Genomic DNA, 288,358 nt, shown 5'->3' with positions numbered 1-288,358 from the left:
CATGTGCAAATGAGTTAATTCTTGCTCTTGTGTTCACTAAAGATCCTTAGCATCCTATATGACTAGTTACATGGATTATTCTAACTTCAAAAGCATCCCGAATAGAGCCTCACTGCCAATAAGATTTTAGAACTCCGACGAGGTTATAGACTGTAATCTCTAAAATATTGCTCCATTGCTAGCAGACTTCCATAGCCCTGATGGAGTTACTCGCATGTTCCCATACTCAAGCTTTTTGTCACACTTGTATGCAAGATATTTTAGTTATATATCATTTCTCTTTTGCCATGAGATGGATATTTGGCATAGCACTTTTTCTTTTTGATTTTCTTGCCTTGACTTGTAATTAATGAAACCTACTTGGGTGTGACAATTACAGCGGCGCTGAAGTAGAATTTTTTATTTTTCACTAGTCATATGATCAACTAGGTGTCTTGAATGAATTAGAGATTTTGTTAATGTGTTTGAGATATAGCAATTGATAGATTTTGGGTTAACAAGCCTCAAATAGTTAAATCACTACCCAACCATAAGTAAAGTGTCGTCATAGGATAATGTTGAAAATGAATGACCTTAGGACCTCAAAGACTTCATGTATGAATATCTAAGAAAGGAGACGACCCTTGTTTCTCTTGAATGCAAACAAATGATAAACTTGGACAGTTGCCTTGTTTGATTGATGCCGATATATACCAATGCAAAAAATTTGTGAATGTGATGCATTTGAAAAAGAAACTATATGTGAAGTAGTGCTTTTAAGAAAATGATAATGCAATGCAAAAAATAAAACCTACGCTAACCCAACCCTTATATGTAGTATCATTTAAGGTGCATGTTGTTCATAGGGTCAGGAAGTGGATCTCCCTTCATAGTAGCCAAGTTATATGCTTTGTTTCCTATGACCCTTGTTACGATAAAAGGACCTAACCAGTTAGGTTCAAACGTTCCTGGCTTTTCACGCTCTGCTAGGTTCCGTTGGTTCTCCTAATTCAATATTCCTTGGTCTTACTCATTCATTATAACTCCTTCTCAGTTTGTTTTGATAGCTTGTAAATGATTTAAAGCAGTTTGTCATTTTTCATCGAGCATTTCAAGATCTTGCAATCTTACAACTCGATATTCTTCCTCTCATATTATGTGTTTAAGGAGACTCTTAAAGAAGGTAGTTCTACTTCAATAGGTAAAATTGCTTATGTTCCATAGACCAATGAATAAGGTGTTGCTCCTGTAGGTGTGCATACCCTTGTTCTATAATCCCATAGGGCGGGATTTAACTGGAGATGCCAGTCTCGTCTTGCATCAGTGACAACTTTTTTAAGGATCTTAAATATTGTCTTGTTTGTTGCCTCTGCTTGTCCATTACTTTGTGGATAATAGGGCGTTGCAAATCTCTGTTGTATCTAGAATTGTTTACACAACTCTCTCATTTCTTGATTCTTGAAAGGATGTCCATTGTCAGTCACTATACACATTGGAATTCCATACCGACAGAAGATGTAGTTAGGCATGATTTTTTCTATCTACTTACCCGTGGTGTATGTTAGAGGGATTTCCTATACCCATTTGGTAAAATAATCAGTAGTTGTTAAGATGAATTTGTGCCCATTGCATGAAGTAGGATTAACTATACCAACAAGATCTAACCCCCATTATGAAAATGGCTAGGGTGATGTGATAGGTTGGAGATCCTATGTTGGTGCATGAATGAGGTCTCCATGCACTTGACATTGTCTACACTTTTGTACATATTTGTAGGCATCATTTTCCATAGTAGGCCAATAGTATCTAGTTCTTAGTATTTTCTTTGATAGTGTCAAGCCACTTGGATGTGTACCACAAATTCCATCATTGACCTCTTTTAAGGCAAGTTGTGCTTCTTCAACATCAAGGCATCGAAGAAGTGTCCCATCAAGGCTCTTTATGTACAATGTGTCAGCTATAATAGTGTGTCTGGATGCTTGACGAATAAGAGTCTTCTTTTGATTTCTTGACAAGATCAAGAGACATATATTGATTATGTAAGTATGTGTATATCTCATTATACCATGGGGATTCAGGACCCACAATTACACATACATATTCTGATGAGGGAATCTCATATGTTGGTATCATCAATTGTTCTACAATAATCTCGAACTGAGTTTCATTATTAGGCATGTTTAGGAGATACCCTACTATAGGCATGGCATCTGTTGCCTTATTCTACATTCTTGGAATCTGTTCAAAATTGATGTTACTGAAGTGTTCTTTGCAATATTCTACCATTTTTTTATAAGGCATCATTTTATCATCTTTTGCGTTATAGTTGTAGACACCCAAAATTGTCCAGTCTAATTAAATAAATATTTTATTTATTTAATTATTTAAGCTTAATTCTTCTATTAATTAAATAAATCTTTATTTATTTAATTAATTCATTTATCCTTTTCTAGCCTTATTTCTCATTTAAATAAATACATTTATTTATTTAAATTATCCTTTTTCTAAATTAAATAAATATCTTATTTATTTAATTATCCCACTTCTTCTATTAATTAAATAAATCTTTATTTATTTAATTAATTCATTAACCTTTTCTACCCATGACACATGTCATTCATCTCTTAATTCATACACTACCTACCCCTTTCATTATTTTATTATTTCTTTTACCTACCCTCTAATCATAGTTGACCTCCTTTTACACCTCTCAATCTTATCCCTCCATTTCATATAGTGTCTTCTATATAAGGAGATGTTTCCTTTATTATCAAACCCTAAAGACCTAACTACCTGATCAATTTGACTACTTGGCATATGTGATCCTACTTGCAACCACATTCCGTTCTTTGTTGAGCTCTTGTGCACATAAAATCTAAGAGCAAATATATCAAGCAAGATCAATGGAGATAGGAAGAATGGAGATCCAAACCCTATTGGACATGTGATGGTATAATCTTTGTGATTTCATTTGATTTGCATTGTCTTAGCTAATCTTCATATGTTATGGTGGATCTTTGTTGTTGTTAGGCTAGGGTTTTGTGGTTGAATTCATTTAGCCTTTCAATATCGTTATTATTGTTATCCATTTTCACCATATACAATAGTCATCATTGACTTGATTGACAATCAGTTGTGAGTCACCATACACTTGTAATTCTTTTATCTTCCACTGTATAGCGGTACAAAGTTCTATGATGAGAGCTTCATATTCAGCTATATTGTTTGTACAAGGAAAATTGATTTTGAATCACTTCAGGATAGAATCACCTAAAGGGGTGATGAAAATAATCTTGGCTCCTACTTCGTGATTTCTGTAAGATCCATCAAAGTATAATTTTCAAGTGGTGGATGTTGTCAATGTAAACACAGATTCATCAGGAAAATCCACTAGTAACAGGTGATTGTCTTGCAAGGGATCTTTTTCTAATTAATCTGCTATAATCTACCCTTTGGTTGCCTTTATGTCCACATACTCTATGTCAAACTCACTTAAAATCATGACCCATTTGACCAATCTTCTAGTTAATGTTGCTCTGCTCAACAGATACTTGAGTGGATCAAATCATTCTATGAGTTGAACTTTGTGACTCAACATATAGTGTCTAAGCTTTTGAGATGAGAAGATCACTGCTAGACATGCTCGTTCTATAGGAGTGTAATTAAGCTCATGTCTAATTAGGGTTGTACTTATATAGTAGATTTATCTTTCCTTTCCTCGATCATCATGTTGTGCCAAAAGGGCTCCCAAAGATGAGTTTGTTGCTGATATATATAGTAATAAAGGCATGCCTTGAGTAGGTGGAACTAATATTGGAGTATTCAGAAGATAATCTTTTAAATCTTGAAAAGCTTCTTGGCACTGTTTTGTCCATTTGAAGGTGACTCCTTTTCTAAGTAAATGTTGAAATGGATGGCATTTATCTACTAGTTGTGTTATGAACCTTCTTATAGATTGTAGTCTTCCATGTAATCCTCTTAACTGCTTGAGTGTTGATGGAGGTTGCATATCAATTATTACTTTGACCTTTGTTGGATCTACCTCAATTCCTTTGTTAGAAACAATAAAACCTAGAAGTTTGTCGAGCGTGACCCCGAACACACACTTCTTTGGATTTAATCTGACATTGTATTGTTCTAATCGATCAAATATATTAGCAAGGACTTCTAGGTGTCCTCTTTTTTGTGATTTGGCTAGCAAATCATCAACATAGTCTTCCATGATATTGTGGATCATGTCATGAAATAATGTTGTCATAGCCCTTTGATATGTTGCTCCAACGTTCTTAAGACCAAATGGCATGATATTCTAGCAATATGTTCTCCATGGATAGGTAAATGTCATCTTGTGTTGATCTTCTGGTGCAATCTTGATCGGGTTGTATCCTGAGAATCCATCCATTAGTGAAAGCATTTCATTTTCCAGCAATTAAGTCAACTATCATGTCTATGTTAGGTAATGGGAAATCATCTTTAGGACATGCCTTGTTTAGATCTTGGAAGTCTGCGCATATTCTTATGCCCCTAGTGGGCTTAGTCATAGATAACAGATTGGATATCCATTCTGCATAGTAAATAGGTCAAATGAAACCCACATCCAGAAGTTTTTGTAGCTCAACTTTTACTAGTAATGTAATTTGTGGATGCATATTTCTAAGTTTTTGTTTATACGGTTTGAATCCTGGTAGCAATGGTAAGTGATGTAATGCTAATTCTAGATATAAACCTGGCATATCTGCATATGACCAAGCAAAATTTATTGGGCGTTGTTTGAAGAACTATATGAACTTGTATTTTTCTTCCCAATTTAATGATTCTGCTAAGTGGATATTATGTATAACTTCTCCTTCTGCTATATTGACTTCTTCAGTCTTTTCCATGAGTAATGCCAAATTCTCTTGTTCAATAGGGAGGTTATCTAACTTGCTTTTTCTATGGTTATCACTTTCATCCATATCTTCTGACATAGAGGAACTTGCCTCTCCAAAGTATGGTGTTCTGTCCAAGTCTATAGTAAATCCTGCCTTATGATCACCATGGGGAAATCCTAATCTGACACCAAGGAATTATGTAATAACTTCATCATTCTCAAACCAGTCTAGACTTGGTTTTTGTTCTCGCCCCCAGTCAATTAGATGTGAATGTATAAGGGGTAAGACATTGCTTTCTTCTGCTGAAAAAGTCTCTAACAACATGCACACCTAGTTATTTTGAACATGCTTTACTAAATTTGGATGACCTAGTATATCCTCATAGGCAATGTCATCATCAATGGGTGATTGGTTGTCATTTTCCATGTCTATTGCTTGTGGGTTGTCATCATGGTTAGATAGGAATTCATAGTTGTGAGAATCTGTCACACTTTATATGTATGTTCCACTTTCTGAGGTTGTGTCACTTATCTCATCTTGTTCTTGTAACTAAATTTGTTCATGACTTGTGGATCCCCTTTATGTGGTGGGGATCCTTCTCAAGCCTTGTATAAGACATTGTAGTCTTTATTCATCTAACTCGTTTGGTAGAGCTTGTGTTGTTTCCCTTGGCAAAAGTATTGACAGAATCCAAGGATTAGGCTCATTTGTCGGTGCTAAGCCCGTTTCTGTTACCACATTTGCTTGTGCAGATATTTTAGGTACTATATTGTTAGATGATTTCGTATTAGTTTCTTGTAGAAGATGCCTCATATCTTTACCATCTGATTCCATACTAGGATATGTTTATGCTTTCTTACTTCTCTAAGATGAAGGGCAAAATACCCATGTTGATAACTGATTTTGAGGTATGTGCTCTGATGGTAGCCTAGGTTTGTTCAATATATCTAGTGTCCATTGTCTTTCCTCTGTTATCTTTGGTATGTGTTTATATCCTAACCCTTGAATCTTTGGGTTTTCCTGAGGTAAAACAGGTTCCAATCTTCCTTGTCTCTATAGTCCCAAGCCTATGGTACCATCATACTCATGTTTTTGTAGCATCTTGAAACCATTGCCATACTGATCCAAAGGTAACTTGGGTATTGTAATGTCATCTTCTTATTTATATATCCATTGATTGACATCTTCATTTAAGGATTCTTCATGTTAGTCTCCCCATCTAATGAATGAGCATGAATCTGAGTACTTTACTATCTCTTTTCCTTTATCTTGTTTCATTATAGTGTTCTGAGGTTTCCCAAAAGATTTGGGAGAAAGAGATAATTGTCTGACATTTGTCGTACTTGAAATGGAGTATTCCCCACAATTGACATCCTTAATTTGTAAAGAATATTTTGTGGGTGTATCTTTTTGTGCTTATGTGATTGTTAATGAATCCATTTGTGCGGTGAGAGGCGGTGCTTGATTAATGGGTATCTAGTTATCCACACTTGCCTTTAAGTGATTACAGTGTTGAAAAGGATTCAGATCACCATGGATGGTGATTTCAATGCCATTGTATGGTGTGTGAGGGAAAATGTGTGTGCAAATACAAAGGATAAAAGATAAACTAATTAACCAAAACAAACCATTAAACTCAACACTTCAAGATCATAATGTTAAAATCAAAATGAAGAACACAAATGACAAGCAATGCAAACCAATATCCTTGCTTTGATTTGATTGTTACAAGATTTGATGTGTGCTCATGATGTCGATTTGGATGCTCGATTATGCTTCATGATTTGATAAAGATGAGAATGAAAATGATAATGGATGTATGAGTGTGAGTAGTGATTTCGGTAGAGTAACGAAGCGTTGAATGAAAGTGGATTCAAGAGGATTTGGTCTAAAAATGGAGGGTTTATATAGAAGATGAGAGGAAGGAGAGGGGGTGTGAAGAGGAGACATTTTTCCTCCAAAAAAGGACAAGTGGCTCAACAAGAGGGAAGAGGAATGACATGTGTCCATAAGGATACGTCTATTTTGGGCAAATCCACCCACAAATAGGATATTTTCCCCAAAAAGGGGGAAAAGAGGCTAGGAGGGATAGGATAGGTTTGGTTGGGAGGTTTGGAGGATGACTAGGTTCAGGGAGGTTAAGATAGATAGGGTTAGTTAGGACAAGGGTTAGTTTAGATGGGGGGTTAAGGTTAGGAGCCATGTGCTCAAATAGGATTTGAATCTAATTAATTAATTGAATTAATTAATCCATGGGGGTTTTGGGAAAAGGGATATTTAATTAATTAAAGGTAATTAATCAAATGGGATGGAAGAAAAAGGATAATTAATCAATTAGGTTAATTAATTAGGAGGATGGGATAATCAATTAATTAGATTAATTAATTAGGAGGATAGGATAATTAATTAATTGGAAGAAAGGATTTGGGAGATTAATTAATTAAGAATTAATTAATAGGAAAAAAGGGATAGAAACTTAATTAATTAGATTAATTAATTGGAAGAATAGGATTTAAATTTGATTAGATTAATTAGGCAAATTTAGGGGTCTACATTTTTCCCCTCTTCGCGGTGGCGCTAAAATAGCATCGGTGTGAAGAAAAATAAAACACTTGAGAGCGAGGAAGCAAAAAATGCCCCGAGCCCAATGAAGGAATGGGTAGGAATGCCCCCTCGAGAGGGTGTACGGGGAAAAAGGAACCGGGTGACGTATGGAAATAAACATTGCCCCAACGGATAGGATAGAAGGAAAGAAGAAGAACAGGAAGGGGAGAGAAATGCAAATGCAGTGGATGATATAGATGAAATGATCATGGAGCTTGAGCACCCATGAAAAAGGACACCATGTACAACACTTATTTTAATTTAGCAATGTCTGTGAGTCACCAAGGTATGAAGAACTAGGGTGGAATTTCACAGCCAATGCATGGATTGACAAATATAAATAGACACACAGGTTAATCTAGCACTACACATAGTTACATAGACCATGCAGACAACAGTGCTAGAAGAACCCCAAGCACAAGATATGCCCCAATGTAACATGAGATGAGAGAGACCTCATGAGGGCACAACAAGGGACACATACAAAAGATAGGCCAAGCAAAACCAAAAGCAACAAGATCACATCCTAAGCCCTTGTTATTCCTAGCGCACCATGATATAAAAGATCATGGTGACCAAGAGGAAATAGAGCCCTTGGGAGCTTAAAAAGATAAACAAAGATAAAAAGAATCAAAGCCAACACAAGTGTCTTAGATGTCTTTTGTCAAAAGGATAACTGATTGGATGAGGATTGGATGATGTCTGACTTGAGGAAGGATACATCCTGTGTAGACTAACGATGGGTGTTGGTGAGAAGGATACAAATTGAAACAACACCAGGATAAAAGACTAATGATGATCGACAAAAGGATCTAATGGGATCGTGATGAAAAGATGCTCAAGGATGATTGTTGAAGAACCAGCTGATAGGATGTGATCTCGAGGGACAGGACCGATGGACGCCTATGTACAGTGACACCAATATGCAAGATGTACAAGAGATATGGATGATGGAAGAAGACCCAGGGACATGAATGATGTTGCCCCGATCAAGACGAAAAGTCATGATAGATTGATGATTGACTAGATTCATTGAAGAGAGAGGAGTGATTGGAAGAAACCTGATGATGATGATGATGATTGGAGGATTCGATTAGATAGGAGTGATTGGAAGAAACTCAATGATGATGATTAGAGGATTCGATTAGATAGGAGTGATTGGAAGAAACCTGATGATGATGATAATTGGAGGATTCGATTAGATAGGAGCAATCAGATAGTTCGGAATAACGGATAAGATTGGAATGAGAAGGGGAATTGAGAGGCAAATGAATTGATTCAAAAGATGAGCGAAGGAGGTGTTGTTGTGTGGAGCCTAATCAGACTCAGGTTAAATTTTCCCTACTTCTATTGGCATGCTTTCTCCCCATATTTTTCAACAAGGGTTTGGGGCAACGCCCCTTGTGTGCTCCCTGTCGCGATACAGGGTAGGGTCGAGGGGCAGTGCCCCATGAGGCCAAAAAAGACTTATCATTCCAGAAAAGCATCAAGCATTAATTTTTCTATTGGTTGACATGTTATAACCAGGGGAGAGAGTCGAAAGAAACTGGGGAGAAAAATCATGAGGGGTCAGCCCGCGGTGTAGGGGCGCAACCTCGCGGGCGCAGGGGTGCATCCCTGCTCACTCAAGGGTGCATCCTGCAGGTGTGGGATTGCATCCCCACTCATATGAGGGTGCATCCCATGAGTGTGGGGACGCAACCCTGCTCACGCGGGGGTGCATCCCCACAACCACAGGGGTGCGATCCTGCTCACGATGGTGCATCCCCGCGACCACGGGGGTGCAACCTCGCTCACAGGGGTGCAACCCCGCTCACGAGAGTGCATTCCTGTGGGCGTGAGAGAGCGACCCCACGAGCGTGGGGGCACAACGCTGCAAAAGAATGGGCGCAAACCCGCCTACAGGGGAGCAACCTTGCCCGCGAAGCAATGAAAAGAAAAAGAAAAAGAGGGAGCGAGAGTGGGAAAAAGAAAGTTTTCCCCATAGGCAGATGTGGTTGAAAGATAAAAGGATGAGGGATTGGACGAAAAGGATTAGATATTGGATGAAAAGGATGATGGACAGGATGAAAAAGGATTGGAGATTGGATGAAAAGGATGATGGACAAAGGGACGAAGGTAGATGAGGATAAGGATAGGGAAGAGGAACATGATCATAGATGAAGGGATGGAGGAACAAGGAGATAAGGATTGGTGGAGGATCAAGTGATGGATGAAGAGATGGAGGAACAAGGAGATAAGGATTGGTGGAGGATCAAGTGATGGATGAAGAGATGGAGGAATGGGGAGATAAGGATTGGTGGAGGATCAAGTGATGGATGAAGAGATGAAGGAACAAGGAGATAAGGATTGGTGGAGGATCAAGTGATGGTGAAGAGATGGAGGAGCAAGGAGATAAAGATTGGTGGAGGATCAAGTGATGGATGAAAAGATGGAGGAACGAGGAGATAAGGATTGGTGGATGGAGATGGAATGTAAAGAGGATGGATTGGAGGAACTAGAAGATAAGGATAGGTGGATGAATGGATACGATAAGATAACTGATAGGAGGATAGGAATCTCGAGGGAAATGAATGGAAGATAGGCTGATGAGTGGACAAGGACTATGAAGGAATGTAGAAGGATTACATGGAAGGGAGGCCAAGAGGTGTCTAGAGCATGCATATATAGTGGCCTTTTCTTTTTCTTTTATCAAGATCCGAAGGAAGATGGAGGAAATGAATTGGATAGGATACGTTATGTCGGGTATGATAAGCAGATGGAATGGAGGAGGAAATGGCTAGATGTCCAGCAGAACTTTGCCCCCAAGCGTGGAGAGAAAAAGGATGAGGGGAATTACGCATGACGCTTATTTTCCAGTTTTTTATCATGGTACTTGTCCAAGGCGCCTGTTTGCCAAGTTTTCACCATTGGATGAATTTTTTTTTTCTCTTTACTCTTTTTTTTTCATTTTTTTTTTATTGATTTTTTTTTTAATTTTTTGGTATTTTTCAATTTTTGGGAGGAAATTTATGGATGGAGAGGGATGAGGATAAATGGATTTGGAAGATAAGATGGATGGAGGACTCAAGCATCAAGTTTAATATCAAGGTAATAGGAGCCCATTTAGACTGATCATTGGATGTTGGTATAACTATATTAGGAAAGAGTGGATTATGCAAAGGATTGGATTAGATGGTTTTGATGGGAAATATATGGAATGTAAGGGAGATGGTGGTGGAAATTGTTTGGATGGAATGAGGGAAAGTGAGTGTGATGGGGGGATATTTTCAGGACCAACATTGGCACATGTTGTGGAGGAAGTGGAATGAGTAAAGGGGAGATGGATGCAACATGTGGATATGATGGAGAAATGGTGATAGGTAGCTTTGGGACATAGGAACCCAAAATAGATTTAGGAGATGGAGGGGAAGCATTTTTATCTTATGGACTAGCAACTTTGGATGCCATTAGAGAATTTTCTTTTGGATGCACTGCTTCTTTTTGTTGTGCTTCTTTTTGCTTTGGAATCCACATTGTTTATGCTTTTTCTTTAGTGGGCCTTTGCGGCCATTGGGATTCATTGCATTTTTGTATCAGCTTTTGCATTGTTGGAACATGTCTTTTTGAGTGGACACAATCAACTTGATATTGTTGTGGATGTTTAGCTTTATGCATTTTTTATTTGGCATCCAAATTTATGCTAGTAGCCTTGGAAGGGGTGTGCGAAGGTGTAGGAGATGGAGGAATTATGGATGAAATGATGGATGTAGGATGTTCGATGGAATGCGAGGACATGTGCCTTTGTTGATTCTGATTAGGAATGAAAGGAATAAGATGTTCATGATGGGTGATGGAGATAGTGGATTTGTGCATGGAGGGACGAGTAGGAAAAGATGGAGGATGGGATTTGGGGATATAAGGGCCCAAAATGGATTTAACATGTGGGGGATATATGAAGGTATATTTTGGGATATAGGGACCCAAAATGGATTTTGAGGATGAAGGAGGAAGATAGATGGTTGTTTTATTTTTATATGATGGAGGAGGGGGGATGGCAATAAATGATTTGGAGGAACGATGGGGAGATGCAATGGTGTGTTTAGAAGTATACTTGGATTTTGCATTAGTTGTACCAACATTTTTACTTGAAGTACCTTGGGATATGTAACCAAGACCATGATATCCTGGATGTGCTCTGACATGGATGGGCTCCAAAATACCTTGCTCATGTGGGCCTAATCCCTTTCTTTGATATTTCATTTTTTTGAGCATTTTATCTAAAGTAGGATATGTGTTCTCTGGGTAACAAGATTCAAGTCCTTTATCAGATAGAGGAGAATGAGTGGTGCATATGAGATGTTCTTCTATTGCGAATGAACTGCCATGGATGAATGTAAGTGAACCAAGGGGATAAAGTGATGGTGGTGGGATGGTTTGGAGAGGAGGAAATGGAGGATCAAGAGGTGGAGTATATGGGATGGGAGGATCTTGACTTGGAGGAGATGGAATGGTAGGATCTTTATTTGGATTAATAATTCTTTGAACATGTTCTGGAATAAGATCTTGGCATGAGGGGATAGGTATGGATGGTGACATGAGGAGTGAGTGAGTAGACTCTTTGGAGGGAATGGATGGAATGATGGAAGGTTCAATGATGGGTGGATGGACTAGATGGAAGGATGGGAGATTCATCAACTGGGATAGATAGAGTAGATGGAAGGATGGGGAGTTCCTCAACTAGGATAGAGGGAAGGATGAGAGGTTATTCAACTAAGATAGATGGAGTTGAGGGAGGGACGAGAGGTTCTTCAACTGGGAGAGATGGAGTGGATGGAAGGATGGAAGATTCTTTAGCTGGGGGAGATGGAGTGGATGGAAGGATGGAAGATTCAATGACTGGGGTAGAAGGAGTGAATGGAAGGATGAGAGATTCATCAATTGGGATAGGTGAAGTGGATGAGAGGATGAGAGGTTCCTCAGATTGAATGTGAATGATGGTAGGAGTAGGTGATGGGGATTGTGAGTGAGGAGTCTCCATGGATGAAAGGTCTTGGATGATGTTAGGAAGTGGGAGAGGAATGATAGGTGCAGGGGTTGGAAGGGAAGCTGGTGGATTGAGATAAGATGTGGTGGATGATGGACTACTATAGGAGGAAGTGGATGGTGGAGGATTGAAGTGAGATGAAGGATCGCGAGTAGTGCCATGTCCTTGTTCATGAATGTTCATCACAAGGAGGTGTGAAGGTGGTGCCTATAGAAAACTGAATCGTGGTTTTGAAATAGTAGGTTGTGATGCTACTTGAGGTTGATGTTGCGGGGCACTCACCACTTGTGGCACTGATTGGATGGATGGGGGCATAGAGGATAATGGCATTGTGTAATTCATGCCCCCAGCCATAGCTTGTGTGACAAATGATGGCAGATTAGGATTAGATGAAGGATGGAGATAGGATGAAATATTAGAATTGTATGGAGAATTTAGATAAGATGGAAGATTAGAACTGGATGGAGAAGTGAGATAAGATGGTGACGTGACTTGGAAATTTGTCTCATCGGGTTGATCAACCATACCCTTGTCATAATCTACATAGGGTGAAGTGGAAGAAAATGAGGAATGATAATACTCATCATAGTAGGATTGAGCAATGACTTGGATATATGTGTCATCAGGTTGATCAACCATACCCTCGTCGTCATCGACATAAGGTAAAGTGGAAGAAAATGAAGGGTGACCAAACTCATCATAATAGAATTGCAACATGACGATTAATTGATGAGTTGGAGAGATGAAAGATGAGATGGACAATAGAACAAAGACCAAGATGAAATGGGGATTGACCTTGAAGAAGTTGGACAAAGGATGAAATGTGATGTTCAATTTTGGATATTTGAGGTTCAAACTTTGACTTAGGAAGAAGGAAATGATGACACGAATTGGGAGACAATATATGATGATGGATGATAATCCTGGTGCTAGGAGATATGAGACACAAAGTGATCTAACTGAAAATCGACAGCATCTGGACGCAAAAGGGACACAATGATCAAACGTCGAGTGAAGCCAAGAACCAAAGGATACTAATCAAACTAGAATCTAGAGACTCACAGACAACATAACACCTAGACCAAGGTCATCTAGGACTAGAGAAGTGCATGGATAAAGATACCTGTATATGGTGAAAATGGAAAACAATAATAACAATATTGAAAGGCTAAATAGATTCAACCACAAAACCCTAGCCTAACAACAACAAAGATCCACCATAACATATGAAGATTACCTAAGACAATGCAAATAAAATGAAATCACAAAGATTATACCATCACATGTCCAATAGGGTTTTGATCTTCATTCTTCCTATCTCCATTGATCTTGCTTGATATATTTGCTCTCAGATTTTATGTGCACAAGAGCTCAACAAAGAATGGAATGTGGTTGCAAGTAGGATCGTAGTGTAGTCAATTGCATAAAAGATGATTAGCATGAATGATTAGGGTTTGATAATGAAGGAAGCATCTCCTTATATAAAAGACACTATATGAAATGGAGGGATAAGATTGAGAGGTGTAAAAGGAGGTCGGCTATGATTAGAGGGTAGGTAAAAGAAATAATAAAATAATGAAAGGGGTAGGTAGTGTATGAATTAAGAGATGAATGACATGTGTCATGGGTAGAAAAGGTTAATGAATTAATTAAATAAATAAAGATTTATTTAATTAATAGAAGAAGTGGGATCAATTAAATAAATAAGATATTTATTTAATTTAGGAAAAGGATAATTTAAATAAATAAATGTATTTATTTAAATGAGAAATAAGGCTAGAAGAGGATAAATGAATTAATTAAATAAATAAGGATTTATTTAATTAATAGAAGAATTAGGCTTAGATAATTAAATAAATAAAATATTTATTTAATTAGACTAGACAATTTTGGGTGTCTACATTTTGCCCCTCTTTGAGACAATGCGGCTTGTCGCGTTGTTTCAAAGAAGATAAGATGAACTGATACAAATTTGCCCCAAGATGGGAATGATATGCCCCCTCGAGAGATTGGATGAAAATGTCTAAAAAGATTGCAGACAATCTCTCGATAAGAAAGAAAGGCTAGAATGGATTGACCGGATAAAGTGACAAAGTCATGGGATAACGAAGACTGACTCAGAAAATGAAGGCGAGGGCTAGGGTAGTCTATAAGATAGACCACGGGGGAAAATACATCCTCATTGTCATCTACACATCCAAGAGATTAAAGTGTAGAGAGAGAAAAGAGCAACAGCAGTCAGCAGCGATGGCTTTCACTCACAGATTCGACCGCATTCGCCGATTTCAGAGGCCAGCAGAGGCAGGAGAGCCGGTAAGTACCACCAAACCTCCTCGTACTTTGACGCATTTAATTGTTGTCATTAATGCATACTAGGTAATGTAATAAATGCACGTTTATGTTAGGAAAATGCGTTTGTGTTTTAAAAGTGTGAAGTTTTGTCTTCTAGGTCAAATCGGCAGTTCTATGATGAACATACGTTGTCGATTGGATAAGCTGCTGAGAGGATACACTCAAGCAGGTCCTCTAGGGAAGACTAGGATAGATCAAGGCACTTTGTGATGAATAGTGAGTACCAAAATAGAGTACTTTGTGATGAACAAGGAGTACTAAAATATGAGCAGCACTTTGTGATGAACAAGGAGTGCAAATGTGAGCAGCACTTTGTGATGAACAGGGAGTGCAACACACGTAGTACTTTGTGATGAACAGGGAGTACCACTAGGATAATTAGCAACACTTTGTGATGAACAATGAGTGTCACTAGGATAGATAGCAACACTTTGTGATGAACAGTGAGTGTCACTAGGATAGAATGCCATATGCACTTAGATAAAAAGTAGCATTTTGTGATGAACAATGAATGCCACGATGACTGACATGATTGATTTGCTTGACTGCAGGAGTATTTGCCTATGTTGGAGTCACGGGAGAGATTCCCATCGACTCAGAGGTTGCGACTTGAGTTGATAGCCGAGGACCGAGCTGCGATTGAGGTTATGGGTCTGTGACATATTTTGTATGTGCCTGAGTTTCGGGCGAACATGGGAGTGTTGACTGCACTGGCGGAGAGATGGCACTCCGAGACTTGCACATTTCATTTGTTGATGGGGGAGATGACAGTCACCCTGGAGGATGTTTACAAGATTATGTGGATACCAATTGATGGGGAGCTAATTTTGTACGATCGAGACGGAGATAGGGATGCCCTTAGACGAGTGTTCTAGGATCCGGGACTGGAGATGAGGGTGGGACAAGTGGCATGGGATACTATGACATGGACAGGATTAGCACTACCAACAGTGTTGGTAGGAGTTATCAGTGGGTTCCTTTGTATCAGTTTTGTACCATTTTGTATGATGATGTAGACACCTGCGGGTGATTGTAGCCATATGATTTTGACATCATTGTATCATGACATTTTATATATATATATGAGATGATTCATCTTCACGGAAGCTATATGCATGCGTACCTATGTGATGTATGTTTCTATGTGATGCTTATGGTATGGATGCAAATATGTATATGATACAATGCAATATTTTTTTTTTTGTTCTTTTATGTTTTATATGTTATGCCAATGCAAATATGAATGTATGAAATGCAAATGAATATGATAATGCAAATAATTATTTACATGATGAAAATGTAAAATGTGCTAATATGTGTTGTGTGTAGGATGTGATGCAGTTGTGATATCTATATGTATGTATGAAATGCTTATATGTGGTAATGCAGGGGCAACTACATGAAATGCAAATATTTTTGGTGTGTCATTATACTCAGTCATGTGATAGCAGGCTACGTGGACTCGAGAAGGATGATGGAAGTCAATCAAGAAAGGGGGATGGAAGATAGAAGATATGAAAGTGAAAGAGCTTCTTGTGTGTTATCATCATTGAGCTTTATTATGGCAAAATAGGTTATGACAATCGAGGCATATGTTCGACCCAGAAAGTCATTTTACCTGTTTGCATGGAGATAAGACAGTCACAAACAAGGAATGCCCCAATTCATACTAGACTCACAGTGTCCTCATATCCTTGGACAAGTCATAGCATTACTAAGAGACAATCCACAGACAGAAAATACAAATAGGTGACGATACCCCATCCTCGCCTTTCTAGTCAAAGACATCCTGGAGATAGAATCTCTAGTCAAAGACATCCTGGAAAAGCTAAAAGACATGTCACCAGAAAGATAAAATCAAAAGAAAACCAAGACTCGACACCAACACCCATTGTAGTCCTCAAGTTTATGTCTCTTGTCACTTGTATAAGTCTTATTTGATTGTGGTCACAATGTTTACTTTCACAAAATGGATAGATAGCACTGAACCATATGTTGTCTGAGTCTGTTGAAAGATTTGATTTGTTGAAGCCCATTGTTGCTGATGTGTCTTATCTGAAACTGACTGAATCCATGAAACTGATACTTTATTATGGAGAAGATGAAACTTTATTGCGTATTTGTGATGCAAATGTTGCTTTATTGTGGATTGTGCGCGGATAGACTGAAGGAAGCTGGAAGAAACTGTACTCCTCGAAACATGTGATGTTATTAGTTCCACACCCATCACTAGACGCAGGATTTGCCTTAGCCACAAATAGGATCTGATTTATTATGGATGGAAAGGGAGGTGAAAAGGGAGATTTATTATGAATGGCTAACCAATCTTGGGTAGATCGATAACAAGCCATGATGGGAATGGGTAAGTTTATTATGAATGAATACGTTGTGAGTGTGTGCAAAGTGAAAGGATGAAAGTGAATCCTGAAGGAGGGAGGAGCAATGTCTCTACACATAGCGTTGGTGACCCAATTTTCACCATGGTACTTGCCCAGGGCACCACCGAAGTGGTTTTCACCGTTGGACGAAATTATTTCTCTTTACTTTTTGATTTTTCAATGTTTTTTGTGTCACAAGGCGCCTGTTTGCTAGGTTTTCACCAAGTAATGATTTTTTTGTTTTATAATTTTTTTTGCATTTTTGAAATTTTTTGATTTTTTTGTATTTTTGAATTTTGGATATTCCGAAGAGCTATGCGTAGAACCTGCGAAGGTGCATGTTGTTGATAGGATCCTCCAAAGGTTCACCTTCTGTAGTTGAGAGCTGATATGCACCCGATCCATATGCTGCTGTAATAATGTAGGGACCAAGCCAGTTTGGTTCGAACTTGCCCTTCTTCTCTCTGTCTTGTTGATTTTTGGGATTTTCTCTGAGAACCAAATCACCTACCTCAAATGTGCGAGGCTTGACTTTGTAATTGTAGCTGCATTGTTCCTTGACTGAATGATATGTAGCTCGAGCGACTGTCTTCCTTGATAAGGGAACTGAGATAGAATTACTAATGTGTGGACTACACAGGCCCGTATGCATGTCACTTGAAGAAGTTTGGGCATCCCTGATAACAAAGTCCTTCAAGGAAGCTCCATTAAAGGTCCATGATGTATCGCCAGAAGGGAATGGATGTGCCGAACAAGTGGATGAGTGATGGAGGCTTATGATTGTGAAAAGAAGTGAAAGTAGGATAGCATGATGGAGACTTAGGATCAACAAGTATGCTTTTTGACTTAAAATTGTAGAACTTTTGCCCCCAGTTATTTTGATATTAGGGGAGATCAACTCTTTCTCTTTTTGCTTCATAGGATTTTTATCCTTTACTTTGATTTTTGCAGAGTCCAGTAGCTTTTGATTTTGATTTGGACTAAAGGACTTTTCTTTCTTTTTGACTTTTAGATTTTTCTTTTCAACACTTGATTTTTGATCCCCAATGAGTGAGGGCTTTTGTGATTCTTGTTGATCCAAGTCTGGGAGTGGAGTGGAAATGGAATGAGTGGATGAAATGGTAAGGCTATGTGAGTTATCAAGAGGGTTGGCGATAGACTCAATAGATTCTTCGCTGGAACTACTCTTAGGACTATTGATATCAAGAGTTGCTTGCACCACTAGAGGAGATTTGCATTCAGACTCAGTAGCCACAACACTAGGTGGTTCACACCCAATTCCTTGTAAATTGTTTATAGATTGTTCTTGTCGACTGAATGTCTTAGGAGATAGTGGGAGTTGATCAACATGAAAGATATACTCACTACATCCCATGTCTTTAATATTGAACTTTTCTTTTAGCTCTGTTTGCTTTGATGTAGAAGCTTTTAAGGATTCTGGATCCACATATGCTGAAGATGGAATAGCTTCTCGATTAGCTGGAATTGTTATTTCTGATCTAGGTCGCAGATTGTTGCAATATATGAATGGATTTGGATCAGCTTTGACGGTCACTTCAACTCTATTGTGTGGAAACTTGATACATCGATGATATGTAGATGGGACTGCCCTCATTTCATGAATCCAAGGACGTCCTAGCAATATGTTGTATGTGAGATCCAGATCAAGTACTTGACAAACCACATCCTTTGTAATTGGCCCAACTTTGAGGGGTAAGGTGACTATGCCCTTGGATGAACGCTCTTCATCATCATATGCCTTGATGGTGATTTTGTTTGTAGAATTCACAGCTTTATCAGAATATCCCAATTGTTTAATTATGCTCAATGTACAAATGTTTAGACCTGCTCCTCCATCTATCAGGACTCGTTTGATTCTATGTTTGTGTATGAAGGCTTCAATGTGTAATGGTGCATTATGTGGCTGACTTACGGAGGTGTCATCAGCTTCTGTGAATGTAAGGGAGTGTGGAATGGAAAGGTATCCCACCATGGCTTGAAACTAATCCACGTTTAGATCAGTAGGAACGGTGGTGTCTCTCAATATTTTGTCAAGAATAGCTTTATGTATGAGGGATATGCGTAAGAGCTCAAGGATTGAGATAAGTGCGGGTGTCTTCCCTAATTGTTCTACAAGATCGTACTCAGGCTTGGTTGATGAGGAAGCAGTGTTTTTAGCTAGAGCACCTTGCAAAGTGAATTTACTTCGGCGAGTTGTAACATGACATTCAAAGGTAGGTTCAGAAGAAGATCCAACACCTTTTAGGACAATCTTGGGTCTCTAGGTAGAATTCTCAGATGCTTTGTCCTTGATGATAATAGTAGAGACGTAATTGTCCATCGAGATGTGATTGATAGTTGAATCATAGTTATAAGATGCTTTGGTATAGTTGGTTTGATCCTCTATGGCTTTAGCTTTTCCCTTGTCATGTTTTGGGAATGGTTCCTTAAACATCTCATGTTCTTGATTGGATGAGTGTCCTTCAATCTCAATGTCACCTCTATCAATGAGATCTTGTATGATGTTCTTCAGTCGATGACAATTTCCTATTTTATGACCTTTTCTCTTATGAAATTCACAATACTCATCATCATTCCACCAATTTGGTTTAACCTTTGGCTCATATGGAGGAAAATCTGGAATAGTGATTATCTTGTTTGCCACTAGCTTCTTGAAGACTGACTCAAGTGGTTCTCCCAATGGAGTGTACTTCCTTTGTGATCTAGAAGTTGTTTGAGTATTCACTTGATTATTTGTAGAACTTGATCCCGAAAAGATGAATTTGGGTCGCACTGTATTGGCATCAACAACACCATCATTGACTGTGTTCTTGTTTTTATTCCAAAATCTTGGCTTGTCTTTTTCTTTAAAGTCATCTTTGTTTTCCTTGAATATCTTAATAACTCCTTGTTCAATTAGGACCTTTTCTGTCGCTAAGCCTTTTTCAATGACGTCCTTGAAGGTGGACAAACAAGCTTTCCTTAAGTCATAACCAATCTCTTTGTTAACATTTTGGGTGAACATCTCTACCATTTGTTTTTGTGGAATTTCACAAGAGCATCTGCTGGCTAGATTTCTCCATCTTTGTAAAAATGATGCAAAAGACTCTCCCTCTTTTTGCTTGGTGTTGCACAAAGTAGTGACTGATATGTCTGTCTCTATGTTGTAGGAGAAATGTTGAATAAATGCCTCTGCTAAGTCACCCCATGACTTAATTCCAGGTGGAAGTTGGGAGAACCATTCCATAGCTTGATCGCCTAAGCTTTGTGGGAATAATCTCATCAAATATGTCTCTTCTGCTACTACCTCAATGCAAGCTGTGAAAAACTGTCTTATGTGTGCCTTAGGATCCCCTTTTCCTCTATACTTATCAAATTTAAGCATCACAAAGTGTGTAGGAAAAGGAGGCATTGGAATGCTCTTGTCAAATGGATAAGGACATATGTCTCTCATTGTGTATGTTGGCTTTGGTGTATTTATGTCCTCCATTTTCTTTTGTAAGTCCCTGATTTGTTGCTCCAAATTGCTCTTAGGTGGAGATCGACTTCTTGGACCATACCCCATGCTTGAGGCACCAATTGGAGGAGGAGCATGTTGCATATATGGATGATATTGATCATACACATGTTCATATGGAGGAGGTTTGTAATGACGCTGCGTATATGGACCACTTGGTATAGATTCATGTTGAGGAATGCCATATCTATTTTGTCCATGTATACCATACTCTACAGGCATGTCATGTTCTAATGTGTTGCCCCCAAATTTGACACGGGGTTTCCTTGTGTCCAAATTTTGAGCATGCCTTTGAATATCCAATTGTTGTGGTGGTTGATCCTTAGCATTGATATGTGATTGAGCATATTTCTCTGCATAAGACTTCCATAATGGTCTACGAAGGTAAGTATCATATGTTTGACCATGTGTATGTGGGACCTCTGGTTTTTGAAGCAAAGTTGATGGTGATTCAGGTACCATGTGTGGTCCTCTATTTCCTCCACTATTAGGTCTCCTTTGATCCATATTGGAGTGAGGTTGTTGCAAAGGTCTATGTTCCATTATTTGAGACATGTCAAAATCATGAGGTATCTTGGCTCCACTTTGTGCCATCATTTGTAAGAAGTATTGTTTATCCCTCCTCATTATTTCCTCAACCAATCGATTGAAATGGGGATTCATAATGGATTCTTCCACATCTGCTGAATGTACTGAAAAGTTGTCCACATTGTCATTGTGTGTAGCATTGTTGTTTATAGTGTCCATGTTCTCAACATTTGGAATGTTTCTATAGACATCCATGTCAGGTAATGTAGTATGATCAGAATTGAAAAAGATATCATTGTCATACTCATAAGAACTCATGTTTGCAGACTCTTGAGCCTCTTTAGTTTCTCTCCTAGATTTTTGAATACGGATTTCAACCATGAACTAGGTATTGACCAAGATGTGAGAGACTAGATAAAAAATGGAAAGAGTATGGAAGACCAAGAGTTGAATGGAATGTAAATGAATTTGAAGTGTACTTGCAATGCCCAAAGTGTAAGACCAAGTATGTATGTAGTAGAGTAGGTGTGACTTCCAAAGAGAGGATAGTTTCTCTTGATGAGGTAAGTTGACCTTGACTCTAAGTAAAACCAAATGAGACCCAAAGGTAAGAAACCTTGATGAGGGACCACTTAGCAAAGTGTTGTTGTATGTAGTGTGTTGACAAAGTATGATGAGGACAAGCAAGTGACCTTTTGACTCAAGTTTAGACAAATGTGAATGTAATGTAAGGTGTAAAGCAATGATGGATTTTGTGAGACCCAAAGACAAGTTGAATGCTAGATAAAAACCTGGAGAAACAACCTAGGAAGCTCAAGAATTTCGAAACTGATTGCTCTTGTTTGCTGGACTGTAAAATTTTTCCAATTTATGAAGTTGTTGGTTGTGACCAAATCTGAATGTTTGACTGTTTTTTCGTGACAAGAGGACACAATGTTGATGAGGACTCAATGTTTGCAAGTGTTTAGACCCTCCAAGAAAAGTGTGTTGTTTGATGTAAAATTGTTTTGCCTACACTTGAAGACACAAAAGACACAATGTTTTGCTGTTTGGTCTTGAATGTTTTGAATGTTTAAAATAAGTCAGGCACAATTCTTATGGCTAGCCAAGACAATAGTTGTTGATCCCACATGAGGTTTTACCCTCGAGGCTACGCTATTCAGAGCGGATACTTAGATGCTTGACCTCACTGGCTCCACCCTCGGCACTCACTTCTCGAGTCAGCCAAGCATCAGTCCCCATGAAAACTCCCCATGGTGAACTTTGTATCTCTACTAAGAACCGTATGTGTGTGGGCCGCTACCAGAGGTCCGACCTCCTACCCCAACAACTAGAAGGATTTGGGCTTCTAAAACAAAAAGGTGTTAGTAAGGGCATCCGCTCGTGTGGCCATACATGCGGCACTTTCAGCTCTGTAAATACAGAAGGCTCCCAGCCAGTAGGGGTTACGCCCTACAACTGATCAAATAAATTTGATCAAACGGGTTTATGGGGAGACATAGTGTCGGTATGAACTAATCAACACACATTATCCATAGTTTTCACCATGAATACAGTTGCCTATAGTGGTTCGGAAGAGGTGGGTTTTCCTCGCTACCACTTGGGTCGTTCTCTTCTCACTAGTAGTCCTAATGACCACACGGGAAGACAGGCCCTCTAAAGATTAAACAAAAAGAGCCTATTGCTCAAGACACAAAAGACAATGATTCAATTTTGTGCACCAATTGAACTGTTTGCTAGTCTATAAAAACAAGGCACACAATAAAAATCCAAAAACCCTTGCCAAGGACCTGCAACAAAGATTTATTAGTAGTTTGGATTGTTTGAAATAATCACCCCTTCCTGCAAGCACACAAGTTAGGTAAATTTTAGGTCCAAAAGACTTTGTGAAATAGGGGCCTTCAACAATGCGTTTTGTTGACCAATTCAAAGATCTGATTCATCATAAAAAAAAGACCACCTGTAAAATTTCAAGAGATTTCCAGAAATGTAAGAAAATCCAAAAAATTTGCTAATTTGCTCCAAAAATTAATTTTTTATGAAAAATCATAAAATTTTTATATAAAATGAAAAATCAATCCAAAAAATCTGAAATTTTTACTGGAGAGTTCTGATGGTCTTTCAAACTTGCACAAAAAATTTTCTGCAACAAATCCAAGCAGTTTGTGAGATATGAGTAAAATAATGCAAAACCCTAATTTTTAAAGATCTGATTTTTGAGGAATGATTTTGCATCAAATTTAAAATCACAAACAACGGATCCTATGTATAATACTGAGAGATTTCCAAAAATGTAAGAAAATCCAAAAAATTCGCTAATTTTCTCTCAAAATTAATTTTTTTATGAAAAATCATAAAAAATTCATATAAAATGCAAAATCAATCCAAATAATCTGAAATTTTTACTGAATCTTTTTGATACTTTTCCTGACTTGCACAAAAAATTTGATGTCAAAATTCAAATCTGTTTGTGAGATCTGATCAAAATAAGGAAAAACCCTAATTTTTAAAGATCCAATTTTTAGGGAAATATTTTGCATCAAAATTAAAATCACAAAGAACAGATCCTATGTATAATTATGAGAGATTTCCAAAAATATAAGAAAATCTAAAAAATTCTCTCATTTATTTTCAAAATTAATTTTTTATGAAAAATCATAAAAAATTAATATAAAATGAAAATGTACTTCAAAAATTCTAAATTTTGGATTGAGAGCTCCTGATACTTTCTTCAACCTGAAAAAAATATTTGGTGCAAAATTTCCAATCCGTTTGTGAGATATGATCGAATCTCTCCAAGATCTTGATTTTGTGTCCAAAACCCTAGCTGCAGAAGATTATTCTCCAAATTGTTTTACAAAACAGCAATATAGGGTTAGAAAAATCTGAAAAAAACATAGATCTAACAAAAATCCATGTCCCACCAGGCATGCCAAAATGTATATGGTGAAAATGGAAAACAATAATAACAATATTGAAAGGCTAAATAGATTCAACCACAAAACCCTAGCCTAACAACAACAAAGATCCACCATAACATATGAAGATTACCTAAGACAATGCAAATAAAATGAAATCACAAAGATTATACCATCACATGTCTAATAGGGTTTTGATCTCCATTCTTCCTATCTCCATTGATCTTGCTTGATATATTTGCTCTCAGATTTTATGTGCACAAGAGCTCAACAAAGAACGAAAATGTGGTTGCAAGTAGGATCGTAGTGTAGTCAATTGCATAAAAGATGATTAGCATGAATTATTAGGGTTTGATAATGAAGGAAGCATCTCCTTATATAAAAGACACTATATGAAATGGAGGGATAAGATTGAGAGGTGTAAAAGGAGGTCGGCTATGATTAGAGGGTAGGTAAAAGAAATAATAAAATAATGAAAGGGGTAGGTAGTGTATGAATTAAGAGATGAATGACATGTGTCATGGGTAGAAAAGGTTAATGAATTAATTAAATAAATAAAGATTTATTTAATTAATAGAAGAAGCGGGATCAATTAAATAAATAAGATATTTATTTAATTTAGGAAAAGGATAATTTAAATAAATAAATGTTTTATTTAAATGAGAAATAAGGCTAGAAGAGGATAAATGAATTAATTAAATAAATAAGGATTTATTTAATTAATAGAAGAATTAGGCTTAGATAATTAAATAAATAAAATATTTATTTAATTAGACTGGACAATTTTGGGTGTCTACAATACCAACTACTGATAATACAAAGATTTCTACCACAATGCGGACAGCATAACGACAGCGTAACAACATCAAAAGACCAAGATCATAAAAGATAGATCCTGAAAGCTAGTAGATCAGGCAGTTTCTAAGACAATGTGGACAACATAACAATAGTGCTATGACTTCTAAATACAAGACAACGAAAGATAAGTCATAATTGCTGAAAGATCATGAAATGTCTAAAGCAATGCAGACAGCATAACGACAGCGTAACAACGTCTAAGACCAAGAGCATGAAAGATAGGTGTAAATTGCTAATAGATTAAGAAGTGTATAAAGTAATGCAGACAACATAAAGGCAGTACATTGATGTTTAAGACCAAGATCAAAAGGATAACTAACAGCTGACGAGTCAAGGAAACTCTAATGCTAAACAGACAAAATTCCAACAGTGTAACAACGTCTAAGACCAAAATCAAAGAGATAATTGATAGTTGAAGAGTCAAGTAGTTTCTAAGGCAACGCGAACAACATAACAACAACGTAATAACATCTAAGACTGATATCATAAAAGATGGGTGTAAACTATCGATAGATCAAGAAATGTAAAAAGCAATGCGTATAGCATAACGACAATACAGTGACGTCTAAGACTGGGATCACCAAAGATAGACCCTAACTACTGGGGAAACATAAGATTGTAAATCGATGAAACAAAAATCAGACAGCATAACGAGACTAACTAACAAATTGTGATAAGATAAAAGCCAACTCGTTGTAATACGCCACAAACCCACCAAAACGAGATGCAAACCTGCTAGAACAAGATGCAAATCTGCTAAAACAAGATGAGCAAGACTGAAAAATGCTTGGATAGCATAACGACACCTAAAAATGCAAAGCTGCTATTTCAAGCTGCAAACCCATTGTTTCAAGGTGCAAACCTGCTGGAACAAGGTGCGAACCCGCTAGAACAACACAATAGACAGTATAAAAAGAAAACCTGTTGGTTTGAGATGCAAACCTGCTAGTTGAGAAAATGACAGTGACTGCGCTAAGTATGTCAATTCTAGCTCAAAGTTGACAGCATTCCCGCTAACAAAAGACAACAAACCCGTTGAAATAGACCACAGACCCGCTAGAACTGACTTCAAACCCGCTAAACTGATATTTCGACAAAAGACTTGACACCAAACACAACAAGCATGAAGATCTGACCATAACATAGATAAAATCAGTTAAGTACGGCCCTATGGATAGTCAAATGACAGTATGTGTCAAATCTCCTTTCCCAGAATACCACATGCAACCAGATAGATAGAAGCCTGACAACACTAACTCCACCCTTGGCACACACTTCTTGGGCATGCCAATCTTCGAATTCCTGGGCAATCACTTCCTAGTGAATTTTCTATCTTGAATTAAGGGGTACATGAGGAGTTTCTTTGGTATGCGTGTATAACAACACCTAAGTTAACACATAGAAGGAATTTTAGATACTAAAGAACATTTGGCTTATAGTGGGGGAACTTTCGGGGTGAATTGGGTAGTAATACATGCAGTGGCTAGGTCATTTAAGAGATATCCTCGCCCATAGAACACGGGTTTTACGCATCTACCACACAAGCACTAGGGGATTTTTACTTGCGTCAAGACCACAAAGGTATTTGCATAATGATACTAAGGAAAACCATCGGTATAACACAACGTTACCAATTGATTTATAGCTTTCGCTAAAATCATAAATATTTCTATAGCAGACCGAAAGAAAGTATCGCTTGGGTCATTCTCCCCTCACCTGGCCTTATAGGCTACTTGGGGGGACAGGCCCTCCTACTTAGAAAGTAAAATCGAGTGTTGCTAACACTTTTCTCTTGCACCTACGACCATGAGAGCCAAAGGGAGAGGATAGTGTGTGTTAGCAGTAGGACCACTCTACAGATGCACAAGCATGCAAGACACAAAAGACATGGGGTTCATTCCTTTACTTGAATTAGAGTGTGCCTAATTACTCAGAAGACACAACATGTCCATTCCCTTAATTGAATTGAAGTGTGCCTAATTATGCGATAAGACACAAAATAAAGAAGGAAATTACCCAATTTATTTCGACAAAAACCCCACTTTCTTTAGCGGTCCTACATGCAAAAATATTAGTGTTTAAGCGCTTAGGGGTCTTCTTATAGCTTGAAATGCTGCAAAAATGTTAGTAAATCCATCCAATGCACAAATTAGTTGATTAGTACAAAAATAACATGTTGGAAAATCATATAAATGATAATTAGTGGTCCCGCTACTGTGTGGCACAAACTCGTTGTTTCAGGGTGCAAACCTGTTGTTTCAGGGTACAAACCCGTTGGTTGTCTAAAACGCGTTCTCGCTGTCTGTCTAAAATGCTAACACACAAGTTAGCTAATTAGTACCAAAAATAACATTCAAGAAAATCATATAAATGATAATTAGAAATCTCGCTACTATGTGGTGCAAACCCGTTGTTTTAAGCGAACCCACAGGTGCAAGATAGCGAACCCGTTGGTGTGGAATAGCGAACCCTCTGGTTCAAGGCGCGAACCAATTGTTTCACAGACAGAAGTCAATTATCACTTATTAAAACATGAAACTTAAAGAAAATTTTACCTTTCATACAAAAGTGATGACAGCTATCTTGCGGTTGTATGAAAATGATATTAGTGAACCTGTGGTTTTAGGACGCAAACCCGTGGTTTCAAGGCGCAAAATCACGGTTTCAAGGCATGAACCCGCGGTTTGAGGGCACAAACCCGCGGTTTTGTAAAATCACAAGATTGAGAAAATAGACTTCTACCTAGGTGGAAATCATCTTGTAGATCCTCTTTTTTGTTTGCAAGTGCTCAAAATCTGCAATAAACGCACTCAAACAACAAAAAATGTTAAATGACCCATGAAGTGTGTCCCACCGGGCGTGCCAAAAATGTGTGAGGGAAAATGTGTCTACAAATACAAAGGATAAAAGATAAACTAATTAACCAAAACAAACCATCAAACTCGACACTTCAAGATCAGAATGTTAAAATCAAAATGAAGAACACAAATGACAAGCAATGCAAACCAATATCCTCGCTTTGATTTGATGTGTGCTCATGATGTCGATTCAGATGCTTGATTATGCTCCATGATTTGATGAAGATGAGAATGCAAATGATAATGGATGTATGAGTGTGAGTAGTGATTTTGGCAGAGTAACGATGCGTTGAATGAAAGTGGATTCGAGAGCATTTGGTCTAAAAATGGAAGGTTTATATGAAGATGAGAGGAAGGAGAGGTGGTGTGAAGAGGAGACACTTGTCCTCCAAAAAAGGACAAGTGGCTCAACAAGAGGGAAGAGGAAACGTGTCTATTTTGGGCAAAGCCACCCAAAAATAGGATATTTTCCCCAAAAAGGGGGAAAAGAGGCTAGGATGTGCACACATGGAGGTTAGGAGGGATAAGATAGGGTTGGTTGGGAGGTTTGGAGGATAACTAGGTTGGGGGAGGTTAGGATAGATAGGGTTGGTTAGGGCAAGGGTTAGGTTAGATGGGGGGTTAAGGTTAGGAGCCATGTGCTCAAATAGGATTTGAGTCTAGTTAATTGATTGAATTAATTAATCCATGGGGGTTTTGAGAAAAGGGATGTTTAATTAATTAAAGTTAACTAATCAAATGGGATGGAAGAATAAGGATAATTAATTAATTAGGAGGATGGGATAATCAATTAATTAGATTAATTAATTAGGAGGATAGGATAATTAAAATTAATTAGGAATTAATTAATTGGAAGAAAGGGATTTGGGAGATTAATTAATTAATAGGAAAAAAGGGATAGAAAATTAATTAATTAGATTAATTAATTGGAAGAATAGGATTTAAATTTGATTAAATTAATTAGCCAAATTTAGGGGTCTACATATGGAAACTTAACACATTGGTGGAATGTTGAAGGTACGGCCTGCATGGAATGAATCCATGGATGGCCTAAGAGCATGTTATACCCCAGTTCTTTATCCAAGACTTGAAAGGTAACCTCTGTTGTGATAGGTCCAACTTGTACTGGTAGTATAACCACACCTTTTGAAGAACATTCTTCATCATCATATGCCTTGATGCTTATTCTTTTTATAGGATCAATGTGAAGTTTAGAATAGCCTAATGCCTTCACCAATTTTAGTGTGCAGATGTTAAGGCTGACTCCTCCATCTATGAGTACTCTTCTAACTTTCTTCCTATGTATGTAAGCCTATAGATGTAGTGGATCATTATGGAACAGTCTAACATTAGGAATATCTCGTTCTATGAAAGCAATGTACGAGTAGCATCAAAAAAATTCCCTACCATGGATTGGAAAGCATTTTCATCTATATATATGTCAACTATTGAATCTTGAAGTGCTTTATCTAGGATAGCTCTGTGATTTGGTGATATACACAACAGCTCAATGAGGGATATATGTGTTGGGGTTTTCTTCAATTGCTCAACCACATTATAGTTCCCAATTATTGGTGATTGATTTGATGGTACTCCTTGCAAGGTTACTTGTGATCTGTGGGTAACTACTGCACAGTCTTTGTCTCTTGGATTTATTGTGATAGTAGCCACTATATGATAATCTCTTATGGGGGACATTTCTTCAATATATGTTGTGCTATCAAGGTTTATTTCATATCCTATCTTATAGTCATCATGTGCAAGTTTGACATCCATGATTGGTGCTATAATTTCATCTTCAAACCATCTTGAATAAAGTGGTTATTCCCACCCCCAGTCCATGAGATAGAGATTCTCATGTTTATCATACCTCAGTGCTTCTGACATCATGGAAACTTGGTTATCATAGTTATAAATCCCTTGATTTTTCTCATCATTATCAAGTTCTTCTTTGGATTCAACATTCACTACATCTCCTGAGTTAATAGCATGAATGGTATAGTCATATGAGACTTTTGTGTAGTTGGCAGTGTTGTCTTCTGTTCCTAATGTTGATTCCTTACCTTTGTCATGTTTGACAAAAGGGTCTTTAAAGATGGTGTGATTTGTGTTTGCCGAATTTTTGTTGGTGTCAACTGTGATGTCACCCTGATCTATCAGATCCTGAATTAAGTTTTTCAACTTATAGCAACTTGCAGTCTTATGACTTTTTGTACGATGATAGTCATAGAAATTGTTACCATTCCACCATGTAGGTTTGAAAGGACCTGGTTCAGACACTCTAACCTCTGGCAAAGTGATCATATTTGTTTGTATTAATTTATTTAATGCTGATTCAATGGGCTAACCCAATGGTGTGTAGTTCCTTCTTGGAGCATTCATTCTTAGACTTTTATTCTGACTACGTGATTGAATTTGTCCTTGTAAAGATACAATTGGTTGAGCTTTGTTCACTGTATGGGCATCTACCACACCATCATTGGTCACATTCTTGTTTCTTGACCAAAACTTGGATTTATCATTGTTGATGTTGTTTGTAAAAGTTCCATATTTTATGATACCTTGTTCTATAAGTCCCTTCTTGCAATTTAAGGCCTTTTTAGTGATTTATTTAAATGTGGTCAAACATTGCATTTATCGAGTACTTAATCTTTGGGATTAAGTTCTCTAAAAACATGTCAACTTGCTTAGTTTTGGTAATAATAGTCTTGCATCTTCTATAGAGAGATCTCCATCTTTGTAAGAAGGATGCAAATGTTTCTTTTTCATATTGTTTTGCAGCACATAGATCCATCAATGTAACTGGGGTATCAAAGTTATGCGAGAAGTTGGCAATGAATTGTTCAGCTAGTTCACCCCATGATGTGATCGTTGGTGGGAGATGCAAAAACCACTCCAAGGCAGAACCTCTGATACTTTTTGGAAATAATCTCATTAGATAAGTGTCTTCAGTTGCAACCTCTATACATGCAGTGAAAAAATTTCTGATGTGATCTCTAGGATCACCTTTCCCTTGGTATCTGTCGAATTTTGTTATTTCAAAATGCGGAGGGAAAGACGGCATGTATATTGTATGATCAAAGAGATAAGGACGTAAGTCCTGCATCGTATAGCTCTTTTTGTCTTTGTTGGTTTGCATAGTTGTCACCTGTTGGTGTAGATTCTGTATTTATTGGGTTAGAATTTTTGTTTGAGTCAGTGGTACACTTTGTGTATGTATGTTTCCCATAAAAGGGTTTGTGGTAGTATAAATAGGAGGTTGTTGAAATGTACCATAACGGTAATTTTGCTTGTTATGGGTTCCGCTAGGTATTATGAAATAAGCGAATATTGAACCCATGTTTGATTGGGTTGCACTCATTGTATTAGTGGAACCTGGGTTTATGTTCTGATGATTGTATGTAGAACCTATTGAGTAGGAAAGCAAAGGTTGAGTCGCATTTGTTGTATGAGAAACATGTGAGGCTTGTGTTTGACTTGGTGCCGAAGCACTTGACATTATTGGTGTAGTTTGAGAAGCTATGATAGCCTACATTTGTGCACTAACATTCATTGTTGAGGACGACACACTTACTTGAGAACTTGTGTTTGACACCAAAGTTGCTTGAGTTGACGATATTGATGCATTTTAGGAGGAACTTGAAATCATAGCTTGTGTTTGTGTTACATTTGGTACTTGATTGCTATTTTGACCTAAGGTAATCCCTGGTGGTAAGATCGTTGTGACATCAAAACCTTGAGGTAACTTGGCACCATTCTATAATAACAAAGAAAGATATCGATCTATGTCATTGTTTATCAGGGCATTTAGAATCATAAGGACATGTGGGTCCTGTTGAGATGACTCAATTTCCTCGCGTGTTAAGTTTTGTTGTAGCTCATGTATTGTGGGCGTGCCATAAGGATTTGACTGTTGAGAATTTTGACTGCTTGACATGTCCATGTTCCAAGTAGGATTAATTGGCGGGTCATTGTTTGAGTCCATTTTACTCTTTGCCTTTTGTGACCTTGTGTTAGGCATTTAAGACTTCTATATGAGGACACTTAGGACCGAATGAAAGACAATGACAGACCTTGAGTATGAATGCAAGACTCTAGACTAAAAAGTGAGGTATGCCACACTAAACCTAACTCTCTATTGGGGATTAGGATGCGGAACTTGTTGAGAACTTTGAGATTTTTGCAACGCACATTTTTCAAGTTCTTGTCTAAGAAGTTATGTAGCAACTTCTCTATCAATTCTACGGGCAATTTTATACTCTCTATCTATCTCAAAATCGACTCCTATATATTGAGGTGCACTTGTCTTTAATTTCCAAGCCAAGTTATCTAAGTCGTCAATGATTTCTCGTTGATCGTTGTTTGGAACTAGATTAGGTTTCTCGAAGGGGAGAAAACATCACTTGGTAGACCCATTAGAACACATGCTATGACTTTTTAGGATGATTATGCAAATGACAACGAACCAAGATAGATGTATATGGAGTCTAAACAAAGACTAATATGAAGATTATAACGACACTAAAATGAACTAGGAGGTTAATGGGACACAAATAAGGACTTATGTGAAGATTACGATGACGTAAATTATAATAAGGATGATAATGAGGACTATGCAAGGATTTATGCAAACCCTAGGGATGTAAGGGAGGACTATGACGATAATGAGGACTATGCAAGGACTTATGCAAATTCTAAGGATGTAAATGAGGACTATAATGAGGACCATGCAAGGACTAAGAACTCTAAGAACACCTATGGTCACAAGTATGTAAAATTTTGGACTCTATTGGATTGTCAAATGTTTCAAGGTAGACTTTGTTTCAAATAACTCTGTTTGTAGGACAAGTCTATTTTTTTTTCAATTCTAAGAACACTGCCTGAAGATAAGTATAGTTGGATGAACTATGTCCTGACAAACTCTAAGAATTCAAAGATATGCAAGTTAGGGCCTAAAATAGCCCAAATACTGACTCAATATTGGTCTAGCACAATGATACACATAAAAACACATAAGACAATCTTAGGCTAGAAAGTGGAAACAGTTCAATGGGGGCCCCACAACAAAATACCGAAACAAGACGAACAGATAGAGAGTCTGGTAGCACTAGCTCCACTCCACGCCACACACTTCTCAGGCATGCCAGTCTCTCTTACCCCGAAGATCCGAAGATCTTATCACCGAGTATTTTATGTCTCATCATCCAAGGTACATGGAGGGTATATATGGGGTGCGATATGCACACCTGAAACCAATAAACGTGGGATTTGGGCTACTAAGTTAGTTCTTATTGTAAGTTTCGAGGGATCCCAATCCAACAATGGATTCTCAGAGAAAGTCACTTAAGGCTTTAGTTAATATTATCAATGTAGGGAAGGCCCCCACATACGTCGAATTCAACACTCTAGCCGCCTGACCAGTATGTTTATATAGCGGCTCGAAAAACCCGCTCAAGAGTACGTTGGGAGAGATGATATCCCCAATGCATCCCAATTCAAAGTACCTATGTGGGGTGATGAAATCCCCAGTCAAAGATACCCCTCACTACTAAAAAGAAAAAGTGGGTGTCGTTATCACCTTTCCCTCTCTCCCAAGACCCCGAAGGCGGGTGGAAAGGTACTTAATGCAACAATAGGTCCACCCAAGACACGAAAAGTTCTTTTTCCCTTAAATATCACAATGTGTGATTTATTCTATTGATAAGCTTGATTCACGTTCATTTTAAAGCCCAGACTGAGGTGTGAAATACGCTTGTGCATGTCCATTTTAAACACCAAAGTGAAGTGTGAGATCATGCATGTCAATTTTAACCAGATTTGTTTTAAGCACCAAGCTGAAGTGTAAGAACGTGCATGTCAATTTTAATCCAAAATTATTTTAAGCACCAAGCTGAAGTGTGAGATCATGCATGTCAATTTTAACCAAATTTGTTTTAAGCACCAAGCTGAAGTGTGAGATCATGCATGTCAATTTTAATCCCAAAATCCAAAAGTGATTTAACCCTAAAGGATCCTGCAATCAAATTGTTAGTGGTTTCCAAACTAATTTGGGATGATCAAACATTCTTTGTAATTTTGCCACACGTTGCAAATAGGGAATCCTTAACCAGAAACACACATAGAAAAACCACAAAATAGAAAGCCAAAGTACCTTTTAAACGAATGTGTGATCCTAACAGAGCAAATGCATAATAATGTCTAGGCGATTGTGTTATGATGTCTGAGTGAATGTCTAAAACTGACAGAGCAAATGCATGAAACTGACAAGGCGAATGTCTGACAGATAAACAAAAAATTTAAAAAAAATCTACAAAAAGCCTAAACTTCACCAAAAACCTGCAAAATAGATTGTGAGGCCCTAGTCAGATCTCTCATAAACCATTCTATATTAAGCAAGTCATATTTCACTCTGTATGATAGAACTAGGTTGTTGTATATGTCAATAGTTGGTTGGTCCTCTGGGTCTTGTATCCTTTTTTCACTTTTAGAATTCGCTGATAATGTTTGGCTTGCCTCCTTTGTTATGTTGTTCTTCGAGCACTTGAAATCTTAAATTTTACCTTATGTGTCATGAGATGTTATATTGAAATCATCATATAAGGATAAAATATTCAGATTTGAAGAATTGAATACAGAATTTAGATAGAACAGAGGATTAAAAAATAGGAAAACGAAACAAACAGAATGCCTAAATATGAAGGACGAATGCACAATTATATCTAAGCGGATGTGTGAAGGTATCAACATGAATGTGTGACCCTGACAGGTCGAATGCGTAATAATATCTATACAATTGCGTGATGATGTTTGCATGATTGCGTGATGTTTAATTCCACCTTTGAAATCCATACAAAACCTACAAAAAATCTGAAATTCGTACGATTTGCAAAAATAACATAGAAAACATAGAGGGTTAATTAGTTGTTGTTCACGTCAGGTTCACCAAAATGTCATATGTAAAATTCATCATTATTCAATTAGAATCAAAGGAAAATCATGAATCCCTATCTAATCAAAGAATCCTAAATAAACCAATGAAATAATGCAAAACAAAGTAATAGAAATATAAGACTCCCTATCCCATGATTGCATATGGCTTCCATTGTTCTTCTCTTCTTCGTGGTATGAGGCTATCAGATATTACGCTAGCAACCTGCAAATGACACAAAGATTCAAAGTTCGTGATTGTTAAAAATGGAGATTGAATGTTGAATTTATAGATTATTTGAGAGAATTTATTGAGAGGTGGAATAGAATGATTAAGAGGTGGAACTCGGGTGAGCTTACATGCTAATTGATAGTTGAACTGTTGATTTGGAGGTGGAACAGAATAGATTGAATATATAAATAAGTTAACTGATTGAGAAAAAAGTTGATTGGAAGATGAAAAAGAGTGATTGGAGGATAACTGGTTGATGACAAAGAAAGCTTTATTTAGAAAAAGCTAATTAGAAGATAGAATTAGAATGATTGGAAAGAATTAAAGAAATGATGTAATTAATCAATTAATTGAAATGATCAATTAAAATAGATGGAATAGTTAACTGATTGAAAGAATTTTGGAAAAAAACAAAGTGGAAGATAGAAATAGAGATTGGAAAGATAATTGATTTAATTAATCAATTAATTGAATTAATTAATTTAGCATGTGCTTGCACTTTGACTTTGATTTTCAATTTAATCTTTGCATGAGATTTAATTCAAATATTGAATTTATTTTAAATTTAATTTATTATTTGAATATATTTAGAACTTGACTTTGATTTTCAATTTGATTTTTGAAATCATCCACATGTATTTGAAATTGGAAGAAATTAGAAGAATGTGAAATTAAATTTGAATTTGGGGAATTAATGAAATTAAATGAAATTAGAATTTGGGGATTTGAAATTGGAATTAAAAGAATAAATTATTTAGTTAAATAATTTAAAGAAATTATTTAATTATTCAAAAATTGAATTTAATTAAATAATAAAGATTATTTGAATTAAAGGAATTAAGTCATAATTAATTAAATAATTAATATTTAGGAAATGGTTAAATGATTAATTGATTAGAGATAGAAATTGAAAATGAATTTATTGAAATAATAAAGATTATTTAAATTAAAGGATTAAAATCACAATTCATTAAATAATAAATATTTAATTAACATTAGAAAATGGTTTAAATGATTAAACGATGATAGAATTGAAATAGAACAATTAATAAGATGATGAAGAAATATGAAAATAGAAGAATAAGATTAATTAGCTTAATTAAATAATTAAAGAATTATTTAATCAATTAGATGAATAATTAGTACATGATCAATGAGACATATTTAGGTGTCTACATTTTCCATATAAAATTGGTATATTAAAATCACTAGTAACTTCTAAATGACATTTTCTATGAATTGCCATTAAACAAATCATTTGTTTCAATAAATGTGCATAGTAGTCTCATAACATTCTACAAGGATCATAGCTACCCTAACACACCATTTGCATCAACAACACCATGAATTCCCGCATGCCATATTACTCTAACCCTTAAGCCATCCATATCTATCACAAAGGGGAGTGATGAAATACCATCATATTCGTCTAGAGTAATAATTATAGTATCCAAACTTACTGAGAAGCGTCCAAAACATTTTGTTCAACTTGACTATGAATCCTTATGAATCATCGACTTTGATCAAAGTGTACTTTATAAACCTAAACTACCTTCATCTAGCAATGCCTTGACAAATCCTATCCTCATAGCTAACTAACAACTAAAAATTGAAACTAACCAATTATCAAAAACAACTCCCTTCCACATGACATCCTTTCTCTTTCATATATGCAACTACAAGTTTGACCCACGACATGAAACAACAAATATGAAAGATGTTTAATGTTAATGAATAACACAACTATAATTAATATGACTTCAACGATTGTATTATTAACATTATAAAATATATTACTTATAATTAACTATTAATACATTCAATTATTGACATTTTATTAGTCCCTACCTTAAGCAAGGAACTAATGTTTTCATGTAACTAAATTAGTTTGTCAAATGAAATCAAAAATATTTAATTCTAAAGTTTTAAGTATGATTCTTTTGATTTTTTTTATTTTTCAAATTATTCTAATTTTTTCCTAAAAACATTATTGGCTGATAGAATTTTCATGAGGGCTTAAATAAATTTTCAATAACAAAAAATATAGAAATTAGTTGGCACTGTGCTTACCGCAAGTGCTCTGTACAATTTCATTAATGCTATTTACTTATTTCTTAAATGCTCTGTACATTTCATTAATTTTTTAGATTAAAAACAAAGTAAATTTCATTAAAGGCTATTGAATGCAGAATTTAGTTGACGAAAATACTCTGGCCGCCTTCGCATTGAATAGTTACTGCTTCAAATTGTGGTGCTCTATTCTATGTGAGGCGACTTCCATCAAAATTTGAGGCTTGTGCAGTCTTTTACTATTGCAAGCTGCAGTGTTAATATTTGTGTCATTGCACTGTGCGTTCGTTACTTTGTTGCATTCTCATTTAGCAGGAGTGAGTGGAAGATTTAGAAAGGCAGAAAATCGTTTGCAGAAAGTTCCCAAAACAACACAAGCAGATGGTAGAAATCCAGGTATCATTTGCATTTGCTTGGAAGTTTCTTTGACATTTTTATGAGACCCATTTGTTTCACCGAGCACTAGCAGATATGATGCCCAAGTTCATAATTCTTTTACTTTTTCAATTCTATCAGTTGATCTCTGCTTTCTTATATCGTCTCTTCTATATTCATGTTCAACCATTCTGCATACAAAAAGATTATGCCTAAAGACTTGAAATTTCCTGAGCCTATAATTAGTGAAAGCAATAGGCATTGTTAGGAAATGTACAAAGGTTTTGAGATACAACAATTATTTTGCCAAAAAGGATAGTAAAGAGATTTACAAATGATTGTTTCCAGGCAAACTTCAAAACCCATCACAAGGACATATCATTTTAGACATATCATTTTATAGAGAACAAAAATATCAAATCATTTTTAAAACCTAATATAATCCATGTATTAGCAAGGGCTAAAATCCTGCAAACACACTCTAATGTGAGAGCAAGTCGAGGCGTTTTTATGATGGTTTCCTACCCTAGAGTTCCTGCACTTGCTGTGCTTTGATCCTCCTTCTCACATAATCTGAAAATCAAAAAGTTTTTAGTTACAAAACTTTTGGAGATATAAAATCTAAAACTTCGTTAAAATTCTCTTTTTTAAAGTGAAAATTCCATGGTTTCCACCTAAATGTTTCTACTAACGGCGATGATTAAGAATTCTTTCCTTAATATAAACCCCATCTTCAATCATTGTATGCTCTCTTTGTTCAAAGTGCCTAGTGACAGCATGGGGACTGCAAAAATACAATGTGAAAGTAAACAATCTCTCCAATGGGACAAAATCCACGATGCAAAAAATAATAGAAAACTAAGCAAGTACAAATCAATCCTCTTAGCTACTAAGGTAAATGGTAATAGCAATGGCAACATTGTGGATGTATAGTCCCCAAAGTTAAGACATTTAAAAAACCCATATGAATTTAAACAAAACCCATTACAATTTTAGTGTTGTTTCCTTGAATCCAGAAAATCCAAATTAAAAATGTTTAGCTATAAAATTTTTGAAAAACCCAATACCCAATATAGTGTTGTGTTGAACTGATTTTAATAGAACTGAAATCAGCTCAGGAAAACCTACTCCTCAATGAACGATAGTTTGTTTTACTTACTATTTAAAGGATTCGATGTACAAGTCTCTTTGAACTCAATATCCATTTTAGCTTCTAAACGTTTATTCTTCCCTATCTTGAATTTTGTAGTGTGTCAAAGCCAGATGAATTATGGTTCTTGTATTTACAGTATGCAAGATTTTTGTTTATTCGGAGATATTCTATGGCTCTATGTGTCAACGAGTTTGACGATGTTGTGGTTTAATTATTTGTAAGCCACATGCCACATACGTGCCCACTATGGAAGCTTCCAGATAAACTCTACAAATAACCTTCAAATCTCAGATTGTACGTATGCTATCAAGACCATAGACCATAAAGCTGTCATCAACATGCCATATGATATTTTCTATAAAAAAAAAAATCAATAATATAATCTAGTCATATCATTTTTTTTTTATGAAAATAAATCATTTCCTTACGGCTTACATACATCGCATATATCTTTATTTTCTCTAAAAATAAATCATATTCTTAGATACATCTCATAATTTCTCACAGCTGTAAATCTATCTTGTAATCTACAGATGTCAATATTTTTAAAGAAAAAATGGATACCAACCCAGTATGAAAGGTTGTCATGTTGGTATCTGGGAGCATATTGCTAGGTTTTAAATCACAGTGCACAATTTGTAGAGGACAATCATGATGTAAATGTTCCATGCCATGTGCTACATCTACTGCAATGCTCAAACACTCAATCCCAATTTTTAAAAGCCTTCATCATCGCTAACAAGGTGCAAATGTTTTCCCAAGCTCCCATTACATGCAAATTCAAGAAGCAAACCTTTCAAGTCAGGGTAGAAAAATGCACATATGATTCTAATGAGATTACGGTGCCGAATCCTCCCTGACACTTTGCACTCTCTCTTCAAACTCTTAAAAGCTTTTTTATTTTGCAAATTAAGAGTCTTGATGGCTCCATTTGTCTAGATGCCTTTGTAGACAGATCCAAAAATACCCACTCCAAGCAAGTAATAAATATGAACCAAATATGAAGCAAGTAAATTATTAAAGCAAATAATTCTTGCAGTATAATTATTATGTTATTTCTCATTGAAATGTTTCTCAAGCTTTGTCTATAATGGCACCAATCTTGAAATAAATATGAAGTCAAAGAAATGAACAACACCTTCCAAATAAACAATATTCATGAATGAGACTTACAATAGTGTCTGCTACAGAATAACCAACGTCGTGTCTTGCTTTCCATTGATGGACTATTGTTGCATCAACAAAGAGAAGGACAACCATTTTAAAAAACACAACACAATTGTTGTGTTAAACATGTATGTAGAATGTGGAAGCATAGACAAGGCGTATGAAATGTCTTAATAGTGCCACCTCCCTACATGTTCTAAGCATGTATGCAAACTGTGGAAGCAAAGGCTACGCATGTGAAGAGTATTCCAGAATCCCACGCATCTAAGGAAATGCACAGTATGAAGTTCTTTTTTGCATTTTTTTAATAAAAATTAGAAAACCCCCAGCAAAATTATGAAGGGCCAATCAAAAAAAAGCAAAATAAAGAAAGAAATCACTTTAATGAAAAAATAAGCCCAAACCATATAGGATAAAAATGCTCGCACTGTTTTCAATGAAGAGATTAATTGCAATGCAGTGAATCTTGTATGCCTTCTATCATGTTAATTTCTTTATATCCCTCTCTTTTCCACTAACTGAGTTGATTTTTTTTTGTTTTGCTTTTGGTTTTAGCAAGAATGATCTCAATACTAATGATATAAGATCAAACTAGGTATTTTGGAAGCTTAAAAAACTCATTATTTAGGGATTTTCAATGTATATGGAGTTCTGGATTTTGAATTTCAAAATTCAAAAATCTACTTCTTCGACTCAAAATCCAGAAATCTAAATAAATTTCATGAAGTATGCAAATGCCATTATGCCCATTTTCGGATTTTGACTTTCAAAATCTATAAATACATCCCATGAAGAATAGAAATGTCATCCTTCAATGTCAAATTATTTGCAATGTACATAGATTTCTAAATTTGACTCTGAAAATTCAGAAATCTATACACATTATCATCATGCAATATACACATTTCTTATTACTAACAAATGACCATGAAGAGTTTGTAGACACATTTTGAAGATGTGTGTAGGCATTGAAAACTGCAGCTAGAACATAATATCTCTATAATGTAATTTCTGCAAGTTATTGTTTTATGTCCCAAAATTTGATTCACAGAGGTTTTGGGTAAAAAATCCATCCCACTAGAGATATATTCTTAAAAAACCCACTCTTGATTAAAATATTGATAGAAAATCCTTACAATACAATTGCCTTTGGTGAGAAATACTAACGACAAAGATTCATGATCTATGATATTAAAAATTTGGTCAATTATGAAAGTTGCAACTGCTACTAATTTTTTTCCCCGTATTGTTATCTACATTCCTATTTTTTTTAATGTGATACTTGAAGAGTCTACATTTGCACATTTCATTTGCTAATTAACACCTTAATTTTGTTAATTTTGCAGGTTCCCAAATGAGAAATTAAAAACAATCAAAAGCTCCTTGCTTCAACTAGTGGACAGTTCAAAATACTATTCACATACCTATAATATTCAAAGCAACACTTATCTTATTTTATTTTGTAAATAACTAGTTAATTATCTTTCGCTTCAAACATTCGATAATATGCTTAGTTTTTGTAAATATAAATCTTGTGCACTATCTAGTTGCATACATAACAGGCATAGTAATAGATACCATACTTTTCAAACTGCCATTTTATACTAGTTTTGAAGACGAGTTAGAACACTACAACACGTTATCTTTTTTGCATTCAATATCAGTTGTTAACTATTTTCGAAATCATATCATATGAATAGAAAAAGTTTTACTATGTCAAATTTCAACTCTTGTATAGTATAATTGAAATATTATTACATTACTTAATCATATTTTTTATTGTGCCTATTCACACCATACAATCAGTGAACTTTGCTTACTATTATACAAGACTTATTCACCAGCACCGCTTCATTGTTACTACCATGTATTATCTTAACTAGCTGCAAATATAGAAGGGTAATTTTGTGTTTATAGATGTTGTTTCCCAAATCTCTATTTTAGCAATTAACACAAGAAATATTATTGGCTTAGAAGAACACGGTACATGTGCAGTAACTACGAACAATTTACATGAAATGTTCTTTTGAATACATGATGTATCCATGTTGTTTTATCCTCTCTATTGTTACAAGTTTTCTTCGTATACAGTTGCAATGCAAACTTAACCATTAAGTTCTACACTTTCACAGTATATACAAACTTAACCATTAAACTCTAGATCATGAAAAAGATTGAGTAATTTTAATTTGGCTATGTCTTTACAGTATAGTTAACTATCTCTCACAACAAACATTCGATTTTATGCATAGTTTTTGTAAATGCAAATTTTGTGCACTGTTCAGTTACATTCAGAACACGCATAGTATTAGACACCATACTTTCCAAACTCTCACTTTCTACTAGGTTTGATAACTCGTTCTTCGAACACTACAACCACTTATGATTTTAGCACTCAATTTCAGTTGTAAACTGTTTCTGAAATTACATTATATGAAAAGAAAAAATTCCTACTATATCAAATATAAGCTCACCCAAATTTAAAAATTTATCATATATAATATTATTTATTATATACTTTTTTTACATGCTCAAAGTAACTTTATACTACTTAATTGTTCTCAACATTTCACTGCATTGCTAGCATGTTTTTAACTAAAAGCAGGGACTCATGCTGTCTCAGAGCCCTTGTTAAATATGTTTTTACGAATATGGAAAGGGAGGGGGTATGAAAAGAATATCTTACTATATGATTAACTGGATATTTGGATAAACGACCCTAATCATATCAACATTCATAAGTACTGAAAAAAGTTGATGTTGACGAGCACTCAAAACACCAAACAATCCAATTAACCCTTAATTTTTTTCCCAAAAAGACCACACCAAAATCTGAAGAGATCAGATTTAAGAAGTGAAATTTGTTCTATGTCATCGTCTCTCATTACTACACCGTATCGCTATAAAGATGAGATGGTAATGGTGAGTGAAACCGACCTAAAATGACAGTGACCGACGCAAAACTACAGTTAACTTGCATGGCAATTTATACAATGCAGACTAAGTCCTTGTATGGCTTTTCCATACGTCACTGAGAATATATGGAATATTTTACAGTTATACGCGTGACAGAGAATTGAATGGTCTACTGACTACCCTGGACAAATGGATATCACTCTAGTATCAAATCATGAGCTCAGAATTTGACCTCAGACTGTTACTCTACTTACACATACGTGAAACTAACTATTTCATAAACGCAATGTTGAAAATCTCTATTTAAAGGGACTCAATTCATTTGCAATTCAAATTATCTCCAGAATTTGGTGTTTTTATTGTGTTCACAATGGCTGGCTCTGTCATTCTCAAGCTTGAGCTGTCTATAAGCATCTTCTGCCTAATGATGCATCTTCTTCTGGTATGTTTTACATATCAGTTTTCCACAATCTATTATGCTTCTTATTGTTCTTTCTAGATTAGATTAGATTGTGTTTATATGGACGTATATATATTCATAGTTCCAGTTCCAGTTTTCTTATTTTCCCCGTACTTAAATTTGGCAGGCGTTTGGTGGGGGTGATGAGTTGGCATTGTCTGTATGAGAAGATAAACTCCCTGGGCTAAGCATGCCCAGCAAACTGGCTCGCTTAATGTCTCCATTAAACCATGACGAAGCTTTTGTGCTTGCAAATGAGGCTGCAGAAAAAGGCCTGCAGGCTACTGTGGACTTGGACAATAATATTTGCCAAAGGGCAGGGCTGTTATGTGAAAAATCTCAGATATCAAAGATGTCAGATTGCGACGACGAAAAACCACACAAGAGAAGAAAGTTACTAGACCTTGTACAAGATGGGTTGGTGACAGGTAACTGCGGAAAGCAAGTAGTGCCAGATGACGTAGAGGGAAAGCAACTGCATAGTGATTTGTTTAGAGTAAAAGAAATCACTACTGTTGGAGAAAAGTTGTTCTTTCCTGATTTTCATGACAACTCTGTTTCTGAGAATGTCTCATTTCTTCCACATAAAATTGCTCAAAACGTCCCTTTCCATAGCCAAAAACTAATGAGTCTAGTTGAGGCCTTCCATATCCCACCCACTGGATCAGAGCTATTAATACAAGAAATGGCTTCAACTCTCAACATATGGGAAGCACCTCCATCAAGCATAGAGACCAGAAGATGTGTCATTTCTATAGAGTCCATGGCAGAATTTGTGTCTAGTGTCATTGCCAACCATAGTGTTGGAATGGTGGAGGGCAGTGTCTCCTCAACCACAAAGCTTTCCAACAGTGTGGTTACAGTAAAGGCTGCAAAACTCCTCTCCCCCACCTCCCTCAAACATGTGGCCTGTCACTCTATGATATTTCCTTTCAGAGTTTATTACTGTCATTATGTGAAGAGCACTGAGATGTATTTGGTAGCATTGGAGGATGAGAAAAGTGGAGTTGTGCAGACTGCAGAGTGTGGTTGCAGAATGTCATATGGCTACAAAACCTTATCCTCCTCAAAGCCTCTCCCTGCTTGATCTCAAATTAAAACCAGAAGAAGGTGAATTCTGTCACTGGGTGCCCAGTAATACTCTGCTTTTCGTTACCAGAGCCTAGGATTTCATATCATAATAATAATACTATGCTATTTCGACCAAGGAGGAGCCTCCCAGAAATCCAGTAGCGATATACTCATGTATCACTATATTATCATAGTTTAATGCTTGTTTTAGTTATGATATAGTTATAATCTATTATATGGATCTCACTGTTATGATATAGTCATATCTCACTCTCATAATTGTCATGGCTTTTATATCAATATTAAAAATATACCTTGTAATGTTTTGCTTTTATATATTAGTTCCGTCTGCATTGGATTTTATGATCAAATTCAATCACCAGTCTAGGTATTCATGAAAGAATTCATTTCCCTTACGATATACTGGCTCCATTCTACCATGGAGAGCAAGTAAAATGGTGATTAATTTTTGTTTACATCAGAATAAGAATGTGATTTTTCCAAACTTGTTGATCATTAATGAAGCTACTCCAAAAAAATATTGGAATTGAATTATTAAAAAATAGTTCAAAATCACATTATGGTGCCAACTTGCAAGTAATACTCTTCCTTCACATATTAGAATTTAAAGAATCACACTTTACTGTGATGTCTAATTTGAAGCTCTTAAGAGAATGAATTTGGTGTCTAAAGAATTAAATTGCAATCTTATGGTCTAAATAAGTGAAAAAAAAATGGATTTTTTGTTCAACATCTATGTTTCAAAAATCACATCTAATATAATGTCAAAGAAATTGCCCATTCTATGGACTAAACTTTGAAGTGGACCCATATATATCTAGGTAGTATTTTAACATAGCTTGTAACATATAAATAATTATCGATTGACACATGGAGATGATATTGATAGGATAACAAAAGAAGAATACACTATGTTGATGCATATACTAGTGTAGATACAATGTGCATCATATTTGGCATACAATGTTAGAACTTATATACTTACTCACACAAATAAACTCTTTTCACTTATCTTCTTAAACAAAGCTCATAACGTATAAATAACTATTGATTGATACATGGAGATGATATTGATTGGATTATAAAATAAGAATACACTACATGGATGCATATACTAGAGTAGATACAATATGTGTCATATTTGACATACAATGTTAGAACTTTTATACTTATTTACACAAATAAAATCCTTTCAATGCTTATGTTCTTAAACAAATCTCATAACGTATAAACAACTATTCATTGATATACATAGAGATGATAAATTGATAGGATTAGAAAAGAAGAATACATTGTGGATGAATATAGTAGCATAGATACAATGTGTCATATTTGGCCTACAATGTGAGAACTTCTATACTTATTCGCACAAATAAATTCCTTTCAATGCTTATCTTCTTAAACAAATGGTATAGAATAAAATATTATAACAACTAATACTTGCATGTGAATAGTGATTTAATTAATTACTAATAATTGTAGTTAAATTATTATTATTAGTGTAATCATTATTTATGCAAGTTATTTTAAAATTAATTTCTTAACAAATACTTATATTAATATAAAAAAATTAATCACAAATATTAGTGTGGAATGATAAAATTAATATATTGTGTTATTTTTTATTTAGTTTTGTGTTCATTTTTTAGAAATATTTTAAATATGTAGTATAATTTTGTGTTTCAAGTTTGATTCATGGTAAGGTCTTTGTCTATAATCATTTCACTCTATAAACTCATTATTATGGATTATATATCTCCTCATTCTTATATGATTTCTATTGTCGTATTTCCATCTATTTGCTCCCTACCTCAAGATCATTAACGTATCCTTGTATATCATTTATGGATGGCATGGGAATAGTTGTTTTTTCATTATTTCTCTTTGTCACCTTATATCCCTCATTCGAATTATATTGACCTAATTTTGCATAATTCCACCTGATAATGTCTTGCCCTCCCAGATGTTGATGAATCTTTCCTTTAGTATATTTATCAAAGACTCAATTTCATTGTATGTGATGCCCATCGATTCAAAATACTTTGATTTCTAGTAGGGGTAACCCACAATGCAATCTTCCATTAAATAATATTTCACGTGTGCCCTAGGTGCTTGTGAGTATTATTTTTGCCTATGGGAAGGCTTTTGTCTTATTAATAGTATGGAAGCCTCCCCATGAGTCTTCCCAAAAAAGTATCATTCTTCCATCATGTACATCTCAAGTGAGATAATTTGTTATGAGAGATCTACAATTAAGCATGAGATTATATAATTGGGAGCATTGAGGCATATTGTTGATTGTCAATACTATTTATGGGTTTGTATTATCCAAATACTTATTTTGAAGGATTCTATCTCATTTCAATTGTGGCTACTTAGACATCCTCTAAACCAATTTGGTTCAAAGGTCATTTTTTTATGAGTGTTGTCTTCCCAATCTCACATCACCTTCAACCTAAGATTTAAATATTGAGTCCCAAGTAATGAGCAACATTTTATTTTTCTTAGAAGTGCCCTACCAAAAAAATTCTCATTCTTTAAATCAATTTTTTATTTACCCCAACTGGGAGTGAGAGACGAGATATTAAATAAATTTGTAAGGTTGAGATTACAACTTTCAGCTATTCTCCTAACCTAGGATACTCATTGACCATTCCAATCTGAAGATACCTGGATTGATAGTTTCTCAAGCAAAGGAATCAACAAATTATTCATATTCTTTATTCTTCTTAGTCTAAATATAAACTATCATTACCTAATCTTTGTACAACAAATTGAAAAAAAATATTGTAAATGATATGAAGAGATGGAGGAGTATTATTTTTCAAACTTTTTTATTCATTAATTAAGCTACTCTAAGTGATCTCATTAATGACTTATTTAAAAATAGTTCCAAATCATATTGCAGTATCAACTTGCGAGTAATACTCTTATTTCACATATTAGAATTCAAATTTAATCACTTTTTTACTTTGATGCATAATATATCAAAAAATCAACTTGCAAGTATCTATCAAATGATTAACTTGCACCCCTCAAATCTAAATAATTAGAAAACAATTAGATTCTATAAGAAGTGCCCATGTTTTAAAAATCATATCTAGTTAATGTGGAAAGTTTAGGAGGATAATGTTGATTCAATATATGATATAAACATGTTAATAATTAAATGTTTTTTTATAAGATTAAGTGGGGAAGGGCCCCAACCTGTTATACATCCAAATAAACAATCATCAAACAAAAAGAAAAATAATGGCTTGGAAATCAAGCCTACCATCTAAACAAATGGAGATTTAATAACTAAAAGTTGGCTTGGGGAGGTATATAAATAGTTTTTATATGGCTTATTACTAAAGACACTAAAGAACTATACATAATTTTTTACTACCTCTAAGTTCTCCTAATAAAAATTCATTGAAATTCTTTGGAGGATGGGATGTTATTGTTGTTAGTATTTGTAGTGACTCACTTTTCAAAATTTAGTTTAATACTTTCTCACACTCCCCCATCTAAACATTTTGGGATAAGTAATTTAACAAGGAATTATATTCTTAGGTTAATATGTTTTTTATTAAAGCAAAAACAGGTTTTAAGGGGACTCGAAACCCTATACAATCAGATTTTGAAAGGATCCAGAACCCACAACCAGAAAGTTGTCCAAACATAAGGAACATGATAGCACAGACAACCAAGGAAAAAATACTACAAAAAGAACATCTTGCAGCCAGCCACCCTAAAACAAGGCTACAAAAAGGATAGCTTACAGGCAGCGAAAAACTAGCCCTCGAACAAGAACCATCAAGATTTACATTTAGAGCTACTCTTGTGGGAGCAGAGAGTCATGTCAAAAAAAGGATTAGAGAACTTTACTTTCTTGCCCTTAACAGATATCCAACCCTCTTCCACTTGCGTTGACATGTCATGCCAAACCAGTGCCCCATTTTCCTCTAAATGAAAGCCAACAACCACAGTCGCAGAAAAATCATTTGTATTCCTCCCTAAAGGCATGGCCTTATCGGAAAGGCCACTAGAGGCTAAGTTCACCAAGATGGTGAAAAAAAAGGGGGGTATAAGTGGCCACTTTTTTTCTGAAAATAGGTAAACCTGAACTTCAAAGAGATATTTGAAGGTCATGTACTCAAAACTAGGAGTTGAGAAAAGAATAAGAATTGTAGTACTCTGAATCTAGTTTCTAAACTACTAATTTTTAAAAAAATTGGATAAGATTAAGAGGATCAAACCTTTCATGATGAAAAAGTGTTCCTGATTTTTTCAGAAAAAATAAACATAGCTATTTTCGTGCACTACACAAAATATATAGTTATATTTAGTATTATGCAAAACCCTTTGGTAGGATGATAGGTAAGAGTGAGATCTAGAAGTTGTGTATTTTTTTGTAATTCCCGTTGAGTATTTTTTTTTAATGATTTTTTTAAGTGACCGCATCTTGAAAATTTGGTACCTGTTTGTGCGTTGGGCATGACTTGCATCAAAATAATCAAAAATGCAAACCTTTTCTTTTAAAAGTGTATAGAATCTAGTGTAGAACAATAATATGTAATTTATTTTGAATTTGGTCAAATATATCAAAAGTTATTAAAAAAATGGTAGGCATATGTCTGTGAGGACTATCAAGGCACTAATAAAGAAAATTAAAGTTTAGTATGCTAATGTTGTCCAAAAATAGAAAAATTTATATGGTCAAAAAACTATGAAGATGTGTGAGATTATGGTGGTAATTTTAGAGATACCCACTTGATCATTTGTAAACCTGATGACGATGAAGTCGAGAAATCATGTTGGAGGATGAAAAAACGTGTAAAGGGACAAAAAAGGGGGGGAAATGGGCTTGCAAGCCTTAGGATCGTTTTCCAACCCTCCTACCAAGCCAAAACCCGTACGGGTTTTGAAAAACAAAAAGTACTATTCGCAGTTCTAAATAACCCGTACAGGTTATGTAGAACTAAAACCATTATTTTGTGTTTCACAAAACCCGTACGGGTTATGTAAAACTAAAAACATTTTTTTTTGTTTCACAAAACCCGTACGGTTTATGTAAAACTAAAAACTTCTTTTTTGTTTCACAAAACCCGTACGAGTTATGAAGACATAATAATGTATGCTTGTAAACTTATCATTTACTACACATATTTTAGACATACCTATATAATATGTGTTTATGTATGTATATATGCATATCTATAGTTATATATACATATATTTATATAGATATATGTATATATGTTTGTATACATGCATGTATCTCTCCTTTTCCTCTCTGTCTAGTCTCCCTTCCCCCATCATTGTCTTTGTTTATTTTTGCAATGTTGTTTGTGCAACTTTTACATTTTTTGCAAGAATGACTCCAAAATTTACATGGACCCTCTAAATATTCAAAAATGGACTAAACATAACATATTACATCCATTTTACCCTTCCTTGGGTATTTTACATATTTTTGACCTGAGTTGTTTCCGGGCCTTGTGCGACCTATACAGGCTAGAAACAATGTATCAATAGTATTATTAGATAGGGGAATGAATAAGCCTTCCTTTGGGTATTTTACATATTTTTGACCTTCTTGACCCAACTAGGACCCATTAGGACAACTTGAGCAACTTTTACAAATTGTTACAATTATGGCTCATAGCCCTTTACATTTTGACTCAATGGACTCAAATACATTAAAATGGCCATATAAACTCAAATATGAGAGAAATGACTCATGGCATGATCTTTAAGCTCCTAGTGTACCTTTGTGCTAGGTGCTCCTGCACCACCTAACAAGAGGATTACAAAGTTTATTTCTCAGTACCAATCAATTTCTACAAAGATTCTTTTTCCCTCCCAGATAGCGATTTACAGAGAAATTTTATGGGAAATTTGCAGCCAGCACTAAGTGATAAATTAGCTCTTAATCATTATTACAACTTCACCAATCTTTGTTTTGCACTTACGAAATATCAACACATGATGATGCAATTTGGAGAATCTTCCTCAAGCTCTCATGTTGATACTTTCAGAGGTGCATCTTCTACATGAGTGTCTAAAAATAATAAGGTTGTAGTAAATGTTATTATTCTCACTTAGACTAATAAGAGGTGTGTGTGGGATCCACAACAAAATGGGGTCTTTACAATGTTATTTGATTCCTATTTGTGTATAATGCAAAAGCTTTTAAAGGATAATCTTATAACCCTTCCTGAGATCATACCACTTCCCAAAAACATACCATACCCTCGGTGGTATGATGGCACTAAATTTAGTTAATATAATTGTGTGTCTGGACACGAAACCGAGCACTTTATTTGTCTTAGGCATGTATTCCAAGATCATATAGACAGTGGTGTTATCCAGGTTGGTGAACGTAAATAGAAATATAACAAGTTTTTTGAGAAAAACCAATAGTGAGCTCCAAATATACACTGATCCTGTCCAGCCTCATTCATCAAACTTCATCTCTACATCATCAAAACTTGAGTTGAGTGGTGGCCCATTTGTTAACATGGTCGCTATCACTTTGATCTCACCCCCTAGCTAGAGGACAATAAACAATGATATATCCTTCACACCTCTAGATTCCCCTTATAATTGAGAGCTTGCCCTATTATACATCCTAGCTAAGGTAAACGGTCACACCATAACAAGTGTGATGGTAGATCCCACATGTTGTGTCAATGTCATTACAGAGAAGGCCCTATTTATCGAAGGTCTACATAGGGAAAGATACAACAAGTGTCATGTGCCTTTGTTCACACGCATTATGGGTTATCTGTTCTTCCTCTAAGTAACACCACTTTGATGGTCCTTATGGGACCCAAGGCAGTGTTGCCAAACTTTGTTGATATTCTCAAATCAGACCTATTCTAGGTTAATCCAGGTATCCCCTCATTGATCTCCATGGAAGCAGTTCCCTGGATTATTCATAAGTGTTTGAAGTTCCCTCATGAGGGTGCAATGCATGTTGTCCAAAACACTGGATTTTAGGCATTGATTGCCCATGGGGGCTTTTTGTTGGATCATTCTAGCCTACTCAGGTTGGGCCTATTCTTCCCCATGGAGATTTGTTGTATAAGACTTATCTTAAATACAAGATAGGGGAGTTAGCCTTTACATCAGTCTAGCATGTGGTTTCTTTATCTCCCCTTGCTCGGTTTTGGCTCCTCCTTTCTTTTATGCTCTTGTACTGCAACGTGTTGTATCTTGTGTCCCTTGTTGATTGGGAGCTAAGGATACATCTATTCTGGAGAGTAAACCTCCTTGCCTACCTCAGAATACATAGCCCCTAGTGGTCTATTTTGTTTTTTCAATTGTGCCTAGTGCAAGCAAGGGAAAGACACCTATGTTCTCCATGTTTGTAGCTCACCCTCCCTTCAAGCTTTTGATCATGGTATATATCTCTTGTCCTATCCAATACGGTAAGGGTAGGCTTTCACCACAAGCTCATCCATCACATTTGGCTCTTACATCACAACCTCCAAAAGTACCCCTATTCCTCCAACTGCTCTTAGAGAAAAACAAGGAAGGGCACTCATGACTGTTTCTATAGGACCTATTTTATTATCACCTCCTACTCCATTAGTTGGGCCTTCTCCTATGTTGGCAATGGCTCCAGAGGTCTCCCCCATGGAAACAATACCATTGAACCTTCTCAAACTTTCATTCTTAGTCCCCATTTATGTCAGAACCAACTTGTGCATGAGCATAAGCGTCATCGATAGGCGATGGCCCAAGAGCATGAGGCTTCCTTGAAGGTTGTAAGTGATTTGTCGATGTCCACTCCTGCTCTTATTGTTTCAATTCATATTTCCACTTTTGTTACCTTTGCTGCCTCTACACCTACTTCATCTTTTATGTTGTTTCCTACCACTTAGGGGGCTATTGATGAGCCTCACCCTAAAAGGGTATATGTTTACATTGCTCCCTCCTTGGAGCCACCTCTAATCACGACCTTTCTTGATGTTCCTCCATTTTCCCAACCTATTGACATGTTGCATACATAGGTTGTGTCCAGTATAGTGTTTTCTTCCTCGCCCGCCTTGTAGCTTCCACTTCATCATAGCTTTCCTAGGGCACTAAAACCCACTATGATTGATCAGAGACCTTCATCTCCATAAAAACCTACAAAAAAGTTTGAGCATGGCCCCATTCTTGAGTTTCATCATTGGAAGCCAGCTCCAATGACCTCTATTTATGTATCTTTATCTGTTTTAGTGTTTGTTTATTTGTATTCATCTATTTGTGTTGTCAAGAAGGTTATTCCTTCTCTGGAGTTCATCTCCATCCCTCTTCCGAAGTTTGGTGATGTGACTCCTATTTCGGTGTCTTAGGCTGAGTCACTTGCCTCTTTTGTTGAGGTACATATGTTTGACTCTTTAGAGTATATCTTGGTGTTATCCATGATATTCACATGGTCATTGACTCTCACTTCTTAGGATCTCTAGGATGAGGATGTGGAAGTTGCATCATCCCTGGCCCTTGTTGCTAATGAAGTGTGTGGTGTTACCCTTGCAGTTGTCCCTCTCCAGTCTCATCCTCCCTCCCCATATGATCAAAATTAGGAGGATGATGACCTAATGGTGGGTGACTACTAGGACAGTATCCTCCTTATCTAGTAAGTTAGAGCGTTCTTGTTTGTGTTCCCCTGTGCTTGATTTATGTGTTTTGTGCCCCTCTAAAGGACCTAAGTTACTCCATTGGTACTTGGAAACAAGGGGTGATGACTATCTTTATATGTTTACTCTCTCCCGGATGACCCAAGTCACCCTGTAGGTGCTTCAAAACAGGGTATTATCTGTCATATCTTTCTTCTATTTGTTAATTGCCTTTGTTCTATTTGTCATATATTGATTTTCAATCTTGAGGACAATGCAAAGTGTTGGAAGTATTTAGGATTTCTCCCATATTGACCTATTTTTTTAATTTTATCTTTGTCTTCATCTGTATTCTTCATATGATCCATAAACTTCAGGACCATGATGACTAACTCGTATGCAACCTTACACATTTTTTAATTTTACTATTGCAAGTTATTCTAGTGTTGCACTATCAAATCTTATTGTGCCCTTGTGTTTTTGTTGATATTTTAGTTTTCATGTGTCATCTATTGCAAGGTGGCATTCCACAAAAAAATCTCATTATGTTGAAGTGACACAACATCTCTTCTCCTCATATTGACATGTGTCTCAAGCATACCATTCTAAGGGGGGGCTATCATGTCTTTGTATTTTTTCATATCTGCATTAGCATCTTATTTATCTACATATCTATATATCTATTGATCTTTTTATTTGTTGCCTTTGTGGGGGGTAAACCATTTGATCTTATTATGTGTTGCCTTTGTGAGGTTTAAACCACTTGATCTTTATTTTATTACCTTTGTGGAGGCCAAACCACTATCTATCAAATCAATCTATGATCACCCTATCATATGGTTATCTAGCATAACACAACTTGCTACCCATACAAGCGAAATATTTTTATCTCAATGATCACTATCTTGATATCCTAGAGTCTAATCATATCATTTCATTGTATTGTTTTATCAAAAAAATTGTTGTTTCATCTAACATGTTTGTGATGAAACAACATAGAAACATTCACAAAGGTTCGGGTCTCTTCTCTGGGAGAAACTTCACATGGTTGGAGGATTCTACTTCCCCTTTGTATCTTGATAAAATCTTTCTAACCTTTTTCTACTTTAGCTTGCACCTTGTGATAATGATATGTTAACTAAAGTGGGGGCAAAATGTAACGTCGTAAATTACACCCTGTGCAATTTCATGCTACTATAATGGTTCAAATTTGGTAATTAGGGTTTCAATGATAAAACCACAAACAATCCCAAATTGACCAAAATATTAGGAAAGAGGGATGAACCTAATAGATATAACCTTTTAATCCTACTAACAAAGGGCTGAGAATTCGGATTAGATTCACCTGGGTCAAGGTTTGACTTCCTCTTTCCCAAGGGTTGAATTGGATTGATTGAAATTGGGACAAAATAGGTGATAATTGAAGTGATCAGATAAAAACTAAAATTTATAGATGTCCCACAGAGCCACCAACCTAGATCTGGGAAAAATAAGATGTTTGGAACCTATTCTTGGAAGTTCAGCCTAATTTTTTGGGACCAAGTAGTATCAATTCATCATGGGTGTTCGAATTTTCCATCGTCGAAAGTTGAACCTGTTTGTCTTTGTGAAATCTGTCGATCTTCCCAAGTACATCTCCACACCTATTTCCTACACACAAAAAGAAAGCAAAAGATGTTGGGAATAAGGGTTTTCCTAAGTCAAACCCCAATTTATGAATTAACCTTGAATGAAATAATGTAAATACATAAATAAATGTTGAATAGATATACCTCAGATCTACAATTGTTGATGATGATGCAATGCTCTTTCAATGTAATCACAAATGTTGAATGTAATGGTATGACAAACACATGAACATGAAAAACCCTAATCACACACATATGCTTGCACAAGATTGATATAATTTTGCTCCATAATGCTTGAATGATGAATATGCAACCTTGAAGATATCTGAAAAATGATTGATGATGAATGCTTCACAGATGCATGAATTCTCTAACTGATGTTATTCTTATAGGTTTAAAATGAATTGATGGGTTGTCTTTATATAGGGCCCCCTAGGTAATTTACTAATTAGGCTGACCTCCAACGGTCATGTGTAGCCACAGGGATCAATTTTTGGTGGGGAGATATAACACCTACCCCAATTCAAATTTGGGCCCCATTAAGAGGGACCATGGCGTTTTAGGGCACCATGATCTGAACCAGGGTGTTATGCACCCTAGTTCCTTTGCAAACAGGACCAAGATAAGGGGGTAGGGGGAAGGGTACCTCACCATGGGACCCACCAATGGGTGTTGATGTCCTCAAAGCTAGAGAATAATGTCAAACCGAACCTAGAGAGGGATGAGGGTAAGATACACTAAAATTGAAGCACAACAATGAGGTATAAATTGGATCGATGATAATTTACAATGCTAAAGCTACATAAGTGCCTTCCCATTACACCAATTAGAGAACTCCTTTACCTTTTTGTCCTTTCATCCACTTGGCTTGCTTCATCACCCTTTATTCTGTCATTTTTTGGACCTTGTTGACTATATGCTTCGTGGACGCCTGCACGTCATGGAGACGTCCACACATCGCACTAGCATCATATGAATATGTAGTCCACAGGTGACCAATCATTTGATCATTATCCCTGTGTCTGCCAAGATTTGTAACGCCTCTTCTTATGGTCATCAATGATAGTTTTGCTCCTAGGCCTCATATCTTGCAACCACATTTAGCTCTCTCTGACACCCTTTGGTCTTCTACACACTTTGTGGGCTTTCCACACAATCTGTAGCTTCGTGATCACTTGTTTTGCATTATGCCATTGTTACACCTCGTTCATCTTGTCACCATCATCACAACTTTGTATTTGAGGACTCTTGGTGCTCACCCTTCACTCCGGAGAGCTTACGCTTCTTTAGTGTTGAAGGGGAGTTTCTTCCTCTTTGTTTTCATTGTGGCATTGCATCTCCAATTGCATACTTGTTATTTTGTGTATCTCATAGTATCTTTTATCTCTTTTTTTATCCATTATCTATCATCTTGGTTATATGTGAAGGTGGAAACACCAAAGCAGGGCTCTAACTGTGGCAAACCTCTAAACACAACCCCAACATTTTTTCTTTGCTTGTTTTATGTGTAGGTTATCAAAGGAAGTTTGTATGTGCTAGAGACTTCATTCATGAACCTTTTGCAAGCTCTCTCTCTTTCTCTTTTCATCTATCTTTCTTATGTTTTTTTGTTTCATTGTTTTCATTTTACATATTTCATAAGACCATAAATGCAAAGCCTAGGTGATGGCCATTTTGTTGTATATTTTGGCATAGCCTTTGTACTCTGTTCATACAGGATGCCAATGTGTCGTGCTATCATCCACGACTCGCGCATGTGTCTAAGGTATAGAGCAAGTAGAGGTCATTAGAGAACCTTTGTGACCTAATTTTTTTGGATTCAGTGGTTAAATATTTTTATTATTATATATGCTTCTACTATTCAGGCATTTTCATTCATAGGTTTGGATAGTTAGTTTCTTTTATCTTCCTAGCTTACTAGAGTGCCAATTAAGTGAGGTAATGAAGGAAGGTTTATTCCTTGAGGTTTCATCACCTTCAGGGTAGAAAATATCCTCCTTTACAAAAGTGATGGGTTTAGTGTAGGTGAGGTGGAAGGATGATGCAAAATCCTAATGGATGGAGGCGAGAAGTCCCTACACATGGCGTCAGTTGCCTAGTTTTCGCCATGGTAATTTATCAAAACACCACTAAAGTGATTTTCACCATTGAATGAATTTATTTCTCTTTACTTTTTTTTAATTTTTTTTTATTTTGATATATAAGAGATTCTCTTAAGGGCTAAGTATAAAACTTGTGAAGGTGCATCCTCTTCATAGCGTCTTTTAGTGGTTCACCCTCGAGAGTGGATAGCTGATATGCTCCAGAGCTGTAAACTATAGCAACAATATAAGGACCTAGCTATTTAGGTTTTAATTTTCCCTTCTTCTCATGGTCCTATTGATTTCTAGGATTTTCTTAGAGGACCAAATTACCTACCTCTAAATATAATAAGAAACTAGAAAAGAAGGCCCCCACCCCAAAAATTGTACCTCTCCAAGTATTAAGATGTCCAAGTTATCAAGCAAATGTCATAAAATGAAAAAACTCAATAGATGGTACTCGGAGCTAAATTTGGAAAAAGCACATGGACTAAATGATAGAGCTCCTCTGCTATAATCCTGCATTTCCAGATTGGGGCAATTTCCTTTTGTGTATCTTGGTATTCCCATCACAATTGGCTCTTTCCCAAGAAGGTTCTGGTAGGAGGTTTCAGATAAGTTTCACATAAAGGTTTCCCATTGGACTTATAGGTGGCTTTCTTCTACTGGGAGAGTTATTCTTTTGAAGTCTGTTATTCAAGCTCTTCCTCTTTACAGGTGCTTTGTGTGAGCTGCTCCTTCTAGTTTCATACAGGAATTTGACTCCATGTCCCATAAATTCTTATGGGCTAGTAATTTTATATCTAAGAAATGGAGTTTGGTTAAGTGGGTCTCAGTTTGCAAAACAAAGAAGGAAGGGGGACTTTGTCTCTGACAAACTAGATTAACAAGTCAAGCCTTGGCTGCTAAGTTGTATTGGAGGTGGTGTTGTCATCAGGATCAAGACTAGGCTAGAATTATCACTACAAAGTACTTGGGAGGTGTTGAGAACAAGGATATTCCTAGATACAATCTTGAGGGTAAAGGATCTATTATTTGGAGTACCTCAAACGAGGGGCCAAGTTAATCAATAAGAGATTATTTTGGATTTACAATAAAGGTTCTAAGGCTTTATTCTGGACAGACTCATGGGATGGGTTCCCACATCTTCTTTTTGTGTATCCTCATCTTCACCCATTGAGTAATATTTTTCTGGAGGCTGGATGGACTAAGGTGGAAGACTATAAAGTTTCTCGACAACTGAGACAAGTTGACATTTTTAGTTGGAAAGGGTTGCATGAATGGCCTCCGGGAGGCTATGAGAGGAACATAAGGAGCTTGTTGTAATCCTTGCAGGAAGGGTGTGCAACTCTTCAGACAAAAGGGATAAACTTGCTTGGGGACCTAACTCAAAAGGTAAATTCACACTGGCCACTGGGTATAGGGAGTTAGTCAGGAAGCTCTTTGGGGATGCTCTTGTGCCTTGGTGGAAACAAGTTTGGAGTAATTTTTCCTGGCCCAAGTGTAATTGTTTTATGTGGTTGGTGGTCCAAAATAGATGTCTCACTTGGGATAACTTATGCAAGCGAGGTTTTCAAGGTCCTTCTATGTGTTATCTTTGTATGAGCAACGAGGAAACCTCTTCTCAAATTTTCTTCTTGTGCCCCTACTCAAGAGAACTCTGGAATTGTTGGTGGGGGCTTTGGAATAGGCCATGTTTTCATGTTTCTACCTTGTTGGAATTTTGGGACCGACTGGGATACCCCCCTACTCATGCCTCTTTTCTACATACAATGTGGAATATTGGCCCTACGTTTATTCTCTAGCAAATTTGGCTGGAAAGGAACAAAAGGATTTTTTAGGGTAAGAGAATGTTGAACCATCAGGTTTGGATGCATATTATTAGTAGTCTACAGGAAACATTGTTAGCTAAGTGTGATATATTTTGTGGTGCGGATGTGGGGGACCTGCCCATTATTCAAAGGTTAGGGTTGGAGGGTTGTATATCCCAGTGGTCCCTATCTCATGTGGTTTGTCATGGTAGAATTAAGGTTATTAGAGATGGTTGTTGGAAACCTCCAAAGGAGGAGGTCTTGAAGGTTAATATAGATGGATCCTCCAAGGTTGGTAGAGATTCCTTTGGGGTGGTCCAATTCTTCTTTTTAGTCTATAAGGGTTTTCACACTAGCAATTTTATGGAAGCTTGGCTATCCTTTATGCCCTAGAGTTATGTTGTACCTTGGGATGGAGGAAGGTTATTTGTGAATCTGATTCGCAAGTGGTTGTTGATATGTTAATAATGATGTGACTGAGGATAAGAGTTGGCAATTAGTGGGGGAGGTCAGCTAGATTATCGGGTTGAGTATATCTTTTGGATTGTGTTACCTTTTTCCATATCCCTCAAGAGTGGAACAAGGTAGCAGTTAGATTGGCTAAATGGGCTGCTAAGCACATGGGAGTGTGGGATGTCTAGGATTGGAGTCAATTGTCTAGGGAGTATTCTAGGCTATTGGAGGATCTTGTTATGGAGGATATGTGTGACTATTTGGGAGGTTTAGGTGATCATTGATTGATGTTTGGTCGTTGGGACGGTTGTATTGTTGTTCCTAGTTTCTTTGTACTTTAGCTTTCTTGATTCAATAAATTCTCACCCCTTTGTTTTAAAAAATAAAAATGATAGAGCTCCTCAATACCTTTCCAATGCCACAAGAATCACAAAAACGAAAGATCGTGACAAAAAGTTATGAGCTTGGGAGTACATATATAGGGGTCAACTTCAAGCTGCAAAAGAGGTTGTCAAACATAAATATCAAGCGGAATAACCTACACCACAACAAAGTTGGGAAAACTAGCTTTTCGACGATATATGAATTGCAGAAATCTAATACCAAGTTATGCTCCATTTAAAAAAAAAGCCTATATGGAACCCAATAAAAAAATAAAGGAGCCAAAAATACCCTTAGGCTAGATAGGCCTTGGTCATGGATAAGACCACAAAGCTCCATAGAGAAAAAAAGAAGGAGGGGGTGGTCGGAGGCAAATAGGTCTAATGAATGTGCTTGGATAGGGCTGGCTATGGACCCACGAGGGTGGAAGTGGTGAAGGGGTCAGATAGGACTTTCCATAGATGTTGGTGGTGATATAGTGGCAGTTGTACACACCACACAATATAGAGTGAAAGAAAATCCCAACCAATAGAGATTTGATGCACCATAAAAAAACATAATCTCCCAACCAATGAGATCATGACCATTGAAAAGAAATAACTAGCTAATGAAAACTTATAGTACCACCAAAAATATGAATAAAACACCACATGAAGTAAATGGCCTACACTACAACCCAAAATAATCACCAATAATATCGACTTAACTAAAAATTCAATGGACCTCGATGAAAAGGGTATATGGACCAACCAATATGTAAAAGTAGACCACCAAATACGAAGCAATCTCGAATAATTCTGGACTATTAAAATGCCTCATGGGCTACACAATATAAAGGGGCCTAGATAAGGTATAAGAAAGTATGCCTGAATAGGGAAATCCATAGTTTGGTCTCTGAAAAAAAAAAGCATGAGTCAAGGGCCGACTGGAAGGAAATCTTGATGAATGCTATTGGAACAAAGCTCATCAAGAAAAGGTATTGTCCAGAGTCGTAAGGAGGTTAGGGTAGGAAGGAAATTTGTTGGTTGACATTGTAAAAGCATCAGAATGTGAAAGCACCAGTAGTTGGGGAGATGCCTCAATGAGGAAAACCAACATACAAACTAGCCCACACAAAAAGACAAGACCCAGTGCAAATCAAAATCAAGGAGACACCTAAAAAAGTATGCAACTCTAAAAGAACTATCAAGTCTAAACCAAATAGTCTAACACTGGTACCAATATTAAACTTTGACTACCCAAATTAAATAAATGACCCCACACTTTAATATGCGACTACCAAATTATATATGTGACCACCCAATATGAAAATCTCTCCACCCGATGAATGTACGTCGGCTTGAAAAGAAGGTTTTAGCAAAATAAAATTTTCGAAGAAAATTAAAACTCCAAAAAGAGAATGTCGTGCCAGGCTCAGGTATGACAAACTAATGGATAAATAAGATAGCCAAACAAGTGCCACAAATATAGCCAATATAATACTATTTTTTTTGCAAAAATAAGCTTAGATCAAGCCAAAATATTTCAATAAATGTACCAAAGGGGGAAAAAGAAATTCTTGCATGTTCATACTATGTGAATTTATATGATGGTACGGATTTCACATGGGCAATTATGACAAAAAAACCTTTGATGCCCTTGAGTGAAAAGTGTCCAAATTTGATAATTTGATAAGCGTTTCAAGGTTTTCAAGCCTAGTGAATGCAATGGCAGGGTCATATTTGATCCAACCTACTTAAGATGATCAACTACCTCTTTGAGTTGGCAACTAGCTCTTCTTGAAAACTTTGCAACTTTGGCAAAAAAGGTCAAATTTGAGCAAAACTTCATGTCGTCTCAACATATGTCTCTAATCACAAGAGAAAACCAGCCTCACCTATGTTTCTAAGTATCCATGAACACTTTATAATGATCAATCCATACTAAAATCGAAGTGTAACATAACACTATCAAGAAGCTCCAAGAAAATTATCAATGTAATCAATACCAAGAGAAAAAAAACAAGATCAACTGTGAAAATTCCAACCATGGAATCAATAACCCAAACATGTTATCACGATGTAATCATCTCCTCCTATGAGATCAAATGCAACAATGCAAATATCCTAGTCTCAAGAGAGCCTATATCACATCAAAAATCAAATCTATAATCAAGAGTGTACCATGACACAATACCAATCACACTCTTAACCAAGAATCAACATCTCCAATAAAATGAAGATAAACATTTGTTGATAGTGATCCTAAAAATGTGAGAAAATCCTTCGACAACAATAGGATCTAAGAGCTCCACCAAAACATTTTCCAACATTAAATTATATCATCCTTCACTAAGTGATGAATCCACGTCACTTGTAACAACTCCCAATAAACCATGATATTGAATCAAATATGATATCATGATAAAAAAACACCTCCTAATTTGAAGATCATCTAGGTCCACACACACAACTGAAATGTCAATAACACTAAAGTAAGACCATGATCTCCAAGATAAGAAGATAAACCATCACTATCAAAATCTCTCATTGAAATGTGTAACTAATGAAGTCTAGCCAAGATATCATGACATTGGGATAAACCATATGATAAAAGTCCCACACATGACTATACAGATACTATAATCACCCATCCTCTCAAACCAAAGCAAACATACCAAGGCACAAATGACCATAAACAAGGCCAAACAAGGTCTGCATCAATACTGAATCAATCATGTGGATATAAACAGTCCACATCCAAGTTATCCCACTGGAAGAAAATGAGTAGCTAATCCACAACCTGAATAACTCAAAGATCTAAACAATGAAACATGAAAACTAATCATCACATTGGTAACCTATAAACTAAGATATCAAAGAAGATAATCCTATAGGTCATGCGACTCAAACACCAAAACAATCAAATATATAATTTTACATCCAAAAATGAGTAATCATAGTCAAGGAACCAAATAAGCATCAAAGAGATAAGAACAAGCTCCTAACATTAAACCACATGACCACCAAACAACTGCATATAGGAGCATGTCATGTCAATGCTCAAATGTAGGTCTACATATTCATGACACCATTATCATCACCATCGTTGTATCCATACTAAAATCTTGTCGTACCAAGAGTCCAAGTCTCTATGCATGTCAATACATGCCTTAAAACTAGAAGACAACCTCTATGCCTATCACCATCAAATTCCAACTCTAAAAAAATACATGTAAACCTATACCAAAAAGCACCGATCTGAAAATTACTTGTATCATCAAGAATATCATATAAAAACACGTACTCCCTCAAGGTTTTTCCTCTTGACTTGTCTAGATGTTAACTGAATCACACCCTGAATCCTAGGCTCCTACAAGTGGTCAATCAAGTACCAAACTCATTCTACACCATAAACTAAAAAAAATTGTGATCCATTATGTATTACACTCTGAATTCTCTTCAATGCTTTTTTGAAATAAAAAATCTAACTTCATCTTCAAAATTTACGAGCATAAACATGTCCAAGATAAATGTCTAATTTTCAAGCCCAAAAACTAATAAAACAAAAAATTCATGAGACCAAATTTGTACCACTACGTAGTGCTTAAAAAGTTTTCATCAACTATAAAAAGTTGAAAAATCGACATCGTGGTCAAAAGTTATGCCCCTCGAAAGAGAAATGCTCCATTATTCTTAAAAGGGGAGCCTGGAGGCCATTCGTACAACCTATAGTACAATGTTGACACAAACATGACATCAACATGATGCCAATGATGCTAGTGGGTGGAGGTCATGGAGTTTCATACAAGTTAAACGACGCCATTGGGAAAACCTCTAAAGAATTTTAAAATTCATATAAAATTTATTTGATTTTCAAAAATTAGGAATTGTCACCCCTCCTTGTCATAGACCCTGTTAGAGTAATCTTTTATTAGCTAATAATTATTTGTTTAATTATTAGTCTATTATACTATATGCTTAAGCTAAACTTAGGAATCTCATAATTCTTTAGGGTTTCGAGTATCCTCTTATAAGGATTCTCTCTTTGTATTTTCATAACAATTGTAATTATTGAATTGCATTCTTGTTGCACAACAATATGACTCCTCTTTTCTGGATCTTTGAATTCTGGCCTCCATAGCTTTTTTGCTTCTCTCCTTCTGTGACAGGTTTGCATGCAGGTGATCTTTGGGAGCTGTAGAGTTGATTTTTCCTCAACTCCAATATGGTATTAGAGCTCCAGACCTGCATACCCCTATTCTCTTCATGAGAGATTTTGGGCCTTGTTCTTCAAATCTATGTATTCGGGGGTTTGTGCAGTTGTTTTTTTCCATTTTTGGTGTAGTTCTTTTTTGGTACATTTTGGTGCCAAAAGGACCTCACGGTTGGATTCAGAAGGTCGTTTCCATGAATTTTGATATATAATTCGACCTATTTCGGTGATAAGGGCATCTGGGACACGATTTTTTATTGGCACATTTTTCGAGGCACAAAATCCGTACCGTTGTACCTACAAATGCGTAAGAAAATTTTCGTAAAAAAAAAACCCTCTTTCTACCCCACAAGAAGGGTTTTTTTTTCTTTTGGCCGTAACTTGGTCATACGGAGGCGCTTTTTCAAAAACTTTATATCATCGGAAAGCTCTTTCTGAGATCTATCTAGATCAAGAGGTTTGAACTTTTGATTTTGCTTTTTTGATGGTGTTTTATGCTGTCAAAGCCAGAGGTTCACTTTTTGCACACCGGGAGATATCACTTGAGCATCTGAACTCCATTTTTCGAACACTTTATATTGTTGGAAAGCTTGTTCTATGTACTTTCCAATCATATGAGTGTTCTTTCCAAATTTTGCTCAAGGTATATTTATTCATTTTTTTGCTTTTCAGCACTCTGATGAATATCTTGGATGTTTCAGGTCTTGGGATCTTTTTCTTTGAGTAGGATGTCTCATTTTTTGTTGTTCTTTCTATTTCTAGTCTTCTATCTCTTCTTATCATTGTAGCATTTTATTTATGCAAACGCACTGAGATAAAGTGCCATCATGCATTGTATATTTGATATCTTGCACATCTTGTGCCTTATTGTACATCCACTACTTATAAAGTGCCATGGGGGGGTTGATGTTTGCCTTTTGTTTGCCATCTACCTTTGTCAAGTGAGTGTTCCTTCCACGACATTAGCCTCATGAGGTGTGTCAAGTGAGTGTTCCTTCCATGACACTATGTACTTTATTTGTACCTTCAATGTTCCTGGTTCTTCGTCATGCAGTTCTTGTTGGTCATTTTTTTTAGTGTACCTGTCCCTCTCCCTTTTCAGCATTATGGTGAGGTTTGTCCTGTTTGTTCTAATGCTTCCTTGGTTTGATTGATCAAATCTTCAGGCTTTGGTGTTTTATGCCATCTGTATCTTCGAGTTCAGTTGTGAGCCTTTGTTTGCCATCTAGTTCGAGTAGTGTCATTTGAGAACACTCATGCAGATTACAGTCTTCTCTACTTGGTCATGTTCTATTTCAGTGGAGGTTCTTCAAATCAGTAGTTACTCTTCAACAGTGTTTGTAGCTATTTCATGCTTCTGTGGTGTTCTTCATTCTCTTCTTTTTGTTCCTATCTTCCAGAACTATCTTGTTTGGAGGCTTCTCAGTCCTTCACTTGAGCTTTCATCTCTTCTTGGAGAGGAGTTTTGTTCCCACAGGGTTTTCTCATTTTTCTCCACTTTACAGAGATTTTATTGTACTTGGGTACCTCATCAGGCCTAGTTGTCAGGACCCATTGTTATTTTCCTGCATTTTTTACATGTTTTTTTAGTCCTTAGTTGTTTTTTATCTACTCCCTAAGTTCATCTTAAGGGGGGGGTGTTAGAGTAATCTTTTATTAGCTAATAATTATTTATTTAATTATTAGTCTATTATACTCTATGCTTAAGCTAAACTTAGGAATCTTATAATTCTATAGGGTTTTCTCCTTTAGGGTTTCGAGTATCCTCTTATAAGGATTCTCTCTTTGTATTTTCATAACAATTGTAATTATTGAATTTCATTCTTGTTGCACAACAATATGACTCCTCTTTTTTGGATCTCTGAATTCTGGCCTCCATAGTTTTTTTGCTTCTCTCCTTCTGTGACAAGTTTGCATGCAGGTGATCTTTGGGAGCTGTACAGTTGATTTTTCCTCAACTCCAATAGACCTGATATTCATTTGAAAACACATTTAATTTTTTATTTGATCTAGGGTTTAGACATCCATTGACGTCAAAACCTATTAATAGTACTTGACAATATCATTAGGTTGGTTATTAAAAGATTTAACATGCCAATTATATATTTTCTATTTTAATATTGTGTATATTTCATTTTACAAGGGCTAATCAAGTTTTTATTAATTTTTATTTTTTGTTTCCTCTACAACCATACGACCTAGGGTCCAAGGATTAAAAAAATAATTTTTTCAACTTGAACAAATAGGAAAAAATTATATCAATCTTCATTTCTCAACCAAATTAGATCCAATAGTGAGTTCCATTTTGTTCCAATGGGTCATATATGAAACTTCCCCCATAATACCCTCGTATGAAAGTACATCCAAGAAACCCTTTTGACCCAACATTTTCCAAACCCCAAATCCTCAACTTTACAATATAAAAAATCGCAAATGTATTCCATAACTTATGATTTGCTAAATATTTCCTACATAGCCATGGCTTCAAATTTGCACCTAATCCATTTAAGCTATGGTTATAAATTAAAAAATTCAGAGCTTGCAACTCATACAGTCATGAAAGCTTTGATACCACTTGTATGCATCAATATCCTGTTCATTTAATTCATTTCCTACATAAACCATAAGAGAAAAGCATGCACACAAGCTTATAGAATAACCATTGTACATAGATAAATAGAAAATCTGCAAAATAACACAAGATATATCCTAAAAAAACCCTCATGAGGGAAAACCCCAACCTCAAAAAGTATCCATACTCCATCTATTATTCAATAAATAAACAATACATAAACTTAAACAGTTATAATAAATACTTCTTAAACATTAAGCCTTTCCAATGCATCCTCCATGTGTCCAAGCATGAATCCACATATCCCATACCATTCTTAACTTATGCACTCCTAAAAAATACTCAATGATATGATAGCCCACTCACCCAACCAGCCTTAACCACTAAATATATGCTTTCTTTTATAGACATAATCTCACACAAATACAACCAAGTGGTAAAGTAAAACCATATGAATCAAAACCATTGACCCCTCATTTAATATTGGGTATTAAGTTTTTCACTTTATTCAATATCTTTCCCTAAATATCTATGTCTCCCACACATAAAATAATTAACCCATTGTTACAATATAACATTACAAGTGGCCCCAAATAATACTTTAGTTTGTTCTAAACACATATCCTAGATGTACATAATTAAACAATTAAATTTAACTACAACGTTATTAAAAAAATTTATGCAATGGTTTATAACACCAAATCCTAATAGTAGAAAGCATGAAACCTCGAATCTTAACTTCTTAGAGACACAAAACATCTAGACCAAAATATTTATTATGAGTGTCCTACATGAAATACTTTTTCAAGAGGTCAACGAGATCTTTAACATTCCAAGAGAGGAAATTCATAGATGAGAGTCTAGCATATCATCACTATCTGTCTCTTCCGAAGTGGATAAGTGATTTTGTAAAAACCTTTAGGAGAAAGAACACAACTAAAAGTTGGGTGAGGATTTTCTCCATTTCTCATAAACAAACTCACCATCCTTCAAGCACCTATGTGAGTTATGTGCGTGTCATAAAACTTTTGGCAACATGGCAGGACAAACTGGTAATTTTGATTACAACAAAAGCACAACATTGGTTGAGGTGTTTGAGAAAACCTTTATTGAGTGGGTACATCACTTGAAGTCATCAGAACATCCATACCCTTCTTAGAAGGGTTTTAAATAGTAGGTTGCTCCTTAGTAGTAGAATAATCCTAAACTTTTGAGGTGGTAGCCTCTGAAGTCTAAGGAGGATTGATGATTTGGGGTGGAGATTCAACCCTAGGAGTTGTCAAAAGACAATCCTTGATTTTATGCTCAAAATATTGGCACCAAAAGAAAGTATTAGGTAGATTTAAATAGAGCACTCATTGGGAGTGACAAACATTGTCAATTTGAATATTTCTACTCTTTAAAGTATCTTGACAACCCAACCTTGACATGGACATGTTTAAAGTATTTATATCTTCCTCTTTAATTCTTTTATTTTACTTAGTCTAATTTTTTTCTATCATCCTCTAGTCTTTATACAACATTGGAAAATACTACCATCACCTTGTAAATTATATGGAGAGCTAGAGTATTATTTTTTCAAAAAAATCATTAATCGAGCTACTCGAAAGAATATTAGAATTGAGTTATTAAAAAATAGCTTGGAATCATTATGGAATAAACTTACAAGTAATACTCTTATTTCATAGATTAGAATTCAAAGAGTTATATTTTTATGCTAAAGGCGTTCCATTATTTGAAGTGAACGACTTGATATCGGTGATCAACGATGTGCAGTGATGGAGAAGCGAGGCAAGACAATTCAATCCTTTGTCACTGTTGGATTTTTTGTTCCTATGTTTAGTTGTTGAATCGCTTTTCTCTGTATATTTTCTACCAACTACCGTTTTATGTTTCCATCCACAGTATCTTCATTCAAGTGAGTGTCTAGAGGCATGAGAGTTATGTCTCTTCTCAAGTTTTGTGCTCCAATTAGAAAGCTCGAGAAAATAATTGGTTTGTTATCTGGAACACTAACAAGCGACAAATAACGTAAAGGAAAAACTTTACTCACTCGGAAATAAATGTATTAACTCTATTCAAAAACACGTACAAAACAAGAAAGTTCATAAATGTATTAACTCTATTAAAAAACACGTACAAAACAAGAAAGTTCATAACATACGGTGAAAAAGTTAATTACATAAATATTTAATATCTTAGTGAAAATGGAATCACAACTACTCAACATCCTTTCAACAAATTAGGGATGTGGGTCCCTAATTACATCTGATATTAAAGATATATATTATAAATATTATATATTAATAAAAATTTAATGATATTAATTGATTATATATATAGTGTTAATATATATTATATATTAATATTAGACATTTTACTTTTATAATAACAATACAATATAGTTAATTATATAGTATAATATATTAATCGAAGACAATATATTAATTTATATTAATTTTATAATGTTTTGTTATATTAACAATATATTTAAAATTTTATATTATATAAAAATATAATATATAATAATAGATAAACATAATATAATTTCTATTATAAAATAGATTCTTAATTAAATAATAAATAGTTATAAATATTAAGTATCGATAAATTTATTGCTTCTCTTATCTTTCATTAAAGCATGTATAATGTTTTAGCAAAAATTTTTTACCTCATGTTGTTGATGGACTAGAACTAACCTAAGATTCTTATTTTTTGTAAACATGAAGCATAGTTAAATGTGATAAACAACAATAACCTACAATTTACTTCACATTCATTAGATTTGTAAACATGGATCACAACCAGATGTAATTGATAATTGACACATGACAATTCACTTCATGTGCTTATAACATAAACTATTACATTATATCTCAAAGTTTATATTCCAAATCATCACCAAAAAATTTAAAATCAACAATCTATGGTATTGGCATGTATTATTTTTACCTTTAATTGAGTGAGTTTCTTCTCTTAACATTTTGGACCAAACTCCATGATCATTACTAGAAGTAAAGAGAGAGAGAGAGAGAGAGAGAGAGAGAGAGAGAGAGAGAGAGAGAGAGAGAGAGAGAGAGAGAGAGAGATTGTGACATATAATAAAAAACACCTAGAAAAAAAAATTGCTCAATCAAATCTAAAAATGATACACACTACTATTTAAAAATTCTTGTAATCATAAAACCTATTGCTCCGCAACTATTAAATCCAAAGCCCCCATAACTGGAATTACTTTCTAAGGCGTGTGTACAAGTTTCAAAGTCTTAATTTATAATTTTTTATGCTTGTTTAAAGTTTTAAGGCATTCTTCCCTCCATATTTTAGATCAAAGTCTATGATTCATCATGCGCAAATTAGGAGAAGAGAAATGATAAGTCGTGAAATTTGATACCAACCCTCTATAAAAAAAACTCACTTGACCAAATCTAAAAATAATACACTCTTACTAGAAAAAATCCTCTAGACATAGAACCTATCAGTCCATAATTATTAATCTAAAGTGTCCTTACATGAAACCACTTTCTAAGGGGCATGCTTAAGTTTCAAAGTCTTCAATTTTTTTTCTACTTGTTTAAAGTCTGAAGGCATTTTTCCTTTCACAATTTACCCCTCTTTCTATCCCTATCTCTTCCTCTCTCTTTAATCTATCTCTCATACTCTTTATCTCTATCTCTCCATTTATCTCTCTATTCCTCTCTATCTCCCTCTCACTCCTCTCTATCTCTTTCTATCCATAAATTTCTACCTCTATAGATCCCCATCTCTTTGTGTTTCTCTCCCTACCCCTATCTATCCTTATATATTTCCCTTTATCTATGTCACCCTTGCCACACCCTCTCTATCTATTGAGTTATCTCTTCCTCTCTCCCCATCTATTTATAGAGCTCTCTCTCTCTCTCTCTCTCTCTCTCTCTCTCTCTCTCTCTCTCTCTCTCTCTCTCCCCCTTTCTCTTCCCATATATCTCTATATTTCCCTCTTTATATCTCCCCCTATCTCTCTTTACCTCTTTCTATCTCCCTATCTATATATCCTTTTCTACCTCTCTATATCTATTTCTCTCACTTTTCCTCTCTCCCTCTATCTTCATCTCTATTTTTATCTTTCTCACTCCCCCTTTATATTTATACATGTCTCCCTCTCTTGATACATCTATATTTCTCCCTCTTTTCCTCTCTCCCTATCCCACTTCTTGTACCTCTATATCGGTATCTCTTTGTCTCTCTATCACTCTATCTCCATATTTCTTCTTCCATCTCTCGCTATGTCTCTACTTTTTAATCTCTCCATCTCTCTCCGCCTCTCTCTATATAGCACTTCATGTCTCTATCTTTATCTTTATATCTCTCCCTCTCTCATTTTCTCCCTCTCTTTTATATATTTATCTCTCCTCCATTCCCCCCCCCCCCCGGCCTCTCTCTCTCAATCCATATATATCCCTCTTTCTCTCTCCCTGATTAAAATATAACACAAGCTTATTAGTAATGGAGCTTGATTATCTTCTTTATTTAGAGGGTTTCTTTTAGTCATGTTTAGATCAATGTAAGTGGATGCATGTATTTGAACCTATCAATTCTCTATTGAGACCTTTTTTTGACAAATAACATCATTTACTAAATAGCCTACCAATTTATCTCATGTACTGCACAAAAATATGCAAAAATAGACCAATTTGTTTCCTAATTGACCTTCCACACCTCTTCGGCATACCCATTGCACACCAAAGTGCAATCTCTAGTTATTCTAATGTATATTCTAAAGCTCTCAAAGAACAAACTCAGTGTCTAGAGAATCAACTTGCAAGTATCCATAGAAGAATTAACTCTCAATCATTTGAAAATAATTGGATTTTACTTAGCATCCATGTTACAAATATCACGTATAATATAATACAAAAAAATTAAGAGGATAAATGTTGATTTAACAAATGATTTAATTTTCTAATGGGTAAATATTAGCTTGTTGTATTGCCTCGCGTGTATTCATTACCTAATTATCTTTTTTATTTGATATCGGTACTGTATATGTCATTATTGGATTGTGTGCATGATCATTCTTTTGTATTGGCATACACATGGTGCATCCTTGGTAGAATTATATTCTTTTGATTGTGTGGATATTACATGTTTAGCATCATAGTGTTTTATACATGTAGACTCAGTGATTTATGATGTTTATGATGAGATTGTTATATGATGATATATTGATTATTTTTATGGCGATTATATCATGTTATGTTGTATTGACTATGTTTATATTGTTGACCTGGATTGGGCGACATTTATATACTTTGGTTATGATATACATGCACAAACAACTATACCGTTTGTTGAGTGATGCAAGTACTAGAAGTCAACTCCACCTGGTTCCACACGTCTGAGCATAGCCTTCTCCGATAGTCATTAACAAGATATAGCACACTAGCCATTTTGTAACCTACCTCTAACCATCATTCCTAAATTAGGACAATTTATTTGTGTTACGTGTATGCACCTCAGTTACTGAATTAGTAATATTTTGAATAAATGATCAAACCCCTTATGAACAACCAACAAAAACTATTTGTGCACACTTGATTTATTTTCGATTTTAACTATAGAAATAAGTTTTAATGTAAATTTAATGGCAATTTAATATTCAATATTTAAATATGCCTTATATGTATTCAAAGTGTTTACAATTGCATAATTTGGCTATTGGGATCTTCTAGGAGATTTGAATTATGATTTTGTTTTATTTCAAAAAGGGAATAGTAAAGTGGGTTCTATAATGGGAAAATAGTCTCATTTTTACACTTAGTCTATATTTTGCATTTTCTTCTCCAAAACCCTCCTACATTATGATTTTGATTTGCTCATTGGAGGAGATTTAGTTGGAGGGATTTTGTAGGTAGGAGCTCATTAGAATTGTCCTGGGGGATTTCATTTGCTTCTCAAAGGATTTGTTCATCAAGTTTATACACGCAAAAATATTCATTTTTGAAGATTCAAACAATATTTGAGGTAGGAGTTTGATTTCTTCGTGGATTTCCATTCTTATTGTTTTAAGTTGGTTGAATTTGATTTGTACAATAATCTAGAACACTTCATTACTAAAAAAACAAACCTTTTTATTGATTCCTCTGTGAGATTCATTTTTTTTTGGAAAACCTTGTCTCATAAAATGTATGATATGTTGAAAAGGAGGAATTTGATAAATTTGAGATGATATTATGATAGGGAATAATGGATAATATGTATGAGTTTTCATTTTGGGATCAATTCAGATCCATTTACATATGGTTATAGCCAATTGGGCAAATGCACTTATATGTGATATATGGCTTTTTGTGATATTGCATTGTGATTCATTTTGATACCTCATTCGTTTAGAATGTGATGAGCCTAGGATTAGGTACTAGAGTGGGTCTAGGGAGTGGCTCCTAGTATGTCATTGAACCAAAGTGGCTTGTAGGCTTGATCATGATGTGGGGAGTCTTCTAAACAAGTGATAACTAAATAAAATTTGGGGTGAAACACTTATAAGATAATTGATTCCCCAAGCATGCCTTGAATGCTAGTATGAGGCCAATGATGTCCTCTAAAGGCATGCCCACACATAGATTGTTGGGACTTATCCGAAGAGGCATGCCTGCTCATGTAGTGTTAGAACTTGCATGGTTGTGCATTCTCGTTCATATGAGAGGATGCCCGGTGTTTTGTGGTGTCATCTCTTAGAGCACACATGATGACACTCCCTATACTTATCACACTAGCATCTAATGGCTATTGTAGATATGAGTAGATTCTTGATATAATTTCATAGATATTATACTCTCTTTAGTCTTGATGTTGCATAATGACATTGTATGTCATGTATGGTGTGTGTGTAAGCCTACTTATCCCCATGTGTATTCTTGTATGAGTGTTTGGGCCATGTGACTATCTCAACAAGAACAGTGGGGTGGACCTAAGGGTTCCGCATGGTTAAGTGGAATTGCAAACCACCGTTAGGGATCGATGGACTCGGCTTTGAGGATCAACATCGAGAGTTACTTCTTCTCACCTTCTCGTTCATGCTTTTAGTTTGTTTCATGCAAAATGCAATCATATGTATTTTGAAACAAAGCATTGTAACATTGATCATTTATAAATTGGACACTACATATGGAGATTGATGTAAGTGTAAGATATTGAAATGGTTTAGAGTAGCTTTACATTTGCTAATGTTGGTATTGGACAAGATCTCTTACATTGTATCTTATCTTGTCAATGATGTATCTTGGAAATTTTGTGCTTGAGATGAATCTAGTGGTGTATTATGTAGTTTTGGAGGGTGATTTAGTTCCATCTTAATATTGTAAAGAAGTCTTGACCATTTTTGCGAAGTTTAGTGTGGATTAGATTCAATCCGAGTCCGTTCAGGACAATTTGAAATACTTTGTAAACCCTTGTAAGGAGGCATAGACATAGTTGAGACTTGTTTGACTATATTACAATCTTGTTTGGGGCTTTTAGGGTGGATTGGAGGCAATTAGGGTGCTCTGAGTAATCTCCTTCGTGCATAGGTGTCACCTAGTGACTAGAGGTGTTGTTTAGCACTTCCTCTCCACACCTTTTTGTCAATTTTGTGTTCCTCAAATGTTGCCATAGTATTTTGACCACACCAACATGTCGATGGTATTATAGAGACTGTCCTTGTTAAAAAAATTTACTCACTGCCTTGGAGATTAGTGCATCTAGAGGACTACACTGCTGAAAATTAGCAGCAAGGGAGACCAACGTAGAAATTAGACTAGGGCATAGATTTTGGACACTAGCTTGTCAAAAGGACTAGGCCATGTCACACTAGTGTTCTATCCTGCCATAGTAATGAATATGTTCCATAGTCTATTGTTAGCACCAGTCTAATAAGTGAGTCCGATAGGGTTTTCGGGGGTCTAAAGGGTCAGTTTGATCTCACCAAAGATATCTATTGGGGCTCAAAATATCTAGGGAACCTCTAAAGAATTCCAAGGGTGATTCAAATGAGTTTGGGTGGTTTCCATGGCATTCATGTGCAAGATGGTGCTTGCCAGATCCATCAAGTAGACTCTTATAACTTCTTGGAGGGTCTTGTATGTGTCAATCACCTTGTAGAATTTTCCATACATGTTTGAATACCTTTCCTTATGGTTAGTAGACATTTCATGACTTAAGTCTTCTATAAGTGCATTGTGGCATATCGATAAGTTGTTGTAATCTCAGGGTTTGGGCTATTGTTATCTTATGTATTACATATCTTATACTTAAATGTTTCAACAAAAAAACATTTTGATGTATTATTATGTGTTTGTGGCTCATATCCTTAGGGTTCCTTGGTGGTGCATTAAATTTGGTATCACAACACATGTTCATACGCTAGGAGCTTTGGTGTATATGCGCTCAATATGTTTGGTGTGAGTGGCATGTGCCTATTATAATGTGTTCTATGATGCTTATCATTGTGTTATCACTTTTGTGTTCTATGATGCTTATCATTGTATTATCATTTCCTTATTATGACTTACATATATGATTATGTTAATCTTAACCCATGAAATCTTGTGTTATGAAGAATGCCTCCTAAGAGCTTGTGATACCTGGAAGAGTATGTGACTCAATCCTAATCAAAGGGCCAATCAGGAGGAGCACCAGGATGAGGAGCATCATGTAAATGATTAGAGAGGAGGTCAAGGTGGTGGGATTGGTGGTCCTTATGTTCTTAATCTATTAAAGAAGAGCATAGCCCGATTGGTGCCTTAATAGGAGGTATCTAAGTAAGAGGAGCCCCACCCATGTATTTAAGCTATCTATACTGCATAAAAATTTCCCTCCTACAAAGGAGACTAAATAGGGGCAATCTAATCCCGGGGATCTAGACTGTAATCGGTCTGCGAACTATTGACGGTGGATTTCAGCGGTAGTATTCGAACCAGAGATGTGTAACACATAAATATAATAGAGCTCAGGTCCTATTCCACGTGCTTATTTCTTCGCTGAATTATCAGCATACGTATATTTTGTGACCCGGTTGAGGATTTCGCGAATCGAAATAAAATACCTTGCAATTGCTTACCTGGAATCGAAATGACTGTTTATGTACTGACTATATTCTATGCTGACATTTACAGGAAGCCAAATATGAAGATATAAATGCGTTGAATGACTAAGGAAAAACTGCACTAGGGTTTACCCAAAATAAATGGAGCCGAAACATACAGAGAGCTATGACTGAGAATGTACTTTAATTGATCTGGTGAATTATATCCGGGTTTTGCCAGAAAATGGAGCTGAAAATTACAGAAAACTAATTATGAAAATATACTTCGCTTGATCTGAAGTGTAAAAGTTGTGCCAGGGTTTTGCCAAAATAACTACTGGAGTCGAGATTTACAGTAAGCCAAGTATGAAAATATGATTTCCTTAATCTAGTGAGAGGAAAAAATATATCTAGTTTTTTACCAAAAATGGAGCCCGACGTGAGCGTGGAAGGGGGCTGTATGATTCGCATTGTGGTTCGGCCGGTTGGTCACATGCCGGGCAGTCACATGAGGGACTATGTGTCCATTGTCGTGCGGCACACTAAGATTGATCTTTCAAGCATAAGTTCTTTCTATACTGAGCACCAGAAAAGCCCCTTTGCTCATCAGCCGTGGGACACAGGGAGCCTGAGGTTTAAGTATTTGGTTGGCGGAGCTCAGCAGAGCCCATGGGAGGATTTTCAGGCCAGTAGGAAGGTTTTGGGAGTAATTGGGCTTTGTCACTGTCCTTCGTCGCCAGATTTAGGGATCGTGAGTGAGCAGTTTGCTGCAATTTGCAAGGCCTACCCTGCAGCTCTTATTACCAGATGCTTTGCGTTCTATCCCAGTGACTCCCAGGTTGGTTTCTTAATTTCTTTTCCCTTAAAGGAAATTCGTGTTTTTTCTTCGTAGCACCCAAATACATGGAATTCAGTGTTAATTGACAGTTTATGCGTTGTTGACAATAACTTTGAGACAAGGAACGCTTATGATGATGATGATCACAACATTTAAACTTGACTCAGCTTGGACTTATTAGGTTACAATTTAAATTCGGACTGGCAGTTAAAGAAAATGGTGAATTTTAACATGTATTTCATTTAATATATTCGATTTCTATACGTTTCAAAGCAAAACAACATCAGTAATATGTACAAATAACTATTTATAAGTTATCTTGAAAATATTTATCACAATGCAAGTAATAGACCCAGACTTAGCAAGTTAAAAATCACAAATTTAAACATTTATATCGTTTAGTCAATTGGATTATCATGCATTCCAAACCAGTACAACATCAGTGATATATATAATTAACCACCTAAATGCTTTTTTACATGGCATTCATCACAATTCAGGTACACCTTTGCACATAAAGCAAAGAGGCTTCAGTTATGGTTGTATATTAACGTTCAAGATTGAGTGAAAGGACGAAATTCATTTTATTTGACATCCATGGAGTCAAAAATATAAATATTATGAGAATCATAAACAAAGCACAAGCATAATGGTAATCATAAAATAAGCATGAGAGAAACTACTGCTATGTGCACCATCACTGGTTGTTCCAGAACCAATGTGTTGCCGCCTTTGGCCACAACATGTTCTAGTTGCAAGAGTAGGAGCCTTTCTATTTGGTTCTACCCTAACATTTTCCTCCCCCATGGAGGCTGCCTCGGCCTCTTGATCTGATTGATCTTATAAATCCTTCTCTTTGTGCTTGATAATCTACTCAAAAGTGTGAATTATTAATCAACATTATCCAATGAATAGTAGGATTTTAAATTGGTTGCCATGATTTGTTTGCAAATAAGGTGGAAGTTGTTGTGTATGTAAACTAAATCATTCAACCTTTGTTAGGTCTTCTGTTGCATTCCTTAGAGTATATGTGTGTAAACATTCTCCAATAGCCTTTACAGCCAGGAACACTGTGCAGCTGGCTCAGAGTTTGAATAGCTAGGTTTTGAATATCCTGGCTTAGTAACACCAAATCATCTTACCATTGATTATAATTATTAATTTTAATTATATAAAATATAAGGCAATTGAAATTAAAATTTTCTTTTAAGGCTAGTTTAAATTATTTGAAAAATGTCAACATTTTGCTTTTTACTCATGTTTATTCTCATATATTTGAAAAAGAGTCCAAAAATTATCAAGAATATTGGAAAATTACCAAAATTTTGCAATAGCACCATTGCAGCCTTGTACTTGTCATTGCTCCAACTGGCACCCTCGAGCAAAGTTTGGAAATGAATCCATAATGAGAGCTATGTAATAACATGAATCTAGAAGAGTTGAACCCTTACAACTTTGTGGACCACTTGAAGATGATTTATGGGTCAAAAAACATGGAGGGGGGTAAAATGTTGTTCTCTTTTTTTTTCTTCTTTCTCTTATTTTGAATTTTTTTGGTCAAAACTCTTTGAAAGACAGTCATCATCCTCACGATCTCCGATACACTGCCCATGCATAGAGCTGTTAATTTTAGTACTTTCAGATTAGATGAAACTCAGAAACTCAGAATTTGTTTCTAACTAGGTTAATTAGATTTATTGGTTTTCAGATTTAAGCATAGTAAGAAATGAATGCAAAAGAGACAAGACAAAGTTACCCTGGGAAAACCTCCTAGGAGGAAAAACTCAGCCAGAAAAGATCCTCAGATCTGATTATGGTTTTAGATTCAATTGACAATTACACACTTATCTGGAGTATAGAAGTTGCAGTCACAAGGAAGATGATATAGAAGACTACACAGCTAGTTTGTTGACAGTGATCATGATTTACAGTCCTTCTAACTTGTCTTGTTGTGCATGCACCTTTCAACTAGTTCACAGTCCTTTGCTTGAGCCTTCAATGGAGATCCCTGTCTTTGATGATAACTTGTGATCACCAATTAGATATGGAGTTCGCTGTGTTCACCAATTAGATCTGCACATACATGGAGTTCGCTGTGATCACCAATTAGATCTGCACATACATGGAGTTCGCTGTGACCTAACTGATAATCTGCTGCCTATGAATGAAGTTCGTTGTGATCTGCTGCTTGCAAAGGAGTTCGCTACCCAAGAAAGATATATTTCGCATTTACTTGAAAATTGTATTGATTATATTGTGAGAGGTATATGTCTTATTTATAGGAGAGCAACCACTCCTAATCAAGTCGGCTTATGATGAATTAATAACCTTTAATTTATTTGCATCACTTTAACCGAAACCCTTTATTAGATAGGGTCGGCCCTATTCATGTAAGAATGTTATCTTGCACGTAGCGTGGAATTGAGGAGTAGCGTGGTGTTAAGGAGTGCGTGATGTATAGGGCCCAGCCCTAAGAGTGGCGTGTGGGATGAGAAGGGCCCAGCCCTAAGAGTAGCGTGTGAGAGGAGAAGGGCCCAGCCCTTGGCGGATTCCAATCTTGCCTTAAGGCAATTGGAATCCGCATTCTACCTAGTTACAATCAACAAGAGCAACATCATGACCAGGTATGCATGCAAGGTGGCATTTGAGACATGTCGTATATGCTTCCTCGAAACTTTTTTCTTGTAGTATTTGCAAAAGACAAACCCTTTTTTCAGCCCGGTGTACCTTTTTTCTAGTTAGGGTTTCTTTGTGTCATTCAGAAGAATAGATTTTAAATGTCTAAAAAGCATTGTGTAAAATACAAGGACTAGAGAAAAATATCATATCTCAGGTTTAAATTGAAAGAATTTGCGAGTGATGCACTATAATGTCCTGTTTGAACTTTGAACATTTTAACCCTTCTCGTAACATCCAATCAAGTTTAAATTTTCAATTTCCATATAATAATATATACACCAGAAACTATACTTTTTCCAATTGATATTTCTGATATTAATTAAATTTGCACAATTAAATCTCTTTTAAAGATAGCAATCAGATTTGCTGATAAACAGTAAATGTTATTAACTTGAAATTTCAATAATGTTTACTAGAAGATCAGTTAACTTAGCACAATGGTGATTTCTGTGTGAAATTACTCTTGAGAAATTGTTGGTTTCCATTATTCGATTCCTGCAAAAGACCCGCCCATAGAAGATTGTATAGAATCGAATGCTTGGGGTTGCCCTTTTGATAAGCAATCATCCCCATTGACTGTTTGAGACTTACCAATAAGCTGATCGTGAGAAAAGGAATGTATAGTTGCAGAGGGAGCACATTGCAATTAAGTTTTAACTTGTTGTGTATTATCTGACATCAAAACATTAGTCGTAGTGCTATTTCTAGCAGTAGTGCTCCAACCTCTTGCCGGAGCTTGAACTTGTCAAGTGTATGTCAAGTGCATACACTTGACGAGTTCTTATTAGGTATAATAGGAGCCCTACTCATCATCATTGGCATAGAACTTGTGCCAGGAACTTTTGTCTTAGATTGTGCATTTTGTGATATTGTACGAGGATGGTTGACAAAATTCAAGTTAACCTTGTTTACACTCTTTATGCTCATGAAATTCATGGCAGACATGGCCTTTTGAATTTCGGTGGGAAGATTTCTATAATCTTGTATTGGGATTTGTGGTATCGTCACATGAACTCTTTTTTCCTCTGATTTTTTGAAGCATTCATATTTTTTTTTGGCAAACTGCTACCAGAGGGGGTAGCTCCCTTTCATTAATAAAGAGAAGAAATTACATATCTTCCTGCTTACAGAGAGCTGAGAAATTCGGATGCCCTCTATGACTTCCTGTGTTCTGTCAATCTGAGCAGGGGTCAACAAAATTTGGAGGAAGTGTGTGAGTTTCCATGTTATTCCTAGAAAGGCCATCTTGTAGAAGACTTATTGTTTGAGAGAGATGTTGATTTTTATTTGCAGCTTCAATGCAAATCGCGTCACTGATCAGACCCCTGAGAAGATGTTTTTCCAAACTCATTTGATTGAGTTGGAAAACAAGAGGAGACATTGTGCTGTTGAACAGAGAAATCATGGAATCCCAAGGAGAGATTTGATGTCCTTCGCTAAAAAAAAGATTGCCAGATAAATGAGGAATTTATGCATTTGTGAGTTTGAAGAAGCCCTTGCCACACTGCCACAATCTTTTGTTATAATTTTGTGAAGACCAATCCAAGCGCTAGCTTCGTTAGTAATGGTACATTGATTTTGATCAATGGCAGCTTTTGATAGGAAATCTGTTGCCGAATTTGCTTCTCTAAGAAGATGTTTTATTGTGTAGTCCGGGAGTCCTTCCAAAAGCGAATGGATGCTTTTGATCCACATTTGAAACTTCCAGCAAGGAGTGTGTTTTGAGGTGTCTGCATTTATTATTAAAAGCAAGTCACCCTGTGATGTCCCCATCTAAACAATCAAAACATGATAATGCCCACTCTAAAATAGAATTTAATAATAAATAATAATACAATTAAAATATATATATATATATATATATTTAACCAAATAAATGAATAGAATGAACTAAATAAAATCTTAATAATAATAAATAAACAAGATTTAATATATACCTTATTGGTATAACAATGAAGACTTATCAACCTGAAGGTAAGTCCTCTTGGCTACATCCTATCGATTATAATTCCTCATATCAGATCTGTCTGCCTTTGCAACCATTAATTATTAATACATGCATTAAAAGAAAGACAGCAGTTTGTACCAAGGGAAGTTGATTTGTATAACATCGACTAATATGATTGAACAGCAAAACAATATGTAATAGCCAAGTATCATAGTTACGTGGAAGAAGGATAGTCGTCATACTTGGCAAGCAAACATATTGCTTCCGTATCAGCTGTTAATAAGACAATTCGTTAAAAAAGAAATATACAAAAAGACATCGAATATCTGTTAAGAGTCAAGAGACTAATTAATAAATTAGTCCTTGTGCACAGGGGTTAGCTACTACTGAAATTAATCTCTATTTTGATAGATAGTGGCATTCTGAGATATTGTGATTAATAGGGGATCCATGAGGATAGCGATTAAGGAGGGTTAAAACGGTTATCACCATATTAGTAGTAATTGATTAAGGAAGAACTACCAATCGATTAATCGCCAAAGGGTGCGATTAGTCTGAAAGGAAAGATAGGAGATTTGGGAGATATCATTTGAAACACAACTCTTCATTCATCCGGCAAGATATATAGAGGCATCGCTCTATATTGAAGAGGGGGGCATAGTCTAACAGGATATAAAGATGGGTTATAGAACAAGTTCGATATCAGGAGGAGATATTTTTTATTTTATTCCAGTCTGAGTTCTCAAATAGAGCGGCAGAAATACCAAACACATGAGGAACTAACTTTACAGAACAGGGAAAGCTCCACTCATTTCATATGCATGGACAGATTAGTACAAATCTGAATCAGCATTGGACCGATTCTTTAAGAACCACAATCGGACCTGAATTCACCGCATAAGCTGGAGGAGTTAAATATCAGGAACAATGACAGTTAATATCCTATCAAACCATTATTGGAAGTAGAAACTAGTTTGGCAAGCATCTGAAGCAGCATACTACTTTCAGATCGATTGGTTCATATCATCATCAGGGTTCATATCGGACAATTGTTTGATGTGATACTGTACATATATTTCATGAATATATTAGAGATAGCTCAGTTGATCAGTACATCAACAGGGAGAATAATCTTTTAATCTTGTGTAATATAAGATTCATATAGAAAGGAGAAATCATACATCTGTTAAGGGAGTTATTTGAAGATTATGGCATAGTGTATAAGGAAGTCATATCAAGTATACAAATGGGGGAAGCTATCATGATAAGCTCCATTATTCAAATTAATCTTAGAATTTTATAGTAAAATATATCTAATTTTGATAAAATTATATTTATTGATATATTACAATTCTAATTTGAGGTTAGAATGGTTGTCTCAGGTTTTAAATTAAGGGAAATCCCAAATGGGGACTTTACATGCCCTCAATATTGATCTGGTTGATATTGTGCTCGTTGCATTTTTGAAGCCCTTCGAGAAGCACATAGATTTCAGCCTCATTGTTTGTCCCCTCAAGTAGTTTGATCACCCCAACCCAAATTAATTGACCATGTCATTTTGAATCATGTATCTAGCACCGGAAGAACCAGGGTTTCCTTTCAATGTGCCGTTTAAATTCAACTTTAGCCTTCTAGATGGAGGTAAGTGCCACCTCACCTTCGATCTGTCCTTTTTGATTTTCAAGAAATCTCCTTTAGGCTTGATAAGGTTGTAATGTCCCCTTTTTAGCGCAACATGATATGGGGTGTCGTTAGCCTATTCTGACATGGTCCCGAAGGCTAACAAGGACATTGATGGGATCCTGAGGTGTTTTGGCCTAGGTGTTTTCGATTTCAGGCCAATCGGTGCTGCTTTGACAGGGTTTCTAGACACTTACTATTTATAGTAAGTTAGTCTCCAAGCAGTGACTTGAAATTTTTAGTGTTTCCCTGGTTGGCATAACTATCAGTAAAAATATTTGAAGGCGACAATGATTTAAAGGGATTATCAACAATGTTTTAATATTTAACGATAAAGTGTAAAGTTAAATTAAATATTTAACTTTATCGTTATTTTATAAGGTTGGGAATATAAAGTAATGTTTAAAATATTAAAAGTTCCCTTTAATGGTACATTGTGGGAAATAATATTTTATTCTAATTGTATTATCCCACATTTAGGAAATGAAGTGTTTGCATCCAGGGAGAAGATATAAATGGAGGTTGAGAGCTCTCTTTTGGGATAGGCTGGGATGAATTAATGTTATGCTGTTGGATTTCGTAGAAATCTGCTTATTGGGCTTGGAGGACGGAATCCCTCTTTGCTAGCATTCTCTTCGTTGTTGAAAGACACAGTCAGGAGGATTAATGGTGTTTTCATTCAGGAAACACATTGGGCTTCATTTGGTGCTCTCGCATGATGTTTTTACAGGGGTTTGAAAGTGCAGATTTGAAAATAGTGTTTTTGCTACAGTACCACGTGAATAGTGTTTTTGCTACAGTACCGCGTGAATAGTGATTTGCTACAGTACCGCGTGAACAGTGTTTTTGCTACAGTACCGCGTGAACAGTGTTTTTGCTACAGTACCGCATGAATAGTGTTTTGCTACAGTGCTGCGTGAATAGTAAAAATGCTACAGTGCCGTGAATAGTGTAGCTACAGTGCATGAACAGTGTTTTCAGCAGGTTCTATACTTGTGGAGTCCAGGTTTGAATTTGTTTATTATCATATGGTCTGTAATATTCTTCAAATCTGATTTGTATGCTTGGAGTTGGAATTAAATAAATACCATCAGCATTAATCCTCTTGTTTTTAGTATTTGATATGTTTGGTTATTTTTATATTGAATAAACTTTGAAAGCTTTACAATAAATATCAGTTTACCAAATTTATCCTATAGCAAATCAAGAACCAAAAAAATCCAGTAGTCAGCTTGCACGCCAACTGTTTGACAAAATTACACTAAGTAAAAAGGACATAAATTTAGTACCGAACAGGGGGTGTCCATTACAAAGGTGGGGCCAAGCGAAAGTCATCCGGTCATCCTAGGTTGAGAAGAAATTGCATTTCTTGTGATTGGCCATTGTGTTTTGGTGTTCACAAATGGCAATTTTTTATTTTGTTAAAGATTGTATCCCATGAGGTTTCAATGCCATTAAATTTTTTTGCGTTTCTTTCTTTCTACAAGTGCCACAAAATCATGGCTGGGATGACATACTAGAGCCCAAACTAGAGGGAGCCTCGGTTGAGCAAGGCCCAACACACATAAATGTCCTGAACGTTATTTGGTAAAGGTCCTTGCCAGTTTAGTAATTCTTGAACTTTGCAAATTGTTCTTGCTTCCTCCAGAGAGGATTTCCCAAAGAGCAACGTGTCATCTGCAAAGAATTGATGGGTGAAAGGGTCCAAGCCATTGATGATTTTAATTCCATTCCATTGCCCTAGGCAAGCAAGATTTGAGATTTTCGGACTAAGCAAATCAACCATGATCACGAAGAGAAAGGGTGAGAGTGGGTCACCTCGATGGAGGCCACAAGCTCCTTCAAAGAAGCTACAGGGGACCCCATTGATCATAATTGAGTATCAAAGTGAGGAGATACAACCGAATACTAGTTTAATCCAAAGATTGTTGAAGCCCATCTTTTCCAAAATTTTAATCAAGAAGCGCTAGCGAACATGATTAAAAGTTTTACTTATGTCAGGCTTGAGAAGAATACCTTTTAAATTGTATTTTTTGATGGAGTGGAGTATCTCATGTGTGACAATGACTTGCGTTTTGGGACGAAACCACTCTATGTCAGGGACATAAGCTTTGGAAGGACATTTCTCAATCTATTTGCCATTACCTTTGTAATAATCTTGTATATGGTGTTACATAGTGATACTGGTTTGAAGTTTGCAAAGGTGGTGCACTCCACTTTCTTGGGGATGAGGGTGATATTTATATTATTCAAATCTTTTGAGACTCGGCCCTTCCGTCTAGAATCTTCCACCACACAAAGAATATCCTCACCCATGAAATCCCAACATTTCTGAAAGGCTAATGTAGTGAAACCATCAGGCCTCCGACACCTTGTTGGGGTGAAGTTGGAAACTAGTGTTTTAACTTCCTCAAGTGTGACAGGGGAACACAAATACTTGTTGTCTTCTGACATAAGTCTGGGAATATGGTCCAACATTCCTAGGTGAACAGGATTGGCACAATCAACACTGTAGACGTATAAAAATGACCATATTCCTAAATGAATACTTTATGTTCATTTCTCTATTTAATTAAATCCAATTTAATTAAATTATCCACATTCTTCTATTTTATTAAGTAAATTACTCAATTTATTTAAATAAAATTCACTATACCATTTAATGAATAAATCATTTTATTCAATTAAATCCCCCCTATCCACTTTTAATTAAATTCAAATTTAATTAGATAGTTATCGTAAATTGAATAAATCAAATTTATTTAATTACAACCAAATTGAATGAATTAAATTATTTCAATTAAATCCTATTATCCCCCCCATCCACTTGCAAAATCCCAAACCTCTTCCTAATCCCTTCTAGAATCTTCTAATCGCTTCTAATTAACCTAACCCTCCTCTAAACTTTGTCACATCCCTAAGCAAAGGGAGGTCACTTCTCAAATGGCCCAAAGTCTTGGATAACCATTAAAGGTTTTCAACCTTCAACCACCAAAACCCTTAAAGTCTTTGAAAACCATTGAAGGCTTCCAACCTTCAACCACTTAATCCCCAAAGTCTCCAATAACCATTAATGGTTGATTCAAACTCTCCCACATGGTTAAAACATTTGTTTTGACTCAACCTCTACCCAACCCAAAGGTCTCATCAGGCCATTAATGCTTTGACCATGATTATCTCTTAATCATTTGCACAAAGGTTTATTCTTGGATTAACTCTTAATCCAGTGGGTAAACCTAACTTAGACTTGACCCTTAGCCTCTAGATAACCATGAGGTCTTCTCAGGCATTCAATGTCTCCAACCCCTTCTTTCAACCCAATCTTATGTTGACATTTGTCACCATTTTATTGGTGCCAATTGTGCACATGGATCCCCAACTTTCAAACTTGGCCCTTGATTGAAACTTTCAATCCTGACCATCCATTGCCCTGTTTATGCTATAAATAGAGCTCTCATTCCTCCATTTTTAACAATCATCTTTCAAATTTGAAGCATTACGCTTATGCTCAAATTCTTTCAAGCTTTCATTTCATATATGCTCATCATTTAGCCTCTTTTAGATCATAAATTAGACTAATATGCATGCTTAGATTACTTTCTTTATCATTTTAGTTCAATCATAGACTAAATATAGTATGCTAGGATAGTATTCATACTAATCTCGTCATCTTATCATCTAGTTTATTGCATTTTAGCATCATACATAGCTTACAACACATCTCATACTAAAATCAATCAAAAGCATCTCTCGTTCTCATATTTGCCATCCCTAAACCATTTTGCTCAGTAATCTGAGAGCAAAAACGTTGGTTTGAGGGACATTGTGAGATAGAGAACCATGGGACCCTCCTTGGGAAGCTGAGTAACACTACGTTACTCCATAGCTTGCACTAAGAAGTCCTGTGTGTGTGTGTGGACTAGTATTTCTCGTTATTTTCACATATTAAGTTTTATTCGCCCACTTTTCCACCATACAAACACCACCCAAGGATGAATGGAAGAACTGGACCCCAACCTCTTGAACATCTTTTGGATCAGTTAGAATTTGTCCATCGGGAAGATGAACTTTGGTAATCCTACTCCAGCTCGGACACAGTTTTGCAGTATTGTGAAAAAATTTAGTATTCGGGTCGCTTTAATGAAGCCAAACTAACCTTTATTTTGAATGCTAATAGCATTCCTCTCTGGCTAGAATTTCATTACAGTCTACCAAAAGAGTTTTTTCTTAAGTATATTCTTCGTGTGTCATACCATTTTGAATAACTCTCGCTTAATTCATTCAGGGCTAATTTTAGTTTTGCTTTCTGTTCGAAGATATTGTTGAAGGAGGATTTGTTCCAAATTTTAAGTTTATCCTTTAGAAACTACAATCGCTTATTAAAGATTACATCTTAGTTCTGACAAAATATCTAATTTTGCCCACCAGTCTTTCATGAGACCAAGCAAGTCTTGCCTTTCGAATCAGAATTGGCATTTGGGTGGAGGGGTGTCTTCAACAATTGAAAGTTCAACATGAAAATGATCCGAGATTGGAATTGTCTTGATTTGTGAAGATGGTTGCAAGGAGGTACCTAACCAAGCATCAGATAGCAGAAATCGATCCAATCTCTCAGCAATATTTGTAAAACCGTCTCTTCTGTTGTTCTAGGTATATTTACCATTAGCTAGAATTATATCAATTAAGCTGTTCCTTTGGACGAAGGCAGCAAAATCAGCTTGTGACTGTATAACCCTTCCAATTTTGCCCAACTTCTCAGTCAGGCATAAGATTGCATTGAAATCCTTGACGACAATGAAAGGCCCAAAAGAGGAATGAAAGTCTTGGGTAAGTGCATCGCACAGAGCCCTCTTATCTTCTGTTTTGACAAGCCAATAGATGTTGTACAGGTTGAATTGAAGGCTTGAGGACAAACCTTTGATAGAGAACTTCAACTAGTTTTTCTTGATTTCTTCGTATCTGATCATTACTCTGTTTGATTTCCACATGACACTTTGACTACCCAAGGCGTTGATCAAATCGTTGAAAAGGCCATCCCAACATTTGTAGTATTTTATGAATAGAGTGACATCTCTAGTTGTGAGCGTTGATTCTTGAATTAGAACTATGTCGATCAATTGAAGGTCCAATTGGCGCTTGATCATGTGTGGCTTGTTAGGGGCGTTTAATCCCCTAACGTTGTAGGAGAGGATCTTCATCTCTCTCCAAGCGAGGCATCTCTTTTGGATCTCAATGGGTAAGGAATAATGGAGGCCTGTTCTTTTAGAAAGGCAACCTCTTCCCTTTTCTGGCGGTTGGTCTTCCTTCCCATTTTGGGCCTGGATGGGCTAGTGTTCAGAAGTTTCGCAGTCGTTTGGCTGATGGTTCTTGGTTCAATGATGTACAGAATGTCGTCATCCTTTTCTTGTTTGGAATTCGCTTCATTAGTTTCTACATCAATCTTTGGATCAACGATCTCAACATGTGCCAGGATGTTTTCCAAAATGTCCATAGTGGTTTGTGGCAGATATCAAATTGGGCTTTGGCTCTTGTGGAGAAGGCATCATGCTTGCATGATTGGGCTATTGTGAGGACACCATTGTAGAGTTGGAGGGGTTTGCCTTTATGTTCGGAGTGCAATCATCACAATTACTCGCAGGCCTTGGGGCCATGGAGGTAGAGGCATTCAAATTGATGCTTGGGAATGTTTTCTGAATCCATTTCATTGGTGGAGCTTGAGGGCAAGAATGCTCGAAGTGCACTCTACGATGGCATCTTAGGCAGAAAAAATTCTTTTCTTCTTTTTCAATTATTTGCTCCCAAGCCCCGCTTGAGGAAACAAGCCTTATTGAGTTTGGTAGATTGGCGATCAATATGAGTTTGATTTGAGCGTAAAGTGCTGAGTCACATGTTCCTATGTCGAGATCTAGGGTTTGGGCCAGATTGTGCCCAATGCATTTTAAATAGGCCTCAAAGCAATATTCAAAGGAAAGATTGTATAATTTGATCTAGTAGGGGCCTACAGAGGGTTCCATATCCCTTGGGTTGAAGTTCAAAGCCCAGTTTTGAACAAAAACGTACAGATCATCAAAGCAGAAAAGACCTTTGACCAAGATGGCATCATGATTGGTATGGGTTATTGAAGTCCACCATAAAAAAGTTTTTCGGCAAACAATATGTTTCAGTGGAACCAATGTCTCATTTATCCTTGATCCAATGCTGAATTTGATTTTTGCTTCAAAATCCACCCAAGACACGGGCAATGACCGTTGTTTTCTATAGGGCCCTTATTTACTTCCCTTAAGAGATTCCCAGAGTTCCAGGAAGCCTCAATGGCTTTTGTGAGATCAGCTCCAATTGTGCTCCAACACTTTTGGAAGAATATAGCAAGGAATCCATCCGACCCTGGTGTTTTATCGGTGTGCAGTTGGAGGATTGCCTCCATAATTTCTAAAGCTGAAAAATTTCATTTAACATTCTACTCTAGGCTGTTGTGTTCAACGCCGGTATGTTGCCAATAAGTTTTTGTTGTGCCAAAAGTTTGGAGCCATCACGGTTATTTAAAAGATTAGAGAAGAAGATCACCGTTTCTTTGATGATGACCTTTGGATCCTCCATTTGTGTCTGTTTGGGAAGCTTCAAAGATTCTATTCTATTAATAGTTATTCTTTGTTTAGTGGCAATGTGAAAGAATTATGTATTTCTATCACCAACATCTATCCAAGTCTCCCTTGATTTTTGATGCCAAAAAACCTCTTCCTTGGCCAGGATGTCTTCATAAGCCTACATCAGCTCCTTTTCTTTGGAGAAGCAAATTTGATCCATACCATTTTTGAGGGCCTCATCCTCTAATGAGTGCAAATGCTCAAATCTAATTCTTGTTTGCAAAGATATTTTTGAAGTGGTTGAGGTTCGAGTGCTTAATTTTTTGCTTAAGGAGTTTAGGCTTGGTTACAAAACAAAACACCTTGGAGCTACCGAAAATCTACAATTTTAATCATAATTTTATTTTAAAATATTATTTAATTATTTTGTTGAAAAGAGGGGGTAAAAATTTATTTAACTCAAAGAAAGATTACAAAGTAAAAGGCCACAGGCCTACCAAATATCAACCAAAAATCAACAAAAAGTACCAAGAGGAACCCCACAAAAGAACCAACTACATATTCTTGTCCTTTTTAATTAACTTTTCTATATCTTGAGAATAATTTGGGGACAAGAGTCCTTAATCACCAACATCCCACCTCTCTAAATGCTCAAAAGCTCATTTAGCTAGGCAATTTGCCACTCTATTCCACTCTCTAGGAATATGACGAAAGGAAACATATTCCAAAGAGCAGCTCAGACTCAAAATTTGTTTAACCACTAACGCCAATTGCCAATTAACTCCATCAAACCTTTTCTCATTGAACATATCCACCACAATTTGTCAATTAGATTCACAAATAATCTTTTTCCATCCATTCCACTGCATAAACAATAGCAAGGGCCTCCATCAAGTTTTTAGTATGCTGCCCTTTATAGATAGAGAAGAAAAACACAACACCTCTAGCACTATCCTTGCCAATGCTAGCAATCCCCGCATGCCTAGGGTCCCCCCCTGGAAGAGCCATTAGTATTTACCTTCATAACTCCTTAAGGAGGAGGAAGCTACTGACCCTCTCGATGAATCTTCTTTTTGGCCCGTTGAGGTCTTCTACCTATAAAAGAGCCAAAACCACTGTCAACCATATTCAAATTCCTTATAATAGCCCAATCACTAGGATCCACTGTAACCGAAAGATCACATTTTGTTGAAATAGTGTCCTTTGGAGCCTATTGACGATCTTTCGCCATAAATGAGCCACCACCATTTTTGAATCTTAAAAGATCCTTTAATTCCTTTCTAACCAAAGATGCCAAATAATGAAAGTATGGCCAACAACCCAAGCTACCTGAAGAAAAGAGGTCTTAGTTGGAGGTCTAACCAAACATTCCCATAACTCAACCAAAGATGTGGCATGAACACAAGCATGATTCCATGCCCCCCACCAGAGGTGTTGAATCTCCCTAGAGTAAGGACATTGGAAGAAGAGATGTGAACCACATTCTTCACTGATATTACAAACAACATAGATAAGACCCTGGAAGCCTCTCTTCTGCAAATTCTCCTAGGTAAGGTACCTATTTTGGACCACTAGGCATAAGAAGTTACATTTGGGCCAAGAAAATTTGCTCCACACCCACTTCCACCAAGGAATGCCAACCTTCCCATACAATTGTCTATCCAGCTCCAAGTAACTTGAGGCAACCAAGAGTTTGCCATTCGGATCAGGACCCTAAGCTAGAGCAAGCCAACTCTTATCAAGCCTCCTCAGTACCTCCCGACGACCACTCCTAAGGATCCTTCCAACGAATGACCTCCACTTGACCTAAACCCTGAACAGTTTTATGGTCCTCCACCTTACTCTAACCAGCTTCATGCAGATTGTTACAAAGGGCTTGTAAATAGGGAAACATTGATATGATAGGGGGATAACCATCCCAAGAATCATACCAAAAAGGAGCATCAGTTCCCTTATTACAAATCCAAAAAAGACCCTCTTTGATAAAGCTTCGCCTCTCTTTTGAGCGTGTCCCAAACCATAGATCCTTTCCCCAAAAGGCTACACCAAAACACATATTGTTCATCCCGCAAAGGTACTCGCGAGTAAGAATTCTAGCCCAATCTTGATCCTGGCATGTACACCATCGCCAAGACAATCTGGCGGCAAAGACTTGACCATTCAAATTTGCAGGTCTAAGCTGGAGATCTCCTTGCTTCGACTTGCAAATAGATTCCCACTTTACCTTGCTCCACTGTGAAGAGAGCAAATTGCTCACCCATAGGAATTGATGAGCAAGGGCATCAGACTCCTTAATAAAGCTTGAAGGGGCTACCTGCACAAAGCATCTAAAAACATGGAGGGCCTGAACCATCGGCTTCAAATGAGTCACTTACCCAACAGAGAAAAGCCATCTACCAGTCCAATGGCTTACCCTCCTGTGAAACTTATCTAGAACATCCTACCAAAACTCTCTAAGTTGAGATCACACTGTGATGGTGAAAAATTAGGGTTTCTACCATTAGAAGGAAGAAAACTGCTAATTTTCACTTAAGGACCATTACATTCAAAAGAGGGTTCCAATCCAATAGATCTAGTCACAAACCAGCAAGGATTAGCACTCAAAATTCTGATTGGATTGGGGGTTTTTGATGATGCGAATTAATACACTCTCTTTCGTGAGTTGAATTGCTGAAATTAGGGTGAAAGTGCTGGAAATTGAAGTAGAAATGCATAAACAGTAAGCTACAATTGTGAGATTGAGCCATGAACTTGGATCTGAGCAATGTAAGCAGATTCAGACCCATTCCTAGAAAGAGCTCCTAAAATGTTGGGACCGTGGTGCCCGTCACCCTCGTCCTCCGAACTTTTCGCACTCCAATGGAGGATCGATTCGTCATTGTAGATAATGCTTATTTTGAAGATCGCAGCTCCGTACCTGTTTCCAACACACATAAAGAAGGGAAGAAGGTTGGGAATAGCGGTTTGCCTAAGTCAAACCTTGGTTTAGGAATTAACCTTGAACGAAATGTTGCAAATATTGAAATAAATGATTGAAAGATATACCTCAGATCTGCAATGACTGATAATGATGCTTTGCTTCTTGAATGTGACCACATATGTTGTATGAAATGGCATGGACATGACAAAACCCTAATCACACACACATGCTTGCATATGAATGATGTAATGTTGCTCCACAATGAGTAAGTGAAGAATACACAGCCTTGGAGATCTCTAGAAATGCTTGATGATGAATGTTTGAATGATAGTTTGCTGGAATACGGATTGATTGGAGGTCTTATGATTCTCCTATGATCCCGTGGTTATGAAATGAGAGGGATGGACCTCCTTTTATACTTGCCCATCGAAAAACATCTTAATTTTCCGACATAGGCCGACATGGAGATCACATTCCCGCTAGCTGATTGTGACTGTTAGGAGGGGCCAAATTAAGGTCCCATTTGAGAGGACCAATGCGCCACACCTTGGTCCTACCCCATTTTAGGGCCAGAACAAAAGGGCCATGTGATGCACAAAGAGGAAAGGAGGCTTGAATTGAATGGTATGAGCAAAATTAGGTCCTAGTCTGGTTTCAAGATATAAACTTTTAAATGAGGGCCCAAATGTGGACCAAATTGTAAGGGAGTACAATTTAGGACGCTACATTTAGCCCCCACTTTAGCAGGAGTACGAGCCTATGCAAATACTCACGGTAAAGTAGACGAAAGAGAGATGAAGAAGAGGAGCAATGAGGAGCATGATCACAAGGACTATAATACATCACTAATTTCGAGGGACCAAGCCCCCAATCTTAGGATCTTAACTCACTGAAACATATGCAAGGGCACACAAAACAAGACAAAACAAAAAGGCAAACAAAAAGGCCAACAAAGACAAACAAAGACAAAAAGGCAAAAGACACAACACAAAAGCTAAAGACCAAAATCAAGACCTCAAGTCAACTAGCCAAAGAGACCTCGATATCAAAATGTCTCTACCACTAATATCATTCTTGAAAAATGCCATCTCAAGGACACAAGCGATCACATAAAAGAGCAAAGCACGCATCCATGAACCAGCAATAGCAAAGCTATGAGTTCATGAGAAGAAGGAAAGAGAGACCACAAATACACGCTAGATGTGTTTTTCTAGGTGAACCATGGGAAGAATGATGAGAAAAGACATGGATACTTTCCCCTAGATATGTTTTTCTAGGTGATCCGTGTTGGGGAGGAGAGTACGAATAGTCTAGCCATGTTCTACTAGTTCCACTCATCCTTGTGTGTGTGCAAGTGATGTCTGGTCTCAAGTGTATAGCACCTTGTATAAGAGTTTGTTTCCTTTGGTTTCGAGTGTCCTTCAACCTGTTTAAGACATATAATGCAAACACAAGTGCCAAGGGGCGAATGTCTGGTTTCGGGAACATCTCATCTAAGAGTTTTGTTCTGGTTTTGAGAATGTGTAACCTCGTCTAAGACATACATGCCTGGTCTCGAGGACATCTCGTGTAAGAGTTTGTTTCCTCTGGTTTCGAGAATGTATACCCCGTCTAAGACATATATCAAATGCTGCGTCTGGTTTTGGGCATGAAGCATCTCGTGTAAGAGTTTGTTTTCTTTGTTTCGAGAATGAACACCCTGTCTAAGACATGCAAAAATATGATACAATATAGTACAAAGAGGGCAATATGGGTGCCTCCCCCTTAAGATGTCAACATAGCCCTATGTTGATGTCTTAAGGAAGCTAGAATCAAGGATACCTGCCTTCAACACCATGGAGATATCCTTTAGGTAACAATGTCATAAATCCAAGCTAAAGAGGCAAAACTCTTCAAGCAAGGATAGATAGTTGAAAAAGAGATATCTTGCAACAAGTCGAAAGGGGATCCTTGGAGTAGAAGAGATCTTTCCTCAAAAGACATCTACCTCCAAGAGGAGTTGCTTAAACAAATATAACATCTTCTACCAAAGGAAGGGAAGGAAAACACGAATGCATACCTTCCCCCTATTGCTAGGTGAAAGGGATTCTTGATGAAGGATGACACACTTTTGACCCAATGTAAGGGGTAAGTTTATAATAGATATACATTGCCAAGTGAAAAAGAAGTTGTAGCCAAGGACTTACACCTCTTGCATAAGAGAGAATTCTTGAGCAAACAAGAACATCACACAAGGAATTACCTCAAATCATAAATGAACACCACCTAACAAAGGAAAAGTGGATCCTTAGAAAGGAGAGAGAGAAAGAAATCATTGCCCCCTAAGTGTAAGGACAATGAGAAGAATTACACAACCTCTAAGGAGGGATAAACACAAGCAAATGCACAATTTACTCGCATGAATGAATATCCAATGCAAGAAAGGACATTAAGATATGTAAAATGCAACTCTAAAGAAGAGGTAATCTTCAAAGAGAGAGAGAGAAAAAGAAGGAAAGATCACAAATTCCCCCAAGGAGGGATTAGTCATAAGAGACATACCATTTCATGCAAGAAAGGATATCAAAATATGAAAAATGCAACCCCTAAAGGGAATAGTGATACTTTAGATAGAGAGAGAGGAGGATAAGGTTCTTGGCCCCCAAGTATAGAGGCAAGAATGGACCATGTTGCTGCTTCAAGATGTTTGAAATTGAAAAAGCATCATCTCTTATGACAAAGAACCCCCAATTAAGTTAACTACTAGTTCTCTTAGGGTGAGGGGCAACATGGAGGGTGAGAAGAGTGCTAAGGCACTACTTTCTCACCAAGAAAGAGAGCAATATCAGTTGAAAAATGTATTTGATCTTTATTGAATTGTTCTTGAACAAATTCCTCAAATGTTTTACAATATCCAAGAGATTGACAATAGCTACGATGAAAAAGACAATGCTCATCACCTTCTTTATGCTTTTTGCTAAATTGTTCTTGAACAAATTCCTTAAATGCTTTACAATATCCAAGAGATTGACAATAGCTACGATGAAAAAGACAACGCTCATCACCTTCTTTATGCTTTTTGCTAAATTTTACAAAAGGAAAAACAACATTCTTGTCATACTTTAGTTTCCAAAAGATTCTAGTTGCTAACTTTTCATGATCATCAATAGGAATAGGCTTTGTCTCTTGTGATGTAGAATTAGGATTGTTAGAAGAAGAAGGATTGTCATCTATGATTTTAACTATGCCTCTATCAATGAGTCCTTTCATTGTATTCTGAAAATTAGGGCAATTATTGGTAGTGTGATCATTGGTTTGGTGATATGAACAAAGAGGAGGTTTTGAAGAAGCACTTTTAGCTGAACGAATGGTTTGTTGTCTTGCAAGATGATCTTTGAAATTTTGAATCCTAAGGAGGTCATCCATAGGAGATTTATGATCATGTTCTAGGCCTTCTATGCTAGTTTGCATAGGAGGGTTTATAGGGACTCTAATTCCTTGTTCAAATTTTCCAAGTTTTCATCCTCTGAAACCTTGCTTTGATATTATATTAAAGCCACTTCTATAAGAATCTTTTAATTGAAAAGGCAAAGGATCATTATAATAAATTTCTTTGAAGTTTGTAGTTAAAGCATGTGTAGAAGGAACAAAGGGACAAGTATATTAAGAAGGGATATCTCGTGGAGGAGGATTTTCCTTTCTTTCATCATGCATATCCTCTTTAGTGTATTGAGAAGGAAGATCCTTATCATCTAAGGCCTCATCTTTGCTTAAAGTTATGTTGGGAGATAGATCATGAATAAAATGCATCACATCATCTTCTCTACAAATGTTTTTATGACTAAGATAGGCTCTAGGAGAATAAGGAGGATCTAGAGAGATGGAAACACCAATATTTGGATCTTGCCCCCCTTGCACTAGGGTATGCGTATCAGAAGAAGATGGTGCCATGTTGCTCTTCAATGCTTGCTCTCCATTAGAGAGGTCATTGATAGGAGTATTAGCTCTTTGTTCACATTAGATACCCTAGGAGAGTTACAAGTATTAGGTTTTCCATTAACTTCTCTAGAATTGGGATCTACAAAAGCTTTGAGGTAATCTACATATGAAATGCATTTTCCCAAAAACATGATAATAAAACAAAATGCACTATAAGTGAAAGCTTTGAGATCAAATTGATTGAAAGGAAGAAATTTGGAAACTCTAAAAACACAATGTGCCAAAGTCCTATGAATGAAAAGAAGCAATGTGAAATGAAAGAAGTCAATATCCAACACATGATTTTGATAAATATAAGTGAAAAGCAAGGTAATCATATGTAAAATGCAAATAAATCAGATCTATTAAGTGTCATTATGAATGTTTGAAAATCAGATCTGAAAATTGGTGTGAAAATGAAGCAATCCACAAATCAAATTAACCAAAACAAATTATGGTTTTTGTAAATGAAACCTCTAAATTTATATAATTTGATTAAAATGAGATCTATGAATTTGAATTAAAATTTTGAAATGTTTCTAAATCAGATTTGAAGCAATTAATCCAATTTAAACAATCCACAAGCTCAATTTTAGAATTAAAAATTATTGGTTTTGTGAATTTAACCTCTAAATTTTTGAAATTCAATTAGAAATTAAACTTGTAAATGTAAATTTGAATTTTAAATTACATAAACACTCAGATCCGAGAACATAAATTAGAAATAAAGGTGTAAGGAGTTGGGTTCACCAAAATGTGATGGTGAAAAATTAGGGTTTCCACCATTAGAAGGAAGAAAACCGCTAATTTTACTTAAGGACCATTACATTCAAAAGAGGGTTCCAATCCAATAGATCTAGTCACAACCAACAAGGATTAGGACTGAGAATTCTGATTGGATTGGGTTTTTTTGATGATGTGAATTAATAAACCCTCTTTTGTGAGTTGAATTGCTGAAATTAGGGTAAAAGTACTAGAAATTGAAGTAGGAATGCATAAACAGTAAACTACAGTCGCGAGATTGAGCTATGAACTTGGATTTGAGCAATGTAAGCAGATTTGAACCTGTTCCCAGAAAGAGCTCTTAAAATGTCGGGACCGTGGTGCCCATCGCCTTGGTCCTCCGAACTTTTCACACTCCAATGGGGGATCGATTTGTCACTGTAAATAATGCTTATTCTGAAGATTGCAGCTCCGTACTTGTTTCCTGCACATAGAAAGAAGGGGAAAAAGGTTGGGAATAGGGGTTTGCCTAATTCAAACCCTGGTTTAGGAATTAAGCTTGAACGAAATGTTGCAAATATTGAAATAAATGATGGAAAGATATACCTCAAATTTGCAATGACTGATAATGATGCTTTGCTTTTTGAATGTGACCACATATGTTGTATGAAATGGCATGGACATGACAAAATCCTAATCACACACACATGCTTGCATATGAATGATGTAATGTTGCTCCACAATGAGTAAATGAAGAGTATCAGCCTTGAAGATCTCTAGAAATGCTTTATGATGAATGCTTGAATGATAGGTTGCTTGAATATGGATTGATTGGACGCCTTATGATTCTCCTATGATCTTGTGGTTATGAAATGAGAGGAATGGACCTCCTTTTATGCTTGCCCATCGAAAAACATCTTAATTTTTTGACATAGGCCGACATGGATATCACATTCTTGCTAGCTTATTGTGACTGTTAGGAGGGGCCAAATTAAGGTTCCATTTGAGAGGAGCAGGGCGCCATGCCCTGGTCCTATTGAGGACCATGGTGCCATGCCTTGGTCGTACCCCATTTTAGTGCCAGAACAGAAGGGCCATGTGATTTACAAAGAGGAAAGGAGGCTAGAATTGAATGGTATGAGCAGAATTAGGTCCTAGTCCGGGTTCGGGACATGAACGCTAAGATGAGGGCCCAAATGTGGACCAAATTGTAAGGGAGTACAATTTAGGATGCTACACCCACATCAATGGGAATCCCAAGATAAACCAGATGAAGAAAGCTAATTTGAAATCCAAGAATCCGAGTAGTCCTTCTCTAAATAAGCCGAGCAGTATTGAAGAAGAAAGTAGATGACTTGTCCTCCTTAATCTTTTGACCAAAGGTAGCCAAGTAAGTGGTCAAAGTTCTTAAGTTCACTGCTTCATTGATTTGGGCCATGCCCATCAAAACTATATCCTCCACAAATTGAAGGTGAGAATGAGGAGGCAAACTATTGCTCCAACTCCAACCTTGAACCAGCCCTTGTTTAACATGAGACTTGATAAATTTTCCCAGACCTTCAACCATAATAATAAACAAATAAGTAGATAGAGGATCCCCTTGCCAGAGATCCCTAGAAGCTTTGAATAACTAGATTGCTCACCATTGATAAGAACAAAAAAGGAAGTAGAAGTTACACAACTAATGATCCATTTAACCCAATCACTTCCCAATCCAAAATCTAGAAGATCTTTTTGCAAGAAAGCCCATTTGATCCTATCATAGGCTTTTACCATGTCAAGTTTGATGAACATGGCCTTCTTCTTAGAGGTCGCTATAGAATAAATGGCTTCCGTGGCAATCACAATCCCATTAAGAATTTGTCTACCAACAAAAAATCTACCCTACTCTTCTAAAATCAAAGAATTGAGCCAAGGCTTAAGCTTTTTCAGCAACCAATTTAGTAATAATTTAATAAATCACATTGCAAAGAGCAATGGGTCTAAAATGGTCCAAACAATTAGCACCATACCTTTTGGGAATAAGAGGCGAAAATGTAGAGTTCATGGCTCTTAATATTTTTTTATTTTGTTTGCGACTCCTGCACCACCTCAAAGAGATCCAATTTGATAATCTCCCAAAACTCTTGGAAGAATTCTATTGGAAAGCTATCAGGGCCCGAGGCTTTTCCTTTTTCATCTCAAACACAACCTCCTCCAATTCCTACAATGAGATGGGCCGAATGAGGCTCACATTCATCTCATTCAAAACTAAAGAGGGAATGCAATCTAAAATAGAGTTTTTATCTTCATTCGTGGGGGGAGAGTCCTTAGTAAATAGAGCTAAGAAGAATTGAGAAGCCTCTTGTTGTGACCATTTCACACATCGCCCCATCAAAATGGGGACCCCCTCTTTTGCTTCTAGCAGCAACAGTCAGTTGATCAATTGGTTAGCTTACGAGGTTAGGTTCCCCCAAGAAATTTCCTTTGCCTAAGGTTTTGTAGACCTTATTAAGCAAAAAAATAATGATCACAGGTTTAAAGATGTATAGGAGGAATGAGATCTTTGATATTGTCCATCATTAGGTTGATTAGGGTTTGAGATTAGGGTTTTGTTGATGTGTCTTTTGTACACGACCAAATACAGAATAAAATTTCTAAAGGTACCTTATCCTCTCTTGAACAAAGTTTCCCGACTACTGAAGCTCTCGCCGAAGGATCAGTCGGAGTAACTCCAAGGTTCTGATATGTAGGTTCTCTACATCTGGATAAGCTCTTGCGGTATGATGTGATTTTGCTGGAATCACAAGGGGACTGACTTTCAATGACTTGAACGTCTGATTTGCTTTGGATATTACTGGAACGTGGAATTTCACCGGCCCTTGATTTTGAAAAAAGGAAAAAAGGAAAAGGGTTGGAATGGGATCTATTTCTAACACTAAGAACGTAAGAGCAATGAATGACCTTTGATGAAATTCTAACTAAGTCTTGCTTTGACATCCTAGGATCATCTCCACAAGATTAGTGCGATCTTCTGAGGAAAGCTTTATGATGTTTAGATCACCGCTACAAGCATGGACACCATCAGGTTGATGCATATCAATGAAGAAGCGATAATTGAAGTTAAGCTTAAGCTGAATGATTCCAATTGACTACGCAAGGCAAGTCTGCAATCAACAAACCGCTAGTAGTATGGATATACGAATTTCACAGTTGATCATACAAATTTCTTCCATTCACATAATAACATGAAATCAAATTTGAGAAGTATAGAGACCATGCAAATTGTTGAATCGATACATAGAATTCACCATTTCTTCAATGAAGTTTACAAGTCTTTTGCAACAATATCTTGGCAACAATCTTTGCCTTCTCTTTCTACTCTACTCTAAGTATTTCCTACTCTCTGACTATTCACTATTAATTAACTATTAACCTTTACAAATGAGGAGCCAAGGCTTTATATAGGGAGCCCTTTATAGATTGACGACTCTGATTGACTAAGAATCAATGGCTAGGATTAAAGGATAGAAACCCTAATTAGGGTTTGTTACAACAAACTTTCTTAGCCAATACATTCCAGGAGTGAGGACCAATAGGAAGCAAGGGTAGGTACACCGAAGTTTGTGCCATCCCCGATGAGTTAGGTACATTGAATCTGGACACGCTGAGGTGGACTAATCCGACTAGAGGAGCTGTGACTGGGATGCCACCTTGTCTGACGTCTATGTCTTGGTTGATCCTCCTTTGTCTCTGACGTGATGAATGATGTACTTCCTTTGCTTGATGAGGCTTCCTTATTGTCAAGTCTTCCTTCTCCAGTAGCATATCTCGTCCTAAAGTGTTGGCAAAGCCTTTCTTTGTCATCATGTGGTTCCTTAGTGTGGTGAAGTGAAAGTTTTGGCAACTTCTTGAACACATGTAGTCTTTCAATGCTTCAAAACACCTTGAGTCCACCTTTATGCTTTTTGAATGTCCTTGATGATGATGGATTGGAATAGGTCATCCTTGTCTTGGCCTGATCTCCTCCCATCTGCAAAACAAACCAAAAGACATATTCGTTTCAACATAGCATTTTCCACCTTAAATCATTAATGAGAAGACATCAAAATGGAATTTCGCTCAATATCCTCTCCAGGGACAGGCCTTATAAAAATTCTGCTCTGGACCCTTTGGAAGGGTCAGGAGTGAATTTTGACAAAGTTGCCCAATCAGACCTCATTCTCAACATTACCTCACCAAGATCAAGTCATTAACCTCCAAAATTGCCAAGGAATAGGTTTTGCTCAAGGACCTAGGCAAAATATTAGACCACTTAGGAATTTCGCTCTGGACCCTTTGGAAGGGTCAGGAGCGAAATTTGCATTCTTGGCTCAAATTCTTCTCACTTTGTGACCATACTTGCTCAGATACATGTCTAAAGATGCCCTCAATCTCAAACAACACCAAGTTTGATGCAAAATTGGAGCAAAATGGAGTTTTTAAGGATTTCGTTCTGGACCCTCTAGAAGGGTCAAGAGTGAAATTTGCATTTTAGGACAAATTCTATCATGTCTCTACTCCAAAATGCCTTCCAAGACAAGCATACACTATCCTTCTCTGCACCAAACCCTAGGAATCCACAACTTGACCTTCATCATGAACAAATTAGGTGAAATTGAGAATTTCGCTCTGGACCCTTTAGAAGGGTCAGGAGCAAAATTCTTGACTTGCTTGTTTTCCTTCACCTAAGTCTACTCTTTTCACTTTTTCATACATGGACTTTTATCTTTGAATCCCCCTCTCAACATGACAAAACTTGCTTGACCCTCAAAATGGCTAGAAAGGAGAATTTCGCCAAAAATCATGGCCAGGGACAGGTTCTATTTAGGATTTCGCCTTGGACCCTTTGGAAGGGTCAGGAGTGAAATCCTTGTCCTAGCTCAAAATCTTGGTCATTGGAGGCCACAATCCATTCCAAGGCATGCCTAGGGGTATCTCCCAACTTATCTCATCTTGATCAAGACTTGTTTCGACACAAATTTTGGAAGATAGAATAGGTTTTAGGATTTTCGCTCTGGACCCTTTGGAAGGGTCAGGAGCGAAATCCTTGTTCTTGAGCTCAATCCTTGTTCTTGAGCTCATTCCTTCATTCTTCCACTTCAATTCACCTCAAAGGTCAAGGAGACGTTACTCCATTCCTCTCTAGGCCATAAAAACCAAAAGTTTGACTTGTTTTGAAGGGGAAATGGGTGATCTTAGGAACTTTGCTCTGGACCCTTTGGAAGGGTCAAGTGCGAAATCCTAGTTTTCGCTCAATTCCTTCACATTTGTTGATTGTTAGCAACCCAAAGTTATGCCCAAGGACATCTTCAATCCTAATTCTCCTTGACCCACACTAGACTTGGCACAAAACTGAGAGAAAAGAGTGGTTTTGTGGAATTTCGCTCTGGACCCTTTGGAAGGGTCAGGAGCAAAATTCCTACTCTAGGCTTGACTCTTCATCTTTTCAACTCCAATCTTCTTTGGAAGGCAAAAATATATCACTCCTCTCCCAAGGAACAAGGTTTATAGTCTAAGCAAGGGAGCAAATGAGGTTTATAAAGAATTTCGCTCTGGACCCTTTGGAAGGGTTCGGAGCGAAATTCATTTTTTAGGCAAAATCTTCATCGAGTGCAAACTCAATAATTTGCCCAACTTGTCCATGGAGGAGCTCAACGCAGTGCTGTCAAGATTCATTGCATTTACCATCAAAGAGAAGGATTAGGGAAACGAGCTTCTAGAAGAAAGTTTGTTATGAGCTACATGTGGTGTTATTTCCTCATTGGTGGAGTTTTTCTTGAAATTTGTGTCAAAACATGCCTTATTTTTATTGGTTAGTTATGTTATCGGTTAGTTGGCCACAACTAACCCTAATTAGGGTTTTGATCTCAACTATCCATTTTAGGGCAATCTTGGCCCTCTATTTCATTTTGGAGCTCTATTTAAGCTGCCATTTTTCATTTGTATGTATGAGAGAAACTTGAACAATTGTTGCTATTCTGCTGCTGGATTAATAAAAAACATTGAATTGGTGTTTTTCTACTTAATCTTTGGAGCTTATGCATGGTTATTCATCTGCTCAATCCAAATTTTAGAATTTAGTTTAAGTATTAGAATCGGATAATAGAATGTTGCGTATGATTTATGGTGGAACTCTGAATCCATACCACTAGCTGTTTGTTGATTGCAAATATGCCTTGTGTGGTCAACTGGAATATTTAAATGTGCTTAAGTTCAGTTGTTATCTAATCATTGATATGCATCAAATTGATGGTGTCTTTGCTTGATAATAACTTGAAATCTATTTGATCTCCTTAGAAGATTGCATTAGCCTTAGTGGAGTTGTTCTTGTTTTGGCAAAACTAAGACTAGTTGAGTTTCACTAAAATCATCCTTCATCCTTGCATTCCTAGATATAGTTTTAGTATTTCACAACTCTATCCTTTTGCTTTTTTTTTTGATAAATATTTCGTAGTAGTAGAAAAGAACTTCATTGCATATCATCCGCAAAGCACTTCATAAAGTCTTCTCATGCGAAAGGCCCCTTGATGAAACAACAATCACAACAACCACTTGTGCTTATCCACACGTCAAAGCTTGACATTTATAAACCTTGGAGTTGTCTCAAGTGATCCATAAGCTAATCTTCAGCACTTGAGTAACTTTGTTCAAGAGAGGATAAGATACTTTTGGGTATTTTATTCTGTGTTCGCATGTGCGTAAAAAACACATCAACACCTCCCAAGAAATCTCTCTCAGTGAGGAAAGCTGAACCCCCTTCGAGGACACAAGAGAGGTATTAAGATTTCTATTCCTTCTAGCTTTAACATAGTTATGAAAAATGATAGTATTTCTATCCCCTTATTGAAGCCAATCAATACGAGACGTTTGTGTCCAAAAAATCTCCTCACATAACTCTCATTCCTCAAGCTTCTTAATAGTTGCTGACTCCTCTCTACTCAAATCCTTTGTTAGATCATGATCCCGAATTTGGTGAGTTATAGTATCCAGTTGGGCTTGAGCCATCATTTTATTGGAGTGAAGATTGTTGAAGTACTACTTGCAATCTTTTAGCAAAGGAATACCTAGTCTTGTCGTAAGCAGGCCTCCCTTTGTGCCACCATTCAATCATTAAGTCTTGGAGTGAAAGCTCACACAACCACATAAGTTGAAACTTAAAAGAGGGGTTCTCTGAAGCTCTGAATGAAACAACTGAGAATTTAATTGGCTAGTCATTAGAACCTCTTCAATTCAAGATCTTTGAGTTGGTAGTCCACCTATCCCCAATCCAATAACAAGAGACAAGGAATTTGTCAAGCCTCTCTAAAATATCATTTTCTCCACTTCTTTTGTTGTTCCAAGTGAAGATGCCATTATTCGGCTTCACATGAATTTGTTAGAATCTAAAAAGATGAATAACCTTGAATCACTAGTGCAAACGAATAGAAATAAAATTATGAATGTAAACTTTACAAGGTCAAAATAACATCACAAAGTTAGCTTCCAAGAGAGAACTGCAAATTGTAAAGAAGCAAAATAGCATTAGGAGAATGAAAGAGGAAAATCTGCAGAATGCAATTACAATGCAATAGAATGGTAATAGAAAGACTAGCTAGGAGTGAGAATATGTAGGAAATGAGAGAGGGGAGAGGTGGCAAATATGACCAATGGGAAGAGACCACCACAATAGCCTAAAAGAGGCAAGTGTAACTCCCATGGAAGGTGCCGACACCTTGCACCCACTCATTAATACTCACTTTATTAATCCTAAGCAAGCTTAATTAAAAGTGTAGGAAAAACGTAGGAATAGGAAAATAAATACCAACTAGGAAATAAAAGCCTACACTAACACCCCTCTTAAGTGCAGCTTAGGTGGGTGAAAAGATGATTGATCCTGACAAGTGACGCCATCTTAGGTACCCATGTACAAAGAAGTCCCTCTAAGAGAGAGAGAGAGAGAGAGAGAGAGGATTAGGAAGCCCCTCCAAAAGTGGACACCTGCCACAACCCCAACAAGCTCGCAAATGAAGGAACTTGCTCTCAGTGAAGGGTTTGGTAAAAATGTCCGCAACGTGATCTAATGTCGGATAGTACCTAAGATCAGTGATTTTCTCACGAATCAGCTCTTGACTGTGCATGTGGATCCCAATGTGTTTTGTCCTATGATGATGGAGCAGATTGCGAGAGATCCGTATGGCACTCTGGTTGTCACAAAAAATGACCACAAAAAATGACCGTAGGCTTCTGAAAAGTATTGCCAAACTCAATGAGAATGTTTTGAAGCCAAATGGCCTCAATAGCAGCATTAACTGCTCCTCGATACTCAACCTTTGTAGATGAAAGAGCAAATGCAATCTGCATCTTGCTCGACTGACAAATTGGACCTGGTTAAGCAATATCTTGAAGTAGACTTGCGATCTTGAGTATTGCCTGCCCAATCTGAATTTGTGTATACCACCAAGTCAAAATTCACGCTCGCCGCATAGTGAATCCCATAATGAGTACCCTAAATGTAGTGAAGAATCCTCTTAGCTGGTTTCTAGTGCAGCTCATGGGGATCCTGCATGAATCAAGAGACAATGCCTACAAGATATGAAATGTTAGGTCCTGTGTGAGTCAAGTATATGAGACTACCAACAAGTTGTCGATATAAAGTGCCATCCACCAAAGGTGAAGAACACTTACCCTCAAGTTTGACCCCAAACAAAAACGGTGTCGATGCAGGCTTACAACTAGTCTTGCAAAATCTATATAGCATATAAAGAGTGTACTTATGATGTGCAAGGAATATCTTTGAAGAAGACTGAGTGATCTCAATCCCCAAGAAGTAGTGCAGAAGTCCAAAGTTTGACATCGAGAAATGATCATTAAGGGTAATTTTCACTACTTGAATTATGGATGAGTGACTCCTTGTGATCAACAAGTCATCAACATAGAGAACCAGAAATGTGAGAGTATCATCTTGCTACAAAATATAGACATTTGGATCAGGATGGCATACCAAGCTCGAGGGGCCTGTTTGAGGCCATAGAGAGATTTTTAAAGATGGCAAACAAGTGAAGGATCCTGAACGAACCCTAGTGGCTGCTCCATGTATATCTTCTTTTGAAGGTCAACTTGAAGAAAAGCACTTTTCACATCCATTTGATGAACGTCCCATCTGTGAGCTGCAGCAATAGCAAGGACAAGTCGGGTGTAATTCATTTTGCCGACTGGTGCAAAAGTCGTAAGAGTAGTTGATCCCTGGAACTTGAGAGAATCCTTTAGCAACCAAGTGAGCCTCATGTTTATCAATCGACCCGTCTGAAGCAAATTTTGTCTGATAGATCCACTTGCACTGAACAAGTTTTCTTGCCTTAGGAAGAGGGACAAGATCCCAAGTGTGGTTCCTCTCCAATGAACTGAACTCTTCTTGCATAGCTGCATCCCACTTGAGGATACTTGAAGTGTCCCGAAATGATTGTGGATTAGAAGTTGAAGTAATGAAGAGATGTGGAGCTTGCTAAAATTGTGACCTTGTTCTTCTAGCATTTGGAGGATCACCATTCCAATCACTTGTTGACTTTAGTGTCTAACGAGCCCAAGGAGGTCTTGAGATTGGAGAATCTAAAAGAGAATCAACATCCTCTAATGATGATGTTGGGAGGAATGTGAACACTCATCATCACTGCCACCATTTGAAGTGGAGAAAGAAGACTTCTCATCAAAAGCAAGAGGATTAAGATCCTCTAAAGTACTATTGTTATGATGCAATGTCTCCAATGTCATAGTGGATGGAAAATTGGTAGAAGAAGAGCTAGCATGATTCTCCTCAAAACGAATACTCCTCTCAATGAACAACTCATGAGTGGTAGGATCAAGCAACTTGTAGCCTTTGACATCATTTGGATATCCAACAAATATGCAAGGCTTACTCTATGGATCCATGGCCTTGCATTTCTCTGTTGGAATGTGGGCCCATGCATGAGAACCAAACATGCAAAAGTGCTTAACTGAGGGTTTTCGACCAGCCCAAATTTTAAAGGTATTTACCCCCTCTACAACTTTGTGAGGGTCTTGGTTCTAGATGTAACATGCACAATTAATGGCTTCTGCCCAACATAGTGGTGCCAAAGATTTGGAGTGTATCATACAGTTGGTCATTTCTTTCAAGGACCAATTTTTTCGTTTTGCAACTCCATTCTCCTGAGGACTATAGGGACCTGTATCTTGCAATTCGATGCCCTCAGAGACACAAGATTACTCAAACCTGTTGTTGACATATTCCCCCCCCATTAACTGTACTCATAACTTTGATAGATTTCCCAGATTGTTTCTCTACAAATGCTTTGAAGTCCAAGAATGAATCAAAGACTTCAGACTTTTGTTTGAGAAAATATACGGAAGTGTTTTTGGAGAAAACATCGGTAAATGTCAAAACATATCAGGATCTATTGAAAGATGGATGTGCAAATCGTCCAACCAAATCGCTATGTACCGACTCCAAAAGCTGTGAAGCTCTACAAGTTTTGCCTATGTCAAATTTCTCCATTGGATGCTTGCCAAAAATGCATCCTTGACAAACACCATTAGAAAAGTGATTTGGAGGCAATCTTATTACCTTTTCATGCTGACTAAAGCTACTGCAAGCAGTGGTAGTTTAAGTAGCCAAATCGTTGAGGGCACAAGTTACTCACTTCATCAGAATGAGTGAGCAAAATAAACGAAGGAGGATCAAGAACAAAATGAGAAAATAGATAAAGTTGAGATTGATGATATGCTCTTCCAACTACAACTATAGAATCATTGTGCAACTCACGAATTACCACTGGATCAAGAGAGAACTCAACCTGCTTACTTGAACCTATGTGAGTGATCTGATATACTGATAGGAGATTAGTTGATAGTGAGGGCACAAATGTGCCATCCCCCAGATCAATAGACCCTCTCCCACACCTCAACAAGAATGTCATCACCCATCAAAATAGAAGGCATCGAACATGGATCCAAAGTTGCAAGTTCATCCTTTGATATGAAGCCATGTGGTGCAAGGCACCCGAATCAAGAACCCAAGTAGATGGTGGTGAAGCAAATGCTACAAGGGCCTTCCCCTTTTCTTTCGCCTTGCTGTTTTCTTTAGCCTTGTTAGACTCCTCACTTGAACTTTGTTTTATTGATTCAGGAACACTGATATTATTCGTTTCAAGAATGTGTGTCAAGTGATAAATTTGTTTCTTCAAACATTTATGCTCATCATGATTGAGCCTTTTAAAAAAGGCACATTCGACCTTCTCTTTCTTAGGCTTGCCATCATTAGAAGATTGGGTTTCATTAGTTGCTCTTGATTTTGATCCTTCTTCACATTGTTGTTCTTTTGTTTCTTCTCCTTATTGTTACTACTTTGTCCTTTTTGTTCTTTTGTGCCTTGGTTGACAGCCAGGGCACGTGACTTAGAGGATTTTAGAGTGCCCATTTGGATTAGCTTATCTTGCTCTGTTGTGAAAGAAATAGAAAAATCATCTAACGATGACATGGTAAATTGAGTCCCAAGTGCACCCTTGGTAGCATACAAGGTAGAAACAAACATTAAATATTTAGAACTTAGCTTAGAGAGAATACTGAGAATTAGTTGTTTATCTTTCTTTTCAATTCAACATTGCTTTAACTGCAGCCTTACTGATTTCAACTTTGTGAAGAAATCTCGGATTGTGTTAAAATTGTCTGTACTTAGACTTATGAGTTCATTTTCCAACACATGACCCTTCATTGAATCTTGAGTTCCAAATAAAGTTTCTAACTTCGTCCATATTTCATTAGGAGTACTCAAGGATTCAATATGAAAGAGTAAATCAGGAGATATAGACAAAGACAAAGTTCCATATGCTTCATCACATCTATTGAACCACTTAGGCTTTTTTGCATCTATAGTTGGTTCAATTCCCAATCCCATTGTTACTGTTGCAAACCAAATTTTCTTAAGTAGATTGTCATGCGTGATTTTCACTCAAAATAATTGTAAGGACTTAGAATGAGAACTGTTGTTTGATCCATGATGTAGAAATGCTGAAAAAAAGAGAACTCAAGAACACCAATACACCCCCACCCTTTTTACTAGTCTTAGAAATCACCCCCACAAATATTACAATGTTGGCACTTTATATTATAGAGCGTTTGCAAAGCTTTTCCCAAATTACAATAGTGTTAAGACCCACAATGACTAAAAGTACAATCACAAAATCTAGAAAAATTAGCTATGTAGTTGTGCTCGGGACCAACTTCAACATACAATATTTTAAAAAAGAGATAACAAATCTGATCAAAACCAATACGGCTAGAAAGTGCTTATCTTTATCTTTCTAACGATATCTTGTGCGCTAAAATCTAACACTCGAGGCAAAAGATACGAATTTTTAAGAAACTTATTTTGTCCTATAGGAATGATTTTTTTTAGCAATAAAAAGTTTACTTTTGATTTGATTTTTGAAAAATCTATTCATTGTATGTAGATAATAACAAAAAACTCAGAAATATTTTTGAGCTATGAACTAAACAAAAAAATGTTTTTTGATCAAGCAAAAGATGAAAAAATAAATTAAATTCAACCTTCAGCTAGCCAAAAAATGGCTGCGTGACGCTTTTTGGACAGCAGTTTTTGACAGATCCATTCAATATTTGCAAAATCTAATAGCTACCTAAATGGTTTTTTGGGGTTGAGAAGCAAACTCAAAAACCGTTTTTCGATTTGATTTGCAGAAGATAGAAATATGATGCAAAAATGAAAACACCTCCAATCTTTCTCTAAATTCTGTGATTTGATTTCTGTGAAATGAAAGCCAAATTTGACTTTCTTGAGCCTTCTAGATGCTATAGAATAATTGAAAAAGTCACCAAGGTTACCATATTACTTCAAACACCCAGATTTTACAAAATATTTGCACAAAAAACTCCAGAGATCAAAATTTTCCATTAAATTTTTCTTATTCTCAAGTTCATATGGAAATGCAAGAGGAGAGCATATTTAGTTTTTTTAAAAACCTGCAGAAAACTTATTAGCCTCCCACCCCCCCTACCCCCCCCAAATCTCGCAAATAAGGAAACTAAAAAATCTATTCTTGCACTAGAATAACTTTGATACCATGTTAGAATTTGAAAAGATGAATAACCTAGATCAACTAATGCAAACGAATAGAAGTAAAAATGTGAATGTAAATGATTCAAGATCAAAATAATATTATAGAGTTAGCCTCCAAGGCAAATGGTAAAGAAACAAAATAGCATTAAGAGAATCTAAGAGCAAAATCTATAGAATGCAATTACAATGCAATAGAATGGTATACAAAGACTAGCTAGGAGTGAGTATATATAGAAAATGAGAGAGGGGAGAGGTGGTAAATACAACCAAAGGAAAGAGACGACCACAATAGCCTAAATAAGGCAATTGTAATTCCCATGGAAGATGCTAACACCTTGCATCCACTCACTCTAATACTCACTTTATTAATCCTAAGCAAGCTTAATTAAAAATATAGGAAAAACCTAGGAATAGGAAAATAAATAACCAATTAGGAAAAAAAAACGTTCACTAACACAATTAATTTCTAGAGATCAATTTTGTCCCTTAAAAGGTTAGCAGATGGATCAATCTTGACTATGTGGTGTAGGAGCACCTGATGGACTTTATGCCTCCATGAGGCAATTTTGTAAATTTTGCTTTAGCATTGTGTTTTGGTAATGTACTAAGGTATTTTAGACCATTTTGGACTTATTTGTATTGAGTTTGAGTCTTAGGAGGTCATTTGTAGGTTATATGGAAAATATTGTAAGTGAGTTTGACTTAGGAGGTCATTTGTGGGTTGTATGGAAAATATTGTAAAAAGTTATCATGTTGTCAAATGTTGTCATGCAATCTTACATTTTTGGTTGTATGTGGAAGGTGAAGGGTCAAGTCATTTAAAAGTCAGTTGTAATTGATCATTGTTGGCTGGAAAAGGTATAAATATGGTCTCCGACACGAATTCCATTAGTTGTTGAAGGTATTTGAAGGTTGGAGAAGGATGGAATAAAGAACTCGGAATATATTTTTGTAGCATCCTTACATTGTTTTTTTAAAGTTTTCAGAATTTGCAGTCTGAAACATGCTATTAAACCGCCCTTTAATGATCTCATATTGAGGACCATAATATATGGATGGAAAAATATTTGTTTCTAGTTTCCAAATCTTTTTGTCTCGTGAAATTTTATTGAGTTTTGTGTAAGATATGGTGATTTTGGTGAAGGTTGTCCAGTTTGACAGTTTTTGGTGAAGATAACAGTCTGCAAAAATGTGTGGTATGGACTTTGTTGGTACAATAAAGCCCTAAAACCAATTGGAAAAGTTTTAAAAATGATTCTAGTTTAATCTAAAATTGGTTTGGTTCAATTTCATCAAGTCTTTCAAAAGTTATAAGCAATTTGGTGCAGGTTGCTTGGAACCCTACCTAGGGTTATGTTGTGACGTATTCACACATCGCCCCATTGCAAATGGGGACCCCTACTTTTTTGCTTTCTAGGTTTTTAGGGTTTGTCTATTAGCCTTTGCATGCTGAGTGTTGCCAGAGGGATCACTAGGATGGCAGACTCTGCTTGAGCTAGGGTGAGTCCCCAGGGCCCCAGAATTAGGGTTTCTTTGAGAGTCTTCCTTAGGGCTTGGTTCTGCTCTTGTTGCTAATTGTGTCTTGCTTGGTGAGTGAATATCATCTTTGAAGGTCTGAGTTAGGTCGAGCTGGTGAGTGATGAAGTCTGGAATGTGTTGACGTGTATTTTGTACACCATCATACACAGAATAAAATACCTAAGGGTATCTTATCCTCTCTTGAGAAAAAGTCTCTAACTGCTGAAGATTCGCATAAAGGATCAGTTAGGATGACTCCAAGGTTCCTTTTAGTAGGGTCTCTACATGTGGATAAACTCCAGTGGTATGATGTGATTTGCTGGAATCACAAGGGGACTTACATCTGATGATTGAACTTCCGATCTGCTTTGCTAGAACACAAGCTCTCACTAACTTAGATTAAAAAAAGGGAAAAAGGAAGGGGGGGAAGAGAGGATCTAATCCTAATACTAAGAATGTAGGAGCAATGATTTGATTTTTGATGAAACTCTAACTAGGTCTTGTTTTGACATCAATGGAACATCTACACAAGGCTAGTGCGATCTTCTAAGGGAAGCTTTATGATGTTCAAATCATCACCACAGGCATAGACACCATCAAGTTGATGCATATCAATGAAGAAGCGACATATTGAAATTGAGCTTAGGCTGAATGATTCCAGTTGACTACACAAGGCAAGTCTGCAATCAACAAACTGCTAGTAGTATGGATATACGAATTCCACCATCAATCAATCATATTTCCTGCATTCATCTAATCATCTACCATCTAAGATTGAAGACTCAACGAGAAACCATGCAAATTGCAAGAAACGACGCACTTCACCATTACTTCAATGAAAATGGAGTTTGTTTACAATCAATGGCAACAATTTCTTGCCTTGTCCTCCTATTCTACTCTAATTGCTTCCAACTATTCTCTAACTATTCTAACTATTTACATACTATCTCTAACAATTGCTAATTAACCTTTACAAATGAAATGCCAGGGCTTATATAGTGCCCACAATACAATTTGATGGCTTAGATCAATTCAAGATCAATGGCCAAGATTTTACAATGAAAACCCTAATTAGGGTTTGTTACAACCATTACATAACATTTAATGCTTGACCAATGATAAAATTGTATTGCTTGGACACATGTCCCCTCTAGAAAAATCGACCAATGGATAGCCGGGGTAGGTACATCGGAGTTTGTGCCACCTTCCATGAGTTAAGTACATTGAATCTGGACATGCTGAGGTGGACCTCACTGATTGGAGAAATGATGACTAGGACGCCACCTCATTTGACACTTGTAACTTGGTAGATATTCAACTTGATGTTGTTGAGAAGCTTGCTTCAATTAATTCATCTGGAACTATTTACTTCTTCAACGAGCCCTTGTTCTAACTCCCTGTGTCCTTGATGTGCAGGATGATGTACCTCGACTTGGAACGCTGGATTGAAAGAAGTCACTCCTATCCTTGCTTGATCGTCCCGGCGAAGACCGTCCTTGATCCGGCTTGATTTTCCTTGATGAGATCTCCATTTGATGCCTACACAACATTTCAAAATTAGAAACATGATTTTGCAATGAATAGCATAGATTAAATTAATTTTAGGAAACTTCATGATTAGTCCTTGAATTATCATTTCCTAAATGACGATTGAGCTAATACAATTCAAAATTCAAAATTCAAGCTTAAGGCAATGACGATCAAAATTCGAAATTAAAACAAGAGATCTTGCCATACCTTACTTGAGAGCTTAACTCTAAAATGCCCAAATAAAGGAATTCGCCTAGGCAAAAATCAAAATTTGATGGCTTCAACGTGATCTTGAAGGATAATGAACGTCCTCTTTGTCAATTCGCCACCCTTGGGGATATCTTTGATGTGCTCTTCAATGTCCTTGGCAAGTTCGCCTAACTTGAAACTTCAAGTTCGTACTCCCTTGCTTGGAATGAAATTCGCTCCTCTAACACACAATTCGCGCTACTCCTTTGTCTTCAAATCGCATATGAAAGAGGATGCTTGAATAATGATTTAAAAATGAAATAAACACCTCCTTTATAGGCGCTTCCACCACCCACTATCATATAGGCCGACTTTTGTAAAAATAAAGCAATTAAAATGATTTTTGAATAAATAACAAGGGCCGACCTTCATAAAATAAACTCAAACGCTTCATTTGATTTTTTTATTAAATTAATAATTAATTATTAAATGCCTTTATTATTTAAATTATCAAATTCGATTTTTTACAAAGGCAAAAATAATTAATAAATATCAAGCGCAATATTTAAATGCTAATTAATTGAATTTTTTAATTTATCGAGTTTTAGCATTTAAAATAAATTCAAAAACTTGTTTGAACGCCAAATTTTGAAGATGAAAGATACGTACCTCATCGCCCTGGTCCTTGACTGAGGGACAGGAGCGATCCATCAACTTTGTCTTGATCCTTGCATTTTTTACGTCCAAAATCTTCATCTCCACGTTGAATTTGCCATTTTCGCTAGGATTTTCGAACTTGAGTGTCCTGCTTGTGTGAATGAGTGCTCTTTGATGTGACATCGCCCTGGTCCCTTGGAGAGGGACAGGAGCGATCTTGATGTTCTCTCCATTTCAAACTCGAATTAGTAACATTTTAACGTTCACCTCCTTTGTATCGCCTTCCAAATGATGTTTTAAACCTTGTGCAACTTTACATTAACGTGATCTTTAAAGGATAACGAGCGTTTTGGCAAATATCGCCCTGGTCCCTTGGAGAGGGACAGGAGCGATCCATCAATTTTTACTTGAAATTCTCCGTTCTTGATATCAACTTCTCCTTTATTACCTTTCAAACAACGCTTTGAACCCTTTGCAAGTTTGTTTTGTCATGATCTTCGAAGGAAAATGAGTGCTTTGGCAAATATCGCCCTGGTCCTTTGGAGAGGGACAGGAGCGATCCTAGTGTCCTGGCCCAAATTTGCAAATTTTTGATCTTCGTTCTTCGTTCATTGCCTTCCAAAGGACGTCCTTGACCTTGGCTATCCTTGCCTTGTCTTGGTTTTGAAGGAGCATGAAGGATCCTAAGCAAATCGCCCTGGTCCCTTGGAGAGGGACAGGAGCGATATAGCTTCTGTGTTCAATTTGAGGATCTTTTAACGTTTGAAGTCTTTGTATATCACCTTCTGATCATGCCTTGGACCTCATACGACCTTGCAAAACCTTGACCTTACGTGATTTTTGAGGGATTTGGCCAATATAATAAACATCGCTCTGGTCCCTTCCTGAGGGACAGGAGCGAACTTCAAGTTTTTGGGTTCATGCTTGCGTTCTCCAACTTGCAATTGCCCTCCTTGGGTAAAACGTGATCCCTTGATCTTCCTTAATCACTTGGTGCTTGTTAATCTTTCGAAATCTATGCCTTTATGCAAATTTCGCTCTGGTCCCTTCCTGAGGGACAGGAGCGAATTAGGTGTCTTGATGCAAATCTTTCACTTTGGAGATCTTCGTAACTTTGTGCTTGATTGAGACACCTTAAAACATCTTTGCCACCTTTTACTTCGCCTTGAAGTGTCTTGAATTTGGAGGAAAAGGCAACATAACTAAGATATCGCCCTGGTCCCTTGGAGAGGGACAGGAGCGAATTTGTACTTGTAGTCTCCATCACACTTCGCCAGCTTCCAAATTTATCTTCAACGGTTTCGTAATGTCCCCTTTCATTCATCCATGCCTTGGAATTCATTGTAACTTGGCAAGAAATTTGTCTAAGACAAAAATCGCCCTGGTCCCTGCCTGAGGGACAGGAGTGAACTTGGGCATTTGGGTCCCTTGTTGACGTTTGATAATCTTCAATTTGTCTTCAATGGGTTCAATTCATCTCCTTTCTTACCTTCAAACATAAAACTTGCTTGATCTTTGCCCAGGTCGTACCTTATGAAGAATTTCGCTCTGGTCCTTCAGTGAGGGACAGGAGCGAATTTGACCCTCTAGGCAAAAAATTCATCATTTCATTGTTTTTGATCAAGTCTGGATGCTCTATCATGCTCATTTCGTCCTTCACCATGCCTTTGATGTCTCGATTCGTCCAAACAAGGTCAGGAATGGCTCAACTAAGCATTTTCGCTCTGGACCCTTGGCGAGGGACAGGAGCGATTCGCCTTGGTCCTCCTGGGAGGGATAGGAGCGAAGTTCGCTCTGGATCCTCAGTGAAGGACAGGAGCGAAATTTGACTTTTCGAACTCTCTATCAGGATAATTTTTATGGAATATATTCCATATATACTTTCAGGATGTTTGAGAGTGGTTTCAGACCTCCAGGAGTTATATTGCAAAATCTAGTTTTTTGAGGTTTTTCAGTTTCCAGACTTAGTCAAATTCAGGATCAGGACATTCCAGACTTAGCCAAATTTCAGGATCAGGACTTTCAGACTTAGCCAAATTTCAGGATCAAGACATCACTCAAGCCGGACTTGCTATCCATGTGATCCCCTGGGCGACACTCAAAATGCAAAGGCCAGCTAACAAAACCCTAAAAAACCTAAAGAACAAACCCTAAAAAAGCAAGAAAAGCAAGGGTCCCCATTTGCAATGGGGCGATGTGTGAAAACGTCACAACAGAATGTCATCCTGATCTTCAAATGTCCTGAAATTTGGCTAAGTCTAGAATGTCATCTTGATCCTGAAATTTGACTAAGTTTGGAAAACTGAAGAATCCTCCAAAAACTAGATTTTGCATTATAACTCTTGGAGGTCCGAAACCACTCTCAAACATCCTGATAGTATATATGGAATATAACTCAAAGTATAAGAAATGTCACTTATACTTAAATGTTATATTCCATAATGAATCCTGACGGAGAGACCAAAATGTCAAATTTCGCTCCTGACCCTTCCAAAGGGTCCAAAGCGAATTTCGCTCCTAACCCTTCCAAAGGGTCCAGAGCGAAATTCTCCATAAGATATTCTAGTTTGACCCAAACTTAGAACTAACTCATTCCCAGGCATTATTGAGGGCAAAACACTTGTTTGGATGAAGAAAAGTGAGAAATGAAATCAAGATTTGAGCCTAAATGCGAATTTCGCTCCTGACCCTTCCAAAGGGTCCAGAGCGAAATTCTCCCTAGACACCTTTTTCTCCTTGTTTGCACTGGAAACCTTGATTCCTTGGGCATGGTAAGGGCAAATTGACATATTTTTGCCTTAGGAAGTGATTTGAGGTGTTTGAAAGTGTGGATTTTGTCTAAAGCATGAATTTCACTCCTGACCCTTCCAAAGGGTCCAAAGCGAAATTCACCTTTTCCTCTATTTTGCTCTTTCATATGGCCAAGTTTTGGATTTTGAGGCATAGTTGAGGAGACTTGGATGCATGTTTGCCTTGGAGAGAAGGTTTAAGACTACAAAATGGTGAAAATCAACCTAGAATGAAAATTTCACTCCTGACCCTTCCAAAGGGTCCAGAGCAAAATCTTCCATTTGACCTTCTATCTTGCCTAAAATGATGAATAGAGTTTGAAAGGACCTTGAAATTGATCAAGTTTGAGAGAGAATTGGATAAATCAAGATTTTCGCTCCTGACCCTTCCAAAGGGTCCAGAGCGAAAATCCTCATAACCCTCATTTCCTTCCTAATTTTGGCTAAGTGTTGGTCTCTAAGGCATGTATGGAAGTGAATTGGTATGTTCTTGCCTTAAGGGAATGACTGGAGGTGGAAAAGATGAAGGATTCTAGCCTAAAAGGTGAATTTTGCTCCTGACCCTTCCCAATGGTCCAGAGCGAAATTCTTGAAAACACTCATTTTCCCCTTTGACAAGATCAGTACCTTGGTGGAGATGCAAGGAGAATGGTCTATGTTTGCCTCCCAGAAGAAATTGGAGTTGGAAAAATGAGCAATCAAGCCTAAAACAAGATTTTCGCTCTTGACCCTTCCAAAGGGTCCAGAGCGAAAATCTACCTAGACCTTATTTCCTTCCTTGTTTGATCAAATTTTTAGTATCCAAAGCATGCTAGAAGGAAGATGGACATGTTTTTTTGCCTTTGGGAATGTTTGAAAACAATGAAAGGTGGAGATTTTGTCCTAGAAATGGAAATTCGCTCCTGACCCTTCCAAAGGGTCCAAGGCGAAATTTCACTAAAACCACCTTTTTTCCAATTTTATGCCAAGGCAAGTGCAAACTAAGGTGAATTGAGATGGGAGAGGTCCCTAGGAATGACTTCAAGTTGCTAAGAAATCATTGAACTTGAAGGAATTGAGCAAAAACATGAATTTCGCTCTTGACCCTTCCAAAGGGTCCAAAGCGAAATTCCTAGAAACACCTATTTTTCCTTGGAGGAGGTCAAGTACTTGTTTTTTTATGGCGTGGGTGGAAGTGAGATAGCATGTCTTTGCCTCTTGAGGTCGTTTGGAGTTGGAGAAATGAAGAATCAAGCCTAAAGCATGATTTTTGCTCCTGACCCTTCCAAAGGGTCCAGAGTGAAAATCTTCATGGACCTCATTGTCTTCCTTGTTAGGTCAAGTTCTTAGTGTCCAAGGCATGTTGGAAGAAGGATAGACATGTTCTTGCCTTGAGGGATGATGGAAAGCAATAAAAAAATGAAATATCAAGCCTAGAATGAGATTTTCGCTCCTGACCCTTCCAAAGGGTCCAGAGTGAAATTCTCCAAACCTCTCTTTTCCCTCAATTTTATGCCAAGTCTAGGGTGGTTCAAGGTGAAATAGGATTGGGAGTGTCCTTAGGTGTGACTTTGACTTGCCAGTGATTATCAAATTTGAAGGAATTGAGCCAAATCATGAATTTCGCTCCTGACCCTTCCAAAGGGTCCAGAGCGAAAATTCTACAATCACCAACTTTCCTTGCAAGACAAGTCAAACTTTGTGTTTTTATAGCTTGGATGAGTGAGGAGAAGTGTTTTCTTGCCTTTTGAGGTTGATTCAAGTTGAAAAGATGGAGGAAGAATCCTAAAACAAGATTTTCGCTCCTGACCCTTCCAAAGGGTCTAGAGCGAAAACCCTAAAAACCATCTTTTTCTCCAAAATTTGAGTGAAGTCAGGCCTAGGCCTATGTGAGAAAAGCTCTTTGGATTGCCTTGGAAAGACTTTTGATCACCAAAAATGCAAATTTTGAGCTAAAACTTGAATTTCGCTCCTAACCCTTCCAAAGGGTCCAGAGCAAAATTCTGGATAGGTCCTGTCCCTGGCTAGGTTTTTGAGCGAATTTTCCTTTTTAAGCTTTGTGAGGATCAAACAAATGTTGCCAAGTTGAGAAGTGGATTCAAAATGAGGGAGTCTAGATGAGTTGAAGTGAAGAAATTGAAATTGAGTGTGGATAAGCAAGCAAAAGGTGAATTTCGCTCGTGACCCTTCCAAAGGGTCTAGAGCGAAATTCTTCAAATCCACTATTTGCTCCTTGTGTCAAGTTAGGATTCTGATTCCTAGGGTGTGGTTGAGATTGGAGTAAGGTTATTTAGCCTTGCAAGATGAGTTGAAGTGAAGAAGATGAAGAATTAAGCCTAAAAGGTGAATTTTGCTCCTGACCCTTCCAAAGGGTCCAGAGCGAAATTCACAAAATGTCATGTTTTCTTCAAGATAGTGTTGAGCCAAGTCAGTGATCAAGGTGAATGGACCTTAGAGATTGCCTTAGAAGAGATTGTCAATGGAACAAAGGTGAGTTTTGACCTAAAGAAGGAATGTCGCTCCTGACCCTTCCAAAGGGTCTAGAGTGAAATTCCCCAAATCACCTAGTTTGCCCATGATGAAGGTCAAGTTGTGGATTCCTAGCCTTTGGTGAGGAGAAGGATAGCGTATGCTTGCCTTGGAAGACATTTTGGAGTAGAGACATGATGGAATTTGTCCTAAAATGCAAATTTTGCTCTAGACCCTTTGAAAGGGTCCAGGGCGAAATCCTTTGAAATTCCTTTTTTTTAACCCTGTTTGAGCTAGGCAAAGGGCTAGTTGTGAGATTATGATGAGAAGAAGTTTGAAGGCTAGGCCTAAAATTATGAAATGATGAAATGAGGTCTAAATTGGCCAGGAATGCAAATTTTGCTCCTGACCCTTCCAAAGGGTCCAGGGCGAAATTCTTATAGGGCTTGTCCCTGGGAAGGATTTTGAACGAACTTTATTTTAAAGTCTTCTTGTTGATGATTTAAGGTGAAAATGCTTTGTTGAAATGAATATGTCATATGTACTTAATCACCTTTTGGTTTATTTTGCAGATGGAGAAAACTAGTCCAACATCATCAAGGACGACCTCTTCTAGCCCAGCATCATCAAGGACGACCACTTCCAGTCCAACATCGTCAAGGACGTTCCACAGGCAAAAGGGAAGACTCAAGGCGCTTTGAAGCGTTGGAAGACTCAAGGTGTTCAAGGAATTGCTAGCTACCTCCTGAACCTCCACTTCGCCACACTAAGGAACCACAAGATGACAAGGAAAGACGATGCTGACATTTCAAGGAAAGGTACACCATCCATCCTGCACATCAAAGACAAAGGAGGTCAAAGCAAGGGTCCGTTGAAGAAGCAGATAGTTTCAGAAGAGTTAATTAAAGTTAGCTTCTCAACATCATCAAATTGAACATCAACCAAGTTACAAGTGTCAGACTAGGTGGCATCCCAGTCATCACTCCAGTCGGATTGGTCCACCTCAACGTGTCCAGATTCAATGTACTTGACTCATCAAGGATGGCACAAACTTCGAGGCACCTACCCCTGCTTCCTGTTGGTCCTCACCCTTGGAATGTAATTTTCTAATTGGCTAAGGAAGTTTGTTGTAACAAACCCTAATTAGGGTTTCTATCTTGTAATCCTAGCCATTGATTCTAAATCAATCAGAGCCGTCTATTTGTAAAGGGTTTCTCTATATAAGCCCTGGCTCCTCATGTGTAAAGGTTAATAGTTGATAGTGGATAATATTGGGTTAATAGAGAATAGATAGTAGTGAATAGTCAGAGAGTAGGAAATAGTTAGAGTATAGTAGAAAGAGAAGGCAAAGATTGTTGCCAAGATGTTGTTGTAAAGGACTTATAAACTTCATTGAAGAAATGGTGAATTCTATGGGTCGATTCAACAATTTGCATGGTCTCTATACTTCTCAAATTTGATTTCATGTTATTAGATGAATGGAAGAAATGTGTATGATCGATGGTGAAATTTGTATATCCATGCTACTAGCAGTTTGTTGATTGCAGACTTGCCTTGTGTAGTCAACTGGAATCATTCAGCTTAAGCTTAACTTCAATTGTCGCTTCTTCATTGATATGTATCAGCCTGATGGTGTCCATGCCTGTAGCGGTGATCTGAACATCATAAAGCTTTCCTCAGAAGATCGCACTAACCTTGTGGAGATGGTCCTGGGATGTCAAAGCAAGACTTAGTTAGAATTTCATCAAAGGTCATTCATTGCTCTTACATTCTTAGTATTAGAAATAGATCCCATTTCAACCCTTCCCCTTTTTCCTTTTTTTCAAAATCTAGGACCAGTAAAATCTCACGTTCCAGCAATTTCCAAAGCAAATCAGACGTTCAGGTTGTCGAATGTAAGTCCCCTTGTGATTCCAGCAAAATCACATCGTACCGCAAAGAGCTTATCCACACGTAGAGAACCTACATACAAGAACCTTGGAGTTGCCTCGATTGATCCTTCGGCGAGATCTTCAGCAGTCGGGAACTTTGTTCAAGAGAGGATAAGGTACCTTTACGTATTTTATTCTGTGTTTGCATGTGTACAAAAAACACATCAACAGGTTAGCAGTTTTGGGAAAAGTATCATAACTTTTGCTTTAACCGTTGGATTTCGGTATAACTTGGAGGAAATGTTTGTATTTAGGCTTTCTTAAATCTCACCGAAGCGATTGTCTTAATTATGTCTCTAGTGAAAGTTATTAAGGACTGTTCTCAAGTGGCAGATTCTGTCCTAGTATGTTGATATGGGTAAAGGGTTAGAAAAATCAATCTATTGTGTTGATGTGAATCCTCCCTCTTGCATCACTATGGCACCTCTTTTTTCCTCCAAGATATAAATGACATTAAAATCCTCAATCATAATCGAAGGAAGAAAAGGAGCAAGAGATCGAACATATCTAACATGAGACCAAAGCTAAGATTTGCCAAGAAATTTAGTTAGGAGCATAAAAATTAGTGAAAAGACAAGTTTAACCAAAATTCAAACTAGAAATAGTCATAGAAATAGAAGGGTGACTCGAGATCCACCAAAGATAAACAACCTTGGATCCCAAAAACAAGCCACACCAACAAGGCTACCATGGGCCTCGGCACATTGACAAAAGACACAAGTCTAGATTCTAGGAGTTCTATTCAACATACCATCCACTATTTTGTTTCTTGAATATAGACAATATCTAGAGAATGGGTACCAATCAACTCACCAATAGCTTTTTGTATAGGGATGCTATTTATACTCCTCACATTCCATGAAATAACAATCATTTATGAGATTGGGAGAAATGAGAGTCAATGGTTTTCACTGACCTAGATTCCATTGTCTCATCAATTAATTTCACCTTCTCATGGTCTTTCTTACATCCCACCTTATAAGATTTCTCTAGAGGCTCCTTTTTAAGTTGTGTTTGTTGCAAATCTAATGCATATGAAACCCTACTGCTTTTCCCAGAATTAAAAGTCTCTTTCATGTGAGGAGTAACTAGATCAGCCAAGGCTCCAACATCCTCCAAAACGAAAGTCCCACTCGGGTTTTGAATCTTGATACATCTGGTCTTAGTCACAGAGTTTGCCGAATTTCAGCCATCAAGTTCGAAATTCGGCGAATTTAAAACAAAATCCAAAAATTTGTTGCTGTTCGCCAAAAAATTCGTACGGCTATGGCTTAGGTTTTCAATTTAAGAATAGTTTTTAAAAGAGTCTTCTGGTGTTTAATATGCGTTGGCTGTGTTGAACTATTTAGCAGATGTGGTGACTTCTTCAAAATTAGATGATTTAGGCTGACATGGTGCTCCGAATTCCACCACTGGGTAGGCGTGTTTAACTCCTCGCACGACTCTTATGGCAGTCAATTGAACCCCGACCTGCTTGCCTGCCATTATCCACACGTATGACAAGTTTAGCGCACGAAAGCCTGAGGTTGCACTCTTCACGGGAAAGACTCGGGGCTCGAACGTATCGTACTTATTTTAAGTTTTATTGAAAATAATTTAAATCTTTATAATTATTTTTAAATGATTTGTTTTTTAATTTTATTTTTTATTCGATCTTAAAATTTTATATTTTAAAACATTTAAATTAGATTTTAAATTATTGTATATTAATTATTTAGTATATAAATTTTAACATATTTTTCTTTATATATTAATAATATTTAAATGTAAATAAAATATTAAAATTAGGTTTTCAATTGTAATACATTTTTTATTTAACATATATACTTTTTTAATATATATTTTTTTGATCAGTTAAAATTAATATTTTTTATTTATATATTAATATTTAAATTAAAATTTTAAGCACATTTAAATTACTCTATTTTAAATTTATTTTAATGTATAATTTTACGTAATATTTTTTTTTCATTTATAATTATATTAAAAAAAATTATAAGGCGAACTTAATGTCGAATGTTTTTTTGAATTTTTTACCTTGCCAAATTTCATCCAAATTTTATTCTTGCCGAACAAGAATTCAAATTCGAACCTTGTGACTTAGCATCTGGTATCTGGGAGGGTAAATATGTATCCATCTAACCATCCTTTAAATCAACCAAAGACAAGTTCTGATCATCATTCTCTATGTCATTTGACAAGGCCACTCCTAAGGACTCAACATCGAAGAGCAGCTCAACTAGAATCCCCTCTTCTCGATCCAGGTCCTCCAAACCATCAAACGATTAAAGATCCCATCATTTTGTTTGTTCTTGAGGGTTCTTTTTTGACCTCTTCCCTAATTGCGAGGCCTAACAGGAATAAAGCCCTCCTTATCTGCAACCCCTTTAGACATAGGGGTCTTCCCTTTATCAATCTTAGGAGTAGAGTTGGAGAGAGCATTAGCTGCAACAACCACTTGATTGAATTGTGGGCATTTCCTTGGCAGATGCGCATACTCGTGACAGATTCAATATCTAAAAGGAAGGGTTTCATTGGCGAGCTGTTGAATCCAAGAAGAGGATCCAAGGCATATTTCCACATAATTTGGCAAATTTTTATTCAAATCAACTTCAACATAGATTTGGGCATATGAAATTACATTCCTATCTAGAGTTTGCTAAGTTGAACCAACCAATTTGCCAAGCAGAAGAGCAATCGTATGTAGCATGTTGCTTCATCAAAACTCAAGCGGAAGCCATGGAAGACGAACCTAGACACAGAACTTCGAAGGGAGCTCCTTAACAGAATTGAACCCACATGCCAGGGTTTGATGAAGAGACCAACTTGGTTATAAAAATAAGGTCCACCTTCAAAAGTGTTATGTTTGTCCGCCATGCATGGAAACATAACTAGAAAGTAATTATTGGTAGCCATCATTATCTCAATATCACCTTTGGGGTTCCAAATCCATCGAGCCCAAGATTACAGAAAAGAAAGTCAAAGCCCCATGAATTTGCAAATTAGAGCATGATTGCTCAAGTAACATTCTCTGTGACAGACTCTGGCTGAATCACCAAGAATAGACGGTTTTGGCTTCTCTCCAAACAATTGTTCACTTTCTTGATTTTGGGTAAACCCTTCAAAGATGAAGAACCCTTACTAGTAGATATCTTATTTAGATCCTCCATGGCCTTTGCATGCAAAGAGGAAGAAGGATCTGCTATACCCATGGCTTTGGAAATCACCAAACTCAGGGAAGCACCTTGCTCCTCCATTACAAACACAAGATCAAAAGCCCAGGAGACACAAAAATAGAGTTGGGAGCACTAACTCCACCAAATCCCAGTGTAAATATTCACCTGGACCAAAGGAAAGCCCAAGAAATACCCTCCACACAGCCAAGAGGAAAGCAAAAATCCCCAAAAACCTGCCAAAATTGCCACACAAAGCAAGCCCCACGCATCACTATGAAGTGCAACCCACAACCCAGGTCCACGCCACTCCAATCTGCCCCACATACAGCCAACCCAGCGCATGCACAGTAGAAAGAATGCGGCTAGGGTTTCCCCTAGCATGTGCGGCCACATAGATTCTCTATCTCCATCCTCAATTTTTTTTTTTTATAATATTACATAAATTTAATTTTGATATTTATTTATTTTATAATATAATTTGATTGTATTTGCTGTGCTGGAGGATACATCTGCGGCACGAAATTTGTACACCTGATCCACCATGCACACAGGCCTTAAACACGGTTCTTACAATGAAAACAGAGTATCTGGGTTTATGTTTGAAAAGGGGACATTACGGGGCTGTTACCTGAGGATAAAATGATTCACAATAAAAGTCAAGAGTAGCCAAGACACAGACTATCATCTAATCATGAATATGATAGAGACATTGAACCTGTTAATAATGGAAACTTATTGTGGCTGAACTTGAGGTACCTCACCATGATAATGATTTAACCCTTGTATAAGATGAATTTGAAGCTACATTGCTGCTGGTGCAGAGCTAAGAATATGACAAATATTTGCTGAACCACATTAACTCCTGTGCTGACAACTTGGACTGCAAATATTTTCCAACAAGTCTAATTTGTGCATGTTTAGTAATGCTTGAAGCACATGAGATCAAATTTCATTGTGGAATTTTGTCGAAATATGGGTGTTCCTACTGTATACATTTTCAATTTGCGTACTTGACAATCAGGTTTCTTACAACTAGAATGCATGACAAACATCAGTTTAGAAATAATTTAATGTAACCTGACATCCTATTCCATTGATCTCCTTTTAGGCACACACTAGGAGTCTGGGAGAATATTAGGAAAAGGTTACTTCATTCACCACTTTTGCTATGAATAGAGGGTGGATTTAAAATTGTTAAAATTATAGTCACAGTACATCTGGATCCTTAAACAGAGGAAGGAATTAAAACAATTGAACGATGAGCTAAGTACTTGGAGTTGAGAATGCATATCAGAAAAGCGCTTATTATCAAACAGTATTATTATGAAATCAACAAGGGCAAGAAAAAATTAACTTGATGATGTGGATTAATATGGGTACATGGATTAATAGAATTCAAACTTAGTCTAATTTAATATGGAATATTGTTAGTTCATTGACCATGGGGATTGATACAAGTTAGAATACTAACACATTGTATCAATATGGTGCTAAAGCCACAAGTGGGCAGAGTACTGAAATGGTGTATCAAACAGGGCCAATGACACAAATGGGAGAAGTTATGTAGAAAACCTGTCACTAGGTTTGAAATATTTGGTTGAATGATGTCAACATTTTATTGAAGCTTCAGCACATCTATATTATTTTTGCAATCCATATTTTACATCATTGTAGGCATTGTTGGAAACAATAAATATAAAAAAAATTATTCATCTACTGTATGCTCTCACCTTATCCTCACGAGATCTAGGTGATTAGAAAGTGGTGAATAATAATATTTACTCACAGTATACTTTCAGCTTGCCCTTACAGGATCCTTGAGATTAGAATCTGATTAATATTTTATTTTAAAATTTGTTCATTTGAAGAGCTATGACTTTAAGGTGAGACATGAGTTCAATCTAATGTACGTATTAGTTATTTTTTTAGTTAGATCCACTGCATTTTATCCAGGATCTTACACAATTACCACTTAAAAAGCTGATGCGTATAATGCAATTACTCAAAGTCCTAGAACTACCTTAAAACATATGATTTATAAAAGCTAAGAGTTGGTGCTACTGCATGCTTTCATTGAACCAAAACCTGTGTATAATATTTGCGTAAGCAATCTGCCCAAGACTAAGAATGCTTTAAGACTAATCACAATAATGTATTTTTTTACAACAAAAGAACTTGGAATAAGCAACTAATGGTTCTTTGCATTAATGGCGTAAGCAATAAGTGCAACAAGCTTGCATTTATAAAAATACAACTCATTATCTAAATCATTGTTCATGAAGTGTAACTACCAAGGAATGAGGGAAAACCTCATTACCCAAATTATATTTGAAAAACTCGCACTTGATAACTCTGCTGACCCAAAACTTTTCAAAAACTTTGACTCCAGGTAAATTTTTTGAACAATAAAAGCACATAAATTTGTATAGTTATTCCTCAAATACACACATTCTACTGAATTTGAGGAACACAATACCGATTTGCTTCAAATAAACACTATTCTCAGGTTTCCAACTCTAGACTGTATTGTGTGCATGTATAAGGCGGACATCTGCATTGTGGACAAGAAAATTGGTTTTGGGCAGCAGCATTTCTTCCTTACTTGGTTACTGCCTTCTCTTGGGCTTGAGTGCCTCAGCAAAGTAAAGTGAGATTGAATCATGCAAGTTCAATCTTAATATAATTTTTGTGCCTAATAACCTTTGTCATTTTGATTTCTTGCTTTCCACAAATTCTCTCCTCTCTGGGCTTGAGCATGACTTACATTTTTGGCTTCCCTCGCACTCGTTTTCTTTGCATTTTCTGTTTCTTAACAATTAAATTGATTATTCTCTTGTTTGATGTGTTTGATTTTTCAATCCAAATAGTATTATCCAGGTGTTGGTGAGTTTTCATTCCAAAATTGGGAGTTTTGCCGAGTCATAGGTAAGTTTTTGAGAATAACTTTGGGCCAAGTTATTGCATAAGTAACTTGCGAGCCATATCGATTCATAAGTTATTCGTGAGTTTTTGCTTATGATCTAAGGGAAGTGTAACTACTATTGAAGAGGGTGAGATTTTGCACTCCCAAAAAGACAAAACTCAACATGCAGCAAAGTAAGTTTAACCTAAGGTGTAATAAATGTTTGAGAAATACATAATAGATGCATATATACACCAGAACATCCACTTCCACCCAGCCACTTCTTTGCTATATCAAAATTGGTTCATTGATTATGGAGAGAGATACAAGGACCATGAAGTGTAAGAAGATAACGGTATTGGCTCCACTATAGAGTTCTTTCATTTTTTAGCATATTTAGAACTGAGATAATTTGTATATATGCCTTTTTATCTCATATTGGAGTTAATATTATGAACTCACAGATACGCAGACTTTGATTCCTGAAGTAGGTGATTAGTAATTGACTTATGTTTGTTCACAATGCAGCTTGAGGAGGATGACAAAAAGCGACAGAATTTAATTATGTTCCCACCTGCAGACTGGCAAGCATTAGAATTTCACATGCAAACATTGATACAGGATATTGCAGCAGCATTATTGATGGAGTTTGAAAAATGGGTCCTCCATGCAGAATCTACTGGAACCATTCTCAAGACTCCATTAGATTCTCAAGCAAGTTTAAGCTCAGAAGAGGTTTGTCTCACATAACTGTTCAAGGAAATGTGTATGTTCCAGGTGAATCTAAAACTGGAATTAAGAACCTAACAAATGGTTTGGAGAATATGGGAGGAATTTCAGGATATGAATCTGCAATGCCATTGATTATTATATTTGTTAGTTTAGATATTGCAAAGATATGCTAAAGGATATGAATCTGCAATGCTATTTAATACAGGTGATTAAAGCAAAGAAAAGGAGGCTTGGACGTGCCCAAAAGACAATTGGAGATTTTTGCCTTTTGGCAGGTTCACCAGTAGATGCAAATGCCCATTACTCAACAGCAATAGAACTTGCCCGATTAACAGGAGATGTATTTTGGCATGCTGGAGCCATAGAGGGCAGTGTGTGCGCTTTAGTGGTATGTTGATCATAGAGATCCATGCTACATTAATATTTGTAGAAAAGAAACTTGTGTTTGATATTTAATGTCTTTTATATCGTCTTTTGGATCCCAGTCAATTACTATATTTCTGGCTCTCAACTCTTAAATTACCTGCTTTTATTTCATCTTTAATTTCAAATATATTAAATTACTTTGTTTCCACTTTGATTGTAATGTTAAATTATCATTAGTTGTTGAGGAATCCTTTATTCGTGAAGTCATTATCAACTTGTAAGTCTTTCACATGTCTAGATAGACCGGATGGGACAGAAAGATCAAATGTTGGAAGAGGAAGTAAAGTACCGGTATTATGAAGTGATCCAACTATATCGAAGGTGAGTTTATTACAGATTTGGTTTTGTATTTGTTTGTACAGCTGTGGTGTGGCTAAAGATTTAAAATAATAATTGTTTGAGTGACTAAAGCAATTTCTAGCAATGTACTTTTGTTCTTGTATGCGTTTGCACTGATATATAATTGCTGCTTCTAGCACAACACAATTGTGTTGGTCATTTTTGAGGTATGATTTAAATTTTATACAATCTTATTGCAAGTGCAACTGTTTGATATCATCAATTAATTATAGTTACTCAAAGCATAACTACATTGATCATGAAAACTTTGTGATAAATCATGAATTAGCCAGCCACACAAATTTTCACTAACAAAAACTTTAGCTTCTGGTTTTACAGTAAAATGATGCAAATTTTTCATTATTGATCACAATAAAATTGCCTAAAACTTGCCCCCAAACCAATCAGATTGCAATTTTGACTCCTTTTTCATGTAAACCCTAGTTTTTTGTGATTTTTGTTGGCTGCATGATTTCTTTCTGGAAACCCTAACCTTAATCCATTTTTTTTTCTGATTAAATCAGAATTGTTGAAAAAATCTTTATCTTTTGGTTTGCCAATTTGTTCTTGAGAATAATTTTTGCTTGTATGACTCAAAGCATACTACCTGTCTTCTTATACAACTTTGGTCATTTGAAACCTTATTGTTCTCCTTTAAGAGTTTCTTTCTTGATAGAACATATCAGATAAATTATTTTTATTTTAAATTAATTATTGATGGTTGCATTGGGCCTATCCTTAAATTGTAGAAAAACCATGAGTTGGCTACGAAAACTAAACAACATTAATGGCCAAAACCGTTGTGATGTTTTCACACATCACCCCATTGCAAATGGGGACCCCCACTTTTTGCTTGTAGGTTAGTTCTTTTGCTTAGATTTTTTAGTTTTGCAACAATCCGATCTTCCTTGGGGATAGTTTTGATTCTTCTCAGCTTTAGTGCTTAAGTGATAGATAGCAGTGAAGAGTTTCATTGAGCAAGGCTTCACAATGCAACCTTTAGGTCAAGTCAAGGCATGAGTTCCATGATAGATGAGTAATCAAGTGAGTAGAGTGCCTTATGGATAGGATGAGGAGGCAAGAATCGATCCAGGCTAAGTGGATGAAGAATGGATGTCAAAGAGATTATTACTGAGGATGAAGGATGGATGGGAAGAAATGCAAGTGAAGTATGGGTTAGTTTTCCTTGGATTTCCGGAAGGAAATTCAAGGGTAAAATCCTCACCAAAGGCAAACTTGACATCATGATAAAACAAAGTGTGGATGCAATTGAAAACTCCATGAGGTGGAGAAATTCAAAACTGGCTGACCACGACTTGAAAGGCTCGATGCTCAAATCAGGCTAAAAGGTGGAATGATCAGTCTATCCATAACCCTCACAAATCCACGATCAGCCAAAATCCACGCCTGATTGAAATCCACGCTATGCAAGAATCCACGATATGAAGGAATCCACGACTTTTGGTGATAAGGCAAGATTTATCCATGAATTGCTCAAATCCATGACCTTGTGGAGATAAGTGAAATATCCCATGTTTGAGCAAATGAATGCCTAAGTGAAGCAAGTTCAAGAACGAAGGGTGAGAAATGATCAAGGGAATGATGAACCAAAAAGTGATGTGAGAGTGAAAGAAATGAGAACAAGGTTGAATGATGAAAGGAAAGAGCACAAATGCACCTCAATGATGGAATACTCATCAAGAAACCCTCTTCAAGAAGGAAGCGCAAGAAAGATGGAGAAGATCAAGTAAAATGCAAGTCATTAAAATCCTTGAAATTCCTGTGAAGAGTGACATTTTTCCATGATTAGTCATTTTGTCCATGATGCCTCAAAATCCACGACTTTGTCATCATGGGGCTGAGACAAGTTTTCCAAGGAAAATCCATGACTTTTGTGGATTGATAAAATCTTTCCACAAGGAGCAAGAATCCATGGAAATTTCACCTTCCCACAATTTTATCCTTTACTGGGTGAAATCCACGACTTGAAAATTTGATGTTGATCAAGTTTTATCCACGACCTCAAGGAATCCACAAAGTTGCAAAATCCACGAAATGGTGAGGTTGCATCAAATTTATCCTTGAGTGCACAAAATCCACAAAATTCTGATAGCAGGGCAGAAATTCGCCTAAATGCAGAGCAGAGTAGAGTCATGTTTGAATTGCAGTGAATGAGTGGTCTAAAATTCGCGAAATGATTGGTTATATATACCAAAAATTAATTAATATGCCATAGGGCTGACTTGTCTAAAAAATTGACAAAATCTTTTCAAAACAGGTGCAACGTGTGAAGAATGCAATGAGGAAAGGGCTGACCTGGCAGAATGATTAAAATCCCTTCATAAAAAGTGAAAAGTGTTGGCATAAATTACCTATTATGTTTGATAATATTTGTTATCTGACATGGTATTAATTGATTGTATTGAGTGGGTTGTCAGTCTCGGGTAGTTATGTGTCGGTTGGTTGACGGTTGTGTACCTCTTGGCAACCGTCAGGTCCTTTAAATATGTCGTGTACTGTCAAGGAAGTGGCATGGTATTGTCGGATCTATTGTAATCCTTGGCTGACCATCTTTGGTCTCTTCTTTGTAATAATTGAATGTGCAAATAAAGATGTTTTACTGCCGTGTCTAGTATGTATTTGTCATGTACATTATTATTCCTTGTATTTAATTTACCAGTTGTAGCGGTAAACATTTTGGTGCCGTTGCCTTAAAAGAAATTGGGTAAGCCTTGGGTGATTCATGTTCGTAGATCCCATCAAAGGTGAGAAGAGGCCACAGGGTGGTCAAGACCAAGCGATTAGATGACCTGCCGACCCTCGGCCGGAGGGAGCACAGAGACGAGTCGAAGCTTGGAAGTACTCGGAGTGTTGGGACACTGGAGGTGGACGTGTAGAGGACGCGCGCGTGTCGGAGAGTGCAAGGAAAGCATTGGAACATAGCGGTCGGAACAGTTCACTTAGGTTCGACACACCTGGAAGTACTTGAAGTGTTGGGGACGTTGAAGGTGGTCGTGTAGAGGATGCCTATGTGGTCGAGAGTGCAGGGAAAGCACCGAAATGTAGCGGTCGAAACAGTCCACCCAGGTATGACACACAAGGTGAATACACACGTACCTTCCGAGTAAAAACAATGTTGAACACCTAGGAGAAGCAGAAACTGCCGAAGTTCACAGGAGACAGGTCGGAGGACCCGGTACAACATTGCAAAACATGCATAACCATTTGGGAGGCAAATGGCCAAGATGATAGGGACTACTGGTTGAAGGCATTTCCTGCCACCCTTCGGGGGATCGCCATTGACTGGTACACAGACCTCGACGCCCAACACAAGACGAGATGGAGTGATCTGAAGAGGGCGTTCTAGGAGGAATTCAAACTCTTGAGGGATAATGTGATCGTGGCCGAAATCTATAGTACTAAGCAAGGGAAAAATGAGAGTGTACGCGCTTACAACCGTTGGCTCAAAGAACTGTTGAACAAGATGGAAAACCAGCCAGCCGACAGGTTGAAGAAGAGGTGGTTCACGGAGGGATTGATACCCTCACTGCGCAAGAAGATGAAAGTAGTGCCTCCGTCCTCATACGCTGATGCGTACAATCAAGCGATGGATATCGAGAGTGAAAATAAAACCTCCTCCTGAGAGAAGAGGAAGACCAATGATGATGGGAGCACTGAAGGTAGCAGTGACGAAGAATCCAAAACCGTACGAGCCCTTCGACGGGATATGTCGAGAATGATGAAAGAGTTGAAGGTTGAGAAAGGAATCAGCAATGAAGGCAATGAACTATGGTGTATTGAGTGCAAAAGGGAGGGGCACACGAAAGGTAATTGTCTGAGAAATATGTTTTGTGAAATTTGCCAAGTGCTGGGGCATTCAATCAAGAAGTGCCCCTACAATTTGAAGATGAGAAGTACACAAGTACTCTTCACACAGGGAGAATCCAGCCCATCGAAATCAAAAAATGTATCGCCAAGTGGTTATGGAAATCAACGAGGGCGAAACCAAATACAGTACGACTTGAGAGGACGTCCTATCATACAGTGCCGACAATGTAGTGAATGGGGGCACTTTGTGAGAGACTGCCATAACAAGAAAGACAACATACAATTATTGTGCAAATGGTATGGACCAGGTGACCATGAAGACACCAACTGCCCGAATCAGGAGGGTATTAATATGCTGGACGTGGAGGAACAAGAGCGTGTAGTTTTGGCAATCACAAGAGCACAAAAAAAGAAGGCGATGTATTTAAACTCTGGTACGGAAAAGGAACAATCCGAAGTAGAACAAGTGTTGGCGAAGGAACAAGTAACTTCCAATGGAACTGCAAGTATGTCATTGTGGGAGTCATAGAAGAACATAGTCCGACAGGTGCTACAAACAACCGTACCCATCAAGGTGGTAGACCTTCTTCAAACTATGCGGCAACTGAGAATGGCAATTGCCAACACGGTCAATGACGACTTAGTCATCCATAAACAATGTAAGCCACACGAGGAGGAACTGATGAGAAAACCATCAGCCGAAGGGAATGAGTTCAGTGATCCAATGTTGTTGATGGTGAACATCGGGAGGAAGCCGACGGTCGTTGAGATGGAAATAATGGGGAAGAAGTTGACAAACACCATTGTCGATGGAGGCTCGGGAGTAAATGTATTGCCAGAAGATACATGGAAATGTCTGGGGAAGACGAAGCTTTGGCCACCAACTTTCCACTTGGTAGGTGTTGACCAACACGACATCCAACCGTTGGGAACATTGATGGCACAAAAAGTAATGATTGGGACACAACAATTTTTCTTGGAATTTGTAGTCATCCGGTTACAGAAGAAGGCGTACGATGCACTCCTCGGGAGGGGATGGTTGGTCACTGCCAAGGTGAATCATAACTGGAAGCGAAACACACTCTCGATCGAGAGTGACGGGAGGAAGCACATCATTGACTTGAGGAACCAGGCGGTGAGTGTAGAACTGGCACCCTCGGACTTTGAGTATGAGGGTGGAGAGTTAGGTATGGACAAAGGGAGGAAAGGAATGAAACTCAAAGATGAAGCAGTGCTCGAACTGGAAGATTGCTTTGAGGATGAGACGAGTTCTCTTAATGGATTATTTCACTGGCAGATGGAGGATTATGAAGTCTTCCACCCCGACTGTAACATGCTACAGATTGGTGAAATTGAGGAAGTGCAAAGTCCAACAGGCTCGAAGGAATTGTATGGGGTTAGGCCGTATGAGAAGGAGAAAAAAAGTTGCAGGAATAATGATGCACGTTATCTGTATGCTATAGGGGGTTTGTATGAGAGAAGGTTGTACAAGTTGAGAGCACATCATTCGTACGGAATTTGGAAGCACACCATTTACCTCAAAAAGATTCGTACGCCCTGCGGAATACTACCCAAGAAGAGTTTCGTACCACAAATCCGTATAGAGGTGAAATTCAGAAAAGCCACACAAACAAACTGTACATTGGTAGGGTCCGGGGTTGTGTTGACGTGTATTTTGTACACTATCAAACACAGAATAAAATACCTAAAGGTACCTTATCCTCTCTTGAATAAAGCCTCTGAATGCTGAAGATATCGCAAAAAGGATCAATCAGGGTGACTTAAAGGTTCTTTGCTGTAGGATCTCTAAGTGTGGATACGCACCAGTGGTCGTTGTGAATGCTGTTTCTTCAAGGGGTCTTACGCTTGGTGACTAAACTTCTGATTTGCTTTGAATATTGCTGGAACATAGGTTTTTACTAGCTTTGACTTGAAAAAAAAAAGGAAAAAGATGAGGGTGAGGAAAGGATCTAATCCTAACATTAAGAATGTAAGAGCAATGAATGATCTTTGATGAAATTCTAACTAAGTCTTGTTTTGACATCCCAGGACCATCTCCACAAGGTTAGTGCGATCTTCGAAGGAAAGCTTTATGATGTTCAAATCATCACTGCAGGCATAGACATCATCAGGCTGATGCATATCAATGAAGAAGCGATAATTGAAGTTAAGCTTAAGCTGAATGATTCCAGTTGACTACACAAGGCAAGTCTGCAATCAACAAACTGCTAGTAGTATGGACATACGAATTTCACCATCAATCAAACACATTTCTTCCACTCATCTAATAACATGAAATCAAATATGAGAAGTATAGAGACCATGCAAATTGTCGAATCGACCCATAAATTTCACCATTTCTTCAATGAAGTTTTACAAGTCTTTTACAACAACATCTTGGCAACAATCTTTGCCTTCTCTCTCTACTCTACTCTAATTGCTAGACTAATTCGCTATTCTAACTACTGACTCTAATCACTCTTCTTTCTAACTGCTTTCTATATATCCTTTACAAATGAAGAGCCGGGACTTATATAGTGCCCATAATACAATTCGATGGCTCAGATCAATTTGAGATCAATGGCCAGGATTCAACAAAAAAAACCCTAATTAGGGTTTGTTACAACCATTACATAACGTTTAATGCTTGACCAATGATAAAATTGTATTAATTGGACACATGTCCTCTCTGGAAAATTCGACCAATGGATAGCTGGGGTAGGTACATCAAAGTTTGTGCCACCTTCCATGAGTTAGGTACATTGAATCTGGACATGCTGAGGTGGACCACACTGACTGGATAAGTGATGACTAGGATGCCACCTCGTCTGACACTTGTAACTTGGTAGATATTCAACTTGATGTTGTTGAGAAGCTGGCTTTAATTAATTCATCTGGAACTATCTGCTTCTTCAACGAACCCTTTGCTCTGACTTCTTTTGTCTCTGATGTGCAGGATGATGATGTACCTCGCCTTGTAATGCTGGATTGGAAGAGGTCGCCCTTGTTGATGTTTGATCGAAGAAAGCCATCCTTGTCGATGCTAGATTGGAGGAGGTCGCCCTTGTCCTTGCTTGATCTTCTTGGAGGAGACGGTCCTTGATCTGGCTTGATTTTCCAACTCCGGGATCTCCATTTGATGCCTACACAAAATATTAAAGTTAGTCTTTTGAGCATCAAACCTTAAAGCATGAAATTTAAGACCTTTCAAAGGTAAAACTTAAGATATTAATTTGAAAAAAGTCATGATAAATCAAGAATTACACATTTTCAAATTAATAATGAATGGAATTTGGATCTTCAAGACTTAGACTTTACAAAATTGCAATGGGATCACAATAAGTCTTGAATAAGAACTTCAAAAATGATTCTTCATACCTCCTCCTTTGAGTGCTTAACTAAAAAAACCTTGAAAAAATTATGAGAGAAGACCGGATTTTGATGGACAAGGCTTAGTTTATAGTCCTCCTTTGGATGAATTGCGCCTCCTCTACCTTGGAAAAGAATAAACTCCACTAGCCTCTTAAAAAATTTGGAAATTATCCTCCAATCTAGCAAGAAATTCGCCTCTCCAATAGCCTTCAAAATGAATTTCGCCCTCCTTAGTCTCCACACTTAGTAGAAATTTGCTCCACTCCAGCTAGATTTCACACCTTCAATTAGCTCTCCAAATTCGCACTTGAAAGGATGATTGAATGATTTGAATTGTGAAAAAACACCTCCAATATATAGAGCGCTCACCTTCCACTTACCCATGAGGCCGACCTAGCAAATAAAAGGTGAAATAATAAATAAAACCTCGAAAGGAGTAGGCCGACTTGTGAAATAAAGGTAAAATAATGCCTTGTGTGCTCAACTTTTAATTTTTTTAATTCCAAAATTAATTTTAGATGCCTCCAAGGGAATTTTTTATTAATTTCAAGGCTTAAAAATTAATTTATTAAATTCAAAATGCCTTAATTTAATGTGAATTTGATTCAAAATCTTCGAAGGGCTCAAAATTAGCAAATTTGGTGAATTCGTTAAGAATTTCAATGCTCAAGCAATGTAGAAAATGAAGGATATCACAAGTTTTGCCCTGGGCCCTTGGTGAAGGCCAGAAGCGATTTTTCAATTTTTGCTCAAGATTAGCATTTTTCAACGTCCAAAACCTCTTCAAGACATTCCAACTAGATCTTCTCACTGACTCGCAAACTTGGTTTTATCAAATTGTGAGGAAAAAGTATGATTTTGAAGTTTCTCGCCCTGGACCCTTAGCAAAGGTCAGGAGCGATTTTTTATTTTGTGACTAAAATCCTCAATTTTCAAAGGCAATATAATATTCATCAAGTTTCTTGGGGTCCTTTTGCCTTATCTCATCCTTGCCTTAGCACAATTTTGAAGAAAAGTTGTAGTTTTTTGCAAAAATCGCTCTGGGCCTTCAGTGAGGGTCAGGGGCGCTTTTGCAAATTTAAGCTTGTCCATGCCTTGTTGTTTCTCCAAATTATCTTCAACTGATAGAACACACCCTCTTCCATTTATTTTAATCACAAAACTTGTTTTGTCCTTGCAAGAAAATTGTACTTTTAGAATCTAGCTCCGGACCTTCAGTGAGGGTCAGGAGCGCTTTTGCAAATTTAAGCTATTTTCTGTCACCTTTCCCTTTGAAATCACCTTGATAAGGAAGAACTTTCCTTTTTCATGCTATGAATAAATCTTTAAGCCCAACAAGTGATAAAATAATGTGTTTTTCAAGAAAATCGCTCTGGACCTTCAGTGAGGGTCAGGAGCGCCTTTTTTGCTTCTTGGTATGTTTCCTTATTCTTTAGACTCCCAATCGCTTCTAAGGTATAAACGAGGATCTTTAAACGAGTTTGGGAGCTTCATCATGCTCATTCCACCGCTCATCTTGCCTTTAATACCTCATCTTGATCACAACAATGCTAAAAGTGACCTTCATGGAGAATTTCGCCCTGAACCCTCAGAGAGGGTCAGGAGCGATTTTTCAATTTCAAGCTTATCTACCTCTTGTTGGCCCTCCAAATTTTCTTCAATGGGTAAAACATACCTCTACGCATCCATTCCAACCATAAAAATTGCTTTGACTTTGCAAGAAAAATGTACTTTTGAGAATTTCGCTCTGGACCTTTACAGAGGGTCAGGAGCGATTTTCTCTTTGTTGCCCAAAATTCACCATTTTTCAAACTGTCAAATTTTCAAATGCATCCAGTAACGTCCAATCTTCTCTCTGGGAAACCCTGCACAAAACAAGTTAGCCAAAATTAGCGAGAAATAAACTTGAACAACATTTTCGCCTTGGACCTTCAGCAAGGGTCAGGAGCGAAATTTACAATCTAGGCTAAATTGCTCTATCTTTTAGTTTCAAACCACTTCACAGGGCAAGGTAAGATCATTTTCAAGGCCAGGAACAAGGTTTCAAATTCAAGCAAGTTGGCAAATGAAATCTACAATGAATTTCGCTCTGGACCCTCAGCAAGGGTCAGGAGCGAAATTTCTAATCTTGGAAAAAATTCATCATTTCAAAGTTTATAAATATTTCCAATTTTCCTTTCAAAATGCCTTGCAAGTCAACATTTGGTCAAATAAGGCAAGAAATGATTCCTAGATTGATTTTCGCCTTGGACCCTCTGGAAGGGTCAGGGGCGAGATTCGCTTTGGACCTCCTGAGAGGGTCAGGAGCGAAATCCGACTTTTTTGAACTCTTCGACAGGAAAATTTTATGGAATATAACATTTAAGTATAAGTGACATTTAAGTTATATTCCATATATACTTTTAGGATGTTTGAGAGTGGTTTCAGACCTCCAGGAGCTATATTGCAAAATCTAGTTTCCAGGAGGTTTTTTAGTTTCCAGACTTAGTCAGACCTCCAAGAGGTTTTTTAGTTTCCAGACTTAGTCAAATTTTAGGATCAGGACATTCTAGACTTAGCCAAATTTCAGGATCAGGACATTCCAGACTTAACCAAATTTCAGGATCAGGACATCACTCAAGCCGGACTTGCTATCCATGTGATCCCCTTGGCGACACTCAAAATGCAAAGGCTAACGGACAAAACCCTAAAAGACCTAGAAAACAAACCCTAAAAAGCAAAAAAGCAGGGGTCCCCATTTGCAATGGGGCGATGTTTGAAATGGTCACAACAGGTTGGATGAAGGGAATAAGGTTTAACCCGTACGGAAGGAGACACGAAGGCAAGTAAAGACCAAGACGACATCACACCAAACTGCTAGGAGGAAATTACCACCGTACGGACATCAAACTGTCAGAAGGGAATCACCGTACGAACATCAAACTGCCAAGAGGGAATCACCGTATGGATATCAAACCGCCATGAGGGAATCATCACCGTGCGGACATCAAACCGCCATGAAGGAATCACCATACAACCACCTTCTCCTTGCCACGTACATCACCTCAGAATCGTACGTCCAACTGTACAACATAATTGTGGAATAATCATACGGACTTCACGATAGTCGTTGCTTTGTATTGTATGACTTTCAACTCATTCCGTACGGTATGGCAAGTTCATTCATCTCGTACGGTATCATAGGTGCATTCCTTTCGTACGACATCTAGTGCATTGTTCCCTACTGTCAATGCACATTTCGAAGTTCCAAGGAGTTATTGCCATACGTCAATTCCGTCATGTACGGATAGATTATATTGCCCACACCGTACGGAGGATACTTCATCTCGTAAGGACAAAGCCTATTGTCGACACCGTACGACTAGAGCATTTCTTTCGCATCGTACAATAGTGGTTGCATCCTGTACGGGAACACCAATCAGCCGTATGTCATCAACCTTAGCCTGCGTGTGGAGTTCTCATCGTGTCATATATGGTACAATCCTCTCAATGCCATCGTTCCGTACAACAAAGTGGTTTCTTCATGACATGTTGCAGACGTTGGTTAAAGCTCTTTTTTGGCTTCATCAGCATTTGGAGTCTTAAAAAATCACGGAAATCATGTGCGCCATGGAGTTCTGTGTGGTTTTGAAGGTTGCAATTTGGTGTTGGCTCTTCCCCTCGACCCCGCGAGGGGCGCTTCCCCTCGACCTTGCAAGGGGTGCTGCCCCTTGACCTCGCTGGGGGCGCTGCCCCCAGACCCCCATTTGATTTGGCAGGTACACAACAAGTTGGGGTTGTCCAGTCGAAATCGCTGTACATTGTTAGTCTTCCCGAATATTACTTGATATTTGCTTGTCGTTTGGAAGACAACTTTTTCTTTTGCGGGGGATGATGTTGTTGGCATAAATTACCTATTGTTATGTTTGATAATATTTGTTATCTGACATGGTATTAATTGATTGTATTGAGTGGGTTGTCAGTCTCGGGTAGTTATGTGTCGGTTGGTTGACGGTTGTGTACCTCTCGGCAACCGTTGGGTCCTTTAAATATGTCGTGCACTATCAAGGAAGTGGCATGGTATTGTCGGATCTATTGTAATCCTTCGCCGACCATCTTTGGTCTCTTCTCTGTAATAATTGAATGTGCGAATAAAGATATATTTTACTGCCGTGTCTGGTATGCATTTGTCATGTACATTATTATTTCCTGTATTTAATTTACCAGTTGTAGCGGTAAACAAAAAGCAAATGGAAATCTGATGCTAATAAGAGAAGGCTGGGCTGACCTGATTAAGGTGTGAACAACTCCAAATTTCTCAAGGAAAGGAAAAACATTTAAAATGAAAACGAATTAAAAATGCTAGAGGCTGACCTCCTCTTGAAACGAGATCAATTTCATAAAGTATAGGAAAGAAACTTTCATTTTATCATTCATTGATTCAATTCCAGAAGGAAGGGTGATTTTCACAAAGAAAACAGATTTCAAGTGGGCATTGAAGGCAGAAAAAGAAGCTAATTATCAAGGAGAAACAAGTCTTTCATACTCAGATCTGAGTGGTTTTCATGAACAGCTGAGCAATAACCAGACTTGGAACATCAACATTTACAGACTCAGAGTATCATTTCCAGATTTGAAAGGGTTTTGAAAGCATGATTAGTAAAGTGTTAATGTTATTTTCTTTCTTCATCATGAATTAATAATGTTTAAGTTTGAGTTTTATTTCATTCTTCTTAATTCAAAATGTGTTCTCTTTTTCCAGGTTTGATACAAGAAAAGATGCTTGGAGTGATGGTGAAATAGAGAGAACTCAATCACGTGCTTGGTGAATGACAAAGTATTCCACAACGTGAAGGACTCATCAACACAAGGGAAGCTCAAGGTCGAGGTTCAAGCTATCCAAGGAAAGTAGATGGATAATTCATCAACAACATGCGAGGAAGGACTTGACAACCTCAACGTATCCACTACAACATGAATGATCTCAACAATAAGAAGAATCCAAGGATGAAAGATATGACAACCATGGAAGAGAGAGACATCATGACATCAAGCAATGCAAGTACAAAAATTAGCATACTTAAGGCGATGACGAAGGAAGATAGTGCAAGTGAAAGCTACAACTAAAGGTCAAGTACATTCGAGGTATAAGGAAGACAATGATAAAATATGAAGGAGATCAAAGCAAGGTGACATTCATAAAGAAGGATGATATGATTAAGGGATCAAGCTAGCAAAAGGAGGAGATAAAGTGCAAAGGGTGAAATCAAGAACATTTGAAGATGATGTATTTTGGGAATATAACCCATTGCAAGTGGAGTATCAAGAGATATTGCCCAACAGAAGCACTTCTTTGTGATGATCTACCAAAGGAGCGAGCTGAGGTGGCGCCTAGTCATCATCAACCCAATCACATCATTTCAAGTCAAAGTATCCTATTGCAAGGTGTGCGCCCTTGGTCTCCTTGTGTTGCGCGTGGGTTTGTGACATGGCTTAACCGCCTCTTGTGGATTCTATAAGTCTAGTGGTTGTATCGGGTATTAACAGGTCGATCTTTTGGTGCAACGACAACCGCACTTGTAACAAGTGGTAACAGAGCTTGGTCACAAGTTCAAACCCCTCGCTTGCGCTTGGGGGGGGATTGTTGCAAGGTGTGCGCCCTTGGTCTCCTTGTGTTGTGCAGTGCAACGCTCGGGTTTGTGACATGGCTTAACCGCCTCCTGTGGATTCTATAAGTCTAGTGGTTGTATCGGACATTAACAGGTTGATCTTTTGGTGCAACGACAACCGCACTTGTAACACATCCAAATTCAATGTACTTGACTCATTTAATGAGGAGGATAACTACCACATGTGGAGGCAGAAAGTTCAATGTACCTAAACTCATCACTCATTGGTGCACATTCAAAGATGGACATGTATTCAATTCCATGTAATTATCTCATTGGCCAAGAAGAAGTTAGTTGTAACTAACCCTAATTAGGCCTTATCTTGTAATCTTGGCCATGGATTCGGATTTGATCCTAGCCATTCATTTGTAAAGGAAGTCTATAAAAGGCTTGCTCCTCATTTATAAAGGTTAATAGAAGTAAGATAGGAAGTAGAGTAGCGTTGGAGGAGGAAGGAAGGAATTGTTGCGAATACTTGATTTTAATACATGATCTTCATCGAAGCATGGTGGATCTCTATGTGTAATTTCTACATGTTGCATGGTTCCTTGTTACTTCTCAAGTTTAGATAAAGTTCATTGATTGTGATGGAAAAGTGTGATGATATTTTGATGAATCCTTTAGTTCATACCATTTACACCTTTTTGATTGCAAGTTGTTTTGCATGGTTAGCCCAAACCTAATTATTGTTGTGGCTATGTTTGATTGTGAATACTTCATTTGCATTGCGCCATTAGAGCATCATTCATTATGGTCATTGTCCTTAGGAATCACGAGTTATCATTGATTAGTCTCTTTAAACCCTTTCTCCCTTTTGTCCTTTTTTCCATTTGAGTTTGTGTAAATTTAGGAAAAGAAGCATCACATGATTGATACATTCGATGTTCATGTTCCGGTTGTAGTTCATAACATAAGTTCCCTTGTATTACCAGCAATCACACCTATACATTGAGTCTATCCCACATAAAGTAGCTTGTATGCAGTAGGAACCTTGGAGTCACCTCATTTGATCACATAGCTTAACATTTGAGAGGTCTTTGTTCAAGAGAGGATAAGATACTGTTGACGTGTCTGAAATCGCATTGCTGCAAACTCCATACGGCCAACGTAGAATAGAATAAACTTGCTGAGTATCCTATCCTCTCTTGAGATAAGGAAGTCCCTAATGCTATTTTTTCGTATTTGATCAGAGGGGACAACCTCAAGGTTTCGTTTGTCAAGTCTTGACTGCAGGATTGCTCAGTGGTTTGATGTGCTTTTGTTGAAAACACAAGGGGACTTACGATTTGCAACAAGCTAGTCTGCTGTGATTCTCGAATTACGCAATAAAGAGCAAAAGGAAAGGGTTAGGAGATCTAAAACTAACAACATGGGTATGCGGGTAGACGGATTCAACATAACCAATTCCTGCTTGGCCAAAATAGCTCACAACCTTGCAGGAACGGTGCAATCTTCAAAGGGACTTGGAAGATTTTCAGACTGGAGACACACGACTAAGCACCCAATTCTAGCGCAGCTCAGACGGACACCTGCAATTGAACTAAGCACAATTAAAGGCTCAGGTTAACCATACAAAAGGATACACAATCAATATATCCTCAATGGTATGAGCTTGAATCTATCAAATACTTGCACACCCAAAATAGAAAGATCTATCTAAAATGTTGAGAGAAACTGTGCAAACAGGATGAAAACAAGACAATAAACACCAAATCAATGTCTATATATTGATTTCAGCTGCCTATTACAACAATTTCTGCAACATCTCTATGCTACTGCTTAAAATCTAACCTATTCTAACTCTAAAATCTAACTCTCTCAACAGAGTCTAACTATCCAACAATCTCTAACTATCTAACCCTCTAACTATCTAACCCTTTACAAAAGAAAGGCCTCTGCCTTTTATAGATATTACAATTTTGAATCGAAGGCTAGGATGGACTGCATCCAAGGGCTGCAACTTGCCATCCAGAAGCTGGCAGCTTTAACCCATGCCCAATTAATTCTCAGTTATCCAACCAACCACAATTTCAACCACCTACAACTGTTTTGGCATTAATTTGAGTCTATCCGATCTTCTTGGTGGTTGAGAATAGTTGTCCACAAAATATCTTGCACGGGACCCATAGGTAGTTTTACAATAAAACAATTTCAGCTTTCTAGAAATTGAATTCCTGGAATTAAATCTAGCTATGTGCCTTTTCTCGAGAAGGCATAAACTTGCAGCATTCAGAGTGTTCTTTGGTCTTTGGTCCCGGTGGTGGACTTTATCTTTGTTCAGCGGCATGGTTCCCAATGTTTGGTTGCTCTCGCGCTCCTGCAGCGCGTTCCCACATCTTTTTCTTTTTTTAGTCTTCAACGCCTAGCCTTGATTGCGATCCTTCTTTGACTTGCATCTGAGGCCTTCTCCTGGTTCTCTAATGACGTCCTGCGACCTGCGAACGATTAATTTCATTTCAATAAATCAATTTGAAAAATTAAATAATTTAATTTAACAAACATTAAATTTAATTACGATGTCTGGCTTGAGAAGCTCTTTGTAAGATGTATCTTGAAAATGCTTCTTTCTCTTCGAATGTGAAATCCGATCCTTGGTCTTGATAGTGTTTGGGCGATTTACTTCTGCGTGATTTTACCTTTGGAGTCTTGGGCGTTTTGAATGGGTTTATGGCGTTTGAAAACTTCTTATAGCGCGATTTTGGAGGTTTGAAGAGCTTTTGCAAATTTTAAAATCCTAGCACTCATGCCCTTTCTGGATTTCGGAGCCTGGCGCTATTTTGCAAACTTTAAATTGCGTTTTCTAATCCTAAGGGCGAACTTCGGACCATTCGGCGCCCTTTGCGATTTTGGCATTTTTCGGAGCTTTAAATGTTTTCGTTTTACCAAGGCGTTTTCGGACCACTTAACACATTTTGCGAACTTAAAAAACTTCGGACCTTTTGCCTATTCTTGCAAATCCAATGAATTTCGGACCTTTGGACATGTTTCGCAACCTTTTTAAAAAACTTCGGACCATTGGCGTGTTTGGAATTTTGCGATTTAGACTCCTTTTGGCGAATTGAAAGAATTTCGGAGCATAACCGCCCTTTTGCAAAATCGAAGAAAATCGAACCATTTGGGGTCTTTCGCAACTTTAAGGCAAATTTCGGACCATTTAGCATATTTTCCAAATTTCGGAGTTTTAAGCGTTTTTACAAATTTCGGAGTTTTCGCGATTTTAGCGAACTGGAGGCATTTTCGGACCTAAACCACCTTTTTGCAAATTTATACAACTTTGAATTTCGGCCCTAGGGTCTGAAATTGGACGCTTTAAGTGAAATTCGGACCTCTGGGGGCTTTTTGCAACTTTCCAAGCATTTTCGGACCTAAAGCACCTTTTGGGAAATTTTGAATTTGGCCCCAGGGTCCGAAATTGGGCATTTTAAGTGAAATTCGGACCTAAAGGGTCTTTTGGCAACTTTTTGACATTTTCCAATTTTTGCCCCAGGGTCCGAAATTGGGCATTTTAGCGATTTTAAACGTTTTCCTCAAGAAGTGTGAGCTTGGGCACTTGGGCGAGTTTGTCAAGATCTCGCCAAAGGATCATTTTATGGAATATAACACTTAAGTATAAGAAAGAAGAAAGATATAAGGAACTTATACTTTTAAGTTATATTCCATATATACTTTCAGGATGTTTGAGAGTGGTTCCAGACCTCCAGGAGTTATATTGCAAATTCTAGTTTTTGGAGGATTCCTCAGTTTTCCAGACTTAGTCAAATTTCAAGATCAGGACATTCCAGACTTAGCCAAATTTCAGGATCAGGACATTCTAGACTTAGCCAAATTTTAGGGCATTTGGACATCAAGATGACACTCCAGACTCCATCACTCACCAACTTGACCTAACTCAGACCCTCAAGGATGATATTCACTCACCACGCAAGACACAATGAGCAACAAGAGGAAAACTAGGCCCTAAGGAAGACTCTCATAGAAACCTTAATTCTGGGGCCCTATTGAGTCACCCTAATAGCACTCATCATGCAAAGGCTAACAGACAAAACCTTAAAAAAAAACTAGAAAAACAAACCCCAGAAAGCAAAAAGCAGGGGGTCCCATTTATGGGGCGATGCACGAATACGTCACAACAGGCCCTAGAGGCCGAAATTGACTTAGCGGCACTTGACCCTTCATATCCCCTTCCTCTTCCGCAAAGACAAAAGGCACAAACTGGGGGGTCCCTGTCCAAGACGGGGATGGGTGTGCGATTCGCACAACAGATACTCAATATTTTATTCTGTGTTGTAAGGTGTCACAAAACACACATCAATAAAACTGGCGCTAGGAGGGTATGACAATGAATACATGAACAAATGAACAATTGAACATTTGATGCTAGAACTTATTAAGTCATATTTTGAAGTAGTCAACAAAAATTGCACAAGAAGGTGATCGCTGGACTATCGACCAGATTTGCAAAAGAAGGAAGACATTTGATGTTGAAATCTTCTGAAGTTGGAACCAGAATGAGTTTTCAAAGCCGAATTTGAGATATGCTAGATCTCTTTTATGTTGAAAAATCCAAAAAGTTGAAAAAATTCAAAAAAAAGAAGTGAAAATTTGAAAAATCCAAAAAATCCAAAAATCAGAAAATTAAAAGAAAAACAATATCTCAATGGACGGGCAATAGCAATGCCAAGATGATCGACAAGTTGATATCCTTAAACTTTTGTGGGCTTTGAATTTACAACTACATCCACAAAGTTTGTCCGAATTGCATCAAGGAATAATTGTAGAATTCATAACACTAGTGGATACAATGAAATGCATTGTTTAACATTTTTATCAAGGATGGAATTAGTGTTGCAAGGGAAAATTTCCTTCTCAAAGGTACATGAACCAGTTGTACTTGAAAGTGAGTTCTTCATGAAGTTCAAAGAGATGATCAAGAAAGGGTTGAGTATGGAGAAGGACTTATGTGTAGAGGACATCTTGCTCCCTTGTTGGTGCCAGATTCACAACATAACTTACTCAAAATTCACATGTTAATCATGTAGAGAGGCTATCTACCAAGCTAGAGTGCAGTTGAGTTTGGAAGAATAATCAAAGATGTACACTATAGAAAAGTCGTGGAATGCTCACCTTCAACCAATCAACTTAGCATCAAAAGAAGAAGGTATTACTACAACATCCGATAGTGAGGATAGCACATTGAGCATAACAATCAGCGCAATATAGTTGAGAGCAAATTTGCATACCTTATACCAAAGAAAGAAGCACCTGTTAAAGTGGAGGTTGAGAAAGCGATGAAAGATGTTCAAGCCATTAAGGATCAATGTGTCAGATTAGCATTCAAAGAGAAAAGTACATCGTAAGAAGAAGAGTTAGATACAAACTCCGAGTAGCTACAAAAGGAGATTATTGAGAATGAATTGCATGAAATTTCAAGCGCCCTTGGAGAGGAAGATAAACAAATTGACATGTTGAATGAAGAATTACGAATTATCACAAGTGATCCCAAGTTTGAAGAACAATTTGAAGGGGCGTTGAAAGACATCATCACTACAATGCTATTCGAAGGGGCGCTGAAAGATCTCATGGAGGAAGTACAAATGGAATCACTATCAATTTTTTTCCAAGACAAACAAGTTGTGGCAAGTGGCATGATTCATCATCAATTTTGACCTCCCAAGATATTGCTTGAGGACGAGGTACCACCAAAGATTGCATTCAAGGATCAACCAGAGGAAATTTTTGAAGACCAAAATATTAAAGAGACTCTAATTTTGAAAGATATGCTTATGGTGTTTCATAAGGATGCTTGGTTTATGCAAGGAGATGAACAAGATGCTATTACAAAAGGAAAAAGTATTGAACTATTCAAAGGGGTTCTAAGTCTGTTTCAAGAACCAGTGAATGAAAATGAGCATGTCATGGATGCTCGTGGGATGATATGTCACTAATGGCGACCTCGTGAAGCAGCTGATAATCTCTCTTCCTACGATGCATTGGTGGATACTGAGCAAGAATTTCCATTTAAGCACAAAACATGCCAAGTTGCCTCTTTCCTTAATCCTAGTTTTGAGAATTATTATAAATTTTACTATGGGGGTTTAGGAAGAACTTGCATTTGGATAGATCACGGTCTTGATGAATTGCCACAACTCATAATCTTATGTGAGGTGTTGACTGAATATGAGAGTTGCATTGAGAAAGCCCGCTTCTCCATATTTAAGGATGAATTTGCTCAACTGCAAACCATTACTTTTGCAATGATCCTGTTGCATAATCTGAGAAATCATGTTAAATCATGTACATATGTTGCTTCTATGAGTCATATCCATTCTAGGAGTCTTGTATATAGTCTAGGGCAGGTTTTCCTTTCGTGTGTTTTAGTTTAGTTTTGACGAGTCAGGTTCTTAATTTGCTTTGAGTCATTCGGTTCAAGATTGTTAAGTGGCTCATGCATTTTAGTTTATTTTCTTTCTCTAGCTTAGTTTGCTTTCTTTAGTTTTAGTTTGGTTTGGTTAGTTTAGTGTCGATTTGCTTAGTTTAGAGTCCTAAGTGGGAGCTTATTTGTGAGAAAGGTGTTCTGTTGTTTTTGCACATGCGAGCAAGATTTTGGATCTTATGTTCAGTCCATTTCCTAGATATCTATTTATGAAGTTATTCTTCTCCAGTTTTATCATTTGGTTAGGATTTGTACTTGACTCGAAAGGGAGTCATTGAAATAAATCTCTTGATTACTATATTTTTACACAATCAAATTGCTCTAAATCATTTTGGCTTCCTAGGTGAAGTTGTGACTAGTGAAAAATCTTAAAATCCCGCTTCAACGCCACTGTAATTCTCAAACTCATGTGAGCTTCATTGCTTAGGAGCTAAAGTGTGAAAAATATGTGAAAAAGAAAGTAGTAGAAAGAAAAAATGAGAAAAGAAAAAAAAATCAAGAGGAAAAGAGAATTGAAATGAAAAGAAATATCAAAATACTTGGCTTTGGAAGTGTAGACATCTTTACAGGTACTAAAAGAAAATTTATCGAAAGTAGAGCAATCTCTATGAGATTACAACGATAACCTCGTCAGGGCTATGGACGCTCACTGGCAGCAAGGCTCTATCCAGGATGCTTTTGGAGTTAGGATAACTCACGTAGCTAGTCACGGTGGATTCTCAGAGTCGCAATGGTCTTATGAGTCGGAATGAATACATTTGCACACACCTTGGTAATCAAAGATTAAGTGCCTTGATCCAATTTGGGATTCTTCTTCCCTTTTGAGTACATTTCCTAGTCTTTTGATAAGTTGGGTTGAATTTTCCGAAGATTTTAGGTTCGGATTGAGTCTTTATCTCTGAAATGTTCAGGAACAATTATTTGAGGTGGTGCTAGAAGTTGTGACGTTTATACACATTGCCCCATTGCAAATGGGGAACCCCCACTTTTTGCTCATAGGTTAGTTCTTTTGCTTAGATTGCTTAGTTTTGCAACAATCCGATCTTAGGGATAACTTGGAGTCCTCTCAACTTTAGTGCTTAAGCGATAGATAGGAGTCAAGAGTTTCATTGAGCAAGGCTTTGCAACGCAACCTTTCGGTCAAGTCAAGGCATGAGTTCCATGTTAGACGAGTAATCAAGCAAGTAGAGTGCCTTAAGGACATGATGAAGCAAAAACCGATCAAGACTAAGTGTATGAAGAATGGATCTCAAAGAGATTATAACTGAGGATGAAGGATGGATGGAAAGAAATGCAAGCAAAGTATGGGTTAGTTTTCCTTGGATTTCTAGAAGGAAATTCAAGGGTAAAATCACCAAAGGCAAAATCTACATCATGATGAGACAAAGTGTGGGCGCAATTGAAAATTCATCTATTTTGGTCTCAACTTTAGTACAACTACCTATCTTGGGAGATACTATCTCCACATTCTTCTCTATGCCTCAACGCCCTCAAAGGGGAATTTCTCTTCCGAGGAAAGATGATCAAGCCTTTTAAATTCTTGGAACATTTCATAACATTCAACATCATTGGTCAAAGATACAACCATTAGCTTTAACACATCCTCATGGTAAATTAGAACAAATCGCTTTATTGCCCCATAACAACATATCAAGGCTCACCAACTTTGTCTTCTATGCAGCTTGAGGGATCAAAGGCAAATCTGAGAAGACCTTCGTGCCAGAAGAAGACAAAGCAATAGGGGTATCAGTGTGAATTACTGTTGGAGAAACTACCAAAAACTACGACTTGTCACAAACTACACTATCATCACCTAGATTCGATTCTTCTTCCATGTGTACCTTCGATGCCCCTTGTGGCGAAGTTCAACTACTATTGGGCAATACTGTAGAACACAATGTGTCACTGAGAGGGGGGGGCGGGGGGTGAATCAGTGATTTCAAACAATTTCCAACTGTGTGTGCAACCGGTAAAGCGATGAAGACACTAGTAATCAAACACACAAAGAATGAAATTCACAAGACTGGATATACGAGGAAAACCTAATGTGGGAAAAACCTCGGTGAGAAACGTTGTTGGAGTCTACTGCCCCAATCCAGCCTCACAATGAAACAATAGTTACAATGTTTAGGGCACCAACCCAAGGAGCACCAAGCCCTAATGATTTATGGGCACCAACCCAAAGGAACACCAACCCCTACATCGAGCTCCAACTCAGTGATACACAATGAAATAACAATTTATTACAATGAAGGTTACCTTGTTACAACTCTTCTCTATTTCTCTCTGCTGGTTACAACTCTTCTCTATTTCACCGGTTCTTTATCAATTCACTCTCACTAATCCCTTACCGGTCAATCTCTGCCTTTGCTAACTTCCTCTAATACTCACTCTGCACTCTGTCAGTCTCGGATGCCTTCTTACCGGTTCACCTTAGCTTTGTTATTTATTGTTTAAACCTCCTTACCGGTTACACCTTTGCTACCGGTTCTCCTTCAGATACTTAGATGCAATACTCTGCTCAGTCTGATCTACACTCTGTTTGCTCATGCACACACTCTTCTCGCAACTGGCATCACGTTTTTGATCTTTGATCTGCATATTTATTTATCTGTTTTCCCGCCAAAACACAGATTCAAACTTTGGTGCACTTTGGGTTTTCTTCACCGACTTGAATCAGATCAGATCTCATCAAATCTGTCCTCTGAGATCGATCTCCTGCAACAAGGCAACACTGCACCGCCATATCTTCTTCTATTTGTACACGTTTTCTATTTTTGGCAAGCACGGCTCACTTTCTGTCAATCACCATTAAAGTCCAACAGTTTGCTTCTCTAGGTCAACAAGGAGATCAGATATCATGCATCGATCAGCACACAAGAGTCGTCCGAGCCGCAAACTTCTGCAACTCACCTGTGATTTTCGCAGTCTTCATTTAATGTTGCCTGACTCTTCAACAGCCTTGATAAACCACACTTCACCGACTACTATACGTTATACAATTGGATCCTACATGTTGTCCTTCATCGGCTTCCACCTCAGCATAGTACACTTAGTTGGTTCAAGCTTGGTCACCGACCAAAAACAACCTACTGGTATTTGCCTTATACCATCGGTCTTTTTGCCCAACCGGTTACTGGGTATCTCTATGTTCTGCTTGTCTCTAGCATGTTTATTGATGGATAGGTTTTTATTGCCTTCATATCGGTAACATACCTTTCATGCTGATCATGCTAACTTATTGACGAACCTGTTTAACGGTTGTCACTGCACCTTTCTGCATACTGGTTGACATAACCAGTTTATCTTTTTGCTTTCTTATGTTTGCTTACCGGTGAACATCCATGCCGGTCACATCTCCTTCTTGCATTTTGCATGCACCTTACATACCGGTAACCATCCATACCGGTGACATGCTATACTTACCGGTTGACATCAATGACAATATAATGCCAACAATCTCCCCCTTTGGCATTGATGTCAACTTACTCTGCATTTCTTCAACTGGTTCATTCTCCCGCTTTGACAACAATGACTAAGGGCACAAACTGTGCATGTACTTATCTGCCCCTTTGTCTAATTTCCCCCTTTGTCTATCAATTGGGTGAAGAGTCAAAAGGTATGGCAGTGAACTCCCCCTGAACCATATATCTCCATACACATTTAAGTGCATGAAGCAAGTGACACAACTCCTAACTTGTGTCTCAGATACTCAAATGTGCTTACTGGTAGAGGTTTGGTGAAGATATCAGCCACTTGTTCACCTTTAGGGACATGCTCTACCTTAATTTCCCGATCTGCCACCTTATCCCTGAGAAAATGATATTTGATGGCAATGTGCTTTGTCCTTGAGTGCATAGCCAGGTTCTTTGATATATTGGTTGCACTCGAATTATCACACCAAATAGAAACAGGGTCAGCGGTTTCTACTTGAATATCCTTGAGGTTTTGCTTCATCCACAACACATGAGAACAACATGTAGCAACGACAATATATTTTGCTTCAGTAGTAGATAGGGAGATTGAATCCTGCTTCTTGCTATGCCATGAGACCAATTGGTTACCTAGGAAGAATGCACCACCACTTGTGCTCTTCCGGTCATCAATGCAGCCTGCCCAATCAGCATCAGTGTAGGCTTGTAATGTAAAATCCCCTTGCTTGGGATACCATAGTCCATAATCAAGTGTCCCTTGTAGATACCGGAATATCCTCCTGATTGTATTCACATGTGACTTTCTGGGTGCAGCCTGAAATCTAGCCACCATGCATACTGCCTGCACTATATCCGGTCTAGAAGCAGTAAGATATAACAAACTGCCAATCATGGATCTATACAATGTTTGATCCACTACCGGTGATTCATCATCCTTGCTCAACTTACATCCGGTCACCATGGGGGTACTTACCGGTTTGTTGTCTTCCATTTGGACCTTCTTCAACATATCTTTGGCATACTTGGTTTGAGAGATAAATATCCCTTTACCTTGCCGTGAAATCTGCAAACCAAGAAAGTAAGACAACTCTCCAAGCATCGACATCTCAAATTCTTTGCATTTGATCAGCAAATTCTTTGCACAAGCTATCCTTGTTCCCTCCAAAAATGATGTCATCCACATGTACAACCACAATAATCATGTGGTTTCCATCTACTTTAATGTACAAATTACTATCTGCACTTCCCTTTTTGGATCCCTGCTCCTTTAGATACTTATCCAACCTTGAGTACCATGGTCTTGGAGCCTGCTTCAAACCATAGAGTGCTTTCTTCAACCGGCACGCAAAGGTTTCATCATCATGCAGCAGAAAACCTTCCGGTTGTTCCATGTATACTTCCTCTTCTAAATTTCCATTCAGGAAAGCAGACTTTACATCCATTTGATAAACTTTGTATCCCTTGTAGGCTGAAAGGGCAAGAAACATTCTAATGGCCTCAAGCCTAGCAACCGGTGCAAATGTTTCTTCAAAGTCTATTCCTTCTACTTGAGAGTATCCTTTGCAGACTAACCTTGCTTTGTGCCTCACAATCTTTCCTTCTTCATTCATCTTGTTCCAATAGAACCACTTTGTGCCAATAATATTCTTGTCTGCCGATCTAGGAACTAATTCCCAAGTCTTATTCTTCTCAATCTGCTGCAGTTCCTCTTCCATTGCATCCATCCATTTTTGACTTTTGCTGGCCTCATTAAATGTTTTGGGTTCCATTTCAGTCATGATGCAGAAATTGACCTGTTCATCATTCCGGGCAAGTCTTCTTCTGGTTTGCACCCCATCATTCTTATTACCTATGATCTGATCTTTCGGGTGATTTTTCTGCATATACCGGTTGGGGGACTTGTTTGATGCTTCATTCGGTTCACTATTAGTTTGCACTTCATCCTCATCATCGGTGTCATCATACAGGTTCACTTGTGCTTGTCTTCCTTTATGCATATCCTCATCAACTCTTACATGCACACTCTCAATGACTCTTCTTAGTCTTTTGTTGTAGCATTTGTAGGCTTTGCTATGAGTTGAGTAGCCCAATAAGATACCTTCATCACTCTTGGAATCAAAGCTACCTAAGTCATCCACATCTCTCTTGATAAAGCATTTACTTCCAAACACTTTAAAGTACTTAACTAATGGCTTCCGGTCATACCACAGTTCGTAAGGTGTCATTCTGCTGTGTGTTCTCAGTTGAACCCGGTTCAAAGTGTATACAACAGTGTGAACTGCTTCCTTCCAATATATATCCGGTATGTTTGCCTCATTTAGCATGGTTCTTGCCATCTCCTTGACTGTTATGTTTTTCCTTTCTACAACACCATTTTGTTGTGGTGTTCTTGGAGCTGAATACTGTCTTCTTATTCCATGTCTCTCACAGTAATCTTCAAACTCATTTGATCTGAACTTTCCACCCCGGTCTAATCTTAGACATTTCAGCTTGCATCCACTTTCCCTCTCAACCATCTTAATCTTAAATCTTTCAAAGGCTTGAGATTTGTCCTGTAGGAAAGTAAACTATGTCATTCTTGAAAAATTATCAATGAGGAGCATGAAGTATCTTTCACCGGCTAGAGCTCTTGTTTTGGTTGGTCCACATAGATCTGTATGTACCAGTTCAAGTGGCCTTGAAGTATTATGTTCCTTACTCTTGAAGCTCACCTTAGTCTGCTTTCCTCCTACACATTCATCACAAAATGTGCTTACCGGTTTGATGATTGGTGGTATATCTCTCACATAGCCCTTTTTGCTTGCTGTAACCAGATTATCAAAATTTATGTGGCCTAATCTCCTGTGCCACAACCAACTCTCATCCACTTGTTCCATCATGCATTGGGACTCAAAGCATTCCTTCAGGTTGTACACATTTATATCCTACAATCTGACCGGTACTCTCTTTTCTTATCTGGCAACCTGTAGAGTCAAAAGTGAATTTATATCCTTTATCACACATTTGACTCACGCTTAGCAGATTGTGTTTTAGACCTTCTACATAATACACATCATGTGCCTTCAATTGGCTATTTCAGAGTACCTTTTCCTTTTATCTTGATGGAGGAGTTATCTCCAAATCTTACTGAGGCTCCATTCCAATCTTCAAGCTTGATAAATTTCTTGTTATCACTGGTCATGTGGTTGGAACAACCACTATCTACAACCCACAAGTTTCTTTTTTCTGCATGTGGGGCAGTCTGCACAATCAGACTTGATACTGCTTTGTTCTTGTCTTTCTCAACCCAAACTGGTTTGTCTTCTTTCTTTTTGTCTGCTGCAACTTCTTGTTCCGGTTTAACTACCAGTTTTTGATAAGGAGTTGTCTGTTTCTGCACGATTTTCTTGTGCTTGCAATGCTTTGCAATATGTCCAAACTCTTGACAATTATAGCATTTCACATTGACATTAAAAGATGAACCTTTAAAACTATTGTAGGACACTGGTTGATTTCACCTACATTCAAAACTCCTATGACCAAATCCATTGCACTGAAAACAAACAACATCCATATCTCAGAGTGCATTGAATGAATTTCTACTTGCAAACCTGATAGGGGGCTTGTTCATCAATCTACAGTTAAGAATTCTATGTCCAAACTTATTACACCGGTAGCAGTAGCCATGGAAGTTAGGTACATACCGATCTTGTTGCTGTGGACCGACGGGCCTTTGTCTCATCGGATGTCTCCCTCTCATGCTGTTGACTTTAGTGAACCTTTCATCATCAATCTTGAGCCTGCCTTTATAATTTGCATTCTGGTACATTGGGTGTGGCTTCCAGTTTTGAGCATATCGGTTCACAGGCTGGTTTCTTGTAGCCTCAACATAGGTTTTCTTACTGGTATCCTTGCTGATAGTAAATGTTTGCTTCTCTTTACATTCACTTGAGGAAGTGAATTGTATCTCTTTACCGGATGTGTCTTTGCTGTTGGAACTTTGTCCTTCAAATCCCAAGCTACCGGTATTTTTTGAATGCTTCTGTTTGCTTAACATCTTGTCTAAAGCCTCAATGCTGCCCTCATACTTACTTCTCATCTTCAATTCATCTTTGCTCTTTTCTAGCTCCTTTCCGAGCCTTACAATTTCTTCTTCCAGATTTTGCTGCTCCTTTTCCTTCTTTATCAAGTCGGAGGATGTAACTTCACATATCCTCTTAGCTTCCTCCAACTGGAGTTGTAGATCAAAAATTGTCTTCTTGGATTCCTCCAGAGATTTGTCTCGCTGTTCTTGTTCCTCTACACCACCATGTTTAACCTTCTTGAGTTCTCTTTTGGTTTTCTTTAACTCCTCAAGTGCACTTATGAGCTCACCTTCTAAATCCACTTTGGCTTCAATGTCTTCATCTTCATCTGCTTCATCAACCGGTTCATCTAGTGCCATAAAGAGATTAATTTCTCTTTCATCCTCACGACAGTCAACTTCTGATGCATTTTCTTCATTTGTGGCATCCTCTTCAAAGGTATATAGACCGTTCTGCTTCTGATAGCCTCTTCTTTCTTGCGGGTAGACCTTCTTCTCTTTATCTTTATTGGAAGACCTGCCAGAGCTTCTTTGCTCATCTCCACCGGTTTCACTATAAGGACATTTTGCAGCAAAGTGTCCTATTTTACCACAGTTAAAGCATTTGAGAGGCAGTTTTCCTTTATACTTACCGGATCCTCTTTTGAGCTTTCTTACAAAGTTTGCAACTTCAGTATCGGAGTCTCCACTGGATTTTCTATGAGAGCTTACTTCCTTACCCTTTTTGGTGGAGTTGAAAGCAACTTCTTTCTTGGAAGTTCCTTCACCGGTTGTCCTCATCTCATAAGCAGTTAGAGAGCCAAATAATTGACGCATTGAGAAGCTTCTCAGATCCTTGGCTTCCTCTATAGCAGAGACCTTAGTATCATACTTAGATGTGAGTGATCTAAGCACCTTCTTGACAATAACTTCATCAGCAATTTGCTTTCCAAGTCCTCTGATGGTATGCACAGTTTCATCAACTCTGTGAAGGTAATCTACAATCTTTTCTTCATTTGTCATCTTCAAGCCTTCAAGCTGATCTCTTAGTGATTGTAGCTTGCCCTCCTTGACTTTGGCATATCCTTCAAATAATCTCTCAATTTATCCCAAGTCTCCTTAGCGGATGAGCAGTGCATTACCTTGACAAACTCATTATCTAACAACCCATTGAGAATAGCATGTTTAGCCTTTGCATTGTTCTCATACTCCTCTTAGCACCCGGATATGTAGGAGTAACACAAGGGACAATATACCCATTCTTGACTGACATCCAAACTTCAAAACCTAGGGAGGACAAATAGGTTTCTATTCTTCTGCTCCAAAAGGCATAGTTGGCTCCACCAAACATGGGAGCTTTGGAGGAGGAGGATTCATTTCTTGCCATTGTGTTCTTAGACCAAAATCTACCCAAGCTAGAGAAAGCTTTAACCAACCGAGAACCTAACGCTCTGATACCAATTGTAGAACACAATGTGTCACTGAGAGGGGGGGGACTGAATCAGTGATTTCAAACAATTTCCAACTTTGTGTGTGCAACTGGTAAAGCAATGAAGACACTAGTAATGAAAAACACAAATAATGCATCTCACAACACCGGATATACGAGGAAAAACCAATGTGGGAAAAACCTCGGTGAGAAAAGCTACTGGAGTCTATTGCCCCAATCTAGCCTCACAATGAAACAACAGTTACAATGTTTAGGGCACCAACCCAAGGAGCACCAACCCCCAATGACTTATGGGCACCAACCCAAAGGAGCACCAACCCCTACACCGAGCTCCAACTCAGTGATACACAATGAAATAACAACTTATTATAATGAAGGTACCTTGTTACAAATGAGCTTTGTAACACATATTCAATTTCTCTCTGCCGGTTACAACTCCTCTATTTCACCGGTTCTTTCACTTCCGGTTATCAATTCACTCTCACTGATCCCTTACCGGTCAATCTCTGCCTTTGCTAACTTCCTTTGATACTCACTCTGCACTTTGTCACTCTCAGATGCCTTCTTACCGGTTCACCTGTTGATGTGTTTTTTATGAAGATGCGAATAAAGAATAAAATACCAAGGTATCTTATCCTCTCTTGAACAAAGTCTCTCATATGGTATGCTTCGTGATCAAATGAGACAACTCCAAGGTTATGAAATGTCAGGTCTTGACTTTTGGATAAGTTCAGTGGTTTGATGTGATAATGCTGGAATCACAAGGGGACTTACGTTGTACATGAATGCTCAATCTTATCATGGATCAGGATAGGTATGCCAATAACTTAGGATTTGGCAATGAAGCTCTGGACTTAATTCTTACTAAAAAATGGGCAAAAGGAATAGGGTTCAGGAAATCTATTCTAAGCCTAGGAATGTAGGAAATGATAGGTGATGGTTCTCAAACAGGCAAATCCTTGAATATGGAAATGTAAGCTCTCACAATGCAGGTCTCATATTCAATCAAAACTCCATTCAAAATGATCGATTGGGGTAATTCATTAGGTCCATGATCTACCCAAATGCAAGTTGTTTTCCCAAAGCCCCCATAATCAAAATCATAAAAACTTTCAAAGCTAGGATTAAGGAAAGAGACAACCTGGGGATTTTCATGCTCAGGTAGGAATTCTCGCTCGGCATTCATCAGTTCCTCATTAGAAAATAGACTGGCAGCTACATCAGGAGGTCGCCATTAGTGATGGATCATTCTACTTGCATCTTTGATATGCAAATCTTCGCTCACTGGTTCTCCTTGCGTTCTTAGGACTGGAAGTAGCGCAACCTCGAATTGCTCATCACTCTTCACTTCCATGGCAACAACAGGTTCAATATCTTGCATAAACCACACATCTTTATGACATTCCATAAGCATGTCCTAAAAAATGAGATTCTTCGTGATACGTTGATCTTCAAAAATTTCTTCAATTCGCTTCTGGTATATGATCTCAAGTGATAGCGCCCCATTGAATTGTTCATCATCCTCTGGATCTATCTCAATAATGTTGGAGGTCTCTTCCTTCTTGATGGCTTGACATTCTTCATTCAACTACTCTTCTTGCAAAACTAAATGCTCATCCATACTATCTCCTTGCAACCCATTCAACAATACCTCGGTAGGTCGAAGTTGGTGATGAATCATGCCATTTGCAGCAACTTGCTTGTCCTGGAACAATGTCGGCAATGACTCCTCTTGTACTTTCTCCTTAAGACCTTTCAACGCCCCCTCAAATTGGTCTTCATATTCGGGCTCACTTGTGATAACTTGTAGTTTTTCTCTCCTTCACGACTGCTACTTGAAACTTGTTGCATTTCCTTGTCAATAATCTCCTCTTGTAGCGAGAGTGATAAATCATCAAGGAATTCTACCTTTTGCAATGGATGCGAATCATTATCTTCCTTGATTGTTGGACTAACATCTTGATCATCACCTGTCACTGTCTCTTCAACTTGGATATTTTCCTCCTCAACATACTCCTCCTTTGGTGCAAGATATGGAAAGTTATCCACTGCAATGCATGGATCATCAGGTGAACTTGTATCATCGACTTGGAAATGGCTTCCTTCACTATCGGATGATGTAGCAATGCCTTGTGCTTGTGCTCTTCTATACTCTATAGCTGCAAGGTATGCACTCCAAGATCTATCCACAATACACTCTTCTCTGGATGGGATTGGCAATCCGAATCGGCATCTGACTTGGTTTATAGCTTCTTCACATATCAGACAAGTGAATTTTGAGTGAGGTGCATTGTGAATCCGACACCAACGGGGAAGCAACACGCCTTCAAATTGTACATTACCCATCTCAATCTGTTCCTGAACTCTCAACTTGAATCTTGAGAAAGAATTGTTTGCATGGATATCATCATTAGGCATTATGCACAACTCTGGCTTGAGAGCATCCCAAAAGAAGATCTTTCCTTGTAGAACCAATTCTATCCTTGACAAGAATGTCAAGCAATGCATTTCATCATGTTCATTCGTCTCATGGATTCTACATTGTCCTGGCCTTACAAACTTGGACAAGTTGCGCAGATGTAACTGCGCATTCAATCTCCACCAAAGTTGAAGGATATCAACTTCTTGCTCATTTTGGTGATGCCGCTCCATTTTCTGATTTTTATTTTTTTGAATTTTTTCACTTTTTTTTGGTTTTTTGACATAAGAGAGAGATCTATAAAATCTCGAATTCAACTTGAAAGCTCATTTTGGTTCCAGCCTCCATTACGAATCCACTTGATAATCCAACGATCACCTTTAATTGTTCATGCATGTATTCACTATCAGGCCCTCCTTCTAGCGCCAATTCTGTTGAGCGTGGGAGGAGGGTGAAAAAAGTCTTTAAGCTTACTCTCGCAAACATGAATTGATAGAATCTGAAGTCTAGCTGTTTAGGCATTCATCGCGATCATGCCCTCCTTCTAGCACTTATTTTGTTGATGTGTTTTTTATGCACATGCGAACACAGAATAAAATACCAAGGTATCTTATCCTCTCTTGAACAAAGTCTCTCATATGCTATGCTTTGCGATCAAATGAGACAACTCCAAGGTTACGAAATGTCATCTTGACTTGTGGATAAGTTAAGTGGTTTGATGTGATAATGTTGGAATCACAAGGGGACATACGTTGTACATGAATGCTCAATCTTATCATGGATCAGGATAGGTATGCCGATAACTTAGGATTTGGCAATGAAGCTTTGGACTTAATTCTTACTAAAAAATGGGCAAAAGGAATAGGGTTCAGGAAATCTATTCTAAGCCTAGGAATGTAGGAAATGATGAACAGATCTAGTGGAATCAAACTAGGCAAGGTCTCACAAACAGGTATTGACACAAGCTTAGTGCAATCGTCTAAGGTATACTTAAGGATTTTCAGACTATCACCATCAAACGTTGACACCATCCAAGTCGATGCTTGTCAAGGGATGCGTAATAGTTGAAGTTAAGCTTACTCAAATTTCCAGTTGACCACACAAGGCGCACTTACCAGCGGCAAGAGGCTAGTGGTATGGATTAAGGATTCCACACAAATATATTCAACAAATCTTTCACTCAATCTAACGTACATGAAAATAAATTCTAATCTAAAATTCTAATCTAACTTGGAGGAATTGAGAACCATGAATGCAAAGACAACATTTGAAGAGCAAAATCACCAACAATTGAACAATGATTATGATTCAAATAGCAACAGCATATACCAACAATTCTACAAAAACTCTCCCTTACAAATGAGAGACAATAAGGTTTATATAGAGCCTCAAAAGAAATGAATGGCTCAGATTGATTCAAGATCAACGACCAAGATTACAAGATAAAACCCTAATTAGGGTTTGTACAACCACCATTGCATTGGCCAATAAGAAACGAGGGTAGGTAAGATAAATAATATTTGATGTAGCGCCATGTGTCACCTATTCCCTCCTTGAATGAATGTTGACTTGGTACCCTTTGATTGAACGGATGGTGACTAGGATGCCACCTCAACTTGCCTTGCACACTTAATCAATTTGCCTTGTACATTCTTCATCTTCACAATGTTTGGAATCCCGTATGATACTTTGCATTCCATCCTTATGTTAAGGAATTCCATGAACTGTTCCCTCCTTATGTTTGGAATATTTCCCAATCTTGGAATCCTGAAATATTTCCTTGACTAACTTTGATATTGGAATTCCTTGATGTAGTTCCGCATTTCATAATGTGGAATCCTTTGTGCTCATGTCTTGAACTTGCTTTCCTTCATAGGGTGAAGTCTTCTTCATGATTGATCTAGTCCTCATCTTCACCTTTTGGAATCTCTGTCCAAAAATCCTCATCCAATCTTTGAAGTATCGATCTTCCTTATCCGCATTGCGTGCATCCTCCTTTACCTCAAGCCTTGATCATCGTGCTTCCTTTCCTCGTAACAGTCCTGCAAAACAAACAAGCATTGAATCAAACACCCATGTGATAAACTTGATTTCAACCTTGGTGGGAAATCCATTTGCATATGGACTGATCATTTCCCAAAACCATCCACATTATCCTTGTCCATTCTTCACTTGGTGGAAATTTGATGCCTATCTGGACAACTTCCTTCCTTTGTAATTCCGCTCTGCAGTGGAAATCCGACCCTCATCTAGAGTCGTTGTCCTTGAAAATCTTGTGTTGACTGGATCACCATTCCATGGAGTGGAAATCCAAACACCATCAGGACTTTGTTCCTGACATTTGTCCCAACATGTGATAGGTAGTCTTAGAAAATTGTAACACCAACTTTGGAAAATATGAAGGTCCGGATTGAAATCTGGAAAATTCTCCTCAAGAAAACCTGATTTTTAGACTTAGGATAAGTCTGATCACAATTGCGAAGTCTGAAGACACCCATGTAAACTCAGAAAATCAAGTACTTGGAGCCCAAAAATGAATGTCCAGGTCTGAAAATATCACTTGGAGGTCTGAAAACACTCAGAAAATGACTGATTTTTGATATCAAAGTTGTAATAAAAGTCTGATTTTCTGAGGACTGAGTCTGAATACGCCCTCCAATGTCTGAAAATGGCTCCAAAAATTCTGAAGACACATTGAAAATGATGAATATTAATGGCTGGAAGTGGTCACAGCCATGTCACATGCTTGCATTTGAATTATTTTGACCTTCAAAACTCAGAAATGGTCACATTTGGGCACAACTATGTGGCCGGAAATGAAGTTTCAGTCTGAAGACAACCTAGTATACTTAGAAAAATATCCAAATTAGTGCCAATAAGTATACCACAATTCTGAAAATGCTTGGAAAAGGGTGTGGAAAAGTCTGATTTTTAGTTCTTAAAATCTGAAGACACTCTTCCAAGGTCCAACAATGGCTGCCCAATGTCTGAAGACAACCTGCAACTTAAATAAATCAGTCATTTAAACTTGTTGCAGTCATAGGAAACACCTGTATTTGATGAATTTCACCTTCCCAAAGTGAAGTTTGCCAAATCTGGGTGCAAACAAAGGGCTGGTAAAAAAATCTAAGTCTGAAGAGAAATCTGAAAGTGAAGTTTCAGACTTGGATCAGCAATGGAAGCTCCACCATATGCCCAAAAAACTCATAAGAAATGACGCCCAAGTAAAATTTTCCAAGTTGGCAAGTGGTTGGAAATGAAAATCAGTTTGAAGACAACCTGCAACTATGGAGTTTCAGACTGTAACAACAATGGCAGCCCTTGAAAATGCATTGCAAACTCCTCCAAACAGCCCTTAACCAAAATCGCCTGAGTGTGGATGAGTTGGGCAATGAAGAATAGTTCTGAAAATGTGTTCCCAGCCAACAATGAAGGTCATATCACTCCTAGCAATAGCGCCCAGCAAGGTCTGAAAATAAAGGCAGCCCCTTAACACTCAAAAATATCACCAAAATTCATCAAGATATGGAGGAATCAGCCTCCCAAATAAAATCGTCCAACTTCAGCCATGGCGCCACCTCCCAAATCTGAAAATTACTCTCAAAAACTTGCTCAAATGGCTGCCAAGAAATATCGCCGAGCTGGGAATAGGCAGAAAATGAACAACAAAACTAATTTTCAACTCCAAATGTGTCAAGTAGACACTTAACCAAAATCGCTGAACTGGAGAAAATCACCCAAATCAGCAATTTAGCAATCACACTCAGCAAATATAATGATATTTTAATGCCGGTCACCTCTCTTTAAACATGTTTTCACCTTGAGTTTTCATCACACAAGCAATGTGGGATAAAACATTTGCACTTTTACACTTGTGTTGGAAATATCAACTTGCTTGGGAAATAATATTTTTTAATTTTTTAAAACATTGCAAGTCATTAAATAATTGTTTTAATTTTTAAATAATCGTCAACACTTGTAAAAACAATTAAATTTGGGGTCAATTTATTTAAATATTCCAAAATTTAGATCAAAATTAACCCTTGGGGGAAAATCGCCCCATGTTGGGATAAAAATCCCAATAAAAACTCATTAAAAATCATTAAAATGCTCGTGGGGGAAATTCGCCCCATGTTGGGATAAAAATCCTGACAAAATTTCATCAAACTTGCACATAAAATAGGCCAGGGGAAAATCAACTTGGGCATGGATAAAGAATCCACACAAAAATTCACTTCATTTGCAAAAAAAAAACCCTTGGTGGAATTTCGACTTCAGCCTGGATAAAAATCTAGACTGAAAATTCATCATATTGCTCTCAGTGGAAAATCGACTTGGGTATGGACTAAGAGTCTGCACAAAAATCCACATTAACTTATCACAAATACCTGGTGGAAAATCGACTCAGGCGTGGAATCTTCCTCATCTTCGTCTGCATTCTTGTCCGCACTCCAGTCTGCACTCCCGGTGGAAAAACGAAGGCAATCAGGACAAAATCCTGACACTTAGTCAAATATGATGCTTCCAGGGGAAAAACGACCTAGGCATGGATAAACAATGGTGGAAAATCATAGCCAGTATGGATTTCAGGGGAAACCCATGTGTAGTCCGGATTTTGAGTGGGGGAAAAGCATGGGTAGTTAGTAATATGAGGGAAAAGCACCTCTAGCATGGAATTTCGACCTTTTAACCCTTAGAATATGGATTTCCCTTAGGAATTTGACATTTTAACCACTCAAAATCTCTTAGAAACTCTAAAACTTAATAAAACTCATTTGGACTTAGGCAAATTGATCAAAAAATTGAGCGAAAAACAAGGAAACCTATTGGGATAAAGTGCAAAATCAACTCGAATAACTTCCTAGGAGCGAGAAAACAACTCCTAAAGGTCTTAAAATACCTTGGCACTTTAAAATCACCGATATGCGTTTTTAAACCATGTTAACGCTCAAGAAGGTCAACACTTAGCAAGAATAAATCAAAACCCTAAGGCAACCCCTAGACTTAAACAAAACACAGATTCAAACTTGGGCGCACTTAGGGTTTTCTTCACCGACTTGAATCAGATTGGATCTCATCAAATCTGTCCTCTGAGATCGATCTCCTGCAACAAGGCAACACTGCACCGCTATATCTCCTTCTATCTGCACACGTTTTCTATTTTTGGCAAGCACGACTCACTTTCTGTCAATCACCATTAAAGTTCCAGCAGTTTGCTTCTCCAGGTCAACAAGGAGATCAAATATCATGCATCAATCAGCACATAGGAGTCGTCCATCGATCTTCATCGAGCCGCAAACTTCTGCAACTCACCGATGATTTTCGCAGTCTTCATTTAATGTTGACTGACTCTTCAACTGCCTCGATAAACCACACTTCACCGACTACTATACGTTAGACACTTGGATCCTATGTGTCGTCCTTCGTCGGCTTCCACCTCAGCATAGTCCACTTAGTCGGTTCAAGCTTGTTCATCGACCAAAAATAACCTATCGGTATTTGCCTTATGCTACTGGTCTTTTTGCCCAACTGGTCACTGGGTATCTCTGTGTTATGCTTGTCTCTAGCCTGTTTACTAGTGGATAGGTTGTTACTGCCTTCATACTGGTAACATACCTTTCATGCTGATCATGCTAACTTACCGGTGAACCTGTGTACCGGTTGTCACTGTACCTCTCTGCATATCGGTTGACATAACCAAGTTATCTTTTTGCTTTCTTAGGTTTGCTTACCGGTGAACATCCATGCCAGTAACATCTCCTTCTTGCATCCTGCATACACCTTACATACCGATAACCATCCATACTGATGACATGCTATACTTATCGGTTGACATCAATGACAATACAATGCCAACAAATACAAACTCCAAGGAGCAACCAACTACTTGTTGTTTGGATTCACATTCGACCTGTTGAGACATGGACCAGCTAGGACTCGAACCTAGGACCTTCCATACGCTGCTGGAATGCTCTACCACTGAGCTGCTGGCCCCTCTTGAACCAGTCCATCGTCGGTCCGGGTGTGGCTTATTTCCAACACCAACACCCCCCCTTAAGCCACACCTCTTGTGTGTTTGGGGCTCCTAACCTGAACCTGTCTCTGATACCATGTTGAGACATGGACTAGCTAGTACTCGAACCTAGGACCTTCCATACGCTGCTGGAGTACTCTACCACTGAGCTACTGGCCCCTCTTGGACCAGTCCATCGTCTGTCCGGGTGTGGCTTATTTCTAACACCAACACAGCCAAGTAGCCCTGCCAACTTTATGTTTTTTGCCTTGGACACACCCTCTACGCGTGGTCAATCCCAAAACAATTTTACACCTAAACACCAACTTCTCATAGTCAAGAGTTTGTTATCAAACAACTTCTTAAGGTTTTAGGAGAGATGGAGACATATCTACCTATTGAAGAGCCAATGCTCTCCAACCTGAAGGAAAGCCAAAAGTGCAAGGGCTGATTAGGCAATCTAACTCAAACTGGAACAATTTTGAAATTAGAGAGGTAAGATTTCCACAATCCATGCTAAATTCGAGAATGAGGGATTTATAAAAAGAGATGCATTCCCCCAAGCCCATGGTTCCTTTGCCAAAATGCAGTCTCTGCTAGCTTCGGATTCACATATAATAATGAGGAAATACTAGGCAGATGGATAAATCAAAATAGGTTTGTCTAGACATGGTTTTTAGATACGAGTAACCCATCTATTCAGATTTGGAAGACTAGCCCATAGATTGCTAAACCTACTTATTAAATCCTTTTTTTCACAGTGCTCAACTTCCTCAAATTCTGATCTTATTTTCAATACTAGGATATTTTCAACTTCCTGCCAACCATGAGGTTCTTGCTGCGCTAAAGAGGAACAACCTCTTTCATTGTCATCCGGCATACCCATGGATGGGGCTGTTGTTGAACTCTGAAATTCTGCTTTGTATTCGCCTGTAACTACATGTAATGTCCTTTTCATAGGGCAGATATGTTCTAGCAGGGAATAGCGTATCGATAGGGGTCCCATAGGCTAATGCAGTGGATAGGGGACCTATTCAGAGGGGTTAGGAGACTTTGGGGAGGTCTATTAGTCGTCTCCAAAGTTCAGAGCCCGTTTCCTTTTTTTTAGTTCACCAGGGGCCTTTGGAGCATAGAGGAAGACCTTGTAAGCATTTTCATTTGCCCGGGGGTTGTCTCCTTTTTTTAGGGAGGCTCCTATTTTTTAGGAATGGGTTGGCAGTTCACTTGTTGATCCTTCGGGGGCCGTGGAGTATGATAGGAAGCTAGTTGAGCAGTTCCAGGTGTTCAGAGGCGATTTCTTACCTTTTAGGAGGGATCCCTTTTTTTCTAGGGGAGATTGGCAGTTGGCCATTCACACCCAGACATCAGATGGGTATCAGTTGCATCAACAGATCTCAGATAGAGGTGATTGGAGGATGGCTTTGGGAATAATAATAAAATATTAAAGTATTAGCTTTAATATTTTAATCAGAGTTCCGTGACTCGCGGCGAGTCACGTGAGTCAGCAGGCCGGGTGACCCCTGCCGGTTCACGGTGACCCTGATCCGGGCTCGGACAGGTCAGGGGGCGTCATAGCATGGTAGGGAGTCATCACTCTCTTTGATATAGGAGCAACACATATCTTCATTGATGAGAAGTTGGTGGCAAGATGTGGGATTCAGACACAGGATTTTGAGGGAGTTAGAGTTAGAGTAGTTGATGGTTTTGCCCTCACTTGTAACAAGATGATTACTGATCTCCCTATACGTTTGAGTGACTATGAATTCAAGGATGATTTCTATGTAGTCTGTATGGGAGATATGGATGTAGTACTTGGAATGACTTGGATTCATGCTATTGAGGAGCTCACACTTAATGTAAAACATATGGAGTTGCGGTTCGAAGCAAATGGAAGGAAGCATGTACTCAAAGCAATAATGGACATGAGCTTGCAGATGATCTCTTTTAGGAGGATGTTGAGATTAATTCGCCATGATCAGCTAGAGTGGGCAGCAACATGTAGAATAATGCCTACACGGTCAGAGCAACAAAAGGTTGAGTATGCACCTGATATACAAAGCTTATTGACTAAACATCCCAAGGTGTTTAGTGCCAGTCAAACAGGTAGACTAAACACATTGTGGTCTTTTGCTGTCCCAGACTGAAATCAGACCTGGGCCTTGTTATTTGATGGTATGTAACACTGCCTAATGACCTAAATAGATGCCAATAGAATTTATCCGGGTTGCAATTAGTAAAAAATTTATTTATTTCAACTTTCAAATTTATTTGTCTGTTGTGCGTCGCACACGCTCCCTGTCGTTGATAGGGTCCTGTTGTGACGTTTTCACACATCGCCCCATTGCAAATGGGGACCCATGTTTTTTGCTCGTTTTGCTCGTTTTCGCTTTGCCTTTTCTAGGGTTTTGTTAGTTAGTTGGTCGTCTGGGTTTAGGGTCAAACCTTAGGGTTTTAAATTTTGTCTTTTCAGGCCAAAATCCAGTCGGTTTTGGGAGCTTTTTGATTTTCCTTTTCTAGAATGCAAATTTTGAATGCAATGAATTCGCCAGAATGGTCTAATTTTCAATTGGAATGTTGATGCAGAGCTTAAATTTGCCTAAGTGTTGAAGATGAAATGTGAATTTTTGTCCAATTGAATATTTTTGACCAAATTTTGACATTTTTGATTTTTGATCCTAGGCATCTCGAATGATGTGTTTTCGCCTTGTGAAGTGATAAAATGTGTAAAATCGTGATATTTTGGCCTGTAGGAGCAAAATCGCTCCTGTCCCTCAGTGAAGGACGGGAGCTCGTTTTCAAATATTTTACTATTCCTGCAGGGTCAAGATGAATTACGAATTGGAAGTGATGGAGAAAGGCGAGATCTTTCCATTGAATATAAATTGAAGATTTTCATGAGCACAGAAATGCCTCCAGGGGAAAAATCGCTCCTGTCCCTCAGTGAAGGACCGGAGCTACAAATCCAATTTTGCTTTGTCCTTGCAAGATTTTAACGTCTTGACGATGTGAAAAGGTCCAAAGAGGTGCATTTTATCAAATGAATATAACTTGAAGCGTTGTCGGGGAGATCACATAGGATAGCAAGTCCGGCCTGAGTGAGGTCCTGATCCTGAAATTTGGCTAAGTCTGGAATGCCCTGATCCTGAATTTGACTAAGTCTGGAAACTGAGAAAACCTCCAAAAACTAGATTTTGCAATATAACTCCTGGAGGTCTGAAACCACTCTCAAACATCCTGAAAGTATATATGGAATATAACTTAAAGTATAAGTGACATTTCCTTCTTTCTTATACTTAAATGTTATATTCCATTAAAATTATCCTGATAAAGAGTGCGAAAAGTCAAATTTCGCTCGTGTCCTTCTCCAAGGGTCCAGAGCGAAAAGCGCTCCTGTCCCTCTCCAAGGGACCAAGGCGAATCGCTCGTGTCCCTCACCAAGGGACCAGAGCGAAAATGCTTAGTTAGGCTATTCCTGACCTTGTTTGGACGAATCGAGACATCAAAGGCATGGTGAAGGACGAAATGAGCATGATAGAGCATCCAGACTTGATCAAAAACAATGAGATGATGAAGTTTTGCCTAGAGGGTCAAATTCGCTCCTGTCCCTCACTGAAGGACCAGAGCGAAATTCTTCATAAGGTAGGATCTGGGCAAAGATCAAGCAAATTTTATGTTCGAAGGCAAGAAAGGAGGTCAATCGAACCCGTTGAAGACAAATTGAAGATTATCAAACGTCAACAAAGGACCAAAATGCTTGAGTTCGCTCCTGTCCCTCAGGAAGGGACCAGAGCGATTTTTGTTGTAGATGATTTTCTCGCCAAATTTCAACCGATCTCAAGGCATGAATGAATGAAAGGAGGCATTGCGAATCCGTTGAATATAATTTTCGAAGGTGATGAAGTGAAATGAGGCCCACAAAAGCAAAATCGCTCCTGTCCCTCTCCAAGGGACCAGGGCGAGGTACCTTGTAGCTCTCGTCCCTCTCCCAGGGACCAGAGCGATTTCCTTCATTAGACAGAATCCAGGCAAATGTCAAGACAAGTGTACGTTCAAAAGCAAGGAAGAACATGAGATGGACGCATTGAATACAAAATGAAGATTTTTTGGACGTCCACAAAGGTCCTAAATGTCTAGTTCGCTCCGGTCCCTCAGGAAGGGACCAGAGCGATTTTTGATATAATTGATTTTCTTGCAAAGTTACAAACAATGTCAAGGCATGAACGAATGGAGTGAAGAAAGACGAATCCGTTGAATATAGACTTGGAACCTGACAAAGTGAGATAAAGGCTACAAAAGGAGGATCGCTCCTGTCCCTCTCCAAGGGACCAGGGCGATACAATGGTGATGTTACTTCCTATGCAAGTTCAAGGTCGATCCAAGTCAAGACAAGGTGGCGAGGGACATTTCAAGGCGTCTTTAGCAAGCACAAACATTAAAAGGTCGTCACAATGATGAAATTCGCATCCTAGGACATAGATCGCTCCTGTCCCTCTCCAAGGGACCAGGGCGATGTTAGATGCATTGGTCATTTTGTGCAAGATTTACGTAAGAACAAGATTTCATAAGGTAATGCAAGGTCTAAGGCATCGTTTGAAGATAACATACAAGAGTTTTGAACGTCCAAACATTGCTAATCAAGGTAAAAAGCTCACATCGCTCCTGTCCTTTGGACAAGGACCAGGGCGATCCTATCAAGAGCACTCATATTCCTTCAAGATCAAAGCAAGGTGAGGTTAAGCGAGGCAAGGGACGACGTTTGGAGGACATCACAATGAAGATCGAAGATAAAAGGATGCATATTGAACGTGGAAATTTGAAGATCGCTCCTGTCCTTTGGACAAGGACCAGGGCGATGAACATCCAAAGACACTCATGAACGCATGCAAGGCAATCAAATTCGAAGAGCTCATCATGATGATTAATGTTGAACGTGGAGATGAAGGAGTTGAACGTGAAAAATGCAAAAATCAAGACAAAATCATGGATCGCTCCTGTCCCTCTCCAAGGGACCAGGGCGATGAGGTACGTCCCTCTCATTTTCATAGTTTTGGCGCCAAATAAGCAATTCAAATTTTCCTTAAATGCTAAGTTCGATAAAAAAATTGAAAATCCTATTCAATTTGGCATTTAATGTGGCATTGATCTTTTATTAATTATTTTGCCTTTATTAAAAATCGAAATTTGCAAATTAAAAACGTAAGGCATTAATAATTAATTAATTAATTAATAAAAATCGAATTTGAAGCGCTACAAAGGGAGGTCGGCCTTGCTAAATCATTTAAAAATCATTTAAAAAATTGTTTTATATCCTCAAGTCGGCCTAAGGGATAAATGCAATCCAAGCGCTATATATGGGGAGTGGAAGATTTCATTTTCACATCATCATTTTATCCTTCTACATGCGAATTAAGGAAGACAAGGGAGAAGTGCGATTTGGAGTTTACTAATAAAGGTGGTGCGATATCTTGGAGACTTCGTTGGAGCGAATTTGTCAAGGATTGAAGACCACGTCAAAGGTGCGAGACTAGGAGGATTTGTTAAGGCGAACTTGAAGATCCATTTGAGCGAATTGTCAAAGAGGCAAGACTTGAAGATCACGTTGAAATCCAAAGGTGGTGAAATTGATCTTTTGAGGAGATAACATTGAAGACTATTTATACCTCAATTTCGCCTAGGCGAATTTTATTCATTTTGCATTTTAGAGTTAAGCTCTCAAGTAAGGTATGGCAAGATCTCTTGTTTTAATTTCAAATTTTGATTGTCATTGCCTTAATTTTGGAATTTTGTTTTGCCTTAGCTCAGTCTTTTTTAGGAAATGATTAATAAAGGACTTATCATTAAGTTTCCTAAAATTTGCTCTCTAATTTATGTTATGTATTGCAAAATCATGTTACTAATTTTGAAATGTTGTGTAGGCATCAAATGGAGGTCTCTTCAAGGAAAATCAAGCCGGATCAAGGACGGTCTTCGCCAGGACGATCAAGCCAGGACATGGACGACCTTCTTTGGACTAACATCATCAAGGGCAATCCAGCGTTCCAAGGCGAGGTACATCATCTTCCTGCACATCAAGGACGCAAGGAGTTAGAACAAGGGCTCGTTGAAGAAGCAAAATAGATCCAGAGGAATTAATTAAAGCAAGTTTCTCAACAACATCAAGATGAATACCTACCAAGTTACAAGTGTCAGATGAGGTGGCGTCCTAGTCATCATTTCTCCAGTCAGTGTGTTCCACCTCAGCATGACCAGATTCAATGTACTTAACTCATGGAAGGTGGCACAAACTCCGATGTACCTACCCTGGCGGTCCATTGGTCGATTTTTCTAGAAGGGACATGTGTCCAAGCAATACAATTTTATCATTGGTCAAGCATTAAATGTTATGTAATGGTTGTAACAAACCCTAATTAGGGTTTTCATTGTAAAATCTTGGCCATTGATCTTGAATTGATCTAAGCCATCAAATTGTATTGTGGGCACTATATAAGCCCAGGCATTTCATTTTGTAAGGGTTAATTTTAGATGATTAGAGAGAGTTGTAAATAGTTGGAAGAGTTAGAATATAGTTGATAGAATAGCAATTAGAGTAGAATAGGAGGACAAGGCAAGAAATTGTTACCATTGATTGTAAACAAACTCCATTTTCATTGAAGTAATGGTGAAATATGTCGTTTTCTTGCAATTTGCATGGTTTCTTGTTGAAGTCTTCAATCTTAGATGGTAGATAATTAGATGAATGGAGGAAATGTGATTGATTGATGGTGGAATTCGTACATCCATACTACTAGCAGTTTGTTGATTGCAGACTTGCCTTGCGTAGTCAACTGGAATCATTCAGCTTAAGCTCAATTTCAATTTGTCGCCTCTTCATTGATATGCATCAACTTGGATGGTATCTATGCCTGCGGTGATGATTTGAACATCATAAAGCTCCCTTAGAAGATCGCACTAGTCTTGTGTAGATGTTCCATTGATGTCAAAACAAGATCTAGTTAGAGTTTTGTCAAAGATCAATCATTGCTCCTACATTCTTGGTATTAGGATTAGATCCTCGCTTCGCCCTTATCCTTTTTCCATTTTTTCCAAATCTAAGTTAGTAAGAGCCTGTGTCCAGCAAAGCAGATCGGAAGTTCAATGTAAGTCCCCTTGTGATTCCAGCAAATCACATCATACCACTGGAGCTTGTCCACACGTAGAGACCCTACATCAAAGAACCTTGGAGTCTACCTAACTGATCCTTTATGCGAATCTTCAGCAGTTAGAGACTATTTTCTCAAGAGAGGATAAGATGCCTTTAGGTATTTTATTCTGTGTTAGGCTGTGTACAAAACACACGTCAACAGGTCCCCCTTCCTATTTTTTTTGAGCTTCTCGTCTTCGCCTTGCTGTGTTTCGCGCAAAGTTTCTCGCGTCTTTTTGAGCGAGTCCGCAACTGGTCCGTAAAGTGATGATATCAAAGAAATGAGCCGATGAATCCTCCCGGCTGGTCTAGCCCTCGGGTGTGAGTGCCGAGAGTTTGTTCGAAGTTTTTAAAATCGCCCTGGATAGGCATAAGGTAGTAGGAATTGGCGAGGCTCGCCAAGCAAGAGCAGTGCGCCTAAAGGTCGCATGAAGACCAAAGTCGCCGTTTTTTTTTGCACAAAGCTACGAAGTAGACTGCATAAGGTTTATCCCCGCGAATGTTCATGGGATTTGAATGAGGGGTGATTTTCGCCTGCTGATGAACGATCGAATCACCTGGCCAAAATGCCTTAGAATTCTGAAACACCCGAAATCCAAATTTGTAGGACCTGGCGAAAATGGAGTCTGAAATTTTGCTTAAGTTCCCAAAATCGCCCTATGAACCGAATTTCGGACCCAGAGGCCACAGGTTAAAATTTCACTAGGTTTAAAAGGTTGCTAAAATCGCCCAGGGGGCCGAATCTCGGACCCTAGGGCGAAAATTTTGAAATTCAAAATCTATTTTTTGGTCTGAAATTCACTTGAATTGCTCAAATTCGGACCTTGGAGCGAAAACTGGAGACTGCGAAAAAGGTGAAGTCTTGCAAAAGACCTTCAAGCTCCGAAAATCACTTAAGTCTTCATTTTTGGACCCCAGGGGCAAAATTTGAAAAGTGTGAAAAGTTGCAAAAACCTTCTCCAGGTTCGAAATTCACTTTAAAACCCAAATTCGAACCTTCGCTCCGAAATTTCAAAATATGATGCGTCGCAAAAGGTGCTGAGAGCTCCGAAATTTGCCAACGGATAGTTCAGGTCCGAAAAATGCTTTAAGTCTTCTTTTTTCGGACCCTGGGGGGCAAATGGAGAGTGCGTAAAATTTAAAAAAGGACGCATTCGAGGTCTGAAATTCACCAAAAGTGCTAAAAGCCCCGAAAATCACTTAAGTTCTTATTTTCGGACCCTAACGTGAAAAGTAAAGGTGCAAAATCATGCAAAAGTGGGCCATGGTCTGAAAATCACTCAAAATGCCCATTTTCGGACCATGGGGCGAAATTGAAAGTTTAAAAAGGCGTCAAAAGTTGTAAAAGCCTCCTCTAGGTCCGAAGTTCGATTTAGATGCCCATTTTTGGACCCTAGCCCCGAAATTTCAAACATGTCGAACTTGCCAAATCACCTTTTAGGTCCGAAGTTGGTGCGAACTTGCCAAATCACCTTCTAGGTCTGAAGTTGGTGCAAACTTGCCAAATCGTCGTTTAAGTCCGAAGTTGGTGCGAAACGAGAAAGGCGCGTTTGAGGTCTGAAAGTTGCAAAGGGCGTAATGGTCCGAAGTTTTCTCCAAATCGCCAAAACCCCTTCCTTTAGATAGCGAAAACATCTAACGTAAAAGCTGCGAATATAGCATCCAAAGTCCGAAGTTTCCCATGGGCGTCGAGCTCCGAAGTTTGTTTAAAGTTCGTGAAATACACTTCATAGCTCCCAAATCCCCAACAGGGTAGAATTGTGAACTTTCCAAACCGCAGGAGGTGTCAAAGCTCCAAAGTTCGAAGGGGCGAAAATATGCGAATATAGGCGTTTAGGTCCGAAGTTCTGAAAAATCGCGAGGTATGCCTTAAGGCCCGAAAACTCTAGAAATCCCCAGAATCGCCAAAGGTGTTGAATGCTCCGAAGTTTGCAAAAAAGGAAGTGTTAGGTCTGAAGTTTTTTTGCCAAGGCGGTGACCTCCGAAATTCGCCAGAAGCTTGCAAATCACGAAATGTAAAACGCGAAATTTGCGAAACTTGCAAAGAAGAAAACGTAGCTTAAAATTTGCAAACTCTCCAAGGTCCGAAAATAAGAAGGTAAAACGCTGCATTAATTCCTCCCGATCATTTAAATTCAGATTGCCAATTACCCAGGGCAAAACCATTTAAAAATGATAAATTCTCTTTTGTCCAACAATCGTGAAAATTTAAACCAAAGAGATAACCGTTGGAATTCAAAACTTTGCAGGATCGTCCGTTCATTTCACGCGGCAAGGTCGGGTAATCTCTCGCCATCCGCTCCCATCAGGTAAGTACGCTTTGTCGCATATGATCATTTGAAAAATGCTTAAATCGAATAGACAAATGCGTGAAATTTGATCAAAATGCTTGAATTCTTGAAATCTGCATCTCTTTCATAAAACGTTGTTCAAAGCACTCGAAATTTAGAATTCACTCCTAAGGTTTAGCCAGAAATTGCATGTCTTTTCAAACTTAGGAAAATTTTCATGCTTTGTCTCTGTTGAGAATTGGTCTAAAATCCAAGAAATGTTAAGTATAAATGCGCAATCAAAAATGTTCATGAATGCTGTGGTTAAAATTGATCAAGCCCTTTTAGCTAGAAACGTCGCTCCATGTGCAATCTAAATTTTAAATTAATCTCGGCATGCTGGAGCATTTTGCTATCTAACCCGCATCACTTTTCTTGTATCACCTCGTAATCCGCGTCTGACTGTTCAGGATAAATGCCTAAATCGGTGGTGGAATCATAAAAAACGCCCGCTATAGCGAAGACCTCACGAGCATCCAAATCAGATATCCCGCGTAAGGTTGAAAGGATGAAGTATCAATATCAGAGGGGAGGATTGAGGGAGTCGAAGGTTCAGAGCGTCTGGGACAACATTGGTGATACCGACCTTGGCCATATCGATATTCAGAACTTCAGAAATCGGGTCTTCTCACCCAACGCATATGGCAGGCCTAGGCAGATGGTGGAAAGTGGCATCGCCCAAGCGGCGGGATTTCCTCCAGCGATACAAAACTATGAATTAGTAGTGGAGGCTGCCTGACATTATGAACCGAATTCCAGACTAGTGCTCCTCGAAAATATGACCATCGCCGACTTCTTCCCTGAGGCCATTGGTGATGCATTTGACATCCCCTTTCCAAACAATCCCACAGCTAAAACCATAGATGAAGCACAAGGGGCATATGATATGAATCCGGCCCGATGCAAGGCACTGATCAACGAAGAATGGTTCAAGGAGAAAAGGCCTTCAAGCGCCAAAATTGTGAAAAAGACCCCTAAGAGTGATTTTCATAATGAACATGGGGATATGGTCACCTTACTCAGCCGAGTCATGGGACTTCCTAAGTCCAACTACTCTAAAGAGTGGATGTTCTATTTTACAGAGCAGGTCTTCGCCAGAAAGTCTAAGTTTGACTGGGCCCAGATCATAAGCGATAACATCCACACACAGCTGATTGAGCTCGAAACGAAGAAGTACTTCACCATGACCTCTTATTTGGTCTATATGTTCGCCAAGAACAAGCTGCTGCCAGGATTGATAATGAAAGGTGAAATCGGGAATGGGCCCGGTCAGGTGAAAGTCTATGATTGTTACCCGCAGCTGCACTACCAAGTTATAGCTCAGAGGGAAAAGAATAGCCTGGCTTATGCAGTTGGTCAGTATGAACGCGTCAATGACGCCTTCACAATGCGCCTGGTCAGGCTAATGCAGGGAGGGTTACAAATAAGGCTCTCAGAGCAAGCTACTACTTTAGTGCAGAGGTATGGAGCTTGGTTCATTCAGTTCCCAAGGTTTTCCTACATCTGAATAGCTGGCTTTGATGGTGCTCCCCTCCGACTTCCACGGTATCCAACCGACAAAGTAATTCTTATGGAGGTTTGTTGACGTGTTTTTTACGCACATGCGAACACAGAATAAAATACCCAAGGGTACCTTATCCTCTCTTGAGTAAAGCCTCTGAATGTTGAAGATATCGCGAAAAAGGATCAATCGGGGTGACTTCAAGGTTCTTCGTTGTAGGATCTCTACGTGTGGATAAGCTCTCTGTGGTATGATGTGATTTTGCTGGAATCACAAGGGGACTTACACTTGATGACTGAACGTCTGATTTGCTTTGAATATTGTTGGAACACAAGATTTTACTGGCTTAGATTTGAAAAAAGGAAAAAAGATGAGGGTGAGGAAAGAATCTAATCCTAATACTAAGGAATGTAGGAGCAATGATTGATCTTTGATGAAATTCTAACTAAGTCTTGTTTTGACATCCCAGGACCATCTCCACAAGGTTAGTGCGATCCTCGAAGCAAAGCTTTATGATGTTCAAATCATCACTACAGGCATAGACACCATTAGGCTGATGCATATCAATGAAGAAGCGACAACTGAAGTTAAGCTTAAGCTGAATGATTCCAGTTGACTACACAAGGCAAGTCTGCAATCAACAAACTGCTAGTAGTATGGATATACGAATTTCACCATCAATCAAGCACATTTCTTCCTCTCATCTAATAACATGAAATGAAATATGAGAAGTATAGAGACCATGCAAATTGTTGAATCGACCCATAAATTTCACCATTTCTTCAATGAAGTTTTACAAGTCTTTTACAACAACACCTTGGCAACAATCTTTGCCTTCTCTCTCTACTCTACTCTAATTGCTATTCTATCAACTAGCTAATCACCTTCTAACTACCTTCTATTCCTAACTCCTCTCTAACTATCTTCTATTAACTGCTCCCAACTGCCTTTACAAAATGAAGAGCCGGGGCTTATATAGTGTCCACAATACAATTCGATGGCTCAGATGAATTTGAGATCAATGGCCAAGATTCAACAATGAAAACCCTGATTAGGGTTTGTTACAACCATTACATAACATTTAATGCTTGACCAATGATAAAATTGTATTAATTGGACACATGTCCTCTCTGGAAAATTCGACCAATGGATAGCTGGGGTAGGTACATCGAAGTTTGTGCCACCTTCCATGAGTTAGGTACATTGAATCTGGACATGCTGAGGTGGACCACACTGACTGGATAAGTGATGACTAGGATGCCACCTCGTCTGACACTTGTAACTTGGTAGATATTCAACTTGATGTTGTTGAGAAGCTGGCTTTAATTAATTCATCTGGAACTATCTGCTTCTTCAACGAACCCTTTGCTCTGACTTCTTTTGTCTCTGATGTGCAGGATGATGATGTACCTCGCCTTGTAATGCTGGATTGGAAGAGGTCGCCCTTGTTGATGTTTGATCGAAGAAAGCCAGCCTTGTCGATGCTAGACTGGAGGAGGTCGCCCTTGTCCTTGCTTGATCTTCTTGGAGGAGACGGTCCTTGATCTGGCTTGATTTTCCAACTCCGGGATCTCCATTTGATGCCTACACAAAATATTAAAGTTAGTCTTTTGAGCATCAAACCTTAAAGCATGAAATTTAAGACCTTCAAAGGTAAAACTTAAGATATTAATTTGAAAAAAGTCATGATAAATCAAGAATTACACATTTTCAAATTAATAATGAATGGAATTTGGATCTTCAAGACCTAGACTTTACAAAATTGTAATGGGATCACAATAAGTCTTGAATAAGAACTTCAAAAATGATTCTTCATACCTCCTCCTTTGAGTGCTTAACTACAAAACCTTGAAAAAAATGATGAGAGAAGATCGGATTTTGATGGACAAGCCTTAGTTTATAGTCCTCCTTTGGATGAATTACGCCTCCATTAGTCTTCAAAAGAATTTCGCCCTCCCTAGTCTTCAACACTTAGTAGAAATTCGCTCCAAACAAGCTATATTTTGAACCTCCAATTTGCTCTCCAATTTCGCACTTAAAGGAATGATTGAATGATTTGAAATGTGAAGCAACACTCCTCCAATATATAGAGGGCTCACCTTCCACTTACCCACGAGGCCGACCTAGCAAATAAAAGGTGAAATAATAAATAAAACCTCAAAAGGAGTAGGCCGACTTGTCAAATAAAGGCAAAATAATGCCTTGTGCGCTCAACTTTTAATTTTTTTAATTCCAAAATTAATTTTAGATGCCTCCAAGGGAATTTTTTATTAATTTGAAGGCTTAAAAATTAATTTATTAAATTCAAAATGCCTTAATTTAATGTGAATTTGATTCAAAATCTCCGAAGGGCTCAAAATTAGCAAATTTGGTGAATTCGTTAAGAATTTCAACGCTCAAGCAATGTAGAAAATGAAGGATATCACAAATTTTGCCCTGGGCCCTTGGTGAAGGCCAGAAGCGATTTTTCAATTTTTGCTCAAGATTAGCAATTTTCAACGTCCAAAACCTCTTCAAGACATTCCAACTAGGTCTTCTCACTGACTAACAAACTTGGTTTTATCAAATTTTGAGGAAAAAGTATGATTTTGAAGTTTCTCGCCCTGGACCCTTAGCAAAGGTCAGGAGCGATTTTTTATTTTGTGACTAAAATCCTCAATTTTCAAAGGCAGTATAATAGTCATCAAGTTTCTTGGGGTCCTTTTGCCTTATCTCATCCTTGCCTTAGCACAATTTTGAAGAAAAGTTGTAGTTTTTTGCAAAAATCGCTCTGGGCCTTCAGTGAGGGTCAGGAGCGCTTTTGCAAATTTAAGCTTGTCCATGCCTTGTTGTTTCTCCAAATTATCTTCAATGGATGGAACACACCCTCTTCCATTTATTTTAATCACAAAACTTGTTTTGTGCTTGCAAGAAAATTGTACTTTTAGAATTTAGCTCCGGACCTTCAGTGAGGGTCAGGAGCGCTTTTGCAAATTTAAGCTATTTTCTGTCACCTTTCCCTTTGAAATCACCTTGATAAGGAAGAACTTTCCTTTTTCATGCTACGAATAAATCTTTAAGCCCAACAAGTGATAAAATAATGTGTCTTTCAAGAAAATCGCTCTGGACCTTCAGTGAGGGTCAGGAGCACCCTTTTTGCTTCTTGGTATATTTCCTTATTCTTTAGACTCCCAATCGCTTCTAAGGTATAAAACATCATCTCTTGATCTTTAAACGAGTTTGGGGGCTTCATCATGCTCATTCCACCGCTCATCTTGCCTTTAATACCTCATCTTGATCACAACAATGCTAAAAATGACCTTCATGAAGAATTTTGCCCTGAACCCTCAGAGAGGGTCAGGAGCGATTTTTCAATTTCAAGCTTATCTACCTCTTGTTGGCCCTCCAAATTTTCTTCAATGGGTAAAACATACCTCTACGCATCCATTCCAACCATAAAAATTGCTTTGACTTTGCAAGAAAAATGTACTTTTGAGAATTTCACTCTGGACCTTCAGAGAGGGTCAGGAGCGATTTTCTCTTTGTTGCCCAAAATTCCCCATTTTTCAAACTTTGAAACTTTCAAATGCATCCAGTAACGTCCAATCTTCTCTCCGGGAAACCTTGCACAAAACAAGTTAGCCAAAATTAGCAAGAAATAAACTTGAACAACATTTTCGCCCTGGACCCTCAGCAAGGGTCAGGAGCGAAATTTACAATCTAGGCTAAATTGCTCAATTTTTTTAGTTTCAAACCACTTCACAGGGCAAGGTAAGATCATTTTCAAGGCCAGGAACAAGGTTTCAAATTCAAGCGTGTTGGCATCTAATGTCTACAATGAATTTCGCTCTGGATCGTCAGCAAGGGTCAGGAGCGAAATTTCTAATCTTGGCCAAAATTCATCATTTTCTTCAAGGTGTTCAATCAATTCCAAAGTCCAAACAAAATGCTTTGCAAATCAAAATTTGGTCGAATAAGACCAGGAATGAGTCCTAGGTTGATTTTCGCCTTGGAGTCCTAGGTTGATTTTCGCCTTGGACCCTCCGGAAGGGTCAGGGGCGAGATTCGCTTTGGACCTCCTGAGAGGGTTAGGAGCGAAATCCGACTTTTTTGAACTCTCTGATAGGATAATTTAATGGAATATAACATTTAAGTATAAGTCTTATACTCTAAGTTATATTCCATATATACTTTCAGGATGTTTGAGAGTGGTTTCAGACCTCCAGGAGCTATATTGCAAAATCTAGTTTTTGGAGGTTTTTTAGTTTCCAGACTTTGTCAAATTTCAGGATCAGGACATTCCAGACTTTGCCAAATTTCAGGATCAGGACATTCCAGACTTAGCCAAATTTCAGGATCAGGACATCACTCAAGCCGGACTTGCTATCCATGTGATCCCCTTGGCGACACTCAAAATGCAAAGGCTAACGGACAAAACCCTAAAAGACCTAGAAAACAAACCCTAAAAAGCAAAAAAGCAGTGGTCCCCATTTGCAATGGGGCGATGTGTGAAATGGTCACAACAAGGTTGCAAGGCAATCACGCCCGGCTGGCATCTTACTCCGAGAAAGTAAGCAGGCTGGATTCACATTTCCTATGATCATAGGCAACCATGATGTCCACTTAAAGACCCCCACCTTAGCAGAGGAGTCCCTTGCAGAGCTGGCCTTTTATGGCCTACAGGACCATTTTCCAAGAAAATACTTCGATCATGATAATCTGGCAAAAAGAGCCTATGGTCGAAGGTACAGAGCAAAGGAGTCAGTTGAAGACTATTGGAAGAATTGCTCTGATGACTACGAGGTCAGGCGACGGGAATATTATAGACTGAGTGTGCAGCAGATGCGACTCTTTGAATATCGTCGGGTCCCAGATCAGCTCACAGACTCGGGGAATTGCCTCCAGGTCAGAGAATTTGAAGCAGTAAGCCATCTCTTGCCAGGCGTTGATTGGTCCTAGGACCCAATCACAGATTTCGAGCCAGTCATGGCAGCCCCAGCAAGGTACACAGATCAGTGGTTACATCAGCAGATCGAAAGGCTAATCCATGAGGGAGTCCAGTTCACTTACCATTTAATGGGCAGCCTCGATTCTCAGTCTTCAGAAGATGAAGGAACATCTAGTGCACCCCGGGAGGGAACTGAGAAACCAGAGAAAAGGAAGAAGGCTAAGGCTTGCAGAGGGACTCGGACGTCCAAAAGAACAAGAAGGGAAAAGATTCCTATAAACAGGCCAGAGGTCACTTCATCTTCAAAAGATCCCAGTTCGTCCGACGATCTGTAGAATTGGATTGTATACCTGCTCCACCTTCCCAGAGCGACATCGATGCATTTGAAACCAATGATCCTCTTGCGCCCGATGTGCTAGACATTGAGCTAAGAGCCCTCGAATTGACCGAACTGGGTAACCAAATAGAAGGAGAGATTCCATCCACCCAGGGGGTCAAAGTGCACGAACTTACTCAACAGAGCCGTCACGAGTTGCTGCTCCATAATACAACCAAAGATGACTCCACCGTCGAAGGAGAACAAAGGGTAGACGAGACTCATGAGCTCGAAAGAGCTGAAGAACGACCTTCACATGAAGATGTCAGGCAGTTGTTCAACGAAATAGGGGAGAATTCAGCTGCAAGCAAAGGGCTTCACACCTCTTTCACTCCTCCGGTGGTAGGACAACTGCGAATCTATGGTGAGTCAACTGAGAACGTCAGAGAACAAAATGCTGACTTGACCTTATCATCAACCCAAACAGTGCCTCAAGAGTGGCTGATTGCCAGAGCCCTATGCAAGGCCGCCACCAAACCACCCATTGATCTAGAGGATATCTTCTCGCGTATAGATCAAGCAAAAGCTAAGGGGAAGAAAAAGCCCAGGGAATATTCTAGAGTGACCAAAGACGAACAAAGGAACCGCACTCTTCATATTGCCACCTTGCTCGTAGACAAGCCAGCAGATCAGATAACACTGGTAGATTATAGCATCACAACTGTCCCCATCGGACGAGCTACCAAAGAGCAAGAAAAAGAAGAATTTAAGGATTCAGTGCAGAATATACTCAGGCAGCTCGAAGAGATCACAGCTGAAAAGAACATGTATCGGGCTTGTGCTGAGCAAGCCGAAGGATACATCGATCAACTCCTAAGGCCATTGCACAATCCCTTCGAATCCCATATTCCCCCGACAGCATTGGCACAAAGGACCACAACTGAATTTGAAGGAGTACGGGACACCGCAAAGGCCGTCAAGGAATGGATGCAAGACATCAAGAAAAAGGGAGAGCAGATCCTTAAGGAAGTAAAAGAAATGGCCCTCCATCGAGAGCTCACTCTAGTCAAGTTATTGGAGGTAAAGAAGGAATCCCTTCACATGCATGAAGTGGCAGCCACTACCCTTCCCCTCATGAGGGCCCTTTTCTGGACACATGCACAAATTCCCACATTGTCCACCATCCTAGATCCTCATAGCATCAGTGTTCTTAAGGAGTGGTACTGGACCATCACCATGAAAAACGACACCAAAGAAATTATTGATAAAGAAAGTGACGCATGTGAAGTGATTCTGGGAAACATGCGAGAACTAGGTAAGACCATCCTCCGATCAATGGTTTCAGGATGGATAAACGACTTGTCCGATGATGCAATCTAGCCAGACTGGGAAGAAAGATTGGGGACGGATAAGATTTCCTATTCCACTAAGGACTTGAGTTTTGCTGGTCAGTTCCATTCTGACATATTATGCTTTGAGCGTAATCGCTCCAGCTGGAAGGACGGTTTAAAACACGTGGACTAGTATCTCGAAGGCATGCAATACAAAATTCGCCATCCTCCCATGCCCCCATTCAGTCTGCTCTTCTAGTTGTGCATCAAGTTCCAAGAATACGTTCGCGAGGAACGGGCAACAGGTTGTGATTTATGGCGAGAATACCTGCATGGCGAGGATCAATTTCTAGAAAAAGGAGCGTGAGACCGAAATAGAGAAAGTAATTTCTCAAAAGTGCTTTTTTCCCTCTAAATCTTAAAAGTGTACTTTTGCACAAAAAGGTGACAGTTGACTTTTGGTCAACAAATGTAAAGCTTTATTTGATGCACCTTTTTGATTATTTCAAATTGCTGTAATTATCCTTTTTTGGGTAGTTATTGCCCATTTTTGGGTGGTTGTTGATATTTGCCTCCCATTTATGGGTATGGGCAGCCATGCTTTATGGATGAATCTGGGCGACTTGTTTAGATTAAATCTAGGCCATTCATCCTTTTTGAAGTCTATTTAAGGGACTGGTTTTCCCTCTTTTTGTAAGAAGTTCTTGGATTGTTGCAAAAGCTCTGGAGAAATTTACAAGAATTAATGCAAAGAATTAAGATTGTTTTTAAGTTTCCTTGTGAGTGCATGGTCTCCTTCTTCACTTAATTTAGAAATCTTTTAGTTATGTCTATTTATTTTACATAGCATTTTTCAATCAAGCATCTGATAGAATCCTTGCAGTCCACACCATTAGGGAACGACTGATTGCCTTTCTTTCCGCATGGTTAATCTGGACCTTTTCATGCTTAGTTCGGTTATCAAATACATACTATGAATACAGAAGTTCTAATATCGTACTTGATAATATGAAAATCTAGTTTCTCCTTTGAAGATTGCACTGGATTTATGCAAACATTGTGCTTAAGTAGCTGGTGATGTTTAATCTAGTTTCCTGGAGGTGTCTGTCTGCTTGACTGAATTTGCTATCTTACTTAGAATTTACATTGCATGTCTCTATCTCCCTCTCTCTATCCTTCCCTCCTTTTTCCCCCTTTTTTATTCAGAAAATCTGCAGTCTTATTGAAACAGTATCAAATTAACCGAAATCATCTAATAGAAAGATCGTAAAAGTTCAAGGGAACTTATCTATAAATTGCCAGTTCAACGTAAGTCCCCCTTGTGTTTCCAGCATAAACACATCAAGCCATTGAAAAATCCCGCAGTCAAGACCTGACAAAAGAAACCTTGAGGTAGTCTCCTTTGATCAAACTTAGAAAACAGCATTAGAGACTTCCTTGTCTCAAGAGAGAGTAGGATAATCAGTTGGCTATTCTATTCTGCATTGGCTGTATGGAGTTTGCAGCAATGCGATTTCAGACACGTCAACATTGTCTCAATTGCATTTCAAGCACAAGCAAAAAAATGGATTTTTTTTTTCAGAAAACAAAATAACCCTTTCAAACACAAAAAAAACTGGAAAATCAGAAAAAAAGAATAAAAAAATCAGACCCAAATCGGATTTGATTCAGTGATCCGGGGTGGGTCACTAGACTACATCACTGAATTTATGTCCACCAGCTCTCCTATTATCTTCCCATGCAGATCCATCTCTTACAGCCATTCCTCCTGAATCATTTCTAACAAGAAAATTGACATTGGAGCACAAGGGACTGCAACAAATGCAGCACCTTCCTCACATGGAGTCACAGGTTTCTCCAGTTTACTATATAGATATTATAAGTAGACAGTAATACCATACAACGTATCAGGGTTTGTAGTTTCCTTTGTAAAGATTCCCATTTGTTGAGACCCAATCCTTTATTACCTGTTAGATCAGCTAGTTTGTTTCCAGACTGTCAAACATGCAAGAAAACAGATAGAGTCCAAATTGTCAGCCAGCCAACAAGTTCTATTGACAATGGCCCGTGGACACCATGCCACAATCTTCTCACCCTTCATGACATTGATGATGATTTGCGATTCCCCCATTTACTTTTAAATTCTTTGAATCCTTATAAATTGCATTTGAAAGGCCTTGTAGGTAGCCATTGTTTCAGTTAGATTATTAGTGTTGACCACAACATCTATAGCATGAATGTAAATGTTTCTGGCTAAAGGAGAATGCACCACCTTTACTGGCAGGTCCTGGATTCCCCTTAGTTTTATTGTGAAAATTATGCTTGATAAACTCCAAGGTGGGCGTTTTCCAAACAATTGCATGTTTAGAGTATCACAGTATTTCTAAGCCCATTATCTGGAGTGTTTTATATTTATTCCATATTTTTATGATAAATTTTGCATATGTTTGTTGTTGAATTTAATGACATTTGATCAAATAATGCATTCCAAATATTTTTAGGATTATACAGTCATTGAATTGAATTCGAACTCAAACTAGACTATCTCATTGTGACAAGTTGTTTCATGCTTCTAGTTTGCTTCATTGCATTGTTGCTTTCCATTTACAGTGTGACATGACATCATAAATGTATAAATGGAATTTGTTTACCTGGGTTTAAAATTGGAAAAACTTGGCAAAAACTCAAACTAGAAAGCAATGTACAGTTTGTGAAAAAGGATAAAAAAAATAAATTTGTTATTTCGTGTCAAATATGATGCATATAGACAAAAATAGGTGTTATACATTATGACTTTTTAATTTGTTATTTCTTGTCAAATATGATGCATATAGATGAAAATAAATGTTATACATTATGAAAATGTTAATATATAAAATTAAATAGGACTTTAAAAAAACTAATTTTACTTTCACCGAAGAGTGTTTATCTAACAAATCAAATGGCTGACGCTTACAGTAATATATTGTTAAATCATGAAGCATGGTCCACTTTGTTAGGCATGGCACTGTGTGTTTTACCTAAATTCTTATTAGGGTATATATGAAAAGAATAAACCTTTTCATGTTTTAAGATTTAACTTTTTTTTGTAATTGATTCAAAGTAAAACTTAGATGAAATTGAAAATACCCTAACACTAACCTTAAATTAAAAAAATTCTACAGCCTGTCCTTGCTCTGTTTTTTTTTGGTCTCAACAGCAAAAATGAGCCAGAAATAGATAAATGTAAAGAAATCAGAGTGAATTTTCAAAAAACTTAGGATATGGCATGGCAAATGTGGCGAGTTATGATTACTTGGGATTAATAGTGAATTTTTTAATGTATTCTACTATTCTCCAGAGTATCAGATTTGCAGGTGCAAGAGTGAAGTAGAGGGAAAGGAGTTCGCAGCAAAAGTATAATAATCAGTGACTTGTTTGTCAAATTGTCTCTTCATAGTAGCCCTATTTTAGGACAAATCGGATGGAACTGCAACTTTTATGGAGGTTTTTGGGAATCTAAAGATTCTAAACACACTTTCAAATACCCTTTATGGAGATACAACTCTTAAAATGGCAGCCTCCAATCTGAAATGTAAACCCTTAAAAATGGACAAAAATCAGTCCTAATTAGTCCTCTAGGTTGCCAAAACTGTGTTTTTTGAAATTTTCCCCTCACATGTTCCAAAATGGTAAAGAACTCTTTGAACAATTGAAGTAGGTTGCCACAGATGTACAGTTCAAGTTTTATCAATTGGGTAGGCATAATTATCCCAAAACTCAGATTTCTTCCTTAAAATCCTAGGCAGGGTTTTGAGAGGGCAGCAAGTTGAAACAATTGTTTTCTGAGTTAGTATTCACTGTCACGACCTCTAATCACATGCATTAGGTCTGTATAGACCCTTAACAACTTCAGCAACAAGAAAATTGAACAACTAACTTCAAAATTTACTTCTTTTGCAAAACTTGATGTCTAGAACACTAGTAACAGCCTGCCAGCATACCTGCAAACAAAAACTTGATTTCTTTCCTCTCAAAAACAACACAAATCTAATTTTTTCATGCTCTGCAAATGCTTAAAACATCCGTAACTACTTACCTCAGGCCCATGCAGACCAAACTTCACAAATTAAGCAATCAAACCCCTAATCAGGTACTTGGGGTTGATTAAAAAAACACTGACATTTGAAATATGATGCTCTTGCATCAAAGAGTTCAGTATGGGAAGAGGTTCGACAGAAGGATCACATGCTTTCTGGACATATTTGGAATGTCATAGAATCATGATGTCTGTTAGTTGAACTTGTATGAATCATGTATGTATGCTCTTGTTTCTAATCAGATCAGCAATGTGCTTATTAAAAGGCATGAGAATTGACTTTGGTTTGATAATCGCTAAAAATTGTTCCAGTAATAAAAATTCAAGTGAAGCAAAAAGATATCATTTGAGGTAAGTGATGTGATGTGCTGGTTTGCTTTGGGGGAATTATGATAGCAACATTTTATTACTTTTCAATCTATTATAACTTGATTTTTCTGATTGGTACAATCATAATATCTCTTGAAGTCATGATATGTTTTCAGGCTACTTTAAGTAATCATTGTTTATTTTCTGATTTCTTATATTCGCAGGGTATCAACAATCAATTTTGAACTCGAAGCCACCTTAAAACTGGCACGCTTTCTCTGCAGGTAGGTGCTTTTAGTCCACAAGTTTGGTTGTATTCATCTTTTTGCCCCCTTTTACATTTTTTAACTAAAATATAATAGATTTGCATTTACAACTTTTTAAAATAGAGACAGTTAGGTTGGCTGATATGCAGCACAACTGGCTAGAGATTCTGCTATTAAACCCTAATCTCTTTGGGTGTTTCCATACATAAGTAAAATTTTCGTTAACCTTTTTAATTTTGGGCAATGTAATTAGCTACAATGGTTTGTAAGTTTGAATTTTTTTTTGTCTCAGCATACATATTTACATTGTTTAGTCTCACTTAAATAGATTTCGCAGCATGTAATGAGTCATGTACTCTCTCTTTCTAGTATCCGTTTTTCAACATTAATTAAGAATGCACATTGTGCTAAACCTTCTAACTGAGAGAAACAGAAAGTCATGCTCCTCCTTTCACATAATCAACCCTTCCCGCACCCCATAAAATCCATGGAGATGCTTTACAATGTTTTTGTGGAACTTGCATAAGACAAATAGAATTCCATCTTCCTACTACTTGGTTTGCTAGTGTTCATGACATACAGCCCCTTGTGAGCTTAGAAAGATCTCTTTGCATCTTAGATACAGACATTTCTCTACAGATTTAATATTGTCTGGACCACTCCAAAGTACCCATCTAATTTTGGATTCACATTATTTGGATCCAAGGAGATATGGGGATACAACAATCTAAATCGTTAGAATCTAGATAATATTAAACAATTATCTAGAGAAGTGAAATGCCATGTAGAGAAGCATACTGTAATGTCCCCATTTTTGGAGAGGAATAAATTAATTAATTTAATTTTAAGTTGTCCAAATTACTATCATTTTTCATGGATAGCTTAATTAATTATTTTAATTAATAATATTAAGTTAATTAAATAATTAAAAGATTGATTTTATGGCGAAATAAGGAGATTATATGTATTGTGAGACGTGTGCACTTTAATTATAATGTAATAATATTTTAAAAGTGCAATTAAATTAATATGCGTAATAAAATAATAAAGTGTAACAAAAGGGATAAGAAGCGAATCTTTAAGAAGGAATCAATTGATTGGATGCGAAAAAAGAATAAATAGAGGAGGTTGGTTCAATGTTGTTCATCAGTTGTTTTGGATATCTTTTCTTGTGTAGACTTGTGGAGCCAAGGGTTTCTGCAGATCATCATCTTTGGGATCGAAAACTCCCATCGATAGCATAACTGAGGGAGTGAAAGATTTTCCGAGGGGTTGCAGCTGAGAGTGGGAGACAATTTGGTCTTCCATATTGAGCTTACTCAAGTATTGCTTCATTGTCATGGTGATTTCAGCGATAAGACAAGTCTGAAACAAAATGTATCAGACTGCATTTCCCAACAAGATTGCTCATTGATTACTATTTTGGCACCAAATTGCACCCAAAAGAACAGCGTTTCATTCAAGGAGATAAGGCGATTAATTTTGGTGAAGAGATTGTGTGCTAGCTGCTGCTCATCAATTATTATCAGACCACCTATATTGCAGCAGGGGCGATTTTTGGAATAAGGTTGATTTGGCAGTTTGAAGGCATCAAATTGCATGATATTGCTTGCTTCTTCAAACACTAAGCTAGGCGATTCCAAAATCAGGTTCTTGGCATCACTTACGTACTTTCAGATAATTTGTAATGTTCATGGCTGTCCATTGTCTTCAGACTTGCTGAATAATGTATGCTAAGTGCTTGGTTATTAGTGGAGATATTGTATGATGCTATTTGATCATTATCTTTGAAATAAGGAGAAACCAGGTTGCATTCCAATAGTATGTATGTCTGAAGATTTCATGGCAAGTGTTTGATGTAATGGCAGCTAGATGAAGGTCTATGTTTTAATGTCTAAATGAATGTAATGGCTTTAGAACTAGTTGCATAACCATCCTAGGCAGTCATTCTATCACTAGGAGTCATTTATAGTTGTGCAATCATGAGAAATATATGGCTGTTAACCTCTACAACAATCTGAAAATTTCCGAGACAACATATCAGCATAACACGCAAAACATAAAACCTCATAACACACAGATTGGACAGTCAGTATTAGCAAATATTCCTTGTATATCAGTCAATACACTGCAGGGGATATTTCAGTTGAAGGCATCAAATTGCATGATATTGCTTGCTTCTTCAAACACTAAGCTAGGTGATTCCAAAATCAGGTTCTTGGCATCACTTATGTACTTTCAGATAATTTGTAATGTTCATGGCCGTCCATTGTCTTCAGAGAGATATGTGATCTTTTGATCAGTTCATGACCCAGAGGAGTAGGAGAAATGGTCGGAGGAATGACTACCACACTCCAGCACAAACTGATTATCAACATACTCTTGGGAAGATTACCATGCCTTATTTTGATGGGAGCGACAAATGTACAAAAAGAGCATGGGTACAAAAGTTGGATAACTACTTGTCATTAAGATCGATGCCTGAAGAAGAATCAGGTTCGTCACATTACATTTGGAGGGTGCTGCTCATGAGTGGTGGTATCATGGATTAATCACACTCGGTCATAATCCCATCACTACCTATGTTGAATTCACGGACAGGTTGATAGTGCGGTTTGATCGTAAGGATCCGCAGATGTACTTTAGAGAACTGCCACAGCTGAAACAGGCTGGTAGTTTGGAGACTTATATTGGAGAATTCCAGAGGCTTGCGGAAATGGTGCTTAGCAATTCAGAAAGGAGGCTGGTTATATTATTCATGGAGGGATTATTGGAGCCTTTGAGAGGTTGGGTTAAGGCATTTGACCCACGCACATTGTTGGAAGCCATGAAGAAAGCATGCAGTATGGAGCATGTAGCACCTAGAAGTAAGTTCCCATCCAAATTCTCTTCCAACAAAGATAACACATTTCCTCACAAGAAACATGAGAAATCAGATTTCAAAAACAAATTTCCAATGGGCAAAAATCAAGAAAGTTTGAATGATTGGAGGAGGAAAAAACTTTGTTTTTGGTGTAAGGCACCCTATACACCTGAGCATGAGTTTCCCATGAGACCCAAGGCCAAGGCAAAGCAGATGGAATGGGTGTATGAGTACATTGATCACGAGGATATTGAATCAGAAAAAGCTTCAAAAGTGTTAGAAGGTAAGAGGACTACCATGTGCATTACTTCCTTGCATCGTCAGGGTTCTTTTCGAATGCGGGGAGTCATAGCAGGGTAGGGAGTCATCACTCTCTTTGATATAGGAGCAACTCATATCTTCATTGATGAGAAGTTGGTGGCAAGATGTGGGATTCAGACACAGGATTTTGAGGGAGTTAGAGTTAGAGTAGCTGATGGTTTTGCTGTCACTTGTAACAAGATGATTACTGATCTCCCTATACGTTTGAGTGACTGTGAATTCAAGGCTGATTTCTATGTAGTCAATATGGGAGATATGGATGTAGTACTTGGAATGACTTGGATTCATGCTATTGAGGAGCTCACACTTAATGTAAAACATATGGAGTTGCGGTTCGAAGCAAATGGAAGGAAGCATGTACTCAAAGCAATAACGGACACGAGCTTGCAGATGATCTCTTTTAGGAGGATGGAGAGATTAATTTGCCATGATCAGCTAGAGTGGGCAGCAACATGTAGAATAATGCCTACACGGTCAGAGCAGCAAAAGGTTGAGTATGCACCTGATATACAAAGCTTATTGACTAAACATCCCAAGGTGTTTAGTGCTAGTCAAACAGGTAGACCTCCTGATAAGGGTATTGAGAATATCATTGAGCTTGAGGAGGGTGCCAAACCCGTCATGATTACGCCTTATAGGCATCCAAAGAAGATGAAGAACAAAATTGAGAAGACTATCAAGGAGTTGTTGGGCATGGGCCACATACGTCCAAGTAAGTCTCCTTTTGCTTCATCAATGGTGTTGGTTAAGAAAAAAGATGGTACTCTACGAATGTGCATAGATTACAGGGCTTTGAATAAGAGAACCATCAAGAACCGATACCCTATTCCACGCATTGATTTGCTGATTGATGAGGTACATGGAGCTTGCTACTTCTCGAAGATTGATCTGAGATTAGGACATCATCAGATTTGGGTAAGGGAGCAAGATATAGAAAAGACACCTTTTCGATGCCATTGTGGACACTTTGAATTCTTGGTTATGCCTTTTGGTTTGACCAATGTGCCGGCTACTTTCCAATCCACTATGAATAGGGTTTTCCAATGCCAGTTGAGGAAATATGTCCTTGTATTCTTTGATGATATTTTGGTTTATAGCAGGACATGGCAGGAGCACTTAGCACATTTGGATGAGGTATTGAGTATTTTAGAATGGGAGTCCTTGTATGCTAAGGAGTCCAAGTGTGCTTTGGGATTGACAGAGTTATTATACTTTGGCCAGATAAGGTCCGAGCCATTATATAATGGCCTACTCCTGAGAACCTTACACAACTTAGAGGATTTATGGGATTATGTGGTTTCTACAGGCATTTTGTCAAGGGTTTTTCTCAGCAGGCAACACCATTGACAGACTTGACGAAGAAGGGGGCTTTCGTTTGGACTGATTAGGCACAACAGTGTTTTGAGAAGTTCAAACAATTGATGATCGCATGTCCAGCGTTGTCTGTACCATATTTTTCTAGACCATTCAAGCTTCAGTGTGATGCATCAGGAGAGGACATTGGTGCAGTTCTCATGCAGGATAAGCACCCTATTGCTTTTGAGAGCCGGAAATTGAGAGGGCATGAGCGGACTTATAGCATATATGACAAGGAGATGTTGGCCATTATGCACGCATTGGCCAAGTTTAGGCAGTACTTGGTGGGCTCTAAATTCAGCATCAAAACATACCACAATAGCTTGAGACACTTTCTTGGGCAGCGTGATTTGAATGACCGCCAACAGAAGTAGGTTAGTAATTTGTAGGCGTATGACTTTGACATCACCTATGTCAAAGGGAAAAATAATGTTGTTGCTGATGCATTGTCTCGCAGGCCACATTTGAGTGCTATGATTGAGATTACTGAGGATTGGAGACATTTGATTTCAACAGAATATGCTAAGGACTCATGGGCCTCTAGCATTATGGATGGTACAGTGCAGGATAGCATGTACTCCATTGTGAATGATCTTATCATTTACAAAGGGAGGATTTTCTTGTACCAGGATCAGAGATGAAGAGCAGGATTTTGAGAGCCTTGCATGATTCTCCCATGGCAGGACATCTGGGTTATTATAAGACATATAGACAGATCAGGGAATGGTTCACTTGGAAAGGGCTCAAGTCCGATGTTCTTCAGTATGTTAGAGAGTGTCCAATTCGTCAGCAGAACAAGCAGGAACATACTTATCCAGCAGGGCTTCTTCAACCACTACCCACTCCTGACAGGAAGTGGGAATGCATATCGATGCATTTCATTATTGGTTTGCCTAGAATCCATGATAGTGATTGTATTTATGTGGTTGTTGATCAACTTACGAAGTTTGTTCACTTCTTTCCGATCTCAGCTACTTATTTAGTAGTACAGGTGGCAGATCTTTTCTTCCGAGAGGTTTTTAGACTCATGGGCTGCCTCGGACTATAGTCAGTGACAGGGACAACAGATTCATGTGTAATTTTTGGTAGGAGCTGTTTAGACTCAGTGGTATCGAGCTCACCCCTAGTATGAGATACCATCCACAAACTGATGGACAGATAGAGAATGTAAACAAATGGGTGGAAGGTATTATATAGACGGACAACAACGGGCATGGGTAAAGTGGTTGCATCTATGTGAGTATTGTTATAATACTACTTACCACATGTCCATCCAGATGACACCATTGATGGCTTTGCATGAGTATGATGCGCCCAACTTCTTGGATCTTTTGTTGAGTGATAGTAGAGTGCCGAGTGCTAGGGATCTTCTCCAGGAGAGTCATGACATTGTGTGATCATTGAAGGAGAACATACAAAAGGCACAAAATCAGCAAAAATAGTATGCAGACCAGAAACGAGTTGAGCGATCGTTTGATGTAGGTGACATGGTGTATTTGAGGCTGTTGCCATACAGGCAATCCACACTTAAGAAGAGTGGTTCGGAGAAGCTCAAGCCGCACTATTATGGGCCATTCAGGATTGTCAAGAGAGTTGGAGAGGTCGCCTATGAGCTTGAGCTACCACAGATGCAAAGGTACATAATGCTTTTCATGTATCACGCCTTAAAAAGGCAATAGGGCATCATGTTGCACCTTCCATAGTGCTACCTCCTCTTGATGAAGAGGGGAAATTGATATTAGTACCTGAAGCCATCATTGATTCCAGGGAGCGCAGATTGAGGAACATAGTCATCAGGGAATATTTGGTGAAGTGGAAAGATTTGTCGGTTGAGGATGCTACTTGGGAGAGAGAGGATATTTTGCAGCATCCATCATTGAGATTGCTTGAGGGCAAGCAATTTCAGGGAGGGTGGATTGTAATGCCCCCTTCTCATTAGTTCGCAAATATTCACGGGATTGACCTATCGCTTGACCCTCGTAGGCCAAGGAGATTGATTAGGGGGTCGACTTGTAGTGATTTACGACTTCACATTTTGTGTCTACTTGATTTTATGGCGAAATAAGGAGATTGCACGTATTGTGAGACGTGTGCACTTTAATTATAATGTAATAATATTTTAAAAGTGCAATTAAACTAATATGTGTAATAAAATAATAAAGTGTAACAAAAGGGATAAGAAGAGAATCTTCTAGAAGGAATCAATTTATTGGATGTGAAAAAAAAAAAATAGAGGAGGTTGGTTCAATGTTGTTCATCAGTTGTTTTGGATATCTTTTCTTGTGTAGACTTGTGGAGCCAAGGGTTTTTGCAGATCATCGTCTTTGGGAACGAAAAATTCCATCGATAGCATAATTGAGGGAGTGAAAGATCTTCCGAGGGGTTGCAGCTGAGAGTGGGAGACAATTCGGTCTTCCATATTGAGCTTACTAAAGTATTGCTTCATTGTCATGGTGGAGGGAGTTTATGGTAATTTCAGAATAGCATATTGGAGGTCCTAATACCATTGATCTCTTTTAGGAGGGCAGACAATCTTCATCTAAGATCATTGGAGGAGCTAATTTGGTGAAGCTGATAAAATTACAGGTCTGAAACAAAAAATCAGGTTTCACCCTCATACCCTCGATTTTGTTCTTTCTTCATCATTCAAGCATCGAATCACAGAAAGGGAGGCAGCGATAGTATTAGAGGAGAAAGGCGATACCTTTGGAGGTATTTGAAGGAGCTTTGAAGGTGATTTCAGCGATAAGACAAGTCTGAAACAAAATGTATCAGACTGCATTTCCCAACAAGATTGCTCATTGATTACTATTTTGGCACCAAATTGCACCCAAAAGAACAGCGTTTCATTCAAGGAGATAAGGCGATTAATTTTGGTGAAGAGATTGTGTGCTAGCTGCTGCTCATCAATTATTATCAGACCACCCATATTGCAGCAGGGGCGATTTTTGGAGTAAGGTTGATTTGGCAGCTTGAAGGCATCAAATTGCATGATATTGCTTGCTTCTTCAAACACTAAGCTAGGCGATTCCAAAATCAGGTTCTTGGCATCACTTATGTACTTTCAGATGATTTGTAATGTTCATGGCTGTCCATTGTCTTCAGACTTACTTAATAATGTATGCTAAGTGCTTGGTTATTAGTGGAGATATTGTATGATGCTATTTGATCATTATCTTTGAAATAAGGAGAAACCAGGTTGCATTCCAATAGTATGTATGTCTGAAGATTTCATGGCAAGTGTTTGATGTAATGACAGCGAGATGAAGGTTTATGTTTTAATGTCTAAATGAATGTAATGGCTAATGAACTAGTTGCATAACCATCCTAGGCAGTCATTCTCTCACTAGGAGTCATTTCTAGTTGTGCAATCATGAGAAATATATGGCTGTTAACCTCTACAACAATCTGAAAATACCTCTACAACAATCTGAAAATTTCTGAGACAACATATCAATGATAGTGTTACCAATCTACTACAGCAGAGGAAGGACAATCCAGCCAAGGATGGGATTATTGTCACGTTAACGCCATGATAGAAGAGTATGTGCTTCGAAGCTTCAAATCCATCACAAATATTATCTCAAAGGCTTCAAAGAAAACTATTTTGTGTATGCATGCATAAATAAATGAAAAATTGAGAGAGAGTGAGAGAGGGAAACCTTCTTGTTTTTAAGTGAAAGCTTTAGAGCCAAATTAGAAGGTCTGGATTCACCTGTGGTACTTGACCTGGCTGACAGGAGTGTTACAATGGCAAAATCTAGGAAATGTAATGTTCCAATGGTTAGTTGAATCTCGCATTTTCACGGGACATTAGCGTGCCATGCGGACGTTTATGCATAGCGCTTTTGTCCAAGAAGAATTGGACTCAGAAATTGGGGAATGGTCTAATCTTGTCAGAAAGAAGGATTTTAAATAAAATTATTGTTCAACTGCTTTTCTTGGGCTAGAGGGAGGTTTATGTAATGTGAAATTGCAAGGTATGCAATTTGTGACATTACAATGGTAAAGAAATTTTATTTAGGGGGAGCATAGTAAAAGAAATTTATTGAGCATATTAAATATTATTGAAACTTATATTAGTTATGTTGTTGTTAGGTTGTAACAACACCCACATATAATAGAAATTTGTGGGGTTGTTTCCTAGTGAATAGAACTTTGAGGGCTTTAGGATCAAGCTTGTTATACATAACAAGTCATCTTTTTGTATAACTCTTTGCTTTGAAAGAATAAAATTAAGTCTTTGATATGTTTGCTAAAGTTCGTTTTTATCATGGCATACTCTCTAGGGAGATGTATAACTGTTTACATATAGGAAAGGTAACATAACAATATCAAAAAACTAAATTAATATGTTCATTCTATACGTGGCATACTCATGAGGGAGATGTATGGTTCATCTTCATAGTTATGCCAATGCTATGATCTCACTTGTTCTGTTTTGACTAACCTTGCTTCAATGAGGAGATCAAGAAGTAATTTATGATTACAATAGGTTTCCAAGAAGAGATGTTCATAGGAGCTATTCATGTTTCAACTGTTTGATCTTCTTTCTTGGTCATTGCTGAATGAAGAAGATGAAGTAGTTGATGATGATTGAGATGTTTGCCATGTCTTATGATGTAATATTGCTGGCCGAGCCTGATGTGTTGGCCATTTGGTTCACAATGCTATACATACATAGTGAATAGTCCAAGGTCATGAAAAAATGTTGGAGATGTAAATATATGAGTGAAGTAATTCACAAGAGATATGAATAAGCCTCTTGATGTTGCAAAGTTGACACCAATGTGATTATGCTGTGAATGTGACTCTGTAGAGTTGTGAATGTGTAGAGGTGCAAATATCACAAATAGTGTTTAAATTTCTTGAATGTTTGAACATGTACATATGTCAGTAAAGGGAAGTGAATATAACACAGTTTTTTCCAGATATTTGTTTTTGAAAATTACATACAATTGTCATTATAAGGTTAATTGAATAACTGCCCCACACAAATTTTAAGAATGATAACATCACAGTTTTCTAATATGTAGGAGTTTTTCTAGTGCGTAGTGTTGGAACTGTCTCTGCCTCAAAAGATTGCTGAAAGTTAGGCAAAGCCAATATGGGTGCAAGAATTGCTGACCCCTAACCTAAGAAAATGAGTTTTCCCATTCATTAATGACATGCATTGTATCTGTATTAGGAGAATGAAGCTATGAACTTCTACATCCAATTTAAGCCTACAAAAATTGGTCTGAGTCACACTGGAAGTTCATTTACCAATTGAGAATGGCCTTAACACAAAAATAATCTAAAATGACTTTAACACGTCATTCACCAGCCTCATGAACGTAGAAGGAAGCACTGACCATTCATATAAACCTTGCTTTGTCTTCAGGGCTATTCACCTTACATCCTCATCCACTTTGACTTGGTGGTAGCTTCACTTGAAATTCAATTTGGTGAAGTAATGTGGAGGTTTCTTGGACTTAATTTCTTACCATTTTACCTATAAATCATATCGTTCTTTTAAGTAAGGTTTAGCCTTCTTTGAGTCTGATTTTGTAATTTTCCTTTTTTGTATCTTTGAAACCACTATATTATTATCTTAATAAGCATTGAATACTTGGTTCTTGGGATTTAGTGTGTGGCATTTGTAATCTTTGGTCTTCTTATGGAGAAGTTTTAAAAGTTCCTTGTGATATTAATATTTTTAAATTTTAGCCATGTGAATACTTGTAACTTTTTCTCGAAATCTATGTATTTCACAGATGACATGTATATTGCTCTCTATTCAATGTTCTCAGTTGATAACTTTATCTTATAATATATGAGCTAACTTTTATAAATTTGGGCTAAAATTTTGGTAAATGCTTTTACAGTTTTGTGATATGATGATGGTAAGCAGGTGGTGGACATTCTCTTTTTGAAGCATCTTGGTCAATTTCTGTTTATAGAATATTTGCAAAATTTGACTGAAAGTGAATTCATTGGCTTGAATTTAGCAGAAGGGAGCTTGCTAAGGAGGTTGTAGAATTGTTGATGGGTGCTGCTGATGGTGCAAAGGCTCTTATTGATGCTAGTGATCGCTTGGTGTTGAATGTAGAAATTGCTCGTTTATTTGGAGCTCTTGGTTATGAGCGAAAAGCTGCTTTCTTTTCTAGGCAAGTAGCTCAATTGTATTTGCAGCAGGACAATTGTTGGGCTGCAATCAGTGCCTTGCAAGTCTTGTCGATGACATCCAAGTCTTATCGTATTCAAAGCAAAGCAAAACACAAAAAGCCTTGCTGTTTATCAAATGTGAGTTCCTTTTTGTTTATTTTGAATCTTTTGGTTGCATTTAATGCTTCCAAATGGCTGTCTAAAATTTAAATAGCTAAATTAGGCATGTTGATTTGCTTCAATTTTATTATATTTGCTTTTGACAATATCATCAAAATCTAAACTGATGTATGATCCATAAAATAGTCAAAACTATGCCAATGTTGCAGATGATTCTATCTTGGCCTTTCATTGTAGATAAACTGTCTCTTATTTAAAACTGGATGTCAATAGAGTGAGTTTATTCAGCATTTGTTTTTAACATGCTGAGCATTAATGTGACAAAAGTAACATTCCATTCTATCCACACAGCATAGTTCTTATTGAAGGATATGTGTTTCTTATGTATTTTCATATTCATTCTCATTTCACAATGGACTACTAATATTTTGGTTGGTAAATTGCCCCTTTGTGATGAACCCCGAAACCTTTGGCTTAGATGCCATGCCCAAGATGTATCCATTCTGTCCAATTCAGTCAATATTTGCTCCCAAGCATTTTTTTTCAGGTATGCCACACCAATAATTGGAGGTAGTATGTTATCTAGCTTTTACATTCAGACATTTGGATTCCATATTATCCAGCCATTTGAGATTTTGAATTTTGGGCTCCTTAATGGAAGCCTTATTGATTGGCTGCTTAGGTTCATTCCATTCATCGACTTAATAAGTTTTCCGATTCACAACGATTTTTGTGAATGTTTTGTAGTTTTGTAAAGGGTGAGATTTTTTTTGTAGCTTTGGCTGATGAATAATGAGCTGTAATGTATTTTATTATTAGTCTAGTAATTTCTAAGCTGCATGAAATTTATTATGAGGTATGAGGTTTATGGAAAAGAAATACCATTGAAAATGCAAGTTCTCCAATCTTTTAGAGATGGAAAAATGATAAGGCAAGTAATCAATTTTATGAAGTAAGCGGATATATGATTTTTAAAGATTATCAACAAAGCATGTAAATACAAGAAACTAACATTCATAAAAAGCATCTATTTACTAGATCCCATGGTAAATAACAGTGCATAACATTCTTTCCGTTCATGGCATAGTGCAATGGTATTGGGTTGGCACTATTATTGAGTCCACTTGGATTCAAACCAATGTTAGAAGACTTGGACTCACCTTGGACTCAACAAGCTGATTTTTGATGTGGACTTGGATTCAATACCTAGACTCAGCCAAGACAGGAAAAATTGAAAAACCATGAAATATAGAGATTTTTAAGGATTTAAAATTTGTTTAGTGCACCCTTTAATAAATAAACCTTGAAGACACAATAAACTAATCAAGTAGAAGCTACTTTGATCACATACACAAGCATAGATTATTCACGAGCATAAAAGTAGATATCACTTAAAGGAAACAACATTGTTAAATATATAAATTATAAATATATCCAATGTATACAAAAATCATGGATTAAGAAATTCACTGTAAGTTTGTGGCTTAGAGGAACTTGTATCACTCATCCCAACCTCACAAAAGTCTTTCGCTAGCGTCTAGGATACATCTTTGATGATGATGTAGCCATGATATCTGCTTATGTCTTAGTGAGAATGGTATCCAAGGGGTTTGCTGATGGTCTATCCTCCTCTATCTTGGGTGCCGTCTTTGCCTCTCGACCCACCTGATCAATCCATGCAAGTTACTCATCATTGAAGACATGATCCTCATCCTCAACAATCCAATCTCACTGTAGTGTTGATTAACCTCCTCTAGAGTGATGGGAGATAAGTCAACATCCAAGATTTTTTTGTGATGGACGTGAAGCTTATAATGAACATAACCAAGATCATTCAACCTTTGCATTGACAACCAATTGCATTTATTGGAGTGCATGTGCTCAAATATACTCCAATTGTGCTCACATCTTGAAGTGTTGCATGGTTGGCTCAAGACATGAATTGCAATTTTTTGAAGATTTGACACCATAGAATCAAACCTTTCCTAGCACGCATCTGAAATGAGAAGAATAAAATACCAAATGAGAAGAATAAAAAACCAATCTCATAGGCTAACTATGAATTTCAATATTAACATTAAAGAAGAGAAAAGTTTTAATTTTTAAACTTAAACTATGCCCTTAAAGATTTTTATTAGCTTGCAAATGTCATCTAAATTGTCTTGCATATCTCTCCTGAAAATAGGTCTCCTTGTGTGCAAGTTTGAAGACCTCAATTTTAGTGATTGATTATTTGCACTCCAATTTGAGGATTAGGTGCCATTTGCTCTATGATTGTGAAGAGTCCACTAAGGACTTCCTCATTGGCCTTGAAATATGGGTGGAATTGGAATGTTGGATTGAAGAAACAGGTAGTTGCATGCAAGGGCTTGTGAAGTTGAAGGTGCCATCATTGATGAATGATGCCCCATATGGGATGATATTCTCAATTCTAGCATAAATGGATATAATGATTTCCTTCAACCTATCCATGCCTTAATATATGTAGCCCATTGTGAGTTTGGACCTGTTGATGTGTCTTTTGTACACGACCAAACACAAAATAAAATACCTAAAGGTACCTTATCCTCTCTTGAATAAAGTTTCCCAACTGCTGAAGATCTCGCCGAAGGATCAGTCGGAGTAACTCCAAGGTTCTAATATGTAGGTTTTCTACGTGTGGGTAAGCTCTTTGCGGTACGATGTGATTTTGCTGGAATCACAAGGGGACTCACTTTCGACAACTTCAACATCTGATTTGCTTTGGATATTACTGGAACGTGGAATTTCATTGGCCCTTGATTTTGAAAAAGGAAAAAAGGATAAGGGTTGGAACGAGATCTATTTCTAACGCTAAGAATGTAAGAGCAATGAATGACCTTTGATGAAATTCTAACTAAGTCTTGCTTTGACATCCTAGGATCATCTCCACAAGATTAGTGCGATCTTTTGAGGAAAGCTTTATGATATTTAGATCACCGCTACAAGCATGGACACCGTCAGGTTGATGCATATCAATGAAGAAGCGATAATTGAAGTTAAGCTTAAGCTGAATGAATCTAGCTGACTACGCAAGGAAAGTCTGCAATCAACAAACCGCTAGTAGTATGGATATACGAATTTCACCGTTGATCATACAAATTTCTTCCATTCACCTAATAAGTGAAATCAAACTTGAGAGGTATAGAGACCATGCAAATTGTTGAATCGACCCATAGAATTCACCATTTCTTCAATGAAGTTTACAAGTCTTTTGCAACAATATCTTGGCAACAATCTTTGCCTTCTCTTTCTATTCTACTCTAACTATTTCCTACTCTCTGACTATTCACTATTAGCTAACTATTATCCATTAACGGAGCCAAGGCTTTATATAGGGAGCCCTTTACAAACAAACAACTCTGATTGACTTAGAACCAATGGCTAGGATTACAAGATAAAAACCCTAATTAGGGTTTGTTACAACAAACTTCCTCTAGCCAATGAGAAAATTACATTCCAAGAGCGAGGACCAATAGGAAGCAAGGGTAGGTGCCTCGAAGTTTGTGCCGTCCCCAATGAGTCAGGTACATTGAATCTGGACATGCTGAGGTGGACCAATCCGACCAGAGGAATGATGACTGGGATGCCACCTTGCCTAATGCTTGTGACTTGGTTGATCCTCCTCTGTCTTTGATATGATGAATGATGTACTTCCTTTTGCTTGACCAGGCTTCTTTATTGTCAAGTCTTCCTTCTCCAGTAGCATATCTCACCCTGAAGTGTTAGCAAAGCCTTTCTTTGTCATCTTGTGGTATAATGAGGTCTTGAGGCTAACTTGAACTCCTTGAACACCCCTAGTCTTCCAATGCTTCAAAGCACCTTGAGTCCTCCCTTTGTGCATGTGGAACGTCCTTGATGATGATGGACTGGAAGAGGTCGTCCTTGCCTTGGTCTTCTTCCATCTGCAAAACCAACCAAAACATGATTAAGGACACATAATGAATTCATTCTAACATAACATCTCCTACCTTAAATCATCAACAAAAAGACATTAAAATGAAGTTTACTCAAGATTCTCCCCAGGGACAGGCCCTATAAAAATTTCACTCTGGACCCTTTGGAAGGGTCCGGAGCGAATTTTGACACAGTTGCTCAATCAGACCTCATTTTCAACATTACTTCACCAAGATCAAGTCATTCACCTCCAAAATTACCAAGGAATAGGTTTCGCTCAAGGACCCAGGCAAAATATTAGACCACTTAGGAATTTCGCTCTGGACCCTTTGGAAGGGTCAGGAGCAAATTTCTTGTTTAGGCTCAAGTTCTATCACTTCTCCACTCCAAAATATCTTCTAAGGCAAGTATACACTAGTCTTCTCTCCACCAAGGCTCGGGAATCCATCTCTTGACCTTCATCATGAGCAAATTAGGTGAAATTGAGAATTTCGCTCTGGACCCTTTGGAAGGGTCAGGAGAGAAATTCAAGTTTTAGACTTATTTCTTTACTTCCTTCACTTCAACTCACCTTACAAGGCAAGAATACCTCACTCCACCTTCAAACATGCCATAGGAATCAATGTTTTGGCTTCACACAAGGAGAAAATAGGTGGTTTGAAGAATTTCGCTCTGGACCCTTTGGAAGGGTCAGGAGCGAAATTCATTCCTTGCTTGTTTTCTCTTGGTTAGCTCTTTTCTTCTCACTTTGTTCCCCCCCTCGACTCTCCCTTTGGATTCATCTCTCAACTTGACAACACTTGCTTGACCCCCAAAATGGCTAGAAAGGAGAATTTCGCTAAAAAACATGGCCACGGACAGGACCTATTTAGGATTTCGCCCTGGACCCTTTGGAAGGGTCAAGAGCGAATTTCTTGTCCTAGCCTAAAATATTCATCATTGGTAGCCACAATCCATTCCAAGGCATGCCTAGGGGTCCTGCCAAGCTCAATCTACCTTGATCCACACTTAGCTTGACACAAAAATGAAAGGAAAAGGTGGATTTTAGGAATTTCGCTCTGGACTCTTTGGAAGGGTCAGGAGCGAAATTTGCCAGAGTGAAATTTGCATTTTAGGACAAATTCTATCATGTTTCTCACTTCAACTCACCTCAAAGGTCAAGGAAACGTTGCTCCATTCTTCCCTAAGCCATAAAAACCAAAAGTTTGACTTGATTTGCAAGGGAAATAGGTGATTTTAGGAATTTCGCTCTGGACCCTTTGGAAGGGTTAGGAGCGAAATCCTAGTTTTTGCTCAATTCCTTCAATTTTATTGATCACTAGCAACTCAAAGTCATTCCTAAGGACGTATCCAATCCTATCTCACCCTGACCCACACTTGACTTGGCACAAAAGTGGGAGAAAAGAGTGGTTTTGTGGAATTTCGCTCTGGACCCTTTGGAAGGGTTAGGAGCGAAATTCCTACTCTAGGCTTGACTCTTCATCTCTTCAACTCCAATCTTCTCTGGAAGGCAAAAACACATCACTCTCCACCTAAGGAATAAGGTTTGTAGCCTAAGCAAGGGAGCAAATGAGGTTTATAAAGGATTTCGCTCTGGACCCTTTGGAAGGGTCAGGAGTGAAATTCATCCTTTAGGCAAATTCTTCATCTTTTAATGCCTTCAATCACCTCCCAAGGCAAGAGCATACCAATTCACCTTCCCACATGCCTTAGAAACCAACACTTGGCCAAAACTAGGAAGAAAATGAGAGTTATGGGGATTTTCGCTCTGGACCCGTTGGAAGGGTCAGGAGCGAAATCCTCATTCCTGGTTGATTTTCCATTTCATTTATCCAATTCTCTCTCAAACTTGATATTTTTCAAGGTCCTTTCATCATAATCAAGGCAATCCACCATCAAACTAGCTACAAACAAGGCTAACCTAGGGCCTAAGGCAAAAAAGAAGGTCAAATGGAGGATTTCACTCTGGACCCTTTGGAAGGGTTAGGAGCGAAATTCTTCTTCCAGGTTGATTTCCATCATTTCATCGCCTCAAACCTCATCCCCAAGGCAAATATGCATCCGAGTCTTCCAAACCATGCCTTAGAAGTTCCAAACTTGGTCAAGTTAAAGAGAAAAATAGAGGAAATGTGAATTTCGCTCTGGACCCTTTGGAAGGGTCAGGAGCGAAATCCATGCCTTACGTCAAAATCTTCATTCCTCAATGCTTTCAATCATTTCCTGAGGCAAGAACATATCAATGTACCCCAACCATGTCCAAGGAACAAGGATGTTAGCCCAAACAAGGGAGACAATAGTGTCTAAGGAGAATTTCGCTCTGGACCCTTTGGAAGGGTTAGGAGCGAAATTCACATTTAGGCTCAAATCTTGACTTCATTTCTCACATTTCTTCATCCAAACAAGTGTTTTGCCCTCAATAATGCCTGGGAATGAGTTAGTTCTAAGTTTGGGTCAAAGTAGAATATCGTATGGAGAATTTTGCTCTGGACCCTTTGGAAGGGTCAGGAGCGAAATTGAAATTCGCTTTGGACCCTTTGGAAGGGTCAAGAGCGAAATTTGACATTTTGGTCTCTCCGTCAGGATTCATATATGCAATATAACATTTAAGTATAAGTGAGATTTCCTTATATCTTTCTTCTTTCTTATACTTTAAGTTATATTCCATATATACTGTCAGGATGTTTGAGAGTGGTTTCGGACCTCCAGGAGTTATAATGCAAAATCTAGTCTTTGGAGGATTCGTCAAATTTTAGGATCAAGATGACATTCCAGACTTAGCCAAATTTCAATACATTTGAAGATCAGGATGACATTCCAGACTTCATCACTCACCAACTTGACCTAACTCAGACCTTCAAAGAGGATATTCACTCACCAAGCTTCATTGACCTCCTCAAACTGAAACAAGACACAATTAGCAACAAGAGCAAAACTTTGTCCTAAGGAAGACTTTCAAAGATGACCCTAACCCGGAGCATCCACTGACTCACCTTTAGCTAAAACAAAGCTTGCTATCTTGGTGATCCCTTTGGCAACACTCAGTATGCAAAGGCTAATAAACAAAACCCTAAAAGACCTAGAAACAAATCCCAGAAAGCAAAAAAAGTAGGAGTCCCCATTTGCAATGGGGCGATGTGTGAATACGTCACAACAGGACCAAAGAAGCATAAATTGGTAAAAAACCGGGAAAATCGTGAAAAATTGTGAATTGGTGAATTCCCTATTTTTTCCCTGCAATAAACATGATTTTCTCCCTATAATTTTTTTGACTGCCGATATTGACTGATTTCCTTTGATTTCTGCTAGATTTTTTGAGTTTAATTGTGATTTATGTGTAGAACATAATTCTACTACCGAGAGGGGGCAGGGTGAATCAGTAGTAGATATAAACTTTTGATCTTTAATCAATTTTAACTTTGAATGAAATTTGTGAAACTTCAATCTGAAAACTGAAAGTACTTGAAACTGAAACCAAAAGAGATGCAATGACACAAGAAAACAATGCACAAGATTTACGTGGAAACCTGGGATGGGAAAAAACCACGTTGAGAAATGCTGCTAGGATTTCCCGTCTTAATCCAACCTCACATTTAAAGAGTTTACAATCTTTTAGGGCATCAACCCCAAGAGATCACTAAATTCCTTATTAAAGCACCAATTTTTCAGAATCAGAATTCATCTATTTGAGTACCAACTCAGTTCTTCTAAAGCAGCAACTTAATAATATTTTCATTTATTGTAGTAGCTTGAAAAAATCTCCACTAGATCAATCTGGAATCTATCCATGACTAGATTTCTGCAAAACCTCATTAAAGAATTGATAAATTTCTAAAAGTGGAGAAATAAGCAATTCCATAATGGCTAGGGAATTCACAAAGTAGCATACATTACCAAAAGTTGGCAAAGGTCCTCATGGATCTAATATGGCGATGAATAAGAATTGAATCCATAGCGACACTAATTATGATCCCTATTATATTGTTGCAAAGGCATCTTGTCAGCATTTGCAGAAGTCACTGTTAGTAACAATAGAGCAAAAGGAAATCCATTAAAATCTGCACAGATTAAACATCATATTCAACTTTAACTTTTCACATAACAGTCTATTCAAAATTAATATGACAAGCATGTATGTCTAGCATCAATAAAAAGTATGACAACCCAGGCCTTGTTGATTAATATAAAGTTACAAAACTCAAATAATTATATTTGATACTACCCCTCCATACTCATCTTCCTTTTGTCAACATTTCCAAGAAAAAAGATTCCATTTTCAAACTCTGCATGTTAATTCTTCTACACGAGTGGGTTATGGATTTTTGTATTTTCTCATCATGTGGTAGAGGACGATACAATCTTTGATTCCTTAACCAAGGATAAGAATGATAGGATTTTTTTGTTACTACTAATTAAACTATTTTTTGTTTGTAAATTGTAAAAGTAGGAATTGTAAAACGGGACGATTTCAATTCTATCATAATGTGTAATGAAATTACTTACACAAGAGAGGAATACAGTAGAGTATTAATATGCTGCAAATTTTTTATAATAATATGACATTAAACATTGTATATGGACTTTGAATGAATGGATCATAGGACGTTGTACTGACAAAATCCTCTAATTTCAAGGCTTGCAATTACTCATAGAAGAAAAGGGACACTTGGTGACACAGTTGGGTGATCCTGAATGATTAGAGAACCAATGCATAGATCTTCTAAGAGGTTTGCATATAAAGTTGGTAAATGGTTGAGTGCCGTTTGAGAATATTTTTGGAGAATTTATGTTAAAAAATAATCTTTTTTGGCCTCGTACTCGTAACTAGGTAACAACATTTTATATATAACAAATTGATAGAATACCATGGAACAATTTGGACCCTAAAATACATAGGTGGTCTTCACAACCATCTAAGGAGGTCATTTTTTTTCTCAAAGAATTCTTCTTCTTGTTATATTAAAATGGACAAATTTATTCCCTTTTTGCTAAGCCACAAGGATGACAAGATGAATAAAAAAGGTAAGGGCAAAAAGTATCAAGCTTGTACACATCCATATGCAAAGTAGAATTGCATAAAATTTGAGAGCATCTTTTGGCTACCATATTTTCTTTTCAATTGAGCTTTAGGTATCCTCTAAATTTATTGGGTGTAATTGTCTAGGGAGCAAGCATGGAAAGGAAGCTCACCTATTGATTAAATTTTTTATGGATCATTACTATATGTTTAGTAGCATGATTATTCTTTTAATTGGAATTAATGTGATAATCTCCTTACTAATGATCTTCAGTCAAATTTACGATATTCTAGATTTATGTGGAATAATAAATGCTCATTGGCAAATGACAAATACATAATTAATCATGGTGTTTATTATTCCTACACCAAAAATCAACTTTATTTGATTATTGTGTTATTGACCATACTAGTGATTCCATTTATAAGAAATCTACCAAAGACTAAGTCTTCAAAAGAAATAGTGAGATGCTATTACATTGATGGTGTAATAGTTTTCAAAAAGCTCTCTTCTATGGTTTTTTAATCAAAAGGGTGAAATACAAAAGTTGCTCTTGAAGAATTAAATATGGCTTTGAAGATTTATGAAAGAGTTTCAATTGGATACTTGTAAAAGTACCACCTTACTATATGATAACTAGAGTTATTTTACTCTTATTGAAGAGTCTTAGTTACAATTAAAAGAGATGGATGTTTTGCCTCGTAGGGTATGTGTTTAGAACATAACAAAATGCAGGTAAAACAGAATAGTACGCATATGCACAAAATGTAGAGAACTCACAGATATATATATATATATATATATCACAACATTACAATGTATCTCCAAAATAACATTTCCAGCATCACATCACATAACATCAACATATCATATCCTGAGGATAGGTACACAGACATATATATGGGTGTCGACTGACTGCCGGTGCCAATCATCGGCAACCATCGGCTGATCGCCGACCCCTCGACAACAACTTAACAAATACTAATCTCCCCGACAACATCATCCCCCCCCCAAAAAGAAAGTTGTCTGTTGACGACACACAACAAAATGGGGAATACAACTATACAAAAGAAATCAAGGAGCTGGGGGCCGAGAGAGTGTCCTTGATGAAGAAGGCGTAGGTGGGGTAGATGCAGCCAACTGCTCCCTCAACTGGTGAACCTGTTGAGTCCATTGTTGGAGATCCCTCTCGGCTAACAGTTGTCGTTCGCGCGCGGTCTTGACCATGAATATTGCCTCCATAACCTCCTTATGCCTCCAAAATTGAAGTCTCTATTGCTGCTCGCTCGACTGTCTCCTGGGCCAACTCGGGCTTCCGGCTAACAGCTGTCGTTCCCGCATGGTCTTGACCATGAATATCGCCTCCATAACCTCCTTATGCTTTTTATCCATATCCTCCAAAACTGAAGCAAGGCGAGTCTCTATTGCTGCTCGCTCGACTGTCTCCTGGGCCAACTCGGGCTTCGCTTGGGCCAACTACTCCACGACGATCACCCAAGTCCTCTGCTGGACTAGTTCCTCCTCTAACACCTAGAGCCGAGTGGCTAACTCCTTCAAAGTAGTAATAGCTGCCACTCGCTCGGCCTCAGCCCCTACTGCTGAATGCTGGGCCCGTCGAAGCTCTTAATATCCGTCTGGAAAGGCCTACTCTATCCTCCTGGGAAGTGCGTGCGTCTTGCTCTCTCCAATTGGCTCTAGACACCTCCATTCCTCCAACATGGTAGGCGTCTCAGTAGTAGGCCAATCCCTGGAGTCAAAACACCTCACAAATTCTTCAACTTATCGTCTTGTAGCAAACAGAATCAGATGCTCTACTGCCTCATTTGTCTTTCCTAGAGCCAAGTCCTGAACTGAGGCCACCATCCTCTGGGTACCGGCCCCCACATCTGCCATAAACTGCTCCACAACACCCAACTCACTCGGAACCGCAGATGCCTCCTACTGATGGGCCCCAATAGCCCTAGACTCCTCTCCCAACACTGCCATATCCTGTGGTAGATCCATCACCGACTCTCTCTGGTGGGAACTCCCCTCGTCCAAATCCACAATCTCTGGCAACTCTCGTTGTTGTGTTGAAGGAGGCGGAGGTCCTATGGGTGCCATGGGGGTCACCTTGTAGCGATCCAACCATGCATCCGTGGTGGTGTCTGGCGTCTCTAACTCTGTGGGCATCTCCTGAGTTTTTGCACGTTGGCTCATCGCCTCAACTGCTGGCACTACTACCCCGGCTATAGGTGCGACAATAGAAGGGGGTCGAGGCTTCGTGCTAGGAGGTGTCTGAGTGGGTGGTGTCCGCAACTGCCCAAACCCTGGCACAGGTATGGCTCCAACAGTCATCCTTGAAGTAGGAAGTGGAGTCAATCCACCATCAACCTGCAACAAGGTTGGAGCAAAAGCAACACGTGCGACAAGTCCACCCGACGGCTTGATACCACTGGATGGTGCAATGCTTGGCGTACTAATACCACTCGAGGGTGTGGCAGATGGTGTAAAGCCTTCAGCGCCACCCATACCCTCTGCACTGTCCAACACACCTATATCACTACTCACCTCCCCTCGACTCACCATATAGAAGGTATCACTTCTTGGACTACTCCTGGAAGAAGTATCCTCCGACTCCTCTTCTCTGCTGCTATCATCCTCCTCTACTGTGTCTGGCTCACTCTCAGATGCCACCACCTGCCGCCTTCGCTTCCTGTTGGATTGAAAATCCTTGCCACCTACAAAAGTATCTAAGTGAGTCCAGTGAAATATGGGCGGTTGTGAAGGGTCCAGGCAACTCTGCGGCTGCCACTCATCTGTCTGGGGGCACTTGTGTCCTCACAACATCCAAGAAAAGCCCAATGGCATGGTAGGGCATGTGAAAAAGTCATGAATTTGGTCCGAGAGCACAGACTCCCAATCATATATGGTGCCATTTCGTAAACCATTCAGCAAGGCTAACATGGGCACTGCGGTATCTGAGGCTCGGCTAGCCCCTACCAATTGACTCTTCATCACGTCCAACAAACACTGCCATCTCTTGGCACAATGAGCGATTTCTTCAACCCGCGCCCCTTAGGTGCAATCACTGTCTCCCATTCTTTCGATGTCAAATTACTTCAGCATACCAATCGAAGGAGTTTCTGCTTTTGTTTTGCGGACATCTTCGTGGTGGTCTTGTCAATCTTTCGGTCCTCACCAGGGATGTCGAACACCTGAGTGAATGCATCTGCCGAGAATGACACTCTCATTGTACACTGTTGGTAATCAAACATAGACTCCCGAGTGGTCCTGTCATATGTAGCGATCATTGTTCGCAGGGGTTGCTCAAAATCTCGAATGGGGAACACTGGCATCAGGATTGCCCAATGCCTCATGGACGTTGAAAGGATTCTTTGATGGGGTGGTCGTCTGCTTCCTCCAGCCACCACGTTCTGCACAGGGTACCGCTCAATCCCTCGAAGTTAATTGTGTCTGTTGTCACCTTGTTATGCATTTTCTTCCCTTTCCCAGCCTTGGCGGTCTTGCTTGTAACTGCCCTGCGTGCAATCCTTACTCCTAATGGAAACGTTCTTTTCCCTTTGTCCATGGCCGCTGCAGTGCTTGATTCTGCCAGTCTTGTTTCGACAGTTGGTTCCTCGGGAGCTGTAACTGTTGCAACCGTTTTCTCCAATCTTGTTTTTCTCTCCCAAACTCCATTAATTAATCCTTTAATTGCTGGTGACCATACATAATATTTTCAAATTCCGTTATTTTTCCTTTGTATGACTACATACTCTTTTCCCATGGCTACCTTGGTATGATTCCCTTTCTGTACGGTCCCTTTTGCCTCCTTAGACTTTGTGATTATTCCTCTCGTATGGATTGCTCCCTTGTACGGGTTTGCCCATGCGATTTCCTTGCCTTGTCCTTCGTATGACGTTGCCTTCTCTTGCAATCGTATGGATGCTAATGTCTTTAGTCCTTCTCCGTACGACTTTTTTTTTTGTTGTTCGTCCTCGACCGATGGTCTCTCTATGCCGCACACTTATATTGCTTTCTTCAACCAACTTTGGTGGTTCGTACGAGTATAGCTGTACGGTTTTTCTTTGCCTTGTAAGATTTTCGTTTGGCTCTCTTCCTTTCTGTGCCGTACAATCTTGACTTCCCCCTCCAACCGTATGGATTTGCCTTCTTGCTTCGTACGGGTTCTTTTTTCTATCTTTCGTCGTTGTCTTCTGTTGGGTCACTACAACCACCGTACGGATTTTTTTAAATTTTGCTGTACTGTGGGGTTATTCATACCGCTGTACGATTTTCCCTTTGACTACTTACACTTTGACCTTGTGTGGTTGTACGACTCAATTGCTAGCTTGGTTGTATGGTTTTATTGCCATCGGCAAAAACTGTACGGTGAGTTCTCTCTTTTTTAATTTTTATTTTTTATATTTTTAAATGTTTCATTTTTATTTTTTGTTAATTTTTAATTTTTTTAAATTTTTTTAAATTTTTAAATTTTAAAATTTTTTTTTTATTATTATTTTTTTTAATTTTTAAATTTTTTTTTATTATTATTTTTTTTACAGAAAGAACAATGAAATTACCTCTTCAAGTCGTTTGGCCCGTTCCCGCCTTCGGATGAACTGGATCGCCTCGTTGTCGTCTTTGGTGATATATAATTAATTTTGACTTGTTCATTGGCTCTGGGATCGGCTGGTCATCCAAAGTTGATAACCTGATAGCTCCATTTTCCCCCACTTCCCGAATTTTGTAAGGACCCAGCCATCTCACTTTGAACTTACCGGGTTTTATCTCGTTCCTCCCATTATACTTTAATACCCATTGGCTTGGGCTAAACTTCATACGTCGAATGTGTTTATCATGCCACAATTTCCGACGTTGTTGGGCTGCCTTGGTGGCCCATTGAGCCATCATTCTCCACTCATCTAGCTTGCCCAACGCATACAACCTTTCCCGCAAGCTTTCCATATCACCAAACCGGTTCTCAATGGCTATATGCAAACTTGGTACCATGAACTCGGCGGGTACAATTGCCTCCTGACCATACATCAATTGAAAGGGTGTCTGCCTAGTTGTTACCTTATACGTGGTTCGGTAAGCCCACAGGACAGACGGAAGCTTTTCCTCCCAATCCTCTTGTTCTACACCATAGGACTTGTATATGATGGAGACCAGTATTTTGTTCTTAGCCTCTTCTTGCCCATTGGCTCTTGAGTAGTAAAGGCTCGATAGGGAGTGAAAGATTTTGAACTCCGTTGTCAAAAGTATAACCACATGATTCACAAAATGCCCCCCTCTATCACTTGTGAGCTGGATGGGGATGCCATACTGGGTGATGATATGCTTATATATAAACCTTGTTGTGCTCAAGGTTGAATTGTCAGGTAGTGCTCGTGCTTTGGCCCACTTGGTCAAATACTCTGTCACCACCACGATATACCGACAGCTCCGCGCACGGCTTGCCTTCAATGGCCCTATAAAATCTAATCCCCATCGCTCAAATAATTCCTGTGCATGGGAGGGGTTTAGGGGCATAAAGTCCCTCTTGAGTAGTTTGCCTGCCCTCTGGCAGGTATAACATCCCACGACCAATTCACGAGCATCATTGTATAGTGTGGGCCACCATAACCCTGATAATAACACCTTTCGAGCCGTGGTGTCCGGTCCCATATGGCCGCTTGCCGGTCCTTCGTGTGCCTCCCTTAGCACCCCTGGGATCTGTTCTTCCATCACGTATCTCCTCAACACTTGATCATGTCCCATCTTATAGAGAAACCTGTTAATCAACTGGAATGTTCGACTTCTCAGGACCAACTTTCTTCTCTCCCCTGGCAGCATGTTGGTCGGGAACTGTGAAGTCGACAAGTTCTCCTTGATGTTGTTGTACCATGACGATAGTGCAACTATCTGAAATAAATGAGCATCCGAAAAGTCATCATTCACTCCTTCTGGTGGCTCTCGGGACTTGATCTGTGACAATTGATCAGTGATTACATGACTCTTTCCATGGCGTACAATAATGATAAAAGTGAATTTCTGCAGTAGGAGTACCCACCTATTGATCCTCCCCTGAATGGTTTATTCACTAGGTACATTAGTGCCTGGTGATCCACATAAAATGTGAATGGAGTTGCCAGTAGGTAGTGCTGAAACTTCTGCACCGTGTAGACCATTCCGAGATCTTCCCTCTCTGTGGTGCTATAATTTTTTTCTGCCTTTCACAATGATCGACTGGCAAGATAAATGGGGTGATCTAACCCATGTCCTCCCACCTCTGCCAGTGTGGGACCAATAGCATAATTAGAGGCATCCACATGTACGTGGAGTTCTCTATCCTAGTTTGGGTAGGTCAGTATGGGTGTAGCCACCAACCTCGTCTTGACTTCCTCGAATGCTTCTCCCTGTGCCGTCTCCTAGATGTACGACTCTCCCTTCTGTGTTAGTTTATCGAGAGGGTATGAAATCTGAGTGAATTTTTTGATGAACTTCCGATAGTACCCTATGTGCCCCAGAAAGGACTTGACGCCTGACACATCTGTTGGGGGTTCCGTCTCAATGATTACCCTCACCTTATCTGGGTCTGTTTTCAATCCAGCCTTACACACAATGTGGCCGAGTAGCTTCCCCTGAGGCACCATAAACCGACATTTCTTTGGATTTATTGCTAGTCGGGCTCTCCGACATCATTCCATGCATTCCCTTAAGGCTATCAAGTGCATGTCCTGTCCACTGTAGATGGACCAATCATCTAAAAATGCCTTGAAGTTCCCTATGGACATTTTGTCAAAGATATGCAAAACTATCCTTTGGAAGGTGGCCGGGGCATTGCACAACCTGAATGGCATCTGGTTCTAGGCATATACACCGTCCTCGACCACAAATGTGGTCTTCAGCTTGTGCTCCTCTGCAATTGAAATTTGGTTGTACCCAGAAAACTCGTCCAGGAAGGAGTACATTTCGTGTCCGGCCACTTCCTCGAGGATGCTATACGTGAAGGGTATCGGGAATGGGTCCTTGATGGTGACGATGTTCAAACACCGAAAATCCACACAAATGCGAATCTGATTCACCTCCTTTTTTAATGATATCACTATTGGTGAGACCTACTCACTCGTCTCCACCCGAAATATGATGCGTGCTTCCAGCATTCATTCTATCTCATCATTCACCCTTGTTGCATAATTCTTATTCATACGGTACAGTCTCTTCTACACTGGATGGGCTCTTGGTATGAGTGGAATCCGGTGAACACATAGTTTTGGAGGGACCCCTTTCAAATCCTTATAGGTCCATGCAAATACATCCTTATACTCCATAAAAATTTTGAAGGCAACTTCCTTCAACACGGGATTCCAATCGTCACCGACGAGGATGGTCTTCGAGCTTCCTTCATCTCCTAGGTTTGTCTCCTTCAATGTAGAGTCCTTGTACTGTATGGGTTTGTCTTTGGCAAATTGGTGCGTCGGAGTCTCATTAACTCGGGCCACCCCTTCCTTAACTCGGGCCACCCCATATTCAAGAAGAAACATGTCTTTCTCCTTTGCTTCTTCTTCTACTTGCAGCATATTGCATTCCAGATGGAAGAGCTCATAATCCTCCATCTGCTAGTGGAAGAGCTCGTTCAGCAAGCCCACCTCATCTTCTGAGCAGCCCTCCAATTCCAGAATGCCCTCATTGTTCGACTCCATCTGCTGTCTGCCTTCGTCCATTCCAGGAGTCTCCTCCTTCGAGTTGGATCCTCAGGAGGACGCCAACTCCTTGCTCACCATTTGTGTACACAAGTCAATAACAAATTTCCTCCCCGCACTCTCCATGGATAGCGTATTCCGCTTCCAATTATGGTTTACCTTTGTTGTGATGAGCCATCCTTGTCTGAGGATTATATCATAGCCTTTCTTCTTTAGCGGAATTACTGCAAAATCCAAAATGAAAGGTTGTGTACCAATAGTTACCTGTTGTGCCATTAGGGCTGCGATAGGCTTGATGCCGTGTTGGTTGGCTCCCAATAGATTGAATGTTGATGGCCACATCATCGACTTCCTCAATTTCTTCCACATCTCCTCTGGCAGCATGTTCACTCCTAATCCTCCGTCTACAATGGTATCCGTGAGGATTGTGCCCAATATACCCATTTCTACTACCGCTGGGTGTTTGCCATTGTTCACCGCAAGTAACATCGGGTTGGCCGAAGGGCTGATAGGGATCTCTGTGTGGAGTGCGACCGTACGAATAGGCACATCTATGGCACTAGTGATTGCCGCCTTCAGTCGTGGCACAGTCCCCAGAAGGTCTTTAATCTTTATTGGTACTTTCCTTTGCAACACTTGCCTCAGGACATTCTACTCCGACTCTACATGCAGCGAAGTACGGGTAGTGTCATTTTTGTAGCCATTGGATGATGCTGTTGTGTTCGCCGATTGTTGTGGGGTGGCCACAGCCGTGACCGTCCATGGCTTCTCTTGTGTGAGGAGCACTTGTGCACCTCTGGTCTTCATGTTGTATGGGCACTCCTTGGTGGAGTGTCCCAATACTTGGCAAATGTCATAGAAGGCCTTTTTAGGACACGTTCTTTTTGTGTGACCTTCTTCCTTACAGTGTGCACACCATAATTCCCCTTCACTTTTGCTGCTACTCCCCTTCATGGCTTTAAACTCTTTCATCATTCGGTGCATGTCCTTCTGCAAAGCTTGCACCTTCTTGCTTGCTTCCTTGTCTGTATTGCTTCCTGCTGATGAAGAATCATCATCACATCGGTTCTTCTTCTTTTGTGACTTCTTGTCTTCACTTTCTATATCCATTGCTCTACTCTAAGCATCCTCATATGATGTTGGGGGGGCCACTTTCATCTTCTTTATCATGGAGGATTTCCATCCTTCCACAAACCAACGTCTCTTCAACCCGTCCATTGGTTGATTCTCCATCTTCCCTAACAACTCCTTGAGCCACCGATTGTATGTCCGCACGCTCTCATGCTTATTCTGCTTTGTACTGTAGATTTTTGAAACAATTTCGTTATCAACCCGAAGCAGTTTGAACTCCGCTTGAAAAACTTGATAACTCAATGATGAACAGTGAGTACCAAACCGGTACTGAGAGGGGGGGGGGGGTGAATCAGTACAGGCACAAGAACTTTTCCTGAACCAGTTTGATTGCAAACAGTGCACTTGACAGACAAACACTAATACCGGTCTAAACCAGATTACTATTGGTTAAACATAATGAGACTGTGAAAGACATAAACCGGCAACACTTAGCTTTCATACAATTTACTCCCTCATTTCCACTTCACCCTTATGCATAAACAGATAATCTATCATTAGAGATGCAATAATTTACTAGAACAACATGAATCACCACTAAATAGGAAATAACAAAACATCACATGAAAGAGGCATCACACATGACACACAAATTTTTCATGTGGAAACCCAACTGGGAAAAACCACTGTGGGGATGAGTACCCACAAGCTGTTTTTGAACTCTTCAGAGGTCTGCTCTGTTAGGAGCCTAGTCTGGTTAAAGACTGTTACAACAGGTTCTGTTAGGAACCGATCCTGTTAAGGATCACTCGGTTAAGGGATGCGTAGAATACCCGGTTAAGGGTTAAACCCTGTTAAAGGTTACCTTGTTAGAGGATTTTATGAACTCAATGGCTTTGAGTCACCCTATTAAAGAATTTACAGCAAGCTGGTTAAAGATACCCTGTTAAGGGATTTTCCAACTGTTGAAGTGATTAGAGATCAATAGGTATTACAATGTTCTGGTAACAACACTCAATGCCAATGCAGATCCACTTAGTTCCTTCCTTCTGCACACTCACTTTGCAGGTATCAATTCTCTTATTTTGGTCTGGCAAGAATCACGTATCTCTGCACTTAGATACACACACAACATTTGCCAACAACTTCAATCATGAAAAACAACATCGACCTTATAGGAAACAGATAGGTCGGTAGCATAAACCCTAAACCCTAGACATTTAGGTTGAGTAAATCAGTCCGTTCAATCTTGACCATTGAACACTTTGCATTTGAATACAACGGTCTTGAACAGATCTCAAGACATTCTCCATCGTTCGTTCTTCACCGCTTCTTGGAGGCGATAACCCATCACACGTTCTTCACCGTTTGCAGGGACTTCGCACATTCCCGAGGTAGATAGGATCAATCCCCTTCATGCGCACGAGGCTGGCATGGCAACACGATCTGATCTCCATTACAATGCTAACTCATCACACAATGCCATCGGTTGAATCACGCAAGCTCGAAACACTTCAACCGGAAACCCTGAGGCTGGGACTACCAACTGATAGTCATACCATATTAAACCTTGATAGAAAACATTCCATATATGGGTTCATTTGGACAGACGTACCGCTTCACCTTTTGCACCTATACTAGTTCATAACATTATACCGGTTCACTTTGCCAGTTGCTTAACTTCAATAAACTGGTTCACTCTTCAACATATTACCGGTTCACTCTTCAACATATTACTGGTTCACTCTTCAGCATATTGACATCAATGACAACACAATATCATCATGTCAACATACTCTGCACATGCCAACAAAACTTTCTTCAGGTCAGGCCATGTGCCCATCTTAGTTCTATCTACTTAAGAAAACCAGTCTATCGCCACTCCCCGTAGGGTTGCTGGGAACTGTACCACCCACTCATCCTGGTTGGTCTGCCCATTAGCCAACCAGATTGTTTCACAAGTCCTATAGTGCCGTACGAGGTCCTCCGTCCCATCCCTCGTGAACTTCGGCAACTTATGATTTTTAGACATCGTGGTGGTTCCTTGTGACCCACTCTCTGTACTTGGTTTGGTTGGAATGGCTCCCGAGTTTGGTGCACTCAATCCGAACATAAGGTTTTGACTACGGTGGTGTGGTGTCCTCTCGACACTCCCAACCGCTCCCGTATCCTCTATGCGTCTGTCTGCGGTGTGCTCCTCACTCCGTGTCCTTCCAGTCTCCGATCCCCTTGACTCCCTTCGGTACGGTGTATCTGGTTCTACTCCTTCACCATCCCTAATTTCTTCTAATGTGAGGGTTAGGTGTCCCAAATTGTGTCATGCGGTTTCAATCAACTCAGATACTTGGTCATCTTCAGCCAATCTCTCACCGGCATCCCCTTCGACATTCTGATCCACTTCGACACCTTCCTGATTTCCTTTGGGTAACCTCCCATGGGCTCCTTCAGTTGATTCTTCTGCCATTCTCCGTAATCGCCATCTCCACTCGGCTTGCTCCTCCAACCTAATGCTCTTTGGATGGCCTCTTGCTCGCCCTCTTGCTCCCTATCTTTATTTAAGGTTACTGTCATCAAATACCCCCTTGGTACGGGGTGAGGATTTGTTGCCGTTGACGGTTCTCGTCATGCTCCTCCTCTTCCCATCTGGTTCTTTCCTCAAATCATTGTAAGATCTACTGGCGGCGATCCTCGCAATTTTCCTCTTCTCATAGGTTGTGAAGAGCAATAAAGTGTGGTGCTAAAAGCCTTGGCAAGTGGCACATAAGACGATCCACTAGTGGACTTACCCCGAGTGTATCCCAAATCACACTCTCAGGAACCTCTACACGCACGGCTTCCCTACAGACATAAGTGCCAATGGATGCCTTCTGTATCTTGGCACAGTCTTCTGTTAGTGCTCTTTCACCTTCGAATACTTCTTCATCACAGGTACTTGGTTCGCTCACTGGTTGACCCATTATGGGGTTCTCACCATGTCATATGCCTACTGTTCCCTCGGGTGAGTCATTCTCAAGATTCGTTCAGGCAATGGCACCAAATGTTTTGCCCCGTAGGGTACGTGTTCAAAACATAACATAATGTAGGTAAAACAGAATAGTACACATGCACAAAATGTAGAGAACTCAAAGATATATATATATATATATATATTCATTAATCACAGCATTACAATGTATTTCCAAAATAACATTTCCAGCATCACATCACATAATATCAACATATCATATCTCGAGGATAGGTACACAGACATATATATGGGTGTCGACCGACTGCCGGTGCCAACCGTCGGCTAACCGCCGACCCCTCAAAAACAACTTAACAAATACTAATTTCCCCGACAACAATGGAAAACACATTGAAGATCATGGACACTTCTCTCAAGGGAAAGTATTCCAGATGATATAAATTTTACTTCCAGGTCTATTCAAGCGGAAGTATGCTATGATCAGAAAGAAATAGATTGGAACTTCAGCCATTTCATATTCAACCTCTGTGCAATGCAGCATTCTCCAAAAATTTGTGGAATCTTGGCCGTCCCATGAAAAATTGTGAGTTTTTAGTGATTTAATGTTGAATCATCAAAAACTGCTGGTGAGTTTTTAGGTGAGTAATTTGCCAGGGTTTTTGACTTGCAAGTACTTGTGAGTTTTGCAACTATGGTTGCCACTACTTGTGTTATATTTCGGGTGAGGACGAGGGCCTCTTTTTAAGTCACTGCAATTGTTTTGTTTTTTATTATTTGTTTAGGATTAAATTTACTTTAAAGTTTCTTTCTTTCCAGGTTTTTATTGGCCTTCATGCATACTTTAAAGTTCACTTTGTGGGATTAAAATTAGAATAGGGAAGGATAGTGGATGCTATGCTTATGCTGTCAAAGTTATTATTGAATGTGTGCTTGTAATTCCATTAACTTAATTGAAAATCGATTATATCATCAAGTTTTGGATTGAAGCTATGTGTCTGCTTAGGTTTTGGCTTTGTATATGATTTGATTGTTTAGTTCACAAAATCATGTCTTTTCTGTGTTGTTATTCCTTCAACTGTTGTGTGCACCGAAACGAACCTTTTATTTCCATAATGACTATCTAACACCTTTCTTATTGCATGGATCTTATACGTTAACATTCCTTTTTTATGGAAATCAATCAAATCAAATCAGATAATGACGAGACTGTGCAATGTAAAAGACTTTGTGCATGCACAATTCAAGTTCGCAGTTGATCTTTACATAGGGATTTCTCCACATTACCTTGAGGAACATGGCCATCTTCACAAATAGCTCCTCAATTGCAGGGTACACAATACCTTCTCAACTATTTGGTGTTGCAGCTGTTTTAAACTTTTTATCAGGTTGCAACCCACCATGTATGCTATTGCACAGTTCTTTTCTGTTTGTGGCTGTGTGTATATTCTTCATCTTGTGAATGTGAATATAGATGTGGTGTTAGTTGTGCTTGCTTCTTAAATTATGTTTTTATGGCAAAATCTACTTCAGTTGTTGGACTGAAAGGGGTTAATCTTGTCTACATGCATTCTAGTGTACGGTTCTTTTTCCTATGTTTCTGTTTGCTTATTTGTCCATGTTTATGTATATATGTGTTGGAATCATTTGCCGTTGCACCAAAAGCTCGAACTATCAACACCCGATACAAATGCCAGATTTAAGCCAACCCACAAGAGGCGATTAAGCCATGTCATGAGTCTCGAAGGAGGCACTGACCACCACCAAGTCAACATTCTCCCCCTCAGCACTGACTGAACCTTCAACACCCACTAAAGGGAGACTCGAACCTGTGATCCAAGGCTCTGATATCAATTGTTGGAATCATTTGCCATTGCGCCAAAAACTTGAACTATCAACACCCAATACAAATGCCAGATTTAAGCCGACCCACAGGAGGCGATTAAGCCATGTCATGAGTCTCGAAGGAGGTGCTGACCACCAAGTCAACAATTTGAGTATAGATATGGTGCTTCTTTGTTGATTTCCATTTTTTAACTTTTACTTTTAGGGTGAAATCTAGTTCAGGTGTCAAGACTAAAAGTAGTTAATCTATTCTACATATTATCTTTGTAGTCTTTTTTCCAAGTATAATGGTGAAGTACATATGAAGCCCATCTCTAATATTTGCTGATAGGTTGCCAGGCAATGCTTCCCATTTACATCCTTCCAGTACTCCATCAACCTTTCATTGTGATGCATAAATATCACTTTCTGACACATTTCAAATCTATTGATCCCTAAGATTCGAGGCCGACTTCTCATCAGAAGCCAATACAAAGGCTCTCAGAAGCTCGGTAAATAATTTTCAACCCTCCTTGTGGGGATGGCTCTATGACTTAAATACTCTAGTCCATTGATTTCAATGTGCAAAACATGATGATGAGTACTACAGAAACATTGGCATTTGATGTCCCCATCTAAATAATCAAAACATGATGATGTCCGCTATATATATATATATATATTGAAGGAACACAATGGACCACTGAGAGGAGGGTGAATCAATGGTGATCAATAAAAACTTTTACCTTCTAAAGGATCTAAGCATTAATAACAATAATCATGAAGCAAAGAGCAGAGGTATCAAACATATAAGCACACACGCATAAGAGACACATCACATAACACCGGATGTACGAGGAAAACCCAATGTGGGAAAAAACCTTGGTGAGAATAGCTGCTGGAGTCTACTGCACCAATCCAGCCTCACAATGAAATCACTGGTTACAACTTTTATGGGCACCAACCCTTGAAGTTTATGGGCACAAACCCAAAGGAGCACCTACCCCTAGCTTTTAGGGCACCAACCCAAGGAGCACCAACCCCTACAATTTATGAGCTTCTACTCAAAGGAGCACCAGCCCCTACAGTTTATGAGATTGTACTCAAAGGAGCACCTACCCCTGCTCTGAGCACCCACTCAGAGATTACAATGAATGTAAGTACAAATACAAATTATGCACCTTGTTACAAATGAGTTTTGTAACGCTCTATGATTCACAATCAAATATGCTCTGCTGTGACAACACTTTGATCATCTTTTCTTCTGTTTTTATTGTCTTCTCTTCTGCTTCATTCTGCTCTTTCTCTGAACTCTGTTTCTACAACTGCTCTCGGCCTTATGTCCTCTTCTCCTCTCTGCAACCAGCTCTCCACTCTTCTTCTCTGCTACTTTCTATCTCTTGTCTCAGTTGCTTTCTATCTCTTTGTTGTGCTTCTGCAACTACACACCTATCAGCTCGGCTGCTATGACAGTCATTACATAACTCTACTCTGTTCTAAACTGCTCTTCTCTATGTTCTGTACACACATCAACACCCTACCGTCATTTAGTCACACCACTTCCTATTTTGTTCATTATCTCTTTTTTACTAGGTCACACAGCTCTGTTCTTCATTGCTACATTCATCAAATTACACCAACCTCCACACAGTCGGTCAGATAATACCTCATCACATGTCAAACAAACTTGTTTGCCTCGTTATCATGTCACCAGATGTGCACAAGTTTCTATACAGTATGCAAATCGTTCATACAGTCGGTTTGCATTCTCCCAGTTGGCAATTTAGGTTCCAAGATCCACCAATCTGTATTCTTCATAGACTTTGAACTTGAGCCATTGATCTCATGGATTCAACTAAGAAGCCTTGATCTTAGCCATCATTTGTGGTAGTTCCACGTGCCACCACTTTTTGTCAGTTTTGCCACTTGTCCTCACAGTTCTGCCAACTCAGCTACCTCATAGCTATCCTTTCTCTGCACGGTCATCTGCGTATCTGCTACCTGTCCACACAACCCTGCAAGCTTAGCTGCTTCTCCTACAGCTATTCATTCTCATCGTCTGTCCGTAAGATCAGATTTGATCTCCTTTCTTGAATCGAACACCTGCATTGAATGACTCTGTATTGAGTTGCCGATGATCTTCACTCTATCAGATTGGATTACTTGCACTAAACACGTCTCCTTTGTTCACATACTGTTCACTGTACCTGGTTTGCTATATTTGGCAAATTTGATCTGTCCAACAAATCTGATCTCCTTCATGTTGATCATCTTGAGCCATGAACCTGTCTGCAACTGGATCATCATTAATGAGATCATCATCTTCTATCGACCTACCTTGAAAGCATCGACAACAATCTTTACCATCACTGACTACTACATATCTGATTTGTTCTGACTACCAAGGAGCCACATGTCCTCATATTCTTTGTCTAGTTCAGATGGTCAAGGTCGGTCAAGATCCATGTGGAGAATCGGGCTGCACAGATCGGTCGAACTTCATTCATCGCTATAGCTATCTCGAAGTCGGTATCTCAAAGCTCCATCGGTATAGTTATAACTATCAGGTTAACATCTAGCCTCTACTCCGCTTTCACATCTTATCCCCACGACCACTTGATGTCTTTGATCTCTCTCATCGGCATGAGTTATTCGGAGAAAAAAAACGCACCTCTGATTTCACTTGTCGCCATAGGCTATCCCGAGCACAGTCTCCATGATGGCACACCTTATCGACATAGGTTATCCCAAGCTGAAAGTCTTCAGGCCAAATGACCACTCATCGGAATAGTCATAACAATCGGCATAGCAAAAATGTGCTAGAACGACAAAATAAGTTATATCGATGCCACACTGTCAGCTCACCCTTCATTGGCATAGGTATCCCGAAATTCAAACTCTGCGGTGATAAACTACGTCGGCATAGGTTACTCCGATGAGACCCTCCATCGGAACAACCAACACTATCGGCTTAGCACTTGGATACTAACCTGTCAAAACAACCTATTCCCATGACCCAGCCTGAACATGCATCCGCATACTTAATCCGAAATTGCATATCCACAGTCCTTCAACATATCGGCATATGTTATTCCGATGATCTAAACAATGGGTCTTCTCTACATTCTCTTTTGTTGGAATAACTTACACTATCGACATAGTAAGAAAGTGTCATTCCACCTTCAAAGGCTACTCCGATAGATATTCTTGGTCTCTTGGTTGGCATAGCTATTCCGACACAGTGATTGTTGGAGTAGTTAACACTATCGGTAAAACACAAAATCGTTATGCCGCCTTTGTCAGCTAACCCGATAAGTGGCTCTTACATTGTGATCGGTATTGCTATCCCGATATGACAAAACACAAAGGAATCTCCAATATCAGTATAGTTATTCCGATCTGATCACTTCACCTGCACAACACCTCATCGCTGAGTTATCCCGATATGACTTGTGATGCTTATTTCTTAGACCATAATGTGATCGGTATAGCATAGTGAGGTCTTGCCGATACACATGATTTGTTGTTTTCAAAAGCCCAGCTTCGGGACATCCAACAAGAACTTTATAGACACTTCATATGGCATTGTGGGAGTCTGCAACAACACTGTCTTCTTCAACCATTTGATCCATCAACCTGATCATTGTGATCTCTTCTACTACATCTACAGCCTGCAAGTTGACCTTCCTGATTGACATCAATGGCATCAATGGCACTCCTCTGCAACTTCATCCGCCCTGCACACACCATGATTGACACATGTTGACATCAATGACAACTTCAATGCCAACAATTTATATATATATATAACCAAATAAATGAATAGAATGAACTAAATAAAATCTTAATGCTTATAATAAACAAGATTTAATAAATAATTTATATTTATTAAATATTAATGCTAATTTGATATTTATAAAATAATAATATAAATTTTACAATATTATATTATTGACAAAATAACAAAGTAATTAGAAAACAAATATAATATTAAATAAATTCAGAAAAACAACTATTCAATAAAAACAGTATATAATTGAATAGCAATCATCCTAAAGTAAACTGCTGGTATCGATCATATATTAAGATCAACAGAGCATCATTTGTAATTATCCTGTGATGTATCATGTGGGAGCAGATTATAAAGGCAGGAATACCACGTGGGGGTCTTGGATCTGACAGATATCAGAATTGAAGCAAGGAGACTTCAATAGTAGATTTAATTGTATTGGAATAAGCTTAAAGTGCTTTGTAGGCCCCACACAGTAACTATTCATATTCCTATGATAAAAGAGTTCTCAAACAGTTTTCTGCAGCAATTAGAAAAGGTTTGGAAATTTTTCAATGATTTTCGTGTTTTTAGCAGCAGCTCCACTAAAAGGAATGGGACCCACTTGGAAGCCTTTTGAAATTTGAATATAGGAGTTGTGGTTTTTTATTTTAGCCCACTTGAGAGTTGCAGATTATTAAATGTGATTTGAGCAATCAACACTACCCAAGGGTTAATGAAGGCCTAAGAGAAGTCAACAACATGTTGAATATTGAAGATTTTTGTGTAGGAGAACTTCTTGTGTTTTTCATTAATTATCCACTACTTGGGAGACACCAATCAGATTAAAGCTGCAGATCAACAGTAAGAGTCAATACATGGTTTAGAGGGATTTATATGAAAATTATGGCATGGTGTATAAGGGAGACATTTCAAGTACATACATTAATTTTAGAAGAGGGAGAAAAATATATAGAAAGGATAAGCAGGGGAAATAGGAGCAGAAGTCTACAATATAAAAGCACATATCTCAAGTATATAAATTAAAGGAAACCATCAAGATAAGTTCCATCTTTCAAAATTATTCTTAGCATTATGATTTAAATATTATAGAAAAAATGTCTTTAGAATCAATGAAATTATATTTATAAATGTGTTACAATTCTCACTTGAATTTAGAATTGTTGTTTCAGGAATAAATCAAAGTTAATGCCCGATGGGGACATTACATGGCAGCACATTGATAGAATAAAAAATCTGCATTTTTGGAAAGCGGCACATAGGAGGCAGACAGAAGTATGGCTGACCTAATTCTCAAGCTTGTCCTATCAAGTTTTTAGCAACCCTGGTTGATAGCTTGGAAACGGCATCAACTCAGTTTGACAGAAGGGCAAGTGTTGTGTTTTCTCCAATTCCGCAGCCATAGGCTTTATAAAATTAGGTCATGTGCAATCTATTACTTTGAATGCTGCTGAAAGAGTCATTCAGAATATAACATGGTCTGTCCATGGCATCCTCTTAGATCTGCATCTCCATGGAGTAAAACTGATTATTAATATCAAAGCAAAACTGATTATTTATATCAAATATTTCTGTTTTGGGCATTAAGAAACTAACAGAGGGATCCTTGATGAACCAAGTAGACAATCTGAAATATTTGATAGTGTTGTGCGTTGCACACGCTCCTTGTCGCCGACAGGGTCCCCCTTCCTGTTTTTGAGCCTTTTGTCCTCGCCCTGTTGAGTTTCGCGTAGAGTGTCTCGCGTTGTTTCGAGCGAGTCTGCGACTGGTCCGTAAAGTGATGATGTCAAGGAAAAGAGCCGATGAATCCTCCCGGCTAGTCTAGCCCTCGGGCACGAATGCCGAGAAGTTTGTTCGAAATTTTGAAAATCGCCTTGGATAGACGTAAGGTGATGGAAATTAGCGAAGCATGCCAAGCAAGAGCAGTGCATCTAAAGGTCGCACGAGGACCAAAGTCGCTGTGTTTTTCGTACAAGGGCTACGAAGCAGATTGCATAAGGTTTATCCCCGCGAATGTTTGTAGGATTTGAGTAAAGGATGATTTTCGCCTGCTGATGAAGGAGCGAATTTCCTGACCAAAGTGTCGAGGTTGCGAAATTTGCCCGAATGCCTTGGAATTCTGAAGCCTTCGAAATCCAAATTTGTAGATCTGGCGGAATCTGGTCTGGAGTTTGAAATTTTGCTTAAGTTCCCAAAAATGCCTTATGGGTCGAATTTCGGACCCAGAGGCCAAAAGGTTAAAATTTCACAAGGTTAAAAAGTTGCTAAAATCGCCCAAGGGGCCGTTTCGGACCCTGGGGCGAAAATTTCAAAATTCAAAATTTCCTGCTTGGTCCGAAAATGCTTTTTTAAATATTGCAAAGGTGGGTTTAGGTCCGAAAATCACTTTAAAATGCCCATTTTCGGACCCTGGGGCGAAAACTGGAGAATGCGAAATAGTGCGAAATTTTGCAAAAAGACCTTCAAGGTCCGAAAAACACTTAAAGCGTCCATTTTCGGACCCTGGGGCGAAATTTGAAAAATGTTAAAAGTTGCAAAAAGCGCCTCCAGGTTCGAAATTCACTTTAGACCTCCAAATTCGGACCCTAGCTTCGAAATTTCAAAATATGACAAATCGCAAAAGGTGTTGAGAGCTCCGAAATTTGCAAAAGGATGGTCTAGGTCCGAAATTGGCTTAGAACCTCCATTTTCGGACCCTGGGGGGTAAATTGGAAAATATATTGAAGTTGCAAAATATGTGAAAAGGTCCGGAGTTTCTTTTAAATCTTGCAAAATATGTGATTTGGTCTGAAATTCGCCTTAGAACCTCCATTTTCGGACCCTGGGGTGAAATGTGAAAAACGCAAAATCTTGCAAAATATGTGAAAAGGTCCGAAGTTTCTTTTCAATCTTGCAAAATATGTGATTTGGTCCGAAGTTTCTTTTAAATCTTGCAAAATATGTGATTTGGTTCGAAAAACACTTAGAACCTCCATTTTCGGACCTTGGAGTTGAGATTGAAAAAGCGATGAAATTCGCAAAAGGGTTCAAATGCTCCGAATTTACGAACATGGGCATAGGGTCCGAAAACTCTTCTAAATAGCGGAAACATCCAAGAGCCCTGAAATTTACAAAATCATTCTTTAGGTCCGAAATTTCGATAAGTTGCAAAAAACGTTGAAGCTCCGAAGTTTGTTTCAAAATCGCAAAATATTCTTCAAAAACGCCCAAAACTCCAAAGGGGCAAAAGTGCGAAACCTCCGAAATCGCAGAAGGTGTTTAATGCTCCGAAGTTTGCATAGAGGGCGTCCGGGTTAAGTGCTCCGAAAATCTCCAGTTCTCCGAAAACCCCAAGCGCTCCGAAATTCGCTAGAGGCATTAAAAGAAATCACGAAATCCCATAGGGCCGAAGTTATTTGAAAATCGCATAAAGAGGCATCCGTATGCTCCGAAGTTCACGCAGGCTGGGCAAATGCAAAGTGTGGGTTTTGGAAGGGCCTCCACATTCGCCAAGAGGTCCGAAGTTGAAAGGTAAAAGCGTTTGAAATTCTAGAGTCCTCTACTTCTTTGAAATCGCTGCGCAGGCCCAGATATAGAAATTCAAATTTGATATACCCCCTCGATGCTACTGCATTTCGTGTAAAGGAGTCCATGCTCGATTTTGAAAGGGAAAGAAAGCTAATTTCGCGCGATCTAAGGTAATTCAAGGTAAAACGCTGCATAAACTATCCCAAATCATTCAAATTCAGATTGCCAATTACCCAGGGTAAAAAAAAAGAAAAAACCATTTAAAATGATAAATTCTCTTTCATCCAGCAATCGCAAGAAATTTAAATCAAGGAGATAACCATTGGAATTCGAAGCTTTGCAGAAACATCCATTCACCTTCACGCAACAAGGCCGGGCAATTGTTCGCCATTCGTTTTCGTCAGGTAAGTACGCTCTGTCTTCCTTGATAATCTGAAATGCTTATAAATCAAACAGACGTGTGCGTGAAATTTGATTAAAATGCTTCAATTTTCGAAATCTGCATCTCTTTCGCTTGTAAAACGTTGTTCAAAGCAGTCAAAATTTAGAATTCACTCCTAAGGTTTAGCCAGGAATTGCATTTTTAAACTTAGGAGAATTTCTCATGTTTTGTCTCTGTTGAAAATTAATCCAAAATCCAGAAAATATTAAGTACAAATGCGCGATCAAAATCTTCATGAATACTTTGGTTTAAAATTGATCAAGCCCTTTTAGCTAGAAATGTCGCTCCATGTCCAATCTAAATTTTGAATTAACCTTTAAATGCTGGGGTATTTTCTATCTAACCCGCCTTACTTCTTTGTGTATCGCCTCGTAATTCGCGTCCGGTTGTGCAGGATAAATGCCTAAATTGGCGGTAGGATCATCAAAAATGCCCACTGCAGTCGAGACATCGCGAACATCCAAATAAGATATCTCGCGCAAGGTTGAAAGGATGAAGTATCAATATCAGAGGGGAGGATTGAGGGAGTCAAAAGGATACTGAACTTGGCCATATTGACATTCAAGACTTCAGGAATCGGGTCTTCTCCCCTAATGCATATGGCAAGCCCAGACAGATGGTGGAAAGTGGCATCGCCCAAGCGGCAGGATTTCCCCCAGCAGTACAGAACTATGAGCTAGTGGTAGAGGCTGCTCGAAATTATCAGCCGAATTCCAGACTGGTGCTCCTTCAGAACATGACCATCGCCAACTTCACTCCTGAGGCCATTGGCGATGCATTTGACATCCCCTTTCCAAACAATCCCACAGCTACAACTATGGATGAAGCACAAGGGGCATATGATATGAATCCGGCCCGATGCAAAGCACTGATCAACGAAGAGTGGTACAAGGAGAAAAGGCCTCCAAGTGCCAGAATTGTGAAAAAGACCCCCAAAAGTGATTTTCATAATGAACATGGGGATATGGTCACATTACTTAGCCGAGTTATGGGACTCCCTAAATCCAACTACTTTGAAGAGTGGATGTTCTATTTCACAGAGCAAGTCTTCGCTGGGAAGTCTAAATTCGACTGGGACCAGATCATAAGCGACAACATTCACACCCAGCTGATAGAGCTTGAAACGAAGAAATACTTCACTATGACCTCTTATTTGGTCTATATGTTCGCTAAGAACCAGCCACTGCCAGGTTTGATAATGAAGGGTGAAATCGGGAATGGGCCTGATCAGGCAAAGGTCTATGATTGTTATCCGCAGCTGCATTACCAAGATATAGCTCAGAGGGAAAAGAGCAGCCCAGCTTATGCAGTTGGCCAATATGAGCGTGTCAATGATGCCTTCACAATGCGCCTAGTTAGGCTAATGCAGGGAGGATTACATATAAGGCTCTTAGAGCAAGTTACTATTCTAGTACAGAGGTATGGAGCCTGGTTCATTCAGTTCCCAAGGTTCTCCTATATCCGAATAGCAGGCTTTGATGGTGCTCCTCTCCGACTTCCACTGTACCCAACCGACAAAGTAGTTCTTATGGAGGTCGCAAGGCAGTCACGCCCGGCCGACATCCTACTCAGAGATAGTAAGTAGGCTGGATTCACATTTCCCATGATTATAGGCAATCACGATGTCCACCTAAAGACCCTTACCCTAGTAGAGGAATCCCTTGCAGAGCTGGCTTCTTATGGCCTACAGGACCATTTTCCAAGAAAATATTTCGATCATGATAATCTGGGAAAAAGAGCCTATGGCAGGCGGTACAGAGCAAAGGAATTAGTTGAAGACTATTGGAAGAATTGCTCTGATGACTATGAGGTCTGGAGATGTGAATATTCCAAGCTGAGTGTGCAGCAAATGCAACTCTTTGAATACCGTCGGGTCCCAGATCAGCTCACAGATGTGGGGAATAGCCTCCAGGTCCAAGAATTTGAAACAGTAAGGCATCTCTTGCCAGGGGTTGATTGGTCCCAGGACCCAATCACTGATTTCGAGGCAGTCATGGCAGCCCCAACAAGGTACACAGATCAATGGTTACATCAGTAGATTGAGAGGCTAATCCATGAGGGAGTCCAGTTCATTTACCACCTAATGGGCAACCTCGATTCTCAGTCTTCAGAAGATGAAGGAACGTCCAGTGCACCCAGAGAAGAAATTGAGAAACCTGAGAAGAGAAAGAAAGCTAAGGCTTGCAGAGGGACTCGGACGTCGAAGAGAACAAGAAGGGAAAAAATCCCCATAAGGAAGCCAGAGGTCACTTCATCGTCAAAGAACTCCAGTTCGTCTGACGATGTAGTGGAATTAGATTGCATACCTGCTCCGCCTTCCCAGAGTGACATTGAAGCATTCAGAGTTGATGATTCCCTCGCGCCTGACATGCTAGAAGCTGAGCTAAGAGCCCTTGAATCGATCGAACAGGACAACCAAATAGAGGAAGGAGAGATTCTATCCACCCAGGGGGTCAAAATGCGTGAACCCACTCAACAGAGCCGCCATGAGTTGCTGCTCCACAATACAGCCAAAGATGACTCCACCATCGAAGGAGAGCAAATGATAGATGAGACTCATGAGCTCGAAAGAACTGAAGAACAACCATCACACGAAGGTACTGGACAATTGTTCATTGAAATAGGGGAGAATTCAGCTACAAGCAAAGAGCTTCACACCTCTTTCACTCCTTCGGTAGCAGAGCAGCTGCGAATTTGTGATGAGTTGGCTGAGAACGTCAGAGAACAAAATGCAAACTTAACTTTATTATCAGCCCAGACAGTGCCTCAAGAATGGTTGATTGCCAGAGCCTAGCGTAAGGCCGCCACCAAACCTCCTATTGATCTAGAGGATATCTTCTCGCGCATAGACCAAGCAAAAGCTAAGGGGAAGAAAATGCCCAAGGCATATTCTAGAGTGACCAAAGACGAGCAAAGGAACCGCACTCTCCACATTGCCACCCCGCTCGTAGACAAGCCAGCAGATCAGATTACACTGGCAGATTATAACATCACAACTGTCCCCATCGGACGAGCCACTAAAGAGCAAGAAAAAGAAGAATTTAAGGATTCAGTGCAAAATATACTTAGGCAGCTCGAAGAGATAACGGCTGAAAAGGACATGTATCATACTCGTGCTGAGCAAGCCGAGGGATATATCGATCAGCTCCTAAGGCCACTACACAATGCCTCCGAATCCCATATTCCCCCGACGGCATTGGCGCAAAGGACCACAACAGAATTTGAAGGAGTACGGGACACCGCAAGGGCCGTCAGGGAATGGATACAAGACATCAAGAAAAGGGGAGAGCGAATCCTTAAGGAAGTAAAAGAAATGGCCCTCCATCGAGAGCTCACCCTAGTCAAGTTATTAGAGGTAAAGAGGGAATCCCTTCACATGCACGAAGTGGCTGCCACTACCCTTCCCCTCATGAGAGCTCTTTTCCGAACACGCGCAGATTCCTACATTGTCCGCCATCCTAGATCCTCATAGCATCAGTGTTCTTAAGGAATGGTACTGGACTATCACCATGAAGAACGACACCAAAGAAATTATTGACAAAGAGAGTGACGCATGTGAAGTGATTTTGGGAAACATGCAAGAACTAGGTAAGACCATCCTCCGATTAATGGTTTCGGGATGGATAAACGACTTGTTCGATAATGCAATCCAGCCGGACTGGGAAGAAAGATTGAGAACGGATAGGATTACCTATTCCGCTAAGGACTTGAGTTTTGCTGGTCAGTTCCATTCAGACATTATGCTTTGAGCGTAATCGCTCCAGCTGGAAGGACGGTTTAAAGCACGTGGACCAGTATCTCGAAGGCATGCAATACAAAATTCGCTATCCTCCCATGCCTCCGTTCAGTCTGCTTTTCCAGTTATGCATCAGGTTCCAGGAATACGTTCGTGAGGAACAGGCGGCAGGTCGCGATTTATGGCGAGAATATTTGCATGGTGAAGATCAATTTCTAGAAAAGGAGTGTGAGACTGAAATAGAGAAAGTAATTTCTCAAAAGTGCTTTTTTCCCTCTAAATCTTAAAAGTGCACTTTTGCACCCAAAGGTGACATTTGACTTTTGGTCAACTCAATGTAAAACTTTATTGATGCACCTTTTTTGGATTATTTCAAATTGTTGTAATTACCTTTTTTGGTAATTATTGCTCCTTTGGGGGTGGTTGTTGATATTTGCATCTCATTTATAGGTATGGGCAACAAGGTTTTTGGATGAATCTGGGCCATTTGTTTAGATTAAATCTAGGCGCAAGGTTTATGGATGAATCTGGGCCATTTGTTTAGATTAAATCTAGGCCATTCATCCTTTTTTGGAGCCTATTTAAAGGGGACTGGTTTCCCTTATTTTGTAAGAAGTTCTTGGATTGTTACAAAAGCTCTGGCGAAATTTTACAGGAATTAATGCAAAAGATTAAGACTGTTTTCAAGTTTCCTTGTGAGTGCATGGTCTCCTTCTTCACTTAATTTAGAAATCTTTCAGTTATGTTTATTTATTTTACATAGCATTTTCAAGCAAGCATCTTATAGAATCCTTGTAGTCCACACCATTAGGGAATAGCTGATTGCCTTTTTTTCTGCATGGTTAATCTGGACCTTTCATGCTTAGTTCGGTTATCAAACACATGCTATGAATGTAAAAGTTCTAATGTTGTACTTGATGACATGAAAATCTTGTTTTTCCTTTGAAGATTGCACTGGATTTATGCAAATATTGTGCTTCAGTAGCTGGTGATGTTTAATCTAGTTTCTTGGAGGTGTCTGTCTGCTTGACTGAATTTGCTATGTTAGTTAGAATTTACATTTCATGTCTCTCTCTCTCTCTCTATCCTTCCCTCCTTTTTCCCCTTTTTTATCCAGAAAATCTGCAGTCCCATTAAAACAGTATCAACTTAACCGAAATCATTTGATAGAAAGATTATGAAAGTTCCAGGGAACTTATCTATAAATTACCCATTCAACGTAAGTCCCCCTTGTGTTTCCAGCATAAACACATCAAACCACTGAGAAATCCCGCAATCAAGACCTGACAAAAGAAACCTTGAGGTTGTCCCCTTTGATCAAATACAAAAAAAATAGCATTAGGGACTTCCTTATCTCAAGAGACGATAGGATACTTAGCTGGTTATTCTATTCTGCGTTGGCTGTATGGAGTTTGCAGCAATGCGATTTCAGACACGTCAACAGATAGCCATTCTTATTTTTGTTCCATGGAGAAACAATTCTTAGAGGACCCCATGGGGCAGACCATGTTATTCTGAAACTGGACTGCAGTATCTGCATATGTTCTAATAGCTATTTACACTTATCAGTGTCAAAGTGGCATAGTTAGTTGTAGTGGTCCATACTATGTGAGGAAAGATTTCAGAAAGGTGCTGTCATCGATCATGTCAGAAGATAAAGAGATTTGTGGTGGTTCAATAAGCCTGAGGCATAGGCTTTAGCAAAGGGGTTCACTAAAGTTCTGAAGTGCAACAGTGCAAGCTTAATGAGACATTATAAGGTTTGTAAGGCGTAGTCCGTATCTGAAGATACAAGTTGTATGGTGCATTTGTGATCACCTCAATGGCAGGTCTACATACTTGTGAGATTTCAATGAGGTTACATGTGCATGCCATTTATGTTCTTATGTAAAAGTATTTTTGGGATTGTTTTTGTCCTATGTGTTTGGTGTTGATGTCTTTCTGAAGATTATTATGAAGTTTCTTGTGGATATTGTATTGTAGATTTGGTTATTTAGTGCGACAATCTAATGGTATTTGCCCCCTAACCTTTTGCACGCACACCATTTTCCTGGCTACGCCATTAGCTTCATAATGGTCTCTAGCTGTGTTCATAGACATGATCTGAATGGTTGCATTAACAAGCTTGCAAATTGAATGTTAAATGTGGGCTATCATTCTTTTTTTCATAACAATCCAAACCAGATAAAAGCAACGAAATTCACATATAATATGTATCTATGTAAATTGAAAGCTAAAAAGAATTCTAAATATGACACAGTTGATTTCTTTCTATTTCCAGGTTGGTAGACTTTAGCCGTACAACTTCATATTCATTCTGTTTTGGGATTGACAGCATGTAGGCTGTTACTCAATTCTTAATGTTTTAAATAAACAACCTTATAAATAGGTACAAGCTTCATGTTTTACATGCTTGCATGGATAGGCTTTAACTCTTATTACTCATAAATCTGCAGCATAAAATTTATGTTCATTTAATCTTCTGAAAGTTCCTTTTTAGAAGAATAGATTTTTTTTCTTATTCACACTCATTTGTGAATCAATTTAGATTATATGTTTGTTCCTGTTAAGGTGTGAGGAATTAGCATAACTGTCTGCATATTTAAGAAAATATTTTATACCAAACAAGTAGATGATATAGAATATATAGTTTGCTCCAGTTTAGTTGATATAATGCTGTTCATGTACTTTTCATTTTATGTTGAAATGTTTGAGGTGGCTTGTGCTATACATATACAAAACTGGAGCAACTTCACATGACCAGAAAAGGATTTGAAGCAATAGGACATACATCAAATCCAAAGAGTTTATTATTTGCTCATTGTTAGCACTATCGGTTATTCTAATAATGAAATCTGATTTTTTAGTTTTATTTTCATTAATGCATGAAAGGAAGTCCAATCAGCTTCTGATGGAGGGAGATCGCAAGCACAATCAATAGCTTCGTTGTTTGAAAGCCAATGGAGCACATTGCAGATGGTTGTTTTGAGAGAAATACTGGTGTCTGCTGTACGTGCTGCTGATCCTCTAGCTGCATGGAGTGCAGCAGCCAGGTTGCTTAGGTCACACTATCCACTTATAACTCCCACTGGTCAGAGTGGTCTTGCAAATGCATTGACAAGTTCAGCTGAAAGGCTTCCTTCAGGAACAAGATGCGCAGACCCTGCTCTTCCTTTCATAAGGTATGTTGTAATATTTCCAATGCATCGATGCTGTAAGAAATTTTCTTTGTTTTTAGAAAGCATTAATCTTATATTTCATAGTATAAAATAGTAGAGAGAGTTAAACCTGATCTTAAATAAGAGTCCCCAAAGACCCTCCTCTACCAACCATTGCTGCCATCTAGAAGGAACCTACCAGTCTTGTAAAACCACTGAACTTCACATTGAAGAAGATGCACCAGAAGAAACACATATTCTGCAAGTCCTTACTATCTACCACGATGATTGATCCTTCAAATGGTCAATCACAATCACTAATGAGTAATTCCAAAGTTTTTCTTTGATGGTGGCATATGATGACTTGAAAATAGTGAATGAGATTGAGGCTCTCACCCAACCAACATAAGTGGTATGTGGCTGTTATACAGTCTTCCAAGAAATCAATAGCTCATCTGTAAACATCCATCCTGGAGATAATTTATGAGGTTCATATCTCTCACAATTTTAATAAGGTGAAGGCAGGTAGTTTCTGAGGTAGTCCTCAATTGTTTGCAAATCCAGAAGTTTGAAAGTGGCCAATTTTGTGAAAAAATGACCACCTTTGGTTATGAAATTCGAAAAGCTAGCAAGTGGCCATCCCGATTCTTCTTACAATTGATGTTATCTTCCTGCTATGTCATTAGAGATTGGATGGCTGAAGAAAAAGCATGTCATTTCTGTCTCTTGAAGAGGTCAAAGGTCATAAATCCTATCAAATTGGGGAGTGATATGGTCAATTTACATGTGTAATTGGCTCAAATATGCTCTCAATCAACCGAGAGGAATCTTGAGGCCATGAAATATTGATGCTGAAGATAAGTCACAATGTGTGGTGGTTGAATATATTTCTCCATACATGCTCTCTCTGGCTGCTTTGCTAATCATCCTTTCTTATAATTAAGAGGAGGAGGGTCATGGGTGCTTAAAATGAGGGACCCAATAAATGGAAATGATTTATAGACTAGACAAAATGACTGGTCTTTGAGTATTAATGTTTCCATTGTCTGAGGGGACTCAAAAAACAGCCAACTTAAACGCAGGAGTGAATACACATCTTTGGAGACTCAGTGCCTGACCAGTGGATATAAGCTTGTGAAGATAGAAAACAAGTCTGGGGACACATTCAAGATGGAGAGAATTGGGAAACAAACTTAGCTTGGACAGTCCACCAGTGGGCTGTCCTTCTGAATAGATTTGATGCTGGTGCATGTAATGTCCTTTTTTAGGATATTCCTGATTTTGAATTCATTTCTCTGCTCCTTATGCTCTCTATCATCCCGATGATGAATTGCAGAGTGTGATTCGAAACGTTGATGCAAAAAACAGACACAATCGAATCCAGAAACAGCAGCAGTTAGCATGATGGATTGTGAAAAACTGATGTCTTTAAAACAATAATTTCAACTTAAGATGAGAATTGCATTATATTTATAAATATAACTTTGTCAAAAATGATGAATTTTATTATGATATTCAATTTATAATTCTATGAATAATTCTGAAAATAGAACTTATCTTGATTTTCTGCAATACTTCTCCTTCAATTGTCTTGCCAAAGATCAATAATATTCAGATCAATATATCATAACACAATACTCAACTTATCAAATCGTGAATTTCCCACAAATACTTTACAAATCTGCTGAATTAAAGGGTTTTGACCTGTTGATGGGTGTTTTGTGACCACACCAACACAGAATAAAAATGCCAAAGACACTTTATCTTCTCTTGAACAAAGACTCCTTGCGTGCTAAGATTGCAAAAAAAAGTTCACTGAGGTGATTCCAAGCTTTCTACTGTGTAAATGCGACTTAATGTTGGATATGAGATCATTTGGCTGATGTATGCTGGTAATCCAAGGGGATCTTACGCTTTTGTTGTTCTTCACTTCTCTTGATGCTATGGCTGGAACTTCATCATCAGATATTGCAGGATCATGATGCTTCTTCCTTGAACAGACTTAATTGGAATTGGAAAAAAAATGACAAAAGGGAAAAGGTTAAGAAGTTCTAATCTACTCTTAGGGACAATGAAGGTAATGGATCATGCTCCAATGGATGAATTCTGAGTAACCAAGTCCTGCTTTGCCATGCTCAGCAACAACTCCATGAGAACTGGTGCAATCTTCTAGGTATTATGCAAAGAGTTTTCATATCACAATGAACACCATCATAACAAACAATGTACATTTTATGATAGAAGTTAAGCATCCATATAAAAAAGGCTCGGGCTAACTTTACATTGCAATTAGAAATGATCTAAGTGCAAAAGTATGAACCATCAAAATTCATCAAACATTGTCACATTCTCCATTAACATCAATGCACTTCTAACAACTTGAGAAATCGAAGGAACACCATGAAACAAGTTGAAATAAACATGAATCCACTATATCTTTAATGAAATCAAATTTTTTTTGTCCAAGTCTTACAACAATGTCTTCTCCTTCTCCTGCTGTACTTCTACTCTAAGAAGAAGGAGCTCTCTATTTCTAATAAGCTATCTAATGAATTATAATTTTGAAGGCATGAGCCTTTTATGGAGATCCTTCCACAAATGAACGACCAAGATTGATTTGCAATCAAGGGCCGAGATAACAAGATGGAACCCTAATTAGGGTTTTACTAATAAGAGCTTTTGTGGCATAGAAAAGTGGGGCCAATTTGACCAATGAGAAAATTACATTTTGGGACACTTGTCCTTCTTTCGAATATAAACCAATAATAAAATATTATCAGCACCTTCTAGAAGCTCTCTTGGATAAATCAGGTTCATTGAATCTGGTCACATCGACTTGGAGACATTTAATTAACCAGAAAAGGTGACAGGGCTCCACCTCAGCATGTTGGACACAATGTGGATTTGGTAACTCATCACGAAGAATATTCCATTTTGACTGATTGTGATGGAGTAAATTCCCAAATCGCATCATTTGGACCGAGGTTCTAACTTTGATCAACTCTTCTGAAATTATCCTTCCCTGATCATTTTCTTCTTTCCACATACTTGGGTTTAGGAATTCACCTTCTTGGAATATCTTTCCTTGTCGACGACTGTCATTCCTTGAGTCTTTTCCTTCTAACTTTTGATCTTGGATTTTCAAATGAAATTCAAGATGTTGTAAATTTTTCTTCTCACTTGCAATTGAACTTTGGATCCTTGGGGTCTAGAACTAGATTGCCTTGAAGCTTGAATGTTTGGAGTTTGAAAGTCCTCCTTGACTGGAATTGGAATCCTTCGTCCATGAATTTCCTAAGATTGGATTTCTTCTTGAACTTGTATGTCATAAATTGGATCTGCTCATCTTGGACCTCCATGGCTCTTGACGTCTTGATGTTGCCTTTGGATTGGATAGATGAATCCTTGACGTTTTATCATTTTCTGACATTTTGGAGATGGGCACATTTGGAGCTTGGAGAAGGAATTTCTCCATGCTTAGTCAAATTTTTGAGTTTCCATGCCTTGAGAATGATTGGGCGCACATGGGATGGCATGGAGGATTTTTCCAACACATAGTCAGATTTTGAGTTTCCATACCTTTTGGAATGCTTGAGTGCATAATAGGCTTGGAGGAGGAAAATTTCCATGTTCCATGACTTTATGAATGTCGGGGTGCACTTGGAGGGGGAAGAAGGAATTTTCCTGTGCTTAGTCAAATTCAAATTTTTGCCATTTCCAACACTTGGGCGCCTTTGGAGTGGCAGAGAAGGATTTTTGGAGAATTCCTCCTCGGAGTGGATTTTCCACTCTTGGGTACACTTTTGGCTTGGAGGAGGATTTTTCTTTTTCGCCAAATTCCTCCTTGGATGAGAATTTCCACTCTTGGGAGCACTTTTGGTCCTTTTTGCCGAATTCCTCCTTTGATGAGAATTTCCACTCTTGGGCACACTTTCGGTTTGGAGGAGGTTTTTTCCTTTTCACCAAATTCCTCCTTCGATGAGAATTTACACTCTGGGGCACACTTTTGGCTAGGAGGATTTTTTCCTTTTGGCCAAATTCCTCCTTCGATGAGAATTTCCACTCTTGGGTGTGCTTTTGGCCTGGAGGAGGACTTTTCCTTTTCACCAAATTCTTTTACGCTTTGCATTTCATCTTTGTTCTATTGGACTTGAATCTAGATACTTGCTCCATTTACAGTCAATGTTCTCATGTTTCTCAAAATAGAAAGTCTGTCCAAACGTGAAATTAGACCAATCAGGGCCACAGTGAAACTTTCTAAAAATAGTCATTGCTAAAAATAGGAAGTTTCTAGAAAACGCTCAAATTTCACTAGTGGCTTCCTTGAAGGATTGTCTTTCTATACGTAGCCTCAGATTTCGCTATGCTCAAGGTTATAGACTTCTTTTTTAAGTCTAAAGGATAAAAACCCGAAAATAGACAATACATGCTTCTAGACTTGGCCAAAATTTTGGCTGATTTTATTTCATTTCCTCATATCATTTCTCATAGTTATCTTGACACCTAGCCAAATGTCCATCATTCCATTCCTCTGACTATGCATTCTTTGTTCTATTATTGCAATCTCTTCCTTGGACGATGATATCACCCACTCAACGATGTCCTCTTCGGTTCCCCGTAATGTACTTGAAGAAAGACAAAGAAACATTGTGAAGTACAAGTATCAATCAAGTTCATAGTTAGCAAAATGCAATGTTTGAAGGAAATAGCAATAAAAACAATGCATTTCTCAAATCATTAAAACCCTAATTCTCGACTTGATGACAATATTAAGATTGTATCCTGTCTAGGCTGTATATTCCTTAAGAATCCATTCCCTACTTAGTCACTTCATTACTTCCAAAGACCAAAATCTAGACCAACAAGACCTTACTACTCATTGCTTAGAGTCGGGAGATGACACAGACTACAAAAGACGTGGTTTATTCAGCGAAAAGAGGGGGTCCCCATTTACAATGGGGCGATGTGTGAAAATGTCACAACATGACCCCAACTTAACACTGACAATACCAAAGATCTCGTCCCTAGCTTGTCGAGGGCATGAAAGGATTGCTGTCCTTCCAACTGTTAGCCCACCTCGTGAGCCCAGAAAGGATTTCATCTTTCCAATTTGCAAATACCACATAGAATTCAAATCTGATATTTTGATGTATTTGCTAGATTATTGCTGAGTGGATGCTTAAATGTTGCTTGAATGAATTGATGCTTGAATTTTTTATGTTTGAATTACTGAGGTTTGTATAATTGTTTGATTGATTGATTGCTGTCAAATGATTGATTTGATGATTGATGAGATGGTTTTATAAATTGATTCTTGAATGGATTTTTGATTTTGTATATAGCTGAAAGAATTAATATTTGATGATGAATTTTGTCATGCCCCACCATAGGACACTACACTGTCATCATGATTAATAAAGGAGAAAGAAACAAGGCCAGCACTTATTATTGGCACCCTCCCCAATCATTAGTTATCATAGAGAAATAAAATAGTATATATATATTGGGGTTGTCTCAAGAATAGTATCTGCTGGTCGGCGTTCAGTTAAAGGATAGCCCCACCATAGGACACTACATTGTCATCATGATTAATAAAGGAGAAACAAACAAGGCCGACACTTATTATCGGCACCCTCCCTAATCATTAGTTATTATAGAGAAATAAAATAATATATATACACTGCGGTTGTCTCAAGAATATCTTCCGCTGGTCAGCGTTCAGTTAAAGGATAAAATTATTATCCTACAAACAGCACCCACAGTTAATTAAAGGGGCAGCACACTCTCTTAACAAAGGGCAATGATTAATTCCAGGAAACATAACGATTACATTATGAAAGGCTGCGAACAGGTTGAAGGGACATCAGTTAATTATTAATAAATATCATGACTGTTTGAAAGGACACACTTTCCCAAAGGATGTCTCTCTTCATGTAGAGACATAAGGATATAAAAGGTGATAGGAAATGAGGAGGGAGGCATTGATCAAGCATTTTTAGATCTGATCTGAAGTCAAACAAGATCAGCATTTCGAGTTCTGAACAGATATAATATCCCCTGCTCTTGTATGTTGGAAAATGTGCTTATGAGACACAAGGAATATCATCAAACAATTCACGGACAACCTTCCAGCTTGCTGGTCTATAGTATCAGTCTGATATGTTCTTATTAAAATGACTATAGATAGCTTCCACTGCTTGAGAACCAACACTTCAATGCATAAATTATCACCTAGATGCTTAATTGACTCTTTGGATCCTTAACCAATGCATAGAGATGAATTTTCAATATTAAATATGCACCTACAGCCAAGTGGCATTTTGACAAACATGTGGCAAGTAAACTGACATCATCAAAGACATATCAGCAAATGATGAGCTGCAACTTATTCTCCTTTATTCATGAAATGATTGGTTTATTACAATGACCATCAAGTACCAAACACTTGGCAATTTAGCAATGAATTCTCAGTAAGTCTGCAGACTTATGACAGCCATGGACCTTTGCATATAACTGAGAAATACAAGGGAAATAAAAATGCCAAATGAACCTGATATGGATCGCCTGGCCTTGAGATTGTAGAAGCAATCAATATCCCAATTTTTGGAGCCTCCTTTGAGACCAATAGACCCTCTCTTCAAGTCGCCCTGCTGCAGCTAGAATGTCTGACAATAATTAATTTCCAGCATTGAAGTTTTCCATCAACCCTTGAAAATATTTGCTGTTCTCTTCCAATCACAGCACTGTTATCAAAAGTCAAGTCAATGCTTGAATGTGAAGATATAAGTATAATTGTGGGAGTCTGACTGTTGCAGGTCTGCAGACTGGTAACCAGCTCTAAATTCTCCTCTCAAACCCCAAATAGGATCTCCATCCTTCATCAAACATGGCGCTAACAGCAATTGTTGGATTCGGTGCCCAAATAAGAAGGAATAAGCAAAATCGTGGGATAGGAAGGTGAGGTTCGATCTTCTTCTAATTGATCTAACACCTGCAACTTTGCCAATTCCTCTTCAAACTGTTGTTTAGGGAGAATCGCCTTGTGTTCCTGTTGTGACGTTTTCACACATCGCCCCATTGCAAATGGGGACCCATGTTTTTTGCTTTTTAGGGTTTGTTCTTTCGGTTTTTTAGGGTTTTGTTAGCTAGCCTTTGCATTTTGAACGTCGCCCAGGGGATCATGGGGTAGCAAGTCCGGCTTGAGTGAGGTCCTGATCCTGAAATTTGGCTAAGTCTGGAATGCCCTGATCCTGAATTTGACTAAGTCTGGAAACTGAAAAAAACCTCCAAAAACTAGATTTTGCAATATAACTCCTGGAGGTCTGAAACCACTCTCAAACATCCTGAAAGTATATATGGAATATAACTTAAAGTATAAGACTTATACTTAAATGTTATATTCCATAAAAGTTATCCTGATAGAGAGTGCGAAAAGTCAAATTTCGCTCCCGTCCTTCACTAAGGATCCAGAGCGAATTTCGCTCCTGTCCCTCACTGGAGGACCAAGGCGATGCGCTCCTGTCCCTCACCAAGGGACCACAGCGAAATTCTTCATAAGGTACGATCTGGGCAAAGATCAAGCAAATTTTATGTTCGAAGGCAAGAAAGGAGGTCAATCGAACCCGTTGAAGACAAATTGAAGATTATCAAACGTCAACAAAGGACCAAAATGCTTAAGTTCGCTCCTGTCCCTCAGGAAGGGACCGGAGCGATTTTTGTTGTAGATGATTTTCTCGCCAAATTTCAACCGATCTCAAGGCATGAATGAATGAAAGGAGGCATTGCGAATCCGTTGAATATAATTTTCGAAGGTGATGAAGTGAAATGAGGCCCACAAGAGCAAAATCGCTCCTGTCCCTCTCCAAGGGACCAGAGCGATGAGGTACGTCCCCTTTGTTTTCATAGTTTTGGCGCCAAATAAACAATTCAAATTTCCTTGAATGCTAAGTTCGATAAAATTGAAAATCTAATTTAATTAGCATTTAATATGGCGTTGATCTTTTATTAATTATTTTTGCCTTTATTAAAATCAAAATTTGCAAATTAAAAAACGTAAGGCATTAATAATTAATTAATTAATTAATAAAAATCGAATTTGAAGCGCTACAAAGGGAGGTCGGCCTTGTCATTTTAATTTAAAAATCATTTTAAAAAGTGGTTTTATCTCCAAGTCGGCCTATATGGTAATTGTGGTGTGAGCGCTATAAAGGGAGGGTGGTGAAATCTTCATTTTCACATTATCATTCTTCATTCACATGCGATTTGAGAAGTGCGAAGTTGTATTCAAAGGAGCGAATTTCATTCCAAGCAAGGTGGTGCGAATCTTGAAGTTTCTATTGGTGCGAATTGTCAAAGGCATTGAAGATCACGTCAAGGACAACTCAAAAGGTGGCGAAATTGATATTTTGAAGAAAAGATCACGTTGAAGACTATCTATACGTCAATTTTGCCTAGGCAAATTTTTCTCATTTGCATTCTAGAGTTAGCTCTCTCCTGAGGTATGGCGATATTGGTTTTATTGTCTTGATTTTGAATTGTTCATCGTCATTTCCTTAATTTTGAATTTTGGAATTTTGTTTTGCCTTAGCTCAGTCTTTTTTAGGAAATGATTAATAAAGGACTTATCATTAAGTTTCCTAAAATTTGCTCTCTAATTTATGTTATGTATTGCAAAATCATGGTACTAATTCTGAAATGTTGTGTAGGCATCAAATGGAGATCTCTTCAAGGAAAATCAAGTCGGATCAAGGACGGTCTTCGCCAGGACGATCAAGCCAGGACAAGGGCGAACTCTTTCAATCCAGTGTTCCAAGGCGAGGTATATCATCTTCCTGCACATCAAGGACGCAAGGAGTTAGAACAAGGGCTCGTTGAAGAAGCAAAATAGTTCCAGATGAATTAATTAAAGCAAGCTTCTCAACAACATCAAGTTGAATATCTACCAAGTTCCAAGTGTCAAATGAGGTGGCGTCCTAGTCATCATTTCTCCAATCAGTGAAGTCCATCTCAGCATGTCCAGATTCAATGTACTTAACTCATGGAAGGTGGCACAAACTCCGATGTACCTACCCCGGCTATCCATTGGTCGATTTTTCTAAAAGGGACATGTGTCCAAGCAATACAATTTTATCATTGGTCAAACATTAAATGTTATGTAATGGTTGTAACAAACCCTAATTAGGGTTTTTCATTGTTGAATCTTGGCCATTGATCTTGAATTGATCTAAGCCATCAAATTGTATTGTGGGCACTATATAAGCCCAGACATTTCATTTGTAAAAGAATTAGAGAGAATTAGAGAGAGATAGTTAGAAATAGTTGAAAGTAGTTAGTAGTTAGAGAGTAGAATAGGAGGACAAGGCAAGAAATTGTTGCCATTGATTGTAAACAAACTCCATTTTCATTGAAGTAATGGTGAAATATGTCGTTTTTCTTGCAATTTGCATGGTTTCTTGTTGAGTCTTCAATCTTAGATGGTAGATGATTAAATGAATGGAGGGAATGTGATTGATTGATGGTGGAATTCGTACATCCATACTACTAGCAGTTTGTTGATTGCAAACTTGCCTTGTGTAGTCGACTGGAATCGTTAAGCTTAAGCTCAATTTCAATTTGTCGCCTCTTCATTGATATGCATCAACTTGGATGGTATCTATGCCTGCGGTGATGATTTGAACATCATAAAGCTTCCCTAGAAGATCGCACTAGCCTTGTGTAGATGTTCCATTGATGTCAAAACAAGACCTAGTTGGAGTTTCATCAAAAATCAAATCATTGCTCCTACATTCTTAGTGTTAGGATTAGATCCTCTCTTCGCCCTTATCCTTTTTCCATTTTTTCAAATCCAAGTTAGTAAGAGCTTGTGTTCTAGCAAAGTAGATCGGAAATTCAATCACCAAATGTAAGTCCCCTTGTGATTCCAGCAAATCACATCATACCACGAAGAGCTTATCCACATGTAGAGACCCTACCAAAAGGAACCTTGGAGTCATCCTAACTGATCCTTCATGCGAATCTTCAGTAGTTAGAGGCTTTATTCAAGAGAGGATAAGATACCCTTAGGTATTTTATTCTGTGTATGATGGTGTACAAAATACACGTCAACAGTTCCCTCAATTAAATCGCTGCAAGTGAGGGCTAATAGAGCCATCCCTTGACCTTCCCAAACTGAAATAAAATCTGAATATGAGTCCAAGTAAATTTGGCCTTTGGCCACCAATTAAAGCTCAATTAGAAAGACTGAAATGTCTTCCTCTCTCAGCTACAAAAAGAAGACTTCACAAATTAGGTGCTGATGTAGATTCCGTCACGAATCCACTCCCAAGATGAAGAACTAGGGTTTCGTCCAGCCCTTCTATCAATCTGCTGAAGCTTTGCGTCCTCAGAGATTCAACTAATTCAAAGCATCAGTCAGTTCATCAAATCCATAATCTAAATCTCCAATGATCATACAATGAGGCTCAACCTCTATTTATCTTTTTTCTCCATACGTCTCATAAACTTTTAGAGGATTCTAGAAATAATATTATTTCATTTTAGTGACTTTATAATTAATTATTTTATTTTAAGTCACTAATTAATTAATTAATTAAATATAAAGTCACCTCTTTTAATTTTTAATCTATTTCATGACTTTATAAGAAATTAATTAATTAATTTCTCGTTATTTGTCCACTTTGCCAAAAGGCTAAAACTTAATAGGAAGCTAGAAAAATGGGGACATTACAACATAATTCAGAATTAAGGCAGCTATTTTATATTTAGAAGAGTGTGTGGTATGCAATATAGAAAATCTATTGTTTATTATGAAATCTCTCTTCATGAAGTCTTTAATTTGTTTATTATGAATTACATTGCCAATCCATCAAGGAACTAGGATAGGTAATTATTTATTGATTTTAGTGAAGTAATCATATTAGAAATTAGCAAGGAAACATAATAGAAAGATGCAGGAGTATGAATCCCCTCAATTGAGTAGACACCTATTGAGTTGCTAATTGTGGGCTAAGGGGTTTGATTGTCTTGGTTGGACATTCAGTGCCCTTGGGCTTAATTGGGGAGGATAGTCTTAGTTAGGGGTAAATAATGTATGTTAGTAAGAATAATATTTATAAGTGTGTTATGTTGTGTTATGTTTATGTTTGTCGCCGAGAGGTTCTCGTCAGGTAGTTGGGAGTTGGTGACGGTTGGCAACTTGACCAACCGTCGGGTCTTTATATTATTTGGTTGGAACCTCGGCAGGGGAGATTATGTATGGACAATTCTGGACATTGGAATAAAGATATAACTTTCTGGTCTAATTATTATCATTTATCATTTATGTTATGATGTACAATTGTTTTGTTCCATGAATACTTGGTACGTGCAGGAGATACTGTGTTATCTGATTATTCACCAACTATACATTTAGGACTAAACATTTTGGTGCCGTTGCCTGAACGAACCTGGAGATAACTATGGCGACAGACGGAAGCAATTAATGGGCCGACCGTTTAATCAGCAATTAATTGTCGTGGACAGCGACATGCACGAAGAGAGTACCACAGAAGAGGAACGAGAGGATCAGTTGATGGCAGACTTGGTGGAGTTGTGGGATGTGTCGGTCACGCAGTACGTGCAGCGAGAGGCTCAGGAGAGAGCCGTCTCGGAAGGCACGGTATGTGGTGAACTCACCGTCAACACCCCCGTCGTTGACCTACTCGGGAGTATTCCAAGGTTACTCGCCAGAAATTTGATTACACTCAAAAACCAAAGGGAGGAAATGGCAAAGGACTTCGGTGGCAACAAGTTCTCCGACGGTACGAGGAATAGAGTCGTAGGGAGGAAGAGGAGAGGGAGGCCAGTCGGCGCCGTACATCTGGCACCTGATGCCCCTACGACCGAACAAAGACAGACGTACCATTTCTGCCGAAGGAGTAAACGAGGGAACTGTACGGAGATCTCTCCGCATAAAAGAACAGGCCGACAAGAGACGGCGACTAAGAGAGGTTGCCGACTCGAAGAGTCCGGAGAAACACAACAGAAGTCGGAGTTGTAGTCGGGAGAGGCAAAAACCGTGTACGTGGAAGGAGTTGGCCAAGGTCGCCAGGAACCTGCCACTTCCAGACGTAGCGGAGGAAGATCTCACCGACTAGGCCCTACACTCGACGTCAAGTGAAGAAGACTCCAGAGCCGAATCACAAAGCACCCAATCGGAATTTTCCGAACAAGGAGAGGAGGCAGTACGAGACCTGCACGAGGAAATCGCCACTATTTTCGAAGCAACGTTGTCTGGCATTAAAAACTTGTCCTTATCGGAGGGCATCAAAATAGGAAGATCAGATCTGGAAACCCCGGGAAGGAGGGACTATAGAAGTGAAGGTGACCAAAGCTCGGTTGGTAGGGGCCCAACCAGACCAGGAGCGTACGGTACCCTCCAGACACATAGTACCTTGTCGACATATATCCATTTCCAGGCACTGCATAAAACCGCACAGAAAAGAATGATGGCACACACCCCGGAGAAATAGAAACTCCCAAAATTCATGGGTGACGGGTCAAAGGACCCCGTACGGCATTGCAAGACATGCGTCACCATCTGGGAAGCAAATGGCCAGGGCGACCGGGACTACTGGGTGAAGGCATTTGCGGCCACTCTGCGAGGAATAGCTATTGATTGGTACACAGACCTCGATGCTCAACATAAAACATCCTGGAGCAATCTGAAGAAGGCCTTCGAGGAAGAATTCAAACTCCTATAGGATGACAACGAAATTGTGGCGGAAATTTACAACACCAAACAAGGAAAAAACGAAAGCGTGCGCGCATATAACAGAAGGCTGAAGAACTACTTAACAAAATGGAGAACTAGCCGGCAGATGGCCTCAAGAAGCGGTGGTTCGTAGAAGGATTGGTACCATCCTTGAGAAGGACGATGAAAGTGGTCCCTCCGCCATCATACGATGAAGCATACAACTGCGCCATGGATATTGAAAGTGAAAACAAGACATCCCGGGGGAAGCGACGGACCAGTGAGGGTGACAGCACGAACGGAGACAGTGACGGGGGATCCAAAATTGTGCAAGCACTCAGGAAGGATATGATGAGGATGATGAAGGAGTTAAAAGGGGACAAAGAAAGTGGTAGAGAAGGAAAAGAACTATGGTGTACTGACTGCAAGACTGAAGGACACACTAAAGGAAGTTGTCCCTGTAAAGTTTTTTATGACATCTGCCAAGTAATGGGACATTCCACGAAGGAATGTCTGTACAACTTGAAAGCACGGAGCACACAAGTGCTCTACGCCCAACCCGACCAAGCCACACCGCCAACGACACCGCCGAAGCCAACAACAAACTCTGACGCCTCACCTGGAGGGTACAGAAACAATTGGTGGGGTAACAAGAGATCCAATAATACCACACCAAGGAGCAGGATTCAGTACGACAGGAAGCGGTGACCCATGATTCAGTGCAGGAAGTGCAACGAATGGGGTCAGTTTGCCCAAGAATGCCAAAACGGAGGTGATGCAGGAAGTTTGCTGTGCAGATGGTGCAGTTCAAGAAATCACAAGGACATATTTTGTCGAAAGAAAAAAGGGGCGAACATGCTCGATGTGGAGGGATCAAGAGAAGACGTACTGGCAATCACAAGGTTGCAGAACAAGAAAGCCATGTACCCAGACCCTCGCACAAAAAAAGAAAGGCTCCAGGAGGCAAGGGCGGATATCAAGCGGGCGATGGCTGGAGAGCGGAGGGCCTCGCACCTGGCTACCGATGCACCAGTCCGGTCAGAACCGGAGAAAACTATCATCAAGCAGATGTTACAAACCACAATACCCGTGCGGGTGTCTGACCTTCTGCAGACCATGCCACAGTTAAGGATGGCTCTGACAAATATAACCCGGGACACTACCCTCAGTCAGGAACACGAAACGATGGCGGAACCATGTAGTACGGATTCAGTGAAGGAATCTGGTACGAATACCATGAATCCTATGCTACTCGCGGTGGGTGTTGGACGGAAGCCAACAGTAGTAGAGATGGATATAATGAGACAAAAGCTTACAAACACCATTGTTGATGGTGGGTCCAGAGTCAACGTACTACCGGAGGAAACTTGGCGAAGCCTTGACAAGCCTACACTCTGGCCACCAACCTTCCACCTGGTCGGTGCGGATCAACATGATATCAGACCCCTCGGGACCCTCATGGCACAAAAGGTGGTAATTGGGATGCAACAATTCCTTTTGGGTTTTGTAGTCATTCCGCTAGAAAGGAAAGCGTACGATGCTCTTCTAGGAAGGGGGTGGCTGATCATGGCCAAAGCTAATCATAACTGGAAAAGGAATATGCTCTCAATCGAGAGTGACGGTCATAAGTATGTAATTGATCTAAGGAACCAATCTGGTAGCGAAGAGCTCGCGTCATCGGACTCCGACTCAGAAGATTCAAATAGATGGGAGTGGGGTTCCAAGGGAGACAGAGGAGGGAAAGAACTCGACGAGGAAGGAGTGTTGGAATTGGACGGATGTTCTGAGGATGGAACCAGTTCACTGGCGGGACTTTTTCATTGGCAAATGGAGGACTATGAGGTCTTCCACCCGGAGTGTCACATGCTTCAAATATGTGAGATAGGAGAATCAAGCGGCGGGATGGAAGAACAATCCTTTCCCTCGGAGTACGGTAGATACCAAGAGGGAATGGGGTACCGCCTAGACCTACAAGGACTTGAAGGGGGTACCGTCGGAGCTACGCGTGCATCGCATAACCCTCGTACTAGGAGCCCATCCGATACGAAGGAGGCCGTACAGGATGAACAAAAATTACGCAGCCAAAGTAAATGAGGAGATCAATAAAATGTTAGAAGTAGAAATACCGTACATTGTATGGTCAACAAGTACGGTCGAAACACAAGCGCGAAGCACCATTCCATATGACAAGGCGAGGAGTTCGTACGGCATATGTCAGAGCACCATTCCGTACGACGCACGACAGAGCATCGACCTGTACGGTGTACCTCACTAGTACGACGTACCTCATCCAACCATTCCGTACGGTGTAGTCCTTTCACTTGATCCGTACATCGTACAACATAAACTACATAGAGAAAAGGATACAGTGTACAGTGAAACCGTACGACAGATATGGCACAAGAGACATCGTACGACATGCACGAAAGCCGTATGAGCATCGTACATGAGGCATCGTACGGTATACAGGGATGCAATCAGGGAGAGGTCGTTCGACCACGCTACAGGTACGACAACCAAAGGCGGAGGCCGTACGACAACCAAGAGAGATCCGTACGGACCACAGGAGAAATACCGTATGGTCAAGGAAGCAATATATCAAAAACTCGAAGGCATCAGCTTTGAGTTGGATGGAGTCTCAAGCCACACACCTATGCATCGTACAACCAAGAGAGAAGCACAAGACTGTACGAAAGAACAAGTCAAAAAACATAATTCCCGTACGGGAGAATGCACCTTGATCAGAATTTTGACTTCTTTGGCCTTGTTCTTGATGTCTTAAAAAAGGAGAAAATTGATGCACGCCATGGAGTTTCATGTGGGTTTGAAGGTTGTAATTTGGTCTCGCGCTGCCCCTCGACCCCGCAAGGGGCTCTGCCCCTTGACCCCATTGGGGGTGTTGCCCCCAAACCCTCGCAAGGGGCGCTGCCCCTTGACCTCGTTGGGGGCGTTGCCCCAAACCCCCATTTGATTTGGCAGGTACACTACACAGCGCAACCGACAAGAAAAAGGAGGAAACTGGACACATCCATGGAGATTGAAGAGGTTAGCAGCGCAAAGGATTCAGAGGAGGTGGAAGAGATGAAAGAGTAGGAAAGCGGTGATGAGGGGTTCCATCTGTCAGGACACAGCTGTGGAGGAGGAAGAGGAAACAAAGTCGTGGCAGCAAGAAGAAGAGGAAGAGGAGGAGCAACAGGGAGGATTGCGGGCTCAATGGAAAAGTACGAGGGTAAAATTCACACCCTGGAAATTATCTTCGGCACACTTGGTACCACAGGAAGCACTTACGGTGGTTAGCCTTGTAGAGGATGTACGACCAGTAGGGGTGTTGTTCCGAAAAATCAATGAAGGGGAACCACCAGCGCAGCGGTGGGTATCATTACCACAGAAACCAGTACTTGCGTCAGAAACCACGGAGGGTACTAGTATGGTAGACCAGACAATGGCAGGGGAGGTCGTACCAGGAAAAGACATAATGGCCGAGCATGGAATGGTACGACATATCCAGGTTCTGGTATGGAAGACATTGGTACGGTACCAGTAAGTATTGGTACACCATCAACAGGTACTGGTACGATGCCAACATGTACTGGTACGACATAACTGGTACGGTGCCATCAAGAATTGGTACAGTGCCAACAAGTACTGGTACGGTGCCAACATGTACTGGTACGACATGAATTGGTATGGTGCCAACAAGAACTGATTTGGTGTCAGTAGGAACTGGTACTGTGCTAGCAGAAATCGGTACGGTACTAGCAGGAACCAGTACGGTACCCGCAGAAATCGGTACGGTACTAGTAGAAACCGGTACGGTACCAGCAAAAACTAGTACGATACCAACATAAACTAGTACGGATGACTTGGAGCCAGAAACCGATACAGTACCAGCAAAAACTGATATGGGTGACTTGGAGGATTAGCAGCCCAAGTGGCAAAGCTCACCTTACAGTTGGAATAGAAAGATAAAAAGCTACTGGAAGCTGCTCACATGGTAAAGAAAGCATGGGAACGGCAGCTGCTGGCGGAAAAGAACCTGAAACTTTAGGCCAGACAACAACCTCCTCCTGCGGCCACTACAACGACGTCTCCTCCCTCTTCTCGGTCTTAGCTATGTTTTATATAATTCAGTTTCTCTTGTCTGAGTCGTCTGGAAGACGACTACGTTTTTTGGGGGGCTAATGTTAGGGGTAAATAACATATGTTAGAAAGAATAATATTTATAAGTGTGTTATGTTTATGTTTGTCGCCGAGAGGTTCCCGTCGGGTAGTTGGGAGTTGGTGACGATTGGCAACTTGACCAACCGTCGGGTCTTTATATTGTTTGGTTGGAACCTTGGCAGGGGAGATTATGTATGGACAATTTTGGACATTGGAATAAAGATATAACTTTCTGGTCTAATTATTATCATTTGTCATTTATGTTATGATGTACAATTGTTTTGTTCCATGAATACTTGGTACGTGGAGGAGATACTGTGTTATCTGATTATTCACCAACTATACATTTAGGACTAAACAGTCTCCTGGCATCCTATCCCCAAAAGGGTACAATACAAATTTTTGAATTGATGATTCTCTCTTCATTAATCCTTCCTTGATGCTCTCTTCCAACAAATGACCTCCCCTTATATCTTGTAATTTAGGGAGTCAAAATTCTTCATAACTTCTGCCCTTTGAAAGAGTTGCAACCATTCATAGTTAATTGCTGGTCTTGATCCTTTGTATTTTGATTACATTTCTTAAGTAATTGCTTGCAATGACCCTCTCTTAATTTAATATTATTTAAATACTTTTATGGATCATTGGCCATGGTATTCTTTTGTTTAGCCTTAATCAACTCCTTTTATGGAATTGCTGCCGTCTCATTTCAACACTCAGGTTATGAGTTAAGGGCTGTGATCGCTTGTATTTTGATGAGGACATGACAGTGCAACATAGTTCAAATCTGGTAAGTAGTCCCCAGTTTTTTACCCCAAATGTTGATCACAAAAGAACAATGGTTTTAATGCATGTCAAATAAATACATCTTTATGGGAATTTCCTTAAAAGAATGCATCTAAAATCTTTAATGCTCTAGAACAAAAAGGGAGACATTGGAGAGATCACCTTTACAGGTATTTGATACCATAAATGTAATTTTATGAAGATTAAGTTCACAAAGCTCAGAAAATCATAGGCATTCAATGTTAGTGTTGGAAGAATGAATGGATGGAGCTTGAGTGAATTGGATGGCAAACACTTAAAAGTGTGTAAGCTTGTATATATTATTGAATCGGGAGGTTGCATTGTAAGTTATATTTTAGAAATAACTATCGTGGTTATCACGTATAGCATAAGCAATAAATGCCTCAGTACACTGTGTAGTTTAATGTTATATAGAATCTAGTAGCCCTCATCACGACTAACATAAAGATAGCTCTAAGTTTGTGCTGAAATTTGATGGAAATAATAGTACCTTCTATTCTCCCTGTCAATAGTTTTTCTTTCCTTTCGTGGTTGTTATCACCTTCCACTACAATACCATGTTTTCAATACTTTTTGTGCACAAAGGGGTCAAATCTCGAAGTGAAGGAAACATTGGCTATATCTAACACGGAAGTCTCAAAGACATGTATGTACTCTGCATTGACAACATAATAGATTCTCATGTAAGGAGGCACATTTAAATCGAGTCATTATCATTGAATTGCTCAATTATCTAAAAAGGTTCATATCTTAAGTGTTCAAGCTTCCTTACATCAACTTGAAGTTTATATCTCCTCAAGTACAACTTCCTCTTGTTCCCATCTTGGAACTTATGCTCAGAGTCAGTCCTATGCTGATCATGTCTTTATTTCTACCTTGCTTGAGACTCCTTGAGTTTTTCTTGCGATTGCAAGTGGATGTACTTGACTATGTTATAGCCTCTTGGCTTAATGAAGTTTTGGATCTAATTGTTATTTTCCTGTTGGCTGCCCTATCCGAGCATTAAAGAGATTAAGTGGCAAACATCTGAAACATACTTACTTACTTGTAGATTTATGGACAGCCCAATTCCATGTCTGAAGTCTTACTATACCATCCCAAAAGATACATTAATTTCTATTCATCACTTTAGCCCATAATTGTAAAATTGAGGCTTGGTATGCCCAAAATTTAAAAATTCAAGGGAGTGTGGTGTTGGGGGGGAGGGGGGGGACTAAATAATAATTCACTAAAGTTATCGAACATTTGAAAATACATAAAAGTTTTGAAACTATTCTTAAAACACACACATATCATTGAATTTGTAGAACATGTTATTGATTTCCATTAATTCAAAAATCAAAATTAGAGTTTAATACATATCATAAACCAAAACATTGATTTCTTTCTTTGAATATGTATGAACTTCAACTTTTAGTATCAATGAAAATTATAAATTATAAATTTCGTCTATGATTAAAGCTCAAAAAGCTTGTCATCGTGTGGGATTTGCGGAAGTGGATGGTATAGCTGCAATATCCTCGATAGGTGCCTCATCCATAGTGATAGGATCAAGTTATGTATGCAAGGAACCAGACTCTAATGGCTCACCAACCTTGCCTTTTGGCTCCTCATATGTTAACACATTTGCTTCCTATTTAACTGCCTCCCTCTTCAAATAAGCCAGCTCATCATCATCGAGCTCAACAATCCAATCAGAATAAGTATCAATGTCATCAAGGTCAAGTGCCTCATTTGTACCTTGCCCTTGTAACTTCTTTTCATGAAAGTGAAGGTTGTATTGCACATAGACAAGGTCGTTAAAGCACTGTTGAGTCAACCTATTGTGCTTCCTTATGTGAATGCCCTAAAATATATGCCAATTGCCATATTCCTTTTAGAAAAAATAAAAGTTAAACCTAGCAAAAGGGAGACAATATGAAAAAAATAGTAATACCCTATTTAGCAGCCTAAACTTCAAAAAAAATGTTGCATAAAGATTTCAGAGATCAAAATTTTTCAGTAGAATGTTGGTTTTAAAAATTATATGAACTTTTAAAATTTGGTTTATATTGCAAATTGAAATGATCCACAGGCTTGAATATTCACATTTATAATTGTGAAAATTCAAGCATGCAGGTCATTTAAATAAAATTTTGTTCATATTGCAAGTTGAAAGTTAAACGACCTGCAGGTTTGAATTTTCAGAGTTATAATTGTGAAAATTTAAGCTTGTATGTCGTTTAATAAAATGTTGGTTTTGGACATTGCAAATTATATTATTTTTTAAAAATTTTGTTTATATTGTAAATTTAAATGACTTGCAGACTGGAATTTTAATAGTGATAATTGTGATTATTCAAGCATGCAGGTCGCTTAAATGAAGTCTTTTTCATATTGCAAGTTTCAAGTTTAAATGACTTGTAAACATGTATTTTCATGGTTATAGTTATGAAAAGTCAAGCTTAGAGGCCATTTAATTGACATTTTATTCATATTCCAAGTTTAAACGACTTGCAAGCCTGCACTGCAACTGTGAAATTTCCAAACTTTCAGACTCCAGCATAGAAAGGAATCAAAGGATATCAAACTGCGAAAAAAGAAATTTGCAGCTTGCAAGTTGTTTATAAATCCAGAAAATAATGAAAGTTCAATTCCAAATGTGTGCCATAAATCCAGAAAATAATATTCATGAAAACTCTAGATTTGTGCCCCAAATCACGTTCCAAATCGCGTGCCCTAAATCAGCAGTTGTGTACCCTAAATTGCTAGTTGTGTGTTGAAAATGCTTGAAAACAGTGATTTTTTTTAGAGCAGGTGAGAAAAAGATTTTATACTGATTTGGATGAATTTTTTCTCAAAACATCACCAGTTTTTGTTTGCTGCAAGTTTTTTAAAAATTCAACAGTGAGTTATATGGCAAGTAACTCACCAGGCTTGTTGGCTTGTGAATACTCATGAATTTTGCGAGTACCTGGCAAGTTTTGCAACTATGATTCAGTCTAATTATCAATTTGTTGGTAGAGTGTTTGTGGACCTCTCACCTAGTGTGCATCCTTTTCCACAAAGTAATGCAAATCCTACTTGAATGCCTTGAATGTTTGTTGGCAGCAATGAAGTTGGGTAAACCAAAGTGTACTCAAATATTTATGCAAAACAATTTAGGTACTTTATGCCCTTAATGGGTCCTTTGCATGGAATAAGTATTGACATCTTGCTAAACTAGTCAAGTGCAACAAATAGATAATCATGCTCCTTGTTTGACATGGGTGACCGCAATTCCATGGAGATGTTTATCTAGGACCTTAAAGCAATTGGCAGTAGCGCATATATGGGTCCAACTTCCTATTACTTGGTTTGCTAGTTGTACAGAGCACGAACTGTTATGAACATTGAAATATCTTGCATTACAGGTCAATAAGCATACTAATGTAATTTGCCAATGCCTTGGCTACTTGAGAAAATGTTCTTTTTTTGGAGCTGTGAGCTTCTTGGATCAACAACATCTTCTTTTTTCCTTTGGTACACAGTTTCTTTAGCTTGTACGATAGCCCTTTTAGAAGGATAGAAATATCTCACATAGGAGGAGACTACACGTCTGAAGAGCTGCCACTGTCTTGGTTACTCCATAATGTCTTGTTACTTTAGAGGTATGAATTTCAGTCATGAGCAACACGCTTTGTTCCTTTGACAAAAGCCCTTTAGTTTGTAAAACTGTCCTTTAAGGAGGCAAGAAATGTGTCACTTGATGGGCCAATAAACACCCCTTCGAAAATTAGTCAATGTCTCAGGCACACCAAAATGTTTTTCTATTTTGGAGGTGTGATATTCTGTCATAAGCAGTGATTTCTCTGTTCTTTTGGCACACAAAGTTCCTTTAGCTTGTACTGCAGTGCTTTTAGGAGGCAGTCTTCTCTGGCTTTGGGCTCTGCCTCAGTTGCACCTTGCAAGTGTGGAAACATCTCCCAAAAATCTCTATCTTCAGCATATTATGAATGAATCCAGTTGAGATGTTGTGCTAAATTCTGTCATTGATTGTTGTCAAGATTCAAAACAATATGTGAGCCAATCGGTCAGCAAAATCTTTCTTATGTTTTAAGAACAATGGCAATTGTCGAAGTAAACCCATCCATTTGTAATTTCTTGGTTGGTTTGTAATAGTGATTATTGGAGAGGCTGCTGGTCAATATTTATATTGAATCCTTACCTAACCAAGTAATAATTGCATATCTGGTTCCTTTAACAAGTGCTTCTATTTGTAATATTTTGGATCATTCAAGATTATCCTGTGGATAAGCTCAGAATGTCAACTTATTGGTTTTGTTCCTTGCAATAGGACTTCTCCCATGGTATAGTTGCTTGCATCCATGCCTATCTTGAATGGTTGTTTCAGTCTAGGCAAAACAACCATTGGTGCACATATGATTTAATGGTTGAGTTGGTCAAATGCAAAGTGTGGATTCTTAACCATGTATAAGACTTGCCTCCTACAATAATAGCATGCATTGGAGTGGCAACACCTGTAAATCTCTTTGGTTGGGTCATGCTGGAGGTGTTGGTTGATTAAGAACTTCCCTATCTTTGCTTGATAAATCCTTAGCTCTCCTCCAATGGCATATAATCCATTGTACTTACCTCCTCTTTCCCTATTCTTCTATTGAGGGGTTAACTAGGAGAGATAATTATGCATTATTAAGCGGTTTATTATAGAGGAATGAAGTGAACTTTATGCTAAATTAATCATTTGCCCATGTTCATGCTTAGAGTAGTTGGATTCCTTTGGGGTTGTGCCTCTCGTCTTCATGTTTGAGGTGCTTGGTTAACTAGGGGCAATGCTCCCAATGGGATCTTCTTCCTTGCTAGCCTTTCCCTTCTGTAGTTGCCCCATAGTATCAACTATGCCTTGTGGGAATGAGTACATTCAAAAACCCTTTCTATCATGTTATTTCTTTGACATGTACTTGTTGCACATAGTTGGTTCTATGTGGCATTGGACATAGCAATGACACTTGTGCATTCTCGCCTTATGGCGGGCATTGGTTAACACTAACAAAATAAATTGTTAGTCATGTTTGGTTGAAGTTTTGTCCATAGTAGTGAATGAGCATTTCAAGGGCCGCCATGTAACCTATAAGAAAACACTATCCATATATAGAGTCCTTGACTTGTCTTGTGTGCATTTTTGCTTGTTTCCTTCTCCTTAAGCAAACTACATAAAATACAAGTAAAGGATAATGGGGTTGAGGGGCAATGGACCTTATATGGGTTTGGAGGCAATACCCCTCATGGGGTTTTGGGCTCAACACCCCCTAGTGGGGTTGAGGGGTAGCGGCGGCCAAAATCTCTACCACCAAGCTTAATCTTAAGCCTTAAAAACCACTCAAACCTTCACGACGCACACCATTTTCACAATTTCGCCACTTGAAGGGTGAAATTAGGTATGTAGGAATTTTTCTATTTAGAAAATGTTATAAAAAAATATTTTCTTTTGGTTTTCCCTTCAGTGGCCCTTGGGTCCCCTAGGGTTTCCCTAGGTTCACATAGGGTCTTGCTTGGGTGAACTTTGAGGAGAATCGGCCTAGAATCCGGCCCAAGAACCGTATTGGTACATGGCTTTTCCAAACAGAACTAGTAAAATAGTTTGCCATTACTGCATTAATGATGAAACTTTGAAAATTATGATTCCTATGGAGGTGTATGTTTTAAGTCTTGTTGGTGCAAGGTGGGATCACCCTCTGCGGAGTGCGAGGTTGTAGTTTCTTTGAGATGTAAGACCTCTTCCACCCTCTGCAGAGTGCAAGGTGGGACCACCCTCTGTGGAGTGCAAAGTGGTAGTTTCCTTGAGGTGTAAGACCTCTTCCACCCTCTGCGGGCAATGCAAGGTGGATCCATCCTCTGCGGGTGTGCATGATGGGTATCATGGAAAGAGTCCATGATGTACTTAGGATTCATCCTCTGCGAGTATGCGTAATGAATATCATAGAATGAGTCCATGATGTATATTGAATTCGTCCTCTGCGGGCATGCATGGTGAATGTCCTGGAAGGAATCCATGATGTATCTTGGAACCATCCTGTATGAGAATGCATGGTGGATATCATGGAAAGAGTCCATGAAGCATGGTCACAGTGTAACTTGATTATTCAAGGGATCCTTCCTAGCTAAGAGGGAGTGTTGATTTATAGCTAGGTCGGATCCCTTGCTTGGGCCGACCTAGTTCTCTTAATTGCTAATTGGCCTTTGGCCTTAGCAATTTGCCATTTCTCTTATCAAGTCCTATTTGGGCGATTTATGCCAAATACATATGTAACATGCTGTGACTTGCATATAGGTCCTGACCTATTAATGTATAACGTGTAAACATTATGTAAAATGTTTTTTTGGATTCAAATTTATGCAAGCCGACTTGTATTTATGGAAGGCTCTTGCATCATATATATAAAAGATGATTAATGGGCAAATAACAACCATCACATGCAAATTGTGTCTGCTACAAAACAACGAATTTCCTCTCTGATATATACTGCGAGTTCATCCATCCATCAGTGAGTTCATCGACACCATCAGCGATCTCCCGCATTAGGGCATTCATGACAGCGAATCTGATCAAGATGCAGCGAACTTGTTCTAATGTTGTGTGAGCTACATTCTGCATAGATGAACCTGCCTATACTACCAAATTCTTGTTCATGCTGTGAGTGAGCCCTCTCATGGTTAAGCGAACATTGATACTTGATCAGCACACTATATTCTGAGTGAGGTCTTCAAGTCTAATCAGAATTACATATCAGATAAGTTGTGTTTATACCCTAGGAGGGTGAAGTTGTAATCTGTTACTGTGTCTAATCTAATCAGATCTGAGACTTGTTGCTGGGTTTTTCACCTCCAAGAGGGAGGTTTTCCCAGGGTACTGCCATGTTGTTCTTGTGTTATGCTTGTGTTGTCCTTGTGTTATCTTGTGCTGTTATGTGTTTCTGCTATTTACTTTCAGTCTGATTACTAAAATCAACATGGTATCAGAGCCAGGTCCAGGCTAGGAGCCCCAAGCACACGAGAGGTGTGGCTTAAGGGGGGGTGTTGGTGTTGGTGTTGGAAATAAGCCACACCCGGACCAACAATGGACTGGTCCAAGAGGGGCCAGTAGCTCAATGGTAGAGCACTCCAGCATCATATGGAAGGTCCTAGGTTCGAGTCCTAGCTGGTCCATGTCTCAATAGTGACCTTTTAACACATGACCCCATTGCAAATAGGGACCCCCTACTTTTTAGGTCCTCTTGGTCTTTTGGTTGTGGTTCTTTGGGTCTTTTCATAGCTGTTCCTTCGGTCTCCCTAGTTTGCAAGTGTTTTTGATGAATTCTAATCAAGTCTGCAAGTGTTTGAGCAAATTTGACCCATTCAGACTTAAATTTGAGGTCATTTCCTTAGGTTTTTGGAAAATCTGAACGTTGCAATGAAGTCAAAAAACCTTCAAGGAAGCTACCAGTGAAATTTGAGTGAATTCTAAGAACTTACTATTTTTAACAGTTTCTATTTTTAGTTTCATTGCATCCCGAATTGGCCTAATTTTGTGTTTAAACAAACTTACTATTTTTAGCAGTTTTTATTTTTCGTTTCACCCTGTCTTGGTTTGCCCTAATTTGATGTTTGGAAGTACTTACTATTTTTATTAAGTCTATTTTTGGCAGGTCTATCTCAGGCAGTGGTTAGGACATTGATGGTAGAGCATTCTTGAAAATCCAAGTCCAAATCTGGAAAATTGAAAAAGCAGGTAGATGATCAGAAAAAAATGGTTGTCTGGAATTCTTTCTTGAAGTGGAAATGGTATGGAAAGTGTTCTAAGGCATGAGAAATCCACTTCAATCCAAAAATGGCATCCAAATCTGGAAGGATGAAAAGTCAAGAAAGAATTGCTAAGTTTCAACGAATTCCTTCTCCATGGCCAAAGTGGGTTCCAAAAGAGGAATGGACGCCAAATCAATGAAGAGGAGGAATTCCTCCCAAGGCAAGAATTCCTCCTCCATGAAGAAATTCCACCCAAGATTAGAGAAGGGCACTAGAAAGGGGTATACGAGGAAAATCCTCCTTAGACAAAAAATCCTCCTGCATGTGAAAAATGCACCCTACCTAAGAGAGGAGCGCCAAATAGGGGTAAGGAAGGAATTACTTTCCAAGTGAAAAAATCTTGCACCAAGTGAAATTAGCGCCCAAACTTGGAAGAGAGCACTAAAATGGCATAGAGGAGGAATTTTCCTCCAAGGCACAAATTCCATCACCAAGTGAAATTTCTGCCCAAGACTGAAGGAAGGCGCCAAACAAAGGTCAAGGAGGAAATGTTCAAAACTCCAAAATTCCTCCTCCACATGAGAAATGTGCTCCAAGCTTAGACTTGGGCGCGAAAATGCAGTTAAGGAGGAAAATTAACATTTTTCAAAAATTTTCCACTACACTAGAAATGCGCTCCAGGACAGGTGGAGAGCTCTAGAATCTAGTGAAGGAGGAATTTTTGGTTTTCATAAAATTCCTTCACCTCATAAAAAATGCGCCCAAGGAAGATGAAGAGCGTTAGAATCCAGTCAAGGAGGATTTTCCTCCTAGGACAAGTTCCTTCACCATAGCAGAATTTTGTCCAAGTGTTGGAAATTCCTTCCTTCACGACAAAATTCTTTAAAACAATGAAAAATTGGCTAAGTGTTGGAAATTCCTTCCTTTAGGACATAATTCTTTGAAACAATGAAAAATTGGCTAAGTGTTGGAAATTCCTTCCTTCAGGACATAATTCTTGGAAACAATGAAAAATTGGCTGTGTTGGTAATTCCTTCCTTCAGGACAAAAATCTTTGAAACAATAGAAAATTGGCTAAGTATGAAGATTTTCTCTCTCCGAGAATTCTAGACGTATAGGATTCTTTTTGAAGTGGAAAAAATTGTTAAAATTCTTCCAAGGCGAGAAAATCTCCAAGTGTGAAGAGGATATTTCATTGCTAGAATTCAAACTGGAGACTTTGCCAAGTGTCTTCGTAGGAGAGTTAGAAGCTGTCATCACCAAATTTGTTGCATTCGCCATAAATGAGCGAGATAATGGTCGTCCATTTTCGGACAAGAATCTATTGATTGCATGAAGGCATGGTGGTGCATTTATTGCTGGGGAATATTTGACCAAGTTGTGGCTGATTAATTGTATGGTGGCTAGCATATTCAAAGAAGTGGTGGCTCATTTAATGCATAATGGGCGATTTTTGAGGAGTGATGGGCATTTAATGCATTATGGATGCCATTTTGGGAGCAAAGAGCAATTAATACATAGTGGGTGTGATTCCTCATTTATGATTATTCCCCACTACTTGGCATCATACTTGGAATCTTTGGTCAAACCCTAATTAGGGTTTTGCATGTTCAATCTTAGCCATTGATTGGTCTGTAATCTTGTCCGTTCATTTTCCTCTTGGAGGCCTATAAAAGGGGGTCACCTCTTCATTTGTAAGGCAGGGAGATTTGTATGAAATTGCTGTGATAAGTTATTGAAGTAATAAACTGTGATACATTGTTCTCTGATGGTGTTCATATGTGTTATTTCTTAACTTGCATGGTTTCACCTTCCTCACTTAGTTTAGATTTGTTTCAAGCATTTAGATGAATGAGATAGATTACATTGCTTTGTGGTGAGATCAATACGATCATACCTTTTGCTGATAGATGATTTCTATCAGCAGTGCAAGGTTGGACTGAGCTATTTTATGTGCACGTTGTTAATTTGGATTGTTGGATGAACATTGTTCTTTGATGGTGTTCATTAATGGTTTAAAATCTTATAAGCACAACCTTTGAAGATTGTAAATTAATGTAGTTGTTTGAAAGTGGCAAAGTAAAGTGTGGTCAATCTGGCCTAAATCATTGTTATCTGTCAAGTTCTTAGATTTAGCTTAGTCTTCGTAAACCCTTTCCCCTTAATTCCAGTTCATTCTAGTTTAATTCATTTGAAGCAGAAGCATCACAACATTGCTATATCCGATGATGAAGTTCCAGCCACAACAAAGAAGTGAAAGAATGATTCAAACGTAAGTCCCCTTGGATTACCAACAACATCAACCAAACGAGTCTATATCCACAGTAAAGTCGCTAGTACGCAGTTGGAACCTTGGAATCAATGTATGATCTTTCAGCAATCTTAGCATACATCTGATTTTTATCAAGAGAGGATAAAGTGACCGTTGGAAAACTTTATTCTGTGTTGGTGTGGTCACAAAACACCAGCCAACAGTTCCCAAATTTAGTATTCTGTGGGTTGTGTTTCCTTGCTTTGAGTGAGCTGGGTTTTGTAGGTTGTGCATCTTATTATCATTCCTTTGACAATACATTGGATAAATGCAATGTTAAACTATCTAATACATATATGTTGGTATCATGCCATTGATAACACCTGTTTTTCTTTGTTTCAAATTTATGGTGCTTTTATGCTGGCCTTTGATAATTATTATTCATAACTGGTAATTTGAATCATCTTCTTTTCTATGATAAAATCACATGCTCATTATATGATTACATGTAGAGGATTTCAATATTTGTCATCTTGGTACCGTATAATTTGATAACTGGCCTTGATGTCTTGCAAACCTGCCTTTATATTTATGAAAAAAAAATTATTCTTAAATTAGCAAAGAAGTGGTTTTCGTTAACACATAATCTTCAGAAACTTAAAACAGTGACACTGCAGTCGCCATTGAGAATCATACAAATTTGATTGCACATCATGTATTACCTACAATACAATTTACTGGCACTATGTTTTTCATTACGATTTTATGTGTATTAAAGTCTTCTTTTGAACATTTTACCATGTAGATTACATTCTATACCAATGCTTCCTCCGCAAATGGAAACTGTTAAGCGCAATACAGGAAAGAAAGACTGGTGGTCTGGGTCTGCTCCTTCAGGTCCATTCATTTACACACCATTTGGAGAGTCAAATGATGACAAGAAGCAGGAAATTATTTGGATAGTTGGTGAACCTGTTCAAGTATTAGTAGAACTAGCAAATCCATGCACATTTGAGTTAGCAGTTGAGAGTATATATCTTTCTCTTCCTTCAGAGAGTTTTGAGGCTTTTCCTAGTAGTGTGACTCTTCCACCCAACACATCTCAGATAATATCTTTATCTGGAATTCCAATTTCTGTTGGCCCATTGACAGTTGAAGGATGTATTGTTCGTTGTTTTGGTGTAATAACTGAACATCTCTTTGGAGACGTTGATGATCTTCTACTTGGAGCTGCACATGGCCTTATTTTGGCTGATCCTTTTCGAAGTTCTGGTTTTCCCAAGATTAGAAATGCACCCAACCAAAACATAACAGTAGTTCCATCCTTGCCTCTCTTGATTCCTCATGTGATTGGAGGAGATGTCTCAACAGTTCTTTATGAAGGGGAAATCCGAGATATCCAAATAGGTCTTGCGAATGCTGGTTCTGTTGCTGTGGTGGAGGCAAATGTTTCACTTTCTGGAAAACAACAGGAGAATGTAATTTCTATTGGACATGATGTCCTTCAATCAGCACTTCCTTTGCAACCTGGTGCATCAGTAGTAATCACTGTAAGGCTACAAGCTGGACAACTTAATTTGGAAACAGAAAATGTCAGTACTAAGATTGTCTCTGGAAATGCTGGAAGATCATCCAAGGATGGAAGTGGTCCTACATTGGTGATTCACTATTCTGGTATGCACCCATATTCTATTATTTTAACTCTGTAATTACACAGTTCCTTATTTTCATAATTAAATTAGATTACTGTTCAAGAGGATGAGCATAACTTCCAAGAAATTTAGAAGTCAATCTACTCATCTAGTACCTCAGTCAAAGATATCCAGGATTTTTACATAGATATAATATTGTAGGGAATTTACATGTAATGAGAATCTTGTTTCAATATATATAGTTAGCATATTAATTCTTATGCATAGTTCCCAGGAAACTTCATTATAGGAACATGAATTGTGTCTCCATCCATGTGCCCATATTTTCTGATTCCTACATGTATATATGATATAGCCATATCCTTGTTCATTTACTCATTTACACTAATTTGAGTACCATCACTGTTCCATAGTGGTACGTGCAGCCCAATTTCTTTCAGTTTGGACTACTGGATCTGATGCAAATATTTTTAGAGGAGGAAGAAAGAATAACACTACACAAAATACATACTAAGTAGTCAATTCTTGATTTTTTAAAAGTTTTTGAGATTAAATTAAAGGGAGGTTACTAAGTAGTTCGTTCTTGAATTGAATATTCTTAATAGCATTAAAGCTAAAAATCTTCTTATCTAAATTAGTTGAAAAATTGATGCAATGAAGTCAAGGACAGAATATGATAAGAACAAATGTGAGAAAACTGTCACTTTCGGCTGTTTTTGAAGGTGGACTAGAACTTGAATAGGTTGCTGAGTTTTAGTTGGGGACTTGGAAGTTTCTTGAGTTTATTGACAAGCTGACAGGTGAGTGCAATCCAGAACTTGGTGTTGAGTTTTTGGGTAAATGATTTGTTTCTCTTGACCCATGAATATTTGTGAGGGAACCAGCAACTTGCAGGATTTTTGTACTATGTTTGACTTTGAATAACATTCTGTTTAAGTGTAGTAGGCATATGCCACATTTCCCACTCAAGCGATCAAGTCCAACTTCATTTCCATGCTGATTTAGTTATCATTTAAGAACTCAACTAGAAAGGATTGGATATCATGACTATTGATTTGCTTGACCTTGTGAATAGTTGACAGGAGTTACAAAGCCTTTCTAGTTAGTACATTTAAAATCTTGAAGTTGAGACATTCTTAAGTGGACACAGCACTTCCTCATTTCTTTGCCATACACTATCTCAGTTCTTGTAATAAATTCACCTGAAAATCAAAACAATGTTGACATATATTATGAATCAATGTGCCAAAAGGCTTATCTGCTCTTATGGAAGACAAGAACAGGGCGTGCCCTAGGATGGAAGATAAATGTTTTCTGTTTAAATATTACTGAGATTTTTTCTCCTTGATTTGCAATTTTGAGTTTACAATAGAAATTGAAGATGCTGTCCTTGCAAACTAGAGGATTATGCTTTTTCCTTTGTGAGAGGTGGCTTGAACTTTTCCCTCATCAATTTGGAATTCTGGGTTTACAACAGAAACAAGTTTTGATCCTGTCAAATAGAGGATGCTACATTTTCCTTCTTGAGAGGTGTGGCCTGTATATATGTTAATTTGAATACATTTTATTGCATTTTTCTTGCACAGGTTCATGATGAATAGTTAACAAGTTGTGACCTTCCTGGGAAAGAAAGTTCCACCTAAACTGGACTTGTGAAATTGTATTTTGATACTTGATGGCCAAAATAGGGACTTGGTGCAGACTATAATACATAGGCATTTCCACAATTTGTGTACAGTGGTACCTTAACCTTAGAATAGTCTCAGATTTGTCTTTTAGATGTTACTTTGGCACTCTTGGTTCTTTTGTGTTTTTGCTGCTACTTAACACTTGCTGGTCATTTGTGCAATTTTTGATTGTAAAATATCAGTTTTCAAATATTAATATGGAAACTATACTTGCTCTTTCTATCTAGCTAAAAATATGATGTCCTTTGGACCAGCTACTGCAGTAAAGGAAACATATTTGAGCATTTGTCTCTACAGGGAGTCCAATTTTGAATGGCAAGTGGGTGGAGTAGGTGTTGGACTGCAATTTAGAGGTAGTGGTTACTGAATGTAAAGGATATTCTGCAGAAAAAAAATGCAATTACATGAATTGTTTTGATGATGTAGCAATATGTGGTGTGTTGAACAAACCTTTAAAACCTGTAAAGGATTTGTTAATATGTTCAATTTCTCTCTTATCTGTTATTATAAATATCTTTCATTAGATAAATATTGAGATGCAAAATTTGCTGTTCAAATTTTATAGATTTTAAAGCCTATATCTTGCATTTCAATCTTTTTCCAAAAAAGTTTCAATTGGGATCCTAAATTTCCATTTTATTGCTCTTGGCCTGCCTGTCATAAAGTTATGCAAAGTTGCACTTATAGTGTAGGAATGTTGGTACTAATGAAATAGTGACTGCTATTTAATTGATAAGCACATTTAATTTAGCATCATGATGCATATTACCATCTTGTGTTTGTTTGACAGGAACATTGATGCAAGTGGGAGATGATTTACCAACTGATCCTGTTGCTTTCCCCCCTGGTAGGCGCCTGGCTCTACCATTGCAAATACGTGTTATTCAGGGATTGTGTTTGGTGCAGGCTCGCTTGCTTTCAATGGAAATTCCAGCACAGATCAATAGAAGCCTTCCGATTCCAAGTACTGTAGGTGATACAGATCTGCATAGCTGCATGACAACAGAAAATACTGCAGATAGCTTGGTAAAGATTGATCCATACAGAGGAAGCTGGGGGCTGCGCCTCCTTGAACTTGAGCTCCGGAATCCAACAGAAGTCATATTTGAGATAATGGTCCAGATTCAGAGAAACAATAGAGAAAATGGAAATATAGAGACAGAAAATGAGGGACAAGCAGCAGAATGCATCTATCCAGCCACAAGAATTGATAGAGATTATGCAGCCAGGGTTTTAATACCCCTAGAGCATTTCAAGCTGCCAGTTCTTGATAAATCCTTTTTTGGAATGGAAGCCCAAGGAAAGGAAGGTTTTACGGGTAAAATCTCAAGTAATGCAGAGAAACAAACAAAAGCAGAATTGAATGCAACTATTAAGGATTTGACTTCTAGAATACAAGTAAAATGGCAGTCTGGAAGAAACAGTTTTGGAGAAATGAACATCAAGGATGCAGTTCAAGAAGCATTACAAACATCTGTTATGGATATTTTATTGCCAGATCCTTTGACTTTTGGTTTCAGGGTTGCAAAGAATCATTCTTCTGATGATTATATTGATGCTTTGCCAGAATCTAATTTAAAATCCCCCCTAACTGAGGGGGATAACTCTTCAGTCTTTCACAAGGGTCAAACAAAAGGATCTATAATTGCTCATGAGTTAACATCTTTGGAAGTTCTTGTTCGCAATAACACAAGAGAGCCAATCAGGATGATCTTAAGCATTACTTGTCGAGATGTAGCAGGGGAGAACTGCTTTGATGGTAACAAAGCTACTGTTCTTTGGGCTGGTATGATTCACAATCTCTTCATCCTCCATATAGTTGATTGCATGAATGTTAATTGATACTTGTTTCTTTATCAGCCATCAATTTTCTGTTTATCCCTCATCAATCATCAAAATTGCAAGGGATTCCATTGCAATCATTACAAGTTGTGTTGACTAATTTTAAATTACTCAATAGATTATCAAAATCCTTTTTGGAAGTATTCTATGGTATTTTCAATCAAGGCGATAGTTCACTCCAGCGTTTGGAAGTATTTTATGGTATTTTCAATTAAGGCAAAAGTTCTAACAATCCATATTCAGTTTGATGAATGTGAGTTCACGCCAGTGTCTTGCCCTTGATTATAGGATTTCATTCTCCGATGTACCCTTCTGGCTTTTCCCCTTTTGAATCAGATATGGCTATATTTAATATTAGTCTAAGTGCCACTCAAAGAAGAATACTTTTGCTTTTCATACAAAAACTACAAATATCTCTTGTAAATTTTTGTAAGCATATGGTATTTCTAAATTATATTTATCTTAATATAGCAGCCAATAATGCACAAATTTCAAAAGTCCACCCCCTTGTTACTTTTGTGTTCATTGATAACATTGCTCCTTTGCCACTTGTGTGTTGATCGCTATTCTTCCAATTTTACAATATTACTGTCCATTAAATAGGTTAATGTGACTCACAAAGTACAACTAGCCGTAAAAGAGAAGCGTTGGGATAAAAAGACCCTAGGTTCTACAAACTAATTAAACAAAATTATGGGAGAAAAGTCAACAAAGCAAGATGAATAAATCTGAAGTGATTAAACCCTGAAATGGAAAATTAAATCCTACAGTAGTGAATTTTAGAATCATAAGTGGGCAATTATCATTTTTCAAATCTTTAAGACTTAATCCTTGTTCCTCGTCTTTCAATATAAAAAGAAAAATGTACTGTGTTCCATTATCTCTAGTTATCTTTTCGTATGATTCACGTTGATGCAAAATTTCATGCTTTCTTTTGATGCATATGGAAAAAGAAAAGGTCACATGAATACAATTTAGGTTTGGGTTGTTTATGCACATATTTGAAAAACTTGGACTTGTCAATAATTTTGTCATGCCCCACCTAGGGTTAATACAATCGCAACTTTATAGAAAACCCTAGGCAATGAAAATTACATTTCCTGGAGAAAGGCCGATCCAGATTGAAATGATGACATTTGTTTTTAAAACATTGCAAGTGCAAACATTAAATATGATCATGGGCCAACCTCACTCATAACCCTTGGCAAATTAGTAAATAAATTTGCTTTTAAATCTAATAGGCCAACCCCATCTTAGTTTCTGTTGGAAGAAGAGACAACACACTTGATGCTGGCCGACCTGCCTAGGTGGAGTGCTACTTTTGGAAAGAATGAAATAAAATCTATTTATAAGCAAGGCAGACCCTCTTAGAAGGGTCACCTCCTTTGGGTGAAGGGGTGTTTGGAAGCTATATAGACAAGATGTGTGGAGGAATCAACAGGACCCATCCCCATTGATGGCAGAAGTAGAGCAGATCAGTTAAAAGCAGAAATAGCAGATGGAATAAATCAGAAACTCCTATGTACAAATACATATAACCTGCAAGGAAGATCAAACCAGAAAAAGGCATCGAAGGAGATCAGCACTTTACAATATAGAAATCAACCAGATCTGAACCGTATTAATCAACAGTCAGTGATACCCTAGTTCTTGTGTTCTGCATGAATAATGGTTAATATATACCTAATGAATACATCAATATACTAATATAATATATATATATATGCAATTAACACCATATATATTTGACATGAGTAGTAATATGACTTCCAAATAAGCAACAACTAGTCAAGGAAAGGTGAGTGAGGGAACACAAGGAGGGGAAACAGTTATGAGGTCCTCTTCTAAGCACACCACCTCATGGTGGTGACTGATAGTCCCATGAGGCCAAGGGGGTGCAAGGAGTGCCCTGCCCTTGGGCATAGAAGGGAAGGATGTTCTAGACACCCTATTGTAGTTTTCATCAAACTTTACCATGGTTGACTATTGGATTTTAAGGAATCCCAATCAAAGGGAGGAGATAAGTTAGGGAGATGTGGTATACTGGCTCCCCCAAACTAGGTATACCACACCAAGGGATGGAACTAGCCATAGTTGGACGTTCCTATCGCTTGTGGGCTGAGAGGCGAATAGATTACCCCAAAGTATGGAACTGGTCATAGTTGGATGTTCCTGCTGCTTGTGGGACAAGAGGTGAGTTGCCGTGATTGAATGTTGCGTGCTCTCGGGTTTAGTTGGGTTGGGCAGTTTAGTGGCACCCTTTTGAGTTTTCCTATTGAACTAAGTTATGATTGGTTATAGGATAGTTACATAGTTAATAATGCTTATCATAATATACTTGTTCACTAATCTATGTATTTGTTGATGTTTATTATCTCTTGAATTATTAATGATTAATTGTTGAAGGATAAATCATATTGTTGGAATTGTTAATTTTAGGGCAAAATTCAGGTTAATCCGAAAAGGGGACATTACAAATTTGGCTGACTAAAAAGTTTTAAAAGCTTAGTGTTCAACAAAACCTTGGTTAATGTTAGTGAACGGATTTTGCCTTTCTTAAAATGATCAATTTCAAACTCTGTCGCCTTCTTTTAAAGACAAGTGTTCAACTAAACAGTTGGGCAAGTGTTATATAAACCACTTCCCTCTGAATTTTCCATAGGTACAGCTCCCTATTTTAGTTATTTAAGGAATAGTCTAATTAATTGTATTTGAGTAGTATGCTTTTAACTTGAAAGCATGTAAGGCTGCCTACTTCATTCTTGGATGAGAGGCCAATATTTCACACATATTTCTGAGAAAAACTATCTTTCCAATACAAGAGATGGAAGTAACTGAAACAAAGTTCAGAACACCATTTCAACAATTTAGACAAGAAAAGAACAGATAAAAAGAAACCGAATCTGTTCTCAAACACAAATCTTTTCCTAAAAACAAACACTCATAGGAAGGAGTACCAGAAAAATAATAATTTTCTGCAATAGAAAGGTCATTACTGTTGTTTGATTAGATAAGCATATACAAAGATATGTGTCTACACAGATTCAAAACCCACAGATTTTCCTTCTCCCAAAAACAATATGATCTTTTTATATATATATATTATGTGACAAAGGCACGATAATACATTTATAAATCCTTTCCGATTCCAGATTTCAAAAACAAATCTGATCCTTCCTTCCCACAGGATTTTTACAAAATAGAAGAATCACAAACCCAAAAATTAACTAAAATTCTTTACATAATCTCACCCCTATTCTCTCTATCTTCCTTTAATTTATAGTTTTTAGAATAGGGGAGGTCTCCCTGAAAACTCGACCTCCCCAAACAGTTATGAAACTAACAAGATATATTTGGAACAGATGTTCTGAAGTCTTTTCATAAACATGAAAATTACATAAACAAAATCGGAGCCTGGATCAACGCATTATGCCGCTTTCCCATCATCATCTTCTTCTCCACTTTCTTGGGCATCGTCGGTGGTCGTGAGTTCCTGGATTATAGATTGGTTCGGAACCTTAATTGCATTGAGCTTTGCTTTCGCCGCTTCCTTGTTCCACCGGTGTTTTACCATCTTTTCGGCATGTTTTGGTAACTGATCATTACCAATAAAGGTCATAGACTCAATCCGAGCAACCTGTGTTATATCCTCAGGAGCGAAATTACCCTTGGCTTTGATTTTCTCTATGTATATTTGGAAAACTTTAATCACATTCTGCGTGTTCAGCGCGCAAATTCTCAACTGCCAATCGTGGTTAGGGTTAACCACCTTGTTGTCATTAACAATATTGCATCGGAGATCTTGGAGTTCATACACATAAGTCTTAGCCTCGGAGATCACAAATTTGAAGGTAAGCACCCGCCACATTATGGTCTTCTTCAGCACGAAGAGTTGGCATTCATCTGTCACCAATTTGATTGAATGTTCTGTCAGAAATCGGGTAACTCCATACTCTTCTATTTTCGTGAACATCGACAAGACGTTCTCCCATTTGTGTTCCTCTTTCACCCATGGCGAGATTTGATTTTGAACTTCTGCGATGAGGCTTTGTATTTCATCACATAACTTCCGGGAGTTAGTGATATACTTCTCTCCATCCTTGACTATTCCTTCAATCCATCTCTCCACGGCCTCTGCAATACTTTTGGCCCGTTGAACTTGACTCATTAACTTTTTATTTTTTGGCGAAGTCGGGTCAAAGTTTTCCGTAGCATGAGATATAGGGAGTGCCCCAAAACAACCAATGCTGTCAATGAACTGAGCAAGAATATTTATGTGTCGCTTTATCTCTCTTTTCCCGCCCATCTTTCTCCGATCTGGTGAGCATTTTCTTTGCCGATACCTGGAAGAAATGATTGTCTGAGTCCCTACTCATATTTCCCAGCTCCACCTTAGTGATCTCAAAATCATCTGCACTGGCCTCCTTGTTTTCATCCTTAGGCTTGTATGAGGCAATTTCAGCAACCCATTTTCTAGTTCTTTCATCATTATCCAGACGAGCAGCGGTTTTGAACTTTCGGCTTGGGCCCCTTCTCAGTATATTTCACGACCATCTCCTGAATTGGAATAGTCACAAGAAGGAAATTCCGCTTTTTGTTTACCGAAGTAGTTAACCACTTGGGAGTTGCACTGGAACTGGTTGTTCCTTCGATGGCTTTGGAAGGTGGTGTCATAGCTACGGTTACCGTATGAGAGTCCAGGGCATTTGCAACATCGCTATCCAGGTCTTCAACTTCAAATATTTGAGTATCAAGAATCGTATCCTTCACCTCTGCATCCTTAGCGTGATCCATCCTTTTCTGAGCAGCACTTCGTGACCGGGTATGTCGAGGAGTACAAAAATCCAAAACTGAATTAGACTTGTGTCTAACTTGAGGCGGCTTTTTATCTTTACCTGCATGAACAGGCATAGAAGCACTATTAGAAAAACGCTTTGGTGAATGCAGAGGAACCTCATTACTTCTCGCAGAATTAGACTTGACGCCTAATTTCACTGCTTTCTTCCTAGCAACCCACGCCGCGGTTCTCTCCAAAACTCTGTTGGTTCTTAGTTGTATATCATCTTCCTCTTCCTCGTCCCAGTTAATTGAAGGCATCTCAGTTTCTGCACGGGCTAAGTATCCGGGTTCAAACAGTTCTAGATAGTTCTCTTCGAGCCCTTTAATGTCCAGCTTTACCTAAAGTGAAATAACTTGTTCTAATACCATCCTCATGTTTCCCCTTTTGAACACCTCGAGTTCATCAGTACAATCTTCCCAGAAGTCCTCTAATTGTGGCATTGGGAGATATGGCATTAGACCAAGACTTCGAGAAAAACCCTTATTATCGAAACCTTTTCTTTCGGGATACAGGGGAAAGTTGAAGTTCTTGAGATCTGCTCCAATGCTCAAGGCGTCTGACATTGAATTGTAGGACAACACACCTAATTGGACGGGAAAATGACCCTCCCATTTATCCCTGGGTTGCGCCCTTTTAACCACAGAGGTCAGCTGCCTACATATCTCCACTAAAACAAAGCAATCTGAACAATAATGAGGGAGTTTGAAGGGTTCCTCTTCAAAACCGCCTATTCTTATATAGCAGAAATGAGGAAACTGGATAAAGAAACTGCCAAACCTCCTTATCAATGTCTGCGCATCTTCGGAGATTCTTTTGGTTTTCATACTTTTCAATTCATAACACAAGTCACCCAGAAAAGCATTGTGTACCCTTCTGAAATCCTGCAAGGGATTATCCTTTTGCAGCATGGGGTAGAAGTCATACACGGGAACATCCTCCTCAGTGAGCTGTCTTGGTATTCCAACTAAATCCTTAACACACGCCAAACAGTATACAAGATACGATGACATGAAGAAATTCTGCTTAAATTGTTTAGCCATACTCAGTTGCTCCCTCATCGAATCGGCAATCAGTTCTGCCCAATCAAGGTATTGCTTCCCCTCTAGTACTAGCTGCACATAGCAATAAATCCAGTCGTCGAAACTGTAGGCTTCTGCAGAGCCTCTGACTCGGTGCAACAAAAGCATGACATCGTGAATGTGAGGCAGCATGTGATTCTTATTGGGATTCTTGGGCAACCTGGAACCCCCCCTTTGAGGAACCTTTAGCCAGTATTTTGCTACATTATTTCGGTGTCCGGTTCTGTCCGCGTTGAACTCGGTGATTGACTGAGCAGGGGAAAAATTGGAGAACTGGTAATCAGGTATCTTGAAGACAGAGGAAATTACTTCACGGTTTATAGCAAGAAGGGTTTCACCATCATCTTTTCTAATGGTCTCAGAGACAGGATCATACCTAGCAATACATTCCCTAACCAATTCTGGGCACGGGATAGCTGGGGGAAAAGCTGTTGCCTCTATGAGATGGCTACTCAAAATCTCCACACCAAAAGAACCATCAATTCCCTTGAATACCCTTTCTTTTAGAACTACAAGATTTTCCCCTTTAAGGTCGGTATCGCTAACTATGGGCTCTGTACATGCTAGGCTAAAAACATTCCCAAACAAGTGCAGTGTGGACTTCATAATGCAAAGTGATAAGCCTTATTTTGTTGCAGCAACCCTACTACGAGAGAAGAAATACAGGCAAAATTTACTGGAGAGAACGAGAAAGGGACTCACCTTCACAGTTGAGCAACCAGACGACTATCAGCAATTAACACTTCTATCCAGGAAAAATAACACCACAGCAGCAAGGAACAAATTTTCAGAGAATTAATCCTTCATACCTTATAGTGAGGGCAATGATACAGAACTATTAAGTGCAATAATTCCAATTGTCAGTTTGAGTCTGTTAAATTTGTGGATTGGACATCGCACGCATGCATTAAATGCATGGCGGCGTTTTTAAAGTAACCGCCAGTTCCCGAAATGATTACTTGCTTCGAAAAGCCAACAATTGACATCACTTAAGATATGGTTCACCTTCCTCATATTTGGCAATCAATGCACCATCAAATCATTTAACCCACGGGACCCACCAACTTTGAACACATATGAACATCCTAAACAGACTTCATTGGGGTTCAAGTAGTTCAAGGTGTACGCTGCACTCAGGGGAAATCTTTGCGGAGAATATTAATTATGCCAAGCTGCTAACCATTTGTGCTATGTTGAACACGTTGAACACGTTTGAACCTCTTGAACTTGGTTCAATGAGTTCAACGCCCGGAGAGAGATGATGTAACACATTACTGAACAAGAAACCTTTAAAGAGGTGCTGCAAGACACTTAAAGAAAATGTTAGTATGAAAAATTCCTTGAACACCTAGGAACCAATGGAACCTAAATGACCCTGTTGAACCCGGTTCAAGATGGTTCAAAGTGTTCACAGAGTTCAACCAATTACTAAAACTTGGCATTTTTGATTGAAAGACGATTTACAAATGGACTAAGGGCTTGAACCAAGGTATTACAAGAAAGACTAGGACCCCGAAAGGAAATTTAAAAAGGAATTTGTCCCTATTACGAAGGAAAAATGACGCGGTAACAGTTAAAAACTTGGCAGTAACTCAACAAATTTAATGGAACATTAAAAACCCCAATTTGTAAAATTATTCTTCAAAAAGTTGCATAATACTGAATTTATGGAACATTTTACTGATTTCCTTCATATATCAATGAAATTAGAGTTCAATACGCATCATAGACCAAAAACAAGTTCAATACAAGTCAACTTAAAGTTTCAATATAAATAAAATTTACAAATTAGAAATTTGTTTATCATTAAAGCTCAAAAATGTCTATTGCTATTGTGTGGGTGTCCTGTAATTGGATGGTATAGTTGTGTCATCCTCAATAGGAGCCTTGGGCATTGGATCAAGTTGTAGATATGATGAATTGACCCTTGATGGCTCACTTACTTTGCCTTCTGTCCCCTCATTTGCTGCCATAGTCACTTGCCATTCAGCTGCCTCCCCTTTATTTCTCTCAAGTATTGTTTACACTTATTCTGCTCATACAAGCATCTATGTGAGATCAATGCAAGCTCTAGTACATTGCCTCCCTTTCTAAATCAGCTATTTCATTAGTAGGAAATATTGGAATCCACATCCTTAGCAACTTAGTTTGAATATGTACCAATGTCATCAAGGTCAAGCACATGATGTGTCTTTTGCCACTCTATCTTCTTTGCATGCAAGAAGGTTGTACTGCACAAAGACAACATCATTTAATTGCTTTTGAGTCCAAATGTTGTTGTGTGAATGGTTTCAAATAATGATCATTTGTACTCACAACCGAAAGCACTACATTGCTAAGATAAAATGTAAATGGCAAGCTCTTGGATATTAGGTGCCATTGCACCAAAATCTTTCCACTAGAAAAATGCAAAGAAAAACATGTATAAATTTGTATGAAATTTTGTGAACTTACAAAATAATATAAACAATAAACTAGAATTGAACATATATGCTATTATTCTTTACTTGGCTTTAGTGTGGATCTTTTATGAATGCATGTAGGTGCAGAAAACAATCTTCTTGCTACCCCCTTATAAGTTTGGAACTCATCATGTGTGATGTTTTAAAGGTTCTCATTAGGGAACAACCTCTCAATACATGTGGTGAAGCCACGCATAGTCTTTTCATCTACTTTGAATGAAATGGAGAGAACATGATTCTTGACAACACAAAGCTCTTTTCCATTAGTGTTCCCTCATGAGATTAGGACCCATGTGTGGTTGTAGATGTATTTTGTGATAATCCTTGCATCTTTCATACAAATTTTACCCAACTTAGTTTCCTTATGCCCCCAAGAAAGTAGGTACTAGGTGAGAAGAGTTTTGAATAGCCTAGGGTGCATCGCCTCTAGAAGTCTACAAATTACCACTATTTAGAAGCATTGCTTGTCACTATCTGGATAACATTTTTTGTCATCACCTCCATCACCATCTCATCCAATAATCTGCACAAGGTCTCCATATTTTTTTATTTCACTAGTCATTAATTAATTTCAATAAGACTAATTGTTTCTAAGAAACGACAAAAAATTTAATGTGTTTTGTTCTTGCCATCCACCTAACTTGTCATATAAAATATTGCAAACTTTCCTTTCCCAAATTTGTTTTTGTTCCTCTACTAGATGATTTGTAATTTGGACTTCTTTTTGTATAGTCATCCACCCAACTCGTAACAACTCAAGGCTTGGAACCCCTTATTTGTCATGGTCAATGCAGTGATCAATTGCTCCCAATAAAGACTTGAAGCAATATTAAATGGAATGCTCTTTTTGTACCAAAGGTTAGGACATGCCAACTTCACCTCATATTGTTAAAAAAAAAACATTTAACATTACTTTTCTCTGTGGGAGTCTTAATCACTTCCCCTAGGGTGTCAAGGGACGTCCTAGAGTCCCATTGGGCATTTCTAATGCAAGAAACTTTTGAGCAATGTCCCCCTGGTGAGGAAACTGTTAAACACACCCCAATATTGAGAGGGGGGGGGTCAGTCTTGAACAATCACTTAAACTTTATACCATAAATCAATATCAACTTATTTTTAATCTTATCAGCAGCAATGAAAGATAAAATAACGAACACCATGCACAAGAGACACCAGATTTGCTTGGAAAACTCAGAGAGGGAAAAACCACGATGAGAGAACTCACAATATATAAAGAAAATTACAATATTTGTTTTAGGCAAATTGCTAAGGAAGCTCACTGCTCCTGAAAGGACTCATAGGATGAGGTGTACTACCCCAGGGCAAGATACAAGGGACTTGTACGCTGAGACTCACTGTCTCAGGTCAAGATACAAAGAGCTTGCTAGGGAGATTCACTATTGCCAAGAAAGGTACATGAATATATGAATCAAGATGAATAAGTCTTCAGCATATTGCCTCTAGCAATCTCCAAGCATGAAGCTGCCCTTGAATCTTTGTCTCAAGCAACCAACTTCAAAAACACATACTCTGCAATTGATATGATTATCTAAGTACTCACACCACATTCACACTAATTTGATCTTCTATAAATATCATCCTCTTCATCACAAAACATCAATTAGGATGGCCATAACAGGGGACAAGCATAAGTCCTATCAAGTCGGCCACCAAACATAATTGCGATGAAATTTGTCCAATCAAGGAGATAGAGAGGACCTAAAACATTATATTACATCTTTCTAAGCGGTCCCAAACATCAAACACACGCTAGCACACATCCTCCAAAGTCGGCAACAAGGTAACATGTAGATAAACCATGTAGCACACAACTAGTCGGCCCAAAAACGTATCTTCCAAATAAATTAACTCAATGCGGATACACACAACCCAAGGTAGTACCCAAATACAACTTATCACTATCTCCGATGCTGGCACAAACCCCTAAGGACATAGCACAAGTAGGAGAACACCCTCTGTTGCCAAACCACAACAATTACCTTGAAAAACTAACATCGGACACAATGCGGCACCAACTAGATCATCCAACATCATGCAAAGCACATAAGATGTTCCTTGAACATCCAATAACATTCCCAAATACTTCTTTCTCACCGTCACATCAAATCATATTTGCGTAACACAAATAGATACATAACACTTTATTCAGGATGCTAGAAACCTCAATCATGAACAAAATATCATTATCAACTCTTGTAGACACTTCAACACCTGAAACTTGATTTGAGACGCAACACAAATATTACAAGCATGTTCTTCAAGCCACAACAACAAAAACATCAATGCAAAGAATTGTGGAGCATTTTTCGGACCAATCTTGACAAACTGCTAGATTGCCAACAAATTGCAATTACCTACCACATCAGCTGCAATGCCAGGGACTTGAAAAGATAGGAGTGCAATGTCCATAGAGCATGCATATTATGTTCATATGTGCAAGACCATGTCATCAAATGCGGAGCATTCTTCTAGACTATATTCAACATACATTCCTGCAACTGCTTACTCCAATCTTCCAAGGACTAGAATGTCTTGAAAACATCATAAACCATCATCCTTTGGCCTACACAAGATCATCACAATCATATCCACTTTATTGCCATGCTTCTAATCTTCATCGCAATGCATCTAATCCTCATCTTTATTCCTTATCTCAAGGCATCTAATCCTCATCTTAATATGACATGATCATCATTATACGATCTTTTCCAACAAGCACATTATCAACATCAACACATCATACTGAGTGTAGAAATTAGACACTAAGAAGGCGGACATCCACAACACAGAGCATCTGAAATTATCATCCTTTGACAACAATCTCCCCATACATTGACAATCATCATACTGGACATATCATCAATGACAACACACAAGCTGTAGGTTGACATCAATGACAACAACTGTCAACGGAAATGTCTTGAGGGCAGTGAAGGAAACTTGCTGGTGGTGGAGGGACGTTCTCTATGTGTCACCATGTCCCGGGAACGTCCTCATCTTGGAAACTCCTGCTTTTTCAGTGGGGATGTGTCCCCATGGAACAAGGACATTTTTCCCGTTATCCACATTCTTAGGGTTTTGACAACCCAAAATAGCAACAATATGGGCATGAGAACTTGAAGATATCTCAACAGGCACATGACTAGCTTGCACTAAAATGTGTTCAGCAACAAGCTCCCCTGGTCTTCAACAGTGACATGGACCTAATTTTCTAGTACAACACCAATAGGAATATGGCTATTCCGACCAGTCATGTTAGGGTGAAGACTACCTGGAAAAAACATCCACATTACGGTGAAGACCAAGAGAAATACTATTAGGCTCTTGGTCACCCCCGCTCCTTAGAACAAAACTATGCACAACTACCATCTCAATATCCTTATGCTTCAGTCAATCAACATTAACCTGCAAAACCAACAGAAAGTTTGACCCCTTATCCATTCTATCAGATTGCAAAATATGAGTCCGGTCTAGATAAAACCTCTTGCATTGTCAATTTGTTCATGGCAATAGATAATGTGACTTCTGGAAAGAAATCAGTAAGCAGCCTTCGACAATTTTGGAAGACTTCATTGTTCCTAGAAATCCAAATATACCAAAGGACCTTATAGAGGTAATCAACTATAGTTTATCCAAATGCTTGGGAAAATAGGAAATAAATTGTATGAAACCAAAAAGGATATTAGAGCAACAAATCATATGGCTACCCACACAGGAGGACCAAGCTGGTAAAATAATTGTACAAAATGAGCTTAGCTTATGGAGGTTCATAGAAAAAATGAACAACCAATTCAACCGAATCATATAGCAGGCAAGACTTGGACCCAGAAATACTAGAGTCAGTTCCCACAGCTAGTTTGTTAAACAACCGATACCATCCAAAACTTGTCTTTTTAGGCTCAAGAAACTTAGACCAAATTCTTGAAGTCTCTTAGCCCACTCATCCCTGGAATAAGAGGTTCAACTGTGCACCAATCAGAGCAGAGGACAGCAAAGCATACAAATATTTAGGGTAACTTGCAAGAATTTCTTATCACCAATCCAATTGATATCCTACCACACGCTATAATTACAATGAAGAAACCAAAATATTGTCATAAACCATCATTTTTGAGCTTAGTATAAGTTTTTCTCGAAGTAGTAGGAATTCCAAAGTTATTCTGCAGTGTGTCAAATCAACATAGTCAAACAAACAATCAGTTGCCCTGATACCATGGCTATTCCATCATTTAGCAGAACCCCTAGTATTACCACAAGGATCTAAAACCATAGACTTTGTTATCTGACAAAACATCATGTCTCCTAGTAAAACCTTTTCCATATTCATAAGCTTTCAAATAGAACAAAAAAAAATTGGATCCAAATGGTTTGAAATCAAAATTCCAAAAGTAATATCCCACAAATGGGAACCCTTTCTTCTTATGATAATTTGAGAAAGCCACACTCCTTAAAGAACAACTTGACTAGTTGGGTTTGTGTACATAAAAGCCCAACATATATAATACAGGCTAATAAGGCGCTCATTAGACATTTATAGAGTCTCCAATTTGAGAAAAAAATTCAAATAAGGAAAAGAAGTCAGCTTGACAAGTAAACTATTTTCTCACTTCATTAGTTACTAGAAAGGCCATATACGTGTTTTTCTGTATCAGGAATACAAGGGCTAGACATGTGAAATCCAAGCATCTTCAGTCAGGTAATCATATTTATAATTTGCTTTCTAAATCATTTGATTGTAAGTTGTAACCATAGTAGCATTACTTGCAATCGAGGTTGACTTGACAAACCAAAAGTAATAATGGAATTCGATTACTAGGGATCTAAACCATTAAATCATTTTGTTCCCTTCCTCTTCCTCCTGTAGCTCACTGTTGGTGATTTGCAATGACGATGGGCATGCGTTTTATGGATTTTTTCAAGGTGGGGGCTTGGTGGTTCTCCCTCTAGATTAGGTTTAGGATTTCGACTTTCTGTGCTTTTATTTTTTTTAATTTTTTTTTGAGGTCTTTTTAGGCCATTTCCAAAATTATCAAGGGACATCTGCACGTTCCTTGGCCATCACTGAGTGGCAGGGCATCCTTGGGTACACCTTCAAAGGAAAACTTCTATAAGGATGTCCCTTGCATTGCAGGATCATCTCAGGGAGAGCTCCCTTCAGGATTGCCACCTAGGGGGGATGGTGGGGGTGGGGATGCCACATTTGCCTCTGGTTGTTCATTACATTTACAGGACTAATATCACTTATTTTTAATGTCATTTGTATGTTAGAAAACAAGCACTAGTAATTTTACTTACTGTTGGTTACTGGAAATAAATATCTAATATTGATGATTTGTTCTTTAGGAATTTTGAGTGGAATTGATGTGGAGGTACCCCCACTTGGAGAAGCAATTCATCCTTTTGCTGTGTGTTTTCTAGTACCTGGGGAGTACACAATTTTAGGAGCAGCAGTTATACATGAAGCCAATGAAATTTTGAGAGCCCGTGCAAAAACTAATTCAGCCGAGGAGCCCATTTTCTGCAGTGGTCCACCTTTCCGTGTACACGTTGTTGGTGTTCTATGATAGCTTTTGAAATTGCAAATTAATGTGCACAATGCTTTTTCAGATATTTTCTTGTGCTCTGCAAATATCATAGGTTTGAATTCTTGGCACATAATTATTATTCCAATTGAGATATATTCTTGTGTAGATGCTTGTGATTGGCAAAAAGGCCTACTTTATAAATTTTCATTTGGTGTATTTATTGTATTGAATTTTTTGTGTTTCTGATATAAAACAATAATATCCTGGAAGGATTACTTTTTGGACAGGTACAAAATGATTCTATATCCGTTGAATCATTTATAACATTCATTGTTTAAGCACAGATATAAATATTTAGGTATCTGTTGGTTCTTACAAGGTTTGTGTGATAATGTGGTTGAAAATTTAATTATGAAAGTGTTTGAATTCCTTCCTTTCAAAGCTGGTTTCAGCAGTCAACGATAGTGACTTTTTTGGGAATATACAATTAGATCTTGCCATAAGAAGACTAGTGAAAGATTTAAGGAATCTACTTTAATGATGCAGCAACCACCTTTTCATAGGTTATTTATTTGCTGTACTAGTAGCTTTGTGGTGATATTAACTGTGGCCTGCAGAAATGTAGGAGTATAAACATGGGAACTGTAGCATATTGATTCCAGACATAGAAATAGACAAGCTTTTGGATGATAAAGAACTTTTTATGATCTTTCTGTGAAACCATAATTTTCATGTTACATTACCATCTGTTGCTTAAAAGTGTTCCATGGGGACGTGCCCTCTCCAAGAAGACCCACGTCCCTTGTAGGGGGACGTTTCTGAGAGTTGAGGACTTGGGGGAAACGTCCCCCCACAGAACCACCACTTCCGCCACCTCTGCTGAGGACCCCGCCGGGTCGCTTGCTATATGGCACTGCCACTACATACTGATTGTAACCGTAACTTTGTGAAAACTAGTTGGCCTTTCATGGGGCACTCACACAGATGTTATATTGCAGATTTTGCCTTGAAGATTTCAATTCAACTCTATTTTTATATCAGCACCGCCCCCCACCACCCTTCCACTGCTGGCCCCCTGCAACCCCCACCGTACCCAAATTTGGGCCCTTGGTCCCTCCGTCCCCGAAATCCATCCCTGCGTCCCCCCATCTGGAAACTCCGTGGAACAATGCTTAAAACATTATTCTATTCAGAGATTTGTGATTGTTTGCAATTTATATGTTTTGTATACACTAAGAATGTTACAGATGTGTGTTAGTATTTAAATAAAATCCACGTTGTGTGGAGACTCACAATTTCTGTTAAAATGCCACTGTTCTACTTGAGGACGAGATGCCCCAAGGCCAAAATTCATTTGACCTATTTATAATCGACAATCCTATCAATCATTCAGAATAGTTATTTCATGCTAGTATGCAGGTTTTTAATTTTAAATAAATTTGTCCGACAACAGCTCTGTTGCTGATCTTTGAGTGAGTTGCTTGTGTTTAAAAGGTGGGAATTGATTTATTAAAATGTGATTGTAACCTTGAGTATTCCTAGTATTCTTTACAATCAAGACATGGTACAATATATCTCTTACCAAGGGAGCTACCAAATTTTTGGCAGGGTTCATTAAAGTGGCTCAAATAATGGTGCAGAATTTTGGACTCTGAACTTTTGAAAAAGGTTTTCATGAAGAGATTTTTTCGTAAAACATAATCATGAAAAATAGGTTTTACATTCAAAATTCGTGTGCAAGAAATTTTTTTTTGGATTTACATTTTCGACCGCTTAAGTGGTCAGTCATTAGAATTAAAATTCTTTTGCACACATTTTTTAGCTAGGAAAGCTGTTTCTCATTACTATGGACTGTAAACATCAAGCCTCTCACATCTTTCCTCATGGCTCTCCTATCCTTGGTTTCAATTCTAGAACTATTTCAAAAATTTCACTACCGTTCTTGGCACTGTGTTGCCCCATCCGTGACTTTAGTCGATAGTGTGCTTGTGGATGATTCTTTTGTGAGGGGATTTACCTAGTTTGCTCAACACTTCACCTAGCTGGTGTTGCTCAATTGCACCAACTCACTAGGCCTAGTTGCTCTCTAGACCTTCAAGTCCTTCTCAATCTCTTCTAGGGCTTGATTTTGGTTCTCTCTAAGGTGTTTGCTTCAAGTGTTTTGGCTAGGAACCCTACCAATTCACTATGCTTCTCAGGTGCTCAATGGCTTCAAGTTGTCAAAATGACCTCCTATCATTGTGAGATGTTGCAGAGGTGTGGAGGTGTCTACTAACATGTTTTGTATGCATTTGGGGTCCATTAGTGGCTTGCAATCATTAGGTTTCTTACCGATTTCAAAATATTGCCTAGAAAAGGGCTACAAGGAATTAGCCCTAATTAGGCCTCCAAATCCGATTTTCTAGGGCTTGAAGGAAAACGATTCAAAGGACCCCCAAATAAGTTTGGATTTTCTTCAAAGTTACACCTATCCCTAAAGGATTTTTGTGGTTTTGGTCCCTAGTTTCACCGTTCAATGCATGAACCTCAAAATGAGGGTTTTGAAGGGTTTACAAGTCCTTTAACCGACATTGAATGAACAAGTTGGGGTTTTGGTATCAAAAGGCTTTGTCAAAGCTTCTCCCTGCATGGACAAGTCTGCCCCAACTCCATGGACCCCTCCAAACTTTGAAATGGTGATTTGGCACACACCCCTGCACTTAGCACTTCATTTTCACCTTATTTCCTCTAGTCGGATTCCTCCTGGACTCGCCTAGAATAAGGTGACAGTCATACCTAAACTCCTCTCCAACACTTGAACCTGCATATGTACAATGTACAGGTGGTTGCCTACCATGTTCCAACTAGCCGTGATGGCAACACGTGTGGAACTCATAGGGAAACCATATTTACAAGAAAACTACTATATACAAGCCAAAACTGGTTGTTTGCAAACTTGAATAAGAAAACACCAATGAACAGAATCTAAATTGAACCAAAAACTCAATAACACACAAGAGTAACTCAATCCATTGTTGGATCAATGGATTCAATCCATATTCAATTGCCAAATGAGTAAAATCAAGCCAAAATGCTGCCAACAAGATTGAAAATGAGTAGTATCAGTTGTTGAACTTACATCACACACTTCTCCAACCTTGGTAAACATGCAAGAGAGGGTATATATAGGTTTCCCACGTGTGGAGTCATCCTAGGGCGTTAAACAATCCCTAACTCCAATGCTAACCACTTCAAGACAAAAGTTGTCATGACAACTTTTTGCAACTTTTGCACTTTTGGTCTTTCCAACCTACAAGACCTATTCCAAGTCATCACAAATGACTTTTAAAACTTGTCTAATACCAATTTAGCCCTCCCTAATCGTTGTACCAAGTTTTGACACTTGAGACCATCAAAAAGGTCAATTGGCTACTCAAACTCACTATTTACACAAAAATGCAAACCTAAGAAGAATGAACTCAACCTAGGCCTACATTGACACAAAATACTAACTCTTGGACCCTCCTGGAGTCCTTATTCACTACTGACTTCGCTAGGGTCAGTACAAGCCAAAATTGTGAAAGCTAATTTGCCTAAGTCCTAGGTGCTCCTGTACCATTGTCCCAAACAAAAGAAGATCATGTCACCTCTTTGGGAATCAGATTCTGATCAATTCCAAGCTTCTGAAACTCTGTCTCCAGCACCCATGTAGCTTCAGCATCATCCATACCCTACCATTTGATTAGGTGCTCCCAATAGACTTGATGCCTTGTCTTCTTGGCGATCCTTGAACTCAACACCTTCTCGGCCTTTGGATTTGGTTTGGCTGGTAACTAAAGGTTGTTCACATCATCTGAAACCTTTGAGTGATTGCAATCTGAACCTTGAATTGGTCCCTTGTATGCAACTAAGTTTGCTATATTGAAAACTGGTGACAAGCCTGTCACTAGGTAGATCCACCTTGTATGCATTTTCTCCATACTTGGCTAGAATGGCATATGGACCTATCCTCCTCATTTGCAACTTGTTTGGCACTCCTTGCTGTAGCCTTGCTTTAGTGAGGCGCACCATGACAAGATCCCCTACTTGAAATTGTAGGTTTTTCCTCTTTTCATCAACTTTTTGTTTGAGCTTGCTTGTGTTCTCCATCAATGCTTGTTTAACTGATTCATGGACTTCCTTCATTGATTGAGCAAAGTCCTTTACATATCCACTTCTTGCTACTGCACTTCCTAAGTCTCTCAACTCCAAAATGCCTCTTGGGTGCACACCATAGACCACTTCAAAAGGGCTCTTGCCGGTAGTCCTATTTATGGTGTCATTATATGCATATTCACCCTATGAGAGTACTTGATCCCATGTTTGACCATATTCCTTAGTAAGGCACCTTAACAAGTTTCCCAAGCTTCTATTCACCACTTCGGTCTGCCCATCTGTTTGAGGATGCTAGGCTGATCCAAACGAAAGGTTGGTGCTAAGCTTTTGCCATAGTGTCTTCCAAAAATGACTCATGAACTTTGAGTCCCTATCTGAAACAATGCTCATGGGTAAACCGTGTATCCTCACCACCTCTTTGAAGAACAATTGAGCAATTTGGCATGCATCATGAGTAGTCTTGCAAGGCACAAAGTGAGCCATTTTGCTAAATCTGTCCACAATGACATAAATGTTGTCATATCCCTGCTTTGTCCTTGATAAACCTACTACAAAGTCCATGCTAATGCATTCCCAAGGTCTATTTGGTATGGGAAGAGGTTGGTATAAACCGGCATTTGTAGAAGTACCCTTGGCCTTTTGACAAACTATGCAAGTCTCCACATATTTCTTCACATCTTGATTCATCCTTGGCCAATAATAGTATCTTTGAACCAACTCTTGAGTCTTATTGACTCCAAAATGTCCACTAAGGCTGCCATTATGGTTCTCTTGAATAAGATTTTCTTTCATTGAGCCTCTAGGCACACAAAGCTGCCCACCTTTGAACAATAGTTCATTTTGCAAAGTAAAATCAGAATACTCACTATGGAAGTGATTTTGGTACTCCTTACACCTTGTAGGTATTTGAAAAGTCTTCATCCTTTGGGTACAAGTCTCTAAAACTGTCCACACCTATGCTTCTCAATTCGATTTCTTGGACTGTCAAAAGTCTTCTACCCAATGCATCAGCTACCTGGTTTAACTGCCCTTTCTTGTGCTTAATGGTGAATGTATAGGTCTGCATATACTCCACCCATTTCATGTGTTTATGACTGAGTTTATCTTGTGAGTTTAGGAAACTCAATGCTTGGTTGTCCGTATAGACCACAAATTCTTTAGGGAGGAGATAGTGTCTCCATTTCCTCAATGCCAGCACTAAAGCATACAACTCAAGATCATAAGAGGAGTACTTCCTCTTGGCATCACTTAGCTTCTCACTATGGAAAGCTACTGGTCTTTCTTCTTGGCTTAGGACAATACCTACTGCAAGATTGCTTGCTTCACATTCTACAATGGAAAGTTTCTCAAAACTAGGCAACACTAGCATTGGTTGGGTAGCTATCTTCTCCTTCAAGGTTTCAAAACCTTTGTTTGCTACTTCACCCCACTGAAACTTTGCCTTTACTCCACCTCTAATGGTGTCTAACATTGGTGCACATATAGCACTGAACTGCCTAATGAACTTCCTGTAGTATTGAGCTAGTCCATGGAAGCTTCTCACCTCTGTTGTTGTCTTAGGAGTAGGCCAATTTACAATGGTTTCAACCTTGCTTGGATCCATCTTGAGGTTTCCTTGAGACATACTAACCCAAGGTAAACCAACTCTTGCTTGACAAACTCACACTTATCCAAATTCATGGTTAGCTTTTCATCATACAATCTTTGTAATAAATCTTGCAAATGATTAATGTGATCTGCCCTATCTTTATTGAAAATGAGAATATCATCAAGATATACTACCACCAATTTAGCTACGAAGTCCTTCATCACCTCATTCATGAGTCTCATGAAGGTACTTGGAGCATTGGATAAGCCAAATGGCATTACAAGCCACTCATAAAGACCTTCAGTAGTCTTAAATGCAGTTTTCCATTCATCACACTCCTTAATCCTAATTTGATGATAGCCACTCTTAAGGTCAATCTTGACAAAGTACTTGGCTTCCTCTAAACAATCCATTAGGTCTTCTATTCTAGGAATAGGAAACCTATATCTGATGGTGATCCTATTTATGGCTCTAGAATCAGTACACAATCTCCAAGTACCACCGTTTTTTGGTGCTAACACGGTAGGGACAGCACAAGGGCTAATGCTTTTCCTAATTAGGCCTTGGTCTAAGAGCTCTTGGATTTGCTTGGCAATTTCAACGTTTTGTTGAGGAGTCATTTTATAAGCTGCCTTATTAGGCAAGGATGCTCCGGGAATGAAGTCTATTTGATGGCTTATGGTTCTTTTAGGAGGTAAGGTGGCTGGTTGTCCTCCACTTACTATGCCTTTGAATTTCTTCAACAAATCTTGCACCTCTAATGGCAAACCTTGCCGCTCTTTTTTGTCTTCTTCTTTGGGCTTCATCATAAGTGCAAACCCTATACCTTCACCTTCCTCAAGTGTCTTTAAGAACTATTTTTCACTCACCAAAAGAACATTAGGACCTGCTGCCCTCTTTTCTCCTTCCTCAAGGATAGATTGAATCTTGA

The 288,358-nt window shown here is 38.4% G+C and overlaps 1 protein-coding gene across 5 annotated transcripts; it reads left to right on the top strand.

The window, feature by feature from the left end:
- Positions 1 to 74,768: 74,768 nt before the first annotated feature.
- Positions 74,769 to 282,000, top strand: LOC131045280 (trafficking protein particle complex II-specific subunit 120 homolog). 5 transcript variants are annotated; one of them, XM_057978835.2, is made up of 12 exons: positions 74,769 to 74,915; positions 75,127 to 75,873; positions 127,144 to 127,350; positions 127,553 to 127,735; positions 128,012 to 128,094; positions 186,948 to 187,007; positions 197,520 to 197,814; positions 234,621 to 234,910; positions 263,402 to 264,270; positions 266,191 to 266,289; positions 266,727 to 267,722; positions 281,524 to 282,000. In XM_057978835.2, exons 2-12 carry the CDS (start codon positions 75,463 to 75,465, stop codon positions 281,742 to 281,744), a joined length of 3,714 nt encoding a protein of 1,237 aa, XP_057834818.1. In that variant the 5' UTR covers positions 74,769 to 74,915; positions 75,127 to 75,462; the 3' UTR covers positions 281,745 to 282,000. The 5 variants fall into 5 exon arrangements, with proteins under 5 accessions (XP_057834818.1, XP_057834817.1, XP_057834819.1 ...); XM_057978834.2 differs by having other exon boundaries at positions 74,775 to 74,964; XM_057978836.2 differs by having other exon boundaries at positions 74,776 to 74,964; positions 197,523 to 197,814.
- Positions 282,001 to 288,358: the final 6,358 nt, after the last annotated feature.

Source organism: Cryptomeria japonica, chromosome 9 (genome assembly GCF_030272615.1).
Source record: "Cryptomeria japonica chromosome 9, Sugi_1.0, whole genome shotgun sequence".
Taxonomy (NCBI): domain Eukaryota; kingdom Viridiplantae; phylum Streptophyta; class Pinopsida; order Cupressales; family Cupressaceae; genus Cryptomeria; species Cryptomeria japonica.
Note: the sequence above shows the minus strand (reverse complement) of the source record. Positions and strands in the feature narration are given on the sequence as shown.

Excerpts from the sequence above, each read along its gene's own strand:
- LOC131045280 (XM_057978835.2), top strand. The coding sequence starts at position 75,463 with ATGGAGCCCGACGTGAGCGTGGAAGGGGGCTGTATGATTCGCATTGTG. Across the intron at positions 75,874-127,143 it reads TCTATCCCAGTGACTCCCAG|CTTGAGGAGGATGACAAAAA; the intron begins GTTGGTTTCTTA and ends TTCACAATGCAG. Across the intron at positions 197,815-234,620 it reads AGCCTTGCTGTTTATCAAAT|GAAGTCCAATCAGCTTCTGA; the intron begins GTGAGTTCCTTT and ends AATGCATGAAAG.